Source organism: Lemur catta, chromosome 1 (assembly GCF_020740605.2).
Source record: "Lemur catta isolate mLemCat1 chromosome 1, mLemCat1.pri, whole genome shotgun sequence".
In the NCBI taxonomy this organism is placed as follows: Eukaryota; Metazoa; Chordata; class Mammalia; order Primates; family Lemuridae; genus Lemur; species Lemur catta.
In genome coordinates this window covers 926,628-1,199,668 of record NC_059128.1, presented here as the reverse complement: position 1 = coordinate 1,199,668, position 273,041 = coordinate 926,628, and the positions used below count along the sequence as shown (strand labels likewise).

Sequence of the window (273,041 nt, the reverse complement as noted above, 5' to 3'; positions counted from 1 at the left end):
CCCCAGAACTTGGAGGTATTCGATACCCTTGGAGTCAGCAGGCGCCTCCGTGACTGGAGACCTCCGTATGGGCCCAACCCGGGTGGGACTTGTGTTTACCACAGGCCACGTGCCCAGATGGTGGCAAAGGCTAGGTGCAGAGTGCAGGGCCCTACCAGCGGGCACCGGCCCAGAGGTTGGCTCTGGCTTCCAGTGGGAAGGGCATGCGCTTGCCGTGGCCGCCCTGGAGCCAGAGTCCAGAAGGTGGGGCTGGGGACAGTGGTGGGCTAGGAGACCACGAGGCCACCTCAGGCCAGGGAGTGTCTGGAAGGGCCAAGGGGCAACCACCCCAGAGGCCAAAGGCAAGCCCTGGGCAGGGGAGGCCGCCAACCCCACCTGCGTCCCAGTGCTGTCCTGGGCCGCAGAGCCAACTGCCTGCTGGGAAGGTGAGGGCCACGCAGGGGCTTACTCTGTCGATCTCAAGGTCGTCGATGCCACTGAGGTCCAGTTCACCATCTCCAGAGGTGTCTGCTAGACGGAAGCAGTGTCAGTGTCACTTAGGGACAGTTCTGATTAGAAGGGCACAAACACTATCCGGCTGGCTCACGACCCTGGGGTTTGGGCCAAGGGGCTTCTAGAAGCTCCCGCCTCTGTACCGCAGTCCCCGCACTTGCCCGACATTGCCTTGTGTTTCTCTAAATGCTCACTTCAGGTGCTAAGTGAAGAAAGCAGGACACGAAACTGAAGCTACAAAAAAGCTACCCAACATTGCTAGGCTTTTGCGTAAGAAATGGGCTGTTCTGAGATTGGGAGACACAGCTCTCCGGCCCCGACAGAGGGAAGGGGGCACAGTGGTGAGCGGGGCCCAGGGGATGGATGTCCTGCCGCAGAGGAAGGGCTGGGGATTCCCACTGTGGTGCTCTCAGGCCTGGGGGTGGAAATGACGGTGACTCAGGGAGCCTCCCATCACTGTGCTCAGGGTGTCCCCAAACCTGTGGCTACCACCCTCTTGCCCGGTGTGGTTGAGGGCACGCTCTGCAGAGCCCAGAATCAGGGCAGTCTGTCCTCTCTACAAACCCTCATCGCCCATCGGCTGAGTCCTGTCAAGTCCAGTCACGCAGCCAGGCTGTCTGGGGCTCACTCCTGCCACGCCGCTCCGGGACTGAGGCCCAGATGACTGCTCTCAGTGCTCAGACGTTCCCCTGAGACCCTCCCCAGCCTGCCTCGTTCCCCTTGCTCTCTCAGCTCTGGCCAGAATGGCCCTTTCTGCTCTGAGGTCACTGTATCTTGGCTGCCCCAGGGCCTTTGCACGGGCCCTCTGCCCAGTGCTAACACGGCAACCCCCGCCACAAGGGCAGGTGCGTGACTATCCATCTCCACGCCTGGCCCAGAGGTCACTTGATAAACACCCATCCATGCACTGAGCAGCAACCCTCAAGGAGGCCCTCGTGTACAGAGGCCAAGCCCTGGTGCCTGGTGGAGGCAGGGCCTGGGGGTGAAGTGCCAAGGGAGGGTCCAGGCTCTGTGCTGCCAGGGAGGCTTGTCCTAGCAGGGTCCAGGGATGGGACCATCTGCTTTCTCCTAGAGCTGCCAGCACCTGGGCCCTTCCTGGCCCTGACCTCGCTGATGTTTTGTAGAACGGGAGGGGTGAGGAACAGCAAGCCTGTCTGCCGTGGCCTGGTCTGGCACCGTGCCCTGCTCAGGGCGTCTTGTCACGGCTGTGCCGAGCTCAGCAAGCATCGTTCCTCTGACTGGTGGAGACGCAACCTGTCTGGGCTCCGCCGTGTTACACAAATGGAGGAAGGGCAAGAAAGGCTGGTCCCTGCCTCGTGGGCGCCTGTAGAACTCCTAGCATGACTTCTCAGCGTGATTACAATTTTCACACGGTGCCCATGGGCTCTCAGGGCTTTGGGCCACATGCCAGTAAGGGACTGCTGAGGCAGGAGGGAGCCTGTGGCCAGCAGACGGTCCCAGTGAGGGTGACAAAACCTGATGGGCATTTGGGGTGTTGGCAAACACCCAGCTCTTTGTGTTGGGACCACTGACCCCTCACACAGCCCTGAGCGGGAGGACTGGCAGTGCCCCCACCCAAGCCCACCCTGCTAGAACCTCCCAGACAGACAGTGTCAGCTTCCAGGTCACTCTGTCCCCCAACACCTGTGGTACTCACTGGGGTCCCGGCTCTGGGAGGAAATGCACTCTCGGATGGAGTCAGAGATGCCCAGGCTGGCAGCTGTGGGCAGGGGACCCAGCAGGGACTCCAGGGCTGGGGGCCTGCTGCCCGCCTCAGGGCCTCCTGCGGCTTCTGAGCTGCCTGGGGTGTTGCTGCCGAGGAGCTCCCGGTAGAAGTCCTTGTTCAGGTGGCTGGCAGCAGCCTCCAGCTCCTCGTCCTCTGTGTCCTCCTCTCCAAGCAAGCTGGACGTGGTGTCCTCGACGGAGCCTAGGGACACATGACCCGCACACCAACCGTTAGCCGGGGAGAATGCAAAGCAAGTCTGCTCTTGGACAAGAGACACTTCCGCCCAGCTGCAAAACAACCAGTGGAAAAAAGACGGAACTGTCAGCAAACAGTGCTGGGACGCCCATGTGTACAAGAATGAGCCCGACCCACGCCTCACACTTACACAACAACGAACGCGAATGGCTCACAGGCCTCAGTGAGACAGCCAAAAGTACAAACATTTTAGAAAAAACTAAGAGCACTGCCAGCGGGAATGCAACGGTGTGGGCACCCTGGAAACAGCTGGATGGTTTCCTAAAGACCTAAACACTCACCTTCCACATGAGCCGGCAATTCTGCTCCTTGGCATTTGCCCAAGACAAGAGGAAAAACACGTCCGTGCAAAGACTTGTGTACAGATGTTCAGAGCAGCTTATTTGTAATAGTCCCAAGTGGAAAGAGCCCAGTGCCCTCCAACAGGTTAATGCATAAGCAACTTCAGTGCATCTACGGACCATGACACCACGATAAAACAACCAACTGCCGATGGTGACTCAAAAGCATCACACTGCGTGAAGAGGCCAGAGGAAAGCAGCGTGTGCTAAGTGACCCATTTATATAAAATTCTAGAAAACATGGCTGACTCACAGTGACGGCAGTTCAGTGGCAGCCTGGGGCAGGCAGGCTGGGGTGGGCTATCAGGGGCCCGAGGACACTGTTGGGAGTGACAGATCTGTGGGTCGTCCTGATTATGGTGACGGCTTCACAGGTGTGTGCAGATGTCACAACCCCCAAATCAAAAGGTGCATTTTAAATACGTGCAGACTGCCTCCTAGCCAAGCACACACGGGTGCCCACAAGCATGCCCGTGTCGGTGGACACGGGCCACCGCCACACAGTCGAACCATCGAAGGGGGAGGGGGCCGGCAACACTCCCTGGTCCCAGGCAAGGAGAGCAGAAGTCAGCAAGAAAATCGAAAACCACGCCCCATTCCCCAGAACTTTCAAAACTCCTCGCACAGGGCAGAGAAAAACACAACCTGAGACTGAGAAACTGAAAACATTTCACAGCAGGATCACAGCTGAAACGATGCCCGGAGAAAAGCCCACTGCCCGAACGTGTGTGGGCACCAGCACACCGGGTGAACCGGCCGCACAGGTGACTGGGAGACGGGGTCTGGGAGAAGCTGCCAGAAGCACAGAGATAAAGCGCAGGCTACTGACTCGGCAAACAGGAAGGCAGCAGAGCCAATGAATCAATTCAAAACCTGGATTAATAGGGAAATCAATAACCAGCTGGGAAAAAACCCAGAAAACAAAACTAACAAAAAGAAATGACAAAAAAGAAAATTCAGAGACAAAAATAAATCAAAAGTATCGTAAGACACAACTTCACTCAACCCTGCAAATGGACGGGACAGGTGCTCCAGCGTAAGCGCCAACAGTGTGACCTGGGCCACCGCGGCCTAGCGGTGCCTCGGTGGACCCCAGGCAGGCCCGATGCCGGACGCCACCCCGACGGATCACATGCGTGCATCGGAGAAACGGGCTGCGGTCTCTCTCCTGACCCTGCACACATCTGGGACACGTGCTTGAGACAGGGACACGCATGAAAACACGAGTGGGCATTTCCTCCACGTGACAGATCCTGCCATCCCAGCCCACAGGCTGTGCCCTGTGTCCTGGGGAGGCACAGGAGGCCCTGCCGGAAGCCAGGATGGTGCCCGCGGCCGCCACTGTGATTCCATGAAGGCAACAGACTAGATGTGAGAAAGAAATTCAGGGCATAAAACCTGGTGAGAAACAGTAACAGAATCATTGTTTGCAGATGACAAAATTCATCACTTGCAAAACCCAGTGATAAGTTGGACGCTATTAAAAGGGATGGAAGAGTTCCTCACAACACGACAGCACAAGGTTAGCACGTAGCACTCAGTGTCCTTCCCAGTCGACCAGCAGCTGTAGACACAACAGGACCATTTACGGCAGCAACAGGAGGCGGCAGGGCCTGGATGAGGGACATGGCAGGGCTTTTGCATAGGGAGGAGAAACCCGGGAGGGAAGAGAGGGCTGCTCCCAGGAGGAGGAGACAGAGTAGGGTCAGACTAAGGATGTCGCCCACTTTGTCCAAGCTCCTAGGTGAAGCAGAGAAATGGGCTGGGAGGGGACAGGCAAGAGGATCCTAATGTTTACACGCAAAAATAAACAAGAGTGGCTGCAAAACCCCACAGGGGCATGAGGAGGTGGCCCCTTTCCTTCCCAACGCCAACTATCTCTGATCAGGGGCAGGAAGCATCAGCGAGTGGTGCTGGCTCCAACATGCAGAGAGAGCAATGGGGCTGGGGTGGCGGTGATGCCATGAGCGCAGACAGCACGCACCTCACCCAGTCCCCAGAAAAGACCCCAGAACAGCCCACAGGGACCCTGCGTGCCAGGAAGGCAGCACTCACTCATCAGGGGGAACAAGGTGAGCACAGGGAGACCTGTTTCAGGAAGCTGCAGCTGCCCTGAAAGCCCCAAACTGGAAACTGGATGTGCATGGGCCCCCTTAGCGAGGGAGCGGGGTGCAGGCCAACCTGTACCCACAGCTGGCTTCCCGCAGCCCAGCACACGGCCTGAGCACCAGCAGGGAGGCTGAGGTCTCTCCTGCAGGCAGCAGTGGAGCCAGGTGTGAGAATAATGGCCCGAGGGCACGGGGATGGAGACTGGCCAGGGAGAGGGCTGGAGCTGGGGAGCCGGGGTTGGGGGTGTCCAGGAGCAGTAGGACACTCAGGACAGGGTACTGGGGCCCGAAGGTGGCCCTGTGACGTAGGACCAGACGGCCCAGGAAGGGGGTGGCAGGAGGGGCTTGATTAAAAGGTCAGCGCATGGGGGAGGTGCCGGCAGGACAGCGGGAGCTATCTGGACGGGACCCTGAGCCTGGGCCACGAGGGCAGGGCACGCTCACCATCCTTGGTCAGGCTGGCCAGGGCCCCCTTCGCCTTTGGCCGGCTGTTCTCCAGCTCAATCTCAATGGCGTCTTGGTAAGTGGATATTTCACCTAGAGTAGTGAGTTAAAAGCATAAAGTCAGCACAAATCAATTTTTCTGACCAAACTAAAGTATCTATATGAGAATATTGGTTGGTTACCTTCAACCTCCTCCAGTTTTTTTGACAGGACTTGTTCAAGCTGAAAGTACAGGAGGAGAGCGTTAGTGAGGGGTCCACTGTGCGGGAACTGGAGCCTCCAGGGACGCCCCCAGGGCCTCACCAACCACAGGCTGCCCGACTCGCCCCACTGGGGCTGCCCCAGGAAAAGCGGCAGAGACGGACCCGTGGGCCCCACCTGCGTCTGGCCTGGAGAGACGCCCGCCTCTCAGGGTCCCCGTGCCGGACACAGAGAGAGCAGGGCCCTGGCCGGCTGAAGCAAGGCTCAGGACCACCGTGGCTGCACTGCCCCTGGGCCGGGGGCTCCTCAGCTTCCCTCCCAAGCCAGGCCCAAGCCAGCAGGCAGTGTTGAATGTCTGCCCCCGCGGCCGTGTGCAGGGTTCTTCTCCGTGTCCCCTCCAGGGTTCAGTCCCCACTCTGGCCCTGGCTGTCCATCCCTACAGCCACCCCATCGAGTGTGGCAAGTTTCCTGCCAGGCCCTGACTGTGACAGAGCTACGCCTACAAAACCCCACAACACAATAATGGAAGGAAATATACCTTGAGCAGAGGCTGCCTCCAGGCGGTGAGATGGGGCATTTTGCACTTGATTGGACTTTCAGTATATTCCAAAGTACATATCACTTTGGGAATCTACTTTATATCCTAGTGTTTTGGAACAAAACCAGACACTACGTGCTTCTGTGGGGAGGGGCCCAGTGGGGGCGGGAGGCTGGCAGCAAAGCCAGCAAAGCCAAGGTGGAGATGCTGGGGCTCCTGCTCCACATGTGGTGAGTCAGGGCCCCCTGCTTGAGGCCTCACGAAGCTAAGCCATGCGCCTCCAGCCGGCTACACACGCAGCCTGGGCCTGGCTGCAGACAGTCTAGCTTGTGTAACTGAGCCACGTATTGAGAAATAACAGGTGTGAAGTGTCAGAGCTGCACATCTACGAGAAACATGGCTGCCGAGCAGGTGAGGCACAGCCAGGCCTGAGGCCGGCGCTACCTGCTTCATCCGCAGCTTCCTCTGTCCAGCTGTATACGAGGGGGGGTCACATTCCTCCTCCAAGTCGATCTTCATAAACTCATCGATGGTCAGCTGGCTGGTAGGGGTGTCTTCAAATTCTGTGAGCCTAAAACAGAGATGTGAAGTGGAGTCCAATGCCCTGACAACAGCCACTGAAAACTGAGTGTACCGGACGGTCCCTCCATGGGACCGGGTTCCCCAGCCATGCTCAGCTGCAAGTACAAGCCCAGCTGCTTTCCAACAGCAACCCGGCCCCCCCAATCCTGGCAGCAACTCAGGTCCCTGGAGAAAAGCCCACGGGCACCTTCTTCATTTCCACACATACGCCCAGGGATGCTGTTCGCAAGACACAGAGCAGGAAGGAGGCTGAGCCAGGCCCTGGCAGGCATGGAGCCTGCGCTTCTGTGACTGACTGAGGCTTAACTCTTATCAACTCTTCTACATTTTATGCAATCTTCAAAATGTTTTTTTTTTTTTTTTTTTTTTGAGATAGAGTCTCGCTCTGTTGCCTGGGCTAGAGTGCCGTGGCGTCAGCCTAGCTCACAGCAACCTGGGCTCAAGCAATCCTCCTGCCTCAGCCTCCCGAGTAGCTGGGACTACAGGTATGCACCACCATGCCCAGCTAATTTTTTCTACATATATTTTTACTTGTCCAGATAATTTCTTTCTATTTTTAGAAGAGACGGGGTCTTGCTCTTGCTCAGGCTGGTCTTGAACTCCTGACCTTGAGCGATCCTCCCGCCTCGGCCTCCCAGAGTGCTAGGATTACAGGTGTGAGGCACCGCGCCCGGCCCAAAATGTTTAATGAAATCATTTTTAAAGAGAATCAGAGGTCAAATATATAAAGCAAAATTAACTTTCCACCTGCTTTCGGAAAGCGCCGTAGGATATGATCTCAGTTGAAAACCAGCAATCAGGTGGTTCCGATTTGTGATAAATACAGCAGCAACTACAGGTCTGTAAGAACTCGCTGTCACATTTACCTTGCCAGGTCTATTCAAATGAAGCTGTCCCTTCAGACGAGCTGTGAGTAACTACTGTTAACAACACACACCAAAGCAAAAGTGCGCAGCCCCCTGCCCCGTGTCTGCCAGGCTCACTGCTGTGGCCCTCATGTGACTTCGGTTTCCCGGTGGGAGATGGGTCACTCAGGATCTCAAAGTCCAGGATGGGCCACATCAAATAGGAGACACGTGAGGCCTCTCCCTGATGTTCCACCTGACTTCCTGCCTGCCTCCTGGGTGTGACTGAGGGCAATGTCACAACCCTCCACCTTAACTTAGAAACACTGGGATAGAAAGGAAGGGGATATCGTTCTTGGCCTGGGTTGGGCCCCAGAAGGACTGGAAGAGAACCCTGGGGAGGGAGGTGGGGTGGCCCCCAGCACATCCGAGCCCTTGTGCAATCAGGGCCACGCTGGGTCCTGGCCACCAACACCGCCACACAGCCAGGCCGGAGACAGCAGGACCCTGGGAGGCAGCAGTGGCTCTGGCAAGTGGGCCTCGCTCAGCTGGATGGACGAGACGTTGGCACGGTCCCTGCACCCTGAATGAGAGCTGCCTACCTCTTCCGCAGCGTGGACTCGCACACTTTGACCACGCTGATGACCTCCTTGACGGTTCTCCTGAAATCATGCATTCTGGCTGCCACCAGGAGTGCTAGAAAGGAACAAGGGGGTCCTCGTAAGCCCCAGCCAGGACTGGGAACCAAGAAAGCACATCATCTCTGCTGCAGCTCAGGATGGCTGGGGTCAGCCCTGCGCTTAGGGGGGTGACGGCCTGGGCAGAGCAGCAAGACCCTCGCCTGGTGTGGCCACTCCAGAGGAGCGGCGGCTGACCAGGCAGCAGCCACCCTTTGTGAGCATTCCCGTGCTCTGTGGGGACTTCTGGGACCACCACATTCTCTGCCTCATGGAGGAGGTGCTATACCACACTCCACTTTTAAATACAAGAAGAATGAAAATACAGGGTTTGAGAGCTGCTTTGACGTAACCCCTCAGAGCAATTAGCAAACTTTGAGATGACGTGTGTGAAACGCTGGCTGTGACGGGAGCTGAGGAGTCTGAGGACAGGGCCCAGCCAGCGTGGGAAAGGTGGTATGCCCCAGGTGGGCTGTCGTGGGCCTCAGAGAGGCCTGGACCCTGCAGTGCAAATATGCAAACGTGGAAATCAGGTTTTTAGATGGAAAATGAATGTCCAGTCGCATTAATCCTGTTGTTAGCTGAGTGCAGGGACACTGGCACCTGGCCTTCAGGAAAGGAGTAGAACCTGTGGGCACCAGAAGGGAGTGAGGGCCTTGCCGACCCCGCCTGAGGGGCTCACCCCGGGCAGGGGCTGCACAGTTAGCCAGACCATGTCCACATCTTCCCCACCAACACCTGGAGCTAAGCCAGGGTCTACGTGAGAGCTGTACCCAGAGGGGTCCTCAGAGTGTGACCAGATTACTGTCATGCTGGGGATGGTAGATCAGCCTGAAAGCCCTGGGGCACCCTCTGCAGTACCAACTTGGCATCTCGGTTGAGAGAGGCCACGCCGTTAGCCATGCCAGGAGCCAGGCACTCTGTGCAGCTTCTCCCTAGAAGTGGGCAACGCAGGGTCAGGAGCAGGGAGCCCGGCCAGTCCACTCTGCCTGTGAGGGTCCTGTCCCTTATCCTGGGACCTGCAGAGGCTGACAGGAGAGCCAGGAAAGGCCTCGAGGGCCAAGGACCCTTAAGACAGGTCAGGGCTAGGCACAGGAGGCGGGGAGGTTGCTCGCGGTGCGAGGCCAGCTCTGGGAACACAGGCACGACTCACGGGCTCGGCCTGCTCAAGAGTCAGGACAGAGAACTCGACCGCAGTGGCCAGCGAGTCTGGGCCGCTGTCATTCCAGGACTGAGGGCACCATCCCACAGGAAGGGGCCTGGGACTCCTGCCGTACCTGCTCCGCAGAGGCCCGAGGGGCGCCGGCCGGTGTGCATCCAGTCCCTCTTCATCCTCTGCAGGAGCCTCAGGGCTGTCATGGACACCTCATGGTTCTTCTCCCCGAACTCCAGCAGGTGGGCGAAGCGTGGGATGTACAGGCACGGGTCTGCGGCAGACACAGCCCCTCAGCGCCAGCCTCGCCGATGCCAAGAACACATCTTGCAAGGAGCCTTTAGAGTGTGCGCGCACGGTACACACAACACAGCCCAGAACGACACCCCCAGACTTGGGTCGGCCCTCACCCGTCTTTCCATGCACACAGGAGCCCAGGGGTCCCCCGTCCTGACAGCCTCCTGACCCTCAGCTGCAGTGCCTGCAGACACTGCGCCAAGGAGAGCGACTGCCTTCCCACCACCAGGCTGGCCTGCTGCAGACACGCGGGGGCCTTGGGCAGTGCACCCGAGCGTGGGCTGCCAGGCATGGCCTTGCTGACTCTCACGGCCCCCTGCTCAGGGCGTAGCAGGGGTGCTCACACCCAGCAGCCTTCCCTCCGGACCATATAGACAGGGCCACCCCCAACAACATTCTCTGGGGTTCTTGAGCAGCACAGGCCTGGGCACACAAACCACCCTCTGAACCCACCAGGTGGCCCGTGTCAGCTCACACTCGCGGGCCAGAGGAGGCCCCACTCTCGGCAACTCCACCAGCATCGCACAGTGCCGTGGGGGGACACGAGCACACAGAGGCCTGGTGCTTGCCGGATGTACGCAGACACACGGCCCGCTGGCGGAGTGGGAATAACCGGACAGTTGAAGGAACACGGTTGACTGGTGTGAGGCCAGGAGTGCACTGAGGGAGCTGCACGAGCTCCGTAAGAGCGCGCCTGCGGCCCTGTGCAGAGGAACCTCGCGAGGGAGGGGCCGTTTGGGCTGAGGTCTGACCAGGAGAGGGCCTGGCCCAAGCTGGAAGTAGGCCCTGCGAGCAGAGGACAATGCAGGGGAGAACTGCAGGTCACAGAAAGCCCTGGAGGCACAGGGAGGGGACGGGTAGGCTGTTTCTCTTCCCGCTCCAGCCTGAGCAGTGAGCCACCAACCCTAGCTACTCCCCACTACCCGGGGCCCTCCTTCCTTGGCTCTCCACTGACCCCTTCTACCAGCCTCCTGCATCTACAAGGGCCTATGTGACTGAGCTCTGGCCCCTGGAAGCCCTGTGAGATCCTACAAGTGTTCCCTTGCATTTCCAGCTCACACAAAGCACCCAGGGAATGTTTCGGAGGCTGGAGAAGATGGCTGCAGCTCCGGAAGCAGCCTGGGACCCGAGCGACTGCAGGGACCCTGGCCACACTTCTGCACACCAACCACGTGGGGCTGTGACGTGAGTGAGCAAAGCCCTTGGTGTGTCCCACCACAGGGTCCTGACAGCCATCCAGCCAGCCGCCCAACCTAGGTAGCTTCGACCCCTTGTCCCCCTTTCCGGGTGAGCCATGGCCACGTGGCCCCATGGGCTGGACTCGGGCTTAAGTCTGAGCTGTCTAGATCTACAGCCCAATTCCACCATTTAAAAAACAATTTTGGTGATTTGGTTGCTAAAAAAAGATATTACTGGGAGAAAAATAAGAGGTATTTTAAAAGTAATATAATTGTTAACATTTCTAAAATTTTTCAATAAAACACCAGCACTGGAGCCAGATCTGTAACGGGTGGTAAAAGACATCCCAGCGCGGTGGGACTCCAATACTGATTAATTCTTGAAGCAGAAAACTGAGCTCAGAACACTGGTAAATGTTTCAAAACAGATGTCAGCAGACAGGTGGGGGCAAGTGGGACTGGGCAGCAGTGACGTACGGGCCGGCCAGCGTGCAGTGACAGGCAGGGCAGTGTCGAGGGACAAACACAAACATTATATGATGGAAAGAAAACAACAGTTTTAAAGTCATAAATCCGTAGGCACACAGTAACACAGGAAGAATTAAATGAAGCAAAAAGCACTGGAAACAAATTTCAAAACTACAATAATAGGAGATTTTAACATAGTTTCCTCAAATCTGACAGACTGATTAAGGAAAAAAAGAGGACTAAAGGGTGAATTAGACATATCACCACAGGCTCGATTTAACAAGTATATTTTAAATTCTGTGTCCTGCAGAGGCTGTGGATCAGTTATGGAAACGACCATGTATTTAACAACAAAGAAACCGTCAATCTAGTCTAGATGACAGAAACCTCACAGGACATGCCCCCTGACCACAAATGCAATAAAACTAAAAATTAGCAAAAAAAGAAACACAATTCCCTCACCTCCAAGCACTATTAGGAAACTAAAGAATAATCCTTCAGGTAATTTTACAGACAAATACTTCTTATAATTAAGGAAGAAACAATGAAATAATGAACTAAGTAGAAAATTTTAAATTAACAAAATTAATTAAATTATTTAAAGTAAGCAAAAGGGACTAATAAAGAAAAGCAAGGCCAGGCGTGGTGGCTCACACCTGTAATCCCAGCAGTTTGGGAGGCCGAGGAGGGAGAATTGCTTCAGCCCAGGAGTTTGAGACCAACCTGGGCAATGCAGTGAGACCCCCATCTCCACAAAAAATTTAAAAATTAGCTGGATGTAGTGGTGTGCACCTGTAGTCCTAGCTACTGGTGAGGTTGAGGCAGGAGGATCGTTTGAGCCCAGGAGTTTCAGCCTGGGCAATAGAGTGAGATCCTGTCTCAGAAAGAAAGAAAACGAAAAGAAAAACAAGTAAATAAATAAATCACCACTATCAAGCAAAGAATTTTAAAGACCCCAAAGCCAGTATGGTACTGGCATAAAGACAGACATATAGACAAGTGAACAGAACAGAGCCCAGAAATAAACCCTACAGTGTATAGTCAAACGATCTTCAACTAGGGCACCAAAGACACACAACAAGGAAAGCATAGTTTTTCAACACACAGTGCTGGGAAAACTGGATATCAACATCCAAAGAATGAAGATAGGGCTTTACCTTACATTCCACACAAAAATTAACTTAAAACAGAGTAAAGACCTAAATATAAGACTTGAAACTATAAAACCGCTAGAAGAAAACATTGGGAAAAGCTTTATGACACTGGTCCTGGCAATGATTTCTTGAACATAGCACCAAAAATAAGGGCAACAGAAGTAAAAACAGACATATGAGATGACCTCAAATTAAAAAACTTCTGCACAACCAAGGGATCTATTGACAGACAGAAAAGGCATCCTACAAAATGGGAGAAAATACTTGCAAACCATTTTATCTGGTAAGGGGTTAATATCCACAATATGTAAGAAACTCCTACAACTCAGTAACAAAGAAACCGAAACCTGATTACAAAATGGGCAAAGGGGCCGGGCGCGGTGGCTCACGCCTGTAATCCCAGCACTCTGGGAGGCTGAGGTGGGTGGATAGCTAGAGGTCAGGAGTTCAAGACCAGCCTGAGCAAGAGTGAGACCCCATCTCTACTAAAAATAGAAAGAAATTATCTGGACAACTAAAAATATACAGAAAAAATTAGCTGGGCACCGTGGCGTGTGCCTGTAGTTCCAGCTACTCAGGAGGCTGAGGCAGGAGGATTGCTTGAGCCCAGGAGTTTGAGGCTGCTGTGAGCTAGGCTGACGCCACGGCACTCACTCTAGCCCGGGCAACAGAGCGAGACAGTGTCTCAAAAAAAAAAAAAAAAATGGGCAAAGGACTTGAATAGACATGTCTCCAAAGATGTGCAAATGGCCACAAAATACATGAAAAGATGCTCAACATCACCAATTAACTGGGAAACACAAATCAAGACCACAAGACACCACCTCATATCCATTAGCACGGCCACTATCAAGGAAAGAAAATTATAGCAAGCACTGGCAAGGATGAAGAGAAACCTTTGCACACTGCTGGCAGGAATGCACAATGGTGCTGCCACTATGGAAAACAGTAGGGTGGTTCCTCAAAAAATGAAACACAGAATTACCGTCTGATCCAGCAATCTCACTTCCGAGTATATACCCAAGAGAACTGAAATCAGACGGTGAAGGAACATTTGTACTCCCGCGGTCACAGCAGCATTAATCACAATAGGCAAGAGACGGAAGCAACCCGAATCCATGGATGGACGAGCGAAACGTGGTCTATCTGCACAATGGAATGTTATTTAGCCTTAAAAAGGAAGGAAATTCTGACACATGCTACAACATGGATGAACCCTGATGACATTATGCACTAAAAGGACAAATACTATGTGACCCCACATCCTTGAGGTACCTAGAGTAGTCAAATTCATAGAGACAGGCAGTAGAACGGTGGGTGCCAGGGGCTGGGTTTCAGGGGCAGGGAAGGAAATCGGGAGTATTTGTTAAATGGAAGTAGAGTTTCAGTCATGCAAGATCAGTAAGTTCTAGAGATGTGCATATAGTTAATACTGCATTGCACGTTAAAAAACTGTTGAGGGTAAATTTATGTTATGTGTTCTTTTATCATAATAAAAAATCAAATCTCTACAAAGTCTAATCAAGAGAGAAAGGAGAAAAAACACAGACAGGCATTAGGAACAAAAAAGGGCCATAGGCCGGCCGCGGTGGCTCACGCCTGTAATCCTAGCACTCTGGGGGGCCGAGGAGGGAGGATCCCTCGAGGTCAGGAGTTCGAGACCAGCCTGAGCAAGAGCGAGACCCTGTCTCTACTAAAAATGTAGAAAGAAATTAATTGGACAACTAATAATATATATAGAAAAAATTAGCGGGGCATGGTGGCGCATGCCTGTAGTCCCAGCTACTCGGGAGGCTGAGGCAGGAGGATTGCTTGAGCCCAGGAGTTTGAGGTTGCTGTGAGCTATGATGACATCATGGTACTCTAGCCTGGGCAACAGAGTGAGACTCTGTCTCAAAAAAAAAAAAAAAGGGGGGGGGGCCATAAACAGAGAGGTGGAGATTTTTAAAACTGACTACATATTATTCATAACATTATAATATTATGAAATTTAAAGGGCAAACAATAGATTTTTTTTCTTCTTTTTTACTGAAATATTTTTAGATATCCACACACACCACACCCCCACCCAGATCAAGATGCTGACTACCTCTCACTGCCCAGCAGACCCCTCCTAGCACCCCATTCTGAGATATCGTCCACCCACGTTTTGTGTGTAGTTATAATTCACTGTATGAATTCATGCAATTCATTGCATTCATTGTATGAATCCACCACAATTTGTTGATCTTTTCCATTGCTAATGGACATGTGAACTGTTTCTACTCTGTGGCGATTTGTATTTTGTTCCTGAAAATTGTTTATGCTCTTTACCGTTTTCTATGAAAATAGACACTTGGGACATAAACCATGGCCACAGTGGCCAGCCCATCTTTGCCAGCAGGGTTCCCGCAGTTACGAAAGTGCTGCTGTGGCATCTGTGGCTGTGCCCTTGGTGGGCACACGCACAGTTTCTCCTGGGACTTCCCGGGCTCTAGTGTGTGCACCGCCCCTGCCCAGAGGTTACGCTCCCACCAGCAGTGCGTGAGTTCCAGTTGCTCCACATCTTCACCAACACCTGGTATTATCAGTCTTCTTAAGTTCAGCCACGTTGAGGGGGGAGTTCAGTGGTGCCCCATTCCCCAAATAACTAATGACGTGAGCACTTTTGGCCATTTGGATAGGGTCTGTTCACCTCTTTTGTCCATTTTTTAAAAATTGGGTTATCAGCATTTTTCTTCCTGACTCATAGTTCTTCATCTTCTGGATAGTCTTTTGTGAAAAATACAGCAAATATTTTCTGAAAGGGATGTTTTCCTTGGGGACATTTACTAAAATTGAGTAGGCTGAAAACTTGAATAGACCAATGACAACCATGGAAGAAACAGAGAGCTCCTGTTTGATTTTCAGACCTGGGGTGGGGTGACCAAGGGGGTGCCCACTGACCAGCCACTGAGCTACTCGGCTGTGTCCTGTACATTTCCCCAACATGGAGCATAGGGACACGCAGGAGGTTACAGATGTGACCTTAAGTGAAGAAGCCCCTCCTGAAAGCAAAGACTCTGAGACTGCAAGTCGGAATCCAGGGCTGGCCGCACACCAGCTGCACGGCCTGGGGAGGGGACACGACCTCTGAAGTTGGGTCTCCTCATGTGCAAAGACAAGTGTCCAGCGTCATATGACTCCCAGGACTGGCACAAGGCTGCCAAGTGGCCGTGCATGGAGTACGTGGAGGTCGCTGCCATGCCTGAGCAATGCCAGCTAGAAGGCCACCAAGTGTGACATTCAACATGATGTCCCAACAAGGTAAGTCATGACTAGCTGGGACAGAATAGAAAAGGTCACGTCTGACAGACCAGCAGAGGCAGGTGAGCATCCCCTTGGGAGGCCAGGGTCCAGAGCTGGATGCCTGGGACCAAATTCACCTACAAGCTGTGTGACTTTGAGCACATTACTAGCCTCTCTGTGTCCGCTTCCTCAAGGACAGTGTAGGGGAAATGGCAGCTCCTGCCACCTCAGGACTCAGTATGTAGAGCTCCCAGAGCAGGTTGGCAAGCGCTATCTATGAGTGTTTGCTTCTGATACCTGCAATAATCTAAAGTATGGAGTGATGGAGTATTCAGACAAACTAGAAAAAGACTACCAACAAGCCAATAAAAACGGTAAAGCCCATAAACATAAAATCCAGAAAAATGCAGATGACCAATAAACACAGGAAAACATACTCAACTGCATTCATAATTAAAAATATGCAAACTGAAACAGTGGGACATCATTTTCCACGTACTAAAGTACAAGAGAAGAAATAAAGTGGGCGCTGACAAGGCTATGGGGAATGAGGCCTCTCACACCCCTGAGGGGTGAAAATTGGCAGTGTGCATAGAGCAGCGGCAACCCCTAACCCCTAAAGCCAGAAAATAAAGAAATGATCCTCTGAGCCAGCATTTCACTACTAATGAATTGCTTCACAAAACAAACAAAACAAAACACACCAACCACTAAATCAGATGGGAAGAAAGATGCACAGCCATGGCCCCAGAACGTTCACGTCCCCATCCTGTAAATTACCCGTCACCAAGAGAATGGGACACGGGGGTTCCCACAACAGATGCCACCAAGGTCTTCCAAATAAATAAGGTGGATGCACAGATCCTGACGTGGTGTCAGACCCCAGGTGGGAGACCCCACCGACTGCAACACCAGTGACCCGGGGCCACACGCCATGAGGATATGCAGTTAAGGGTGGGAACAGGCTAAGTCGTCACCAAGCTAAGAGTAATTTCTTCTGAAAAGAAAAGAAATTACCTTTCCACCTCAGGCATTTCTACAAAATTTGAGCTACTGACATTTCATTTTGGGGTGACAAAAAATGAATCAATTAATAAGCGGGAGGGAGGTGTTTGGAGGCGATAGCGGACAGCTGAATGGCCACCCCAGTGCAGGCAGCGTGCGCGCTCCGCGGGCCCGGCCGGGCAAGCGCGCGCCCACCCGCAAGCCAGGTGGAGGCCCTCGCGCCCCGACTCCCCGGCGGCACCATCCCGGTCCTTCCCGCGCCCCGGCGGGGCTTCGGCGTCCACCGGCGGGGCGGGGCCTCGGGCCGGGGGCGGGGCGTCTGCCGGCGGGGCGGGGCGTCGGGCGTCCCGTGACGCACCGAGACGCGCCGGCGCCGCCGCGGGTACGGGCGAGGGCGGGCGGGACGGCGCCCCCTGCGGCCGGGCTCGGGCTCCGGCGGGGGTCGCAGGGCCGGGCGGGGCCGCGGCGCGGGGAGCTGCCCCGCCCGCCGCCCGGCGCGGCCCCATGCTGCTGCCCCTGGCCTGCCTGCACGGCCGCGTCGCCCAGTGCCTCACCGCCCTCCTTGTGCTTGCAGAGCCGCCCCCGAAGCCCCCGCGCGGCGCCAGGGCGCGCGGCGCGGCGCAGACCTGCGCAGAGGCCGCCCCCGCCGCGCTGCCCGCGAAGATGGCCGCGGAGCTCTACCCGCCCGCCAACGCCGCGGCCGCGGCCACGGACATCGCCAACAGCAACGCCGCCGCCGCGGGCAGGAAGGCCGGCCCGCGCAGCCCGCCCAGCGCCCCGGCCCCCGCGCCGCCGCCGCCCGAGCCCACGCCGCCCGCGCCCAGCAACAACAACTTGGAGAGCCCCAACTGGCAGTCCTTCCACCCGACCCTGCGCGAGAGGTGAGCCCGCCCGACACCCCGCCCCGCGCGCCCCCGGGCCGGCGGCCTGCGCCGCGCGGCCTGCGGAGCCAAGCCCGTGTGCCCTGCCCTTTGCAGGAACGCGCTCATGTTCAACAACGAGCTCATGGCTGACGTCCACTTCATCGTGGGGCCCCTGGGGGCGACCAGGAGGGTGCCTGCCCACAAGGTTGGTAGAGGGTCAGCCCTTTGAGCTCCCCAAGGCGACGGGCCACCTCCCAAGAACGGACTGCCGCGACCCGGCGTGGCTGGACAGAGCCTGTCTTCCTTACTGCGCCTGCAGCCAGCTGGGGTGTGGGGGGCGTCTCCGGGCTCACGCAGCTCTCTTTCTCATCCACAGTATGTCTTGGCTGTCGGCAGCTCCGTCTTCTATGCCATGTTTTACGGGGACCTTGCAGAAGTCAAGTCAGAAATCCACATACCGGATGTGGAGCCCGCAGCTTTCCTGATTTTGCTAAAGTAAGTCTGCTCCGAGGGGCTTAGAATGGGGGTTTCTCTTTTCCGCCTGGTCACTACCAGGCAGCATCCCACAGCTTCTGAGGGGACGCACACAGCAGCTGACGGGCACCCCTCCCAGGCCCGCACCGCCTGGGGACCGGTGCTCAGGAGCCAGCCTCCAGCAGCCACTGTGCCTGCCTTGCCTAGGTACATGTACAGTGACGAGATCGATCTCGAAGCCGACACGGTGCTGGCTACTCTGTATGCTGCTAAGAAGTACATTGTCCCCGCACTGGCAAAAGCCTGCGTCAACTTTCTGGAGACAAGTCTGGAAGCCAAAAATGCCTGCGTCCTGCTGTCCCAGAGCCGGCTGTTTGAAGAGCCTGAGCTGACCCAGCGCTGCTGGGAGGTCATCGACGCCCAGGCCGAGATGGCCCTGCGGTCCGAAGGCTTCTGTGAAATCGACCGGCAGACCCTGGAGATCGTCCTGACTCGGGAGGCCCTTAACACCAAGGAGGCGGTGGTGTTCGAGGCTGTGCTACACTGGGCGGAGGCAGAGTGCAAGAGGCAGGGCCTGCCGGTTACCCCACGCAACAAGAGGCACGTTTTGGGGCGAGCCCTCTATCTGGTCCGAATTCCAACCATGACCCTGGAGGAGTTTGCCAATGGCGCTGCCCAGTCGGACATCTTGACGCTGGAGGAGACCCACCACATCTTCCTGTGGTACACGGCTGCCAACAAGCCCCGCCTGGACTTCCCCCTGACCAAGAGGAAGGGCCTCGCCCCGCAGAGGTGCCACCGCTTCCAGTCTTCCGCGTACCGCAGCAACCAGTGGCGGTACCGCGGGCGCTGCGACAGCATCCAGTTTGCCGTGGACAGAAGGGTATTTATTGCAGGGCTGGGCTTGTACGGGTCCAGCTGTGGGAAGGCCGAGTACAGCGTGAAGATTGAACTCAAGCGGCTGGGGGTGGTCCTGGCTCAGAACTTGACCAAGTTTGTGTCGGACGGGTCCAGTAATACCTTCTCAGTCTGGTTTGAACACCCAGTCCAGGTTGAACAAGACACCTTCTACACAGCCAGCGCCGTCCTTGATGGCAGCGAGCTCAGCTACTTTGGGCAGGAGGGGATGACAGAAGTGCAGTGTGGGAAGGTGACCTTCCAGTTCCAGTGCTCCTCGGACAGCACCAATGGGACGGGGGTCCAGGGCGGACAGATCCCTGAGCTTATCTTCTACGCCTGAGACATCACGCAGGGGCGGGGAAGCAGAAGCACCGAGCTCTGCAGCTGCGCTCACTTTGTATCTCTTTGGTATGTAGACAGCTGTAGCCTGATTCTGTGAAATAGAAATCTTTTCTACACAGCCAGAGCCCAGGTGTCTGAATCTCAGGCATCTCCGGACGCTGGGGGTGCAGATCCACGTGGAGGCAGACTTGGGGCACCAGGCAGGTCCCAGACCCCTCTCAGTGGCACCCACGCTGCCTGCTTTGAGGAGTTGGATGTTCCTCCCACCTTCTTGGGTTCTAAGTGGTTCCAAGCTTAACATGAGTCCTTCCCTTCAAATCTAAAATTAGTCACTTAAAATAGTTCATCTATTAAAGTAGATTTTCATAATAAAGGTTGCATAAAACGGTAGCCGCGTGTAGGTAAATGATCGTGGGAGTCACACACTGAGGTGTTCTCTCTTTCGCACAAGAACAGGTCCTCCCCGCCGTCACTAGAGGAAAACCTACGGTTCTGAATAATGCTTACTGGTTAGAAGCCAACTGTGTCCCCAAGATGTCCATGTGTCCCCTGGGCCCCTACCAGTCGGGGCTGGCTTCTCTAGGGCTGTGGCTAGAACACTCCGGGAAATGCCAGGAGTCTGATTGTCTCTGTACTTCCTAAAGCATCACCAGCACCTCAGACGAAGTCCCACTGTGTGGATTTGACTGGTGGGGGCACACCCTGCTGGGCCCGTGGGAACAGACTGCTGGGCTCAGGCTGGCCAGCTGTGTCACCAGCAGTCACGCTGCTGCAGGGACAGCCTGCTGCGGGTGTGCACCGTAGGGTAAAGCAGGCTCTCCCAGCCCCTTGTCCCTGTCCCCCCACACCACACACCCCACAGGCAGCTGCTTCGTTTCTGGAAAACCTCAGCTTGACCTCCAAGGGGGAGGGATGGCCTCCCCTGGCTCAGTGCTGGCGCCTTCTGGGAGAGGGTGTGGGCCAGGCATGGAGCCCCAGCCTGGTCGGACACCCTGACACTGGGAAAACGGGCCCCGCCCTCCCCGGCCCCACATGCCACCCAGCTGAGGAGGCACTTGCAGGTGCTGAGGGGCCAGGTAAGGAGGTGGCCCTCTTAGCTGGCCATGGAAACCAGTCCTCTGGTGAAGCCCAAGTAAAGAAAGGGTAAGTCAAAAAGATCAGGCAGAAAGTGCTGTTCTGATCCCTTCCTTCTAGATTTTTCCATCAGGTCTGATTCTACATGCATGAGCACTGGTGCTGCCCACAGGGGAAACAGGACTTACTCTACCCCTTCCACATGCTGAAAGAGGAAAACAGCTCTATAAGGTTGCCCACACTGGAAGCTCAATGAACACCAAGTGGCAAAAAAACCCAAGAATGGGCTGTGGCCACAAAGCGGAGTCCATAGGAGGCGTCCCCCCCCATTCCTGTCTGGAAATGCCGCCTCAGAGGCACCTGGAGGCCACTATTTCTGAAACCTTGTCCCACACACACAACCTTGTCTGTGACCCTGTCCACACTTGACAGGCACTCACAATGGGCCTGCTGGTCACACTAGAATAAAGCCCCTCTTGCTGAGTCCCCAGCAGTTTTAGGAGACGCTTCTTACCTTGAGAGGTGCTGCACGTTGATAGGATTTCCTGCCCGTTCTTCAAAACACATTTGGCACACTGGTTTCTTTCTTTCTTCCTTTTTTTTTGAGACAGACACTCTGTTGCCCAGGCTAGAGTGCCGTGGCGTCAGCCTAGCTCACAGCAACCTCAAACTCCTGGGCTTAAGCAATCCTCCTGCCTCAGCCTCCCAAGTAGCTGGGACTACAGGCATGCGCCACCATGCCCGGCTAATTTTTTCTATATATTTTTCGTTGCCCAGCTAATTTCTTTCTATTTTTTTAGTAGAGATGGGGTCTCACTCTTGCTCAGGCTGGTCTCGAACTCCCGAGCTCAAACAATCCGCCCGCCTTGGCCTCCCAGACTGCTAGGATTACAGCCGTGTGGCACACTGGTTTCTAAGCAGCCCTTGGACCCCCACCTTAGCCCAGACACGTACCTATGGCTGGTGCGTTGATGCAGAGCTCTCTTGCCAAGAGAAGAAACGTCTTTCCCAGCACATAGACGTTCACCTGGGATGGAGAGAACACAACCAGAAAAGCACTGGTGTTGAGATGTGTGCCTTTTCTTGCTTAAAATGCATATTTCATTGTTCAATCTTTAAAGAATTCAACATCAGGGGCCCCTGCAGCCTGTGGAGCACCCACCCCACTTCCCAGCGAGCCTGGCTGTCCTCTACTTGGCCTCTAGATCCCAGGGCCTGCCCTCTTCCCCCTAGGCCACTGCTTTGGACCTTGCTGCCCAGCCTCACCATTGCATTTGCTTACAAGGAAACCTGCCTGGAGGGTCCTTGTCAGGGCATAACCACACACTGCACGTGTGTTTAATTCAGAATCATACATGCCTGAACACAAAGCCTGTGTACCCACACACATTCCCACTGGTCACACCTCTTCCCCCATGACCGGATGGGCCCTCTTGGTCTCAGCCTCAGCCCCCCTGCTGGGATCCCGATCCAAATCCACGCCCAGCCTGCCGTCCCCTGCCTTTATCACCTGCTATCCTCTCTCTGCCACAGGGCAGTGGGGATGAGGGCCAGACCTGGAAGGGGCTGGCAGGCAGTGGTGGGAGCACCGCGGCTCGTCCTTGAGAAAGCACGGACCCCGGCCTGCACGCAGACACTGCACATGGCCCTGCAATGGGCCAGGCTCCCCTAAGGAGCCCTGGCAGGGGAGGCACAGGCAGGCTGTGGGGAGGGTGCTTCTGAGCAGGGTCTGTGGCCAGTGTGAGAAAGCCCCGCCTGCCCTCTGTCTTCACCCCGGGCTTGCAACCCTGCACCCCTGTGCCCCCCATGTTTGGCCAGTCTGGCCCTCTGCCTCTGGCCTCCCCGAAGAACTCCCTCTCCTGAGCAAGCCCAGCCTGTGGGCCCCTGGACGAGGCCCTAGAGTGCAGGTGGTACTTCAGGCACAAGCTGATTTCAAGGGACCAGGGGGTCTCAGAGATGGTACACAAAGGGGGTCTACATTAGAGGCAGGAGCTGGAGATAGTGTCTGTGGGGCTATGTCAGCTGGGGGACCCTGCCCAGCTGGGAAGGCCGGGGCTGGGCTTGTGTGTCCAGCAGCCGCAGGCAACTGCACTGGTTGCCTTCTGCCCCTGGCTGGGCGCAGTTTCTACCTTCCTCGATATACCTCTGAGGGCTCCATCAAAGGCTGGTGGCTCACAGAGTGTGCCTTCTAAAGGAAGTATGCCTTCTCGAGGAGTTTCCATGGGTCTAGGAGTCCCTGGGTCTGCTCCCCAAACTGTGTGGTGTGTGTGAGCTTGCACACATGGTGTAAGCATGTGTGGTACGTGTGAACATGTGGTGCGTGTCTTAAGTGTGCACACATGTGAGTGTGTGTCTTCCTGGGCCTTGTGCTGTACTCCCACCAGCTCCTGCGTCTTCACCCTCCCGATTCCACGTCTGTTTTGACCACAGCAAAACTATGATCTGCTGCAGGAATGGCCAGGACCCGTTGGAGGGACCTCCCTGACTTCCGCCTGCCCACCTCAAACTCCCCTCCACCCTGACCTGTGACCCAGACAGAGGCTGGATTACAAGACCCGAACACTACAGAAAGGGATTCTCTAAAGGGACTTCAAACGGAAAATCACATTTTAATAAAGCTGTGCATGTAAAAGGCACGCAGTTCTCTCCAGAGACGCTGATGTGTATGAGTACTGTTTATCAGAAGCCGTCCCACTAACAGGCCGATGGTTCCCTCTCCTGGGCATCTGGTTGACGGCTGCTCCCTGAGGGCAGATGGTCAAAGCCGGGCGTGGCCAGCAGCTCTCCTGTTTCTCTCCCAGGACTGCAGGCGGACTGGGCATACAGACGGTCATTGAGTGTGAGCTCAACACTGGGGAGAAGTTTAACCTTTGGCACGTGTATGAACCAACAATAAACGGAGAACCTCAACATGGTGGCCTCTTCCAATTTTAAGTCATTTCCCCAAAGCAGCCGCCCTTGCCTGCGGCGGGCCCCCCGGGAGAGGCCTCACCTGAAGCGGGCATGCTCTGCACCCACAGACAGGTGCACAGCATCTGTGCTGTGAGTGCCAGGCCCATCCTGGGCCCCCGGGGAGATCACAGGCGCAAAGGAACATGCTGTGGACCCCTCCAGGAAGGGGCCAGCCTCATCCAGTCCCCACCTGCCAGGTCACCTCACACCCTCCCAGCATGCAGGCACGGCCCAGCCTCCAGCAGGCACGGTAGTGTTGGCACTTGGCTCTGCCCCTCCTCGGAGCAAACTGTCTCTGTGTGTCCAGCCCTGACTGGGACTCTCCCTGGGTGGCACGGCGACCTTCACCACATGCCTGGGTTCAGCCCTGGGTGAGCAGGAACATCCACTTCCTATAATGGTTATATAGTATAATCCTTCTTCCATTTTGACAACCTGATTGATAGCCCATTTCCAAAGGTTGTGTATAGAGAAACTACTAGAACATCTCCCTATCCCTCCAAGTGGTGCCCAAGCCACTCCGGGAGTGGCTGCCCTGTCCCTAGCCCCCATGCCCATCTTTCCTGGGAAGAGACTGGATTAGAAACAGGGTCACGGGCCTTGCCCTGAACTGAGCACGGAGCATCTGAAATGTGGAGTCACTGGATTATCACAATTCCAGCAGATTATTTTTAGCTTGACCACAAAATATTTCAGCAATAGCTTCTCAGAGATGCCATTTATAAAGACAGCTGAGAAGACAAAGACACAGGCACCATCTGATCCTGGCAGAAATCTAACTGTTGGTCACTGCCCAAGGGCACTGAACCCCCAAGAACCAGAGGTGGTAGCATGGTTATAGGACGCCATGGGGCACCCAGATCTGGATGGAAGATTTCCCTTCTAGGTACGAAATCCATGTCGATTCTGCATGAATCTGCACAATGTAGTCACATTTATTTTCAATGATCGTACTTCTCCTTCTGAGTCCTCAGTAGTGATCACTATGCACCCTGGAGCCCTACTACAACCAGGGCATGGGGCCCCCAGCCAGCCCCCAGCACTGTCAACAAGGACAAAATGTGGAGCCTCAATGTCCCCAACCCTGTTAGTGTCTCATCTGCACAGATGTCTCTAGTGTTGGTCTTTCTACTATGTCCAGTAGTTTGGAAAAGGAGATGCAACAGCAAATGCCTTCTTTGGTACCCAGAAAGCAAGCGTCTCTAAACAGACCATAAATATAAGGTTTTTCTATAATTTCAAATGCATGCATATGAGTCTAATTTTTTCTATATATTTTTTTTAAAGAATTTTCCTTGCTTGGGACAACAGTTCACTTGGAAAGCTGGGCAGAGTGGCATGCACCCACCCTGTCTCTTAAAAATAAAAAAAGTTCACTTGGCTTTCTCAAGTTGTCCCAAGGCTGGGCTGCCCTGTGTGGACAACCCCATGACCCGTGACACCTGCAGAGACATGTGTCTTGGCCTTGTGACTCCCATGTCACGAAGGCCTCTCTGTACTACAGACCAAAGGTTCCCATCAGGGCAGGGAACAGACTGGCCTCCAACGAGTGTGGAGGGTGCAGAGTGTGCCCTAGTCACAACCTCAGGTGGGGACAGAGACTCGGGAAGGTAATCAGTCTACCTGAAGCAGGTCGCTGAGGTCGAGGAGCATGTCTGGAGCAGGAGTCAAGGATCTTCTCGGAGGCTGCAGGCTCAGGTTACACGACAAACTTCAAAGAGTAAAGACCGCACACCCGGGGAATGGAAGATGTGCTTGCCGAGTCTCAGCTCAACACTTGATCGGGAAGGAAAAGGTCCCGAGGGAAAAGGGCCCCGCCCCCTCCCACACACACAACAGGCCCCACCAGAACCTTCTGTCCCCCCAGGCACTGAGGGAAACCTCTGTGAACTTACTACCAGGACAAGGGGCTGCAAGAAGTGGGGAGCCAGGCCAAGGGGCACCAAAATGGGGGTGGGCTTCAATATAATCAAGAGACAACTCCGCCTTCACAGAGCAGCTCCCAGTCAGGGGTCCACTACAGAGGGTCTTTGCCCCGACACAGCAGATACGGACAACAGAACCCGTCCTCTACCCCACGGGCATTTACGGAGCACCCGTTCAGGCCAGGCAGTGTCCTGGGGCGGAGAGCCCGGCACGGTGCTCAGCCCCAGCACGACAGACTCCCGGGGGGCAGACGGGCAGACGCACGGGCACGAGACCGGCCTCTGCTCCTCGGGTGAGCCCCAGCAGGCACAGTGCTTGTGCTGGAGGGGACCTGTTCTTGCTCTCAGCAGACAAATAAATGGTGCCAAGAATACGTCCTAAGTGATTCAAAACTCAGATGGATACACGAACAAAACCATCAAACAGTCATAGGTTAAGGCAACTTAGATGAAGTTAAAATCTACCTCATTCATGGCTCTGCTATAGCTTCGAGAAGCAACTAATAAAGAAATCCTCGTGGTGCTGAACCAGAAATCCTGAGCAGGTATCCAAGGAAAATCCTCGGACCACACATGTCAAGGGGAAACAAAGTCCCATGATGCTATAACCTCACACAGCCACGGACCGCCAAGGCGTGAGCTCTAAGGTACTCGAATGAAAGGCACCCCTGAAGGTGTGTACTTCATGGAGGGTGGCAACAACAAGAAAGAAAATACTGCAGTGGAGACCAGCAAATGAGTGACAAGAACTGTGAGAAAAAGGAAAGAGGAGAGTAAAACCAAAGGAAATGAAAGGAAGGCAACGCTAACCATGTGTCAAAATCAATGTCATCAAAGCTAGACAAACAACAGGAAAAGTTAATGCCAACAGGCTACATCCCGTATGGTTCCAACTCTGTGCGGTTCCGGAAAAGGCAAGACTGTGGAGACAGCAGAAGGATCAGTGGTTGCCACGGCTGGAGCCTGGAGGAGCTTGAGGGCAGTGCAACCCTCTGTACAATACCTTGGGGTGGACACACGTCACCGCATATCTGTCAAAGCCCACAGAATGTACAGCAGCAAGAGTGAACCCTGCTGTAAACTGTGACTTTAGCAATAACGTATGGATGGCTCGTCGGCTGTAACAAAGACGCCACACTCATGCAGATGGAAGTGGGGGAAGCTGCGGTGGAAGAGCACGTGGGAGCCCTCGGGACTGTTTGCACACTTTTTCTGTAAACCTAAAACTGCTCTAAAAAATAAAGTCTATTTAAATAATAACAATGGCCAAAGAATGTGTAAGACTTTTGAACAGAAGCTTAAAAAAGAGAAACAAAGAGCCAAAAAGCACATAAAGAAGAACTCAACAGCATCAGTCATCACAGAAACACAAAGGAAAACAGGACACCACCACACACCTGCAACAGCACCAAATGCTGGCGAGGACGTGGCGCGACGGCGACTCACACCCTGCTGGTGGGGGCGTAAAAGGTGTAAGCTCTTTGGGGAAAGTGCTGGAAGTTTCTTATAAAACTAAACATATACCTACCTTTTGACTTAGCTATTCTACTCCGAGGTATTTACCCAAGAAAAATAAAAGCGTATGTTCACAGAAAGACTTATAAAAGAGCGTTCATAGCAGCTTTATTCGTAGTAGCCCAAAACTGGGAACAGCCCAGGTGTCTATCAAGAGAAGAATAGATATCTAGCTGTCTTGGGTCACACAGTGCTACTGCTCAGCACATCAACAACAGGGGTAAATCTCAAAAGCATGCCAGGTGTAGAAACCTTCCAGAAGGAACACAGGCTGTATGATTTCACCTGGAAGACATTCTAATACAAGCACGACAGGCTGATGGTGGAAGGATATCAGAACAGCGTCTGCCTCCCGACCGGAAGGGCAGAAGCACTGTGCGCTCCCGGTCCTGGCGCTGCTCTGGCCCCGACGGGAGCGGGGCAGAGGCGTACCTTTGTCAGAACACACACAGCAACGGGCCTGGCGTTCCACTTGGGGCCAGCTTTACCTCCAAAGGAAAGAAGGAACCAGCTAATGACCTGCCTGCTGAGGGGCTTTGTGGGGAGTGGGCAGACGTCTGTGTTGTTCTTTCAAATGTGCTAGAAAGTGAGATGGCTCAGGGACACATAGCGGGGGTGCGGTCGTCAGGGGCGGAGCTTAGACCCCATGTGTTAGGGAGCAACTCTACAATTACTTCAACTTTGCAGGTGTTTGAAAATCTTCATCATAAAAACGTGGAAGTAAGCGTGTACATTTTATGAATAAAAGGAGCTTGGAATGACACTTTATGAGTTAAAATGATTACTTCCCTTGAAATGAAAATCGCCTGACACTTGATCCTGGACCACCTGGCTCTGCCAGGAGCACTCCAGGGGATTCCCTGACAGCAGGCTCAGTTGTGTAAGGGACAGCTACATGCGCCCAGGGCCCATCCTGGGCCAGAGCCCATTAATGTCCCTGGGGCCCCGTTCCCAGGTATCCCAACCACTGAACGTCTGGGGATCTATCTGCTGGTGACGTCTAAGCATCTTCTGCCCAGCATGGCCAGCGGGCCTGTCCCCTCCCACCAGGGGCCCCTCCCTTTTGCTAAGCAGCTGCTTCTACCCCTCCCCCCCCCCAGCTAGAATTAATTCCCTTGCTGAGGCCCTGGGAGCATGAGAGCCTCTATGCTGTCCGCTGGGACTTCTTTTTCCCTCCCTCCTGGTCCCTGCCATGTTCTGGTAGGTGGCACTTCTGCTCAATGAGCCTTGAGTGCCGGTCACAGAAGAGATGTATAAACAAGACTGGTGGGTGACAAACACCTTCAAACATTCTGACTTTCCTGAGGGTTAGAACAGACCCAAGTGCATGAGGCTCCCCTGAGACCATCACTGGGTTTAATGACGTGTGTCAAGGGTTCCAGTGCTGTGGTGTGCAGCAGTGCGCCCACTACTGTGCCACCACACCGCCCCAGCACCTGGATGAACCAGGCTTCCCCACCAAGTCATGGGCAACGCAGGGCTGCGAGGATGGCCACTCCACTGTGAAGAGGGCGGGAGACACTGAGGCTGTCCACACCATTTGGCTGGCTGTAGCATGCCTGCAGGGAAGACAACTACAGACACGTTTTCCATAGTAGGAGAGTTTACACAGATTTAAATAAAGCAGAACTAAAACTCAAAAGAACATGAAATTTCTCTGAGCAGCCTCACATATGAATGTTTCTTTTGGGAGCCCAAAGAGAGAAACAAGGAAACCTGCCCCTGTACGTACAGTCTGATAGAAGGGTCTATGCCGCAATAGTTCACAGATGAATGGGGACCGGCGGGGTGGCCCCAGTCTGAGCCAATGCCATTCCCAAGTCTCATGGGACCAGAGATGGGATTGTAGACATGGCATCAGGACCAAGGAGCAAAACCTCCACTTCTCCCAGAAGGACAACCAGTCCAGCCCCCATCCACCGCCACACTCTACTCGTGGGTCCCTCTTACTCTGACTAATCCTCCCCCAGGCAGCCAACACTATTTGGCACAGTTATGCACAGCCCCGCCCACACCTCTGTTAGAGCATGAGCTACTGGCCACGTCTACGAGGACAAAGGCCACCAGGAGTGCTAGGTGCCCCAACCCATGCACAAGCAGTACCTGCCAGCCATGACGAGGAGCACCCCACGGGGACTCTGAATGCCAGCTGCATACACAGCACTGACACCCACTGTCTACACAGCACTAACACCTGCTGCCTGCACCACACTGATACCCGCTGCACACACAGCACTGACATCTACCATCTATACAGCACTATCTACACAACACTGATGCCTGCTCACTGCATACGCAGCACTGACACCCACTGCATACACAGCACTGACACCCACTGTATACACAGCACTGACACCCACTGCATACACAGCACTGATACTTGCTCCTATACCACACTGATGCCCGCTGTATACACAGCACTGACACCCACTGCATACACAGCACTGATACTTGCTCCTATACCACACTGATGCCCGCTGCATACACAGCACTGACACCCACTGCATACACAGCACTGGCGCCCACTGCATACACAGCACTGATACTTGCTCCTATACCACACTGATGCCCGCTGCATACACAGCACTGACACCCACTGCATACACAGCACTGACGCCCACTGCATACACAGCACTGATGCCCACCATCTACATACCACTGACGCCCGCTGCATACACAGCACTGCACTGCACTGCTGCCTCCTGCTTACACAATACTGACATCTGCTGTCTGCACGGTGAGGATGCCTGCTGTGACACAACCCTGACACCTGTTCTCTGGAAAGCATGCCAGGGCAGTGTTGGAGCCACACTTTCCCTGTTTGCTTCGAGGGTAACTGCGACTGAGGCTGTGGCTGAGGCTGCCCACTGAGAGGTGGAGCTGGCACGAAACACAGCCTGGCAATCAGCTGTAATTTCAAAAACGTGAAAGAGAAATAACCTATGGGTTCAGAGCCTTCATTGCAAGCTTCCTAAAGCAGGAACCTGGCGGGCAGAGAGTGCATCTTTAGGCCCCACACCCAGTGCGCCAGGCTCTGATAGGTCTTGGATATCATTAGGAATGGGTCACTCACCCCAGGGCTCAGGTGGCCTCAGCTGCTTAAGAGCATGCCCCATGAGGACCCAGCTCCCACGTCATGAGCAGCCCTGCCCCCACAGGGTACTTCCCAAAGATCACCCTCCTCCTCAGCCTGGCAGAGAGCAGGTGCTCTGGAAAAGTCTGCTGAATGAGTGACGACGAGACCTGCCGACTCCCCTTCCTCCAGCCCAATGTGGATCTCCACGGAAGGACTGGCCCCCATGAAGAGCCAGTGAGTTGTTGCTGGGCCTTGCTCATCCCCCTACAAGGCAAACCAAATCCTAGAGCCAGGCTGGGCTGTAGTATCCTACCATGTGCTCTCCTTTGTGTACAACACACCTCAAATAATCCAGCACACCACCATTATCATTATGTGTGACATTTGTAAAGTTTAAAGGTATCCAAGTGCCATCTCAAAGCCCCCTGCCCTTAGGACTGAGCCTCCCACAAAGCCAGGGGCCCAGCTCCGTCCAAACACAGATGATCCAGCCATCATTCGAGCGGCCACCTCACGCTCGCAGACCCTGCTTTCAAGCACATGTGTGCGGCCAGCATGCTGACAGCCCTGGGAGGAGCCAAGCAGCATGGGGACAGATGCGCTTTCTCGGACTGGGCGTCATTCCAATCCTAACCTATTTTAGTTATCTGCTGCCAGTCTTGCCAGTAGGCTGGGGTCCTGGGCTGGGGTGTTCCAGGGAGGAGAAAAGGCCTAGGAGATGGCATGCCTGGCATGTCCTGGGAGGATCGAGGTGGCCAATGAGGCCAGAAAATAGTGAGGAGGGAGAGTGAGATGGGGGAGGTCAGAGGTCACAGTCTTAGTGGCCACAGGAGAAGGACGTGGATTTTATTCCACATATGGGGGAAGCCATTGGAGAGTTTGGGGCAAGGAATCAGCAAGCCGTGATTTGAGTCCAGAAAGGACTGGCCAAGTGCTCGAGGCAAATGCACGCAGGGCCAGGAGTGTAAGCAGGCGTAGCGACAGCTAGGGAAGAGCAGGGACCACAGACTCGAGTGAGGGTGGGGAGGTGGTGGCAGAGTGACCTCCAGTAGAGAACAACTGCAAAAGTCAGGTGAGCCAGAGGTACCACATGCTCTGGTCTCCCCCTCTGGGCGTCTGCCACTTCCCAGGGCAAAGCACAGAGGCCAATGAAAGTAGGAGCATCAGGCTCACACAGTCTCACTTGGCAGGGGAAGAGAAAATTAGAGTTCCGGGGCTTCCAAGACAGCTAGACTCAGGGGGCCCGAGTACCAAGAGAAGAGGCCAACACTGTGCACACAAGTTCCCGCCAAGGCACTTGCTAACTTCTGAGCCGCACAGGTGCAAAGGCTGGACTCACGGAGCCCAGTGAAGTCAGCGCTGGAAGGCTGCCTCTGAAGAGCTGGGCAGGAGTTCTGCAGCCACAAGGTGCCATGAGGGAAACAACTGGGTCCCGCCACAGTCCTTCAGTCAGGACCCAAGATGGACCAGCCGCAAGTGGATCTGGGCCAGTTGCCCATATGCTGTCTGCTTGCTCAAGGAAAATTAAGTACCCTCTGGGGGGAAAAGTATCCACTGTCTCTATAATTTTTCAAATATAATATCCAGCAATTCAATAAAAAAATTACCAAGCATGACAAAAGAAAGGACCAAATGAACAAAAACAACAAAATAGAAAATTAAGACAACAGAAACAGAACCGCAAGTGATCCAACTACTGGAGTTATCAAAGAATTTCCTATAACTCCAGAAACGAAGAATTTTGCCAAAGAACTGGACTCTGTAAAAGGAACTAACGAAAAACAAATTATTGAAACTAAGAAGTTAATAGAGGGCGTAACACCTGAAGCAAAGAAAGGCTTAACACACTTCTGGTAGCTGGGGTGCCAGAGAAGGAAAAGAGAGAGAATGGGGCAGAAACTATATTTGAAAGGATATAGATTGCTCTAAAAGAGACAAAAGACATCAAGTCTCAAATACTAGAAGCTTTACAAATGATAACTTGGATAAATACAAAGGAAACCACATCTAAATACATCAAACTCCTGAAACTAAAGACAAAGACATTTCTTAAGAGCAGGTAGCGACCACACGTTCTCACTAAGTGGGAGCTAAATGATGGGCACACATGACACAAAGAGACATAAAGGACATTGGAAACCAGGAAGGAGGGAGCGTGGGGGGCTGAGGGATAAAAACCTACCCATTTGGTACAATAAACGCTATTCCCCTGATGGGCACACCAAAAGCCCTGACTTAAGCATTATACAAGGTTATCCATGTAATAAAAACATTTCTATCCTCTCAATATTCTTAAATAAATAAATAAATGGAAAAACATTTTTAAAAGCAGGTAGTAATATGAGACAATTACCTTCAAAAAGTAACAAGATTTATAGCTGACTTCTCAACAGAAACAATGGAAGGCAGAAGAAAATGGAGTGACAGTGACAAAGCATTAAAAGAAAAATGCTGACCCAGAATTCTATACCCAGTGAAAATATTTATTAAAAATGAAGACAAAATATACTTTCACCAAAAAAAAGCTGAGAGAATTTCTTTGCCAGCAGACATACTAAAAGAAATATAAAAGAATATTCTTCAGACAGAAAGAAAATAATCCCAGAAGAAAGCAGAGAAACACAAGAAGGAATGGAGAACAATGGAGAGTCAAAACTGGATAAATCTGAATGAATCCTAACAGGTGAAAGCAGCAGAAATAATAGTACTTTGCAGAGTTTGTATTGCTTGGGAAATATTATATTTTAATTTAAGGAAGATTCTCACAAGTTAAGGATCCAGGATAACATCTCTAGAGTAGCCACTACACCAATAATAAATAAATGCATAATCAACAAGCTACTTAAAAGAAAAATAGAATAAAAATCTGATTACTCTAAGAGGTGGTAAGAGAGGAGAGGGAAGAAAAATGGAGCAAACAGAAAATGTAGAAAGAGATAAAATTAAACTCAGTTACACTAATAATCACATTAAATTTAAATAGATAAAATTCTCCAGTTAAAAAAATAAATATCTCAAGACTTGATTTAAAAACTGGACCAGGCTCACACCTGTAATCCCAACACTTTGGGAGGTTAAGGCAGGAGGATCACTTGAGGCCAGGAGTTCGAGACTAGCCTGGGAAACACAGCAAGACCACATCTCTACAAAACAGAAAAATTACCTAGGCATGGTGGTGTACACCTGTAGTCCCAGCCACTCAGGAGGCTGAGGTGGGAGGACTGCTTGAGCCCAGCAGTTTGAGGTTATAGCGAGCCATGACTGCACCATTGCACTCTAGCCTGGCTGACAGAGCAAGATCCTATCTCTGGAAAAAAATTGCACCAAAACGTACAATTACATGCTGCTTACAAAAAAAAAAAAAACAAAAAACCACATCTTAAATACAGTTGAACCTTGAACAACATGGGGGTTAGGAGCACTGACCCTTTACACAGTTGAAAATCCACATATAACTTTCAACTCCCCAAAATTTAATTAATAATGCCTACTGTTGTCCAGAAGCCTTACTGGTAACACAAACAGTAGATTAACACATATTTTGTCCATTACACATATTATACACTGGATGTTTACAATAAAGTAAGCTAGAGAAAAGAAAATGTTATTCAGAAAATCATAAAGAAGAGAAAATATATTTACTATTCATTAAGTGGAAGTGGATCACCATTAAGGTCTTCATCCTCATCGTCTTCATGTTGAGTAGACCGAGGAAGAGGGGTAGGTCTTGCTGTGTCAGGGTGGCAAAGGCAGAAGAAAGTCCACATATAAGTCGGACCCTCACAGTTCAAACCTGTGTTGTTCAAGGGTCAATTGTATATAAGAAGGACTGAATTTTAAAAGATAGAAAAAGATATACCATGCTAACACTAACCAAAAGAAGGTGGCATGGTTATACTAGTATCAAACAAGGTAGAATTTAAGGGAAACATGTTAGTGTTAAGGAGGGACATTTCATAACATTAAAGAGTCAATTCCATCAGGAAAACACAGTCCTGAATTTGTGCCCTCCTAATAACACAGATTCAAAATATAACGGAAAACTGACAAGATAATAGAAAAGTAGTTAATTCCACAGTTACAGTGGGAAATTTTCACAGTATTCTTTCAGGACAAAAATAGGCAAAAAAAAATCAGTAAGGATGATTTGAACATGACTAACCAATTTGACCTGACTGGCATTTATAGCACACTCCACCCAACAACTGCAGATACACATTCTCTTCAAGTGCACACGGAACAGTTACCAAAATAGTCTGTTGAGCTGTACATCAAATCTCAAAAAATTGGAAAATGCAGAAATCATTCAGTATATGTTCTCTGACCACAATGCAATTATACTAGAAATCAATAATAAAAAGGTGACTAGAAAATTCCTGTTTTCAGAATAAGCAATACACTGCTAAATGACTTATGGATCTCAGAAGAAATAGCAATGAAAATTTAAAAATACTTTGAATAAGATGGTAATAAAAATGTGACACATCAAAACTGTGATGTAACAGAGAAGTTTATAGTCTTAACTGCTTATATTAGAAAAAACTGTAAGATGAAAACCAAGAACCTAAGCATGTCTCAAGATGCTGGAAAAATAGTATACTAAACCCAAGGAAAATAAATAGAAGGAAAGAAATAATAGAAAGAAATCAATGAAATATATTATACACATACAATGCAGATAAACAACAAAGCAAAAGTCTGGTTCTTTAAGGTTGAGGAAAGTGTTGTTGAAGAACCGAGAATGGGCGGTCTTTGGGGAAAGGGGATCTTGGATCCAGGTGGTGCAGCTTTATGGTTTGTCCCTGTGCATGCATTTGTAAAATTATTCTTTAAATAGATAATATAGGCATGTGGCTTAAAAGGAAACCTCAAAAGGTACAAAAAGATTTGTCTAGTTTTTAATTTAAAAGATACTGTATTAGCACTAAATAAAAATTTCACTTAAAAAAAAGTATTATTGAGGATATAGAGATATTGGAACTCTCTTACACAGCTGATGGGAAAGCAAAATGGTACAGCCACTGTGGAAACAGTAAGTTACCAATGACGCTGCGTGATCCCATTTGTATGAAATGTTCGGAACAGGCAAACAGGAAAGGCAAAGCGATCGGTGGTTGCTTGGCCTCCTCCCTCCTGGGCAGCCACTGCCAGCTTCCTGGCTTAGACTCCTGCTAAGGCTCCCCTACCCGTCCTCTCCATACTTAGACATCTTGCTCACATGCAGGCCTGGGGCAGCCAAGCTAAAACTGAAAAAATAGCAAAGACTTAAAAACTGGCCGTGGGCAAAAGCACCACCTTCCACTAATGTGTGTTTCACACATAGTTACAATGACAAATCTGGACACACAACTCAGGAAAAATGTTCCAGCCACAAGTTACCTGCTTGGCCACGAAGGGGTGCTCGTCACAGCCCTAAGGCTTCTGCCCATGATGTCCAGATCCTGCCCGAGAGCAGGTCCAGGCAGAAGGTCCTTCTCAGCCCTGCTGCCCCATGCGGACCCGGCGGAGAACCAGGAGCAGACTCAGGCCCAGGGGACAGCCAGGCCTGACCAGGCCCTGACTCTCCAGACTCGGGTGGACTCGGCTCCTCCTCTGTGAACCAGGGCTGGCAGTGTCCCTCGGCCGGGCTGCAGGGTAAGGAGAAGGGCTGTACGTGCAAGGCACTCCCTGGTGTTGGTGGATGTGTCTCGGGGGCCTGGCAAGAATGAAGGGTGATAGGAGGAGAAAGAATGAGCCTGAATGTCTTTAAACACAGCCCTAGTTCTTTCTGAACAAGGACTTCCTGTGTCCTGGGCCTAGGACATTGCTTCTACTCGTGGCTGGACAAGGTGACGGAAGGATCCTAGGGATGCCTCTCCCAAAGTGGGGGTCCTCACCACACAGGACCCTCCCAAGTCCCACTGACGGCAAGTGGGAGGTGCAGTTGCCTCCCCTGGGGAAAAGGGGCAGTCCTGGGTGATGATCAGGAGTCCCACAGGCAGGGGGTGCTGGGAGGTGGGGCACAGTCACAGCCCCCACAGGCTGCACCCGGCAGCCCCGGGCAAGGAAAAGAGAGCCAGGCCTCACATGTCCTCCCAGAGACAGATCTTCTGTGGAAGGGAAGTGGGCTCCTGAAGGAACGAGGCAGTGCGTGAGCCCGGCCAACCGGCCAGAAGAGGAGGCCAGGATGGCCACAGAGCCAAGCCAGGGTTAGCAGCGAGGGAGAAAGGGCAGGGACTGGAGACAAAGGGGAGGGTGGTGAGAGACAGAGGCACGTCAAGGGTGAGTGGCTGGAAGGTCGAGGGCATGATGCTGCCACCAACCTGAAGAGAGGACAGAGAGGGACCTTTTGCCACTTCCCACTAAAACACTACCAAACCAGGGGAAAGCTGGGAAGTGAGCTATGGGCACCTGGAGATAGAGAAATTGTATGAGGCCAGGTGTGGGGGCACACACCTGTAGTCCCAGCTACTCAGGAGGCTGAGGCAGGAGGATCACCTGAGCCCAGGATTTCAAGGCCACAGTGAGCTGTGATGGAGCCACTGCATTCCAGCCTGGGTGACAGAGCAAGATTCGTCTCAAAACAGAAAGAAACCCCAGACCCTTTAGCAGTCACTCCCTATCTCCCCTCCGCAGCCCCCTGGCGACCACCAGTCCACCTTCTATCCCTGTGGATTCGCCCTTGCTGGACGTTTCGTAATAAAGGAATCACGGACACGCGGCCTGCGATGTCTGGCCCTGTCACTGGGCACAGTGTTTCTGAGGCTCCTCCGCGGCTTCGTTCCCTGTCATGGCTGCATAACCCTCCGTCCAGACACCATGTTCTGCTAGTCCGCCCACGGGCCGGGGGACACCTGGGTTGCTTCCGCCTTTTAGCCACACGGACGATGCCACTGTGAACACTGGTATACAGGTCTCGGTGTGGACACAGGCTTTCAGGTCCCCTGGGTGGACGCCTGGCAGTGGGACTGCTGGCTCACGCGCTCACTCTGTGGCGGACTGTAAGAGACACAGCTTTCCAGGGGCTGTGCCACTCTCCCCTCCTACCAGCAGTGGCAAAGCAGTGGCCAGCCGGCAGGACCTGCCTGTCCTATCTGTCTTCATCACCTCGCTACGAGGTCCCCACGTCCTGGAGCGGCCAAGGGCACTCCCTCCCCTGCAGGAGGGCGCAGTGGGGGTGGACACACAGACACGGTGCAATCTGCTGTCCCACTGCGCTAGCCCAGATTTCTAGTGCCGCCTGCATACCGGGTCCTGCTCCGGAGTAGCCTCCAAGTGGCTCCTACAGACTCTCAGGAGGCAAAGCCAGAGACCCAAAGACTCCGCTCAGTCTCTCTTCCAGGCCTCCATCTGACTGTGGTGCGCTGAGCAAGGTTGGAGCAGCCTCTCAGAGCGACCTCCGGGGAGGAGCTGGGAGGGCACCAGAAAGCAGGCAGGCGGGTGGCGTCCGGCGGGGCGGGGGGCCTGCCGGGGTGTCCCGTGTCATCCCTTAAGGCACGTGTGTGCTTTATACATTTTTATGCTGAAATGGTACATTTCAAAAATTTAAAAGGGCATTTTAATGAAAGATTCTGGAATTAAGGGTTGCCCAGCGGGAAGCACAGTCAGCACGTCACCCAGCACACTGTCCCCAGCACCGTCCCGGCAGGATCGCCCGACACTGAGGACAGCCTCCGAGGGAGACCAGACTGAAAGCAACAGACCCCAAGAGAAAGAGCTCAACCAAGTACCACTATTTGCCACAAGATGCCACAACCGTGAAGAATGGAGTATTATATAAAAAACAAATGTTCAGAAACAAAAGAGCTCTTAGAAATTAAAAACAAGAAAGCAGAAAAGGCACGACTTCGCTGGAAGTTCTCCCAAAGCAAAAAGGTCAGTAGGTGGGAAGGAAGGACGGACAACTGGAGGCCGGCGTGGGGCAGGCCGAGTTCACCAAGAAGACAGAAAGGGAGAGAAATGGAAACAGGGCCTCCAGAGAACTGCAAAACAGGAGACTGCAGGCAGAAAGGGTCTGCGACACTCATATGTTGTGAAATTTCTCAACACTGAAATTAAAGAAAGGGGGCTACAGGCTTTCAGAGAAAAGTATACCAGCCACACCCAAGGATCGGGAACCGGAGTGGCGTGGAACCACCCAACAAGCACGCTGGGGCCGAGGGGCAGCAGGGCCACACCAAGCACAGACTGCTGGAGCATGGTGGGGGCAAGGCCTCTCCCAGGGAGCCTTCGCAGAAGGTGCCCCCGCAGCTGAGGAGGGCGTGAGCCAGGAAGCAGGGTTCCACACGGGAGAGGCAAAGGGAAGCCAGAGAATGGGGAAAGGAAGCTCCACATATGCACGTGTGTGGCAGGACAGCACAGAGTGAAAGAGGACAGAAAGCTCCAGAAAGCTCCACAAAGTCTCCTCGCAAGATGAAACTGACAGTTTCTGATGCACGTGTGTGTCTGCAGAGGGCAGCAGAGAGCACAGGGCTGGACGCACAGCCAGGTGCCGGGAAACCCAGGCACAAGAGACGACCAGACCACTGTCCCCTCCAGACAAGGCAGAGCCGCAGACCACTGAGACTCAGCCGCTCCCTCACCCACCACAGGGCAGGCGCACGGAGCCCAGCCTGGCCACCACCCACCGGGGCCGCAGCGCTTCGCCACCTCAAACCAGAGGCGGGTCTGAACCACAGGAAGGTGCGCACGAGGGTGCCCAGGTCCCAGCTGGTCTGACAGTGGGAAGAAAACTTAGGGAACAGTTTCCAGGGACCAGCAGAATCCTCACTCCATCTTCCCAAGGGCTGTGGGAGGGGAGCAGGTGCCCAGCTTCCCAATTCTTCCACCTGGTAAAAAGCGACCCCAAATTCACTGGGACTGTTAATCCAGGAAGTGGATTCCAATTAAATGCAAACACCACGTTCCTGAACTGCCGAATCACAACAAAGCACCAAGATGGAGGTCCTCTGCAGGCGCCCAACCCAAAGGATACGCGGTGTGCCTTCCGTGCGGCAGACCAGGTAGAGACAGGCGGCAGTCACGTGGGCCATCCTCCGGCCCCGGGTCAGGTGCTTGCTCACCGCCATCTTGAAGAAGTTGAAGGCCGTGTCCAGGCAGTGCTGGTTCAACTGCAGCTGGTTCCCCAGGTGATGGATGTGACGCCTCCCTGGGACACAGCACAAAACAACACGTACATGTTACCAGATTCGTAGCATTCAATTAACTGAGAACTTAAAAAACAACAAGTGTCACATGGCCACCTGAGCAATTTAAGATTAAGAATATGGATTTTCCCTTTTCCTTATAAATTTCTTTTTCTTCATGTCAGGTGGGTAACGTGCCGATGTCGTAACAAGGTTTGAGGCAAGCACACATCACACATCTGCACGAACACTCAATCATCACACTTAGGAACTACAAAAGGATCTCCTTATAAGTTTTTAAATTCACTTTTCGTATGTGTGCTCCAACCAGCTTTTACTCATGGACTCTGAAAGATGAGTTTCCTACGATTTTCACTTGCCCTGAAATCCTCTTCCACATGTTTCACGCTTTAGGCTCTGAGCAGGTGTGTGCAGTGTGGCTGAATGTGCCTCCCCCAGCGCTCCCCTAAGTCTGGGGTGTCTGGAAAGGGCTTGGTTTTGCCTGGTCAGCCTGGTGCTCCCTGCCTGACCACTGTGACCTCCGGTGGAAGCCCCTCCCCCCCACAGCCAGCAGTGCTGGGCACCAACCTCCTTCCCCAGTGGCACCGGGGCGGGGACAGCCCGCCCTGCCCTTCCCAGCAGGCCCTCTCTGCTCAGTCCAGCCCTGACCAGCCCGGCCCTGCCTCCAGCCTCTTCTCCAGGAGCCGGCTGCCTGGCCAGAAAGGACCATAGCAAGGTCCAACCTGACAGCCACCTCCTCCATGCCCACCTACGGGAAAGGGCCACGCCAAGGGCGCGTGCAACACACAACATATTTGAGGGCACTGGGCCCTTCTAGGGACTGCAGGACACCGGATGTGGCCAGGACTGCAGCATCTGAGTCCACATACCTTCCTGGAGCAAGACCTTCCCAAAAGCTATGGGCCAAAAGATGGCATCAAGAAGGAAGCAGAGGTGCTGCCCCCCAGGCAGGAAAAGTAACCACAGGCCACCTGGCAAACATAAATGAAAGTGCAGAACAGACATTCAAAGGCCAGTGTCAGGAGAGCCGTGTGGGGAGAGCAGGGGAGTGGACCGCTGTTTACATCAACACTCTAGGCTGACCTGACACCCCCACTTCCGTCTGCAGTGTGGGCGCCGTGGCAGGCGGCGTGCCACCTCCAGGCAAGAGGCCCACTGGGGTACGCAGAGGAGGCCCAGGGGTGGTCAAGGCTCAGGACACCAGGGAGAACTGCCGTCACAGAGATTTCCAGTTCCCACCAGCGTCCTCTGGCACCCCAATTTTGTATCTACCCAAAGTCCTCCTGCAAAGGCCACCTGAGGTGACCTCCACTTTGCCCACAGAAAAGTTAAATACTGACCTCCCTGAGTTCTTTGATAAGAACATGTGCGCTGGCGAAGGCAAGGGCTGGTGCTCTGCTCATGGCCAAGCTGCACCCAAGGTGACTGTCAGCCAAAGGCAGCACCTGGTGAGCCCGCGCCCCAAGGACGCCAATGCCCAGGGTGTGTGGTCTGGCAGGTTGGGGACGATCCTCACACCGGAGGCACCTGGCAGCCAGCACAGCCACACAGAGCCCCCACCCTGCTGTGGCCCTGCTCCCTCAAGCACCAAGGACAGCCGCTCAGCCGCTCTGAGGCTGAACCACCATGGAGGGTGGGTCATCGTCCCCAGAGCCGACGCCTGGGCAGAAAGACAGCAGCACCGACTGCCTTCCTATCAGCACCGCACGTGCTCAGCACAGCGGACACGCGGGCATAGACCACCCCAAGGCCCAGCAAGGCTCAGCTGTCAACAGAGTAAGCGGGAAGGGGACCCATTGGAGCTAGGGGTTCCTTACCTACTAGCTCTTTAGCATGTGTTTGGAAAATTCCATAATAAAAGGTAAGGGAGAGAGAGGCCCTCTCCAGAGGCCATGTGCTTGAGCTAGGACCCGATCCCATGCCCCAACCTTATAGGGGTGCTTGCCAGCACCAGCCCACATTCACAGCACGCAAGAGGTGGCTTTGAGGTGCTATGGTCTGAATTTCGTGTCTACCCAAAATTCATACATTGAAACCTAACCCCAGGGGGATGGTATTCGGGGCCTTGGCAGGTGATTAGGTCACAAGGCAGAGCCCTCGTGATGAGACTGGTATCCTTAAAAAAGGGAACCCAGAGAGTCAGCTCAGCCCTTCTCTCATGTGGGGACACGGCCGGAAGGCACCATTTCTGCCCTCACCAGAGAGCGGGGGGTACATGGCTGTCCACCCGAGCCTCAGTCTCAGGCCTCCAACCTCCGCACTGCAAAAAATAAATTTGTTTAGGTGTCCCAGTCTGTGTATCTGTTACAGCAGCCTGAAAAGACTAGGATGGGGGCCTTGGGATTACTACAGTAAGTTGTTTTTCAGCATCTTTATTGAATACAATACACGTACTTACCCACCTAAAGTGCGCAAGTCAGTGGCTTTGGCGTGTCACAGAGCTGTGCGCCTGTGGCAGCTCAGCACATTTTCCGTCGCCCCAGAAAGAAACCCCGCAGCCATCAGCACTCACTCCCCACCCACTCCCAAGTAAGTTTTAACTTCATGAGTCCAGCAAGCACCATTAGCAGACAGAACAGATCACACATCTTAGACACGTGTGATGTGTAAATGTACAAAGAGCTTACTAATAAATACAAATTCATGTAAAAACCAATTACAAATTAACTAAACACAGCTCACGCATCTCCTTAGGCTTCCTTCCGATAAATGAATTCTACAAGTAAACTCACCAGCACACGGGTGCCTGCAAAATGTTGACGTTTTGTAAAAATAAGGCCTGCCTTTCCATTTGAGCCAGCAGCTGAACAGCAGCCTCCCACGACCCGCCCCGCGACCACAGGGGAGGGACAGCTGTAGGAAACACAGTGACGTCACAGGCAGGGCAGGGCCCCTGGAGAAGGATACGGGGCCAGACTCAGCACACGCAAGGATACAGGGCCAGACTCAGCACGCGCACGAAGCTACAGACCCCGGGGCCAGAGGAGACCCAAAGCCCTGGGGCTCCCACATTGCTGGCCCCAATGTCAGGCCAGCACAGCCTCCAGGGACGCCAGCTGGCTGTGGGTCGCACCGTTTCCAACTCGACCATGTACCCAGAAGCCAATAGGTGCCCCCGGGGCCTGCAGAAGCAGCAGGAGGGATTTCAGACCCACGTGCACATAAACGTGAACTGAAAACCAAAAGCCGCCGACAGGTGAGGAAAAAGTCAATGCGTGAAGGAGAAACACCGAACTCAACAGGCAGGTGTGCCAACAGATGAAGCTCCCGCAGCCCCACTGCACCCTGGAAACAGGAGAAAGGATACCAGTCTTTGAAAATTTATAAACAGGCTGTAATGAAAAAGACATGGTCCTTGAAAATTTAAAATATGACCATGGAATTTTTTTGAAAACTCAAAAATAATTCAACTGCAGCAGGAGCGCAGATGAAGCTGGAAAAGGAGGAGGAGCTGGGCCCGGGGTTCTCTGAGGGCGGTTCCGGAGGAGCAGCTGCCCGGCTGGGGAGGACCAGGGCGGGGCTCACACCCAGATGGGTGACAGACTCCCGGGCAAGAAAGACGATCAGAAATAACGAGGTTGTGCCACAGCCACGGAGCTCAACAGAAAGGAGTAACGGCCCACAAAGTGCGGACCTAACACGGCTTCAGAAAGCAGACGGCGAGCGCCGATGGCCCTACAGCAGGTGCCTCCCAGGCAGAGGAATTCTGGTTGGTAAATTCCAATCACTGAAGTGTTGACGGAATGAGCAGACAAAAAGTCAGCTATGGAACAGAAGAATAACCACCGCAGCAAGAGCTACGGCCCACGACCCACGTGGGGAATGCTGAGAACAGTGGGCAGAGCCCCAGGGGGAGACGAGTGCTGTGCAGCCTCAGTGTCCCCATCACAATACTTCTAGCAACTGCACTGGCTTGACCTGTGCTCACTTGAACCTCCCTCCCTCCAGGAAGGGAGCTCAATTTGAGTGTGGGTGGACTAAGAGGATGTGGAAATGCAAAATAGCGACTTCACGTGGAGGCACCTGTCAGTGACTTAACGAGGTCATCAAGACAACCTGACACACCCTGATATGGATCTTGCCCAAAATCCACAACCCCATTCTAACCTGGAGAAAGCATGAGACAAACCCAAACGGAAGGATTACAGGGAAACCGTCACAGATTGGAGGAAACTAAGGCATGTAGTCACATGTCAGCTGGTGCAGAGAACACAGAAAGAAACACTCCCCCAACTCATTTATAGCCAGCATAATCCTGATAATTAAAATCTGACATCATGAGAAAAGAAAATAACAGGCCAATATCTTTCATGACCTTAGACTCCAAAGCCTTAATCAAAAGATGTAAACTCTAACTCAGGGATGCATAAAAAAAGAATAATGCATCATGATCCAATGGGGTTTGGATGACAGATGACAAACAAACTTGTAGCAATTAAGAGAGTCTACCTGTGGTGTCACACCAGAGTCTGCAAATACACTCATACATATCTAGTCACCTGATTTATGACAAAGGAGTCAATGCACTGTAGTGGGGAAAAGATGGTGAAATTGGATATCTACATTGAAAAATGTAAACCTCAACCCCTACTTCACACCGTACACAAAAAATTGATTTAAGGCTGGGTGTGGTGGCTCATGCCTGTAATCCTAGCACTTTAGGAGGCTGAGGTGGGAGGATTCCTAGAGATCAGGAGTTCGAGACCAGCCTGAGCAAGAGCGAGACCCCATGTCTACTAAATATAGAAAAAATTAGCTAAGTGTGTTAATGCACTTATAGTCCCAGGTACTCAGGAGGCTGAGGCAGGAGGATCATTCAGCCCAGGAGTTTGAGGCGGCAGTGAGCTATGACAACGCCACTGCACTCCAGCCTAGGCAAAAGATCAAGATTCTATCTCTAAAAAAAAATTCATTTAAGGTATATCATAAACCTAAACGTGGAATATAAAACAATAAGGCTTCCAGATGAAAATACAAAACACAGGAGAGTACCTTCAGACCTTGGGGTAGAAAAGAATTTCTTAAACAAGCCACAAAAAGACCTATCCATAAAAAACTAATATATTAGGACTTTACTAAGATTTTTAAATTTCTGTTCATCAAAAGACAACATTAAGAGGCTGGGTGCCATGGCTCACACTGTAATCCTAGCACTCTAGGAGGCTGAGGCAGGAGGATCACCTGAGCTCAGGAGTTTGAGATCCGTCTGAGCAAGAATGAGACCCCATATCTACTAAATATAGAAAAAATTAGCTGGTCATGGTGGTACGTGCCTGTAGTTCCAACCACTAGGGAGGCTGAGGCAGGAGGACTGCTTGAACCCGGGAGTTTGAGGTTGCTGTGAGCTAGGCTGATGCCACTGCACTCTAGCCCAGGCAACAGAGCAACACTCTGTCTCAAAAAAAAAAAAAAAGCTGGAAAAGAAAAAGAAAAAGACAACATTAAGAGAGCGAAAAGACAAGCTATAGATTTGGGAGAAGGATTCAAAATATGCTTATCTAATAAAGGACTCAAATCCGTAACATATAAAGAACTTCTACAAATCATTAACAAAAAGTAACAATTAAAAAGAAACATGCAAAAGACAACAATAGGCATTTCACATGTATGATGTCCAAATGGACAGAAAGCATAAAGAAAGGTGGTCAACATAATGACTCACCAGGGAAACAAACTAAAATCACGAGTACTCCACATACCCACCAGAAAGACTAAAATTGGAAAACTGATAAATCCCAAAGACATACAAGGCTACAGAAAGACATGTAGGAAACTCTTAAGTGCACATCACTGAGTGAAAGAAGCCAATCCGAAAGGGCTATGTGCCGTGTGACTGCCACCACATGACATTCTGGAAAAGGCAAAACGATGGAGAAGGTGCAAAGATCAGGGAGGAGGAGAAATGAACAGGCAGAGCACTGAGGGGCAGCGGGACGCCCAGGCCACTGGCTACCAGCTGGCGGGGGCCAAGTGAAAGGTCTGCAGAGGGCCTCCCAGGACCACCCGCCCACACAGTACGGCCCCCCCCAGGGATCCCGGCTCCCACCCCTAACACTTCCCCACACAGCACGTGGGAGTAAGGGGCCACCTGCACACCGTCACTGACAGCCACCCCAGGGAGCCTGCAGGTTCTGAGTTCTTCCTCAAGCCAAGGGTATTTCAAAGGCATTTTTCTTTTTAAAGTAAGATGGATTATTTCTCTCTTTTTGTTGTTGATTTCCAATTTTATTGCAATGAACATGTCTGCACTAACAATACTCTTTACAGTTTGGGTCTGAGGTACAACCAACTCTAGTAAACATACCACAGGTTTCTGGGAAAATACAGACAGTATTCTCGACTGGGAACAAAGTCCTTCATAAGGAGAAGATCTTAATTAAGGTCAGCGGAAAAAGAGGAGCCGACCTGGAGCGCTAGAAGCAGTGTGTGAAGCTAGGCAACACCAGGGCCTGAAGTCGGGGTGCTACTTAGCAGTGCAAGGCTGGGCCACCAGCCAGGAAGACTTTTCAGTTTGTGTGTACGAGTAACAGTCTTAGGCAAAGCAAAAAGCCTACAAAGCTGTGGGTGGAACAGACAAACCCATAGTCACCCTCTCAGTGACAGACAGCATGAACAGAACCCAAATCGATGGGGACAAGGAGGAAGTCTGACTACATGATGCGTACAGAACACTGCACCCCACTTACTGCCAGAAGGGCGTTCTTTTCAAGTGCCCACTCTACATGTACTTTTACCAAAACTGACCGTAAACTGGGCCCTGAGGCAAGCCTGGAAGTTCTGCAAAAGACTGAATCACACAGAGAGTGATGTCTGACTACAGAAGAATGAAGCCAGAAACCAGTGAAAGAGCTAACTACACCGATCTACTAATAAATTCACAGGGGTCAAAGAAAAAGAACACAATGGAAATTTAAAGACTTGTTTTGCTGTGAGTTATGATCACAAGCCCAACTCCCCTGTGGCCTGGGCCAGGTTCGGGCCATGTCTGTGCTGGCTGCCACCACCACCTGCAGCAGCAGCCAGGAGAGGCGGGTCCAAGAGAGCTGTGACCTCCCAGAGATAATCAAGGGGAAATGACAGGTGTGACATGCCGTCCAACCAGAGGCATGCTACCTCAGCCAGGCCACCTCCAGCATGCAGGAAAAGACGGCGGGACACAGGGATGCGCCTAATCAGGAGATTCTCTCCTACGGTCGCTAACGTTCCTGAGTGACCAAAGGAAACACCGAGTCTGAGGGGTCCCAGCACAGAGTCTCCCTCCCGGACTGACCCACAGCTAACAGCACGCGTGACAGTGAAGGCCGGATGCTTCCCTAGGGCAGGGACAAGACAAGGATGTCTGTTCTCACCACTGCTATTCAACATGGTACCGGAGGTCTAGCCAGGGCCACCAGAAAAGAAAAAAAATCCCAGCTAGATTGAAAAGAAAAGGAAAGCCGTGCCTATTTACAGATGACAAGATCTTGTATATAGAAAATCCTAAGAAATACACTAAAAAGCTATTAGAACTAAAATATGAATTCAGCAAGGTTGTAGTATACAAGATCAATATACGAATATCAACTGGGAATAAATTTAACAAAAGAAGTGTAAAACTCATATTCTGAAAACTACTAAAATTGTTGAAACAAATTAAAGACCTAAATTAATGGAAAGATATCCCACGTTCAGAGATCAGAAGACTTCGTATTGTTTAGAGGACAATACTCCCCAAAGTGATCTACAGATTAATGCAATTCCCATCAAAATCCCAGCTGACTTCACTGAAGAAACTGACAAGCTGATCCTAAAATTCATATTCATATTCAAGGGACTCAAAATGGTCAACATAACACTCTTAAAAAGAACGAAGTTAGACGACTTACACATCTTGATTTTAAAACTTACTACAAAGCTATAGTAACCACAACAGTATGGTATTAGCACAAGGACAGCCATTTAGACCACTGGGATAGAATTGAGGATCCACAAATAAACCTTAACACTTACGGTCAATTGATTTTCAAGGAGGGTACCAAGAGGGTGCCAACTGGGACAAGGTAGTCTGTTCAAAAAATGGTCCTGGGAAAACTGGGCAACCACGTGCAGAAGAATGAAGTCGGGGCTTACCATGTGTAAAAATTAACTCACTGTGGGTCGAAACCTAACTGTGAGAGGTAAAACAACAAAACTCAAAAAATCATAAGCATAAATTTTCATGATTTGGATTGAGCAAAGTTTCTTAGTTATGATACCAAAAGCACAGTCAACAAAAGGATAAATGAGTAAAATTGAACATCATCAGAATTAAAGACTTTTGTGCTTCAAAGGGCACCATCAAGAAAACGAAAAGACAAAAAAAAGACAAAACATGAAATGGGTGAAAATTTTCTGCAAATCATATATCTGATAAAAGACATATCTAAAATATATAAACAACTCTTCTAACTCAATAACAAAACAAATAACCCAACAGACATTTCTCGAATTTGTTGTGAACTGGTACTTTTAAAAACACGATGAAAATGTCACTGTAGGATCAAACTGCTATAAATTGTGAGTTCATCTCCAGCGAGACCAGTAACCAACAGTCATGGGCCCAGCAGGGTCCACGGACCTGACACTGAGCAGCCCTGGCAAACGGTCTTTGAGGATGCCCAGGAGGACCCTGATGGCGGGAGAGGACTCAAGGCACAGTTCCTCCAGGAACTGCAGCCTGGGCTGGGTGAGAAGGTGACCAGGAAGTAGCAGGCCACGAGGCATGAGGCCGGAGCGGGTGGGCACTGCAGGACCCGCCATGCCGGCATCACCAGCCCCGGCTCCTGTAGCCCACCCCACACTCAGGGCATCTGCAGGGGAAATACCATTCTGCAGGGTCTGTGCTCTTGACTCCTTCCCCAGATTCACATGGAAGCCTCCACCCAGGGTCGGAGTTTTGCCAGCACCTAGAAACACAAAAAAGACTGATTAGCCAAAACTTGACCAAGCAAATCTGCCTTTACAGCCCTTTCAGCATATCCAAATACACAAAGTGAGAGAAAAGCAGGGGTTGGCTCTGCTCATACAGGCCACCGCAGCAGGTCGAACCTCTCTCCCATCATTCACGCTGAGCCCAGGAACCCCTGTGGAGGGAGTGCCTCTCACTCTGCCCAGACAACAGGGTTGCGGCCTCAACCTGGAGCTGGGGATGGTGGACCAAGCACATTTGCATTCTCTTTCTTTTCTGTGGGGGACAGGCTCTCACTATGTTGCCCAGGCTGGTCTCAAACTCCTGGGCTCAAGCCATCCTTCCGCCTCAGCCTCCTGGAGTAGCTGGGATTACAGGAGTGAGCCACCGCACCTGCCTCTGCTCTCCACATTTTCTAACCATGTTCCTAACACACCACAAGTCCAGAGAGGACTGCTATCACACAGCCGCCAGGCCAGGGCACGGTTCCACCTCCCAACTGTGGTGAGACCACCCGCACTGCATGGGCTTGCCTATGTAGCATGGGCTGGGCCCTCGGCTGGGCCCCTGCCAGCCCCCACACAGACGTCGCATCCGTAGGGACTGCGTGTGAATGCGTCCACCTCCTGCTGGTTCCTGGAGGGCAGGGACTATGTTCTGCATGGCCCCAGAGCTGCCACAGCCAGCTGGTCTGCAGAAGGCGCCCACACCTCCACCCAGCTATGCACCACCCACCGCAGAGAGCAGCAGCAAGCGGAGCCCCGTGCAGTGTGGCCACAGCCAGACCTGCCCCTCTGCTGTGGCACTCTGCCAAGTGGGAACAAGCCCAGGATGTCCCACCACACTCTGCCCTGCAGGACTCTGCGGCCAATACCCTTTGAAAACATCAGGTGAACATATAGATTGTGCATCAGATGTGTAAACCTGACCACTGAAGCCTAGTCTTCCAGGCTAGAGTGTAGTGCCATAATCATGGCTCACTGTAGCCTCCAACTCCTGGGCTCCTCAGCCTTGGCTTCCCAAAGTGCTGGGACTACAGGTGTGAACCATCATGCCTGGCCTGAAGCCTGGTCTTCTAATGAGCATGTGCTAAACTGAGGGATCTGGGGCATGAGCAATGTCAGTGGAACTGGAAAGCACCTCCCGTCCCATGGGCACTGGCCCTCAGCAGCCAGCACCAAGGCCAGCACATCTGTGACAAAGTATGGACACAAGGACTAGAGGCTTCTTTAATTAAGGGACACATACACAACCTCAGCCAAGTGCAGGGCCTGTCAGAGGGACACAGGTGAGAATGCAATGCAAACGCAGAAGTGAAGTCTAGGGCTAGACCCTCTGGGGAAAGTATGGGGCTAGCAGGGACCTTGGTGTCACCCAGGGGGTGGCCACCTGGACCGACCGTGTATAGAACAAGCACAGCTTCTAGCTTATCTGTGAATGCAACTGAATCTCAAATACTAACGAGATCCATTAAAGATCTCAATACTACTCTAAAGTTCAGCTGGAAGCAAAAAGGAATTACAGCAGCCAAGAAAACTTTGAAAAGAACAGTGAGTGAGCCTGGCTGGGCGGCTGCTGGGCCTGACCCAGAAGTAAGAACTGAGCAGGGTCAGGCGGCACTCAGCTCTCCCCATCTTAGCAGAAACAAAGCCTCGGGGCCTTCTCGGGGCCGGGGCCCAGAGCTGGCCTCCTGCCGGTTAGTGTGGACACAGGGCCACCCAGCCAGCTGGGGACAGGCACTGACATAGGCCCTCTCCAACAGAGGTGGTGCTGGGGTGGGGGCAAGGCCTGGAGACAGCTTGGGTTGTGGCAACTAGGGGGTGTGTATTAGTTTTCTATGGCTGCCGTAACAAATTCCCAAAAACCTAGTGGCCTTCAAGAAGCTAGAGCAGGTCCCAGCCGTGTGCCCTTATCAGCGCTGGAGAGGACCAGGCAGGGGCACAGCAGGGTGCCTGCTGACACAGAAATCCGGGAGAGAAGCCAGGGACTGATGCAGGGCCCAGGGGAAAGCCATCCAGCTCTGCTCCCTGGTCCACCTCATACAGGAATGAGGGGGCTTCACACACCAACGTATCAACTCCACGTTCTGTAGAATCCAGCACACGTCTCACGGGGCTGAGATCAAGGTGCCTGCACCTTCTACCCTGCTGTCAGAGTTCTTTGTTTTGTGGGTGATAGTTTTTTTAAAGTTTTACGTTTGAAAGCTTTTAGAGAATGGAAACCCACTGAAGACCACAATCATTTGCAGTGGCTTGACCAGGACAGCCACATCTCAGCATGCTTATTTCCAGCACACACTCCCCACCAACTTTCCTGTTTTTGAGACGGGGTCTCGCTACGTTCCCCAGGCTGGTCTGAAACTCCTGGGCTCAAGGGATCCTCCAGCCTCAGCCTCCTGATGGGCTAGGACTAAAGGGAGAGCCAGTGCATCTGGCCTCAACTTTTACTTTAGGAAAAGAAAACAAAGATCACCCTGTGGTCATAATTAAAAAGGATGTATGCTTTTAATAAATAGTTCCAATAGTACTGCATTAGAAAAAGGACAATGGCTGAAGTATAGAGAGCCCCTGGAGCCCCACCCTCCAGGAATAAGGGACGCTGCGTGGGCTCCATTCCAGCCACCTTTCCCTGCTTAGACAGACAGGAAGGCAAGGAGGCATGCTTCTAACAGGACAGGGCCACAGACAGATGCCACATTAAATTCATTAGTGGCAACTTCGCTTTTGGTTGAGTGTGTAATGCAATCTCTTCAATCTTCCACGGCTCCGATCAGCTTCACCCCCAGGGTGCTGCAGAGGCATGCCGGGTCCCAGCACACGCCTCCCACCTCCCCTCCGCCACTCTCCCCTTCACCCTCAGCCCCCCACCATACCGTCACCTTTCCTGGGACCACTCCAGCTGCATCTGTTCTGGGAGCTGTCTCCCTGCTTTTTTGCTGCCCGTCACGCATGCACACGTGCACGCACACACCGTGGAAAGCACACGCGGACAGGTCCTTGCCCCGCCAATGTCGCATGCTCACCCATGGGGTGGGCTCCTCCGAGTGGAGAAGGAAGCCTGTTTCCTCAGACTGGAACTGCCAGCATATGCACTCTTGCCCTTCAGATGCCCTCTTCTTCTAAAAACAGCTGACACTTTCTATAACAAGTTTCTATTAAAAAAAATCCAAGCTGGAACTAACCCACAGAAGGTGCCAGACTTTGTGGGCCTGGCCACGACCGCCCCCATGTGGACAGCAGGGGAGGGGCCTGCCCCTCCGCTGGAGCAGGCAGAGCCCACGGGGAGGCAAAAGGCTCCAGAGCCTGACCCAAGCGGCTGCAGAGGACAGTCCCATGCTGGCTTCTCTGCTGCACGGACAAAGCCGGCAACACCCCACGCCAGCAAGGGAGGCGGCCCAGAGGTGTAGCGCCTTCCTCCCTCTCACGCACGGATTCTGCCAACACAGGGAAGAAACACTGCACAACTGTGTGCTCGTTTGACTTAACTGGGGGTCGCAGTTGCTGCTGTGAAACTCCTTTCCATGGAGACATCTGTGGGAGGCCCAGCCGGGCGGGGCAGGATGGAGAGGAACCCAGCGGGTCCTACAGCTATGCTCGAAAAGGCCGCTGGACATTGGGGTTCAGTTTCCACGGTCAAGACACTCCTGGGGACGCTCCTGCTGCGGGCCTCTGGCCACCCTTATGTCTTAGTTACATATTCCAGAGTAAACCGGTAAGTGTTGAGCTTAGTTCTCAATTAGTAAGCAAGAATGCTCAGGAAAGACAGTGGCTTTGGGACCTAGAAAACAGCAACTGAAAGAGAAAGCTCAGCTTTCAAGGTGAAGCCAGAGCAAGGGTGAGCTAAGCAAGGGGTGGCCAGGGACCTACTCAGGTACCAGGGGAACTGAGGAGGCACCAAGTTTCCAGCCGTGTAATTGCTGCTATGATGAGGAAAGGAAGATGCGGGGTGGAAGCCTGGACAGCCTGCCAGGGGGACTGAGGGGCTGCCTGAAGCAGCTGACACCCCCCTCTCCCCACTCTCTGCCGAGGCCCCACCTGCACCGGTGGTCCCCAGGGGCTAAGAATCCACAGCCCCCACAGCACTTCCTTGGGGCCATGACAGTTAGTTGCTGGGGCTGCCCCTCCCTCCAGAGAGCAAGCCTGGGCTGGAGAGGCATCCTGGTGCCACCTAACAGCATGACATATTTCCCGCCTTGCACCTGCTCCACACCCCCTTCCTTCCATCCCAGGGCACGCTGAGGACAATGCACTGTCACTAGCCATGGGGTACACTTAGCACAGTGTCTTCCCACAGAAAAGCCTAAGTGTCTGCTAGCATGATGATTTGTTTTTTATTACTGTTGTTATTATCATCCCAACAGACATCAAACAAAGTCTTGGCAACGTGTGACAAAACCCAGCAGTCCTAGAAGGCACCCTTGGGAAGTCCCCCACAGAGAACAAAGACCCTAGTCATGCATGAAATAGCCTAGATGATGAGGAGAGAAGAGCAGGGGAGAAAACTCAATGAAACCCAAAGCTGGGTCTCTGAAATTGTAACACCGATAAACTTCTAGCAAGAGAGGCAAAAGGGAGAGAGAAAACACAACACACCAACTTCTAAAAGTAAAAGGGATGTCACTACAGAACCTGCAGACATCAAAAGGATACGGGAATGCTTCAGACAACTCTTTGTGCATAAAATCAACAGCTAGATCAAATGGACCTATTCCAGGCCAGGAGTGGTGGCTCACACCTGTAATTCCAGCACTTGCAGAGGCAAAGAGGGAGGATTGCTCGAGCCCAGGAGTTCAAAACTGCAGTGAGCTATTGAGCTATGATCATACCATCGCACTCCAACATGGGTGACAGAGCGAGACTCTGACTCTAAAAATAAATATACATATATAAAAATATATATATAAATATATATGTACAAAACTGTAATTTCAACTATGAAAGAAACTGAAGGCATAGTTAAGAACTTTCAAAAAAAAAAAACCTCCAGGTGGGGCACGGCGGCTCATGCCCACCTGTAACCCTAGCACTCTGGGGGGTCGAGGCAGGAGGACTGCCTGAGTTTGAGACCAGCCTGAGCAAGAGTGAGACCCCCATCTCTACTAAAAATAGAAAAGCAGCCAGGTATGGCGGTGTGCTCCTGTAGTCCCAGCTATTCAGGAGGCTGAAACAGGAGGATCCCTTGAGCCCAGGAGTTGGAGGTTGTAGTGAGCTGTGATGACGCCACGGCACTGTAGCCAGGGCGACAGAGCAAGACTCTGTCCCAAAAACAAAAAAAGAAAAGAAGAAAAATCACTCCAGGCTCAGGTGGCTGTATATGGCTATACTGGTGAATTCTACCAAACATTTCAAAAAGAAATAACACCAATCCTACACAATTTCTTCCAGAAAATAGATGAGGAAATAGTTCCCAACCCATTCCACCATAAGGCGCATTACCTCGATATCCAAGACAAAGGCATTATAAGAAAACTACAGACCAATATCCCACAGGAATATAAACAAAATCCTCAACAAAATATTAGCAAACGTAATCCAGCAACACATACAAAGAATAATACCCCATGACCAAGTGGGTTTATCCCAGGAATGCAAGGCAGGTTCAACATTCAAAAATCAGCCACTTGTGGTGGCGTGCGCCTATAGTCCCAGCTACTTGGGAGGCTGAGGCAGGAGGATCACTTGAGCCCAGGAGCTGGAGGCCGCTATGAGCTACAGTGACGCCACTGCACTCTAGCCCCAAAGACAGAGTAAGGCCCTGTCTCAGAAAAAAAGCCTCTAAAAAAAAAATGAGCCACAATGACAGACTACAGAAGAAAAACATATGATTTTAGCAGCTGATATAGAAAAAACATCTGACAAAATTCAACATCCACTCATGATAAAAACTCTCAGCAAACTAGGACTAGAAAGGGAGCTTCCTCAACGTTATTTGATAAAGTGCTGGTAACAAAAACCTACTGCTAATATCACATAGAACAGTAAGAGACAGAATGCCTCCCCCTAAGATTAGGAACAAGGCAAAAATGTCTGCTCTAAGGCAAAAAAGGGAAACAAAAGGAAGAAAATAAACAGTCCTTAAAAATACATAACATGAATTATGTATGTAGAAAATCTCGGGGAGTCTACAAAAAACTCCAGGGACTAACAAGTAAATTTGGCAAGGTCATAGAAAACAGGCCAACAGACAGAAATCAACCAAATTTCCAAATATGGGCAATGAACAATTGAAAACTGAATCTAAAAAAAATACCAAATGGGCCAGGTGGAGTGGCTCACACCTGTAATCTCAACACTTTGGGAGGCCAAGGTGGGAGGATCACTTGAGACCAGGAGTTTGAGACCAGCCTGGGCAACATAGTAAGACCTTGTCTCCAAAAAAAAAAAAAAAAAAACCAAAAAATAACTCCAAATAGATCTTAGGAGTATACACCTAAAAAATCTATAAGAGGTATATGCTGAAAACTTCCGAACACTGATGGACTATATCAAAGAAAACCTAAATGAATGCAGAAGCATACTGTGTTTATTAACTGGAAGACTTAATACAGTAAAAATGTCAAATCGCCCTGCATTTATCAAGAGATTTAATGTAATTCCGATCAAAACCCCAGCAAGACTTTTTGTACAGGTTGAACATCCCAAATCCGAAAATCTGAAATCCAAAATGCTCCAAAATCTGAAATTTTTGAGCACCAACGTAACACTAAATGCTCACTGCAACATCTTGGATTTCAGATTTTCTGATAAGGGACGCTCAGACAGGTGTAACACAAATGTTCCAGAATCCAAAGAAATCCGAAATCCTAAACACTTGTGGTACTAAGTATTTCAGAAAAAGGAAACTAAAAACCTGTAGATATACATAGAATTAATCTAAAATTAAAGGGAAAGGAAAAGTGACTACAATAGCTATAATTTTTAAAAGGAAAAACAAAGTTGGAGGACTCACAGTGTCTGATTTCAAGACAATATAAAATGTACAACAAACAAGACAGTGTGATGCTGACAAAGAAAATGGCATCTTCTTCTTGTTTGAGCAGATAATTGAAAAAAGAAAAAGAAAAAAAGAAAATGGTCACAGAACAGAGGGTCCAGACACAGACCCGCACAGATACGGTCCAGTGATCTCCGCCAAAGGAGCAGTGCTGGAGCCACTAGACATTCACATGCAAAAAATGAACCTCAACCTACAGATCACACCTTATGAAAAACTTAACTGAAAACGGATTATAGGTCTAACAGTAAAACAAAAAACTTTTAGAAGGAAAATGTCATGACTTTGGGTTAGGTATAGTTCTTGGGCATGACAGCAAAAGTATGATCTATAAAAGAAAAAAAAATGATAAATTGGACTTCATCAAAATGTAACACTTTTAGTTAAAATTTAAAACTTCTAGGCTGGGCACGGTGGCTCACGACTGTAATCTTAGCACTTTGGGAGGCTGAGGCAGGAGGACAGCTTGAGGCCAGGAGTCTGAGTACAGACTAAGCAACACAGTGAGACCCCATCTCTACAAAAAATAGAGAAAGTAACCAGGTGTGGTGGTGTGCATCTACAGTCCCAGCTACTTCCGCAGGAGGATCGCTTGAGCCCAGGAGTTTGAGGTTGCAGTGACCTATGATGACACCGCTGCACTCCAGCCTAGGTGACAAAGAGAGACCCCCATCCCTTAAAAAAAAACTTTTGCGTTGCAAATCACATATACTACAAAGGACTTGCAACTAGACTACACAAAGAACTCTAAAAACTCAACAGTAAGAAAACAACCCAAAACACGAACAAAAAGACTTGAACAGACACTTCAGCAAACAGGAGTCAGGGACAGCAAACACGCACATTAAAAGACGTTTAACATCACCAGTCATGAGGGAAATGCAAATCAACAGCACGATGAGATACCACGCGGCTATTAAAATGACTACAGCAAACGACACTGACGAACCAAGTGCCGGCGCAGACGTGGAACAACTGGTGAGAATTCAAAGACCGTGCAGCACGTTGAAAGAGTTGGACAACTTCTTACAAAGTTAAACGTACCGCTGACTCCCTAGACGGACGGAAACGCGTTCGCACGGCAAGTCACCCGCGACAGCTTCCAGCAGCGCTGCCCGCACGGACCGGCCACAACCCGGCGTCCTTGCACACCCCGCTCCCGCACCCCGCGACGCCGCCAGCCGCCACCGCAAAACACGAAGGCCCCGCCGCCCGCAGCAACCGGGTCTGGTGCGTGAGGCCGGGCAAGGAGCCAGTCCCAAAGGCCACCAACCGTGCGACCCTCGCGTCAGACACCCCCGAAGGAGGGTGCGGAGAGGGCGGCGGGGAGGGGACGCTCCAGGGACTTTCTGGGCTGACAGAACTTTTCCTCTCGCTCCTGCGGCGGCGGCCGATCTGCGGCTGTCTGGGCTGCACAGCACCGCGCGGGCGGCACCCTCTGGCCGGCGCTCCTTACACAGGACGGCGGGGGTCCCCAGGGCCAGGCCGCGCCGCCGCCCCAAATCCCACCCTAGAATCCCCCAGGGCCCGCACGCCCCTCCCCCGCCGTCCCCCCAGGGTACCCCCCGCCCCGCACGCTGTTCGTCCGTCCCCTCGTTGTCCCCCGGCCGCGCGCGTCCCCGTCGTCCCCTCGGGGCCCCCCGCCCCCCCGCACGCACGCCGCGCCGGACGCACCGTCGAGCGACACGAACTGGCCCACGGCCGCGGAGCCGCCGCCGCTGCTCTCCACGAACTGCACCTCGGACACGATGATGTTGTCCTCGAGCACCGAGCCGCAGCCGGTGCACACCGCGTCGCCGCGCGCCGCGTCCAGCTCGATGTCGGTGCCGCCGCAGCCGCGGCACACGCGGCCCGTCATGGTGCCGGCGGCCGCGCGGGCCGGGCGCCCGCCTTAGGCCCGCGGTGCTGGGTCGCGGTGCCGCCGAGCGTCCGCCAGGCTCCGCCGCGCCCGCCCAGGCCCCGCCGCTCTCGCGATTCGCAGCCGCAGATTCGCAGCCGCAGATTCGCCGCGCGCGCCCGGGCCGCGCCGCCCGCAACGGCCGCGCCCGCGGGACCGAGACGGACACCGGGACCGCGGTGGGGATGCGAGGACTCGAACCGGCGACCTCCGGGCCGGAGCGGCCGCAGGGCCTACACACCGTGAACCAGCGGGCCTCTCCCGCGGCGCGTCCGCGGGGCGGGAGGGGGCGGGGCGGGGCCCGGAACTGTGGGCCCGCCGGGGGCGGGGCCGGCAGCGGAGGGCGGGCCTTGGGTGCTGAGCGCGGCCTGGGACGGCTCGAGCTGGGGGCGGAGCCTGGGGCGGGGCCAGGAGCGGAGGGAGGGGGCCAAGGGTGGAGGGCGGGGCCTGGAGTGGAGGGCGGGGCCGAGTGAGGGGGCGGGGCCGGGAGCGGGGGGCGGGCCTTGGGTGCTGAGCGCGGCCTCGGACGGCTCGAGGTGGGGGCGGAGCCTGGGGCGGGGCCCGGAGCGGAGGGCGGGCCTTGGATGCTGAGCGCGGCCTGGGACGGCTCGAGGTGGGGGCGGGGCCTGGGGCGGGGCCAGGAGCGGAGGGAGGGGGCCAAGGGAGGAGGGCGGGGCCTGGAGCGGAGGGCGGGGCCTTTCGGGAGGGCGGGGCCGGGAGCGGGGGCGGGCCTTGGGTGCTGAGCGCGGCCTGGGACGGCTCGAGCTGGGGGCGGAGCCTGAGGCGGGGCCATGAGAGGAGGGAGGGGCCGGGTGAGGGGGCGGGGCCGGGAGCCGGGGGGCGGGCCTTGGTGCCGGGCGCGGCCTGGGACCGGATTCCGAGCTGGGTGCGCGGCCTGGGAAGCTGCACTCAGAGACCCAACCGCCCGGGTCTGGGAGAGAGACCCCAGCCCCTGGACGCCCCGCCCGCCCACCGCGCGCCGATGGTCCAGAGCCTCCCCTGCCCCCTTGTTTGTTCCTCCAGGACTCCCCACTTTCCGACAGTTACTTGCTGCCACCTGTGGTTGGCAGTGACAGTCAAGTAGCTGTGTGTCCCTGCCCGGAGTGGAACTTGCGTCTCTGCAGATGTCATTCACACTGTGACCTCCCCAGGAATAAGCCTGAAAAGAAATGTGAGCCCAGAGTGGTGGCGCCTGGAGTCCCAGCGACGGGGGAGGCTGAGGCAGGAGGACGCTGGAGCCCGGGAGGTGGAGGCTGCAGTGAGCTGTGATGACGCCACTGCACCCCAGCCTGGGCGACAGAGACCCTGTCTCAAAAAAAAAAAACGACAGAAAGGAAAAGAAACGTGCAAGTCCTTTTTTTTTTTTTTTTTTTTGAGACAGAGTCTCACTCTGTTGCCTGGGCTAGAGTGCCGTGGCGTCAGCCTAGCTCACAGCAACCTCAAACTCCTGGGCTCAAGGGATCCTCCTGCCTCAGCCTCCCGAGTAGCTGGGACTACAGGCATGTACCACCATGCCCAGCTAACTTTTTCTATATATATATGTTTTTAGCTGTCTGTATAATTTCTTTCTATTTTTAGTAGAGACAGGGTCTCGCTCTTGCTCAGGCTGGTCTCGAACTCCTGGGCTCAAACAGTCCGCCCGCCTCGGCCTCCCAGAGTGCTAGGATTACCGGCGTGAGTTACCGCACCCGGCCAAGACCACATTTTTGAAGAACTCTAAACCTTGACTGTGGAACATAACACGAGCTCAAATCAAATCAGCAAAAAGCTCCATTCCCACATGGAAGGAAAGTTGTAAACATGTCAATTCTTCACCAGCTAGTTAGTAAACTGATGTAATCCCAATCAAAATGTCCACAGAATTTTCCAAAGAGTTTGATAAGCTGATCCTAAAGTCATCTGGAAGAGATAATCCACGAGAATGGTAAATATATATATATATATATATATATATATATATATATATATGTATATCTTAGAAAAGAGGCCAGGCGTGGTGGCTGCGCCTGGAATCCCAGCATTCTGAGAGGCCAGGAGTTCGAAGCTGCAGAGAGCTGTGATGACCTCACTGCTCAACTCCAGCCCGGGCAACAGAGGGAGATCCTGTCTCAGAAAAAAAAAAAGAAAGGAAATGCAAAGAAAAGAAAACCGAAGGCAGACACAATTGCCCTTTTGTATATCTAAAAATTACATCAAATTATAGCCATTAATCCAACTGGTATTTGTGCAGGGACAAGCGGAATAAATCCAAGACTCCAGAAATTGTCCCAGTGTACAGGAAATTTAGGAAACTCAAATAAATGAGGAAAAGACAGAGTCTTCAGTAAGTTTAGGATTTCCATGGAGGGGAGGAAAAGGGTAAATTGAATCCTGACGTCATACTGTTGTAAAATTAAATGCCAAGCCATATTAAGAGCTAATGGTAAAAGCAAAGCAATAAGACTATTGGAATCATATACAAGGGAATATTTTAAATCTTCAGTAAATATCTACCATGGGAGGAGCAGCGCTGGCACCTGAGCTCCATCCTTGGTGTGAAGCCTCCGTCCCCCCCTGGCCTGCCAGTGCCAGCCTGTCCCCTGCAGGGCGAGGGCAAGCCCATGAGCCAAGCTCCAAATTGTGCAGATGAGGACACGCAAAACCATGTTGGAGGTGAAAGCCAGGGAATTTCTCCACTGTGGAAGAAAGCAAGCACAGCTGAAATAGAGAGAAAACAGAAAAAGACCAAGGGTCTCGGGCACACCAAGTGTAGCGTTTTCCCACATTTGCTATTTGGTTCAGCTCCTTTAGTTTGTGGTTTTTCAGTTTTGTTTTGTTTTGGGTTTTTTAGGGGGGGTTCTCTAGAGTTGCTGGAACATTCTAGAGCCCCTGAGTCTTTCCAGAATCAATTCCGCTCCCTCCCTGCTCAGAGGTAACCGTTACCCCACCCTGTTTGATCTTCAGTGCCAAACAGGTTTTTATACTTTCCATAAACAATGAATACTATTGTTTTGCATGTTTTAAAATTGTACATAAATGACCTCATACCTAACCTTCTACCAGTTGCTTTTTTTCCTTATCAATGTTTCTGACATTTATTTACACTGAGACATTCCTTTTTGTTAAAAGAACAAAGCGTAATTTATTTATGCATCTCCTGCTAGGGAAACTGAGGTTGCTGCAGTGAACGTTCTTGCCTGTGTGCCCGTGCACATGTGGCATTTCTCTAGGAGGAAGCCCAGGAGTGCCATCACTGAGTGCAAGGCATATACCTTCAATTTTCCTGGTATTGCCAAATTGTTCTCCAAAATTGCCGTATGAAATTACAGTCCCATAGTCCAATAGTGTTCCATATTTTGGCCAAACTCTAGGTATATTAGTTATCTATTGCTGTAAAGCAAATCTCCTCCAAACTTAGCAGCTTAAAACAACAAACATTTACTGTCAGGTCTGGCCTCTTGGACTGTTGTCCTGGTTCTTCGGCTCTTTGCTTGGGAAGTTCACCGGCAGGCTGGTGCGACGGAGTGATGGCAGACAGCAAGCAATCCCACACAAACAGCTTCCATTGCAGAAACAAGGGAGCTATACAAAGCCAGAGTACGTTCCGGAGAGGAAGAGGTCAGTCTCCACGAGGGGAGAAGACGTTCAGGACACCCAGGTGTTCCCTTGTGTTGGCCTGGTCGGGGCAGGCTGCTGCGGGGAGGTGTGGGATGTTACCGGGTGACTGATACACATGATGGTCAGGGGTCCTGCGGTTTCCTGCAGTCCTTCCCCCCCCCACCTTCTCCACCCCTAGGAACCGCCCTCCCTGCCTGTATCTGCCACCTGCAGACTTGGTCCCTCCCTAATATTTATCATCTCACAGGGTGTCTGAGGGTCAGGGGTCTGGAAGAGGCTTAGACGGTGATCCTGGCTTGGTCTCTCAGAAGGCTGCCGTCACCTTAAGACCTGAATGAACTGCATGCAGGCTCCACTTTGAAGCCCACTCATGTGGCAAGTGGTATGACGCTGCATTCCTCCCGGTGTGGGCCTGTCCGTGTGGCTACCTAGTGTCCTGCCGTGGTGGCTGCTCCCCCAAGCAAGGCAGCTGCAACGCTGTGGGTGGGCTACCCTCCCTCTCTCCTGCCACACTCCACGCTTGGGAGGCAAGTCGCTCTCCAGCCATACCCAAGGGGAGCAGGAAGCTGCTTCTCCTGGAGGAAGGAGGGTTTGCAAACACATTTAAAGGCATCCCCAGCCGCACCTTGCCCCACCCAGACGAGCACGCGTGGTGGATGGACTCCCCAGTGATGGCGCTGGGGGCTCTGACAACGGAAGGAAGCTGGGACTTCTGGGAGAGGCGGCCTGCTCCCAGCCAGCGTGACAGGGGACACCTGAGGTACAGGAGGATCCTGAGAACATAGTGCTGCCTGCACCAGTGCAAGAGAATGTTCAAGAAGACTCAAAGCAACAAGTAGAACGAGGACAGAACCCTGAAGGCAGAGCAGCTGGAGAGGCGAAAAGGCAGCAGGGAGCTGGGGACGTTGGTGTTGTCTCACTCTCTCTCTCTCCGTCTCTGTCTCTCCATGTCTCTGTTTCTGTCTCTCTCTCAACACCTGGCATCTCAGCAAGGCAGGGAGAGCAGGCACAGGGTGTGGGTTGGGACTCCCCTCTCCCTGGAGTGCCAGAGCTAAGGACAGCGGCTCTCGGCCTCCCCACGCTGGGGGAGAGCTGCCTGCCCAGCCTGGCCCCGAGCTGGAGGCGCAGTGGCTCGCACCATTGTTCCTGGGAGCAGGGAGGCCTTTGGCGTTTCCCTTCCCCATCCCAGGGGACTGGGCTGGGCGTCTTCCCATCCGGGCCCTGGAAGGGGAGCCCGGGGAGCCACCCTGAAGATGCTTTTACACTTTTGGTTGTCAGCAGCTTCACTGTAGTATTCCTGGGCGTGTTTTCCTTGCATTTATGCTCATCCAAATTCCCAGAGCTTCTTGAATCTATGGCCTCTCGTCTTTTACAGGTTTTTGAATATTCTTGGCCAATATCATGCAAATTTTTTCTAACCACTCAGACTGTGTCTTCTCCCTCTGACTCTCCCAAGGAAGGGAGGGACAGTCAGCCATCAAGGCAATGGCAGCAAAGCCACTTCTCGCTGGGAGAGGATGCTGCACCACCTCCCTCGTGGTTTCTGGGTGCTCTGCGAGGTCCAGAAAGGAGCTACAGAAAGGATCGCTGCACGTTTTGTCCCGTCGTGCAAACAGTCTCTGCACCGCTGTCCCTTCCTTCCTGCGCTTACCCACACCCACGCTGCACCTTCGCGCGGGCTCCACGCGCCTGCACTCGGCTCGTTATGTCTGCTCGCTCTCCCTCCACGCGTCCACCTGGTACTGCTACTTAACCTGGTTTCACTTCACTAATCCTCTCTGCTGGGTATGGACTGCTTTTAGCCCATCCATTCAGTTCTTCATTTCAGTTATTTTATGTGTCCGTTCTGGAATTTCTGTATGATTCTTTTCTACAGGTTCCAATCATCTCATGAAATTCTCCATCTCTTCATTTTTTTCTTGAACGTATTAATCACACTTTAAGGTTTGTTCTAATATTTTCAATATCTGGTAGCTTATAAATTTATGTCTATTAGGCTTATTTTGTTGTTATTGTTGTTGTCTTTTTTTTTCTTCTTGAGACAGAGTCTTGCTCTGTCACCCAGGCTGGAGTGCAGTGGCATCATCACAGCCCGCTGCAGCCTCCAACTCCTGGGCTCACATGATCCTTCTCCTGCCTCAGCCTCCCTAGTAGCTGGGACTACAGGCCGCACCACCACGCCCAGATAATTTATCTTATTTTTAGTAGAGATGGGGTCTTGCTATGTTGCTCGGGCTGGTCTCGAACTCCTAACCTCAAGCGATCCTCCTGCCTTGGCCTCCCAAAGTGCTGGGATTACACGCGTGAGCCATCGTGCTCAGCATTTGTCTGTTGTTTATTCTTGGTTTATGTGATCCTATTTCCTGGCACACGTGATAATTTTGGTAGAAAGGATGATTGTGCTGAAAAGCTATAGAAGTGCTGGGGGGTGTTTCTGTTACTAAGGGAGAATGTATTTTTCTTCCTCAATCCCATAGGGTGTCGGCAGATCCCCTGATGTCATCAGGTGTTGATAGGACTCCAAGCTTTATTTTAGCCTTTGGGAAAGGTGGTCTGTTTCTCACTCCCAAGGTGTAACCCTTCAGGGATCAAACTGGAAATCTGACCTGTTTACCAGGGACCCTTCCGGCAAGTCTTGAACTCTTAACTTTTGTGAGATTTCCAAAATCTCTTCTTGGCTTTTTTCTCTCCCTTTATTTAGATCGTTTTAAATTTGCTGGGCACAGTAGTTGCGCCTGGAGTCCCAGCTACATAGGAGGATGGGGCTGAGGCTGGAGGATCACTGGAGGCTACGAGTTGGAGGCTGCCGTGAGCCGTGATCACACCACTGCACTCCAGCCAGGGCAACAGAGCAAGACCCTGTCTCTTAAAAATAAATAAATAAAACAAAATTTCTCCCGATACTGCTTCTGTGGTTTCATTTTGTTTTAACAGCTTCTTTTAGGTATAATTGACAAGAATTGCTGCACATATTCAAAACATAATTTGATATATTTCCCTTTTGATTTCTTCTTTGATCCAAGGGTTATTAGAAAAGTGGACACACTCATGCAGCCGTCACAGTTAAGACAATGAACAGATCCATCCTCCCAGAAAGAGTTCTCCTATTCCTTTCCCACCCATGTCCCTGATTTTGGTCTTTTTTTTTTTTTTTTGTGATAGAGCCTCACTCTGTCACCCAGGCTGGAGTGCCATGGTTCCATCTCAGCTCACTGCAACCTCAAACTCCCGGGCTCAAGTGATCCTCCTGCCTCAGCCTTCCACGAGTAGCTGAGACTACAGGTGTGCACCACCACACCTGGCTAATTTTTAGAAAATTTTTTTGTAGAGATGGGGTCTCTCGATGTTGCCCAGGCTGGTCTCCAACTCCTAGCCTCAAGCAATCCTCCTGCCTCAGCCTCCCAGAGCGCTAGGATTACAGGTGTGAGCCACTGTGCCTGGCCCATAGGCATTCTATTGCTATATATTTCCCTATAATTACTATTTTACCTGAATCCCACACATTTGGATATGTTGTATTTTCATTTTTTTAAAGCTGCCATAAATGAGTTGAGCATGTGTTTTTATTTTTATTCAACTCAAAATTCCATTTTGAGGCCGGGTGCGGTGGCTCACGCCTGTAATCCTAGCACTCTGGGAGGCCGAGGCGAGTGGATCGCTCGAGGTCAGGAGTTCGAGACAAGCCTGAGCAAGAGCAAGACCCCGTCTCTACTAAAAATAGAAAGAAATTATCTGGCCAACTAAAAATATATATAGGAAAAAATTAGCCGGGCATGGTGGCGCATGCCTGTAGTCCCAGCTACTCGGGAGGCTGAGGCAGGAGGATCGCTTAAGCCCAGGAGTTTGAGGTTGCTGTGAGCTAGGCTGACGCCACGGCACTCACTCTAGCCCGGGCAACAGAGCAAGACTCTGTCTCAAAAAAAAAATAAATAAATAAATTCCATTTTGATTTCTTCTTGGACCAAGAGTTATTTGGAAATGTGTTGTTTCATTTCCAAAGAGCTGGGGGTTCTCGAGTATCTTTCTGTGACTGATTTCTACACAAGATGTTCTCTGTGTACACGATGACATTTAATCCTCATGACAACACTAGGTCACAGCCACTGTTGTCCCCATTTTATAGAGGAACCTCCTGAGAGTTTGAGGGGTGATAGCCCCAAATCACACAGCCAGTAGGTGACAAAGTCTGCGTTTGTGTGGACGTTGAATCCCTGCTCTCCCTGACACGCTGGAGGGGCTCCCTGATGAGGGAGGCCCCTGGGCTGCCCTGGGGGTGCCGGGCAGTGGGGCACCTCCCAGGCCGCAGCCCTGAGGCCCTGCCTGATGGCACTGCACTGTTGCCAGCCTAAGGAGCCGGGTGGGAGGACAGCATCTACGAGGGGCAGAGGTTCCGAGTGCGGATCCACCAGGCTGGAAGGTGGGGTCTGCTGGAACTTAGAAGCCTGTGCTCAGAGTGGACCACAGGGCAGGGTGCTACGGTCTGAATTTGTGTGTCCCCTCCAAATTCATATGTTGAAGTCCTCACCCCCAAGGTGATGGTGTCATGTCAGGATGGAGCCTTTGGGAGGTGACAAGGCCTTGAGGGCTGATCGCTCCTGACTGGGACGAGTGGCCCCTCCCCCCGTGGGAGGACTAGAAGGTGCCATCCAGGAACCAGGGAGCGGCCCTCACCAGACGCCGTGTGTGCCAGACCTTGATCCTGGACTTCCAGCCTCCAGACGGGAGGAACAAATTCTGGTGTTCTTAAGCCACTCGGTCTGCGGCAGTGCGTTACTGCAGTGCGGACAGACAGATGGGCGCGAGGCCCCGCGGGGCTGCGAGGTACAAAGAATGGCACCAGCTTACAGTGAGAAGTAGGGAAGCTGCCCCGGGGGACGCCCGGCAGCCAGCACACAGGAGCAGCTCAGGGAACACTTGGGACCGACAAGCCCAGAGGGTCAGGCGGGGCTGGCACCGGCTGCCCCTGCGCACCCTCAGTGGGCCCAGCACGAGAGGGTCTCCGGGTAGGTGACCCTCCCTCCGTCCCAGCCAGCCCTGCGAGGCAGGACACCCACCTGCGCCTTACAGAAGAGGGGACCAGGGAGGTCAAACCGTGGACAGGGAGGGGCCTGCCATTTTCTCCAGACCAGACCCCGACAATCACAACAGCAGGTGGGGCCCAGGCTGAGGGTTGGGCACAAATGGTCCTTCCTTCCCAGGGGCCCGGAGAGCTGCAAAGCACCGTGGGTGTCACTTTGAAACGAGACAACAGCTTTAATCTGAGCGGACTGTGCTCCTGAAACTCGAACCAGGAAGGATTTTCTTTTCTCAGGGCCAGAGAAAGACGACCTGACCGGCAGGGCTGCAGTTTGGTGGAAGCGCCCAGGCACCTGCCTACTGCCCACTCCCGGGGGCTTGCACACTGGTCATGGTTGTTACTTTCTGTGTTGTACGGTGCTTTGACATCTCCAGGTCCTGTGGGCCCGGAAGGGACTGCGCCTCCCAGGGTTAGCCAGTTCCTGGAGAGCACAGGCCGTGTGCACAGCCACCTGGGTCCACACCTCCGAGCCTCCCTCGGCAGGCTCCTGCCTCTGCCCCAAACCACACCAGGGCAGGTGCCAGACAGCTAGATACCACCCCTGAAGCCCAGAACCCACTGGGATGACCCAGTCCTGAGCCCGCTGGGCTTGCCCGCCCTGCTGCGCCTGGACAACTGCCATGAGGGGCCTCGCCTGCCCTGCCCCTCACTCTGTCTGTCCCCATGGCCCTGGGGCTGCCCCGTGTGACCCTGGAGGGCACGGCCTGCCCTCCTGCTGGAACTGTGAGTAATGAACTCTTCTGTCAACGGCAGCTGTCTCTGCGCCTGTCATGCCACCACACCTGGTTAAAGCCAACCCCAGTGCACTGTGAAGTGCTGCCCCCACCCCCCCGCCCCCCTGCACCAGCCGCCCTCACCTTCCCACCTGCTGCATGGCCTTGGGCGAAATCCTCAGTTTCTCCAAGTTTCTATTTCTTTGTCTGCGTAACAAGGACAAAGGCACCTCCACCCTAGCGCGGGGAACACTTGAGGAAGTGTCTGAGGGACAGGCTGCTCAGAATGCGAGTCCCTGGTCCTGTCTGGCCCCGATGGGGTGAGGCTTGGTGAGTTCGAGTCTACCTTCCACCACTGCAGCCAGGGGCGGGAGTCTCCACATCCCACCTCCTGGGTGGGCACCACCATGTGACCTCAGTCAGTCACAGGTCCCCTCCCAGACAAGATGGGGATTCCTCTAGGCAGTAGGTCGGCTGGTCCTACGTCACCTGCCTTGACAACATCTCCCAGGTCCTGCTGCTGTCACCTGCCCTGCCCTGAACAGGGAAGAGGAGGCTTGAATGCTTTCCCAGCCCCGTGTGGGCCTGCACGCCACAGTCTGCTGTGAAGTCCCTGAACTCAGGGCATCTGGAATGTCCTGAGACACAGGGGCACCACATCTGGGGTGCAGCTGTGTGGTCACGGCTGCTGCCTTTTGGGGAAGGAGCCTTCCTCTAGCTCCATCTGCTCAGCGTTGCTCACCGGGCTCAGGAGTGCAGCTGGGGACGCAGCCGGGCGGTAAGGGAACAGCAGCCTTGGCAGTTTGCACTGCAGCAGGCCGGGGGACACCATCCTCTGCGGATACAAAAAAAAGGGATAAAAGTAGAAGAAGAAAGAGAAAAAAAGCAGACCCATTTGATACATATCTGATTCTTCTACAACCCTTTAATGACGTGGCTTGGCAAATGGAGGAAGGGCCCTAGTAGCCCTGGGGCTGCACCGAGGAACCGCCCCCCCCAATCAGCTTGTCACGCACAGGGGCCAGGACACTCAGGTGAGGCACTTGTTCCTCTGCGATGGTGTCCTGGGGAGCAGACCCTGAGGTTAAGGACCCAGGGCTTCCGGACATCCTTACGGAACACACAGCAACAGGTGTCTCCAAGCCTCGGCTGACCCCGCGACCCCAGTACACACCCATACAGGGAGGGAGGAGCCTGGTCTGCAAGGGCCTGGGGAGGGCACCTCAGGGTACCCGGCTGACCCCGGCTCTGCTTGCTTTGGAGGGAGGAGAGGTTCCTTCCTGTGTCGAGGCTCTGGGGTTCCTTCCAGGCCCCCCCTCCTACTTGTCTTCTATCCTGCAGTCTACCAGGCCCACCCTCGCCCCCTCGGGCTTGGGAGCAGGGAGGGTCTTGCCACACCTGGAATAGACAGAGGTGGGCAGACGGCCGGTTCCCACCTTGGGCTTTTGCATCCGTTGTCCCCTCTGCCAGGTGCAGTCTTTCCCTGGGAATTCACTTCAGAAGAGGAAAGCACAGCCAGGAACTGCGGGTCACTGCACTTCAGCAAGAAGACCCCAACCCCCGTGCTTTATTACAGAAAATTTTCAAACACACAATAAACCTGAAAGACTCTGACTGAGAAGCCCTTCTGCCCCAGAGGTTCTACGATGACACCTCACTCCTTTTCTTTTTCCTTTTTTTTTGTTTTTCTTAAACAAAGCCTGGCTCCATTGTCTGGGCTGGAGTGCAGTGGTGTCATCACAGCTCACTGCAGCCCCAAACGCCTGGGCTCCAGCATCCTCCTGCCCCGGCCTCTGCAGTAGCTGGGACTATAGATGTGCACCACCACGCCCAGCTAATTTTTAAAAAATTTTTGTAGAGACGGGATTTCACTCTGTTGCCCAGGCCGGTCTCCTGACCTCAAGTGATCCTCCTGCCTTGGCCTCCCAAAGTGCTGGGAATTTCTATTATTTTTAAATTACCCAGTCTCAGGTATTTTTTTTTTTTTTTGGAGACAGAGTCTCACTCTGTTGCCCAGGCTAGAGTGCCGTGGCATTAGCCTAGCTCACAGCAACCTCAAACTCCTGGGCTCAAGCGATCCTCCTGCCTCAGCCTCCCGAGTAGCTGGGACTACAGGCATGTGCCACCATGCCCGGCTAATTATTTCTATATATTTTTAGTTGTCCAGCTAATTTCTTTCTATTTTTTTAGAAACGGGGTCTTGCTCTTGCTCAGGCTGGTCTTGAACTCCTGACCTCAAGCGATCCTCCTGCCTTGGCCTCCCAGAGTGCCAGGATTACAGGTGTGAGCCCAGGTATTTTGTTATAGCAGCCTGACTGAACTAAGACATGGCTTGACTTTATTTCTTTGATTTAAGAAATAATGCTGCTTTCAGATGACCAAAACCATTTTGGTTATTGTGTAACATTAGAAAAATAAAGAAAAACCTAAGGAAAACCAGAAGACATTCCCGCACGAATAGCAGTGGGGTTAGAGGCCGGCTCACACGCACTGCAGGGACTGGCGCTCTGCCTTTCGGGAGCCATCGTGAGTGTCCGTGCCCGATGTCTGTTTTAGGGCCTTGGCATTTTCCTTTCTTTTCTGATATTTAAGTTATGTCCTGGCCTACTGTGACAATATTTCCATTGTGGGAAACACAGAGAAGAATTAAAATGTAAACACAAAGGGCGGCCTTGTTCCCCGCCCAGGACACCCACGGTCGGGGTGCTGCCTGCCGGGCCTTCTGTGCATTATTCCTGAGTCCCGGCCGTGCTGCGAGTTCAGCTCCACATCCTGGTCTTCCTCGCGGTGACACACCCTGAGCATGCTCCCACGTCGTCACAGCTGCATGAGCATCACTTTGGATGAGCCACGGCTGACGACGTTTTTTCTCCGAGCTTTGCTGTTTGAAATATCACACACACCTGCACCCTGTGTCCCTGCTGACATTTCTCGTCTCACCTGCAGGATGTCGCAGGACATGCATGAGCCCAGGGAAATCTCCCCAGACTGCTGCCAGGCCACTCCCGAGGCTGCCCCAGGTCCCATCCCCCAGGAGCCAGGCGAAGGAGCCTCACCCGCACCGAGAGTGACCGGGAGGGGCCAGCAGTGGGGAAGACACAGATCCAAGGCTGTTGCCATGACCTTGGGTCCATATTAGGTCTGCATTAGTTGGTATTAGGGAAACTGGTGGAACGTTCATCTTGTTGTAACTTAGATTCCCCATCTCCGTGGCAATGAACAAACGGTTCCACTCTGTGCTAATCTCCTGTGGCTACTCTAACCATTTCCACTGGGATTCATTAACGGTCTTACAGATTTCTGTAATTTCCTTTGATATTGAGGATGTTACGCTAGTGGAATGGTATTCTTACCAAGATCGACCCCAGTTTGTTGCAGGGGTGGGGGTTCTCTTTGGCCATTTGGCTTTTTCAGGACTGGCTGAAGTCCCCGTCAGCAGCCCGCTCATCCCGACGGGGTTGGATGGCGGAACCGTGTATTATTTTCCCTACATGATTAACATGTGTCCATTATGGAGAAATACGAAATAAAGATAAGCAAAAAGGAAGAGCTAAATCAACTGAATTCCCACCACATGGAGACAATTTCTGAACACACTGGATTAATTCCTATCCTGTCAGTATTTTCGCTGTACTTGAAAATAGGTATTTTACATGTGTAATCACTTACATGTAAATATGTATTTTACATGTACATGCATTTACACATATGTTTTGTTTAACCAAATGGGATATCATCCATTCTACTTTTAGCTATTTTTAACCTACTATTCCTGACAGCTGTGGAAGGTTCTGCCAGGTTCTATCCCAGCTGCCCTAACCCTGTCCCGCTCTAGCAACTTGGAGTTGACTCCAGACCTCACTCTAAGCAGGTGAGCTGGTGAGTGTGACCCCAGGGCCGCCCACGGGTGTTGCTGCAGGGCACAGGGATCCCGGTGGTCTCAGAGCCCCTGGTGTGTCCTCCCACTGGCTTCCCCAAAGTGTGTCCAGGAGGAAGGACCTGGTGAACCCTTTTTGGGAAAAGTTTTCACCTCTGCCTCCGTGACGGCGGCTCGGTGCCATGGGTCGTGTCCCTCATGGGAGTGGATGTGAGAGAGGCTACATCCCAGGTTTCTGCTGTTTCGTGCCACTCGGGGTGAAGGAGCGGCAGGGCTGCGGGCTGGAGCTGCCACATGGAGCCGGTCTGACTGGGCTGACCCCTGCCCGGCCTCGCAGGAGCCCTGGCCACTCTCCTGACAGGCCGCAGCTGCCCCCAACGGAGCACAGGGGACCCCAAAGCAGTACACAGGGGCACACACAGCCCTCGCCCATGAGGGTGCTGGAAAGCCCGGCACCAGCAAGCCCTCTCCCTCTTCCTACATGCCAGGGGCCTGCTGTGCTCCTGTGCTGAGGGGCACACAGTGGTCCCCAGCCCGGGAGACCCCCGCCCTGGCACACAGAGGGGGCTTCTTTTGGGCGGGGCCACACCCTCATTCAGCATCACTTCCCACTCCTGGAATGTATCAGCACCATGTTAACGTAGGCTGGATGGATGAATGAGCTTCCAAGGAGGCCACAGTCCAGAGTCCCCAACTAGAAATGTCCAAGCCCTAACCTGCAGGAGGAGGGAACCCCAGTGACACCCACCAGTGGGACCACGGGGAGGCGCTTGCAAGCCTGGACCTTGTCCCATCGCTGGGGCTTTCGTCTCTTTAGCAATGCAGAAGTCCCATCTGCCCATCTGGAACCATGAGCCTTTAATTCATTTAAAAAAAGAAAAAACCAAACCGGCCTGTGCATGCAGTGGCTCATGCCAGCAATCCTAGCACTTTGGGAGGCCGAGGCAGGAGAATCACTTGAGCTCAGGAGTTTGAGACCAGCCTGAGCAAGAGAGAAATACCAGAGAAATTAGCTGAGTGTCGTGGTGCATACCTGTCGTTCCAGCTACTTGGAGGCTGAGCCAGGAGGATCACTTGAACCCAGGAGTTTGAGGTTGCTGTGAGCTCTGATCACTCCACTGCACTTTAGCCTGAGCAACAGAGTAAGACTGTCTCAAAAAAAAAAAGAAAGAAAGAAAGGAAAAGCTCACCAGCTTTGTGGGCAGGCAGCGCATTGTATGTCTTCATCAGTGGGTTTCAGGGTGTCCTCCTGGGACCCCAGGGCTCTGAAGGACCCTGTCCTCGGGCCTCCTCCCCAGCCACCCCAGCTGTCTAGAGAGCTTTGTCTTCAACTAAGCTCCTGCTTTAAAGAAAAAATCATCATAAAGAGCAAATGTGCTCCAAACATTAGGGTTTGGGGGGGGTCACACCATACCAGGCTCATGGGGAGGGGTGTCTCCCAGGCTCCGGGGGCTCATCCTGGGACCCACTGCCCACAAGAAGATGAAGACAGCATCATTTTCAAACAAGGGTGACAGTGCAAGCAACAGGTTCTGGCTGAAAATATAACTCTGATCACCAAAGCCACATCTATCCACTTGGAAAATACACAAGACCGCGATCCCGTCACCACTAACACTGTGGTGCCCACATGAGCCCACCTTTAAGAACAAAGACGAAGTCAGGCACGGTGCACACCGTGGTTTTGAGTCCATGCCTCTCTGCCTACAAGTATTTAGGTCCATGTACCACGGTGGCTACTTGGGGCGACCCCAGGCCAGACTGTGTGGGGCCATTCCCTGACTCCTCACCTCGGTAGCTGCACGACCTCACGTGCCTCAGTTTCTTCCTCTGTAAACTGGGATGGAAAAGAGCCATCCTATGCACTAATGGCTCCCAACAATGCCTGGCACAGCTCAACGGTGGCGGCTGGTGTCAAGCCCCAGTGTGCACGGCTTAGTCACCCTGCATCTCCTCACTCCACCCTCAGCCGCACTCCCTGCCCGGGTGGATGCTGGCACACACAGACACAATGTGTCAGGCGGCCCATTCATCTGATGCCACCGCACCCTCTGTCCTGTCCCGCGCACCGCAGGCCAAACGCTGGGGAGAATGGATCCCTGTCTTCCGCCCTCCCATCAAAGGCGGCCTGTGCTCAGAGCCCACTGTCACCCCCTCTCTGGGCACAGTCACCCCTCCCCCATCTCATAGGTAGGCGACCCGCAAGCTCTGCCACCAGAACAGCAGTGAAAGACAATCCCCGTCAGCTGGCGGGGACGGAGAGACCACCCCAAAGGAGCCGGCAACATGTGGGAAACACAGATTCCCTTGTTCTCGCCAAAGGGGGACCCTGGCTTTAAGCAGCCGCAGCTGTTTGCAGCTCCCCGCTCGGCAGTTGCGGCTGAGGCCGGTCCTGGCCGGGGAGGGAGCGGCCTGGGGCCTCCCCAGCGACAGGGCGGCCGGGCCGGGCGGGAGGGTCGGCTCCAGGTCCGCTCGCTCGGGCTGGGCTCGCTTCAGTGACACACGCGTGGACACGGCGGGGGCGGCGGGGAAAGGCTCCGGCAGCGCCGTGCGTGCGCGGACGCGGAGCAGGGGTCGGAAAGGCTTCCCCGAGTGTCGGCACCGGGACCGCGCAGAGGCGGGAGGGCCCGGCCCGCGGCCGCTCTCCGTCGCCCCGAAGAGTGGCCACCAGCGCTCGGGACCCGGGCGAGACCAGGCCCCACGGGGCTCGCGCGGGGGACCCCGGGCTGCTCGGCGCCCCCAGGCCCGCGACCTCCGTGGGCCGCGCGGCCACGAGGCGGGGCCGGGGTCAGGACGGCGCGCGGGGGCGGGTCCCGGGGGCCTCGGCAGCTCCCGGGGGGCGGGGCGGGGCGCGCCGGGCGGGGCCTGTGCGCAGGCGCGGGTGCGCGCTCCCGGGCGGCAGGCGGGGGCGCCCCGGGGCGCGGGGACCTCACTTCCGGCGCGCGCCCCGCCCCGCAGGCGGCGATTGGCCTGGGCCGGCGAGCGCGCTCCCTGGCGGCCAATCGGTGGCCCCGGCGCGGGCGGGGGGCGGGCGCGCGGCGCGGGCGGGCGGGGCGGCCGGCGGGGCGGGGCGGAGCGGCCGCAGCTCGTCGCCGCCCGCGGGCCTGTCCGACGCGCGGCCCGGCCCGTCCGGCAGCTGCCCGGCAGCCATGTGACCGCGCCGCCGCCCTCCGCCCGGCCCGCCCCGCGCGTCCGCGGCCCGCCGCAGCCCCAGGCCCCGAGGGAGCGGCGGGGCCGGCGCCATGGCCGAGCGGGGCCGCCTCGGCCTCCCCGGCGCGCCCGGCGCGCTCAACACGCCGGTGCCCATGAACCTGTTCGCCACCTGGGAGGTGGACGGCTCCAGCCCCAGCTGCGTGCCCAGGTACGGCCGCGCCCGCCGCGCTTTGTCCGCCGCACCTGCCGGGCCTCCGCGGGCCTGCGGCCGCCGTCTAGCCGACCCCGCCGCCCGCGCCCCGCCGCTGCCCGCGAGCGTGGCCTGCGGCCCCGGGCCCCGCCGGGAGGGCTGCGCGGGGTTCGGGGACGCGGTGCGGCTCAGGCCGGGCCGTGCCCCAGAGCGCTCCCGTGCGCGCTCGCCTGTGCACCTGTGCACCTGCCTCCCGCCGCAGCGCCGGCTGAGCGCACCCGGGCTGTTTCCTCTGCTCCGGGTACCACAGGTTTCCCGTCGCGTCTAGCAGCGCTGTCAAACCCGCGGCCCGGGAATGGCCCTCGGGCGCACAGTGGCCGGGGACAGGCAAACTTAGGCCGCGACTGCAGAGTGTGTTCGTCCCGTCTGAAGGGGCCGGAGCTGCCCTGGTCACCTGGAGACGTCTCCTAAGTCAGCTCTGCTCTTTGGGACCTGCTGTTAGCTTTGCCGTTGCAAGGGCTCGCCGCTCTCCGTTTGTCGGGGAGCACCCGTCACCTGTGGCAAGGTTTACGCGCTGGTGGGAGCTGTGGGCATCCGACTCTCCTTGGACTTGCACCTTCCCCGTTTATCCCGCGCAGCTGGGAACTTTCGAGATTTCTCCTCGACTTGATTGATTCCTGCTCAGGGAGCTCCCAGGCTAAGGAGGAAGAGGCAGTCTCTCCCAAGGTTCTGGCCCTGGAATAGACGCCAGGCCGAGGGGTGGCTGCAGGTGAGGGTGAGAGCTCTCCTTGGGGAGATGTGAGGGCAGGTAGCCCTCGCGACAGGGACCTGGGCAGTGCCGTCCAGGCGCAGGAAGTGGGGTGCTAGGCCGCTGAGGGGACCCCAGAGGGGGCAGAGGGCTCGCTGCTGTTGAGCTGTTTCCCTGCAAGTTCGCTTTAGGTGGGCCCTCACACTGTGCTGAGGCTCCTTCAACAGGTATTTCTGAGTGAGGTGTTGGGGGTGCAGAGGGCGCTGGGCAGCAGGCCTCGCCCTCTGGAGCACAGCACTGTGCACCGTGGAAAGGAAGGACGGGCAGCAGAGTGAATCCCACACCTGGTGGGGCCTTCCGGAGGACTCAGTGTCCACGTGAAACTCGAGGATCAGGATTAGCCCAAGGTCTGGGGCCAGGGACTCCCGACTCGCCTATTTGCATCTCTTCTGGGAAGTCTCTGGGGCCCAACTTCGGAGTGTCTCCCCAGGCCCGGCCCCCTTTCCTTTCCTGGTCTTGGTGCTTGCCCCTGTACCAGGCCTCACACCCAGGGGTCGTGCTGGACCCCCAGCCCCTCCTGACTGCGCTCCTGGCTCCTCACTGCCATCACCCCCAGCCCAGACCCTGTGCTGGCTGTCGGCTGTCTCCCAGCCCATGCTTGCCCCCAGCGCCGCACAGTCAGCATAGAGCGTAGCCTGCCCTTGCTGCAGCTCCTCAGAAGCCTCCCGGGGCCTCCCGGTGCTCCCCAAATGAGCACAGAAGTCTTTGACCTGAGGGAGGTGGGGAAGTGTGACAGGAGGAGCTAGGAGCCTTCTCAGCCCTGCTGTGGAGCTGGGCTCTGTTCTAGAAGGGTCTGGAAAGCCCACTCCTGTGTCTGTGTGGAGACAGCTTGAGGGGGAGAGTGTGGGGGCAGGGCAGCACTACGTGCTGAGGGTTCTGGGGCTCTGGCCTGGAAGGGGGGTGGGAGCAAGGGTGAGGCAGGAGGACAGCAGGTGTGGAGCTGACGGCCGAGGGGCCGGGGAGCAGCTGTCAGAGTGGGCAGGTGCAGAGTCTGTTGTGGACTCCTGCCCCGTACCTGTCCTCTCCCACCCTGCTTTATGCCTGTGCCACCCGTGCATGCACCCTGTGACTTAGGTTTGCTCATTTGGGGACTTTAACTGAAAGGTTCCATTCCCCCTGTGACCTTTCCTACTTCTTGCTTTTGCTCAGTCTTGAAGTTTCTGAGCCGCATCTGTGCTGATGGCTGTGGACGTGTTTGCTGCTACGCGGTGTCCCTGGTGCATCCCTGCTTCTGTCAAGAGGCCTTGGCTTGTTTCCAGTTTCTGGCTGGTTACGAACGTGCTGCTGTAGACGTTCTGTACCTGTCCTCCCGCGTGCCTCTCCCTGCGGACGGGCAGGGCGTGTCCTAAGCACGTGCCCCCCGGGAGCAGGATTGAGAGGTGCGGGGTGTGCGCACAGCGTACTACTGGGCAGCTTCCCAGAGTGGTTGTGCCAACTCCAGCCCCCACTGGTGGGGATGTTAGTCCCCATTACTGCACGTTTTTGCCAACACTTGTCTGACTTTTAGTTTTTGCCAATGCAGTGGGTGTGAAATGGTATTATGGTTTTAATTTGAATTTCTCTGATTACTAATTTAGGCCATTTGTACTTCCTCATCAGTGAAATTCCTGTTCGTTTCTTTTGCCAACTTTCCCTTCTTTTTTTCTGCTTGAGTCTCAGCAGTTTCTTTAGGGCTAGGGATCCTCTTTTGGCTAAATGTGTTGCGAATGCCCTCTTGCAGTGACGAGCATCCTGCGCTCTCTGCGCAGTCTTCTGATGCATTCACAGTGTCAGCCTGGTGCGCTCTCTCCATCGATCTGTGCTTTGGCATTGCTCTTGTTTCGGTTCTGCTTCCTTCCTGGGAGGTGCTGAGAGAGGTCTCTGTCCCCGGGCAGCTTCGCGGCACACTGGGCTATGAGGTGAGGGAGGCCTAGTGTCCTGGTTTTCCTTGCCCCCACAGTCCCCAGTGGCGCTTCTCGGTGGGCTGCTGCGGGGGGTCCTCGGGCAGTGTCCACATGGCAGGGGGTCCGCACCTGTCCTCCGTCTGGTCTGTCTGTGCCTCGCTGCTGGGATTCCCAGAGCTTCCTCCTGGGTGCCCCGCCGTGGAGCAGGCCCCTGACACTCTTCAGCAGGGACTTGGCCCTTTGGGGCCTTTGTACCTCCCACTTGATTTATTTTTCCTGTTGAGGGTTATTAATTCATTTTTACATTCTGCGAGGCCTTTTCACGTGCGTATCGCTCATTTGCATATTCACTTCCACAAACCCTGGTCCTTGGCTCACCTGAGGTCCCCGGGTACCTCCCTGGTCAGACCCGTGGTTGCCCCCTCCCCAGCACGGTCCGAGTCGTCTGTTCTGGAACGTGAAGCCGAGTGCGTGTGCGACCGTCTGTGCGTGGCATTGTCGATAGTTCTTTCCTTGACTGCTGCATGATATTCCCGTATGAGAACAGACCGCACCTTGTTCAACCTCCTCCTGCTGACAGACGTCTGGGTTCTTCCCAGTTTGGGGTTAGTGTGTTTGCAGCTGCTTTGACCTTTCCTGTACAGGGCTTTCATGGACACGAGTTTTCACTGCTTTTTGGTAAGAACCGGCCGCAGGGGAGGTGTGTGTTTGTTCACCTGTGTAAGAAACTGCCGAGTTCCGCAGCAGTGGCACCCTCCTCCTCTCCCACCAGCTGTTGTGGGCGGCGTTCTTGTATTATCTGGGCTTTTTGTTCCGTTTTTTTCCATTTTAGCCTTGCTAACGGTTGTGTGAAGGTTTTTCCTTAGAGTTTTAATCTGTGTTTACCTGGGATGTTGAGCACTTTCTCATGCGCTTATTGGCTATTCCTTTATTTTCATGAAGCATTGGTCAAGTCTAGTTTTTTAATGGGTACTTTTTCTTGTGGAGTTGTGGGAGTTTTATTTATTTATTTATTTATTTTTATTTTTGAGGCAAAGTCTCACTCTGTTGCCCTGGGCTACAGTGCAGCAGCGTCATCACACAGCTCACTGCAGCCTCCAACTCCTGGGCTCAAGTGATCCTCCTGCCTCAGCCTCCTGAGTAGCTGGGACTACAGGCGCATGCCACCATACCTGGCCAATATTTAAAAATTTTTGGTAGAGGTGAGATCTTGCTGTGTTACTCAGGCTGGTGTCCAACTCCTGGCCCCAGGGGATCCTTCCGCCTTGGCCCCACAATGTGCTGAGACTACAGACGTGAGCCGCAGCACCCTGCCAAGTTGTGGGAGTTTTTTATGCAGTTTAGGTGGATGTCTTTTGTCAGATACATGGATTATGAACATTTCCTCCCAGTCTGTGGTTTGCCTTTTCATTTCCCGATGGTGTTTTTTGATGAGAAATTTTTAATTTTGATGAAATCCACTTTATTTACTTTTTGGTTAGTTGTTTTGGTATCCCGTCTAAGAAATCACAAGCTCATGAAGGTATTTTTCTGCTTTTTTCTAGAAACTTTGTGGTCTTAACTTTTATATTTAGGTCTGTTATTCATCTTGAATTAACTTGAATATGGTGTGAGATGGGGTTGAAATGCCTTTACAACTTCTAGAATTATCTTTTTAAGTTCCACGGAAACCATGTTTGGTTTATAATTGGAAGGTCTTTCACTCTGCGGAGCAGGTCGGGGAGAATTGACATTTTGTGTGATACTGAGTCTTCTGTTTGTTGAACGGTGCTCTGTCTCTATTTGCTTAGGTCTTTAGCATATCTTGAGAGTTGTGTAGATTCTGCATACATATTTTTTGTTAGATTTATTCCTAGATGTTTGTATTTTAGATGTCATAGTAAAAGTCATCTTTTCATTATTTTAGTTGCCACGGTATAGAAATTCAGTTGATTTTTGAAGCCAGTAATTTTACTATTTTTTAACCTAACAGCTTATCTATAGATTTTTTTTTGCGTTTTCTAAGTGTATATTTTTGTGTTTCACAAATGACAAATTTGTCTCTTTCTAACCTTCATGCCTTTTTTTCTTGCCTTTGCCGACCGTCCCACTGCAAAGTTGACTAGAAGTAGTTGTGTGGATACTCTTGTTTTGTTCTGACCTTAAGGAAAATTTTCAGTGTTTCACTACCACGATGTGTGCAGCAACTTTTTGTAGATACACTTTATGAAGGCAAAAAATCCCATCCTATTCATGGCTTGCTAAGACTTCTTTAAAAAGTTGTTATTAGTGGATGTTGAACATAACGGGAAGCTTTTATTAAGAGTATTATGTGATTCTCCTTCCATCGCTAGTGTGGTAATTTACATAAATTCATTTGCAAACATTAACCGTCTATTCTTGGAAAAATACCAGCTTGGTCCTCTTGTATGGCCATTTCTGTACGTTGGTGGGTTTGGGTTATCAGTACATTGTTTAGGACTTTCACGTCTGTGTCTTGGGCCCGTGATCTTCCTCCCTTCCATGCCCCAGTCGGACTGCGGTGCCAGGATGCCCCGATCGGGTGCGTCAGGCGCGGTTCCTCCTTTGCTGTTTCGTGGTGTGGCGTAGCTCGTGTGAAATGGAAATTGTTTGTTCCTCAGATGTTTGGGAGAATTCACCTGTAAAATAACGTGACCTCGGAATTTCTTTGTGGAAAGTTCAATTTTTTTAATGGTTGAAGGACACTCCTCCTCCTTTCAGTTAGTTTTGGAAAGTAATATTTTTCTTAAAATTTGTCCATTTCATCCAGATTTTCAAGTTTATTGGCATAAAGTTTTTTATAATAGTCTTTCATTTTAAAAAAATCTGAGATCTGTAGTGCTAGCTCCTTTTGATTCCTCATATTGACCATTTGTGTGTGTAGACAGGCGCTGTCGCCATCTGCCTCCCCCAAGCAGTCATCGGTTTTTAAAAATTGATATCTAATATTTTACATATCTTTGGGGTACATGTGATGTAAAATATTACATATCAATTTTTTAAAATGTTGGACGTATAGAATGTGTAAACAAGTCGGTATTGGGGCATCCTTCACCTCCAGTACTTACCATTTTCATGTGTTGGTAACATTTCAACTTCTCTCTTCCAGCTACTGAGAAATATAGGACACACTGTTGCTAACTATAGTCGCCCTACTCGCTATCAAACATGAGAACTACACCTTCTACCTTCCTGTACGTTTGTACCCTGACCTACCTCTCCTCAAGCCCCACCTGCCCACCCTCCTGGGCTCAGGTGTCTGTCATTATGCTTTCTCCCTCCAAAGGTTCTGCAGTTTTTAAAAACGAATATTCGTTCTTTATTTTCTTCCATTTGCACTCCTTGGGTTTATTTTGCTGTTCTTTTTCTAATTTCTTAAGATAAATACATAGCTCCTTATTTTTCCTTTCTTTCCTTTCGTGCAAGCATTAATAGCTACAGATTTTCTTCTGAGTAGTGCTTTACCCGCATTTCACAGGCTTTTATATGTAGTATCATTCAGTTATAATATTTTTAAATTTTTCATTGTTGCTTCTTTAAACTTATACAATATTTTGAGTTTCTTAATATATAAATATTTTTTCTAGTTATTTCTCTCACTGTCAATTATTTTCTTGTGTTTTTTCCCATTATTGATTTTTAATTTTATTATGTTGTCAGAGAAGACGGCCAGTGTGACACCAAGTCTTTAACATTTTTTGCACCTTGTTTCATGGCACTTTATGAGGTTAGCTTTCATAAATGTTCTGTTTGTACTTAAAAGGAATATGTGTTTGGCAGTTGATGGTGTTCCATATTTGTCCCTTAGCTCAAGGCTATTTATTGTGGTCTTCAAATCCTTTTTCTTTTTTGTCTACTTGAGAAGTATGTTAAAATCTTCTAACCTGGGGGTAGATTTGTCTGTGTCTCTTGTGGTTTTGTCAATTTCTGCTTTATACATTTTGGGGCTATGTTATTAGGTACCTACATGTTTAGAATTGTAACAACTTGTAGGTGTTTTGAACTTATTGTGTGGCTACTTTTCCACGCAGTAGTGCTTTTTGTCTTAGCATTGACTTTGATGACAGCATAGCTATGTGAGTGTTCTTCTGGATAGTATTTGCCTGTTACATATTTTTCTACCTTTTTTCCTTTAAACGTTTGTATATCCTTACGTATTAGATGTGTCTGGTTTTTTGGCACGTATCTCGATTTTGTTTTCATTCCATCTGACAGTCTTTGTTTTTTAAGTGGAATATCCATTCCATTTATAGTTGTCTTTGTCTAAATTGCTGATGTTTGGATTTATGCATGCTATTTTTGTGCTTTTTATTGTCGTATATTTCTTCCTTTTTTTTTGTTGTTTTTTTGCAGGCAAGGTCTTTCTCTGTCTCCCAGGCTGGAGTGCAGTGGCATCATCACAGCTCACTGCAGCCTCCAACTCCAGGGCTCAGGCATCCTCCTGCCTCAGCCTCCCCAATAGCTGGGACTACAGGCTCGTGTCACCCATGCCTGGCTAATTTTTTCCTTATTTCGTTTTTCCCCTTGAAATTTATCACTACTTTTATTTCTTCAGTGGTCACCCTGTACATTTTAACGTGCACACTCGCTATCATGTTTTAGAGTTAATTGTGTTTTAGTCTCCTCCTGAGCCACGGGGGCCTTTAAAAGCCTTTTATTCTACTCCAGTCCTTTCATATTCATGTGTTTTGTTATTGTATATTTTGATCATTATCTTTTTAAGCCTACAAGATATTATTGTTATTACTCCGTACTCTTACCATTTGATTAGCTTTAAAACTCACCACTTTTTTTGTTCTTCTGGCATCTCAGAACTAGAATCCTTTTCCTCCTCCTGTGGGAAGAACATCCTCAGGGTTCCCTGCAGTGAGGATCCCTGCTCGCCGGCGGAGGCTGTCTGTTTCAGAGTGGTTCATTTGCGCTTGTTCTTGGAAGGTGTTTGCGGGTCGTGGCCCCGTGGTGGCATGTTCCTCGCTCTGCATGTCGAAGGCATAACTCAGCTGACTTTGGCTTCCAGTCTTGCTATTGAGAAGTCAGCAGCCAGCGGCCGTGGCACGTTTGAAGGGGGTCTGGGTGGCCTTGTGGTCAACTGTTTGTGTGCTGGCGTGTCTGGGTGCAGGTTCCGTTTGTGATTGGCCGAGTTGGGGGTTCATGGACTCTGACTTTGGGGTGGATGATTTTCCTTAGTGCTGGAACGTTCTCAGCTGCTCTCTCTGCAGGTGTTGCCTCTGCCCCATTCTCTCCTCCCACCTCTGGGGCCCTGGTGGGACGTGCTGCCCTTCCCCAGGACGCGCTCGTCTGCAGACGTGCAGGGTGGTGTCAGCAGAGAGCAGTGGCTGGGCAGGCCTCGCACAGCCCCGGAGCAGCAGCCTGTGCTCAGCCCTCCCTTCGCTTCTGTCCACGGCCAGCTGCCTCCCCCTGGCCTGTGGCGTTGCCGCAGCTGGCTGTGGTTCCAGCGGTGGGGACCGTGTCCTGCCTGGTGCGGTTCCCAGAGCCTGCATGAGTAGCTACTTGGCGGACGTTCCTGTAATTGAACCGAGATGCCATGCTCAGGAATGTGGGTTTCGTTTTGAGTTATGGGGAAGTCACTGGACTGTTCTGAGGGGGTGTGTTTGGGAGAGCGGTGCGGGTGGGTGGCAGGCTGCACTGGTGAGAGTTCGGCTGGAGGAAGAGATTGGGCTGGGGGAGTGTGGGTGGGGGTGGACTCTCGGGTGGTTTGCTGTGGTCTGGGGGTGGACGGCTGCACCGAGGAGCTGACTTGGGCAGCCCGTGGCCTAGGGCAGGGCTGAGGGGCAGGGTCGTGGTGCCCACAGGGCTGGGTGGGGTTTGCAGGAGGGCCTGGTCTACCACTGTAGCCACCACAGCTCACGTCCCCTCTGCCCCTGTCTGCTCGCAGGACCAGGCTGAGACGCTGCTCGTGGCTCACTCTGTCTTGCCCGTGGTCGCTGCTGGCACTCTCTGTAACCTCATACCTTGTGGTTCTCAGTGCTGTGACCCCCTTTATTTTCCTGGGTTGGGTTTTGTGCAGAGGACTGTGCAGGGCTATGGTGCCCCTGGGCACGGGGAGGCCCTGGTGTCAGCCCGACGTCCATTCTCGCTTCCCGGGCGTCAGAGCCTGTTCCCTCCTTCCCTCTGGGGGGGTGAGCCTTGTGCCCCAGGAGGGTCTGACAGAGCAGGGTGTCCGTGGGTGCAGCTGGCAGGAGTCGAGACTGTTCCAGAGAGTGGGTCTGCAGTCCATCTTGACGACCGGGGTCTCGGACCCTGGGGTGGGTGTGTGGAGGCTGCAGGGCGGTGTCAGCTCAGGGGAGTCTTGGGCCCTTTGGGAGCCTGAGTGTCATGTTGTGTGGCCAGAGTCTCCCTCGCAGAGGTGGGGGTGCTTGGGTGCACATGGGACGGTGGTGGCAGGTGGGGGTCTGTGCCCCTGCACTGTGGTTCCACCCAGGCCCTGACATCTGGGCGCGATGCCTCCCAGGCCAGGGCGTTGGGTCCGGCTTGCTGGTCAGGCATTCCCGACGCTGCCCCCCTGCTGCTCTGTCTCTTGGGAACCAGCTCACTCTGTTGCCGTCCTGCTGGCACTCAGGAGAGACGGGGCCGTGTGGCCTTTCCACGGTGAGTGTGTGTGAGCTCCTGGTCGGCTTCGGTGGATCACTTGACAGTGGCACTGGGAGAGGGCCCTAAAAATAGTGTGTGAACAAATTTAGAAGCTGAGCTCCCGTCTGCGCTGGAGGTGGGTTGGAGCTGATGCTGACCAGAGGCGGACTTTGCAAAGGGCTGTAAGAACGGGGAGGGTGTCCCTGCCTTGAGAAGCTGCATTTCTGGCAACAGTGCTCGAGCTCGTTGCTGTCACCCCAGGACTCCAGCTGCAGAGGAAGGCAGCGCCCTGTGTCTGCCCTGCAGACGCTCCGGGAACCCCGGGCAGCAGGGCTCCTGTGCCCGGCTGCTGCTGTCGTGCCCAGGGGTCTCCTGCGTGGTTGGGGCCAGGATGGATCCCCTGGGGTGGAGGTGTCCCTAAACAGAGGGGTCTGGGACCACGAGGAGCAGAAACAGGTTGTGGGGGTCGCTTGAGGAGGGTGGGTCTACCCTTCCCGCTGCAGCTGCTCACAGGCCCGGGGCCAGCGGCCACTTCTCCCGTCCCCACGGCTCCAGCCTGCCTTTGCTCAGCACCCCTTGGCCACAGACGGCACCTGGCTGCTGCCGAGACCCCGCAGCCTAGCTCTGAGGGCCCGTCGTCAGGGTGGCAGGGGTCAGGGTGGGGTGGTGGGGGCCAGGACAGGCAGCTTGTGGGAGGGGTTGGGGTGGCCTGCAGTGGTTCTGCCCCCCGGTGGCAGGCTCTCTCCTGGCGTGCACGGCCATCGTGGAGGCAGATGGGTTATGACGAGCCCCCGGTCAGCAGGGGGGACAGGGTGGGCTGGGCTGGGAGCACTTTCTGGGGTTGGGGGCTTTAGCCCCGTGCAGCCCTCCTCCCACAACCTCCCTGACTTCCATCCTTGGGCAAGCTCGGCAGGATGGACGAGGACTTGTGCTCAGACGGCCTCACGGGGTCAGGGTTCAGGCCGGGTCCGGCTCCGCCTCTCCAGTCTCCGCGTCTCGATTCCGCCCACCCCGCGGCAGCTGTCACGGGGCAGCTGAGCATGTGCCTGAGTCGGCAGCCCCAGGAGCTGCGTCTGCCACGAGGTGGCCACGCGGTGGGTCCACCCTTCACCGGACGTCCTTCATCGTGCATGGGCACTGCCTGGTCTGTGTGGGGTCACTCCGTGCTGTCCCCCACCCCAGCCGGGTGTGGCCTGCGGCGGGTCAGCCTCAGGTGCTCATTCCCTCGCAGACCTGCTTCTCACGTGAGCCCGAGAAAGGGACCTGCAGGGCCCTCGGTGTCCCCCCAGCTGCCTTACTGCCCACCCTTTGCAGGGCCCACGTCTGCATCAGGACAGTGGTGACCAGGGACCCGCTGACGGCTGGGGGCACCACCGGCATCTCTTATTTAATCTGAGCCTCGTAACTGCAGCTGACCCCGCAGGAGGCATCGACGCTATTCTGCTCTTACTGCATCACACCCAGTCAGGACTTCCCCGTTTTTAGATGCAAAAGGATTGGATGACGTTTCGCATCACCTTTGCGTTCCTGGGCTCAGGAGCACAGGTGGCCTACGCTGGGCCTCGTGACAGCGCCTGTGAGTTCTGGACACGGACAGGGGCGGGGGCTTCCCCGCCCACCGGTGCTGTCATGGCTCTGCCTGGGCAGGGGCACAGCATGGCTCCCAAATCACCCCTGAGCATGCCGTGGGAAGCCGCCTCGCTGCAGGCCGACGCCCGGCTGCCAGGCCAGCCCCTCGTGGCCCTGTGCTGCCTTGGTGGGTGTCGGATCCGTTTCTGTTTCTTCATTTGACCCTGAGGGGTCGGCTGGGCACAGGCCCTGCTGGTGCCTCCTGGAGATGCTCCCAGCGGGACAGTGGGGTGGGCGGCCCTGTGGCGTGCGATGAGTCCCCTCTGCACGGCTGGCGCCTCCCTGTCCCCACCCGCCTCGGGCCTGGGGTGCACCCTGGCAGAGGGGGCCGGGAGTCCTGGCCGTGGAGACCGCCCCTGGTCCGGGTGCGTGACCTAAGTGTCCGGGTCGACTGTGCACTCCGGCCCACGCCTGCCGTCAGTTTCCAGCCTGGGCTTCGGACCTCCTGTTGTAATGGCTGAGCTGCTCTGGGTTGCAGCGTAACTTAAAGGTTGTCACTCTTTGGGAAGTTCAGTAGAGGGTGACGCAGACGGCATCACACCCGCGTCAGCGCCTCCTCTCCTCCGCCCGCAGCCCTGGCAGGAAGTGGAGCTGAGCATGGTGTGTGTTGCCAGGCAGGAGGTGAACTCCGTGGGAGGACGAGCAGCAGTGGAGGGGGAGCCGCAGGGCCGGCCTGGGGGCCAGCGGGCCAGAGCTGCGTCTCCCAGGGCAGAGCTGGCGGCTGGGCGTGGGGACACACTCCGGATGCCTGGTGCTGCCCAGCACAGAGCCAGCCCTGGGACGCAAGGAGGACGGAGGGCAGGCTTCGCAGAGGGGGGCCGGGTGGGCCCAGAGGCTGGCAGTGGTGACAGCCTAAGGTGGCAGGAGAGGGGTGTGCCCGGCCGAGCCAGCGCCAGCTACAGACTGCCCCCTCGGGGCCTGGCGGGTGGCTGGGAGGCTGTGCTCACGGCCCAGGGCCCTGGGAGTTGCAGGGGTGGGCCGGGAGCTGGGGTGGGGTCATTGCTCCTCCACCAGCCGCTTGCTTCCCACGCCCTCGGCGAGTAGTGACCGGAGGATGGAGGCTCAGGTTTGCTCTCGCTGCTGCTGTCCAGGTTAACCGTGCTGGTGGCAGGGGTCTGGCTGAGAGCACGTCGGGGTCTGTGCGGGGGCGGGGTGGGCGCCCGTCATGCCTCAGCCCTGCCTCCCTGCACATCACCAGGGGTGGGGGCAGGGGGCTGGTCGGGCTCTCAGACGTGCCCTGCGGATTTCAGAGCGCCGCGTGGCCCTGGCAGATCGTGGAAGGTTTCCACGTTTCTTTAACTGGTAACGTGACAGCCAGAGGTTGCGACCTCCAGCTCTGGCGGCTCCCAGCCAGGGGGTGGGACCCTCGACAGCCCAGCCCCCTGCGGTTTGGCTGGGGTCACCCACGGTCTTGGTCGTATCAGCAGAAAAGCCCCTCGACCTTCAGGTGGCCCAGGCGCTGAGAGTGAGCCCGAGGGTGGCTCTCTGGGAGAGCTCCCCGCGCTGACAAGGGGTGGCTGTTGGTCCAGGCGAGGGGGTGTGTCCCTGCGGGGGGGTGTGAGGAAGGGAGAGCGACCAGGGGCTGCCTCGCGTGCGTCCAGCGGGGCGGCTGGCGTTCCCAGGCGCTGGCTGTCCTTTGACTGAGGGGGAGGAGGCCTGCAGAGACGCTGTCCTCGCCCATGGTCACTCTTCCGTGTTTTGCCTCCTGGGGAGCAGGTCCCCTCAGCAACGACCTGGTGGGAAACACCCACCACCCACCTGCCTTCCCAGGCTCAGGGCGGCCCTCAGGAGAGGACAGCCGCGTGGCCAGTCGGACGCGATGACGTTCCCGCCACTGGGGAGCTGTGTGACTGCTGCCACCGCACAGAGGCCTGAGGTGGGGCACTTGGCACGTGACCGCAGGGACAGCTGGCACCACCAGCCAGAGAACGTGGGGCACAGAGGCTGCTTTCTGGACACTGGTAGCAGTTCTGCTCTAGGGTCAGTGTCACCTGAAAGCTGGAATGTTCTGCAAGTGTGCTGTGCCTATAATGGGAGCCCTGAGCTGCTGTCACCAGGGTAGCAGGCCTGGCGGCTCCCTGTGTAGGGGGTGGTCTTCCCTCTGCTTCCGCGTCCTGAGGAGCGCTAGCAGTGTGACAGCACCTTCCTGTTGAAATGAACACTCAGGGCCCAGTGGCAGCAGTGTGACCGGAACCTCCAGCCAAGCCACGTGTGTTGCGAAGAAAAAGAAATACCTGCTTGATTAGACGCATTTAAAAAGTTCTAGTGAATTTCCTCGCTAATGTCTTTCCAGTTACCGTTAAGTCCAGTTGCCGTTAAGAGTAAGGAGTAAAGATGAGTCTTTTTTTCAGTGAGAGACACATCCCAGCAGCCCTGTTTTGCGTGTCATTGGCCTGGAAAGAGGGCCGTCGGGAGGGCCCTCAGAATCCAGAGTCCGCGGTTGGGGGCGTAGCAGCAGGGAATGCAAACGTTCCCGGGCGTGAGCTGAGCTTCTCTGTCTTGCTATGGAGCTGACATAAGTCGGGCAGCGCTGGGGACTGTGCTGAGATGGATTCCGGGACAGACCCTACTGGAGGCCGGCCCGGTGCCCTCTACCCCGCGAGCTTCTGGGACTGTCACGAGCCCCTGGGCTTGGCTGGGTCAGCCCCTGGCGCTGTGTCTGCAGAGGTGGTGGCTAAGGAGCAAGAGATGTGTGCGTGTGCAGGAGCAACCATGCCAACGTTTGTTGTTTTGGGACTGTTTGATATAAGCCATTCTCACTGGAGATAAGTGATACCTCATTGTGGTTTTGATTTGCATTTCCCTGATGATTAGAGATGTTGAGCATTTTTTCGTGTTTCTTGCCCATTAGTATCTTCTTTTGAAAAGTTTCTATTCGTGTCGTTTGCCTACTTTTTAATGGGGTTGTTTAATTTTTTCTTACTGATTTTTCCAGAGTTCTATATAGATTCTAATTATCAGCCTTGATCGGATGTGTAGCATGGAGGTATTTCCTCACATTCTGTACATTGTCTATTCGGTGTAGTGGTGGTTTCCTTGGCTGTGCAGAAGCGTTTAATTAGATCAGGTCCCATTTATTTATTTTTGTTGTTGCTGTGATTGCTTTTGGAGTCTTACTCGTAAATTCTTTGTCTCGGCTGATGCCTATAAGAGTTTTTGCAACATTTTCTTCTAGAATTCTTATGGTTTCATGCCTTAGGTTTAAGTCTGTTATCCACCATGAATTAATTTTTTTGAGAGGTGCAGATCCTGTTCCAGTCTTCTACATGTGGCTATTCAGTTTTCCCAGAACCATTTACTGAATATTGATTCTTTTCCCCAGTGTATGTTCTTGTCTGCTTTGTCAAAAATCAGATGGCTATATGTGGGTGGTTTTATATCTGGGTTCTCAGTCCTGTTCCATTAATCTATGTCTGTGTTCTTGTGCCAATACTGTGCCGTTTTAGTTACTATAGCCTTGTAGTATAGCTTGAAGTCTGGTAAATCGATACATCCCAATTTGTTCTTTTTGCTTAAGATTGCTTTGGCTATACGGGGTCTCCCCTGGTTCCATACAAAATGTAGAATTGTTTTTCTAGATTTATGAAAAGTGATGGTATTTTAATAGGGATTGCATTGAATCTGTAGGTCACTTTGGGTGGTAAAAATCAATGTTGATTCTGCCGATCCATGAGCATGTTATGGTTTTCCATCTGTTTATGTCCTCTGCTATTTCCTTCCTTAGTATTTCTCAGTTCTCCCTGTAGAGGTCTTTAACCTCCTTAGATAAATGTATTCCTAGGTATTTTACTTTGTTTGTTGCTATTGTGAAAGGTATTACGTCTTTGATTTGGTTCTCAGTTTGACTGTTATTGGTGTAAATGAATGCTACTGATTTGTGTACAGTAATTTTGTAACCTGAGACTCTGCTGAACTTGTTTATCAATTCCAAGTCTTGTTTATCTGCAAGTCTCTTGAGAATCTTTGGGGTTTTCTAGATATAAATTATATTGTCAGCGAAGAGTGATAGTTTGATCTCTTCAGCCCACATTTGGATGCCCTTAATTTCCTTCTCTTGTCTGATTGCTCTGGCTAGGACTTCCAGCACTGTGTTGAATAGAAGAGGTGATAGAGGGCAACCTTGTCCGGTTCCAGTTCTAAGGGGAAATGCTTTTAATTTGTACCCATTCAGTATGATGTTGGCTGTGGGCTTGCCATATATGGGTTTTATCGTTTTAAGGTAAGTCTCATATATGCCTATTTTGTTAATTGTTCTTATCAAAAAAGGGTGCTGAATTTTGTCAAATACTTTTTTTGCATCTACGAGAGGATCATGTGGTCTTTGTTTTTATTTTTATCTATGTGGTGAATTACGTTTATAGATTTACATATGTTGAACCATTCCTGCATGTCTGCAGGGATGAAGCCCACTTGGTTTTGCTGGATTATTTGTTACAATGAGTAGCTGAATTTAATTTGCTAGGAATTTATTTTACTTGAAAGTTTGCTGGTTCTTTGCTCCCCTGTTGTCTCTTGCCTCCCAGTTCTCCCTCCTGAGGGTAGTTTTCTTTTTCCTGGAGCATATCCTTCAGTAGCTCTTTCAGTCAAGGTTGTGAGTGGAAACTTTGTCTTTGAATAGAGATTGAAGAGTTCTAAGTTGACGATTTGTTTCCCTCAGTATTTTGATGATTCTGTTTTATTGTGTTCTGGCCTTTGTTGTGATTTTCAGAAGTTTGTAGTAAGTCTGCTCCTTGTTCCTTTGTGGGTAACGTGTGTTCTGTATAGCTGCCTTTTTTTTTTTCTTTTTGAGACCTAGTCTCACTCTGTTGCCAAGGCTGGAGTGCAGTGGCATGATCACAACTCACTGCAGCCCCCGACTCCTGGGTTCAAGCAGTCCTCCTGCCTCAGCCTCCCAAAGTGCTGGTATTATAGGTATGAGCACTGTGTCCAACTGAGTTTTTCTTTTAATTTGGAGTGTATGGGTGTGAATTCATTGTCAGTGTTATTATTTTTTATTTTTCTTCGGACTCTGCTTGATAAGAGCATTTCCATCTTTCCTCATAATGGAAGAATTCTCAGCCAGCATCTGGTCAGACGTTGCATTTTCCTTTACTGGGTAGAAACTGCCCAGGCACCCCCTTGTGTTTCCGGGCCGCTTCTGAGGAGCCCTGCGCCCTGCAGCGAGCTCAGTGCAGGGTGTCTCGCTGTGAAGCTGTGTGCGCCTTCCTGCTCTCGCTTCTGAACCCACGAGGAACCTGCCCTTTGAGCTCCCATTTTGAGCTATTTACGTGCAGTGGTCCTCCCCCTTGTGAGCTGTTACCCCCACAAAGGGTAGCAGTGTTACTGATCGGTCGCCAGACCCTCAGCATGGTGCATGGGTGGGTTTCCCAGCTGTCCTTGTCTTCGAGGCCCTCTGGGCTCCGTGGATTCAAGTGAGGAGCAGGAGGACCGGGCGGGGCAGACTTGCCCAGTGCGCTCGGCCGCCATGCTCAGGGCGTGTGCCCTGGCCCCTCCTGAGCTGAGGCCACACAGGAGGCAGCTGGGGTTGTGGAAGCCCCCTGAGTAGAAGCGTGGGGATTCTCTGGCTGAGGACCCTGCCTGTGCTGATCCTGTTCGAGGCCTGTGGCCTCTAGGGCACAGGGAGTGAGGTTGGGGACGGGCCTGGGGTGAGCCGCAGTTCCGCTTCTTCCCGAGTGTGAGCTCCGTTCTCAGGCGAGTGGGCTGCTTCTTGCCACTTGGCACAAACGTGGGTTGCGGTGCTGGTAGGACTCAAGGTCCAAAGCCCAGACTCCGGCTTTGGGCCTCTGCCCTCCTCCTCTCCTGGGTGGTCCTCAGTCCTGGGGCCCAGGAGGGGGGTTCTGAGCTCTGAGTCCCCTGCTGGACAGTGATTGCATCCCCCTGTCCCTCCTGTTGTAAACGCCCTCCTGTGACCCCCCGCAGGTGAGTGGTCTGAATTCTAAAGTAAGTTTTGTGGGGATACCTGGAGCGGTCTGTCCTCTTCTGTCATCCTCCGTCCCCTGCCTGGGCTCCGCTCCTGTGGGCAGCATTGCGGTGTCTCCCCTCTGTGGACCACGTGCCCCGGCGTGGCCTGTGCAGACCAGCTGGCGCAGGAAGGCACAGATGACACACGTGTGGCCTGGCCTGCTCCTCGCCAGCTCCCACGGCAGGTGCCTCCATGTTCTCTGTCATCACCCGGCAGCCAGGAGTCACCCCAGCGTCCTCACGGCCATGCCCCACGCTGGGCAGGAGGTGGTCCTGTCCCTCCCCTGGACCTGCCCTGAGTGGGGACACAAGGAGGCTACCCTGTCACAAGCATCCCACGCGGCACTGGGCATTAGCGCCAGGCAGCGTGGGCACTGCGCAGTGGGCCGTGGGGCTGGGCATTAACACCAGGCAGCGTGGGCACTGCGCATTCGGCTATGGCACTGGGCATTAGCGCCAGGCAGCGTGGGCACTGCGCAGTTGGCCGTGATGCTGGGCATTAGCGCCAGGCAGCGTGGGCACTGCGCAGTCGGCTATGGCACTGGGCATTAGCACCAGGCAGCGTGGGCACTGCGCAGTCGGCCGTGGCGCTGGGCATTAGCGCCAGGCAGCGTAGGCACCACGCGGTCGGCCGTGGGGCTGGGCATTAGCGCCAGGCAGCGTGGGTACCGCGCAGTCGGCCGTGGCACTGGGCATTAGCACCAGGCAGCGTGGGCACTGTGCAGTGGGCCGTGGGGCTGGGCATTAACACCAGGCAGCGTGGGCACTGCGCAGTCGGCTATGGCACTGGGCATTAGCGCCAGGCAGCGTGGGCACTGCGCAGTTGGCCGTGGCGCTGGGCATTAGCGCCGCGCAGCATGGGCACCGCGTGGTCAGCCGTGGGGCTGGGCATTAGCGCCAGGCAGCGTGGGCACTGCGCAGTGGGCCGTGGTGCTGGTCAGGCCCTCGTGGAAGCCGGCCCTGTGGACAGCCTGGGCTGAGAGAAGGTTCTGGTTACTCCCTGGCGCCCCTGGCTCGTGCAGCCCAGCCTTGGGGGCGCAGTGACATGCAGTCTGGGGACGGGCTTGGGACAGGCCAGGCTCACAGTGACCACTTAGGAGGGCTGAGTGTTGAAGGTGCCAAAAATCAGGGCCCCTCCTTCCAGGCCCACCCCTCGCCCTCTGCCCCGGACCATCGGGGAGGGCAGAAGACAGGAGGTTTTGGCAAAGAAGCCCAAAGGCCCAGGCAGACCCCAGGGCTGCTGGTTGCCTGGCCCCTGCCTTCCCTGCTGTGAGTTGCAGTGAGCGTCGGCAGCAGGGCCACCCCGGACGCTAGCCCAGTCCCTGCGGCCTGCCGTGCTAGGCCTGGCCCACACCTTCCAGGAGGGGCTCTCAGGGCCTCCCCAGCTCCTGCAGGTGCCTGCCTGTGCTGACCCTGACCCCGAGCGCCCCTGCTGCGGAGAGGAGCGCTGCTGGCACGAAACCAGGCGCTGGGCAGGACCCTTCCTGCCTGGGGCAATGCGGAGGGTCCAGCCTGTGGGGGCGGCCACAGGAAGGCCGGGGGTCTGGGCCTGCCTCAGAGATCCTTCTGCATCATCCCGAGCCTCGCCTGACCTCTCCTTGGGGCGGCTGCCCTGGCGGTGGCCCCCGGCCCAGCTGACGTGGCTCCTCCACAGCGTCCAGCTGCTCAGCGCTGGCTCCTCCTCCGCTGGGCTTCTGTTCACCTTCCCCCGCAGCACCTCCCTCTCAGTCCCGGGCAGAGGAGCGGAGCCCCGGCTGCAGGGTGCCAGTCCGGCTGCAGGGTGCCAGTCTGGCTGCAGGCCGAGGCTCCCAGCTTCCCGGGGCGCTGCAGCCCCACACCGGCCCAAGGGCGGCCTGTCAGGAAGGCCTGGAAGGGAGAGGCCGGGGCAGGCCAGAGGGGCTCCGTGCTGAGCAGTGGGAAGGTGTGCAGGGCCTGCCCTCTTCCCTCCTTCTGCACAGAGCCTCGGGCGGGCCGTTGCAGTCTGTGCCCTGCCGTCTGAGTGAGGCTCCAGCTTGCTGTTGCGCTCCCAGACACACATGGCCACGCCAGTCACTGGGGCAGACCCAGCTGTGTCCGGCTGGGGACCGAGGGCTGAGTCCACGGGAGGAGTGGTGGGACCCCTTCCGCAGTCCCTCTGGCCTGGCAGCCGCGCACATGTGTGCTTGCGGTGGGAGGTGGGGGCAGAGCAGGGTTCCCCCCAGCTGGTGCTGAGGTACACCTGCACACCTGGGGCTGCTGGGCTGGAAATGGAGGAACGGAAGATGACCCCTGTGGCCTGTGGGTCACTGGGGCAGAGGGGGCAGCCAGCAGGTCCGAGGACAGGGCCTCGTGGTGGCTGGACCCAGAGCAGGTGACGGCTGACGGCTCCCGGGGTTAATGGCCTTGCTGCTGCCGGTTGGGGCCATGGCCCCATGCCCGGGGCTGTGTGTATGCCAGTGTGGTCCTCGCAGCCCCCCAGAGGCTTCCCCGCCACCCGTGCGCGGGCGCTGTCCAGGGGACGTGTGCTCCTACCAGGCGCCCCGGGCTCCGCTGGGACCCTGCGTGTCAGCTGCACCGCGTGGCCGTGGTGTGCTCTGACCGCGCATGGCCTGGCTCCTTCCCCAGGGCTGGGGCGGGCTGGGCGCTGCGTCCTCACCCCTCCTGTCACCCTGCGGGCAGGCTGGCCTCGGCTGGGGTGGGAGGTGGGTGCTCAGTGACCAGGGTGGGCGTGGGGACAATATCCGTGAAGCGCCTGGCGGACCTGTGCCTTCTACCGCGGTCCCCCTGCCCCTGAGCGCTGGCTGGCAGGGACGCTGAGACGGCACTTCTGGCCTCTCCTCGGCAGGGGGAGCAGTGTGTCGATGAGGCTGGGGCGCTGGAGGAAGCTGGGCGCGGCTCGTGGTAGCTGGCGGCCACCCAGGCGCGGGTGCTGGCAATGCAGGTGGCCCTGCAGGGCTCCCTTGTGAGAGCTGCCCGTGCCCGGGTGGCCTCTGCAGCCTCGCCCCGCAACGGTGCCCCGGCCCAGCTGCGAGGACGGCTGCAGGGGCTCCCAGAGCTGGGCAGGTGTGGCATGTGGCGTTCCTCTGCCCACGGGGCAGCGGGGCGTGGGGGACACATGTGGCCAGCTGCCACCGCAGGCCCAGCGCCCATGCGGGCAGACTCACGACCGTGTACAAGGGCAGCTCCAGGAAACAAAGGCTCCTCAGTTTTCCCTCCAAGCAAGACAGTCAGCAGGGTTGGGACCCGGTGGCCGGGGCCCCTGCCATCTGTGCTCCCCATGTGCCTGGAGGGAAGTGGGGAGGCCACGTTCCCCACCGAGGGCCTGCCAGGCTGCTGCTGTGTCCTTCAGAAACGCACAGAATGCTCTTCTTGTCCTCCTCGGGCTCTGCCCTCATGGGGGACGGCAGGGCCCAGGGCCAGGGGGGCAGAGTTGGCCCCACAGCCTGCTCGGTGGCCTGGGGCCCAGTGTGCACGCGCTCTGCGGTGGCGAGGCGGCGGGGGTGCTGGTCCACGCCCCGCCTGGAGAGCCAGCGGGGTCCCCAGGTGACTGGCGTCCACGGTGGGCTGACGAGCGGCTGTGGGAGGCTCCAAGTCGGGCGTCACCAGGCCGTGCACTGGGACCTGCTCAGGAAAGGCTGACGGTTCGTGTGCCCCTCAGGCAGCCCCACGTGTGCATCCCTGAGCCGATGCTCAGGGTTCTCCTGGGAGCTGCCGCGTGGTCTCGGTAGCAGGTCTGGAGCCCAGTGGGCAGCAGCAGTGTCCACACCGTCGCCCCGCAGGGCTGGCAGCCGTGCAGTGACAGCCCCAGCCCCTTCCCCTTCATCCCGAAGGTAGATTTTCTCTTTTCTGGCACGTGGGCCATTTGCGCATCTAGAGGTGGGAGCGCGAGCCTTTCCGGTGTCCCCAGGGGCCCCCAACACGGAGGGGACAGAGGGGACAAGCACCGCTGCCCAGGGAGGAACCGGGGCCTGAGCACCGGGGCGGGGGCAGGTGCAGAGCCTGGCATCCTGCAGGAAGAGGCACCTGCGTGTGGGGCTGGGTGGGAGCGGGTACACCAGGGCCTGTGCTCCGCTGCTGGCAACCAGGGTGACTCCTCGTCCGTGAAGCAGGTACCACGTGACCCGGCAAATCCCTGCTCAAAAGAGTTGAAACAGGTGCCCCGAAGCTTGGGCACACACGTGTCTGTGGAGTGCTGTTCACAGGAGCTGGAGGCAGAAGCTGCCCGAGTGTCCGTGGTCAGATGATGGGAGAAACGCAACGCGGCCCGTCCGTGGGGAGCCGTACCGCTCAGCCACGCGGCGGAGGCTCTGGCGCGGCCGCACACGCACGGGATGGAGGGCGTCACGCCAAGGGAGAGAGCCGGACGCAAAGAGAAAGGCTGTGTGATTCTGTGGCGTGACGCGTCCGGGACAGGCAAACCCACGGGGACAGGGACACAGGCACCAGGCTGGGGTGGGAGCGGGCACTCGCGGAGTCAGGGAGCTCTTTGGGGTGATGGAGAGATTCTAGCGCCGGGTTGTGGTGAGGGTTGCACAACCTCGTGAATACCCTAAATGCCGCTGAATCGTACACTTTAAATTTTTTCATGTATTTTATGACTTTAAAAAAAGTTTTTTTTTTTTTTTTTTTTTGAGACAGAGTCTCACTCTGTTGCCCGGGCTAGAGTGAGTGCTGTGGCGTCAGCCTAGCTCACAGCAACCTCAAACTCCTGGGCTTAAGCGATCCTCCTGCCTCAGCCTCCCGAGTAGCTGGGACTACAGGCATGCGCCACCATGCCCGGCTAATTTTTTCTATATATATTTTTAGTTGGCCAGATAATTTCTTTCTGTTTTTAGTAGAGACAGGGTCTCGCTCTGGCTGGTCTCGAACTCCTGACCTCGAGCGATCCACCCGCCTTGACCTCCCAGAGTGCTAGGATTACAGGCGTGAGCCACCGCGCCTGGCCTGTTTTGTTTTTTTTTTTTAAAGGCAGGGATGGCTCTAGATTTGAGGCATGACAGGTAGGTGGCAGGTGTGCAGGTGCCTGCTGGGGTGGTGGGCCGGGGTGGGGGAGGCACACGGGCTGCGGGATTGTGGTGGGGCTGCAGGTGCTCGCCCGGCGCCGTGGCCTGTCCGTACCGGGAAGGTGTGAGTGTGGGGCAGGACACGGCCACACAGCAGCGTGGCGTGAACCAGCCTGGCACGAGGGTCCTGGAGCTGCCCCCTGCCGCGGCCACCGGCTTCCCACGCCCGGGGGTGTCAGTGTGCCTGCAGGCCCGGAGCCATGCGGGGCTTGTCCGCCTTCTCCTCCCCTGTCCCCTCCTGCCGCGTCTTTCTCCCCGCGAGCACGCCCTTCCCCGGGACCTGGGCTGTGCCACGCCTATTCCAGCCCCAGACGCTCTGGTCCTGCTGTCACGGAAGGGACTCTCTGCCTAGCGAGATGGGGGGACCGGGACCCACAGGGTCAGGTCCCTGCAGTAAGTGCCGGCAGGGTGGGCGGCGGGCAGGGCGTGGGGCAGAGGCCGACCTGGGCAGCCCGCACTGGCTGGACTGTGTGGCCAGGCGTGGCTTGGGGCCAGGCTGTCCATCCTGTTTTGGGGTGCAGGGGGGTCACTGGTAGGGCTGGACAGAGGCTGTCTTTGGGGTCTGCTAGCAAGACATCTGCCACCCATTGGCGCCCTGCGGACGGCAGGAGGTCACTCTGCACGGGCAGCTGGGGTGCGACTGGGGAGGGTGACGCAGAGCCGAGGGCCTGGGGTCGGCCTGGGGGTCAGGAGGGTGCTGGCCGGACGTTGGATGGGGACCACAGGCCGGGTCGAGCGAGCTGGGAGCTGCATGACTGTGGGAAGCTGGGCTGGCTCTGCAGGCCCCAGACGACCCCACGCCGCGCTCCTTGCCCTCCACGCCGGCCGCTGTGCGCACGTCCAGCGGGAGGGATGGGAAGAGAAGGGGTCGGCCCGGAGACTTGTGCACGGGACAGGAGGCTCTGGGAGAGGAATGTTCCGGTGCAGACGAGAGTCAGCGAGAACCAAAAGCTGGCGGTAGACGTGGAGAGCCCAGTCCAGGGACAGCAGGGTGAAATCAAAAAGCTCTCCCAGAAAGTGGAACAGGGACAGGGACAGAAACCAGGGAGAAAGGGGCCTTTGCTGGGGGCCTGGTGTCTCAATAGCAAATGCTGCCGGTGTAGAAAGGGGGGGTCGTGGCTCTACTTCAGGGGTAAGTGCAGCCTGGGCCCTCAGCCTGCCCCCCTGCCTCCTGCCTGGGCCCTCAGCCTGCCCCCTTACCCGCCTGCCTCCTGCCTGGGCCCTCAACCTGCCCCCCTACCCGCCTGCCTCCTGCCTGGGCCCTCAGCCTGCCCCCCTACCCCTTTGCCTCCTCCCTGGGCCCTCAGCCTGCCCCCCTGCCCCCCTGCCCCCCTGCCTCCTGCCTGGGCCCTCAGCCTGCCCCCCTACCCCTCTGCCTCCTGCCTGGGCCCTCAGCCTGCCCCCCTACCCCTTTGCCTCCTCCCTGGGCCCTCAGCCTGCCCCCCTGCCCCCCTGCCCCCCTGCCTCCTGCCTGGGCCCTCAGCCTGCCCCCCTGCCCCCCTGCCTCCTGCCTGGGCCCTCAGCCTGCCCCCCTACCCCTCTGCCTCCTGCCTGGGCCCTCAGCCTGCCCCCCTACCCCTTTGCCTCCTCCCTGGGCCCTCAGCCTGCCCCCCTGCCCCCCTGCCCCCCTGCCTCCTGCCTGGGCCCTCAGCCTGCCCCCCTGCCCCCCTGCCTCCTGCCTGGGCCCTCAGCCTGCCCCCTGCCCGCCTGCCTCCTGCCTGGGCCCTGGCCCTCTGCCGAGTCCGCAGGGCTGCAAGAGGTCCCGTCCCTGGCCCACAAGAGACTGTCGGGGTTGCCCAGCCTCCTCGGGCCTGGCTCCCTCCACCCCTGCCCTGCACCTCAGGCTGGGTCCCCTCGCCACGCCCAGCTGGGCTCTTGGAGATGGATCTTCTGCTGACTCTGTCGGGGCTCGTCCCCTGCCCCATAGGTCCTCCAAGACACGTCTCTGTGTCCCCAGCTGGCCTGTCGGCCCTGAGGGAGGGTGTATTCTCTGTTCCCTGTCTGCCCAGATGCTCGGTGAATGAATGAATGAATGAACGAACGAGGGCGTGCCCACCCCACGCTCTGGGAGGGCCGAGGGTGCTGCGGGGTGAGGGTCTTGCTTCCCCGCGGGGGTTGTGGGGCCCTGTGTGTCGGGGGCGACTGTAGGAGAACTGCTCTCCACAGAAGCTTTTGCTCAAAGCTAAGCCACCCCTTGGGCGCTGCTGGTGGGAGCGTGGAGTGGCGCAGCCGCCGTGGAAGACGGCGTGGAGGTGCCTCGGAAAACTAAGCAGAGTGACCACGGCACCCACGCACCGCTCTGGGTGTAGACGGCACAGGGCTGGAAGCAGGTCGCGAGGGTGACCGCGCTCCCAGGTCCACAGCTGTTCCCGGTCCCCAGGCCACGGGGCAGCCGCCGACAGGCAAGGCGTGGGCTGTGCGCGCCCGAGTGTCCTCACCCTTGAAAGGAAGGAGAGTCTGGCAGGAGCTGCAGCACGGCGGGCCCTGAGGACATCGTGCCGAGTGACACACACTGGCAGCAGAGGGACGAGGGCCGTGTGACTGCGCTCGTAGGCGGTCCTGGAACCTCAACACTGGAGAGACGGAAAGTGGGCGGGGGGGGGGCGCTGTCTACCGGGGACAGTTTCAGACGTGCCGCGTGAGAAGGTTGTGCAGATGGATGGTGGTGATGGTCGCACGGCACAGGGAACGTATTAAGGCCACTGACCCGTACACTTAAAAATGGTTAAATGGTGCCTTTTATGTTACATGTATTTACCGCAATAAAAAAAGAGAAAGAAATTAACGTTGCCAAACTGTTCCCCCAAATTACACTCCTACCGGGGAAAAAAAATTAAGTGCCAAAGCCACGGTGCTGACAGTGTTGGGCACCTGTCTGGGGTTGGCTGTGCCCCTTGCTGTGCCTGGCTGGCCTCAGGTGACCCCCAGCTTCCTGATCAGAGTGGACATGGTCCCCAACCCCAAGACCAGTGCCCAGGGGTGGGACCTGCCCAGGCCCCCTCTGAGACCCCGTCCCTGACCCCTGGGAGCTCTGGCTCGGCCTCGCAGAATGGGGTGGTTTAAAGGGGTGTCCAGCCCCGCTCCCCTGGGGTGCATGGATGGCAGCCACCCCCTAAGCCACCGCCTGTGTGTGCCCCTCAGCGGCAGCAGGGCCCCGGCCTCCGGTCTCCGGCTCACATCCCACTCGGTGGGCAGGTGGCTGAGGGGTCTGTCCTGGGGCTGGTGCTGGCCTGGCCTTCCTAGGGGACGAGTGGCCGCTGCTGTGGGCTGTGACTGGGGAGGGGTGGGCGGAGTTGGGCCTGGAAAGTGTTGAAATAGAAGTGCCTCGTCGGCCTTGTGTGTAGGGACATTTCTGAGTCAGGTTTCTGTGGTCCTTCCGAAATGTCACTTGTTTTGCAACTCACAAAAACCAGGGGTGAGGGCGTATGGTGCTTCCCTCCTCCCTGGCGCCACCGCGGGGCATACAGGGGGTGCAGAGCGCCCCCCTCCCATCTCCCCTGACCTGCAGGGCCCGCCATGGCCTGGCCCCACAGCCCGGCCTCCCTGCGCCCGGCTCATCCCGGCTCCCTGGGCCTGCTCAGGGTTCTGGGTCCTCCGGGTCCGTGTGGCCCTTGGCGAGTTCTCAGAGTGACCCTGGAGGGGAGGTGCCCGCCCTCCGTGCTGCCCCCCAGCTCTCCCAGGTCCCAGGGCTTGGTGTCCACCCAGCCCTGACCATGCCTGTGACCCTGTGCTCAGTGGTGCCCCCTGCTGTGGGGTGCCCCTGGGCGTCCTCAATACAGCTCAGTGCCGGAGCCACCGGGCCAGCTGAGGCCTGGCGTTTGTCAAAGACCCTCAGGGTTCCCCTCCCTCATGCCATCTCCACCCGCTGTCCCTCTGAGCCCGGCTCTCACAGCCGGATGGTCACTCCTGCTTCGGCCGATGACAGCCCAGCCCGCAGGTGTCCAGGTGTCTGGGCACCTCTGAGGCTCTGCTGGCCATGGCAGGCTGGCTCCACAAGCTCCTGGGGACGTGTGGCTGTCACCTGTGCCCCTTGGTGTTTACCGTGGTTCCTGTATCTGGTTTAATGCTGCTGGAGACAGGAGCGGAGGTGCCCTGTCCTGTTGCCGCTCACACAGAGCAAGACCGGCTGCTTGGACAGGACCGCCAGGGCCACTGCAGCGCCGGAAGGTCAGGGAGAAACAGCTCCTAGACGTGTGCCGCGGCGCGAGCGGAGGAGGGGAAATCCCCAGGTGCAGAGTCACGGGAGGAGGAGGGACCCAGGGCCAGGCTGGAGCTGGGAAGGGCGGCTGGTGGGCGGCAGACCACGTCTGTCATGTGGGCAGGAGGCTTCAGGGTCACAGGAAACCTGAAACACTGAGCTGGGGGGAGCCACCCTGTCCCCCAAGGGGGTTAGAGAACCCCAGGGGATGGCCAGCAAGTCGCCACCACCTGGCAGTGAGCTGGATACTAAACAACCGTGTGTCGCGCCTGGTGGAAAACAGGCAACCGCATGCAAGGTGGACGGAGGTGCAACAAAAGATCCCAGCTAGTGCCGTGTGCGATGAGATTCTGAATGCTGAAACCTCACGTTTTAAATGCAGAATTATTCAGTCTCGGGAGCACCCAACTCAAGTTACATGAAGAGCAGAGTGAGTCTTAAACAAAAAGTAAAGAACAAATCTTAATGAAATAGAAAGCAATAATGAATGTTAGCCAAAGCCAAAAGTCAGCTGTTTGCGGCAGCCGGATAAAGCCGCGAGCGTTTGGCAGGAGTGGCCGAGAGCCGCAGAGAGCGCTCGGGGGGCGGAGCCGTGCAGGTGACGCTGACGTCTGAAACCACAGAAGAGCCCTGTGCACACGGCATCGTCAGCGAGCATGAGAATTTTGGTAGAGTAATTTTTTAGGAAAGATACGAATTGGTAACAGCCTAGGAAAACAGGGGACCGGAGGAGACGGTTACATCAAATGAGTGGGTGTGGCGTCAGAGCACTTCTCTCCCCCAGACAGCAGGTGGTTTTACTGTTGAATTTTACCGGATCTTCAAGAAATAACCTGTATCTCGTATGATGTGCCCCAGAGATTGAAAAGAGGCTAATCTGTCCATTGAAGAGGGCGGCACGGAAAGAGGAGTGTGGCAGGGCCGAGGGCGCAGGACTGTGACGTGGTGGACCCGTGAGGTGGGGCTGCCGTAGGACACGCGGGCGGCTCACCTGACACGAGAGCAGTTAACTCCTCAGACTGAAGGAAAATCACACGATAGATGAAGAAAAAGCATTTGGTAAAATTTGACGTATTCTTAGGAATATAGACATACATAGGAACTTCTTTAACTTGTTACGGGACGTCCGCTGAAAGTCTGTAGATCTGCACTGTCCAACGCGGGAGCCTGCCTTTGGCCGTAGTTAAAATCTGTCATTACCTCGTGCGTTGCACGAGCAGCGTTTCCGGTGCTGGCCGTCGTGTCACGGCGTCTCCATCCGCAGACAGTGCCGCAGGGCAGCGTTGCCGTAGCCACGTCCTTCTCCACAGTGCGACGTCAGAGGTGCTGCCTTGGACGTCAGAGCAGAGGCCGGGCGTGGGGGCGCACACCTGTGGTCCCCGCTGCTTGGGGGGCTGTGGCGGGAGGATCGCTCGTGCCCAGGAGTTGGAACTGTGGTGACCTGTGATTGGGCCGCTGCCCGAGATGATGCCAAACGCCATACTGAAGTGAGATGAAACTGAGATTTCAAATCGAAATGAAAAATGTTTATAATAGCAAAACTACCTTGAAAAAGATGAGCAACATTGGAAACCTCACCTTAAAGATTTTAAAACTTACTGCAAAGCTGCAGTAATCAGGACAGTGTGGTGCTCACGTAAGGATAGACACATCAGTCAGTGGAACAGAACTGAGATTCCAGAGATAAATCTTTACATGTGTGGTCTATTTATTTATTTATTTACTTTCAGACGGAGTCTCACTCTCTTTCCCGGGCTAGAGTGAGTGTTGTGGCGTCAGCCTAGCTCACAACAACCTCAGACTCCTGGGCTCAAGCAATCCTCCTGCATCAGCCTCCTGAGTAGCTGGGACTACAGGCATGCGCCACCATGCCCGGCTAATTTTTTTTTTTTTTTCTGTATACTTTTAGCTGTCCAGATAATTTCTTTCTATTTTTAGTAGAGACAGGGTCTCGCTCTTGCCCAGCCTGGTCCTAAACTCCTGACCTTGAGCGATCTACCCGCTTCGGCCTCCCAGAGTGCTAGGATTACAGGCGTGAGCCACCACGCCCGGCCTCAATTTATTTCTGCCAAGGTTGTCAAAATGGTTTAATGAGATTAAGTATAGTCTTTTTAACAAATGTTGCTGAGATACCCGGATATCCAGACACAAAAGAATGAAGATAGACCCCTTACCTCACACCATAATTAACTCAAAATGAATATAGACATACATAAATGTGAGCTAAAACTGTAAAAATCTTAGGAGAAAACTGAAGCACCTTTTAGGACCTTGGGTTAGGCAGTGGTTTCTTAGGTATGACACCATGTCTTGGAGATACCTATATCTATATGTATATGTAGATATCTCAGCAAAGCGTGAGAACCTGTCTTTTTAAAATAGGGGGAAAAAAGGATACAAGTTACGAGAACCAACAAGGGTCTTAGAAGGCTGATTGATACGAAATCAACACGGAGAGTCAATAGTGTTGGAAAACCTGCGGAAATCAATTTGAATAAAACGCTAGGCATAGAAGCTACTAGTAGCTGTCTGGAAATAAACTGAGCAAAGGTCTCTCCTTTCACAAGAGAAACATCTGATAACTTTTTCAAGAATGTTAAACTCTTCCGTAAAGAAGTGCAAAGACTCAACGTCACAAAGATGTCAGCTCTCCCTAAATGCAGTTCAGTTTCACGAAATTCTGTACAGGAATTTTTCGTTAAACTTGGCAAGACAATTCTAAAATTCATACGCAATAGATAAGCAACATAAAAGAGAAATGGGGGCGTTTGGGTTGAGGGAATTTTCATCCGTCTAGGCTGCTGGGACAGAATTCCACGGACACCAGTTTCTCACGGTTACGGCGGCTGGAAGTCTGAGGTCCCAGTGCGGACTTGGTGTCTGGGCAGGGCCACCCCTGGGTGGGGGACAGCCCTGTCCTCGCCATGTCCTCACGTGGCGGAAGGAGCAGGAGAGCTCGCTGGGGAATCGTTTATAAGAGCACTAGTCCCGTTCGTGACAGCTCTGACCTCGTGGCCTCGTTGCCTCCAAAAGGCCCCACCCCCTGGGACCGTCACTTGCGGGTTAGAGTTTCAACATGAACTTTGGGGGGGACACGAGCAGGGAAGTCCTTAGCAGGGAATGTTTTCCTTAGCAGATATACATGTGTTTAAATTAGCTGTACTAGGTGAAATGACGTGGGCTTGGCAGGCGCACAGACAAACGTACAGGGAACAGAGAGGCTCAGACGCATGGCCCTGGTGTGCTTCAGGGAGATGCCACTCATCAGTGGGGACGTGGAGCAGACGGTTGGGGACAGCTGGACGTTCATAGAGGAAATAAAAAGTCAGGTCACTGCCTCACACACACCCCAAACAGCTCCACGTGGGGAGTGACCGCACTGAGGTGGGAGGGGGACACAAGTCACAGAGCTGTGTTTGGTCAGATAAACAGGTTTTAAGGCCTTATTCTTTCCACATCCTCCAGCTGGGAGATGCCTGCCGTGTGCGCAGCCCCACAACTAACACCCAGGATGAAGGTTCTTAGACGTCGGTAGGAAAGAGTCAGCCCAGCAGCAAAGCAGGCAGCGGCCGTACAGACCGGCGGCTCATGGAGCACCACGGCTGGCACATACCTGGGCCGCACGGCCTCCTGGTGCTGGAATTTCCTCCTCGGAGAAGCACGTCGGTCACCTGGATGAGGGCCCACCCTAATGAGCCACAGCTATGCCACTCACATGTGCTTGTAGGAAGCGTGTGCTGTGCCTTGTAGCCTGGGGCACGGCCGCCGCGTCTGTCACGGAGCTGGAACGGGAGCTGACGAGCTGGTGCTGTCTGCTGCCTGCTGTGACGGGGCAGGGACGGCTCCAGGGCTGGCCGGGTGGCTCTGCTGGGCTGGGCTCCCACCTCTGGGTCCTGCCGCTGAAGCAGGGAGACGGGAGTGGCAGGGGCTGCTGCCCGGGAAGTGGGGCGCACACTGCCAGGGCCACCTGTGCAGCCGCCCCCGTGACAGGGCTGTGGTCGGGGAGGAGCCGTCGTCACGCAGCAAGCGTGAGGGAGGTCCCTGCCAAGGGAGGGTGAAGAGGACAGAGTCTGGGGACAGCCCGTCCTCTGGATGGTGGTTCCTCCAGGGGCGAGAAGGGAGGGTGATGGGGAGAGGACACGGCGGGTTTCTGTGGTCTGGCCCTTTGTTTCCTTGAAAAAACCTGAAGTCCGTACAGAGAATGTCTGTCAACTCTTGCTGGTGGCACGTGTCTTCTGTGGCTACTCTGTGGCGTCTCTGCGTCTCTGTGTGCCTCGTTTCGGAGAGCGGAGCGTCACTGCTTAGGACTGGGGTTAACGCCTGTTCTGAGCAGATGCAGCGGCGGAGCAGGGAGCGCCGGGCGGTCAGCAGGTTGTCTTTGTTGTGAGTGTGGAGGTTTTGCCCGGCAGTGGGGTTTCGGGCGGTCCCCGGGGTAAGGGTGACCGGCTTACGCGGTTCTGTGATGACGCACGGGCTCCCGAGGCTCCCTGTGGGGATAATGCACAGTTACATTAACAACTCGGGAACCGGCTTCTGCCCACGTGGCAACCAGCCCACGTGGCATCCACGCCTTGACTCCGCTACACGGTCACGCACGCACAGCGCCCCTTGCACCTCAACTTTTACCTTCGATTTTGCGAGTCCGTGTTTGCCCTGACGACCACGCCCCGAGGCGAGAGTCCACGGCAGGCTCAGGTGAGCCTGGGCGCAGAGAAAGGGGACAACGGTGGAAACGGAGGTGGACATAATTCAGGGCTCGGAGAAAGGCCAGACGCCACTGTTCGTCGGGAAGACGTCAGGCTTCCCTCTCGCTGTGCAAACGTCACGAAGGGGGAGGTGGCATGGGGAGCCCCGTGCACGGCAGGCCCCGGTGGGAGCGTCAGTGACTGTGCATCCGTGTGCTGCGTGGACAACTGAACCGGAAAGGTGGTTACTGATTCGGTTAGGAGAGCAAAGTAAGCAAAACATGCCTGTTAACCTAGCATCGACGCAACGTTAGGGCAGCGTTAACCTTCACTAGTCTTTTTTTAAATGTCTCCCATCTCCTGTCTAAACGTTTTATGTGAGTTTGTTTTTATATTGTTTGTTTGAATTAAAAGAAAGAGCACAGTGGTTCCCGGAACTTCTTCCCACAGCACGGGGGTGTTATTTTTATGATACTGTTACACGCGAGTCATCGCGGCGTTGTCACTGCTCCGTGCACTGCTCCTCGGGGTCCTGTCACATGCGGACCCCATCTAAAGCGTTCTCAGGAATGCGGCTTGTCCACAGCCCGGGGGCCGCCTGTGTGTTTCACATCGATGCCTTTAAAATGTGCTTTGTTTTATTTTTGTTACTATTGAATCTGTGACATTGGAAGGTGTTTGACTGAATAAGTTGCAGGTTCGTGATTCACCTTCTTTTGTAGGTTTTTTTGGTGTGTTTGTCCATGATTTCCTTGAGGGCCAAGTATAATGTGACAAGTCTTGCCTGGCTGTGTAATCGACCAGCCTCGGATAATAAACCAATGACGTTTGTTCTGTTTATCTGCTCGGTTTCTGTGTGCTGATGATTCTTTTAATATTATTTGCACAAATAGCATCGGCTTGGACGTACCTTAGAATACTGGGGAAAAATCCAAATGGCCGTAGGTGTGCGTGGTGATAGCAGAGCTGTGCCTCGGGAACCGGTGCGTGTCCTCCCGGTGCTCGCTAGCCGGCCCTGGCTCTTCCCGCGCGCATCTGCCGGAGGAGCCCCTCCCTCGGCACTGAGAGCCCCCACCTAGCTCTGGCCTCCTGCTGGGTTCTGGGACAGGAACGTGCAGGGCCGGCCGGGCTGTGCCACACGGACAGTAAACGCTAGGCTCCCCCCAGCCCCAGGTCAAGACGAATGGCGGGGAATGTGGACTTGCAGAAACGAGGGCTGCGGCAGCATCGAGGAGTAGGGAGCAGAGTAGGGAATCTGGACAGGCCTCAAAACCTGCCCCAAAATAAGTGTCGTCTGTGGTTGGTTTGTTTACAGTTAGTTCATCCAAAGCAGGATCCAGGCAGAGCTGCTTGTTTGCAATTGGTTGATAGTCTCTTAGGTCTGCCCTTTATTTTTTATTTTTATTTTTTGGAGACAGAGTCTCGCTCTGTTGCCAGGGCTAGAGTGCAGTGGCGACAGCCTAGTTCACAGCAACCTCAAACTCCTGGGCTCAAGCGATCCTTCTGCCTCAGCCTCCTGAGTAGCTGGGACTACAGGCATGCGCCACCATGCCCAGCTAATTTTTTCTATATATTTTTAGTTGTCCGGTTAATTTCTTTCTATTTTTAGTAGAGATGGGGTCTCGCTCTTGCTCAGGCTGGTCTCGAACTCCTGAGCTCAAACGATCTGCCCACCTCGGCCTCCCAGAGTGCTAGGATTATAGGCATGAGCCACCACGCCCTGCCTTTTTGAAATCTTTAAAAATGATCACACAGGGCCAGGCGCAGTGGTCTGTGCCTGTAGTCTCAGGTACTCGGGAGGCTGAGGCAGGAGGATCACTTAAGCTCCGGAGTTGGAGGTTGCAATGAGCTATGATGATGCCACTGCACTCTAAGCCGAGGCAACAGAGTAAGACTCTGTCTCCAAAAAAAAAGTAAACAAAATTTAAAAAATAAAAATGATCATATAGTAGAGTTTTATCCCCTACTCCCACCTCACCCCTTTTTTTATATGCAACTCTGAGTTTTGCTTTCTGGTGGTGGTTTTTGTTTTTGTTTTTTTTTTTTGAAATGTCTGTTTTTTTCATTTGAAATGTCTGTTCAAATATTTTGCTCACTTTTTATGAGGTTGTTTGTTTTCCTACTGTTCTGAGTGTTCATTTCTTTATCCTTTTTTGAGACAGCTCAGTTGCCCAAGCTAGAGTTCGGTGGCCCCATCATAGTTCACTGCAGCCTCAAACTCCTGACCTCAAACTACCTTTTCATCTTAGCCTCCCAAGTATCTGGAACTACGGGCATGCGCCACTATGCCTGGCTAATTTTTTATTTTTTGTAGAGACTGAGTCTCACTCTGTTGCCCAGGCTGGTCTGAAACTCCAGGCCTCAAGGGATCCCCTTGCTCGGCCTCCAAAGGGCTGGGACTACAGGTGTGTGCCACTGCCTGTGGCCTATAGATGCTTTTTATTGGGTTGAGGAAGTTCCATTCTCTTTCTAGTTTGCTGAGAGTTTTTATTACAAGTGGACATTGAATTTTTTCAAAAGCTTTTCTGAGTTGCTTGAGGTGATTATGTATTTTTTCTTACTTAGCTTGTTGGTATGGCGAATCACAATTTTCAGGTGTTGAGCCAGCCTTGCATTCCTGGAGCAACCCCAGTTAGTTGTGGTATAGTAATTACTATTTTTCTATATTGGCAGATTCAGTTTCCTAATATTTTGTTGACAATTTTTACATCCATGTCCATGAGGGGATATTGGTATTTAGTTTTCTTTTTTGTACTGGTTTTGTCTGGTGTTGGTTTTAGGGTGATACAGAACTCATAAAGTGACTTGGGAAGTGTTCCTTCCTCTTCCGTTTTGTGCAAGATGTTATGTAGAATTGGTGTTATCTCTTCCTTTAATATCTGGTTGAATTTGCCTGCTCAGCTCCCAGACACTGTCAGAGCACCGGCTGCCAAGTCCCAGGAGACTCTGACTTGATTCCTGGCATTCTCCTGTTGTCACAGATGGGCATGAGGGTGGCCGTAAGCTTGCGGGTGGCTCAGTGTGCCTGGTGTGCACACAGAGACTGAGGGGCAGTGGGGGCTGGCCCGACGCCGGCACAGGACAGTGACTTCCGGGACTCCGACAGGTTTCTGTGTTAGGTTTTCATTCTGGTTGTTTAAGCTCCGTGCCAGCTTATCTTAAAGACTGAACTTACAGACATCTCACGTGGAACAATTAAAAAACTTGAGACATGTTCTGAGCTGGGCAGGTCTACTTTACAGACCCCTGCCGGGTTGATCTGTGCTTCCATGGTCTTGTTTGGAACACGGTGCTCGTCCCTGAGTCAGGTCCCCTGCAGGCGTCACGCAGCCCAACCTGTCCGGGGCCCCTGGAGTCTGCAGCCCTGTCTTGCCTTGTGGGAGCCGCGTACTGACAAGGCCCCCGCTGGGCTCAGCCTCAGTCCTCTGGTGTGCCAGGCGCTGTCGGGCAGTTTCCCTGGCCCCCAGCCTGCCACGCCCACTGTGGGTCAGGCACGTCCTGCCTGGGAGCCCCTGTGTCAGACCTTTGACCTTCTGGGCTTGGCGGAGTGCAGTGTCACCATCATCACCTGAGGGGCCAGGATAGGAATGGGGTCTCCGTCTTCAGCCCACACCAGGCGGGGCCTCGTTTAGCCCAGGACGGGGCGCTGGACTCCGTCTTAAACCAGCGCAGGGGCAGGGCCTCCATCTCTCAGGTCGGTTGACGGGTGCACAGGGAGCCCGGGTGACATCCTGGGGCCACCAGATCCTGTATCTGCTGCCTGGGTGCTTCCAGTAGAGAGCGCTAGAGGGGCCGAGGCCTGCCTTCCTGCCACCGTGTCCCACGTGCAGTTCCTGGACACCTGGTGGCATTGTCCGAGGCTGGCCGTGTGACAGCTCAGGAGGTGGGCACCAAGAGTCCAGCTCTCCCACGTGGGACCTCACTCCCAGGGACACTCGGGAGCGCGTCTGTCTTGGGCCGTGAAGCCGTGCTGTCCAGTCGGCATGGACAGTTGCGCCTTCTCCCTTACTCTGTCCCTGCGGGAGCAGAGAATGAGCTGGATTTGAAAGAGCTGCGGAGGAGTTTCTGGAAAGTGTGCCGACTCCATTGCACGTCCACACTCTCCAGGAGGGGCGGCTGCCTGGGGCGTCTTCGCTGGGGTGGTCCAGGGACCGGGCGTGTGTGGCAGGTGCTGCAGAAGACGTGCGTCGGCACAGGGCAGCAGTCACGCACGCCGGGCTCTGCCTGGGCAGCCGGGACTGCGCCGTCTTTGTTCCCCAGGGGCGGAGCCACCGGTCGCTGGGCAGGTCCCCCAGACTGTCCCAGGTGGGGCAGCAGGCACCTCCATGACACCTGGCCTCAGCACAGCATGGTGGCGGGTAAATGAGTGGGAGGAGGGTGAGAGGAACGCTCTGACCGGCCCAGGGTGGCTGGCAGGGGTGGGCAGGCTCCTTGTTCTGTGATCTTGAACTCGCGGCTCTCAGATTGTCTGTCTGTCCACAGACCACACTGAGCCACCTCCACTGGAGGGGACACTCACCCTCAGGGGACCTCAGGACAGGGGACCCCAGGCCCAACAGCCGAGGGGTGCTGAGGAGGTGCCTGCCACGTGCAGGGACGCGGAGGGTGGCTGCAGCCTGGCCAGGCCCAGGGAAGGGCTCCTGGGGGTGAGACCTCTGGTCTGCAGGGGTGACCAGCCGCGGCGCTGGGAAGACGCAGGACAGGGCGGGCCGGGTGGAGGGCGCGTACCCCAGGGGCCTCCTGAGGCCTGAGCCCCGCCCCGCCCTTGCAGGTTGTGCAGCCTGACCCTGAAGAAGCTGGTGGTCTTCAAGGAGCTGGAGAAGGAGCTCATTTCCGTGGTGATCGCTGTCAAGATGCAGGTGAGGCTCTCCCGCCCCCTGCGGCTGCTGCAGGGCTCCGGGCAGCCCGTCCCACGCACAGGGGGTGCGTCGGCCCGGTGCGCAAACGTGAGCCCCACATGCAACGGTGGGCGGCCGGCGCCATCTCGGGGAACCGGGGATCTGGGACCACCGGGCTGGAAACTCCCAGGCACAGTCCTGTCCCCCACGAGAGAGGTGGGCCCAGCCTTTGGGACTTGGAGGTCACTTGCAGGGCAGGCCGGAGGGTGCCTGGAGGTGGGCTGCACCCAGCGCCCGCGCCCTCCCGCCCACCTTCCGTGGGTAAGAGGCCTGGCCGGAGAGAGAAGCAGGAAGCTCCGGGGGTGGGGGGGCAAGCGCTGGACCAGGACTCCCGGCCCCCGGTCCCTGGGCCTCTCCGCTGACCCCAGCCGGCCCTCCGACCTCTCACAGCTTCCTTAGTCAAACCTGTCACAGGCTTCGGTTTGGTTTTGTTCGAGGCTTTGAACAAGTCACTGTTTCAGAAGGGGTCATGCTGGACTCCTGCCCGAGCCTGGCCCCGGCACTGCCCGCTTCTCTGGGTAGAGCAGCCCTGACCCTCGTGGCATGGTCTTTGCCCAGTGGCCCAGCCAGGGGTGTCCCCCCGCCGCGTGGGCTGCCACTGGGCTCCAGGCCCACCCTAGGGAATGGGAGGCGCTGCCACCCTCGCTGCCCAGCAGCCCCGGTGTGGCGTGTGCAGGGCTGGCCTCTGGCAGCCCCTCCCCGGCCGGCACCCGGCTCGCAGGCGGCCTGTGCGCCCCACTGCGCCCGTCTGCCCTGCGTCCTCGCAGCGGGGGATCATCCTTCTGTGTGGCCATCGAAGTGTAACAAGAGCAGGTCTTGAGCCCAGCCTGTCAGCCCCATGGGGACAGTGTCCTGCTGATGGAGCTCATGGCCGGTCCCCGCTCCGCAGCGCGACACTTGCGGTTGCTCTGACGCGGGGTCTTGAGGACCCGCTGGGCCCAGGGGAGCAGCGCCCGGAGCCTCGGGCCAGCGTGACGCCGGCCGCTGCCGGGCTGTTCTCTGCGCTGAGGCTGGGGTCCGGCGTGTGGAGGCCCCGCGGCTCCTCCCCAGGCAGCTTCCCCCTCCCAGAAAATAACATTTTTAGATGAAGATCTGGAGAAAATGCTCCACCCGGGCCAGGCGAGTGCTGCGTGTGTGGCACTTGCTGGGGCCATGGAGCCTGGACACCCGGGGGCTGGCGGGCAGGCAGAGGGGACGGTCTCCAGCCCTGCCCAGCCCTCCCCAGGCGCAGGTGCTGCAGGCACGGGCCATCCCGGGCCCGTGGGAGCCTCCTCAGGCGTGGCCACCAGGCCACAGGGCCATGTCTGGGCCTCTTGGCTGGGGACGGGTCAGGTCTCAGCAGGTCTTCAGAGCCCTGCGGAAAGTCTAGAAGGTGGCCGTGGCCTGTCACTGGCTGCTGGACCTGGTGCTGTCACCCTGACACTGCTGACCCACCCACGCTGCCCCTGTTCCTGGGCCCCTTCCCCGGCCACCGTCTGTCCCTGTGGTGCTGCCCCAGGCCCTGTCCTGACTGAGCACTCAGCCCTCCGGGGTGTCCTCCGTCCTCGGTGCTCCGTGTGGCTGGGTCCGTTTGTGTCCCCCGAGCAGCAGGTGCTGAGGTGGCCTCGGCACAGGCCTTTGGGGGACACATCTGTGAAGCCCTGGGGAGGGGCAGGGAGAGCCCAGACCACAGCGGGCCCTGGGGAAGGAGGGGCTGAGGACTGGCGGGGGCTGCACCCCCGCAGCGCGTGAGCTGTGGGCCCAGAGCTGGGCAGCGGGACGGCTAAGCTGAGCCTCCACGTGGCCCCCCGGCTGTCCCTGCCACCTCGCTGCTCCCACCCGAACATGGGCCTCTGCCTGGGTTCTGTCCGTCCTGGACCCCCCCACACCTGATTCTCTGCAGCCCTCTTCGCCCCCCACCTTCCAGCCCCCACTCTTCACTCCCCGTAACCTCTGACCCACTCCTGGAACCTGGCCTCCCGGGTGCAACACATCTGACCGGGTCACTTGGCGCGAAGTCCCCAGGGCTCGTCCCTGCCGGGCCAGGTGCTTTTCAGCAGTTCTGTGAGGAGCCTGTGACCCGTTGGAGCGTGTTCTGGTGTGCAGTCTGGGGTTGGGATCCGTTATCCGCTCACCACGGCCACCGCTGGCTAATGTTCCTACTGTCCCCAAGCCTCACTCACTGTGCACCGAGTGTGTGTGTGTCTGGCTGTGCACTTTCTGGGTCTATTTCTAGGCTTCCCAGCTCCCTGTCCTGTGACAGCATCTCCGTATTTTACGTGTCATTTTCTGTGAGGACCAGTCAGTCCTGGTCATTCTACTTTTCACACGACTGCTCGGTGTGCCGAGCAGCTGCTCGTGCAGACAGACTTGGGCGTCGGGTTGTCCAGGGACCTCTGTCCCCTTCACTGCGTCTCTGGGGTCATCGTGCTGTCGGTGGCAGGAACCATCCTGATCTCTCTCGGGTCCCAGGGCAACTCCAAGAGGTGCTGCTGCGGCTGCAGGATTCGGACACTCCGGAGGCCCCTGCTGAGCACCCAGGGCGCCTCCGCGACTTCCACTGCCCGACAGCGGAAGTGACCGGGCCTCTTTGGCTGCTCTGCTTGTCCCCTCACAGGGCTCCAAGCGGATCCTGCGGTCCCACGAGATTGTGCTGCCCCCCAGCGGGCAGGTGGAGACAGACCTGGCTCTGACCTTCTCGCTGCAGGTGGGTCCCCGCACCTGGGCGGCAGGACGGTCCTCGTGGGTGTCCCCGGTGGCGGGACCCTCCTCGGCCGTCTCTCTCCATCCTCCCTTGCGGGTTACACGGGGGCCTGCGTGCGGGAGCCGACACCCAGCAAAGCAGCGTCTGGGTTCTCTGATTCTTTCCTTTGGGGCATCAGGTTTATGGAAGTGTAATTTACAAAACGTAGTTTACCCTGTTTCAGTACAGGGGTCCGTGGGCTTTGAAAACTGTCCACTGGCTTGTGACCACCGCAGTCGGGCAGAGAACAGTCCCATTTTCCCAGTTTTTTAAATCGGTTTTTGTGAGCTCTCAAGAACAAGCTTGTGAACGTGAGCTCCGTGCACGTGGGCTCTGCTGCGCTGCAGAAGCCGCTGTCCTAAGACGCGTGGGCCTCGAGGGTGAGTGCCGCTGGCGTAGCCCCTGCCACACACGGCGCGGGCCGAACCGCGTGCTCGGCATCCCGGCCAGGGCAGCTGCGGGTCTGTCTGGGCGTCCACAGCTGTTCCCAGCCGTCTGGACGATAGTTCCCTGCGCCGCTGTGGCTGTCAACGCAGAGACCAGGCCGTGCGGCCGCCTGGCGCAGTGAGCGTGGCCGCCCGTGCGTTCTTGCTGCAGTCGCTGCAGGAAGCGTCCCGGTGACCCTGCCCTTGGGGCCGTGTTGGCACCTGGTCTCCACACGGCTCGCGGGTGGGTTGACCCTACCACGTGCTGCAGGGACGCTGGGCCGCCAGAGGCCGAGGGGGCTGCCTGGGGCCACGGGAAACCCACGCTCACGCCCCCCCCCCCGCTCGCTCCCCAGTACCCGCACTTCCTCAAGCGAGAAGGCAACAAACTTCAGATCATGCTGCAGCGCAGAAAGCGGTACAAGAACCGGACCATCCTGGGCTACAAGACACTGGCCGCAGGCTCCGTCAGCATGGCCGAGGTGAGTGTTGTGCCGGGCAGCCGCCGCCGCGGCCGGGCCTCACGGGCGCCAGGGCGAGTGTTCTCACGGGTCCAAACGTCCACTTCTCTCCCGATGCCCAGAGGCACCTCGAGGCTGGTGCTGCCGTGAGGGCAGAGTGTGGGCCCCGGCGGGGCTTCCTGCCACCCACCCGCCACTCGGGGCGTGGCTCCCTCGTGCCTGCGTGTCCCTGGGCCCTGCTAGTGGCCTGTCTTGCCCTCAGGAGGGCAGATTCTGGCCGGGTGGGGCTGTTCTGGAGCCCATGCCAGGAGGTGTCGCTAGAAGCGTCCCCCCAGCCGGTTCCCTGGTTCCCGTGTCCGTGTGTCTCGTCCCATGCCTGTGTCCCACGCACTGTGGCCCAGGTCGGAGGAGCAGGACAGGCTGCCGCCGATCTGGGTTGGGGAGGGGCTCGAGGGTGCAGAAGTCCCTGGTGGGGAACCGAAGCGAAGCCCCTCGAGAAGAAAGCAAACGGTCAGGCCAGCCTGTCCCGAGGGGCCTGGCGGTCTGCGGGGCCTGGCGCACGTTGCGTTCAAGCCTCGGGGGCTGCGGGGCCTCGGCAGTGCCCGGGCCACGGGGAGCTCTGCTGCCGCCCGCCTGGAGCAGAGGGAGGTCTGCCAGGGTAGCCCCTCGTGGGGAGACACAGCTGCCGGCTCCCCCCGCCCTCCTCACCCTGCCAGGACCCTGCTCCCGGGCCTCCCCAGTGCAGGGCTTGAACAGTGGGGGTGTCCGCAGCGCACCCCCACACGCTGCTCGAGTCTGAGGCCTCCTGTCTGCCCGAGAGGGGCAGGTCGGTGCTGGCGCCCCATCCCCTGCGCCCCCACCCCTGTGTCCGGCACAAGCACTGGCACAGCCCTGGGCGCAGCCCCTCCCGCTGCCCGGGAGGCCGTGAAGGGTGTGGAGAGCGTGAGCCGCTGCCCGAGGCTTCTGTCCTTGTGGGAACCGCGGCCAGCCTCGGTGGGGGGGGGGTCCCTGCAGCAGGGCACAGGGCGGAGCAGGCCCCTGCCCCCGCACAGGCCTGAGGCCGCAGTCACGCAGCCCCCAGGCTGGATCGGGTGAGCAAGAGGCCAGAGGGGCTCTCGGGGCCACGGGGCCCGCCCTGGAGCACAGAAGTCCTGCGGCGCTTGGCATCTCCTGGTGCCTCGGCCTGTGCCCGCCCTGCACCTGGCCTCCGTGCAGGGGCTCCTGTCTCGTCAGCCCCGTCTTAGCCGCCTGGCGCGGTGCCCGCGCTCTGAACGCCGTCTGCACAGGCCCGGCCCCGTCCCGTCCCTGCTGGCACGTCCCCCGCCTGCCCCACCTTCTGCTCTCTCTGCCGACCCCTGGGCGATGCCAGAGTGACCTTCCCAAAGGGCACACCTGGCACATCACCTGCTGCCTTAAAGCCCCTCACCTTCCCTCTGCCCTTGGAGAAAGGCCTGGTCCCTGGGCGCAACCCTGACACCCTGCCCCACTCCCTCCCCGTCACCCCCAAAGCTGTGGTCACATGACCGCCCCTCGAGTGCTCCCCTCCTCCAGCCTCTTCAGGCATCTCCTCCTAACGGCAGCCTCTGACCCGGGACCCAGTGGGGCCCTGTGTGTCCCCGAGCACTGGGGCAGTTCTGGTCCTGTGTCCTGCGTATTGCAGCGGCTGTTTCCCACCCGTGAGCCGCTGTGGGCTTGTCATTCCGCAAGGTCTGGGGCAGCCCCAGGCCCGTGTCAGGCCCGGCAGGCAAAGGTGGACACGGGTGTGAGGGCTGCTCCCCCAGGTGGGCCCCAGGCCTGGCTGTGGGGCCTCAGGGCAGGGTTGGTGCACGGGGTGCTCAGCGGGAGGGAAGGGTCCCGAGGGCGCAGCGTGGGGCCAGTGGACGTGGCCGGGCGGCCAAGCAGGGCCGGGGGCCTGGAGCAGTAGCGCCCTCCCCCGCCGGCCCTCCAGACACAGGCAGGGCTGCCGACAGGCCCTGAGCGGGACCTCGGGTGTGTGGGGAGAAGAGTCGTGCAGGCCTCACGAGGACACTCGGGTGTCACCTCCTCTCGAGCAGCCTGGGCCCCACCACCCCAGCACTGCCCCGCAGGGCTCACCGCCCGGCCCTGCGCCCTCACTTGAGGCGCCAAGTGGAGCGGAGGGCCTGGGCCCAAGTGGGTGCCCAGTGGGTGTTGGTGTGGGGTGGCTCCGCTCTGGGGGTGACCCAGCTGTTCTCTGGTGCGGACCCCAGCTGAGCCGTCAGGGAGGGACCAGCACCCGCCACCCTCTGCCACCTGCTGCCCCTTTCTCACACCTCCCGGGATGACCGAGCTGACCGGCAGGAGACCGAGGGCTCTGGTCTCAGCGACGGGACCCCCCTGCACCTGGGGAGGGGAGCGTGTGGTGGGCGTGTGGGTCTGCGGGCCTGGCCTGGGGGATGCAGGAGCCCCGGCCAGTCGGGCTCCTCAGTGACACCCAGGAGGTCGGCTGGCCTGAGACCAGGCTGCAGGGGCGCAGTGGGCGCCTCTGGGTGACCTGGAAGCGTGGTGGCGGCCGGGGAAGCTGTCCTCGTGACGCCACCCTGCCCCCTGGGTCCTCCCCCCGCGCCGCACCCAGCACTCGGGCCAGGTCCAGCCCGGGAGACCTGGAGGCCCAGGTGTCTAGGGATGGGCGGCTCTCGGTGGGGCACTGGCAAGATGGCAGGGTGGGGACAGCACGGGAGCCGTCGCCCGGCTGACCCCATCTGCGTGCAGCCGCTTCCCCGTGGTCTGTCCCTTGGGTGCCTGTACGGCCACGCGCCACTCGAGAATGATTTCAGTGGACGACAGACGGTATCCGACTGAAGCCCCCTGAGATTACAACCGAGTAAGGGGGAGTCCTGTCATGAGTGACGTCATAGCCGTCCCGACCTCGTAGCACGACTGCTTTGTTCCCTGTCAAGTCAGTGTCGTCTGAGTGTGCCACGCTGGCTCGTGACGTCTGCAGCGGACGCAGGGATGTCCTCGGCCGTCACGTTCACGCACCACTCGCCCCCTCACTCGCCCAGGGCAGCGTCCGGTCCTGCAGGCTCCGTCCGTGCCAGGTGCCCTGCACAGGGGTGCCATTTTTATCTTTTACGCCGTATTTTTACCGCACCTTTTCTATGTTTAGAAATGTTTGGCTGCACAAGCACCTGCCGTAGTGTCAGAGCTGCCTCCACCGTTCAGCACGGGACGTGCTGTGCCTGCGGCCGAGAGCCGTGGGCCGCGGGCACGGGCAGCCCCGGCAGGCACTGCGGCCCAGCGGGCGCCACACCAGCCCGGCAGAGCGAGTGTTGCAATAAAGTGGGTCACACAAATGTTTTTGTTTCCAGCGCTGATAACATTATGTTTACGCTATACTGTTGTCTGTTAGGCATGTGACGGCATTATGCCTTAGTTAAACAATACTTTACTGCTAAAAATGCTAAAATCTCCTGAGCCGTCCCCAGCTGTGATCTCGTTGCTGGCGGAAGGTCTTGTCTCAGGGTTGGTGCTGCCGACCGCTCAGGGTGGCCGAGGGCTGGTGGCCGTGGCAGTTTCTTAAATGAGACAGCAAGGAAGTTTGCATCGACTGACTCTCCCTTTCACGGAGGATTTCTCTGTAGCCGGCGATGCCGTTTGGCAGCATTTCACTCACAGTAGAACTTCTTTCAAATAGGATTCAGTCCTCTCAATCCCTGCTGCTGCTTTACCTATTGCGTTTGTGGAATATTCTAAATCCTCTGTTGTCATTTCAACAGTGTTCACAGCGTCCTCACCAGGAGTCGATTCCATCTCAAGAAACCACTTTCTCTGCTCATCCATAAGAAGCAACTCCTCATGCGTTGCAGTTTTATCGTGAGATTGCAGCACTTCAGTCCCATCCTCAGGCTCCACTTCTGATTCTAGTTCTCTTGCTATTAGGGTGCATTGTCAATGAGCAGTCATAGTTTGAAAGGAATCTTTTTCTGAGCAGTAGGTCTCAGCAGTGGGTTTAAAATATTCAGTAAACCATGCTGTAAACAGATGTGCTGTCTGTCATCCAGGCTCTGTTGTTCCATTTCTAGAGCACAGGCAGAGTAGATTTAGCCTAACTCTTGAGGGCCCTGGGATTTTCAGAATGGTAAATGAGCAGTGGCTTCAACTTAAAGTGACCAGCTGCGTTAGTCTGTATCAGAAGAGTCAGCTTGTCCTTTGAAGCTTTGGAGCCAGGCCTTGACTTCTCCTCTCTAGCTATGAAAGTCCTAGATGGCATCTTCTTCCAGTGTAAAGCTGTTTCATCTACATTGAAAATCTGTTGCTTAGTGTAGCCACCTTCGTCAGTGATCGTAGCCGCAGCTTCTCCATCAGCCCTTGCTGCTTCGCTGTGCACGTTCATGTGATGGAGACGGCTTCTTTTCTCAAACCTCATGAACCAACCCCTGCCGGCTTCCAGCTTCTCTCTGCAGCCTCCTCACCTCTCTCAGCTTTCATAGAATTGAAGAGAGTGAGGGCCTTGCTCTGGCTGAGGCTTCGGCTTAAGGGAATGTCGTGACTGGTTGGATCTTCTCTCCAGACCACTCAAACTCTCTCCATATCAGCAATAAGGCTGTTTCACTTTCTTATCATTTCTGTGTTCACTAGAGTATCATTTTTAATTTTTTTCAGGAGCTTTTCCTTTGCGTCCACAACGACAGGAGGCTCTAGCCTTCAGTTTGTCATGGCTTTGGCATGCCTTCCCCACTAAGCTTAATCATCTATAGCTTTAGATTTAGTGAGAGACACATGACTCTTCCTTTCGCTTGAACACTTAGAAGCCATTATAAGGTTATTAATTGGCCTAATTTCAATCTTGTTGTGTCTCAGGGAAGAGGAAGGCTTGAGGAGAGGGAGATGGGGGACCGAGGTTTGCCGTCTTCCATAGGCACGGTTTGTGGTGCCCCAAAACAATGACAGTAGTGACATCACAGGTCACTGATCACAGGTCACCGCAGCAGATACAATCATAATGGAAAAGGCTGAAATACTGTGGGAACTACCAGAGTGTGACATAGACACGCACAGCAGGTGCTATCGGGGAAGACGGCGCCGACACTAGAAGCTGGGGCTGCGGCGTGGCCACGCCCAGCTGCTTGTTAAGATGTTTCCATAGAGACGGTGTCTGGCTGTGCTGCCCTGACTGGTCTTTAACTCGTGGCCTCAAGTGATCCTCCTGTCTTGGCCTCCCCAAGTGCTGGGGTTATGGCGTGTGCCCCTGTGCCCGGCCTGTGTTTGCAAAATTTTGATTATTCTATTTATTTGATTATTCTATTTTGATTATTCTATTTAAGTTATTCTATTTCTTGATTGATTATTCTATTTATTCCCATTAAGCATGTCATTCTGTCATTAAAATTCATTTGAAAGTGAAAGGAGGAGGCCGTCAGGAGTCAGGGCCGCTGGGAGCTGGGGCCCTCGAGGTTGGTCAAGTCCAGCCCTTTGCCGTGGGTCCCTCAGCGTCCAGAGAGCATGTGGCAGGCCAGCCTGGGAGGGGGTCGCGGGGTCCACCGGGCAGGAGTGGGACTGGCTGCCATCCAGGACAGGTGCCAGCTGGCCAGCGTCACCCAGGAAAATTCCCAGTCTCAGTGGTAGCCAGACCCCTCGCTGGGAAGCCGGCCAACCTTGTGCAGCGTGGGGCGGGGAGGGAGGGGACTCGTGGCCCCTGCATGGGAGAGCCTCCCGGGGCCGGGCGGAGTCGCAGATAAGGGGCAGATAAGGGTTGGACGAGAGGCTGTATGGTGGCCGTAGGGAGCTGAGGCCGCGTCAGAGCCCAGCACGGCCCACAGCCCCCACCCGAGGCTGGGCCTGTGCCATCCAGGCTTCCTCCGAGCCCCGCCTGGGCCGCAGGGGGCTCCACCTCAGCCGAGGCCCCTGTCCCGAGCGAGCTCCTGGTCGCCACCTGCCTCGTGACCCCAGGCCCGCCGGGGTGCCCAGCAGAACACTGGCACTCCTGCCGCCGCAGCGGTCAGAGCAGAATCACCTTTGATAAGAGGCCAGTTTCTCTCCCGCGCTCCCCCCTGAAGGAAGGAAAGGGCAGGGTTTTCTTTGGGGGGGGCAGCCCCAGCCCCACGTGGGTCCCCTGGCGCTGGGCACGAGCTCCTGCCCGGGCTGTCAGAGCGTGAGCTGCCGACCCCCATGTGCCCTGCCCGGGCCCTCGCCTGCTCCTCCCAGAACCGCGCCCGGCGGCCCACACGGTGGAGCTGCAGCCACGGGGGTGCAGGTGTGGCCCCCGCATGCATACGCAGGTGTCGGAAGGGTGTGCGTGCTGGCGTGAAGTTGCCGCTGCCCTTCCTCATTTGGTTTGTGAAGTGCAGGTGGAAGCAGATGTACGCTTGCTTAAACACTTTATTTTCTTATTTGACTGATGGATTAGAACATTGGCACCCAGAATCAGGCCCCCAAATGTTTAAAAAAATCTGGTCTATAGAATCCTGGTACCTGGGTCTGAGCACACAACCCCCCGGGGGCAGCGGCTGGAGCGCAGCAAGCGCGTCTGGGTGATGTCGTGCGCGTCTGCGGGGCTGGGGGGGGCTGGGGGGGTGCAGGCAAGCGGTGCCAGGGGAGCCTCTCACAAGAGAGGCTGGACCTGCCAGGTGTCTCTGCTGTGGGACTCCCCCCACAGGTCCCTGGGCACTGGACCCTGCGGGTCGGGGGCCGGCATTACACGTCACTTTGCTGCTGCGGGCGAAGGCAGAGTCTGAGTAGGACCCGGGACCCGCCTGCGTGGCTCTGCAGGGGCAGCAGGAGTGCCCGAGACCCAGAGCAGCCTCCCCGTCCACCACAGTCTGTCGTGGCCCTGCCTGGCCCTGACTTGCCCCGCACAGCCCTGCCCTCTTCTCCTGGTGCCCCTGGGAGGTGCACGGCCTCTTATCCATCCCCCGGAAGCCCGGGCCTCAGCCAGGGGCTGGGCTGCGGTGGCGGCGCCGTCCTGTGGCCCCGCTGGACCCGTGCCCTGCCTGCAGGTGATGCAGCACCCCGCGGAGGGCGGCCAGGTGCTCAGCCTCTGCAGCAGCATCAAAGAGGCCCCCGTCAAGGTGGCCGAGATCTGGATCGTGTCCCTGTCCAGCCAGCCCATCGACCACGAGGACAGCGCCATGCAGGCCGGCCCCAAGGCCAAGTCTGCGGGTGAGTGTGCCTGTGTCTGGCCGCCGGCTGCTGCCAGCATCACAATTGGGGTCCATGTCCCCGCCCCCACCCCAGGGTGGGCAGGGGCCCAGCCAGCGCAAGGCTAGGCTGAAACACGGCAGGAGGGGCTGTGGGGGTCCTAGGCGGCCAGTGTGGAGCCGCCGTCCTCACAGCCCTCCCCCACTCCCACGAGCCCTACGCCTCGCGGCTGCCGCCATCGGGCTCCTGGGCCTCGGGGCCACTGCACCTGCACCCGGGGCGCTGGGCTCTGTAGGGGCCGCGTCCCCGCCGTCCCTCGGCATCAGGGGTCTGCGGTTCGGTGGCTGCTCGTTCCAGTGGGTGGAACCCGAGGTGCCTCTGTCCGCCCCTTCCACAGACAACTATTCCGAGGAGGAGTACGAGAGCTTTTCCTCCGAGCAGGAGGCCAGCGACGACGCCGTGCAGGGGCAGGTGACCTCGTGGGGCTGCGCGGGGCGCCGGCCTCGCTGGGGGGTGGGGGGAGCCCCGCCAGTCCTGGGCCCTGGTGGTGGACTGTGCTCACTGGGTGGGGGGGAACCAAGTGCCCCACCCCGGCCCACGTGCGCTGCTGGGAGTCCCGCCTCGCAGCCCAGGCACCGTGCTTGTCCCCGCAGGACCTGGACGAGGACGACTTCGACGTGGGGAAGCCGAAGAAGCAGCGGCGACCGATAGTGAGAACAACGTCCATGACCAGGGTCAGTGGAGACTGGTTTTACCAACACCGGGGAAGGGGCGGGGGGCAGGGCGGCCGGGGACGCGGTGGCGGAGTCCTGGGGAGGGCGTGGGACTGGAGAAGACACAGCGCACGCAGCCCCACAGCCTGCTGACAGCGTCTCCCGGGGCTGGCTGGGGACCCTCTGCCCCAGATGCGGTGGTGGAGGCATGAAGACCCCACGCTGCCGCCTCAGCCTCCGCGGCCGGGTGCGGGGCACTTGGTTCTTGTTAGTTCAGGCGGGCGCGAGCCAGGCGGGGGCATCCCGGGCCAAGCCCTGCTGCTGGCCCCTGCTAGGTGCCGCTGTCTCCAAGGCTCAGGGTGTGACCCAGCCTGGGGGAGGCTGCTCTCTCCTTGGTCCAGCACCAGACGCACCTGGGTGCGGCCAGTTCTCCTGGTTTTGTTCAGCATCTGGCCTGCCTGGCGCTGTGGCCCCAGGAGCTTGGGGCAGAGCTGCCAGGCTTTTCCTCCTGGAGGACAGCTTGGGGTACGGCCCTGCCCAGGACCGGCACGCAGAGCCCTGTAGAGAACTGGCAGCACCGGCCACGCCTCCGCAGGCCGGGCCAGCATGGTGGCCAGGGAAGCCCTTGCCCAGAGCCGAGGGGCACAGGCACAGTCTGGCCCCAGACACCGCTGCTGCCTTGGCAGGGAGATGGGCGGGCGGCTCCCGACAGGGGCGAAGCCGTGTCTCTGGACCGCAGCGCAGCACCCCGCGCCACCCAGAGACCAGTCTGGGCCTCGGTCCCAGGGCCCACGAGCCCCCGCCATGGAGGGAGCAGCGTGCGCGGCCTTCGCAGGGCTGCACCGGGAGGGTGGCCGGAGCCCAGGCTCCGCAGCCCAGGGTGGCGCGAGGGCAGAGGGGGCCGGGAATGCCCGCCGAGCACACCCACCCGAGCGCCTGCCGGGAGCCAGCCCAAGTGTCCACCCCACGTGGGGCGCACAGCACCCTCCTCCTCCTGGAGTCCCGGGAAGGGCTGTGGAGTGTTCTGGAAGAATGGTAGTGTTGGCACAGGCCCTCCCTAGGTTCCCCTTCACCGGGCCTGGGACCGCTGGACCTTGGCTTGTGGTTCTAGATGCCCATGAACTTGCTGGAGGCTGAGGTGCTGGGAGCGCTCTTGGGTTCGTCACGCCGCCCTGTGCTGCCCGGCTGTCGCCTCTGGAGGCAGCGGCTCCCACGCAGCTCCTGACTCTGCCCTTGTCTTGCAGCAGCAGAACTTCAAGCAGAAGGTCGTGGCGCTGCTGCGGAGGTTCAAGGTGTCGGATGAGGTGAGTGAGCTGCGCCCGGCCGGGGTCCTGCCCCTGCCGCCTGTTCCCGCGCAGCCCTGCCGGGCGGCTCAGTGACCATGTCACCATCCAGGGCCACCTGGAGGACCCGGCAGAGGCCCTGGGATCACCCGCTGGGTCTCTGCTGAGCTCCGAGTCGCCGGCACACAGGGGAAGACAGGACGTCGTCTTGGGGCGTGGCCACGGGATCGCGTGCGCGTGTGCGTGTTTCTATGAATAGACTTGATGCTTTAGAGCAGAGCTGAGCAGGTGGTGCAGAGACCCCACGCACCCCGGCCCACACAGGCCCCGCCGCCGGCGTTCCTGGGGTTTTAAAATTTTCTTCTTTTAGCTTTTCTGTACTTACCAAATTTTCTACAATGAGCTTGCATAGCTTTCATCATGAGAAGAAAAATGTCTTGGTTTTCTGGGGTTATTTTTGACATGGTCAGAAGAAAATTAGTGCTGACGCCCTGGACACACAGTGGAGAGGCAGTGTGTGTGTGGCCAGGCCTCGGAGCAGCGTGGTCAGGGCAGCGTGCCACCCACACACGGCGGTCACGTGCCGTGCACACGAGGGCTGTGCCCCTGAAGCAGCAGGGTCTGAGGCCAGCCTCTCGTGCCCGCGCCCAGCAACACACTTCTCAGTGCAAGTTCCCAAAACAGGCGCTTCTCAGCCGTTGGGAGTGGCGGGTCACTCGCCGGCTCTGGAGGAAGGACAGCCCAGGGCCGCAGGTGGTCCAGCTGGGCCCTGTGTCCTTGTGTCCTGGAGTGGAACATTCCCAGGTGCCCCTGAAGGTGGACACTTGGCCCAGGTTGCTCCCCCCGCCCCGGGCGGGGGCCTCGCCAACCCCTCTGAGTGCCTGTGGGTCAGGGTGGGTGCTCGTGGTGGCATCGTGACCGTGGGGACCCATGCCTGTCCATGCAGTCGGGCTGAGTCCAGATGTGGCCTTGCCTGCCCAGATGTGGTTCTGGGGCCCAGAGCCCAAACTGGGGGGAGCTCGGCCAACATCCCGGACGCTGTTCAGGGAAAGGCCTTTGCCGCTTTCAAAGGACGGCTCTCCCAGCTTTGAGTAAAATTCACACAGGTTAAGGCAGCTGCAGCCGAGTGACATGATCTCTTTCCCGATCTGCACACGTCACTCAGGCCCTTTGCCACGAGCGCAGTGCCGTCTCTGCGCAGCCTGCAGCTGTGCCTGGCACGGGGCGGCAGAGTGGTCTCCCTGGAGGTCGGCACCAGGCACGGTCGGCGCTGGGGACCCTCGCTGCAACCTTCGGGTGGGCGGGAGAGGCCCAGTGAAGTACGGTTACCTGCCTGGGTCCAGCCTGTCTTAGACCATTAGCTGCTGTGACAAAATACCTTAGACGGGGAAATTTATAAACAACCAAAATTTATGGCTCACAGTTCTGGAGGCCGGGAGTGTACGGTCAAGGTGCCGACAGAGTCGGTGTCAGGTGAGGGCCCGCTCCTCGGAGATGGCGCCTCAGGTGTCTTCACGTGGGGGAAGGTGCCAACAAGGTCCCTGAAGCCCCTTTTCCAAGGGCGCTAATCCCTTTCCCAGGGCAGAGCCCTCAGGACCGTCACCTCCTCACGCCAGCACCTTGGCACTTAGGTTCCCACATAGGGGTTTTGGAGGGGGCAGATCCTCTAACCTCGGGGAGCTCCGGGCTGACTGCAGAGCAGGCCTGGCTGCCTCCCGCCTGGCCGGGGCCCGAGCGGAGGTCTGTCCCGTGAGGACTGAGCAGAGCCTCTGGTCAGGGCTCCCTGCTACAGGAGTGAATTTAGGGTAAAGTGTGTTTCTTGGAACCCTCAGCTTCAGTTTAGTGTCTTATACTTTCCATTTTATGAGCATAGGTATTGCACCTGTACAGTGAGTTGATTTTCAGCAAAGTTGCCTTGACACATAGCGCACACCATATGCAAAAATGAACTTAAGTGGATCATATTTCTGAATTTAAAACCTAAAACTTCTAAAAAATTACTTTAAAAAAATTTTTTTTAATGAGTACTGGCACACCAGGAAAAACAGTTGCCATTCTGTTATTTTTTTTTTTTTTTTTGAGACAGGGTTTCACTCTGTCACCCAGGCTAGAGTGCCGTGGCGTCAGCCTAGCTCACAGCAGCCTCCAACTCCTGGGCTCAAGCAATCCTCCTGTCTCAGCCTCCCGAGTAGCTGGGACTACAGGCATGCGCCACCATGCCTGGCTAATTTTTATATATATATATTTTTTTATTTTTTATTTTTTATTTTTTTTAGTTGTCCAGCTGATTTCTTTCTATTTTTAGTAGAAACGGGGTCTGGCTCTTGCTCAGGCTGGTCTCAAACTCCTGAGCTCAAACGATCCTCCCGCCTTGGCCTTCCAGAGTGCTGGGATTACAGGTGTGAGCCACCACACCCAGCCAAAAACCCATAAATTTAAAGCTTATAAAAATTCTAGAACAGATAGGAAAAATGTTTGTGAACTTAGGTTAGGGAAAGATTTATTAGGACCCAAAAAGCATGATTATAACAGAAGAAATTCATATACTGGACGTCATGAAAAATAAGAACTGTGAAATAAGCCAGACAAAATAATAAAGACTGTGTGATCCCACTCAAGGGAGGTCCCTAGAGTCGTCGGGTTCACAGAGACAGAAAGCAGGACGGGGTGCCGGGCGGGGTGGGCGTGTCCGAGGGGGCAGAGCTGCCTTTGGGGCCAGGAGAGTCCACAGAGGGGCCCACTGTGTGAGTGCACCTGACACTGCTGCACTGTGCATTTAAGGGGGTTAAAATGGTAAATGTTACATTTTACATATGTATCACCACAATAAAAAACTAGAAATTTGCTTTCTGAAAGACACTGTTGAAAGAATGAAAGACAAGCCACGCGCTGACATAAAGTCACGTATCTGGTGAAGATTTGTATCCAGCATATGAAGAAAGAACTCTTGAAACCCAGTAAGAAAGAGAACCCGACTCTAAAAATGGGCAAGACTCATACACTGAAACTACAAGACATTTTTAAAAGACATTAAAGAGTCTACAAATAAGTAGAAAGGTACCCGGCATCCCTGGATTGGGAGACTTAATCCTGTCATGGTGGTGGCACCTCCCAAATTGATCCACGGATTCAACATGATGCCTGTTACATTCCAAGCTGCCTTTTTGCAGAAACTGACAAGCTAAAATGTGTGTGGATAGCCCAGCAGTCTAGAAAAAGAACAGAGTTGGAGGACTAGACACTTCCCAAGGTCAGACCTTACCAGGCAGCTGCAGTTTCCCCAGGCCTGCACGGCACCGGCACGAGGACAGACTCACCGACCAGCGGGGAGAGTTGAAGGGCCAGAAATCAGCCCTTCTGTTCAGGGTCGTTTGATTTTGGACAAGGACGTCAAGGCCATTCTGTGGGGAGAGAATAGTCTCTTCAACAAATGGTGCTTGGACCGCTGGACATACACACGCCGGAGAAGGACGCTGGGCCCTTTGCTCACACCAGGCTCAAAGTTATCTCAGAATGAGCCCAGGCAGGAGTGAGACCCCATCTCTGTAAGAAAGAGGAACATTAGCTGGGCGTGGTGGGGCCTGCAGTCCCAGTGATGTGGGACGCTGAGGCACAAGGTCGCTTGAGCCCAGGAGTTCAGGAGTTCGAGGCTGCAGCTGTGATTGTGCCACTGCACCCCAGCCTGGGCGACAGAGCAAGACTCTGTCTATTTAAAAAAATTAAAAATATAGGCCGGGCAGCGGTGGCTCACACCTGTAATCCTAGCCCTCTGGGAGGCCGAGGCGGGTGGATCGCTCGAGGTCAGGAGTTCGAGACCAGCCTGAGCGAGACCCCGTCTCTACTAAAAATAGAAATAAGTTATCTGGACAACTAAAAATATATATAGAAAAAGTTAGCTGGGCATGGTGGCGCATGCCTGTAGTCCCAGCTACTCGGGAGGCTGAGGCAGTAGGATTGCTTAAGCCCAGGAGTTGGAGGTTGGTGTGAGCTAGGCTGACGCCACGGCACTCACTCTAGCCCGGGCAAAAAAGTGAGACTCTGTCTCAAAAAAAAAAAAAAAAAAAAAAAAAAATATATATATATATATATATATATATTAAAACGGACAAAGGATGTATCTGGATAGAAGCTTCTCCAAAGACCGTGTACAGGTGGCTGGTGAGCACGTGATTGTTATCACTGGTCATTAGGGAAATTTAAACCCAATCTGCAGTGAGCGACTACACGCCCCCAGGGTGGCTGGAATAAACAGGAAACGATGCACCTTGGAGGGTAACAGCTGCCTGTGGGAAGGTAACATGACGCAGCCGCTGTGCGGACAGTCGCCAAACCCCGGCAGCTCCATTCTTGCATGGTGACCTGGGGAGGGGAAACATCTGTGCACACAGAGACCAACGTGCAGATAGATGTTCACGGCGGCTTCCTTGTGCTACCCGACACCGGGAACGTCCCCGATCTCACCTGCTGGTGGCTTGCTGGACAGACCGGCCTGTCAGTGCAGCGGGATGCCACCAGGCAGGGAGAAGGGGTTAGGTGTCAACACGCACAGCCGCGTGAGTGAGGCTGCACACTGTGCCACTCCTTTCACGTGACGTTCTGGCAGGGGCAACACTTAAGGCACAATCAGGTCGGGAGTGCCTGGGCATGAGGGGAAGGGATTGACTACGAGAGGGCCAGGGGAGTCTCTGTAGGTGTGGGAAACACTTTGTGCCTTGACTGGTGGCTGCACACCTGTGCGCCTGCCGAGCGCACCACCTGCTCACCGAGTTCCCACCACACTCCAGGCACCTGAGCCACGAGAGCAGGTGGCGCGCTGGACCAGCACGTGGAGGCTCCAAAACAGACTAACTGGACTCAGAACGTGCTGGCAGCAAAGGGTTTGGTGGCTTGGGTGCCCTCCTCATCTTGTCCCTACCGACACCTCTGTGTGGGCCTCGGGCGGCTCGCCCAGGTGACGCGGCGTCTGCGAGGACCGCCCTGGCCCGGCCCTCACGCAGTCTGGCATCCCTGCAGGTCCTGGACTCGGAGCAGGACCCTGCGGAGCACGTCCCCGAGGCAGAGGAGGACCTGGACCTTCTGTACGACACGCTGGACATGGAGAACCCCAGCGACAGCGGCCCCGACATGGAGGACGATGACAGTGTCCTCAGCACCCCCAAGCCCAAGCTCAGGTGAGGCTCGGCCAGGGCTGCGCGTGCTGGTGGGTGCGTCTCGCCCCAGGACGGCGAGCAGCGCGGGGCCCCCTGCAAGGTCCCTGTGGGGTCCGCCTCCAGGGTGGCCGGGGCCGGCGCCCTGTGCCGCAGTCCCGCGGGGCGGGCGGGGCCGGGCAGCTTTCCGGTCACGGCGAGCGCGGTGCGTTTGTGGAGAAGCCGGTGCTGGGGGCGCGAGCTCCGGGCCAGGGAGGGCAGAGGGAGCCCCTGCGTGCTGCTGGGCAGGGCAGGGCATGGCCCCCGTCGAGGGTGGGGGAGGCCGGGGTGGGTCAGTGGGGAGGGACCGCGTGGGAGCTGCAGAGGCTGCCCCTGGGGCAGACGGGCGGGGCGGGGCGGGGGCGGGGCCAGAGTGCGGAGGGCGGGGCCGGGTCGGGCAGGGCGGGGCCGGAGAGCGGGGGGTGGGGCGGGGCTGGGCTGGGGTGGGGGCGGGGCCAGAGTGTGGAGGGCGGGGCCGGGTGGGGCAGGGCGGGGCTGGAGAGCGGGGGCGGGGCTGGGGTGGGGTGGGGCAGGGGCGGGGCCAGAGGGCGGAGGGTGGAGCAGGGCGGGGCTGGAGAGCGGGGCGGGGCCGGGGGCGGAGCTGGAGAGCGGGGCGGGGCTGGAGAGCGGGGCGGGGCCGGGGGCGGAGCTGGAGAGCGGGGCGGGCGCAGGGGGGCCGGCGCAGAGGCAGGTGCACCCCTGGGTTTGGCTGTGGCCCCTTGGGAGGCCCCGGCCTGCTGGGAGGGACGCGGCCCACAGGACAGAGGTGCTGGGAGACCCAGATTGCAGTGGGGAAGATTTGTCGTGTTTTTATGCTTTTCGACCTAAACAACGGAGGGGAGTGTACACGAGCAGGTGGGCTCCCTGTGTTGTCTTTCACGGCCGTGTGGTTGCACTGGACGTGCTGTGTAATCCAGATGCCCCCCCCCTCCCTGAGCTCCATGATGTCGGCCACGTCCCAGAGCCCCTGGCCGGCCAGCGTGCCCACCATGGTTCGAGGCGTGGGCTCTCGGGGGCCGTGATGCTGAGTGGTCACACTCAGTGGCAACGTGTTTCACATGCTTCATCGCCCGGGTGGGAGCGTTGAACGCTGGGCGCGAGACCTGCCCGGGTGTCTGGCCTGACAGGCCCCCCTCCCCCCACTGCATCTGCGAGGGGCTCTGGGAGGCTCCACCTGGACCTGGCGGTGCTGCCGCCTTGTGCTGCTCGTGCCCCTCTGCCCTGCTCGTGGCTGCAGCCCACGGCTCCCGATGGGGCCTGGCCCTGGCACGACGGCAGGCGTTGCTAGCAGCCCTGCCCCGAGTCAACACTGGGAGTGGAAAGGGTTTCAGGGACGTGGGTTTTCCGTGAGTGACCTCAGAGCAAGGGGAGGAGCTGAGAGGCGGCCACCAGGTGGCCTGGCGAGAAAGCCCCGCATCCCCTGCCCTCTCCACGTCCCCTCTCCTCCCACGCTGTGGACGGCATGAGGGATGTGCCCACACAGGCTCGTAAGGGCCGATTTTCTCTGGAGCCAGCTCTGCTCCGCCGCTGGGCCCCCCAGGCTGGCCCCCCAGGTGTGGGGTTGTGGGGGTGGGGAGTCCTGGGAGGTAACCTGCCTTTCCCCGGCCAGGCCGTACTTCGAAGGCCTGTCGCACTCCAGCTCGCAGACGGAGATAGGGAGCGTTCACAGCGCCCGGAGCCACAGGGAGCCCCCCAGCCCGGTGAGTCCCGGCCCGACCTGTCCTCAGGAAGCGCAGTGGGTGTGCGGCACCAGCGGAGTGGGCGGTCCTGGCTTGGTTGTGGTGTGGCCACATCTCCCGGCACCTGCTGTCCTGAAGCCCCCGTGCCCCGCCCCGCCTGTCTGGCCGCCTCGGGGCCTGTCACCCCTGCCGGGAGTGAGGTGGCCTCGGCACCAGCCACCGAGCCCGTCTCGTCCCCCAGGCTGACGTGCCCGAGAAGACGCGGTCCCTGGGAGGCAAGCGGCCAAGTGACAGCATCTCCGACACGGTGGCCCTTGTAAGCAGCTCACAGGTCCCCGAGAGGCCAAAGCCCTCAGCCTAACCAGGGCCCGCACGGGGTGGAGAAGCCCTGTCGTGGGCGTGCGTTTCCGCGGCGGGAGGTGCACAGGTCTGTCTCTGCCGCCAGGGCGCGCTAGCCCCGCGGGAGCCGGCAGGGCAGCCGGAGGACAGCCCCGAGGCTGAGCCCTCCACCCTGGATGTGTTCACCGAGAAGCTGCCGCCCAGCGGGAGGATCACCAAGACAGAGTCCCTGGTCATCCCCTCCACCAGGTGACGGGGGCGCTGCGCCAGGCGGGCAGGCCAGGGTGGTACAGCCCCGAGCCGGAGGGAGTGGCGGTCCAGGGGCATCAGTTGGGGGCGGGACGAGTCACTGAGTGGGGGCGGGGGGCAGATTCAAGGTCTCCAGGAGCTCCGGATGGGACCATGCGTGTCTGATCCGCTACCGGCAGCTCTGGCCGTTGGGCAGTGGTCCTCGTGGGGAGCTGGGGTTGGGGAGGCAGCTGCGGGGGCTGAGCCCAGGAGGGCAGGGGCAGCACAAGGTCCCAGGGCCGGGTATGGGGGCCGAGACACGCAGTGGGGTGGCTGAGGTGAGGGGCCCGCGGGTGGTTCCTGGTGGGGGCACCCCCAGAGTCTCGCGTGGGCCCGCCCCTCCCCCCGCTCACTGCAGAGACGGGAAACCTGCAGCCCCAGGTCCCGGGTCTCCCATCGGGGCCATGGGCAGCCAGACCTGCGTCCTCCCCACGGGTCCCGCCCCTGCCCCTGCCCCTGCCCCCACCAGCACCCCTGCCCGGCCAAAGAGGCCTGTCAGCCAGTTGTTCCTGCAGGGTCTCCATTTCACGTTTTCGTGGTGTTTGAGCCTGGCAGTTACCCAGGGGCTCGTCAGGGTCACCCTGACAGCCTGGTGCCCAGTCCAGGCTACACCCAGTTCCGCCCAGCTGCTGACCCAGAGGGCAGGGCCAGCTCGGCTCAGGGGCCCCTGGGGCCTCTCCGGGCAGCGGTGGCCTCTCCAGGAGGCCCATGGACCCACTGCCAGGCAGGGGACTCTGTGGTGTCCTTCCTTCCCCCACCGCTGAGCGGCTCTGCCCCCATGGCTGCCGCGATGTGTAGCCACAGCGAGCCCTGGGCCCGGCCCTGCCACCACAGCCTGTCTTGGTCTCCGATAGGTCCGAGGGGAAGCAGGCCGGCCGCCGGGGCCGGAGCACGTCCCTGAAGGAGCGGCAGCCGGCACGGCCCCAGAGTGAGCGGGCCAACAGCCTGGACAACGAGCGCTGCCCGGACTCGCGGAGCCAGTTGCAGGTGCGGGGCTGGCGGGGGTCGCGGCTGGCGGGGTCACGGGAAGTGGGGGCAGCAACGGAGCCGCTTCTCCTGCCCGAGTGTGGACGGCCGCGTGTCCGCAGATCCCCAGGAAGACCGTGTACGACCAGCTGAACCACATCCTGGTCTCTGACGACCAGCTTCCCGAGAACATCATCCTGGTCAACACGGCCGACTGGCAGGGGCAGGTAGGCGGCAGCCTGTGGCGGCGGGTCGGGCTCTGCCCGCAGGGCGGGAGGCCCCTGTGCGCCTGCCCGGCCCTGAGCAGGAGCGGCCGGCGTAGTTTCCCTCCGGAGTCCCTGGGAGCGAGGCGTGGGGGGTGGCCCTGGCGGTCGTGCCGAGGTCAGCGCCGGCCCGTCCCCCGCGCAGTTCCTCTCGGACGTGCTGCAGAGGCACACGCTGCCCGTGGTGTGCACCTGCTCCGCCGCCGACGTGCAGGCCGCCTTCAGCACCATCGTCTCCCGGATACAGCGATAGTGAGTCCGGGCCGCGCTGCCCCGCCCTGCTGCCGCGTGGGACGGGGCACCCTGCGCCCCAGGGCTGCGGGAGGGGTGCACACTCGCAGCTCCGCCAGTCTGCTCTGGGCCCCCGGCGGCTGCCCCTGGGCTGGGACAGCTCCCCTGAGGCGCTGTCCCTCTCTGTGCCGCCCGCCGGGGACGCAGCTGCAACTGCAACTCCCAGCCCCCGACGCCCGTGAAGATTGCCGTGGCGGGGGCGCAGCACTACCTCAGCGCCGTCCTGCGGCTCTTCGTGGAGCAGCTGTCGCACAAGACCCCCGACTGGCTCGGCTACATGCGCTTCCTCGTCATCCCGCTGGGTGAGGCCACAGGGGCGGCCGCGGGCAGTCGGGCTCACGCTCCGCGCCACCTCGCGTGATATGGCTGCCGGCTCGTCAGCCTGAACCACGTGGAAAGCGGCGGCACGACGTCCTGACACCATCCTGGGGCCGAGAGCAGGCCTCGCCCTCCGCGGTGGCCCCAGCTGGTGCCTGTCCCTCCCCGGGACGACTGGGTCAGGGCCCGTTTGGGTTTCCAGCGTCAGAAACGCAGGGCAGGGGTCAGTGATCAACCTTCCAATTGCCAAGGTCTCGTGTCGTGGAACCCTGTTAATTCTTTTGGTTCATACAATTCATTTTATTACGAAACAAACCTATCCAGCCTTCACCTGTTGACAAGTAGCGAGGACCAGAGGTGACACCTCACCCGCGTGTGCCCATGAGATGCCGACGTCAAAGGCCCCACGCGGCTGGGGCGCCTCGCGGCCCCGTGTGGCCCTCGGTGCTGGGTGGGCCTCCCGCAGGGAGCGCGGCGGGTGGGCCTCAGCGGCGGCTCCCTCAGCAGGGCGGGCTCAGCCTCCCAGGAGGGCAGAGGCGCAAGAGCAGGGGGTGGGCTGGTCTGGGAGGCGAGGGGCCAGGTGGGGGCAGTGGCGCAGCGCCACGGCTGTGTCGTGGGGACGGGCCGCTCGGCCCTGGGTCCCCCGCGTGGTGACGGTGCTCCCTGGGCACGCAGGCTCCCACCCCGTGGCGAGGTACCTGGGCTCCGTGGACTACCGCTACAACAACTTCTTCCAGGACCTGGCCTGGAGAGACCTGTTCAGCAAGCTGGAGGCCCAGAGTGCCGGTGAGGCCGGGAGCTGGCCAGGGCGGGCCCGACCCTCCGTTCACCCTCCGCACCTCCACTGCGGGGGCCCCTCGTCCCCCGGACTCTCTCCTGCCTCAGGGAAGCCGGGCAGATGGGCCGGGGGGTGCCCAGCCGGGATGCCCCCTCTCCCCTGTCGGAGCCTCAGAGCTCGTTGCAGAAAGCGGGGCCTGTTTGGGGAAGGGGGGGGCCCTGCCGCCCTGGCCTTGGGACCACCTCGAGGGTGGAGGGCGGAGGGTCCCTGAGCTGGCCACTGGGAGGCAGAGGTGCTCGTGGTGTCCCGGACCCTCCCAGACCCCCGGCTGGCGCCGTGCCGGCGGCTGCAGCCCAACCCCCCGCCACCCCTCCCCCTGCAGCGCAGGACACGCCGGACATCGTGTCGCGCATCACGCAGTACATCGCAGGGGCCAACTGCGCGCACCAGCTCCCCATCGCAGAGGCCATGCTGACCTACAAGCAGAAGAGGTAACGCCGTGGGCCCGGGCTGGGCACAGGGCAGGCGCCAGCCCCCCACCCTCTGTGGCCTCCCCCACGGCTGGTCTTGGCCCAGGAGGGCTGGGGACAGAAGCCCGTGCCGGGCTCGGGGAAGCCCTGAGCAAGCCGCGTGCTCGCTCACCCCGCATCGGAGTTAAAACACGCAGGGTGTGCGCAGGGCTCTCCCTGTTTCTGTGCACGTCGAGGTCTCTGGTGATGAAAGATCAGCAGCTGTCGGGGCCCCCAGGCAGCAGTGGCCCCCCCAGCCTGAGCACGTTCCTCCCACTGCCCGGGCTTCCTGGGCTGGGTCGCCGGGGGGTCCCATGGCCGTGGGCCTGTTGGTGAGTGATGAGCTCACGTTCCCGCCAGCACGGTGCCCCAGAGCCGGAAGCCTGGGCTGGGGGCGCTGCCGTCCCGCCCTGGTGCCCCGCCCAGCAGCCGGGTGTCCACACTCCACGTCGGCCCTGGACCGAGACACAGAACTAAGCCCCTGTCGGCAGGGACGGCCGTCTGGCTCCCTGGTGGGCCTGGCTCTCCGGGGTGCTCCCTGGCAGAGGGGGCTGTGCCAGCCCCACACGGGGACCTCGGGGGGCTCGCAGCTGCTGCCCCAGAACAGGCGGGTGGAGAGTCGCCGAGGCCGGGAGGCCGGGAGCCGTTGTGCTCCCACGCTGATGCCTGGGGCCCTCGCTGCTCCCAAGAGCGCTCGTAACGTGTCTGTGTTTTCTCTTTTGGTGGCTTTCTGAAAAGGAAAAAGCATTTTCATTTTGACTTTGCCCTAAGGTACGGCTCTGGTCTGCGTCCCGCCCTGTCTGTCCCAGGCTGGTCTTTGGGGCTTGTTTAGCAGTCACACCCGCCATCCCTCTCCCGACACCTTTCTCCGAGCTGGGACTCAGGCCTGGGGAGCCCACGAGGGCAGCAGGAGAGGTGGCCCCGTCAGGCGAGGGTCCCTGTGCGCTGAAGAGTAGACCCAGACCCTTCTCCTGGGGTCCCGCCCCTCGTGCTGAGTCAGAGCTGCGGGTGGGCCCTCTGTCCCCATGCCAGGCCGTGTGCTGGCTGGGCCCTGCAGCCCGGGGTGGCCATGCGGGCCTCCCGTCTCCACCCAGGGCTTCCGTCCGAGCCGTGGCCAGCGCCAGCCCTCAGTGAGTCCCTGTGTCTGTGAGGCCAGGCGGTGCTGCCTCCTCTCACAGGAAGCTGCTAACCACCCGCTGTGCTCCCAGCGCCCTGGGAGGGGACACACGGGGACGTCGAGGCGAGGGGCTGAGGCCCCAGCCCAGGGAGAGCCATCGGTCGGTGACTGTCCCTCAAGCCACCTGCCGCCACACAGAGGGGCCTCCCCTGGGTGCGTGGGGCCAGCGCGCCCTCTCCAGCGTCCCTGGCGGTTCCCCGGGGGGTGGGCAGAGCCCCGAGACTCCCGGACGGGTGGTGTGCTCTCACCCTGACACGGCTCTGCCCTCTGAAACCCGTGTGTTTCAAGCCGAGTCCAGACGCCCCAAGCTGTCAGCTGTCCATTCACACAGGAGCCCCTGTTCCTTGGCCAGGTGTGTCCTGCCACAGGTGCAGCCCCTACCTGGGGCTCGTTCTCTGCCCTGTGTGCTCTGTTCCGGGTCCTAAGTCACTCGCTGTCCTGGGAAGAGCTGCCCCCACCCCCCAGCACAGGGTAGTTGGGTCTGGGGGCTCCTTGCTGGAAGTGCTGCCGGCCGGGCTGTCAGCTGCGGAGCTGCCTGGGCCCCGTCAGTCCTGCTAAACAAGCCTCGGCAGGTGGGAGAAAGACCAGCCCGGGGGCTCCGCGCCTCCGCCCGTCAGCCTGCAGCATGCCTGGGTGCCCAGGCCGCCACTTCTCACCCTCCGAGTGGCAAGCCAGGGCTGCAGGAGACCCTGGCATCTGCTTCCCCCGTGTCCCCACCCCTGCCTCCGCGTGACAGTGGTGACACCAGCGTCCCGGGTGGTGGTGGGCGGGAGCACCGGACAGAGCCTGGTGAAGGCTCAGCGTGCCGGAGGGGCAGTGGCAGCCATTGCCGGGTTTAGGAAACACTTCCGTCCACCCAGAGTGCTCAGTCGGGCACTGGGAGAGGGTGGGCAGAGGGCGCAGCCCTCATGGCAGGGCACCTGTGCAGGGTCCCACCTGGCACCCGCCGGCCCCTCTCTGGCCTGGGCTCAGCCCTGGGAGTATCTGCAGGGCGTCCCCACCCGCCCCGCCCCCAGCACAGACTGCCCGGGACCGAGGTCAGGGCCGGTTCGAGGAGGCAGAAGGGCCTCTCGGGTGTCCGGGTCGTGCCCCTGGGCCACGCAGAGCAGCCCTGGTGTCTGTGCCCTCCTTGCCCGGGGTTCCCTCGAGCCGGACTTCCGACTGCCCTGCCGTGGCAGCCCCTCCGCGCCCAAGTTCCGGGTGGGGGTCTCAAAGCCAGCGGTGTCACCCCTGTCACGCTGTCCCGTGTCCAGTGCTGGGTGCTGTCTGCATGGCCCAAGGCACAGCTTGGCTTTGGAGTCCCAGCAGCGTCCTGTGTCGTGCGGCTCCCGCGTTGGCCCAGAGCAGAGCATGGACGGGGGGCCGTGCTGCTGTGTGTTGGGGGGTCTGGCTCGGCAGAGGGTGGTGGCCCTGGGGATCGGGGCTGCCCATCCACTGGGGACCGGCAGCTGCCTACCTGCCCTCCATGACCTCTTGTGCCTGGAGGGGCTCGGGCCAGGCCTGCCTGAGGAGGACAGTGGGACCCCACGTCGATTGCCTCGCCGGAGCACTCCTGCCAGCAGCCCCGGGCACGGCCAGAGTGGGCGTGGCCTGGGGGTTCAAAGCATGTCGCGTCATTTGAGATGAAGGAGGACAACGGCTTTCAACTCTGTCCCCCCAGCAGCTAGGGAAGGCTGGGTCTGGGCCTCTGCGGCCCCACGGACAGGATCTACACGTCCTTCCCCCAAGGGCACTGGATTCCGGACGGGGGGCGGGAGGTGCCGGGGCTCCGCTACGGGTCTGGAGTCCGGGGCGCCAGAGGAGGGCAGGCCCTGCTGGCTGCCGCAGGACGGGAACACCGGCTAGCACCAGGCTTGGAGGGCTGCACACCGGGCGTGTGTTCTGGGCCGGTCCTGGGGTGAAGGCCACTTGTTCAGCTTGTGGGCACAGCCTCTGCCCCACGGGGCTGCTGGTCCTGGGAGCTGGTGCCCAGGCAGGCGGCCATGGTCGGCCCACCGTGCCCTCCTCAGGCTGGTTTCCTGCAGGGGACACCCTGACCACACTCCGCGCCTGGCGCAGGACTTCCAGAGCAGGACTGTCCCAGAGCGGCGCCTGTGGCCTCGATCCGGAGAAGCCCTGTCCCTTGGCCCTCTGTCAGCTCTGGTGGCACCGTGTGCACGTGCCAGAGTCCCCGTCTGCAGGAGTGCCACTCGCTGCCACCAGACCCCACAGCTTGGGGAAATGAGACGGAAGAAATGGACCTGGCGGAACTGACCCTGGAGACATTGCCAGCTGTCAGCACCGTCTGTCCAAGGACATGGGGCGGAAAGCACCTCTGTCCCCAAGTGCAGGCCACGGGGGGCCTCCGAGGCCAAAGAGGGGAAGAAGGTGGAGGAGGCCGTCCAGCCACTGCCCAGGCCCGGCCTTGCCCTGTGGACCTTCCCGGGGGCCTGGAGGGAGATGCTCTTGAGCCGCGGACAGAGCCTTCTGCTTGGAGCAGGGCCCTTGTCCCGTGGGAGAGCTGCCCAGGCGCACTGAGGACTGGTCAGTGGGGGCCTGCCGTGCACGTGGACCGCGGGCTAGCCCTGCTTGGGCCGTGTGCACCAGAGGAGGAAGACAGACCTGTCCTCTCTGAAGTTCTTGTCTCCTGCCCTTGGGCCCTGGGCGGCCTCCCGGTGGACAGCTGTGACGGCACTCCCAGGACAGGCTGCCAAGTCCAGACGGAGCCTCCACCGGTCCTGAGTATGGTGGCTCATTCAGGCAGGGGCTGCCCGCAGGCTGCACTCGGGTGTCGCTCCGTTAGAACGTAGCAGCCACCCTGTCACCACGGCCAAAGGCCTGACCTCTCACACTGGCACTGACATCACCCAGACTGTCTGGGAGAAAACCTCCACTCCCCGGCTTTGGGGCAGCCACCCTCAGGCACTGCAGAAGGCCCAGACTGTTCCAGGAGTCCGAGGGGCGCAGGCACCGGGCCCTTCTCCCTGCTGTGCAGGGAGTGATGGGCTTGGTGGGGCCCAAGCAGTGGCCCTGAGCGTCAGGGAGCGTGGAGATGCAGCTGCCTTCCCCCCACCCCCCGCCCCCAGCCGAGCTGCCGGCCTCCGTGTGTCCCATGTCCCGCACGGCAGCATGTTGGGAGGATCCAGGTGTCGGTCGGGAGGCCCGGCCAGGCCAGGCAGTGGGTGGGGAGGGTTGTGAGCCCTCCGGCCGGGAGAGCGCTGCGCCCCAGGGCACCGAGAGCTCACGGTGTGCGGTGCACGTGGAGAGTGTAACCTCTGTTTCTTTCTCGCAGCCCTGACGAAGAATCCTCGCAGAAGTTCATTCCCTTCGTCGGGGTGAGTACTGCAGCTCTCCCTGCTCGGAAACCACTAACCTGCCAGACGTCTTTTGTAGGATTCCAGGAGCTTCCTCACGGATCTGAGCTGGGGACTTGGCCTTACAGCTTCCGTCTTCAAGTTGCCTTCCTTCCCCTGCATGGGGCACGGGCCCAGGGGTCGTTGCAGCCCCCAGCTCTGCCCGGCGGCCGACACGTGGGAGCAGGGTTGGGGGCGAGGGTCCGGGTCTCAGCACAGCCCTGGGCGTGGGGCCCCTGGCCCAGCCCCTCAGGAGAGGAGACCTCCCTCCGCTGCCTCGTGCCGGGGTGTCCTGCAGGGGCTGCAGGGCTGGGCGTGGCTGCCCTGGCCCGTTGCCCCGTCTGGGGTCGTGGCCTTAAATCTGGAGGCTTCAGCCCTGCGGGGGACTCAGGGCTCCTTTCCTGCCGGCTGAGTGTCCGCAGCCCGTCTCCTGCCCGTCTCTTTGTCCTGTTGTGTGTCCTCTGTCCAGCTAAGGTGGGGGCCGTGGAGCCCGTAGGCAGCCTGGCCGATGGGCCACCAGGTGGGGGCAGGGCCTCAGGGCCTCAGTGTCCCCATCAGTGGACAGGGGTCTTCTGTGCACCGTGCCATGGTCGAGTCCCTGGTGCAGGGTCTGCTGGCCTCTGGGAGGGGTGAGCTCACCAAGAGCAGCCTGGCCCCGGGAGCTTGTGCGGTGACAGTGCCTGTGCTCTGGGCACTCAAGACATCACCATGTGGCAAGGTCCCGCCTGTCTTTGTAGCTCACCTAAAATTTGCACAGCCACCTGTGGCTAGTGGCTCCCATGCTGCACCTGGCAGGTCTGGGGCCCTGTCCCTACTGGCCCACAGCTTTTGGAGTGGCACCTGCCTCTGAGCCGGGCCTTGGCTGGGCCTGTCCCTCCTGCCAGTGCCCTGGTCTTGCTGGACAGCTGGGCCTGCCCAGTCACAGGGGCACATGGTTTGCCACTGGGTGAGGACAATCCCTCCTGCTGAGACCGAGCATCCTGAGCCTGGTCTGGCCGTCATGCTGCCCTGAGCTAGACGGACGGGGTGGGACCGGCTCCACGCCGGCAGCACCTGTGTCGTGGGCACGGTGGCCGGGTAGCTGTGGGGAGGCAGGAGCCTGCCTGCGTCTGAGCCCCGAAAGCTGGAGCCCAGCCAGGCAGGGCGTGGGGGCTGCCTGACACCCCCACGGCTGCCGCCAGCCAGCGCCTGTTGCTTTCTAGGTTGTGAAGGTTGGAATTGTGGAGCCATCCTCAGCCACGTCAGGTAACCCCGTCCCACCCTGAGGCCCTCGGGTCAGGCGGTCCCAGTGCCCTAGTGGGTGCCCTGAGCCCTGGGAGCACCGTCCTCTTGTCCTGAGGACTAGCCTGGCCCTGTGGCCCGACAGCAGCCCTGTCTTTGGCCTCACTGTGGTGCTTTTGCTCAGCCCCTGGCGACAGCGGCCCCTGTTGGGGGGGGCCTGCTCAGGGGGGAGCGGCTCCCGTGGGGAGGGGGGTGGCCCTTGGGGAGCAGCCGCTGTCCTCATGAGGCCCTGGCGCCAAGGCAGGCTGGGCAGCTTTCCCAGGCCGAGGAGGAGAATGTGAGACTCGTGCCTCCATACGGGCTACCTGGGGACCTGCCCTGCTAGCCTGAGGGGCTGCCTGGCCTCCCTGTCCCCTCCTGGTCCCGAGGGCCTGGGGCTGCCTGGGCAGAGCAGTAGGTGGCTCACCCCTCCCCTGTGACTCCTCCCAAAGGAGACTCGGATGACGCAGCCCCCTCGGGCCCTGGCGTGCTGTCCTCCACCCCACCATCCACCTCTCCCGCGGCCAAGGAGGCCTCGCCCACCCCGCCTTCCTCCCCGTCGGTGAGCGGGGGCCTGACCTCCCCCAGGTAAAGGACGCGGAGGGGGCTCAGTTCTCGTTTATTCTCCTGCCTGTCATCCACTCCCCAAGTCACGGCCCCCCTCCCACCCCGAGGCACCTGGCTGTCGGCCCCGGGGCAGGGGCAGGCGGAGGTCCTGCCTGGGCTTTGCAGGACGGCCGGCCCAGCGCGCTGTCTCCTGCCACACAGCCAGGTGGGCTCAGGTGCCTCCCACCGAGCAGTGCTGGGCACAGAAACCACCAGTCGGGGCTTTTAAAGAAGCAGCCGAGGGCAAGAGGTACAGGAGATGGGGTCCCCAGTCCTCAGCCGTGCTGAGGCCCCCCCAGGCCCCAGGCCTCTGCAGCGGAACTGACCCAAACTAAGCCAAGCTGCACGTGTCCAGGGCTCGCACCAGGCTGTGCCTCTCAAGGGGCCGGCTCACCTGGGCCCCCCAGACTCCCAGGGGCAGCTTGGGAGTTTGTGGGTGGCCCCTAAGCTGCAGCTCTGCCTCCAGGCACCCTGCAATTTGTGTGGGACACTCCTGGGTGAGCCAGACATGCGGGTGGCTCCACAGAGCCTGCTCCAAGCACCTGACTCCCCTCGGCTGACTGGGAAGTTGGGCTGGATGCTGGCTGTCACTTGTGGCCTGTGACAGGGACAGTGACGCTGCATCCTCAGGACCAATGACTGGGGAGCATCTGTGAGCACCTCCCTCTGCCTTCCCAGCCAGGGTGTCGGTGCCGAGCTGATGGGGCTGCAGGTGGACTACTGGACGGCCGCGCAGCCCGCAGACAGGAAGAGAGATGCCGAGAAGAAGGACCTGCCCGCTGCCAAAAGCACACTCAAGTGCACCTTCCGGTCCCTCCAGGTCAGCCGGCTGCCCAGCAGTGGCGAGGCCATGGCCACGCCCACCATGTCCATGACCGTGGTCACCAAGGAGAAGAACAAGAAGGGTGAGGCAGGCTGGCGGAGTGGCGGGTGGGGGCGGATGGGCAGGGCCAGTGCAGGCAGCAGCAGGAAGTACGAGCCCCCAGGGCGCTGAGGGTCTGGGGCCACTTCCAGCCAGGGCCCCGGCAGGAGGGCAGCTGCCCCCCCCGTGAGCGTTGGAGGCTGTGGCTGGCAGAGCCCCTGCAGCTCGCCCTCCCCCTTGGGCCGCTGCGCTCCCCCTGTGCTGCACAGGGGCTCTGGCCAGCCTGGCCCCGCAGGAGCAACAAGACGACGGCCAGGCCTTTTCCTCCTAGTGATGTTTCTGCCCAAGAAGACAAAGGACAAGGACGTGGAGTCCAAAAGCCAGTGCATCGAGGGCATCAGCCGCCTGATATGCACGGCCAAGCACCAGCAGAACATGCTGCGGGGTGAGCACAGGGCCCACGCGAGCATGGGCCCTCCACCCGGGGCCCCCGCGTTCTGTCTGTAAGATACAAAAGGAGACCAGAGCAGACTTGAGGTGCTTTTAAAACTTTCCCACACAGCCAGGCACAGGGGCTCATGCTTGTAATCCCAGCGCTTTGGGAGGCCAAGGCAGGAGGACCACTGAGACCAGGAGTTTGAGACCCGCCTGGGCAACATTAGCGAGAGCTCATCTCTACAAAACTTAAAAAATTAGCCGGGTGCACTGACAGCACTTGTAGTCCCAGCGGACTAGGAGGCCCAGGCAGGAGGATCAGTTGAGCTCAGGAGTTCGAGGCTGCAGTGAGCTACGATCACACCACTGCACTCCAGCCTGGGGGACGACAGAGACCTTTTCTCAAAAAAACAAAAAAACACAAAACCACCACAGGAGCTGCTGCTGTGTGTGGTGCTGACGGCCTCAGCACACCCTGCTACGGCCCTGGTTGTGCAGCCAGCAGCTTTTCAAATTCTGAGAAAGAATTTCTCAATCCTTTCTGCTTTTCTAAAAGATTGATTTGTGTGTTTCAAAGTGTTTGTAGGGAAGCTGTTCTGCAGGCAATTGATTCAGAAATGGAGCTCTCGGAGGTTTTCCTATTTTTATGAGCTCGAGTCCGATGCCCTCAAGGTGGAGGCTGCCTGGTCTCCCCAGGTGGACTCTGTTTTAAGTGGAGAGTGTTTGGGTGCATGGTGCCTCATCCCGGCACCTGCTGAGCGCGGGGGGTGGATGTGGACAAGCAGCCCTGGGACCCAGGCCCACCGTGGCTGAGAAGTGGGGGGGCCAGGGCACCCCCGAGGGTGTTGGTGCCTCTGGCAGCGGGCTCCTCCTCACCCTGCGCCCCAGCTGGCACCCCCACCCATCCAGGGGCTACCCTGCCAGGTGGCCGGGCAGGTCTGGCGGGCGGGCGGTCAGGCAGCCCTCTCCCGCAGTCCTCATCGACGGTGTGGAGTGCAGCGACGTCAAGTTCTTCCAGCTGGCCGCCCAGTGGTCCTCCCACGTGAAGCACTTCCCCATCTGCATCTTCGGACACTCCAAGGCCACTGTCTAGCTCCGCCCACCGAGGGGCCAGCGCAAGATGGCCCAGGGGCCTGCGTTCAGCCCCAAGGCGGCCACTGCACCAGGAGGGCCCAGCTGTGTTTCTGCTAACATTTCAGTTTACAACAGAGACAAACACTTAAAAACACAAAGACAAACAGTCTTAAGTGAATGTGCTCACAACCTGGAAACTAACGGGGAGCTCCCTGCTGGGAGCCGAGTGACCACTCTGCTTGTTAACCAGAAAGCTCCAGCGGGGGCCACGAGGCCAGACTGACAGTGCCGAGCTTGAGAGTCGTGGCAGGTGTTCTGGCCTCGGGAGCCACCAGAGCCCCACCAGCCTGGGGGTCTTGCCTGCGTGTCCTGCCCTTCCTGGAAGCCAAGACGCTACTTCCTCAGGGGGCCTGGCTCAGGCACCGGCCCTGGAGCTCGGTGGCCAGATGCCGAGGAGCCCCGGGCCCACTCAGTGCCCCGATGGGGGACGTCCTGAGTAAGCCTCGGAGGCCAATCAGCCTGGCCTCGGGCCCCGGTCCCCTGCCCGCCTGAGAGATGCCCCCAGCACCGCCCACTCGTGGTTCCCAATAAACTCCAGCCTCGTGGCGGAGGTTTTATAGTAGCAGATATTTTTAATGCTTTTAAATACATGTTATAATGTAGCTGCCAAACATGTTGCTCTTCTGAAGTCCGCTTGGGGCTGGGCAGAGCCAGCAGACGCCTGCCTACCAGCCTCACACCTTACGGCACCTTCTGGCTGTACTTAATGCTTCCACGCTGCCCAGTTTAACAAGCATGGGGCCTCCAAGGCCCAAGGTGGCCCCAACAAGTGTCCCAGAGTCCAGCCCAGGACACAGGCAGCTGGCACAGGTCTGAGGTGGAGGCCCTGCACCCCGGCCTGAGTCCTCCGGCAGCTTACCCTCAGCCCCACTGCCCTCTGGGAACGTCCAGGGCTGGCCGTGTGGGTTCAGGTTTGGGGTTGTGGTGTATGTGTGTGTACCAGGTGTGCGTGTGTCATCTGCGGGAATGATGTGGCCAGTGACAGCTTGAGCAGGGTGGCCTGAGCAGAGAGGCTGGCACTTTAGAGCCCAGTGTGCAGCCACGTACCTCCTGCAGGGCCTGGGAGCCTTGCCAGGTCTCACTCCTTAGAGCATTGTTTTGCGTTGGGTCACATCCTGGGTGGCATCTGCCTTCGGACACGGTAGGGGAGGGGTATCCTGTCCGTCCCCTGATGTGCTGCCCCCACCAACCCGCGGGGGAGGGGCGCTTCCTCAGTCCTGCCTCCCTGGCAAGCCTGCCCCACTCTTACCCCTTGAAAGCTGTGGCCGTCATGGACGCTGGTGGCCCACCTGGGGGGTTCTGGGCGGCCTAGTTTCCCAGGATGGAGAGCTGCACAAGGCTGCGCTCAGAAAACAGTGCCAAATGCAGGGCAGGCTGAGAACAACAGGCGGCCACCAATGAGTGCCCACCCTCTGGGGTGAGAGATGGCCCACTGTTCTCACCTGCGACCTACCTGCTCTTCCTCCCCCCCCACCCCCCACCCTGTGGCTGGACAGAGTCGTTTTGTCCACAGTGAGGCCTCCTAGGGCAAGAGCAGGGGTGCAGTGCTGTGAGCAGGACCCCAGCAAAGGGCCCCCCCTGTCACACTCCGCTCCACCTGGGACTGGGGGCCTGAGGCCCCACCTGGAGGGAAGGCCCCTCTGAATCCTGGCTCCAGGCCCTGCCCCTGGAGAAGGGTCTGGGTAGGCGTCCAGGCCGGGTTTATGGCCACCACCTGCCGCTGTGCTCAGAAACAAGCGCCCTGTGCTCTTGTCCCTGCAGGTCCTCCCACTGGGCAGCAGGGCCTGTTTCTCTGCTCATCTGGTTTCTTTCCCAAAGGTTGCACTCGGTAGAAAAGAGCCGGTGAAAACTCCCTTGACTTGGCTTTAGCCTTGGAGCAGCTTTTAGAGGAAGGGGCCCCAGTGGGGCTGTGGGAAGCCCCTTTTCTGGAGCCCTGGCCCACACGTGGCCCATTGGGTTCCATGGCTCCATCCGTGCTCAGGTGAGGGGAGAGCATGGGCAGAGCCTCCATGCAGCAGCTGGGGGTCCCTGTGCACCCCCAGCCTGCAGAGCCCAGCTGTCCGTCTGTCCTGCAGCTGCGAACCACATGGCCCACCCACCACACCATACCTTGCCCCAGGGCAGTCAGGCATAGATCTGGGCTGTGCTCACCCCCTGTGCCTCAGTTTCCCCACTGGTTAAACAGGGCGGTGGCATTTCTGCTACCTACCTCCCGGAGCTGTTCTAAGGGTACGTGGAAGAGCACTTTGTCCCCTTAGAGGATAACTAGAAGCCAAAGCCATGTGACAGCCGGTGTGGCCATGAGGCGGCGAGTGGTGCACGTGTGTGAGGTGTGTGCATCCCCCCGACCTCGGTCCTGGAGCAGCCAGCCCCACGGACAGGAGGCAGCCCCCTTGGGGCAGGGGCTCTCTGTCCCCAGTCACGGCCTGGCGGCCACTGTCCACCACAACGCGGGCCACCCCGCCCTGCAGCCCGGCCCACTGCCGCCCTCCCCTCCGCTGGCCCCCGGGCCGCATCCGGGCACGCGGCTCGCTGCGCACGCTCCGCTTCTAGAGCACGCGCTGCTCGTTTTCGTTTCGGCCGGAAAACAAGATGGACGTGAGCAGCCGTTCGGGGAGCAGACTCTCGTCTGCCACGCTCGTGAGCGCGGGGCCACCTTAGGTGCTGATGCCACACGACAAACCCGAGGGCCCTCCCCGGGCCGCGCCCCTGCCAGGCGCCTCCTCCCGCCCGGCCCGCAGGCGGCCGGGAGCCCCGTGGGGACGCGCCCCGGGCCCGCAGGGTCGCCGGGAGGACCCAGCGCGGCGCCCGCCCGCCAGGCAGAGCGCAGGGCACAGCCGCCGCAGCCGGAAGCGGAACCCGCGGGCGGGCCCTGCCTGAGCGGAAGTCCCGGCGCGAGGCTCCGCCCCCTGCCTGCACGGAGCACCGCGGCCCCCGCCGACCCCCGCCCGGCCCCGCGCCCACGGCGGACCCCGTCCCGCCCCGGACCCCGTGGGCCCCGCTTCCCGCCTCCCCGCTCAGACCCCGCAGAGGGCGGGCCCCAGGGGTTCGCCCCGGGGCCGTGGGGCGTGGTCCGGCCGCGTCGGGGTGAGGTCACAGGGGTCGGGAACGCCGAGGCGGGCAGAGCTCCGGCCTCTCGCTCGGCCGCGCGCCCTTGCGCCGAGCCCCGCAGGGTCCCGAGCCGTAGCCGCGGTGCGGGCCGAGGGGCCGGCGGGCGGGGAGCCGGGGAGCCCTGGGAGAGGCTGAGCGGGCCGCCTGGCGGGGAGGGCAGGGGCAGAGAGCGGCCCCCCTGGAGAAGAGCGGCGCTGGGAGCTGGGGTGACCACGCCGCCCACGGGGCCGGCCAGTCACTGCCCGTGTACCCCGCTTCCGCCCTCTGCCCAGGTCGCCCGCCCGACCCTGCTCCCTCCCCCAGCGTCCCGGAGGTGCGGACGAGCTGCCTGCTAGGGGTAGCGATGGATGGCCAGAAGCTGCCTTCCCAGAGAAGGACACCGGGGTCGCAGCCGTCCCAAGAGCACAGGCAGCCCTTTCCCCCACTGGGCCCGACAGCCGCTCGGGGCCAGCCCAGTGCCCAGAGCAGCACTCAGCAGGGACTGCAGACCCAGGACTGGGTAAGCAGAAGGAAGCCCCAGCCCAGGCCACCCTCCCTTCTACACCCCACCTGAGGCTCCTGTCTGGAAACCCCAGGGGCTGGCGTTGGGGTGGGCTGGTTGTGGTGGGTGTGGAGAAGGGGCCTCTTGGGCCTCAGAAAGGCTGAATCGGGACTAATGAGAAGCAGACACTGCACCTGGGAGGGGCTCTCTGCCCCCGGCCCTGGATGAGCACCGGGGTGGACCTGCATCTCTCTGGCCTCTCGGGCCTGTGGGTCACCTGTCTCTGCTGGGCATGCACAGGGGCCACCTGAGGCCAGGAAGAGGGTGCAGGGCTCAGCCCTCCCCTGGGCCCCGTCAGAGTGCTCACCGCCCTCACCATAGGGGGTGGCACAAGGAGGGACAGAGAACAAAACCCTCAGTGCAGGGACAGTGCCCTCCCAGCCAGGTAGGTCAGCTGTCAGGAGGAGGATTTGTCAGTGACAGTCACGACCAAAGTCCTCATAGGAGCTCTGCTTATGACGGCCCCAAACTGGAAGCAACTTTCCTGTCCCCCTGTCACTGGACGGTGAGCAGTAAGCTTGCTCCACGGCAGCGATGAGTGGAGACAGACACAGCTGCCACAGCCCTAGGGGACACTCCATGAGCAAAGGAAGCGCGACTCCCACCCGTGTGGTTCCACTTTGGGGAGGTTCAAAGGTGGGTTTGGCTGTGATGAGTTGAACCCGGGGGCTTCTGGGCACTGGTGGGCCTTCTGGGTCTGGTGCTGGTCCTGCAGTCAGGTCAGCGTGGGGAGGTGTCGGGCCGCACACTCAGGTGCGTGTCTATCTGCATGTGTGTTTGCTGAGGTCACAGATTTACGTAAAAATGCAGTGGGAAAAGAAAGCGGGCTCCCAGAGCTGCCTGCCACGGCCACCTTGTGCCTTCCCAGGCACGTCCTTCAGGCCCACATGCCTTTAAGCCCCTACGAGAGTGCTGAGTGCTGGGGACACCAGTGGAGACCAAATCAGCAGACCCCACAGCTTTTGTGAGGCCTACATCTCATGACAGGCAATCCAGACTGTGCACACACGTGGCACATGTCAGGGGCGGGGGCTGCTCAGGAGGAGGGACGGGGACGGGGCTTCCATTCTGGACAGGGGTGGGGAAGACCTGCAGCGCCCTGTGTCCGAGGGACAGGGATGTAGGGATGCATTGGACCCACACTCTGCAGGTACGCAGCGACCCCGTGGCTCTTAGGCAGGGGCAGCTGGGCCACATTTGCAGCCCTAAGAGATGGACGGGGGACTATGGGTAATAGGGGAGTGGAGGACAAGCTGGGAGGCAGGACAGCGGGGGTGAAGGACCCAGTGGGGTGGTGGGCAGTAGAGGGGAGAGGTTGGTGGCTGAGGGTGGGAAGGGGGCATTGATGTGTGTTTGCTGATGTGCAGATTTCTGGTTTGAGGACAGGGAATTGGCACATGTGGGCATTGGTCCCCTGTGTGAAGCTCCTCTGCCTCCTCCCTCTCTGCTCTCCAGCCCATGGGGGACATGTCAGCTGCTGGCTGTGGTCCTAAGGGATGCACTGGGTCACCCTCTCTCTGACCTTATCCTGCATGGTGTTTTTCCTCTTTGTCCACCTTGTCACCCCATTGGCATGGAATGCTCTTCTCCAGATCTTCCCACAGCCCCTTCTCACGTGTCACCTCCCAGGGAGACCTTGACCTGGCTAACATAAGTCCTTTGTCCCTCCCCCTTCCCAGCCTTAGCCCAGGAGAGATGAGCTTGTCTGTGCCACGTGGCGGCAGACACATGCTTCCAGAGCTCGATGGCCTGGGCTGAGGCCAAGGAGGAGACTGCCCCCAATGTCCAGCCTGGAACAGGGAGGTGAGCTCCAGCCATGAACACTGACAGTCCTGCCAAGGTGACCACAGGCTCCTAAGATGGCAGGAACCACAGGACGGAGAACTGGTGAATAGTTCAGCCAACAGGAGGTGGCGACCACAGGGGACGGAACGGAGGCGGCCAGCTCTGAGCCGCAGCGGGAGCCCCAGTGGGAGCGGCAGGAGCAGCCATCAAGCACCCGCCGGCCCACGTGCCAACCCCCTTTAAATATGAGAGAGCAGCCCAGGGGCGCCAGACAGAAGCCAGCACCACCTGGAGACGATGCAGCTGTCTGCCTCCGTCCCTCCAGGATGATCGCCTGGGATCCATCCACAGAGGGGTCGGGAAGAGGGCACCGGTGACCACACAGGAATCAGTAGATCATGTGATATAAATGACAGGCTACAAGATAAACAAATGGAAAAGGTCAGTCTGCACTTGACAACAGGACTAAACTTAATACACAAAACCTGTTTGAGGGAAACATTAAAACACCCTCAAATGGCCGGGCGCGGTGGCTCACGCCTGTAATCCTAGCACTCTGGGAGACCGAGGCGGGTGGATTGCTTGGGCTCAGGAGTTCGAGACTAGCCTGAGCAAGAGCGAGACCCCGTCTCTACTAAAAATAGAAAAAAATGACGGACAGCTAAAAATTATAGAAAAAATTAGCCGGGCATGGTGGCGCATGCCTGTAGTCCCAGCTACTTGGGAGGCTGAGGCAGGAGGATCGTTTAAGCCCAGGAGTTTGAGGTTGCTGTGAGCTAGGCTGACGCCACGGCACTCACTCTAGCCCAGGCAACAAAGCGAGACTCTCAAAAAAAACACCCTCAAAGAATTACAGAAAGACTCGAACAGTGTGTAGGGACTCTGTGTTACTGGAGAGGAGTACTCACCAGCATGGCCAAGTTCTCCCAAAGGCATCTGCAGTTTAGTATAATCGTAATGAAAGCTCGTCTTCTCTTTCCATCCAGCACACTGGTCAAAGATCAAGGAAAAACAAGCAAGGCCTGTGTGGTGGCTCACGCCTGTAATCCCAGCACTGTGGGAGGCCGAGCCGGGAGGATCGTTTGAGCTCAGGAGTTTGAGACCAGCCTGAGCAAGAGTGAAACCCCCCATCTCCACTAAAAATAGAAAGAAATTAGCCTGACAACTAAAAATACATAGAGAAAAATTAGCTGGAAATGGTGGTGCATGCCTGTAGTCCCAGCTACTCGGGAGGCTGAGGCAGGAGGATCGCTTCAGCCCAGGAGTTTGAGGTTGCTGTGAGCTAGGCTGACACCATGGCACTGTAGCCCAGGCAACAAAGCGAGACTCTTGTCTAAAAAAAAAAGAAGAAGAAAAAAGAAAAAGAAAGACATTCCATGCATAAAGCAAGGGAAGGATTCTGTGTAAAAAGGAACATCTGGAAAAATTTTAAAAGAGCTCTTAAAAAATAAACATAGCAGCATTGGAATGTTCAGTAAAGGGTTGGAGCATAAAGTTAAGGAAATCACCTGGAAAATGGAAAGTAGGAGAGAAAATGATAAGCTTAGAAGAAACATCGCCAGTGGAGAGAGGGGAACAAAACGGCAGGAGAAACCAGGGATGACCCGGGTTCTGCGGGGAGAACGCTGCAGGGTCCCTAGCGTGAGGACAGAACGGGCCTTTCACTGTGAAATGCCACAATGTTGGGGATAAAGTAAAGACCCTGAAAAGTGAATGTCTGCATTCGTATTACCAAGTTTGATTTAAAAAACCCAAAAAGCCTCCAGCAACCAATAACAACAAAAGAAACTCCAAAGTGGTCCTAGATCTCCCCTAAAAAGTGTGGGTGCCCAGATGAAAGCGCAGGTGGGCACTCCCAAACAAGGAGGAAATGAGCACCCCACTGACGAGGCTTGAGCTGCCCTGAGCCACTTCCTGTGTGGCACTGGCTTCACCCTAACACCAGTGCTGAGGGAGGGGAGGGCAGGAGAAAAGGGGAAAAGAAAACAACGTGCCTAGGTTGAAAATCGTGAATAAACAGTAAAGCGCGTCTAGCGGCATCTGAAGGGCTGATCTCCCAACCGGGTGGTGGGCTCACGGGCACGCACGCGCCTGCCAGGAGCAGGAGCGTGTCTCCGTCACTCACAGCTCCATCCCCAGTGCGTAGGACACTGCCTGGCACCTACTAAGTGCTCCAAGACTACACATTGAATAAATGAAGTTGTATATAAATAAAAGAAAATTGTAACCAAAGATGAAGGAATTTGGAAATCTGTAAACAAAGTTCATTAACAAAAGGTGGAAAACCATGTGATTATCTCAATAGATGTTGAAAAATATTGTTAATAAATTTCAGCGTCTCGGCCGGGCACTGTGGCTCATGCCTGTAATCCTAGCCCTCTGGGAGGGCGAGGCGGGTGGATCGCTTGAGGTCAGGAGTTCGAGACCAGCCTGAGTGAGCCCCTGTCTCTACTAAAAAAAATAGAAATAAAAATTATCTGGACAACTAAAAATATATATAGAAAAAATTAGCCGGGCATGGTGGCGCATGCCTGTAGTCCCAGCTACTCGGGAGGCTGAGGCAGGAGGATTGCTTAAGCCCAGGAGTTTGAGGTTGCTGTGAGCTAGGCTGACGCCACGGCACTCACTCTAGCCGGGCAACAAAGTGACACTCTGTCTTAAAAATAAATAAATAAATAAATAAATTTCAGCGTCTCTCCTTAAAAACAAAAGAAATGTGAAAGTCTAGGTTCTGGATAAGGCAGTGAGAGATGGACATCTCGGGAACCTGAGGGAGAGGAGGTCTCGAGCACACTGCACTTCGCCGGGCATGTTTTCGTCAGGTGCAGGAAGCAGACAGGTGTGCGTAGCATCGCCGTGACGATTAAACACTATGCTGGAAACTAGAGCCTTGCAGGAAGCCGAGAAAATGAAATGTGGCATAAATGTCTCAAAAGTTAAAGTGATTGCTACCTGCAGCTAATGTCTACCTAGAAAATCTACTTAAGCCAATTAAAAAAATAGGAACCTGACTAAAAGTGGGAGTTTGGATGTAGTTACCATTAAAAACAATAGTTTTTTGATACACTAAACATAACCAACCAGAGAATGGAATGGAAAAATGATCCTATTAACTTTAGGCACAGAAATTATGATGTCCTTAGAAATGAGTCTGTTCTTGTTAATACCTATATGAAGGACACTATAAAAATGTTACTGAATAACATATATAACATCTCTTGGGAACGTGTACCATATTATTGTTTGGGCAGATGTAATATTTTAAACCTGCCAGGTTTCCCACATATAATTCAGTGCAGTCTCTATTTTTTTAAAAAATAAACTTTTCATGAATCTTGAAAATTTTATTCTAAATGTAGTGTTCTGGAAATGTATTAGTTATCCATTGCTGCATAACAAATTTCCCCAAAGCTTAGCAGCTTAAAAGAATAATAAGGATTTTTATCTCAATTTTCATAGGTCAGGAATTCAGTAGCTGCTTAGCTGGGTGGCTTTGGCTTGGGGAGTCTCAGGAGGTTATAATCACGATGTCCGAGTGACAGTCATCTGAAAGCTCAAGTAAGGCTGGAGACTGCTTCCACGGTGGCTCACTCGTACGGCCGGCAAGTCAGTGCTGGGTGCTGGCGGGAAGTCCCAGCTCCTCGCCAGGGGAAGCCTGAGTGTCCTCAACACGGGGCTGGCATCCTCCCGGGTGAGCGAGTGAGAGAGTGAGGTGGAAGCTGCAGTGGCTCCCGTGACTTAGCCGTGGAAGCCACACTCCATCATTTCTGCAGTGTTCTTCTGGCTACACTGGTCATCCCTATCTAATGTGGGAGGGGCAACACAAGGCCAGGACCAGCAGGAGGTAGGAGTCACTGGGTGCCATCTTGGAGGCTGGCCACCATAGGCAGGGATTTAGACTGTAGTCTTGAGGGCCCAGCAGATCCTAAGCAGGACAGGTAAGAGGATTATCCACCTAGACCCGCATAGTGAAATTGCAGAATGCCAGGGACAGAGGTCTCAGAAGCAGTGAGAGAGGAAGGACAGAACCGTCCAAGGAACAGGAGTGAGACTGGCAGGTGCCTTCTCATGAACGGCCGTGGAAGCTGTTAGAGGAAAATGATGCACACGTGAGTGCTGGGAGAATAACGGTCAACCCTGAATGTTACACCCAGCAAAAACATCTTTTACAAAGAGGGCTAAATAAATACATTTAAAAAATGATAACTAACAGAGAATTCCCCCTCCACCCCGACTCACCTCAATTTTGAAGAATAGACCTCAAACAACACAAAAGTGATCTCAGGAGGTCTGAAATGGATACACAATGAAAGGTGCGAAGGGAGGAAGTGCGTGGGTGAACTGGGACTGACATGGACAGGTACAAGCAGTCACTGGGCGCCTCTCGCCCGCAGAGAAGCGGGGGTGGAGTCAGCGGACCCTTGCAGGGGCATGATGGCAGAACGGTGCCTGCGAGTGAGCTAAAGGGGTCTAACTCCTTCGTGTTCTTTGAGAAGAGGATGGCGATGTTTGTCAACTTGAGGTTTTGGTGGGTTTGCACGCACGTTGTGATTACACCGAACGAACAGCAAGAGAACCACACTTGAACAGTGGTGGGGAGAGCGGGATAGAAACACCACACGATCGGTCCAGAAGAAAGTGGGAGAGGACAGAGAAGGACACGTACGGCAGGCAAGACAAACAGCGCAGGGCAAGGCGGCGGGTAGAATTACCAGCATGTCATTTAATTCAACCAATGGAAATGGACCGAGTGTGCTTGTTAAAAGACATCCACGACCTAGGACAAGTAGTCCAGAAATCGCCCCTTGCACAAATCTTGGGATTTAGTTTATGTTGAGCATGGTTTCAAAGCAGCGGGAGACCGGACCTCTCAATGATGGTGTTGGGTAATGGCTGTCCACGCACAAGGCGGTAGAGTGCAGCCCCACCTCTCACAAAGTGCACGAGCTCACACACACTAAATTTTAAACCCGAACCCCGGAAGCACTGGGAGAATGTACAAGAGCAACATTTAGCATCCGGGAGTGAGAAATGCCTTTCTTATGCCAAACACAAAATCCTTGAAGGAAAAGCCTGACAAATCTGACTGCAGAATTTTTATAAGTTTGGTGCAACGACACAAAAATGTTAAACAACAGTCTAGAAGAAAACACTTGTAATATTTATAACATTCAAATATTTACTGGCCAGAATCTAGGAGGAGATGCTTGAAAGCAAAGACAAAACTATTTTGGAAACTGAATAGAAAAGGGATAAAGTCTATGGACTTGCAGGTCCAAAAAGAAAGACAGTAAATGGATGCTAAACATGAAAAAGTTGGCAAAAACATGGATGGGCCAGGCATGGTGGCTCACGCCTATAATCCTAGCACTCTGGGAGGCCGAGGCGGGTGGACTGTTTGAGCTCAGGAGTTCGAGACCAGCCTGAGCAAGAGCAAGACTCTGTCTCTACTAAAAAAATAGAAAGAAATTAGCTGGACAACTAAAAATATAGAAAAAATTAGCCGGGCATGGTGGCGCATGCCTGTAGTCCCAGCTACTCGGGAGGCTGAGGCAGGAGGATTGCTTGAGCCCAGGAGTTTGAGGTTACTGTGAGCTAGGCTGATGCCACGGCACTCTGGCCCAGCCAACAGAGTGAGACTCTGTCTCAAAAACAAAGACAAAAAAAAAAACAAAACTGACATGGATGGATCTACTTGGAGTTGGGAAGAATGGAAGGAAAGGATCAAGTCTGTTTTATCGGTTTTTCAGAGAACTCATTTGTGATCATTATTCACTTTTTTTTCATTTTAATTTATTCATTAATCTTTTCTAATTCTATCTTTAAGCTTTCAGTGAATTTCTTTTCTTCTTTTTCTGGCTTCTCCAGTGATTTGCTTGGTCATTGTTTTGGGCTTTGCTCTAATGATGTGCTTGAAGCTGTAGATCGACTTCAGCTGGGGTTCGGGACCCCATTGTTGCCCGTTTCTAAATAAATTGGCATCTCAGTCTTGATTTTCTTTTTCACCCAGGAGTTAATTAGAAGGGTGTTGTGGAATGTCATGTCAGTAGGCGTGTTTGTTGTCCATTTGTTAGTAATTTTTAATTGTATCGCTTCACAGTTGCAGAACCAGGTGTTTGGGCACCTGCCGTGTGTCGGGATCTGTTTTGAGTGTGGCCTGATGCGTGGCCAGTTTGTGTGTGTGGTCCATCGTTTGGTGAGAACACGGACTCTCAGTGGGCTAGGGTTCTGTGCATGATCTCCCGTGTCTGTTAGGTCACTCATTAATCACTCAAATCTCGATTTCTGAAGTTCTGTGTCACTCTTACTAAACATGTGTGTACATAACTGAGACCGGCGTCCCTGGAACCCACCATGCCCAGCTCCCGCAGGTGTTCCCACGGCACATTTAGTTAAAAGAAGCTGTTGTGCTCATGCTGTTACTTCTCGATTGCATCCCGCGTCCCACGCAAGACACTGCGGCCGAGCACCCTCACCTCCCGCCACACTTCCCTTTCCTGTGCTCCCGCAGAGCTCTGCCGTATTTTCATCAAATCTGCTCCCGGCACTGGCTTTGTAGTGACTGTGTGGCACTGTCCACAGCCGAGACATGGACCATGTTGTCACCATGTGTCCTTTCATACGTGGCTTTTTGTTTTTCGTGGAGGTCATCATTGTCTCCCTTCCCCGCCTCATTTTCTCTCTTCTCTTTTCTTTTTGAGAAGGTCTTGCTGTGTTGCCCAGGCTGGAGGGCAGTGGTGTGATCACAGCTCACCGCAGCCTCCAGCTCTGGGCTCAGGCGATCCTCTTGCCTCAGCCTCCTGAGTGGCTGGGACTATGGGCACGGGCCACAACACCTGGCTGATTTTTGTGTTTTCTGTGGAGACGGGGGTCTTGCTATGTTGCTCACGCTGGTCTTGAACTCCTGACCTCAAGTGGTCATCTGCCTCGGCCTCCCAAAGTGCTTGGATTACAGGCGTGAGCCACTGCGCCCGGCCCTCTTTTCTGTTTTCTGTGATTATTAGTTCTTTCCCAAACTTTCCAACAAATCTGTGACACTCCTCTCACAGGCCTAAGCGTGTCGGGTCACCTGGGAGCTCTGCTTTTCCCTGGGTAGGGCCCCCCTGGAGCCCCGAGCCTCCTGCTACCCTCTGCATGCAGGATCCCCGTTTCCGGAGCCCTGGTTCTTTCTCGGTTTACTGCCTTGCTTTGTCATCTAGCAGCTTCCTCTGAAAGGGTTCAGAAGGTGTTAAAATTTTCGAGATTTTAAAGACTCTGGAGACGTGACAGTGTCTTTATTCTGCCCCTACACTTGAGTGACACTTTGGTTAGGTGCCTTCAGTTCTCTAGCGTCTATACCCAGAAGTGGGATTGGGGGATTGCATGATAATTCTATTTGTAATTGTTTTGGGAATGGGACTAAACTTTGAGTTTGTATGAATCCCCTGCTGTTAGCATTACAGCCCCCTGCAGCTGGGGTGGGAGGTGGCAGTACTGGGGGATTCTGGCCCGGCAAGAGTCTGGAGGGACATTCACAGACAGCCCGCCTGAGAAGTCCACCTGGGGGAGGAGGTCATCCTGGCCCCACCTGGTTCTGCCGTTCCTGGGACCCCCACCTCCCATTCCCCTGTACCCTGCTGGTGGCCCTCCTGCCCTGGAGCCTGGTCTTTTATCCTAATGGATTAATGAGCATTAGTTTTCGCTAAATCTATTTGTGATCACTTCAGAGGGGGCTTGGGGAGGAGGGAAGCGCGGATTTGACCCCTGAGTCCTGCCTTTCAGCCTCCCGCCGCCCCCCAGCCCCTCCCTCGTGTGCCCACCCCTGGGCCCCCGCACGGCCTCGCAGCGGGGCGGGCGCGTCCGGGCGCAGAGCCACCGCGCAAAGCCACAGAGGCCACGCGGCCGGCGGCCCCGCTGGGAGCCTGCGGCGGCGCAGGGGCGCGGGCCCGGTGGCCGCGCGCGACCCGTTGCCCTGTCCCCGCAGGTGTGCGAGCCGCCGGAGCGCGGGCGCCCGGGCCGCCGCTGGAGCGTCAGCATCGACGAGCGCCGGCGCCTGGCCGTGCCGGGCGGCCCGGGGAGGCCGGGCGCCGGGTCCCCCTCCCGCGGCGGGGTGAGCGGGCGCGGCCTCCTCCGCCCCATCTGGGACCGCCCCTCCCTGCGCCCGCGGCTCCCTGACCCTGCGGTCGCCCGCAGGACATCATGCAGACCGTGGCCCAGCTGGTGTCTGAGGACGTGGACAGGGACGTGCTCTTCTCCCACCCACCCGACTCCGCCGAGTCCAGCGCCTACCGCGCCTTCCTGTCCCGCAGCGCCACTTTCTGGCGCAAGGCGACTTTGAGGTCGCCTCCCTCTTAAGAACCGACTCGACCCAGTGTCTGTCCTCCAGCGCCTTTCCTTGGGGGTCCACCGGCAGGATGGGGGTGAGGGGCCTCTGCGTGCCCTGCCAGGGGGTCACGGCCCACCTGCCACTGAGGAAGCAGGCCCGGGACCCTCTCAGGCCAGCTGCCCCCTCCCGGGCCTTGGAGGCCTGAGCAGGGGGCCTGGGGGGCTGCCCTGCCCCAGGCTGGCCCGAGGAGGCCGCTGGAGGGGCCTGGGGGGCCTGCCCTCCGGGTTGCAGCCCCCTGGGCCTGACTGGGGCGCGCTGGAGTGCAAACAGTGCTGGCTCAGGACCTGGCTCCTTGGGCGGCTGTGGCAAGGGCTCCCCCGGGACGCTGGGCACCGGCCTGCTTGAGGCCAAGCTATGGGCTGAGGCCAGAGGTCCCAGGGGGGCAGGTGTTTCCATGTCATGGGCACTGAGGGGTCCCACTGGGTCCTGCCTCTGAAGGCCCAGATGGGCATGCGTGAGCCAGTGGGGTGCAGCGGTGGGAGTGGCAGGAGTGAGGGGTCCAGAGAGGTGCCAGACAGAGGGAGGTGCCGTGGAGACTTGGTGGTGACGAAGGCCAAGAAGGCCGTGGGCAGAGGGCCTGGGGCGGCTGTGGGGAGCCGGCTGGGGAAGTGGCCCCCAGGCCCCGGGCCTGCGGTGGTGACTGCCCTTTTCTCAAGCCGGCAGGAGGGCTCCGAGCTGGGGGTGACCTTCTGCCACGTAACCGAGCTCGTCCACAGGTTTTGGGGATTAAGATGAGGACATCCTTGGGGAGGAGCATCCTGCCTCCCCCCAGGCGCTGCTGTCGTCCAGTGGGGAGAGGCTGGGGTGCTGCTCGAGACCCACATGCGCAGGGCAGCACCCCTGTCCCACGATGACCTGGCCCGGATGTCAATGGTGCCCCAGCCGCAGACCCCCTGGGGGGGGATCTGCACAGCAGACACGGTGGGCTTGTCCCGGGGGTCGCTGAGGCACGTGAAATCAAGGAGAGGCCGGGGAAGCAGGCTTGGGAGTGGGAACGGCCCTGGGAGCAGCCGTGGGGACCCTTCCAGAGTGCCACAGCCCCAACGTGGCAGGACTCAACTCAGCCTCCACTGCCAGCGGACACTGCAGTGTGGCCACCCATATTGGAACCACGCACACCTTCACTCTGTCTCCCGGACAGGTGAGTCCCTCCCCACTCTCTGCAGCACAGGTGGCCTCCCAGGACTCGGGGTGCCCTGCAAAGGGGAGGGGCTCAAGTGCTCCCGTGGGGCAGGGGCAGTGGGGTGTAGGGGGCAGCCTCCCGCTCACAGGCTCCCCCAGGATGGCAGTGTGTCTTCCCAGGCCCCGGCACCCTTTCCAGCGGGTGACGCCGGCCAGCAGGAAGGGGCCAGCAGCTCAGAGACCTCGGCGGGGGCAGCTTGGCCACCGAGGACTGGCCGGCGCCTGGGAGACGTACTTCGTGGCCTTCCTGAGTGCCACCCGACGGTGCCCAGCATGGCCCTCATTTAAAAAAGTGACTTCATTGGCTTTGCAAAAATACTTGCAGTACAACAAAGAATGCAGTTTTTAAAAACTCGCCCACAATCTGATCACTGAACTAACAGCTGTTAACATTTGGTGTAAGTCATTCCAGCTATTTCTAAACGGATATGCAGGGATGAAAGGACACATGGAAACATAGAAATAAGTGTAGAGCTACTCCTTATAAATTTTAAAATATTTGAGAGAAAAAAATATCGCTGAAATCAGATGAATAATTCTTCACCCCAAATTTAAGATCGTCCTACGACTGATTTTAGAAATCACAAAGACGTTGAGGCGTCAGTTGTTTTCAGCAGGCTGCTTCGACACAGACAGCGGTGCCCGACGCTGGCTCTGCACGGGGGGCACCTGCATGGACGCCGCCCGCACACGCGTCCTTCTCCTCGGGAAGGCTGACGGGGACCGCCCTGCCACCTGCGCACTCCCCTTCGGACCGGGCCGTGCGGTGCGCCCACTGCCAGTACTTAGACCAGAGTCTTCGTTTTGATTTACGTCTTTGTCGGCTAGACTTAAGGTCAGTTTTAAAATTTTTAGAGAAGTTTACTTCTTGGGTTCTTGTATGTTTAAAAATGTTTCCCTGAGGCTGCTGGACTTGCGTGAGAACCTGCTGGGGAAAGGACTCTCACGGCCGCGCTTTCTCTCCCTAAGGACTCTGTCTTCAAGCCCGGAATGGTGCTGGAGAAACCAGAGGTCGGTGGATCTTCTCGTCCTTGTATGCGGTACGCTCTTTCTGAGAGACGGCTACATCAGTCCCTGAAGTTTAGTCACAGGCAAGGTGGGCTTCTCGGGGACGGGTGTGGCCCTGGAATACGCAGGCCCTGCTGTTCTTCCAGGGACACTTCCTTGCAGCAGATCTTTGAATACTTTCCTGACCCTCCGCTCCTGGCACCCTGTGCCTGAGGCCGGGTTTCTGGCTGTCCACCACTGCCGGCTGTCACCCTCACTGCAGCCTCCGGGGTCCTTCTGACAAAGGTCAGCTCAGGCCACTCAGAGCCCTCCAGCGGCAAAGCCAAAGTCCCCACAGGCCCCTCACTGGCCTACGTGGCTCCTGGCCTCTTACCCCGCCTCCTGCAACCCTCCTCTGACTTCCCAAATGGTGCCCTCACTGTTACCACCCTGTCTCCTTATGCTCGTCATTTTGTCCACAAAGCACTTTTATTTTGAGACGGAGTGTCACCCTGTTGCCCGGGCAAGAATGCAGTGGCATCATCACAGTTCACAGCAACCTCAAACTCCTGGGCTCAAGTGATCCTCCTGCCTCAGCCTCCCGAGAAGCTGGAACTGCAGGTGCCACCACCACGCCTGGCCAATTTTGTCTGCAAAGCACTTAACAACTCATGACTTTATGTATCATTCATTATTCTCTCTCCCTTCCCTGCTAGATTGTGAACTATCTGAGGGCAGACTTTGTCTCCTTACTAAAATGGTGTGTGGCTTGAAGTGGGTGTTTAGCAAATAATGGTTGAATGAATAAATTATTGCTTTAATCCCTTTGTCTTGCCCTGAAATTATCTCAAGCCTTTCCTCTGTTAGTAATTTGATATTCTGCCCCTTGCTGTTGCTGACGTATTCCGGGGAAGGTGTGATTTTGATCCTTAGTGTGTTTCCTCGGCTCTGGAATCTTCCCCTCATTCTGCGATTTTATCATCGAGCACGTTCCTCTTAAGACCCTAGAACGTACCGCACTCCTGTGGAGTTGTCTTCTGTTTCTTCAGTTGTGTTTTCTTCTACTCTTGGTTTTTCATTGGCCCACACGCCCTCCCCGATCCCAGTTTTCTGTTGTCAGGTGTGGTCAGCATGCGACTTCTCTGCAAGTCACTCCTCTTCTGACATAAGCCGCTCTGTTCACTCTGCTACTACATGGATGAAATCTTCTCAATTCTTTTTTGTGACTTGCATCACTCTGCATTGTGAGGGCCATGTCCTCACTCTCATGGGGAGCAGCCAGGTGTTGGGATTACCTCCCTGGGAGGCTGGACCCCACACCTGTTTCCCTCAGGCCAGCCTTGCCCGTCCTCACCCCAGCGGCTGGCGCTCCTCTTCCACCCCCACGGATGTGTCCTTCTGTGGGCTTCTGTCCATGCTGGGGGCAGGGGAGAGTCCTCATGTTGCCATGATGTCTCGCGATGTGGCCGGGTGCTCGGGTTGAGGCCTGTCCCGTTTCAAGGATGGAGGCAGCAGCAGACACTACAGGCATGAAGTTTCTGTGTTCTCTCCATACCTAACAGCTGCCTGGGCATCTTTCGGCATTTCTGATAACTGTTTGGTGCGTTTGCTAGGTGTTGGTGGGAGATCTCACACTATAGCTTCATCCCGGAAGCGGAGGCAGATGCAGGGCGCAGGGTAAGGGCGGGGCTGGCGGGAGGGAGGGAGGCTCTTCTTGGGGAAACTCTGCCTGCACATCATCCCCCTCTCCTGGACGTGAGCTGCTCTCTCTCCTCTTCCCCTGCCGTCTCGAGCAAACGTGACCTGTTCTGTGCACCCTTTGCCCCCAGCCCCCTGCTCACCAGGAGGGACTCCCTTTTTGGTGTGGTCTGCAACACGAGGCTGTGGCCACAGCCCTCCTGGGTCCCCACCGAGCTTCCATCCGGCACTCGCTGGTCTCCTGCCCACCTCGCCAGGGTCTGGTGTGGAGCAGGACAGGGCGGTTCCTCAGTGCTCCGCCGCACCTGCCCACAGCCTGCACTGCAGCCCCAGGGCTCTCTCCTGCGCTCCAGCTGCCCTGCCTGCCCACCCCCGTCCCACAGGGACCTCCCTCTAACTGGACAGCAGCATCCTCAGCCACAGACCTTCATGTGGCCACACCAGGCAGTCACCCAGGTGCTGCACAGACCAGCAACCTGGAGCCCCCCAGGACACCTCCCGGACACTGATAGCAAACCTGCCTCCAAACTCCGGCTGGGACCATCCGTTTCTCTCCATCCGGGACGCCGCGTCCTCTTCCTGACAGGCATCTGGGCTGCTGGACTCTCCACTCTCCTTAGACCTTGATCAGCACAAAAGCAAACACAGACTCACACATGGCAGGTGCCTCCCAGCGCCCCACCGGGTGGGTCTGGGCTGGGGCCAGCAGGCCTGCTGCACTCCAGCCTCAGGGGCACCTCGGAGGGTGGCCCTCTCACCAGGTCACAGTTCTGGGAGGCCACAACAGCCAGGGATGATGCTGGGGGGGGGGGGGGCAGGGACACCGACCACCTTGTGCTGGGCCGCAAAGGTTAGGCCTGGAAGGGAGGTGTGGGGTGGGCCTCTAGGCCAGGGCCGCTGACAGGCTGGGCACCCAGGGGGCCCCTTGGCCAGCGAGGGGAGGGTCCTCTGAGGGGCGCAGAGGCCCTGGTGGAGGTGCTCCCACCCCGGGGTGCTTGGGAGGGTTACGGGGGCTCCGGGAGTGCCCGCCAGGGCAGGAGCGCAGGGGTGCGTGGTGTTGAGAGGCCTGCCCCCCACCCCGGGGTGCTGGCAGGGCCAGCCAGGAAAGGGGTGCGGGGAGGCCCCGCGGAGGTGACGGGGGGGGGGGGGGGGGGGCCGGGGCACTGGGAGGCCCCGCGGAGGTGACGGGGGTCCGGGGCGCAGGGAGGCCCCGCGGAGGTGACGGGAGCCCCGGAGCGCGGGGAGGCCCCGCGGAGGTGACAGGAGGCCCGGGGCGCGGGGAGGCCCCGCGGAGGTGATGGGAGGGGGGACCCGCGGAGGTGACGGGGGGCCCGGGGCACGGGGGACCCGCGGAGGTGACGGGGGGGGGCCCGGGGCACGGGGAGGCCCCGCGGAGGTGACGGGGGACCCGCGGAGGTGACGGGAGACCCCGGGGCGCGGGGCGGCCCCACGGAGGTGACGGGAGACCCCGGGGCGCCGGGAGGCCCCGCGGAGGTGACGGGAGACCCCGGGCGCGGGGGCCCCGCGGAGGTGATGGGGGGCCCCGCGGAGGTGACGGGAGGCCCGGGGCGCGGGGGCCCCGCGGAGGTGACGGGAGGCCCGGGGCGCGGGGGACCCGCGGAGGTGACGGGGGGCCCGGGGCGCGGGGGCCCCGCGGAGGTGACGGGAGGGAGGCCCCGCGGAGGTGATGGGAGGGAGGCGCCGCGGAGGTGATGGGAGGCCCGGGGCGCGGGGGCCCGCGGAGGTGACGGGAGGGAGGCCCCGCGGAGGTGACGGGGGCCCCGCGGAGGTGACGGGAGGGGGGCCCCGCGGAGGTGACGGGGGGCCCGGGGCGCGGGGGGCCCGCCGGGCAGGGGCGCGCGGGCGGCGGCGCGGGGTCGGGTAACGGCCCGCGCGGTGGGCGGCGGCGCCCGAGGCCCCTCCCCGCCCGCGGCCGCTCCTCCTCTTCCTCTCCCGCCCGCGCCGCGGCCCTCCCGTCCCTGCGCGGCCTCGGCGGCCTCGGCGGCGGCGGCGGCGGCGGCAGCAGCGGCCCCTTTAAGCCCCGCGCCCGCCCCCGCCATCGCGCCTCCATTTTCCCGGCCGCCCGCGCCCGGCGCCGCCGCCCCGCGGCCCTCCGCCGCCCCGGCCCGGACATGGCCGCCAACATGTACAGGGTCGGAGGTAAGGCCGCGTCCGCCTTTATGCGCCGCGGGCCGCCGCCGGCCCGGCCCGGCCCGGCCCCGGCCCCGGCCCCGCCGAGCGCCCCTGCCCAAAATGGCCCCTCGGGCGGCCCGGCGGGCGCGGGGCGGGGGCTCTGCCCACCTGTTGGGGCGGGGGCGGCCCGCCGGGCCGGGCCGGGGGCTGGGGGCGCGGAGCATCCCGGGGGCCGGGCCGGGGGCGCTGGGCCCGACTGGCCCGGGGCGGGGAGCCTGAGGAGCACGTGGTCTTGGGGGGCGCAAGGGAGCCGGAGTTCGGGGGCTGTGGAGGGTGTGGGGTCCCCGCCGGGGCCGGCGCCCATGTCGCGGGCCGGGGGTGCGTCTCCTCCGGGGGTGGGGAGCCCGATGCCAGGGGGCCCCGTTCCTTCCAGCCCCTCCTGCAGCCTGGGCCCAGGGGCTTCCCGGCAGGGTTCCCTTGCGGGGGTCTTCAGCGGCAGCCATCATCCCGAGCATGCCTCTAAGTCACCCCAAACTTTTCCCTGCCTCCCCCTCACCCCAGCCCCCCCGGGAGCTGCTTTGCAAGGGTAGGGGAGAGACAGGAGGGCCCCCCTGGGCTGGGGCTTGGGGGCTTCTCCCCTTTCTCCTGCTGCTTAGGCCCCAGGGAGCCAGTGGCTTGGCCTTGCCCTAGTTTGTTGGGGGCGGGGAGGTTCCTGGGGGCTGGCTGGTCCTCAGTTGAGGGTTTCTCAGGGTGGTGCGGTGGCCTTGTGTGTGCCTCCATCTCATTCCACCGGAGCCTGGCCCTCTCTGGGACTCGGAGACACCTCCCTCGGGTCACAGGGCCTCTGGTCCCTCTGTGTGTGTGAACTCCAGGCCCAGCCCCTCCCTGCCCCACCTGCATGGTGGGCTCCGCTGCACCCTTGGCCCAGAAGTCACCTCTGTCCTCACTGCCCCCACTGGCCTGCCCCCCGACCCTGAGTCCCCAGGACCCTCCGTCTACACTGAGCATGGCCTCTGGTGCCTTTGACGCCTGCATGGTGTGGTCAGGCCTGCCCTGTGACCTTGGCACAGAGCCATACCCGTCTGTGAAATGGGTCGTCGGCCTGAGCAGAGGCTCCGGGCCTCTCCTGCTGCCTCACCACGGTCACACCTTTGCTCCTTGCCACGTCCGTGTGGACACAGGTGGGCTGCTTCCACACGCAGGGAGCAGCCTGGGCCGCAGGGGCTCTGGGAGGTGGGGTCTGCTCTTTCTGGTTCTGCCTCCCAACCCCGGGGACCCTGGTTTCTCACCAGGCCCTGCCTCCAGCCCCACCCTGGCACGGAGGGCGCCCAGCCCCTGGGGGCTCCAGCAGGGCCCCTCTGCACGTGGATGTTTGGATTCGTCCCAGTCTGGAGCGGGGGAGGGAGGCCTGGACCCCAACTCACATTCTCCATGGCAAGTGGGCTCCGTTGCTTGGCCTTCAGGCCTGCCTGCTGTGGACTTTGGTGGCCCTGGCTACCCCCAGACTGCCCCGTGCCTCAGTTTCCCTGTGGTGTGGAGAGGATCTCTGTCCGTCTGCCCTCCTGTGTCCTGTGGCGGCTCCCCCAGGGTATGCCTCGTGCCCACCTGGATGTGCTGTCGGAGACTGAGGCCGCTCCCTGCCCCACCTCTGGAGGTGAAGCTTCTCTGGCCCCGCACAGATTTGGGAGGAGTCCCGCCTGGCGCTGCGCGGCCCTCCCCAAACCTCTCGGTGCTCCCCTTCTCGGGGCCTCGCTGGCCCAGGCACTGGGGTGCTGTGAGGGTGCAGTGGCTTGGACCCCGCAGCCGCTTGGTTGAGCCGGCAGTAGCAGGCAGAGGTGGTCCTTTTTTCTTTTTCTGTGATGGAGGAACAACAGAAAGGTTAGGACGCCTGTCCCTCGGCCCTGGCACCGGCAGGGTTGTGCGTGTTGTCTTGGGCTGCCTTGGTCCGTGGCCCTGGCTCCACTGCCAGATGAGCTGTGGCGGGGGCACTTGTGGGGCTGCCAGGCGCCCGCCCTGCGGGTATGACAGCAGGCCTCCTCCTCTCAACTCTGTCTCTCCCCCCAGAAGAAACTGCGAGGTTGTCTCTGGTTTCTGGGTGGGACCCCACGTGCATCCCGTGGGGCCTGCGGAGCCGCACGGTCCCGTGGGCCGGGTGGACCGCTGGCCTGGGGAGGGGACATCGGCACTCGTCTGGAGGGCGAGCTGGTCTCGCAGGGACCTTCGTGTAGAGGCACAGATCTAGCAAGGAAAAGTACTGGACGCCCAGTCAGATTTGAATTTCAGATAAACGGTAATTTCTTGGTGTATGTCCCCGATACCGCGAGGGACAACACTAGAAAGTCTTCATGTGGTGTTCAGTTATCCAGGCGCCCTTTATTTTACTCTCGGGCTGTCCTGAGGCCCTGCCAGGAGGGGCTGGGCGGGGAGAAGGTGTGGCCCGGCGGTGGTTTGTGCCAGCCGCCCGGCTGGGTGAGGTGGTCAGCCCGGGAGGCAACAGGGCCCGTTTCTTCCCTGGGAGGTGACCTGGCCACGCACAGAGGCCGTCTGTCTGTGCCTGCGAGTGTGGCGGGCGGGCCAGGCCAGGTGGCAGGGTCAGGGTTCTTCCACGATCTCTGCTCCTCTGGGCTCTGCCGTCCCGAGGGGCCGGGGGCTTCCAGAACCATCGTGGGCTGAGGCCGCCCAGGGCGATGGCAGTGTGTCTTCTCTGTGTACCCTTAGTGCGAAGAAGACGTTAGGTGGCATTCAACACAGAGCAGGAAACCCAGCACCCCTGGCCTCGTGTGTGGGGTTTTACAGATGGAGGGACTGTTGCCATTTCCCCCGGGTTTTTTCCTTTCATTGCAAGAAGTTAACACCCATTCTTTTGGATGGCTTTTTGTTTTTATTTTAACATACAAAGATGACAGAAATCCCTGGGCCCCGCAGGGCTGCTTGGCGACGGCGGCTGCGCTTTTTGGTGCAGCGTTTTACGTACCTGAGATCGTACTCTACAGAATCTGCGCTCTGCTTTTTTTGTTTATATCATCATAAGTGTCCTATCGTGTTGTTAGAAATGCTTATTTGATTTTTCTGTTTTAGCGGTTTTTTTAAATTTAAACTTTTTGGCTAAGACGTTTCCATGGACAGACATTCGGACGTGAAGGGTGACAGAAAAGCTGCCGGGACGGTGCCCACACCGAGCCCCCTCGGGGCGAGCGCGTGGTCTCCCCAGGCACACGCTGCTCGGGAGCTGCGGGCCCAACCGCCCACCACCCCCGTCGACAGGCACTCGGGTCCTGCCCATTTTCCTACTTTACACCCCACGCCACGGGGCCAGCCTGGGCAACACGGCGAGACTGCTGTGTAAACAAAAAAATTTTTACAAACTTAGCTGGGCGTGGTGGCGCATGCCTGAAGTCCCAGCTACTCAGGAGGCTGAGGCAGGAGGATGCCTGAGCCCAGGAGGTGGAGGCTGCAGTGAGCTGGGATTGCACCACTGCCCTCCAGCCTGGGTGACAGAGGGAGACCCCGTCTCCTAAACAAACAGGACGCAGCAGCGGTGGGGAGAGCAGGTTGCTTGTCCATGGGGCCGGGGGGCAGGCCTGCAGCAGGAATTCTGGGAGCGGATCGTGGGGCCCAGGGGTGCAAGGCTGTCATTGGTGGGGGTGACGTCCTGGGGTTGTCCCGCACGGCCTCTGAGAGGGCTGCTTGAGCACCACCCGTACTGGCACTGGGGTTCCTGCTCCGCCAGGCTGGGCAGGGAGGCCCAGGCCTGCGCCAGGGTGGGGGCGGGTTCGGTGCCTGCCTTTGGCCTTCCATATTGTTTTGAGAGAAAATCTGGCCACTGAATTCTCAGATTAATAAAAAAGCAGCTTTCGATATGGGCTGTTGGAGAGAATGGTCCAAAGGAGCGAATCTCCCAGGGCTGGCCCTCCACCTGCCTCCACCGCCCCCGGCCTCCGTTCTCCTTCTTCCTTAGGCTGCCTCCAGCTGACCAGGGGGTGCCCCCACTCCCCGGGGAGCCCACCCTGAGGCCCTGTGCTGGGGTACGGCACAGGCGAGCCTTCTCCCGGGAATTTAATAGTCTAATAAGTGTCGCTCCGTGTCTCCCTGCCCAGGGCTCGCTGTCTCCTGGGCTGCTGTGGCTCTCTGTGGCGTCCCCAAGCCTGAGCCCTCCAGACAGGGGTCCCTTAACGTCAGCGGGGCAAGGCCTTGGGCCCCCGGTGCTGGGGCTGTGGGCACAGCTGCAGGGGCCTGGGCTGGGTGCGGCGCCCACCTGTGAGCCACGTCAGGTGCAGCCCCTGCGCCTTGGCTGTGTCTGCGGCGGCCAGGCTGCTGTGCGCTGTGCTCCAGCGTCCACAGGATGCCCTCCGCGCCCCGCACGGCCCTGGGTCCCACCCCAGCCCAGCCCGGCTTTGCCAGGGCAGCGCCTTCTCCAGGGGCGCCCGACTCTCCCGCAGCATCCTGCCTCCCTGGGCCTCGCAGCCGCCCGAGGCTGCCTCTGCCCCTGCCTGGCTGAGCCGTCACCGTCGGGTGACCTGTCTCAGGAGATGATCCTTCTGAGACAAGAATCTGCTCAGTCTCCTGCTTAAAACCGCTTAGCAGCCTCCCCGGTGTCAGGGGTCACCTGTAATCCGCCTGGTGCTTTTGGGCTTTGCTGTTCTCCCGGCCTGGGCAGCCCTGGAGGCCTGGGGAGCTTGGGGTGTGCCTCAGGGCCCCCCAAGCCCTTGCAAGGAGGTCCAGGCCCGCTGCTTTAGCTCCACAGGGGGAGCCGGGTCAGGCTCAGGACCCCCCCAGATAAGGCCTGAGTCCTCCGTGGACATAGGTGTGGGGTGGGGGGTGCCGTGCTGGCCGCCCCGTGTGAGCCACACCCACCCTGTGTGAGCCACGCCCACTTGAAAAGGAGCCTGCAGGCCTGTCCCAGTCCGTCAGCCAGAGCCAGGTGTACCCTGGGTCTGCCCGGCTCGTCCCCACCTTCAGAGGAGAATGAGGGGACCGTGGCACATGTCCCTTCCTGTAGCAGATGCCGTGTCACCTGTGTACATGAGCTTGTAGCCTTCAGGGGCTGCCTTCTCCCAGCCTGGGGGGGTCTGGTCTGTCCCTTCCTGGACTTCTGTGGGGACAGTGAGGTGGGCCTTGGTGCTGGCTGTCCTCCCAGGCTGTCACCACGTTCCTGGGGGGCCTCTGGGGTCCCCTGGTCAGTGGGGTGTGTGGGTGGGAGGCCTGGCGGGGGGGTTGGAGCCACGGAGGAGGCGGAGGCCCCACGAGGACAGGCCAGGCTCGCGGCCTGCAGGACTGCCCAGGTGTGGCAGTGGAGGGGACAGGGCGCCGAGGCTCTCCCGCAGACTGCTTCTGTTGCTCTTGACTCCGTCCATCCCCAAGTGGGAGGAAGAGGAAAGCCCTGTTTGCGCTTCCTGTGCCTGTCTCTCTGACCACGGAGCCCTGGCCGTGGCGGGCAGTGTTAGAGACGGCGTCTTTACGCAGAAACACAAAAGCAAGGTCGTCGCGCGTTGATTGGCTGACAGAGACGTGGGCCAGGGGCTCACAGGAGCCTACTACAGGGGTGTGTCCCCTCGGAGCAATTGGGTAATTCAGCACTGGTGGCGACTTTGTAGAGCAGTTACCGCGACAGGGAGCGTGGCCTGTGTGTTTGACTTGCAGTCAGGTTTATGGGGTGTGCTCCACAGACGGCACACCCGCCTGCATGTGAAGTTCCGTGATTCTGGACAAACGTGCGCCGCTGCGTGACCAGTGCAGCCCCGCAGCCCCGCCGACGGCTGTCAGTCCCGGCTCCCGGCACCCTCGCCGTTCCTGTCCCGTGGCTGCCTGCTGCCCAGGAGGTCTTGTAAATGGAGCTGCCCAGCGTGGAGCCGTCTGGCTTCGTTCACGGAGTGTAATGCATTTGAGAATTACTCAAGTGTCAGGACTTCATTTTCTATTCTTGCCGAATACTGTTTCATTGTATGGGTGTACCACAGTTTATCCCCCGGTTGACAGACGGTTCTGGTTATTCCCAGTTTGGGGGGATTATGAGGAAAGTCACTATAAACATCTGTGCTCAGAATTTTTTTTAAGAGTCTAGGATCTCACTTTGTTGCCTAGGCTGACCTTGAACTCCTGGGCTCCAATGATCTTCCTACCTCAGTCCCCCAAGTAGCTGGGACTACAGGTGTGTACCACCACCCCTGGCTTGTGCTCAGATTTGTATACGGACATATGTTCTTATTTCTCTTGGATAAAAATGCCCAACCTAGCCAAGGTAGGTTGAATGGTAAGCCTACATTTAACAGTGTAAGAAGTGGACAAATCGTTTTCCAAAGTGGCTGTGCCATTTTGCATTCCTGCCTTCAGGAATGAGTGAGAGCTCCAGTTGCTCCGTCTCCTCCTCACACTTGATCTTGTCGGTTTTTATTTTCGTGCCATGGTCTAATAGGCGTGCTGGGCGTCTCACTGGATTTTAATTTGCATTTTCCTAATGACAGATGAGGTTGAGCATCTTTTCACGTGTTTGCCATTCATATGTCCTTAGGGGAGTGTCTACACAGCCCTTTTGCCCATTTATTTAAATTTCATTATGGTTTTGTTATTGTTGGATTGTGAGCGTTTTATATTCTAGATTTCAGTCTTTTATCAGATAAGCATTTTGCAAATTTTTCTTTTATAATTTGCGAATTTTGTGTATCTAAGAAATCTGCTTTATTCAAGATCACAAAGACTTTATCCTGTTTTGCGGGATTTTTATGGTGTTGGGTTTTAAGTTTATGATGCATTTTAAGTTTCTGCATGAGAGTAAAGATTAAGACGTTTTGTTTCTGTGCACAAGCGTCCGGTTGTTCCCTTGCCGTTTGTTACAGAGACTGTCGTTCCCGTGCCGGGCCCGGCGTGTGCGCCTGCGATCCCGGCTATTGGGGGGCTGAGGCCGGAGGATTACAGGAGCCCAGGAGCGTGAGTCCTGCCTGGGCAACGTAGTGAGACCCAGTCTCTAAAAAAAATAAAATAAGAAGACTTTCATTTCTCCATTGAATTATCTTGGCGCCGTTGTCAAAAATCAGTTCGCGATGTATTCGTGGCTCTGTACTTCTCCATCGATCTGCACGTCTGCTTTTGCCGGTTCATGTTGTCTTGGTTACGGTGGCTTTACAGTAATTCCTGGAATCAGGTAGTGTGAATCCTCCAACTTTGTTCTTTTTCCAAATCGTTTATTTAACCTGTTTTAGTTACTTGGTTTTTACTTTATAGAGTTTAGAATTGGCTTGTTGATTTCTATAAAAACAAACACAAACAAAAAAACAAATAGTGCCATTTTGACTGGCTGGGATTGTGCTGAAAATACAGCGTGGGCGTGCCTCGGAGATACTGTGGGATCCGGACCACCGGAATAAGGCAAATGCTGCCGTAAAGCAAGTCGTGAATTTTTTGTTTCCCAGGGCGTGTACCGGTTATGTGCACACCGTACTGCTGTCCATTAAGTGTGCAGTAGCGTGTGTCTAAAACAGTGCACATGCTTTAAACATGCTTTCTTGCTGCCATCGCATAGCGGATAAGGGTGGAAAAAGTACTTTATTGCCCCAAAACGCTAACGATCATCTGAGCACTCAGCAAGTTGTAATCTTCTTGCTGGTGGAAGGTCTTGTTGCCATGTCGATGTCTGTTGACCGATCAGTTGGTGGCCGAGGGCTGGGGTGGCCGTGGCAGTTTCTTACAGTGAGACAGCAAGGAAGTCTGCCTCATCGACTGACTCTCCCTTTCACCTAAGATTTCTCTGTAGCAGGCGATGCTGTTTGGCAGCATTTTACTCACAGTAGAACTTCTTTCACAGTTGGAGTCAGTCCTCTCAACCCCTGCTGCTGCTTTATCAGCTGAGTTTGTGGAATATTCTAAATCCTCTGTTGTCATTTCAACAGTGTTCACAGCGTCCTCACCAGGAGTCGATTCCATCTCAGGAAACCACTTTCTTTGCTCATCCATAAGAAGCAGCTCCTGATTTGTTCCAGTTTTATCGTGAGATTGCAGCACTTCAGTCCCATCCTCAGGCTCCACCTCTGATTCTAGTTGTCTTGCTGTTTCCGCCACCTCTGCAGTGACTTCCTCCACCGACGGCCTGAACCCCTCAAAGCCATCCATGAGGGTTGGAATCCACTTCTTCCAAACCCCTGTTAATGTTGATGTTGTTACCTCCTCCCATGAATCACAGACGTTCTTAATGGCATCCAGAATGGTGAATCCTTTCCGGAACGTTTTCAAAGTGCTTTGCCCAGATCCATTAGAGGAGTCACTGTCTATGGCAGCTGTGGCCTTATGAAACATATTACGTAAATAATAACACCTGAAAGTTAGAAGTGCTCCTTTACCCATGTGCTGCAGAGTGGACGTCGTGTTAGAGGCATGAAAACAACAGTCATCTCCTTGCACGTCTCCTGCAGAGCTCTTGGGTGACCAGGTGCCTTGTCAATGAGCAGTCATATTTTGAAGGGAAATCTTTTTTTTCTGAGCAGTAGGTCTCAACAGTAAGTCTTAAAATATTCAGTAAACGATGCTGTAAACAGATGTGCTGTCAGCCAGGCTCTGATGTTCCATTTCTAGAGCACAGGCAGAGTAGATTTAGCCTAATTCTTGAGGGCTCCAGGATTTTCGGAAGGGTAAATGAGCAGTGGCTTCAACATAAAGTCACCGGCTGCATTATCCCCTAATAATAGAGTGAGCCTGTCCTTTGAAGCTATGGCAGTCGTAGATGGCGTCGTCCTTCAGCAGAAGGCTGTTTGGTCTGGGTTGAAAACCTGTGGTTATTGCAGCCACCTCCATCAGTGCCTTTAGCTGATCTTCTGGGTGACTCGCTGCAGCTGCCACGTCAGCACTTGCTGTTGCACGTTCATGTGACAGAGACGGCTTCTTTCCCTAAACCTCGTGAGCCAACCCCTGCCGGCTTCCAGCTTTTCTCTGCAGCCTCCTCACCTCTCTCGGCCTTCACAGAATTGAAGAGAGTCAGGCCCTTGCTCTGGCTGAGGCTTTGGCTTAATGGGAAGTTACAGCTGGTTTGATCTTCTATCCAGATCACTCAAACTCTCTCCATATCAGCAATAAAGAAGGTTTTGCTTTCTTATAATTTGTGTATTCACTGGAGTAGCACTTTTTTTTTTTAAGAGGCAGAGTCTCACTCTGTTGCCTAGGCTGGAGTGCAGTGGCGTCATCATAGCTCACTGTAGCCTCCAACTCCTGGGCTCAAGTGATCCTCCTGCTTCAGCCTCCTGAGTAGCTGGGACTACAGGCGTGTACCACCACGCCTCGTTAATTTTTTTGATTTTTTTTTTGTAGAGACAGGGTCTCGCTGTGTTGCACAGGCTGGTCTGGAACTCCTGGCCTCCAGCGATCCTCCTGCCTCAGCCTCTCAAAGTGCTGGGATTATAGGCATGAGCCACCGCACTTGGCCTGGAGTAGCACTTTTAATTTCTTCAGGAGTTTTTCTTTTGCATCCACAACTTGACTAACTGGTGCAGGAGGCCTAGCTTCTGTGGACACGGTGTGTGGTGCCCTGACACAATTATAACAGGAACATCAAAGTTCACTGGCCACAGATCACCATAGCAAACAGGTACAATAGTAACCGGCTGTGAAACGTTTCGAGGGTTACCACGTGTGACACGAAACTCGAAGCGAGCACAGCTGCTGGGTGCGGGGCCCCCGCCGGCCCTCTGTGTGTGTGTGGGGCGCAGCGTCTGCCGTGTGCGGCTGAGCAGAGCTTTGCTGTGTCCGCCCGTCCAGGCACGAGCTCAGCGTCTCACCCCGCGCTGAGTCTTCACGCAGGGACCAGCACATGGGCCTGAGTTTTGTATGACTCGCGAGGGAAGAATGGGCATTACATTTTTTAATCATTGAGAAAAAAAATCAAAAGAATCCTTCATAGTACATGAAAATCATATGAAATTCACATTTCAGTGCCCATAGACAAAGTTTTGTCGGGACACAGCCAGGCTGATGCGGTTCCATCTATTCTTCAGCTGCTTTGGAGCTGCGGCTGTGGGGGTGAGCGTTTGTGACGGAGATCGTCCGCGGTGCGTCTGGAAAAACAGGAAAAGCCAAAGTGTTTCTCTACTCTCACGCTCAGCACGGGATACTCCACCTGTGGCCCTCAAAATGCGGGGCGTTTCTCCTCTCCAGTGGCCAGGCAGGCCTCCAGGGGACGCCAAGTGGGCGTCCTGTAATCTCTCCCAGTTCTGACACTCCGTGGACAGCACTGTCCCATGAGACACCCCCACTCCTGTGCTGACCCCGAGCCCCGGTTGTGGCCTGTGCCGCTGACCGACACGCTATGAACTGCAGTTCCCCCGACCCCTGTGTGGGTGGGATCAATGTGGTGAAGCAGCTCTCAGGACCCAGGGGGGCACTTCACTTACGCTGACGGGTTTATTGTAAAGGATATTCCGAAGAATGCGGGTGAGCAGCCAGGTGGAAGAGATGCACAGGGCCAGCCACGTGGCACGGGGCGCGGCGCGTCCATGCCCATCCAAGTACGCCACCCTGCATCTATCCAGAAGCCTTCTGGATCTTTCTGGAGGCTTTACTGCATAGGTACAGTTGATTACATTCTTGGACGCTGGTGATAACCTTCAGCCCTCTCTCCTCTCGGAAGCTTCGGAGTGAGGCAGAACATCCCAGCTCCCGATCGTGCCTTGGTCTCTCTGGTGACCAGCCCCTGACCTGAAGGTGTCCCGGAGCCCCTGCCCGCTGTCCATCTCATTAGCATAACAGAAGGCCCCATTTCTGCGGAGATTTGGGGGTTTAGGAGCTTTGCCGGGAGGCAGAGGCCACATGTGCATTTCTCATTGTGTCGTGGGGTCTTGTGGCCGCCGCCGCTGGGCACTGCTGCTCTGTGCCCTGCAAACCGCTGACGCAGTCATGACTCACCCGTGTTTTGAGTGCCACCTGTGTCACCATGCCTCAACATACCCCTCCTGTGGAAATGAGAAGAGTGAACTTTGAAAAAAAAGAAATTTAGGTCAGGTGCGGTGGCTCATGCCTGTCATCCTAGCACTCTGGGACGCCGAGGCAGGAGGATTGCTCAAGGTCAGGAGTTCGAGACCAGCCTGAGCAAGAGCGAGACCCCATCTCTACTAAAAATAGAAAGAAATTAGCTGGACAACTAAAAATATACAGAAAAAATTAGCCCGGCGTGGTGCCGCATGCCTGTAGTCCCAGCTACTCAGGAGGCTGAGGCAGGAGAATCACTTGAGCTCAGGAGTTTGAGGTTGCTGTGAGCTAGGCTGACGCCACGGCACTCTAGCCCAGGCAACAGAGCGAGACTCTGTCTTAAAAAAATAAGAAAGAAACTTATTTCTCAATGGGAGATCCAAGAAAGGAATAATAATAATAAAAAAAAATGAACGGACTTTGTGAATATTGCAGTTTAAGGCACAGTGGCATGTGCATCATTTGTCATTGCCTAAGATGGCAGAGCATTGCTTATTATCCAGTGATATCATAGCCGTGGGAAGGGAACATGTGCAGTCCACGTTGGCGTGACCACGGTATTCCAGAGTCGTGGAAAGATAATGATCAGAAAAGTTAGAAAATTTAAAAGGGAGAATATCAATACAGCAGAACTTCTTCACAAACATAAAAGATGAAAATGGGGACACAATCGAAGTAAGTTTCTGAGTAACTCATTCATTAGCTAAGCAAGGAAAGCACTTACCCATGGTGAGGTAATGAAATTGTGTTTGAGTTCAGCAGCCAAAGAAGTGTGGCCGGAAGAAATAACCCCGTTTAAGATACTAGCCTTACGAAGGAAGAGGACATCAGCAGTCGGAAGGCAGCGGACCAGATAATTTCAGTTACTTTTCCCCGGTTGTCCGCGAGTGGACGTGTTTCTGCTCTGTTGCTGATTTTTGGCATCACAGTGAGTTTGAAGCTACTGAAGAACGAACGTCTGTGAACAGTGTGCGTGGACCAAGTACTGCCAAGGATATCTTCAGAGACGTTGGGAAGATGCTAGTTTAGTGCATCCTGAAGTGGAATCTGCTAAGATGTGTTACAAATGGTGGTGAAAAATATATGGCCCAGAAAAGCGCCTGGCTGGGCAGATTTATAAAGCTGGTTAAAGATGTAAGGTGCTTAAGGCCTATAGTTATTCATTCCGTTACTTGCTGGCCAGTACTTTGTGGTAAATGTTTTAAGTCTGTCTTGCCTTCCTGAACCAGTATTGTCGGCAGTGAACTTCATTTGATCTCACGGACTTAATTATCATTGATCGTATGAGTTTTTTTCAGAAATAGACGCTAAATATATTGAGTTGCCCTGCTACACAAGCAGCTTGATAGCTTGGCAGTGGTTAAAGTTTTATAGCTTTTTAAAAAATTCAACACTGAAATTGAAAATTTTTAGAATGAGAAAAACCACTTTTAACCAGCATTATTAAAACACTGAGTGACTTTGGAAATTAGCTTTTGCTGAATACCCGATAATGTTCTTTATGAATTCATCTTAAAATTACAAAGCAAAACAGTGATTTGCCAAACTTACACTTTGGAAAAGTCATCTTGGCAACAGATACACGTTCGAGTCACACTCGGCTCCGTACAGGCTCCTTGTCATCCAGAGGTCATGGGGGAGGCTGGGTCCCCACGGGCACGCGGTGTGCAGCGGCTCGTTCCCTGGGCTGACACTAGCCCAGCACTGCGCTTTGCTCTTGGACGCAGGCACACGTGAGTGTGTTGAGGGGTGAAGGTGATTGGTCTGATCATCACACGCTGTAGTTTGGGGTCCCCAAGACCACCCTGAGCTTCCGTAATTTACTGGAGGGACTGGCGGAACTCAGCGAAGCGGTCGCACTCAGGGTTACAGTTCATTGTGACGACAGGATCCCGACTGCAGTCGGCAAAGGTGTCCCGTCCCCGTGGAGTCACGGACGGTGCTCCGTCCTCGCGGCAGTGTGTGATGGCAGGTGTGAAGTGCGGCTAACCAGGGCAGCCCGTCTGAGCCCTGGTGTGCAGGTTCTGTCGGAGGCCGGTGGTGCCGCCGTGGCCAACCCCCGTGTGGCTGCCCGTCCTCACTCAGCCTCTGGCCCCTGCAGAGGTCAGGTGGACTCCACATGGCCCAAGGCCCCTGCTGTAAATCGCGTCGTTAGCAGAGCCGGTCTGCCACGGCCTAAGGCCTCAGCCAGCCTCGCAGGAGCAGGCTGAGGGACCTTTGGAAGGGGCAGCGTGTGGGCAGCCCAGGCAGACGTGCTGACGGAGAGGCGTCCCGGGGAGAATCTCGCGCAGCGCTGGGACTGCCCGTGTGGCGCTGGGACCGCCCTCTAAGCAGTGAATACACCTGGTTACCCACTCGTCGATCCAGGCCAGCAGCTGGCAGTACCTGTGTGTGCGGAAAGATGTTTAAAGATAAAACACACAAACTCTCGCCACAAGTCAGCATTAAGAGGTGAACATTTGCAGCTGATTTTGATTATAGGTAACGCTAACTTTGAACCCCAGTTAGGCAAAACGTCACCTCCCACGACAGAGTTCAGGTCTTCTCGTTAGTACATCTGTATTATGGAAAATTGTACTCCATTATTTTTAATTTTATTGGTGAGAACTCTGTGGAACCGTGTTACGCTAGTTACGGCGGTACCTGCATAACGTCCTTGGTTTGGCCTCCCGGCCGCACAGCCCGGGTCGGTTCCTCTCCGGGCCTTTACGGGAAGTTTGTTGACGTGTGTTTGATCATGACACCTTCTGTGTTGCCACTTACTTAGATCTTCGTTGATCTTTCTCACCAGTGTCTTACGTTAGTAGTTTCCAGCGTGTAAGTCTTCACACAGATCATTTAATCTTTGAAGATCTACAGATCTTTTGCAAAATTTATACTTAAATATTTAATTTCTCTTGGTGCTATCATAAATGGTACTTTTGAAGTTTCAATTTCCAAGTGTTTGATAGTGGAACGTAGAAATAGCACTGATTTTTATCTGTTGATCTCTGTATCCTATGAGCTTGCTAAACTCTTTTAACATTAATCTTAATAGTTTTTTTGGTGGATTCTCTGGGAATTTCTATATGGATAACGATGTCCTCTGCATAGTGGAAGTTTGGCTTCTTCCCTTCCAGTCTGTGCGCCTTTCATTTATTAATAATTTTTTCTCCTCACTTGCCTGCCCGGGCCGTCCGCTGTGGTCAGTGGTAGCGGAGAGGGCACGGCCGTGGCTCGCTCCGGCCGCGAGGAAGGCACGTGCCCTGCGCTGTGCGGGGCGACGTCTGCAGCGGGTCTCCACAGACGTCTTGTCAGGCCGGGGAGTGTCCCTTACCCCCTGGCTCGCTTAGAGGTGCCAGCCACAGGATGTGTTGGATTTCGTCTGTTCAGATGGTCGTGGTTTTTCCTCGTTCTGTCAGTTTGATGAGTTAGGTTGAGTTTTTTTTTTTTTTTTTTTGAGACAGAGTCTCACTCTGTTGCCCGGGCTAGAGTGAGTGCCGTGGCGTCAGCCTAGCTCACAGCAACCTCAGACTCCTGGGCTCAAGCAATCGTCCTGCTTCAGCCTCCCAGAGTGCTAGGATTACAGGCGTGAGCCACCGCGCCCGGCCTTAGGTTGGGTTTTGAATGTGGAGCCGACTTTGTACCCCCGGGTGCATCACGGAGGCTGAGCACGCTGCCCTCTTCCCAGGGTGCTGGGTTCGGGGTGCTGATGCCCCATGGGACGTTCGCCTCTGCATTCGTGCGGGTATCTCGTGCTGTCTACCTGGTTGTGATGTCAGCACGTTCCCTAGGCCGCCGCACGGCTGCTCCTGTTTCGCACGTCGGCTTTCCCTGTGAGCGGTTTGCGCGTGGCCCGGCCGCCTTCCCCGGGAGGCACCTTCGAGTGCTGCCATGTCCTGTGGTTCCCAGGACTTCATTCCTGGTCGCTGTCGAGGACTCTCCCATGGAATGGACGGACCCCCCAGATTGAGTGGGGGCTTGTCTGTTCCCTGATACAGGGACGTTTGGTTTTTGCCCAGTTTTTGGCAAGTTCAGATAATTGTTTTGGGTTTAATTTGCTTTTTATCTACTTCCTTAGAGTAATAGCTTAGATTATTGATTTGAGACCTTTTGTTTTAAAAATAGCTTCATTGAGATATCTACGTGTGGACGAATTCACCTGTTTTGTGTGTGAAATTCAGTGGGTTTTAGTATTTTCACAGAGTTGGACAAGCTTGGCCACAATCTTAAGTTCAGATTGTTTCAATCACCCTGGAAAGAAACCTCATGCCGGGGCCACTTCTGGCAGCCCTCCCTCCCCGTCAGCTGTGCTGTGCTGCCCCTGTCCCCCTGAGAGCTGTGGCTGTGTCCCTGTGGGTTTTTAATGGTATTGTGGCACCGTGTGGCGGCACAGCCCTGTCTGCTCTAGCTGTGTTGCTGGGGCAGCCCAGGCGAGCTGAGGGAGCAGTGTGCATAGGTGTGATTGCACATGTGTGCTCACCCTGGTCCGTGCGTGCAGGTGTGTGCTCATGGGGTGTGTCTGCAGGTGCGTCCTCACAGGTGCGTCCTCATGGGGGTGTGTCTGCAGGTGCGTCCTCACAGGTGCGTGCTCATGGGGGTGTGTCTGCAGGTGCGTCCTCACAGGTGTGTGCTCATGGGGGTGTGTCTGCAGGTGCGTCCTCACAGGTGTGTGCTCATGGGGGTGTGTCTGCAGGTGCGTCCTCACAGGTGTGTGCTCATGGGGGTGTGTCTGCAGGTGCGTCCTCACAGGTGCGTGCTCATGGGGGTGTGTCTGCAGGTGCGTCCTCACAGGTGCGTGCTCATGGGGGTGTGTCTGCAGGTGCGTCCTCACAGGTGCGTGCTCATGGGGTGTGTCTGCAGGTGTGTCCTCACAGGTGTGTGCTCATGGGGGTATGTCTGCAGGTGCGTCCTCACAGGTGCATCCTCATGGGGGTGTGTCTACAAGTGCGTCCTCACAGGTGCGTCCTCATGGGGTGTGTCTGCAGGTGCATCCTCACAGGTGCGTCCTCATGGGGTGTGTCTGCAGGTGTGTCCTCACAGGTGCGTCCTCATAGGGTGTGTCTGCAGGTGCATCCTCACAGGTGCATCCTCATGGGGTGTGTCTGCGGGTGCGTCTTCGCGGGGTGTGTCTGCGGGTGCATCTTTGCGGGGTGTGTCTGCAGGTGCGTCTGTGCGGGTGTGTCTGCAGGTGCGTCTGTGCGGGGTGTGTGTGCAGGTGCATCTGCGCGGGTGTGTCTGCAGGTATGTGCCGACAGGAGGGGGACACTCTTAGTGCTCGTCCACAAGGCCCCACCAGTGCAGACTTGACCCCTGTCTGGACAGAGATGGGCCGGGCCCTTTGGCACCGTGCGGGCTGCAGTTTGCCAGGTCTGCGCCCATTGCGGGCATTCGGGCTGATTCCTGCCAGTGAACCTCTTGGTCAGCCCTTGTCCGCAGAGCGGGTACAGGTGGGGGTGGTGAGGGCGTCGGCCCCGGTCTGGACTTCCCCGGGCCCTCGGGGTGACCTTCTGGCCTCTGGAAAATTCGGTAGCTCTGTCTGGCGAGGAGGCTGGAGCTGTACGGTTTTGTCACTGAGGGCTGAGTTGTATTCACCTGACGGCCAGTCTCAGGGGACCCTGCAGGGTCGCCATGGTTCCCTCGGGCTCCTGGTGTCCCCGAGCTCTGATGACGGTGGCCCTGTGATTGCTAGAGTGACACTGGCCCGTTTCTGCCCCGGCTGCTTTCTGGCAATTGCTGTTCTTGTTGCTGGAGGGGAGGGGGGGGTCGGTGGCTCTGGGGACGCAGTGCCTGCGCCGGCAGCAGCCTGCAGGGAGGTGTCCCCAGGGTCCAGCAGCCGCTGCCACTGGTGGGTTCTGGTCTCATCCCCTCGGTGTGGGGGCTTCGCCTTCCCCACGCCCTGTGCCCCCTCCCCCGAGGGTGCGGCCAAGGCCTGGCCTGGCGGTGGGAGTGGGCTGTGGGAGGGGCTTGGGGGGCTCGGCGGGGCCCGGGGCCACAGGCTGACGCTGTCTCTGTTTGCAGACTACGTCTACTTCGAGAACTCCTCCAGCAACCCGTACCTGATCCGCAGGATCGAGGAGCTCAACAAGGTAGCGTGCGCCCCGCGGCCTGCCTGTCGCTGCAGGGGGTGGGCTGTGTGGTGTCGTCACCGAGGGGGGAGTGTATTCACCTGACACCCGTTCCCAGGGGACTCCCAGGGGTCACCGTGGCACCCTCTGGGCTCCTGGTGTTGTCTCTGTCCCCAAGCTCTGACGGGGCTGCCCTGTGGGACAAGACCGCGGCCCTGCGCCCCAGAGTGTGTGGCCTTGGGCAGCCGCCGCCTGCTCAGGCCTCAGTGGCTCGGCTGTTGTGTCGCTGCCTGGGCCCGGGCCTCCCCCTGGGGAGACCGAGCAAGGGTCCCGGTGGCCGCGGGTGGGGCCCTCCCGAGGCTTCCCTGGGGGTGCTCAGTGCAGCGCTTGGCCTAGGGGGTCCCCAGAGGCGCAGGCATCCCCTGGGGGCCCGAGCAGATGGGACGATTCTGGAGACCACACAGAGACCGAGGCAGCAGCGCGCAGGGGGGCCAGCGGGGTGGGCCTGGTGTGGGGGCCACCCCCCCGCCTGCACCTGTCGCAGCCTCCCCACCTACCTCCCGTCGGCTTCCCTGCGGCAGCCGCAGGGCTGTCTGCGCGGTGCCTGTGAGGCCGGGGGCGAATGCAGCCTGTCCCCCGCGGCCCTGGGCAGCCCCTCCACCGCGAGCCACAGCTGCCGCGGGTCCCTGGCGGGGCTTCCGGTCGTGCCTGTGAGCTGAGGCTGGAGCGCAGCACAGCGTGGACGCGTGTTCCAGGCCTGGCCCCTCCGATCTCTGCCCTGCGCCTGGGGTGGCCCCTGCCTCTCCTGGGGGCTGGGAAGTGGGGGGCAGAGGCGGGCCCGAAACGCAGGATGAGAGGAAGGAGCTGGAGAGCGGAGCGAGAGGACCAGGTGGTGAAGGCGAAGGTGCTCTGGGACAGTAGACGGAAAATGCAGCGTCCCAGAACTGAGAAAGGTGGCTCCTCGAGGCATGTTTTACAGTTTAGAACGTGGGTGGTGAAATGTTCTCGAGAAAAAGCGGGTCGCGAGCTGAGGCCTGGGGCTCCCGCCGGACATGCCTTCTCAGCGGCCTGTCGCAGGCTGGAAGGCCGGGCGCGGCCAGCGCGGTGTGCCTGCGGCCCCCAGAAGGTGGACGGCGAGGTTTCGGCGCCTTTCCAGGAAGGTCGTGGCGGCCGTCCTGGGAGGGAGGGCCAGGGCCCCGGGACGCCCTGGAGGGCCGTGGCCCAGTGCCGTCTGCCGCTCTTCAGGAGCTCTGCTGCTAAGCGTCGTGGGAGAATCGGCGATGGTGGTTGTTGACCTCAGGCCACAGCCACACAGGGCAGCAGAGCAAGGACGTGGCAGCGTCAGCCCTGTCACCTCTGCCTTGTCCACGGTTGTGACACAAGCACTGAAGTGACTCGATCGCAGTTGCGGTGTGGCGAGGGTGGGGTGGCGTGGGTCTGGCGAGTGTGGGCGGAGAGGCCCCGTCTGCAGCGACGGGCTGGAAGCAGTCGGGCCAGCGCCTGCGGTCGGCCTGCTGCACAGAAATACCGGAAATCCGGGAACAGCCAGGTGGCTTCCCCAGGCAGGCAGCTGTCGCCGTGTGCCCTTGCGTTTCCTGGCTTGCCTGGATGCTCCAAACTCCACCGGGATCACCGTGACATCATCTGCATTTAAGAATTAATGCTGGCCGGGCGCGGTGGCTCACGCCTGTAATCCTAGCACTCTGGGAGGCCGAGGCGGGTGGATCATTTGAGCTCAGGAGTTCAAGACCAGCCTGAGCAAGAGCGAGACCCCGTCTCTACCAAAAAAATAGAAAGAAATTATCTGGACAACTAAAAATATATAGAAAAAAATTAGCTGGGCATGGTGGCGCATGCCTGTAATCCCAGCTACTTGGGACGCTGAGGCAGGAGGATCGCTTGAGCCCAGGAGTTTGAGGTTGAGGTTGCTGTGAGTGAGGCTGACGCCACGGCACTCACTCTAGCCCGGGCAACAGAATGGGACTCTGTCTTAACAAAAAAAAAAAAAAAAAGAATTAATGCTTTTTAATCTCGTGATGAGCGGCATGTTGGGGGGCCCAGGAGCACCCTGGCCAGCGGGATAAAGAAAGTGGCCTAGGGCCATGGCTCAGAGCGTAGCGTCCACGCGGCTGTGCATGGAGAGGGACGTGGGCTGCGCCGGGACCAGGCCCTCTGCTTGCTGGGACAGATGGCAGCGCACCGAGCAGTTCCGTGACGACTGGCCGGCGGTGTGCACGGTCCTCGCCCCGCTGAGGATTGTGTGTGAACTCCAGCGAGTTCCGAGCAGCCTCTCACTCCAGTCCCGCCGCGCGGGCGTTTGCAGCTCAGCCGACTCGCAGGGTCCACAGAGTTGAAGTTCAAGCACGTGGGGTTTGGGCTCCGAGTCCCACCTGGGCTCTTCTCTGTTTCTGATGCGGATGCAACTTGAGGCTGCACCTGTGCCTGCCCTCCACGGCTCACTGCCGGGTGCAGAGGGGCAGGGGCAGCTCTGCCACCTGGGCCCAGGGCAGAGCGGGGCCTGGCTGAGCTCCACGGCCAGAGAGCCGTCCCGAGGACAGGTGCCGAGCAGGCAGGGCCTGGGCAGGAGGAGACCCTGCAGGCCCCGGCTGTGGCCCCCGGCCAGGGTGGCGCCTGCCCTGCCTGGAGGAGCTGACCAGGGCCTTGCCAGCTTGGTGGGGCCTTTTCTTGGTGGGGACACATTCTCTAGGGTTCTCAGGTGGTGCCCACAGGGACCAGGGGTTGAGAGGAGAGGGAGGGTCGAGGTGTGGGTTGAGGTCCCTCCCGTGTATGTCCCCTCCCTGGGGCCCTCCCAGCCCACTCCCCGGGGGCCTTGCCGTGCTCTGGGTTTCGCTCCCTTCGTGACGTGCTGTTGCTGGAGTCCCGACAGGGAGATGTGGCTGCTCCCGAGGTCCTCAGATGGGGCCAGGCTGGGGCCGCCCGCGTCCAGTCTGGAGCCCCCCGGGAGCTGTGCTGCGCTGCGATTCTCAGGGGCCTGTGCCTTGCGTTGCAGACGGCCAACGGGAACGTGGAGGCCAAGGTGGTGTGCTTCTACCGGCGGCGGGACATCTCCAGCACCCTCATCGCCCTGGCCGACAAGCACGCAAGTGAGTCTTGGCCGGGCCCAGTGGCCTCCTGGCAGGGAGGATGGGGGTGCGGGGCTGGCGGGTCCTGCCATCCCCCGGGCTCGCTCTCAGGGTCCCGGCCTCGCTGGGCCACTTTCCGCCTGCCTTCTCCGTCCTCTCCTCTCCCCCACAGCCGCCGCGGGTCTGTGCACCTGCGGAATCGCGTGTGGGGCCCGTGCAGGGGCTCTGGCCTCCGTTCCCCACGGCCCGGGGTTGATGAAATCTGCCTGCCGCGTCCCTTGGGGTCTCAATGGCCCCTCCGGAAGAAAGAAGTGGGTCTTCCTCTCTCCGACATCCTGCGTGTGCTTGTCGTGGGGCTGGCTGGGTGTACTTTGTTGGTGGAAGGTTCCTGTGTTTCTTTTATGATCACTTGGAGGCTTCTCAGATCTGGCTGGACCGTCCCTGAGACGTGTCGGGTGTGGGGCGGTGCTGGCCCAGGCCAGGAGCTGCAGCTGCTGTGCTGGTTTTGATGTCACCGAGAAGTTTCCGCTGGCTTCCGTAGCGTTTCAGAAAGCCCAGTCCCTGTCCGCCTCCTCTGTAGAATTCAGACCTGAGCCTGCCCTGGGGGGCTCGCAGGGGGGTGGGGCTCCCGGACTCGAGGAATCGCGCCCTCACGGTCGTGGCTGGGCCAGGCTTACTCTGGAGCAGGTGCCCACGCACTGGGGAGCCCCCACGTGGCGGATGAGCAGTGGAGCCAGGGCTGACCGGCCCCAGGGTGGCTGCAGGTTTGGGAGCTGCACAGGCAGAGGTGCTGGGGAGGCCCTGACTCACCAGGGCTGCCGGGCACGCCGGTGCCATGACGCAGCCACACTGGGTCCCTCCCGCCAAGGGCTCCTGGGGTGCGGGGGGCGGCAGGCGTGCGGCAAGTTCCTCGCTGCCATTTGTACCCCGTCGCCCATGTGAGACCCCCCCTCCAGCCAGTGAGGCCTCCTGGGCCTGACTGGGAACGTCACTTTTCATGAGTTTATTAGGAGCCATCCCCGGTGTCTCCTTGTCACCGGGTGGGCTACAGCCCCAGCTGCTAGTGGGCGGAGGCCCAGGCCCCGCGTGGTGGTGCTGGAAGGCCCCTGGCACTACTCGCTGCCCCAGGTGCTGTGGGTGAGGACAGGACGGCAGCCAGGCCCCTCCCTGCCGCTGGGGCGTTAGGGACTGGCTGTGGTGTTCCCCGCCCCCCCGTCTGGGTGGGGCTCCCTGCTGGACCCCCACGCCCTGCTGTTCCTATGGCCCAGGGAAGCGGGTGTCACCATGGAGCCGGGCGTGTCCATGAGCAGCGCAGAGTGACTGTGGTCCCGTCCCTGGGTACCTGGGGGCACACTGTGTCCCTCACTGCAGAGCGCCCGGTCAGGGGTTTGAGTTGCGCAGGCTCTGCCGTCGGGCGCTGGAGCGTGGCCGCCACCAAGATGGCTCCAGGAGGGACTCCAGCCCGACGCGACTGCGGGTGCCAGAGGCGTGGGTTTCCCAGAGGGGCCTCCTTGGAACTGGCGGGACAGGCAGAGGGTGGCATCCCAGCCCACGTGCGGCCCCCGAGGTGCCTGGCAGAGCCACCTTGGGCCTCACTGCCTGGATAGCTGTCCGGGCAGCCCCTCTGCGCGGCTGCTGTGAGCTGAGGCCAGCTGCAGGGAGCAGACGTCGTGGGTGACGTCGTGGGTGACGGGGTCTGCCGGCCCTGGAGAGGCTCAGACCCTGGCCCGGCCCAGCTGCTCCATCTTGGAGGGATCCCTGCAGGGTCCGCGCCCGTCCTGCGGGCTGTCTGTCCCCGTGTGTCCCCTGTTCATCTGGGAGCTCACCGAGCCAGGGGAGGGCCTGGCTGCCCCCCGAGCCCCACACTGGGGGGAGGTGCAAGGACACCCAGGACGCCCCCCAGGCCGCACGGCAGCCCCTGCGGTGGCTCTTCCCTGGGTGCCGTCTGGGGTGGGGCTGTGGCCTGGCCCCGCAGGGCCGTCCTCCTGAGGGTTGGAGTGACAGGCAGAGGTGACCGCCCCCTGGCACCCTCAGGGCTCAGCATGGGGGTTCGGGAGCTTGCAGTGGGTGGGTGGGCACAGCCTGCCCTGGCCCGGAGCCGTTCCTGGGGGGCCCATTGGGGGGCTTTGGAGCGTGAGGGGTGAGGGACGCCCCATTGTCCCTGCCCATTTTTTTTCTTTTTTTCTTTTCTTTTTTTTTTTTTTTTGAGACAGGGTCTCGCTCTGTTGCCCGGGCTAGAGTGAGTGCCGTGGCGTCCGCCTAGCTCACAGCAACCTCAAACTCCTGGGTTCAAGCGATCCTCCTGCCTCAGCCTCCCGAGTAGCTGGGACTACAGGCATGCGCCACCATGCCCGGCTAATTTTTTTTATATATATATGTATTTTTTTCTTTAGTTGTCCAGCTAATTTCTTTTTATTTTTAGTAGAGACGGGGTCTCGCTCTTGGTCAGGCTGGTCTTGAACTCCTGACCTCGAGCGATCCACCCGCCTCGGCCTCCCAGAGTGCTGGGATTACAGGCGTGAGCCACCGCGCCCGGCTGTGTCCCTGTTGAGGGGTGTCCTGGGGGCCCTGGGGCTGGGATAGGCCACACCCCGGAGCCCCATTCTTGGGCCCCTCCTCACCGCTATTGATCAGGGTGCTGGCAAGGTGGGGGGCCTCAGAGCCACCGTGGGCCTCTGTCCAGGCTGGGGGGAACGTCACCTGGGACCCGAGGCCCTGGATGGCCCCGCCTTGCTCCGTGGGCAGGGGGCTCACAGGGCGGGTGTGCAGGCTCCTGGGCCCACTGGGCGCCGCGGCTCCCTGGCCTCGGTCTCAGCTGTGGGTGTCTGGGGGACCCGGCCCAGAGGTGCCAGCACTTCCCGCAGCCACCACAGGGGGGCAGAAGAGAGCGGCAGATAGTGGGCGGGGCGGGGGCTGGGGGTGTCCCACGGGCGGCCGGCGCTGGGCATCATGGGGACGGTGGGGACCCCACTCCACACCCCCACTTCTGGGGCCTGGGATAGGCCGGGGGGCATTTGGTTCTTTAGCACAGGCGGGGGCAGCTGAGGAGGGTCTGGCTCCTGACCCTTGCAGAGGGGCGGGCGGTGGTCTGCTGGGGCGGGCAGGCCCATGGGGGCCAGGCCCTCAGGCTCTGCCCTCGGAGGTGTGGGCACCAGGTGGGTGGCGGGAGGCCTGTGGCCCCCACGTCTGCCGGGCCCCTGGCCACGCCGCCCTCGGCCCGGGCCCTGGGCAGGAGCAAGCCGCCCGCGCGGGCGCTAACCCTGCCGTGGGCTCTGTCTGTTATATAGCCCTGTCAGTCTGCTATAAAGCCGGACCGGGGGCCGACAACGGCGAGGAAGGTAAGGCGCCCTCCTGTCTGTCCCTGGGCCGGGCGGGCCGCCTGCATGCCCGCTCCCTGCGTCCCTGCGTCCCAGCCTTGGCTGCGGCCTGGCCCCCAGGGGCGTCCTGCCGGTGCAGGGAGGTCTGCGGTGGGCTGTGTGGGCATCCGGCCATGGGGCCCGGGGGACGGGGCACGTGCACAGAGGGCGTCTGCTCCTCGCCCTCCGGTCCTGGGCATATGGTAGCTGCTGCCTCAGTTTCCCTTCTTGCTCTCTTGCCTGCTGCTTCCAAGGCCAGTCCTGGACCCTGTCCTCCCTTCTCTTCCTGCCCTGATGCCTCATGGGGGTCCCGGCCTTCAGGGTGCCTGGGCGTGAATGCACGTTGGTGCCGGAGCATCTGCAGGGCCCGGCCAGGGACGTGCTCGGCTGCCCGGGGGCGGGGCAGCGGCAGGAGCCAGGTGGTGGGGAGTGGGCGGCCTGGGCCCGGCCGCACTCAGGCCCGGGGCCTCGGGCCTGGGCCCTGCACGGGGTGGGTGCCGGTGGGCAGGGGCAGGGCCGGCATGGGGGCCTCCGTCCGGGGGCTGTGCATCCGCAGGGCCCTGCTGACCTGGGGCCTCCTTGTCCTTCAGGGGAAATCGAAGAGGAAATGGAGAACCCGGAAATGGTGGACCTGCCTGAGAAGCTCAAGCACCAGCTGCGGCACCGGGAGCTGTTCCTGTCCCGGCAGCTGGAGTCCCTGCCCGCCACCCACATCAGGTAGCCGCTGCTCCCCGCCCAGGGCCCCGCCGGGCTGCCCTCTCCCCTCCAGCCTGCTGGTCCTTCTCTTCCAGGGGCAAGTGCAGCGTCACCCTGCTCAACGAGACCGAGTCACTCAAGTCCTACCTGGAGCGGGAGGTGAGGCCCGGCTCGGCCTGGGCTCTGCAGCCAGGCCCTGGGGCCCCGTCCCTGGCCAGTCTGAGGGAAGTGGGGTTGGTGTCCTGACCGTCACGGCCAAGTGTCCTCATGTGTACCCCCACCCGAGTCCCGATTCTGCGGAGCGTGGGCTCCCTCGAGTGCCCACCGCCTGCCCTGGGGCCACTTGCTCCTGGACGACCGACGGGGGAGGACAGGGCGGGGGAGGGGCGGGGGGCCACCAGGGTCCCGCAGGAGGCTCGGGGGCCTCCCCTGAGCCGTGGATGGAGTCCCAGGTGGCCACTTCTGTCCGTGGCCCAAGGGGGCCCCCAGGGCTGCCCTGTACACGGTGGGGTACCACCCGCCAGATCCGCTTCCCGGGTCGTGGCAGCCAAAACCATCTCCAGACGCTGCCACATGCCCCCGGGGAGCAGGGCGGCCCCGGCAAGGGCGAGGTGCTGAGTGTCCTGGAGAAGCGGCGGGAGGGAAGGTGGGGTTTGGGGCCAGGCAGGTCGGAAGCGTCTGGAGCAGTCAGTTACGTCCTGGTTTACGGGCAGACCTGCGGCCCGAGTGCCCACTCCCACCGTGTCCAGAGCCCTCTGTGCACGTCCAGGGAGCCGGCGCTCCTCTCTCTGCCGTGGTCGGGCCACAGGTGTCCCCAGCTCAGCCCCACAGCCCTGAGGGGATGAGGAGCTCGCTGCTGCCTCATGGCCTGAAGCAGGCGGCAGGCGTGGGAATTGGGGTCCAGCAGGGGGCAGGCTCTGGTCGGGGCCCAGGCGGCCTGGGGAGACGGCTGTTCCGGGGAGCAGGCAGGGTGCAGGGAGGTTATGGTGCCTGCCCGGCACAGCGCGGCAGGGCCCAGGCGGGACCAGTTCCCAGGAGGCCGGGCAGGTCCCACGGGGCGTGAGGGCTGCCGTCTGCAGCTCAGGCAGAGCCACGGGGAAGGCCGTGCTGCCTGTGGCTCAGAGGCCGGTGTGAGCAGAAAGGCCATCGGTGCTGTGCGTTCCCAGCCCGAGTCAGCCGGGCGGACACTTGCTCAGGGACAGTGCTTGTCTGCAGGTGGCCCGAGCAGTCTTCGATGCTCACGGAACACTTAGTGGCTCTAGGTGATGCGGGGGTGCGGGTGACGTGACGCCCTCCTAGCACTCGCGGCCTTTCCCGCACTCACCCCCTCGCGGACAGCGCCCGGTGGGGACGGCACTCAGTGGGAGGGGCGAGTGCACGAAAGGGCCTGGCCAGGGCCCTGCGCCTGTTCCCGCCTCACATGGTCCTCGCTGATAAGGTCCTGCCAGGCAGACTCTGGGGACGGGTAAACCGAGTCAGCAGCAGCAGCACGCGGTAGAAGCAGACCTGCCCGGGCCATGGCCCGCGCACCAGATGAAACACAGAGCGAGTGGTTTTCACTAATTTAAAGAAACGGTGGCGGATTCTGAACGTGACGAGGGAACCTGGGGGAGAGCCAGGTCCTGTGGGTGCCCAGGCCAGGGCTCGCCCTGGACGGCCCGTCCTTCCCGGGGGAGGGCGAGGCATCCGCCGTGCGGGCTGCGGCGTGATGTGCGGCGTTGCGGGGGCGGCTGTGAACGGCAAAGGCAGCAGGTGGTTGTCAGAGCAGGGCAGGAACGTGGGACGAGGGCTGGGAAAACCGAATTGAGTCAAGGAAGATGAAGTGGGAGCAGGGGGTGAGCCCGCCACGCCTGTCGCCGGAGTGCTCACGGCGAGGGCTGCAGGACGGTCACAGGTCACGAACACCAGCTCCGCGGCTGCCCAGGACCTGGGTGGGGAAGGCTGGGAGGTCCCGGTCACACGAGTTCCACGGGAGGCCCGGTGGCCGTGAGAGACAGTCGTGGTCAGGAGGCCATGCCCACTGCCCCCGTCAGCTGCTCTGTGGCGTTGCGTCCAGAACATTCTGTAACTCTCCATGCGTTGACGTGTCCGTGACGTGTCCACGTGCCCAGGGCTGTGGCCAGAGCATGGCAGATTTGTGCCGTAGTGCCTCTCAGTCTTCGTTGCTCGTAAACGCTGTTTTATAAAGCAAATGTCCAGTTGTTGTACTGATAGGAACGCCGGGTTTGTGTGTGTGGGAACTGCCAACTCTGACGGGGTCTCACTGGGTCTGACCGTCCGTCAGCCCCTTGCGGTTTCCGGGGGTCCTTTCCAGTAACACGGGGGTCTTTTCTCGCTCTCGGCCTTTGTACCTCCTTCTCCTGTGGCCACAGGCTCCGCTGCAGAGTCGTGGGCAGGGGCCCCGAGACCCCTGCTGTGGGCGTCTGTTTTTTTTTCCCCAGGCCCCTCCCTCCTGCCCCCAGGGCTCAGGGCTCCCCGTGGTCCCCGAGGGCGCGTGCTGACGCCTCTGTCTCCTGTGGTGTTTTCCAGGATTTCTTCTTCTACTCTCTAGTCTACGACCCGCAGCAGAAAACCCTCCTGGCGGATAAAGGAGAGATCCGCGTAGGAAACCGGTACCAAGCGGATATCACCGACCTGCTGAAAGAAGGTAAGGGGGCGGGGGACCCCGAGGCAGCCGGGGGCGCCGTCCTGGCTCCGGCCAGCTGGGGCCGCGTGGCCTCGGGGGTGGCGGGGGTGCTGTGCCTGTGCCTCTGTGAGCGGGTGGCAGCCGTGCCCTGGCGCCTCCACCTGCCCCTCGCAGGGCCTCCCTCTCGGCAGCCGTGGCCGAGGCTTTGGAAGTTGGGGTCCCGAGGATGCCCCAGAACCGTGGAGCAGAAGGTGCCGATTGGCTGTCCCTGGCGTGCTGAGACTGTTTCCTTTGATACGTTTTAATGATCTTTTGTCCCCAAAAGTTTTCTTTGGAGAGGATCCTCTGGTGTTTTGTGGGTTTTGCCTGTGGGTGTCCGGCCCTCGAGACCAGCGTGGGGTGAGGGGCAGTGGGCGTGGCCACGGGGCTCGGGGGGACCCCCCCCCCCAGCCCTCAGCAGCCTGGTGCGCCAGCCCGGCTCACTGCGCCACCCTTTCTTCTCGGCCCGAAACCCAGCCCTCCTGACGCGCGGGTAGGCAGGGCCTGCAGCCCTGCTGGGCAGTGCCAGGAGGGGGGCTGTCGGCTGCTGGCTCTGCCCGCGAGGGTCCGGCAGGGCCTCGGCGTCTCGGCCTCGGTGCCGGCTACGTGGCTGAGCGGGACTCCAGGTTCTGAGAGATGGAAACGATGCCTCGTCACTCTGAGAGTCCCTTCTCCGTGGGTGCCACCCGCGAGTCAGGGCGGTGTTGGGACTGTGTCCATGGCGTCTTTTTAGTCACACGAGAGGGTGTGCCGCCGAGGCTTGCTAAAGGGCAGAGCCTTCCTCCGGCACCTGGGGGTTCCAGGGGGCCTGGGCCCGCCTCTCTCTGGGCAGGCGTCCTGCCGGGGCCAGTGTCCTGGTCTGGTATTGGACCCTCTCGCCAAAACTGGGGTCAGCTGTGAAGGGAGGGGCCGATGCGGTTGCCCGCTGCCCCCGCCGAGAATGAACAGCTGCCCGCGGGCGAGCTCTGGGCCCAGGTCCTCACCGACAGCTGCTCCCGGCTCTGCAGCTGGCCCCGTGGACTCCGGTTCTGGAGACCGTGTCCCCTCCTCCCTTGCCAGCAGATGCCACCTGCTGAGCTCATGGCCCGTCTCTGTCTCCTTCCTTCCCGTTGTCCCACATGGCTGTGTTGCCGCGCGGTGTTAACATGACACTGAGCTTTTAACTGGGGGTCCCGGGGGGCTCAGCCGCACAGCGGGTGCACTGAGGTCCCTGTGTCCCTCTGGGGCGTCGTCCTGGCCTCGCGCTGCGTCCCTTTGGGTTGGCTGTGCTGCTCTCCGCAGACGACCAGTCCGGCCGTGGCGCATGGAACCTCCTGGGCTCCGTCCAGACGTGCAGCTGGGTTTGGCTTCTCCCCTCTGTCTCCCTGGGACGTCCTCGGGGTGAGCTCGGGGCTCTGCAGCTGGGCCCCTCTGCCGGCTGCCGGACCGTGGGGCCTCCGTCTCCCGCGTGGACAGCCGTGCAGACACCAGCTCTGTTAGCAGGGGGCCGGCTCTGCAGGGCGTGCGCTGGGCCTCCGGGGGTCCCCCTCCCTGGTTCGCTCCTCGGGGGTCAGTGCGTCCCGATGGGCTCCTGGCAGGTGGCCACGCTGTGTCCCCTCAGTCCCGTCAGGGCTTGGCGCCTGCACGCACAGGAACCTCAGGCCCGGCCTTCCCTCTGCTCCTCCCTCCTGGACTCGGCTGGGCAGACGTGGGCCAGAAGTGCCGCCCTCGGGTGCCCCTGCCTGCCCCTGCCTCGAGTTCTTCACGTCACACCCAGTTCCCCGTCTGGCGTCACTGCCGGGCGTCTCGCGCCCTGTGTTTTCCTCTGAGTCCTCGCTACGAGGGTCCAACCTGCCTGTCCGTAGCTGCTGCTCTCTGTGTCCTCGCTCTGAAGGCGGGCTCTGGCTTGCATGTGGCCTTTGTCCCCTGCAGCCCCACCTGCTTGTCCTGCGTGTCCTGTTGCTCGGGCTGCCGCCCGGGTTTGGTTTGGTGGGGCCGGACTTACTGAGTGATGGGCTGGCCCCCGCCCCACGTGCAGAGACCCCCCTCCCTGACCGTCCGTCACTCCTGGGGTGTCCTGGACACGCGCACTCCCTCACACCGGAGCCAGCGGCCCATGCCCGCCAGCGCAGCGCCTGCCCTGCTCGGCACCCTGGGGACCAGCGGCAGCGTCCTTGCGAGGCTGGGAACACCTGCTCCGAGGCTCCAGTGACCAGGGTGGTGGCCTTGAAGATGCTATGCAGTGGGGACGCCCGAGTCCCCGGCCTGGAGGGCGTGTGCCTTCCCAGCCCAGCCGAGGGGGAAGGGCCTGGTGGCTGCGACGTCCAGTCGTTAGAAGCACAGCCACGGCCAGGAAACCCACGGGGACTTGGATCACACTGGGGACCAAGGAAACGGTGGCCTGGAAGGTGAAGGGACGTCACCTGGAGCTCTGCAGGCTGAAATCCGCACGGGCAGAATGAGCCTGACGTCGGGCAAAGCCCCGGGTCTGACTTGGAGAGTGGGGTTCGTGCAGGAGCAGCCCCGCCCCTCCCCGCGGCTGCCGCCTCCTGGCGCCTGGTCACCCCGTGACCTCACCATCTGGTGGGAGGCAGAGAGTCATGTGGCTTCCAGAGCCTTCCCCACCTCCTGTAACACGTGTCCCTTTTTAGTGACACAAAACAGCACGCCTGCCTTTAGTGCATGTGGCATTCCAGAGGGAACACGACTGTCCCAACCAGTGGTGAGGGACAGGCTGGGGCACCGAGGGCTGGCTCGGCTCCTGTCTCTGGGGATGTCTTCTGGGGATGTCGGCCCCACCCGGCCCCAGGAGCTCGCCGTGTACGCGTGGAGGGGGTCCCTGGTCGGGAGACCTGTCCCTGCCCAGGGCCTGAGGGGAGCTGATGGCGTCTTGCGGAGATGTGACGCTTGATCCCGGCGCGAATTACGGACGTGGCCTCAGCCGGAGCGACCACGGGGTCCTCCTCCGCGGTATCCCGGGTCGGGCCTGGCCACGCTGAGGGCTCCTCCTGGCACCACTGTTTGTTCTCTGTGAGCAGAGGCTGCCCCATCAGGAGCCCTGGCGGCCCCTGCCCATGGCAGGCTGTGGCCACGTTCTCACCACGTTCTGTGGGGCTGTCCCGGCACCCCCAGCTCCCCACAGATCGGGGACGGCTGTGCCCGGGGCCTCGCCTGGGGGGGCTGGTGGGCCAGCGTGGGGCCTTGGTGCCAGAGGGTCCCTGCGAGCGGGTATGCGCTCTGTGATGGGGGTCTTTTTTTTTTTTGGAGACAGAGTCTCACTCTGTTGCCCAGGCTAGAGTGAGTGCCGTGGCGTCAGCCTAGCTCACAGCAACCTCAAACTGCTGGGCTCAAGCGATCCTCCTGCCTCAGCCTCCCGAGTAGCTGGGACTACAGGCATGCGCCACCATGCCCGGCTAATTTTTTGTGTATATATATATGTTTTTAGCTGTCCCTATAATTTCTTTTCTATTTTTAGTAGAGATGGGGTCTCGCTCTTGCTCAGGCTGGTCTCGAACTCCTGAGCTCAAACAATCCTCCCGCCTCAGCCTCCCAGAGTGCTAGGATTACAGGCGTGAGCCACCGCGCCCGGCCTGTGATGGGGGTCTTGACGTGGGACGTGGCACAGGACCTTTCCCTGGGGGCGGGAAGGGCGGGGCCCGTGGGCCTCTGTGACTTCTTACAGTGGTTCATCACTCTTCAGTGTCTCAAAATAAAAAGCTCGATTAAAACTTACAGATGCACTTTCCTTGCCCCTGTGGTCCCAGCTGACTGCAGAGCACACGTGGGCAGTGGGGCAGGGCCTGACCTGCCATCTCCACGGTGCCCCTCCCCACGCCACGGCCCCCCAGCCCTGGAGGGGGGTGACGTGTTTCCCCCTTGGGTGCCCAGCATGCCCTGGGGCTCCGTGTGAGCACGTGTGTGCGTGTGCATGAGCGTGTGTTGGGGCCGCCCCCGGGCCTTGCCTCCGTGGCTCTCGCAGCCCGCCCCTCCCTCCGTCCCAGCAGCCCCCAGCACCCGGGTAGGAGAGGGCTGCGGCCCTCGCCCTGGGGCACCCACTCCGAAGGGACTTGCGGGAAGCCACGGTGGCTCTCAGCAGCCCACACTCCTGCCTGCAGGCGAGGAGGACGGCCGGGACCAGGCCAAGCTGGAGACCAAGGTGTGGGAGGCACACAACCCGCTCATCGACAAGCAAATCGACCAGTTCCTGGTGGTGGCCCGGTGAGTGCCCGGGCCAGGGATGGCCGCGGCGCTGCCTGCCTGCCAGGGCAGGACCCCACCTGGGGCCCCGTCCCTGCTGTCCTCACCCTGCAGTGGGCGTTGGGGATGTGGAGCCCACTGGCCGACCCCGGGACCCCGAGTTCCCAGAGTCTCAGGAGGGTCTGGCCCAGGTGCTTCCGCCTCCCTGAGGGTAGAGATGGCCCGCTGGGGCTGCTGCCTGTGGGTTGGGGCTGGCAAGGCCAGGCTGGGACTGGACAGCGTGTTTTCTCGAGCCCTGGCCTGCCCAGGCTGGCTGGAGACGGGGTGGGGGCTGCAGGGGAGGAAGGAGGCGGCCAGGGCCCAGGGCAGCCGTTGGCGAGGGCCTGTCTGCGTTTCCTGTGAGCAGCTCAGGGGCAGAAAGAAGCCTGGGGGAGCAGGGGGAGCTCAGGGTTCCTGACCCCGTAATGGCCGCTGCACGCTCAGACGCACGAGCTTCAGAGCATTCTTAAAGTCACGCTGGGCCACACTCTGCATGTTCTGTGCCCCGGGACCAGAGAGCACACGGAGTTCAGGCCTGCGAGGCTTTTCTCCGGTGCCCGTGGCCTCTCTGCTCCTCCCGAGCCCCCCGTGGTCCCGAGCCCTGCCCGCGTCCTGGCCGGCTCCAGCCGTCAGCGCGTCTCCTTGTCCCCAGCTCTGTGGGCACCTTTGCACGGGCCCTGGACTGCAGCAGCTCCGTCCGCCAGCCCAGTCTGCACATGAGCGCTGCCGCCGCCTCCCGGGACATCACCCTGGTGAGTGGCTGCCGGGGGCGGGACGGCTGGGGCCTGGGGGCAGCTGTGCCCGCCCTGCCCTCCGCCTGGGCCCACACCCGCCCCCCGCATGCGGGACCCTGGGGAGGTGGCCGTCCTGCCTGGACCCTGAGACTCAGCCACGGGTCCCTAGGGTGTGGGGAGCAGGGTGCTGCCGGGGACCTGGGCGGCCCGGGGTGTCACCTGAGAGACTGGGGGCCTCGACCGGCTGCAGGAAGAGCCTCCTCGGGGCCTGGGTGGCAGTAACCACGGGCACCTCTGCCGCCCCGCTGCAGTTCCACGCCATGGACACGCTGCACAGGAACATCTATGACATCTCCAAGGCCATCTCGGCCCTGGTGCCGCAGGGCGGGCCGGTGCTGTGCCGGGACGAGATGGAGGAGTGGTCTGCGTCGGAGGCCAACCTCTTCGAGGAAGCCCTGGAAAAATACGGGAAGGATTTCACAGACATTCAGCAAGACTTTGTGAGTAGCGTGGTAGGGGCACGGAGTGGCTGGCTGTGCCCCATCTGCAGCAGGTCTGGGCCCCACTCTCTTCTTGGGGGGCCTGCCCTGCAGCCCCAGGCCCCCACGTGGAGCTGCGTGTGCCCCGCAGCCCGCCCTGGCCCCCCGCCACCCCTCCTGTCCTGCGGCTCAGCCACAGAGGCCACGGCGTTTCCTGCCAGCGTTGTTGCTAATGGCCACCGTGTGCTGAGCAGACAGGCGAGGGGACACCAGGGCCTGGGCGAGGGGGCTGTCTGCGCTGTCGCCGTGGCGAGGACGAGGGTGGGGGGTCTCACACACGCCTGGCAGCCTCCTGTTGCCACGGTGGCCCCTGTGCTCGTCTTTGTTTTTTCAACTAAGCTGAGTTTATGCGTCCCCGGGTTGTGTCGCTGGGCAGTTCTGGCCTAGAGAACCTGCAGGGCCTTCCCTGCCCCCCGCCCGCCCCCACGCAGATCCTCCCGAAATGCTTTGCACTTGCTTGGGGGAAGAATATCCTGACCAGCACGGCAGAGCCCGTCGGGCCAACGCCAGAGGAGCGTGGCCGTGCGCGGGGAGAGGGGCGGCCTGACCCTGGTCCTCGGAGGGGCCGGGACAGAGCAGCGTTGCCATCACGTGACCAGGGCGTCATCAAAACGGTAACAGCCCGGGTCAGTGCAGCGGAGCCTGGAGAAGTGGCCAGAGGGCCGGAGAAGGGAGCGAGGACCAGCCTGGAGGGAGGACAGCGGATGGAAGTGGCCCAGGCCGGCAGATGGGCAGCCGGGGACCCGCTGAGGCGCTAAGTCCAGGGGAAGCGTCTGCTGGGGGAGACGGCTTTCGGTGGGGTGTGCTGAGCGAGGGGACAGGGTGCCGGGCAGGGCCGATGGCCGAGCTCCTGACCAGCTGCAGACCAGCGGCCTCTGCGAGGCAGATGCGTCTCTGACTTGGCTAAGAAGCTAAACAGCAGGAGAAAAACCCCTCAGACAAGAAACAAACAGAGCCAGAGGACACGGGCTGGAAACAGCGCCTCAGACTCCAGAACCGAGAAGGGGGCAGGGCGCGGCACGGCCGTGGTGGAGGGGACGCACCCGTGCTGAGCATGCACTGCCACCTCCCACGCGTGGCAGAGATGGCAGCCCCGGGCAGCCCTGGGCTCGGCTGCTCCCTTCCGGCTGCCCAAGTGCACCAAGCACAGGAACCATCCAGATTCCTCGCTTGGTGAGAGGTCTCTTAGGTGGTCCGTGCCACGGAATCCACGTTGCCGCACGTGTCTGCAGAAGATTGGTTACGTAAAGTCAGTAAATGCCAGAGGAGCAGAAACTTTACAGGTGGGATTCTCTAACCATGGCGGAGGCTTGAAAAACTCAAGACCTTAGAAATTAGATGACATTCTGATAGTTTGAGGTGGAACACGGGGACATGGCAGCAGACCATGGACGAGTAATCTCCGTGAAAGCGCTGCAAACTTGGAACACTGGGGCTGCATCAGCGGGCGCTCAGGGCCTTGTGCGCAGGGAGAAGAGCAGGGGACTAAGTATCACAGGAACGACGGAGAATGTGAGAAAGGCAGCCGTGAAGTTAAGTGATTTCACCCAGAGAAGGGCTCTGAGAAGCCTGGAGTGAAGACCAAGATCAAGTGCAGCTCGACACAGAGGCCGGTGTGTGGCCAGGCACTCGGGAGGCTGGGGCAGGAGGACGCTGGAGCCCCGGAGGTGGAGGCTGCAGTGAGCTGTGATGACGCCGCTGCACCCCAGCCTGGGCCACACAGCAAGACCCTGTGGGTCTCTCAAAAAAAGAACTTTTTAAATTAAAAACATAAAAAGAAGTGACCGCTAGAGTGCCAGGTGGGCAGTGCCACCTGCAGCAGGACCCCTGGCCCAGCCCTGACCTGTGGCAGCTCCTCTCCCTGCATCTCTCTCGGCTGCCTCCACCCCTGCCGACGGGGCCCTGCTGTGACTCCCCCGTACCGCCTCGGCCCTCCCACTGCCCCCCTCCACCCCCCACCCCTGTCACCCATGTGGGCCGCAGCCGCGTCCCTGCCCCAAGTGACACGTTTCTCTCTCCCAGCTCCCGTGGAAGTCGCTCACCAGCATCATCGAGTACTACTACATGTGGAAGACCACCGACAGATACGTGCAGCAGGTGGGCACGGCTCCATGCTGGGGGCGCCCTCCGGGGTCGGGCCCCTGCGACAGATGGGTGCAGGCTGTGGTACTGGGGGGTTCTTGAGCCCCCGTGGGCCCCACCTGCTGACCTCTCTGACCCTCCGTTCTGTCTAAAGAAACGCTTGAAGGCAGCTGAAGCTGAGAGCAAGTTGAAGCAAGTCTATATTCCCAACTAGTAAGTGTGCCCCCGGCAGCTGTCCTCGTGGTCCCTGGGGCCGGCGGGGGTGGGGCGGGGCTGGCTGCGAGGCTGGGGCGTTGGACACCCTTTGGGGGGGCTGTCTTGGTGCGTCCCAGGCCCCTGGCTGGTGGGGCCATCGGCACCTAGACTAGTGATCCCCGCAGAGCTGGGCTCTGGGCTGGGCTGGGGGCCTGGACGCCCCTGAGCCTCGGTGGGACCCACCTCCAGGAACCTAGGGGGAAAGGCCAGGCCCCTAGTGGGGCCGAGGGCTGCAGGGACGTCATCTGGACGAGGGGCCGCCCAGCAGAGCTGTGTGCTGTGCAGATGGGCTTAGAGGTTTCGTGCCCTGTGACTTCCTCCTTCCCTCCTTTCGCACTTTCAGTAATAAGCCAAATCCAAACCAGATCAGCGTCAACAACGTCAAGGCCGGCGTGGTGAACGGCACGGGGGCACCAGGCCAGAGCCCCGGGGCCGGCCGGGCCTGCGAGAGCTGTTACAGTAAGTGCCCTGGGTGGGCAGGGCGCTGGGACACCCGGCTGCGTGCCGCGGTGCTCTGCGTTGTCCCCAAGGGTCCCGTCGGGCCCAGGCTGGGAGGGGCCTGCCGATGACGGGGGCTGTGCCGGCAGTGGGGCGTGGGTGGGGAGCCTCTTGGGGTGTGCGGGTGCCCCTGGGCAGGGGACCAGGGCCCCCCTCCTGCCCCGGGCCCGGCTGGGGGGCAGGGACGCTGTGGAATACTCTGACGTCGCTGGTTCTGCTTAAGAATCCGTCTATTTCCAACTTTGTTGTCCGTAGCCACACAGTCTTACCAGTGGTATTCTTGGGGTCCCCCTAACATGCAGTGTCGTCTCTGCGCATCTTGTTGGACATATTGGAAGAAATATGGTGGCTTGAAAATGCCAACCCGGTTAGATGGAGAGAGGCCAGGACCAAACCGCAATAACATGGTAAGTGGGTGGCGCCTGCCCCGCCGGCCGCGTGGGGCCGCCCGGTCCCCGGCCCCCGGTCATGGCGCTGTGTCGGGGCGGTGCGCCCCCTTTTGCAGAGTCCCCACGGCATCCCAGCCCGGAGCAGCGGGAGCCCCAAGTTCGCCATGAAGACGAGGCAGGCCTTCTACCTGCACACCACCAAGCTGACCAGGATCGCCCGGCGCCTGTGCCGCGAGATCCTGCGCCCGTGGCACGCCGCCCGGCACCCCTACATGCCCATCAACAGCGCAGCCATCAAGGCCGAGTGTGAGTGTCCTGCGGGCAGTGGGGGGACCCCCGGGGACCCAGCCAGCGCTCCCTGCCCCCCCCCCGGGGGTGAGAGCGCCAGTCGGGAGCGGGCGGCGCCCTCACACCACGTGGCGTCTCGCAGGCACAGCCCGGCTGCCCGGAGCTTCCCAGAGCCCGCTGGTGCCGAGGCAGGCGGTGCGCAAGCCACTGGACGCCGTGCTGCGGTACCTCGGTAAGCGGCCGGGCGGCTGCATGCTGGCGGTCACGCCTCCTCCAGCCGGGAGCCCCTGACCTGTCACCGGGGCCCTAGAGCTGCCCACTGGGACACCTCACGCCACGCCAGGCTCCGGCCGACCACGAGCCAGGCTGCGTCCCTGTCCCCTGCAGGGTCTGGCCTCCCCAAGGCATGCCCAGCGGCTCCCCTGCCGGCCTCTCTGTGGCCACAGGTTTGGGCTGGGTGTGCCCTGGCCTGCAAGGCCACCAGGCAGGGTGGTCACCTGCTGCCCGCAGAGAGGCCTCCCCTGAGCTGAGCCCCCACACGAAGGCAGCACCAGGCCTTTGCAGGCCCCGGCTGGGTGGGGTGCACACCGGGCCGGCAGCCTCAGCGGCAGGGTCCTCTTTCCTTCCAAGGTCTGGGGACACCTGAGAACCCCAGCTGGCACCCCTGGCCCAGCCAGAAGCAGTTTGTTGCAGAGGCTGGGCCAGACATTTGGGGTGGGGAGCCTCACCCTGTGCTGGGCTCGGATGGGCTCGTGACATGGGGGTGACTTTTCTTCTGGGAAGAACATTCCAGAGCCATGAGCTAAGTGTGTGCTGCGCAGACACAAGTGGCTGTGGCACTGCTCCCTGTTTAGGGTCTTGGGCCCCGCGCTGGCCTCACACGCGTCCTGGGGGTGGAGGTGGCGGGTGCCAGGGCTTGCCCTCGGCCCCAGTGGCCTGGACTGGGAGGCTGAGCTGGGTCTGTGGGGCCTGGGGCCTGCGTCCGGATCCCGCAGGCTGCTGGCCTGGCTGGAGGGGCCGCACTCTGCCAGGCCACCCCCGCGCTGGGGAAGCCCTAGGTGCAGGGCCGGCCTGGGCACACCTCCTGTGGTGGCCCGCGGCCGAGGGCTCACCCAGCCCCTTCCAGCCCCGTCAGGGTGGGGCTGCCGTCGCCGGGGGTGTCCTGGAACCGGTGTGTGCACCCCACCCTCCCTCCTGCCGCCCTGCTGGGCGGAGCTGACCCGGACCCCCTGTGCTGCTCCCTCAGAGACCCACCCCCGCCCCCCGAAGCCCGACCCTGTGAAGAGCGTGTCCAGCGTGCTCAGCGGCTTGACCCCCGCCAAGGCAGCCCCTGTCATCAACAACGGCTCCCCCACCATCCTGGGCAAGCGGAGCTACGAGCAGCACAACGGGGTGGACGGTGAGTCCGGGCCTGCGGTGCCCGCCCTGGTGGGGAGGCCGAGCGGGGTCTCCGCCGGTCCTGGGGCCCGCGAGGCCCCAGCGCAGCGCGGCTGCGCCTGTTGATGCTGTTTTCTCTCCTCTCTCTCCTGTCCCGTGGGCGCTGCCAGGCAACATGAAGAAGCGCCTCTTGATGCCCAGTAGGGGTAAGGCCTGGGGCAGCCGCTGGCCTGGGCGCTGCGGCCGACCCCCGTCGGGTGCCTGTGTGTGCTGTGCTGCTGAGTGTGTCGGCCTTGCGGCGGCGGCGCAGGGCATGTCCCTGGGCAGTCCACCTGGGCCCGGGCCACGGCCCAGTCCCCCACGCTCCTCCCGACTTCACTTGGCGCTTGGCGAGGGACCCACAAGCCCGGGGAACCTGGCCCGCGGCCCCTCCCGGCCTGGCGCCCGGTCAGTGGACTGTCCTTGCACGTCTGGCCCTGGTGCCACCCGCCCGCGCTACGCCACTGCGCTGTGACTGCCCGCATGCCGTCTGCCCCGGCTCTCGGGGCCGCCCGCGCTGTGCCTGCCATCCTCCCGTGCGCCCTGCTGGGTGGGGACGCGGGGGACGGGTCGAGGGTGTCTGCAGAGGCCGCGGGGACTGAGCTTGCGCAAAGGCTTGGTGCCTTCTGTCCGAGGACGGGCTCAGGTGCCCGGCAGTGGTTGGAGTAGGGGCTGCAGGACCCTGGCCCCTGGGGCATGAGCAGATAAGACTGGGGAGGGCAGGTGTGCAGGCCCAGGTGAATGCGCGGGCCTGGGCCTCGGGCACGTGGGGTGCCGGCCTGCCGGGGGAACGTGCTCAGACCCCTCCGCAGGCTGTCAGGACTGGCTCTCAGGGTGCCGGCCGAGGTGGTGGGCCAGGCAGGGGACCCAGGGGGTGGCAGCAGGCAGCGGCCATCCAGCCCAGCCTCGGCCCCTCGGGACAGTCCCTGTCACGGCTGCCTGGGGAAGCCTTGCAGGCCGCGGGGCACCGCGGGGCCCACAGCAGTCTGAGCCACTCAGGAGCGCAGAGGCCTGGCAGCAGCGCCCCCACCTGTCCAGATGCCAGCCCCTCAGTGGGGCTCCGTCTCGCCAGGCCCCCATCCTTGTGTTGGGCACCCGCTGTGGCCGCCTGGTCTGGGCAGTGTGGCCGGGGCCGGCCCCTCCTGGGCTGGCCTGACGCTCTGCACCCCTGGGGCAGGGCACCTGGGGGTGGTCCCGTCAGATCCTACAGGAATAGTGGGGAGTCCTCGTCAGCAGACAGCTTTGAGCTTTTGGTTTTATTTTGTAAAAAGCTGTCAAGCGAGTTAGATAAAAGTCCACCTATTTCCCGCGAATTTCCAAAAGTCACATACTTAAGTGCCCAAGTGCAGTCCCCAACGGGGGGGGTCCTGCTGCAGGCCCCTCCCTTGGGGGAACACTGCAGCGCCCCGGCTGTGAGGGGCCGGCTGGATGGAGGGGCCCGGGCCACGGCGCGGAGGGCGGGAGTATGCCCGGGCCGGGCGGGCACAGCCCCCAGCACTCCCTCGCCCTGCTGCCCACCTTGAGGCTGCTGCTCCGTCCCGCGACCTCTGGGCCGCTGGCGGGTGCCCGCCACTCGCTCTAACTCTAAAGTGTGTGTTTTCTTCCCTCCGCCAACCTGTCGCTTTGGTAGGCACTTACTTGGGTAAGTAGCCCTCGTGCCAGCGGCCATCCCTAGGCCTGGGGTCCCAGAGGGTGCCCGGAGGCTGGCTGTCCCTGCTTGGGGGCACTGCAGACTGGGCAGCTGGGCACTGTTCTCCGTCCTGCCTGGCAGGGCTGAGCAGGCTGGGGGAAGTCAGCCACCCTGGCGTGTCCTGGGGGCGGGGGGCTGGACAGGCTCCCAACGCTCCTTAGGACACAGGCTGTGGCTCTGTGGCTGAGCAGTACTGTGGGGACGGGCAGGGTGCTGTGGTGCCAGCAGGCTGGGCACCCAGCTGAGCTGAGGTGCGGTGTCCTGTCCTCTCCGGGGGCCGGGCCGGGCCTTCCCGAGACCACCTGCCACTCGCCCACACTCACATCATGGGCAGGCACGGGAGGCCGGGGCAGCCCGGGGCGGGCCCGGGTGGGGTGACCAGGAGTCTGGCCCTGCCCCAGCGATGCCGGCAGAGGTCAGAGGCCTTGGGGGGTTCCCCCAAGCACACGGCAGGGCACTGGGGCTGGTGCTGTGGGCTGTGACTTGAGGCACCGGCAGGGGACTGTGACCCCAGACCCCTGGCCTGGGTCAGTGAGGGCAGCTCGGAGCCCTTGGAAAGACTCCTTGGCCCCGGGCTCCAGCCGTGCCCGTCAGCGGGGCTGTGCCCTGCAGAGGGCCTGGCCAGTGCCGCACCAGCTGTCGCCCGGTTCCTGTGCAAACCAGGCTTCCTGTGTCCGCAGTCGGGGGAGCGAGGGCAGCCTGCGTGCGGGGAGCGGATGGCAGAGCTGAGACCCCCAGGCCGTCTGCCTGCAGCCCCCGCTGACGCGCCTTCTGTTGGCCGGAGCTGTGGGCCTGGGCTGGGACCAAGAGGAGCTGAGGCCCATGTCCCCAGACCCCTCGGGGTGGCCAGGAGGTCCCTGCCTCTTGGCTCCGCCCGTCTGTGGGCGATGTGGGTGCAGGACGGCCCCTCCCAGGCTCATCTTCCCTCCTCTCTCCGCAGGTCTGGCAAACCACGGACAGACCAGGCACATGGTAAGGGGCGGCCAGCTACAGGACACGGGTTCACTGCGCCAAGCGGCTTTCAGGCCCCGGGAAGCCCGCAGAGGCTGTCCCTGGCCAGGGCGGGGACTCCGTGTGGTGCACTGGGTGGCAGCCAGGGTCAGCCAGGCCCCGCCCAGGTGGGGTGCGGGTCATGGGGGGTGGCCCCGGCCGGCTGCCCAGGAGGCACACCTGCTCCCCACCACAGGGACCAAGCCGCAACCTGCTGCTCAACGGGAAGTCCTACCCCACCAAAGTGCGCCTGATCCGGGGGGGCTCCCTGCCCCCCGTCAAGCGGCGGCGGATGAACTGGATCGACGCCCCGGATGACGTGTTCTACATGGCCACCGAGGAGACCAGGTGGGGGCCCGCGGGGTGGGCGACAGGCCCTGCGGCGTCCTGGCCTTGCCCGGCCTCACCGCCTGCTCTTCCGCTCACAGGAAGATCCGCAAGTTGCTCTCATCCTCGGAAACCAAGCGCGCTGCCCGCCGGCCCTACAAGCCCATCGCCCTGCGCCAGAGCCAGGCCCTGCCACTGCGGCCGCCCCCGCCGGCGCCCGTCAACGACGAGCCCATCGTCATTGAGGACTAGGGGCTGCTGCCCTCCGCGGGCCGCCCGCCCTCCGCCAGCCCAGGGCGGCCCCTCCCCACCTGACCGCTGCCCGCCCTCCTCAGTTTGGTAGAGCCCCGCCGCCCGCCCTCACTCACAGAGAAACTGCTCCCTCGGTGGACACGTGGACACGTCAGGAGAGGAAGAAGAAGTGCGGTCTAACTTATTCCGAGAATGCCGAGGAGTTGTTTTTAGCTTTGTGTTTACTTTTTGGCTGGAGCGGAGAAGAGGGGCCGTCTCGTGCCCCTGAGCTGCAGGGCCTCTGGCCCGGAGGCCGGGCCCTAAGGTTTTGTTGTGTTCTGTTGAAGGTGCCATTTTAAATTTTATTTTTATTACTTTTTTTGTAGATGAACTTGAGCTCTGTAACTTACACCTGGAATGTTAGGATCGAGCTGCCCGGCGGGGTCGGCCCTTTGTCTTTTCAAGTAATTTTCATATTAAACAAAAACAAAGAAAAAAATCTCATAAAAAGAAAAAAAGCCAACTGGCCCTTTCCCTGTGTCTTTTGTCACCAGCAGCTCTCCCCGTCTTAGGCCCTCGGGCAGCCCGGGACCGGGAGCCAGGCCTGGAGGGGCTGGGCAGCCGCCCCGTGGCCCAGAGATGCTCCCTCTGCCCTCGGGCAGTGTGGTGAGCGCAGCGCGACCCCACGGCCTCCGCGAGCCCTGGCCTCTGTCCCACAGACCTGCCCCACGGGGCCTGGCCCGCTGCCCTTCCACGGGGAGCGGCAGGGGGTGGGCAGGGCTGAGGGCCGCCCCTCACACAGCAGGGGCTGGCCCTGCCCTGGGCACCCACAGCCACGACTCTGCCCTCCCGCCAGGTGGTCGGTCCAGGCCCCCTCCTGGCCCTGGCAGAGCCCTCCCCAGCTGTCTGGACAGCTCTGCCAGAGTCTCGGGCAGCCCAGCAGGTGTGCGGTTTCCACAGTGAGAATTTGCTCAGATTTCAGCAAGTCCCTTCTCAGAAATCCTACCTCGGCCTGGGCCCCAAACCCGCCCTTGCAGGCCTAGGGACAAGTGTTGGCCTGGCGGGCCACCAGAGGGGAGGGGTCCTGGGGACGGCCTGGCTTCAGGGACCACCCTCAGCTGCCATCAGCTGGCCAGGAGTGGGGTCAGCCCAGGCTGCCCAGAGGGGTGTGTTCACCGCCCCTCCTCCCTGACTCTGCCTTCTGCTCCCCCGGCCCCTGGCAGGCACCCTGAAACGTGGAAATCTCAGGCAGGGAATTAAAATAGAAACCACTTCTGCTCCCTCCCAGGAGACAGAGATAAAGGGGCGTCCTGGCCTCCCCTGCATGCTTGCTGTGGGGCCCAGCAGGGTGACGAGCCAGGACTGTAGGCTCCATCTGCCTTCTCCCAGCCAGCTGTGGTCTACAATCTGTCCCCCACCCAAGTGTCCCCACTGCCCGAGGACTTATCTGTAGTGTCTCAGCCGGGGGCTGGGAGACCAGGTCCCTGACAAAGACTGGAACCTCAACTTGGGCCTTTTCCAACCCCGGGGGGGCTGGGTCAGCACGGGCAGCTTGGTGAAGACCCCAGCACCCGCACCTGCCTGACTGCCCGTCCCCTCCCCAGGCACAGGGTCCTGCTCCCAGCACTGGCCGTGGGCACCCTCCCACCTCTCCCAAGTCCCTTCTTTTGTGGAAAAGACGTGGGCTGTGAGGTGTCCCCAGGTCCTGGCCAGGAGCTCTGTCCCAAGGGCAGGCAGGCCCTGGGGACACAGGACCCCTTCCCTCGCTCCAGCTCTGGCTGCCTGGGCCACCTGTCCACCTGCAGGCTGCCGGGGGGGTCTGAGCCAGGCTTAGAAATGAGCAGTGGGCACAGCAGGAGGGAGCAAGTCTCACAGCTCGGCTGGCAAACGGCCTACCTACGGTACCAGTGACCCCACAGGGGGCTGCAGCTGCCCCAGGCCAGGGGCATCTCAGGCTGGCAGGGCAGTGGTGCCCTGCCGGGGCTGCCTGCACACCTGACCTGAGCCCACCCTGCCCAAGGCCTCGAGTCCCCCTCAGCAGAGCTGAGCGTCAGGGGAGCGGGGCGGGGAGTCCTGCCTGCGATTTGCCAACCTCAGGGATGACACCATGCCCCTGCGGCCCCAGGGGAGGGAATCAGCCCCTTGCCTGGCCATCTGACCCCTTCCTGCTTCCCCACACCTGCCACCCCCCAGCCACGTGTCCTGTGCCGCCCTCTCCACACCAGGGCCCATCCTGCCCTGGCATTGCCCCAGCCTGTGGCCCTCCGTGGTCGCAGAGGTGGAAGCCAAGGCCACTGCTTTGTATCCATTGATCCGAGGCCCTTCCTGCCAGGCCCAGAATAGCCCCGTGGCGTCAGGGAGCCTCTGGCCGCAGCCCAGGGACTGCAGCTGGGGTGGGTGGGCAGTGCAGCCGCCGGACTCCTGCCCCCACCCTGCCGTCCCATCTCCGGGGCACCTCGCCAGCGCCAAATGCCATTCCTTTGCTGCCAGCCTGTGAGGGGCCTTCAGGCAGGGCTGGGGACCCTCAGGGCCCCCCAGCAGGTAGTCTCTCTCCAGAAGAAACCTGCGCCCAGCCAGCCGTCTCCAGAGCAGGATCAGAAGTGTCCGTCGGCCCTGCAAGTGTCAGAGGGGGCTGGAATCAGGGAGGGTGACACCCTAGCCCTGGGAGGCTCCCAAGTGGGGCAGAACAGTGGGGAGCTGGAGGGGGCTTGGTAGTGCACTGAGTGGGGGCAAGGGGCCCATGAATCCAGCCTACAGGGAGCCCCCAGGGCCGGCCACCCTGCCCAGGAAGGGGACTGACGCCAACTTGGCTGGCACGGGCCCAGAGGTGGAGAGGGCAGCCGGTCGGGCTGGTCAGTCGGGCTTGGAGGGGCACATGTGTCTGGGCTGTTGTCTCCATGGCAATGGCAGTGGCTGCAGGGTGTGTCTGCAAGGAAGAGGAAGGGGGCCACCCTGGGGAGCCAGACCAGGGCAGGGCCACCACGAGCACCCGGTTCCCAAGGGCGGGGGGACACTGGCCCACTGGCAAACACACCTGGTATACCAGGCAGAGGGAACCAGGCAGGCCTCAGTGTCTGGCTCGAGCCCCCAAGACACTGAGGCCCAGAGAAGGGCCCAGGGAGGAAGCCGGTCCAGGCCCCCTTCCCAGTGCCCAGGGCCGGGTTCTGCTGCTCGGAGCGGAGGCGGGAGGTCAGGCAGCCCCCTGGGGACGGGCCCAGGGAGAGTGCGCGCGGGGCGCGGCGGGCCAGGTCGTCTGGTGGGCAAGAGCGCGCTGGGAGGCAGGGCGCGCGGGCTGGCTCGTCGTGCCCGCTCTTCCCCTTCGCCGTCCGCAGCCGCCCCTGGGCGGGGTCCGCGGGGGACGCCCTGAGCGCGGACCCTCCGTGCGGCGCTGGCCGCGCTCCCCCGCAGCGCGTCGCGCTTTCCCGGAGCGGCGGGCGCGTCCCTCTCGCGCTGCGCCTTCCGCACCACAGACGGTGTTGGCGGGGGCGCGGGGCGGAGCGGGGCCGGGACCCGGACCGGGCCGGCGGCCTCCGGCGCCCGGAATCCGACTCCGCTCCAGCCGCGCGGCCGTTGCCATGGAAACCGAGCAACAAAGGGAAGCCCGGCGCGCCCCGCGCGCGGCGGGGTGGGGGTGGGGTCCTCCCGAGCCCGCGCCCCTCCCGCAGCGGAACGCAGCCTGGGCGCCGAGGGCCGGGCGTGGTGGCCCCAGGACCCGCTTTCCAGGGCTCCCGCGAACCGCGGGGCGCGGACTCCCGGCCCCGCACCCCGACGTTGCCATGGAGACAGCCTGGGCGCGGGCGGCGCCGCCGACGCCGGGGCGGGCCCCTGTAGACGCCACCTCGGGCGCGGGGCCCGGGCGGTGGGGGACGCCAGGCCGGGTCCCGCCGCCCCTCAGGCCCCGCCCGGGGCAGGTGCGCCCCCGCCCCCACGGCGCCCCCAGTCCGCCGGCCGCCCGGGGGGCGGGACCCCGAGGCTCCGCCCCGGCCTCGCAGCCAATGGGCGCGCGAGCAGCCGGGCGGGCGGGTCCCCGCGCGGGCGGTGGCTGCGGGAAGAAGAGCGCGGACGGAGGGCGCGGGCCGAGCGGGCGCGCTGACCATGGCCTCCAAGTGTCCCAAGTGCGACAAGACCGTGTACTTTGGTGAGTGCCGGGCTGGGCCCGCGCTAGGCCCGGAGCGCCCGCCGCCCCGCGTGGCCAGCCCCCTGCCGCCGAGCCGCGCCCGGTGGCAACTCGGGCGAGCCGGCCCCGCCCGGCCGCCCCAGCGCCGGCCCCGGGATGCGCGGCCGGGAGCCAGGCTCGCCGAGCGGCCCGCGCGGTGCAGCCGGAGCGTGGGGCTGCGACGGGGCTGGGGCCACCACGCCCGAACCCCCCGGGCGGCCGGTGGGGGCGGGGCGGGGACCCAGGCCGGCGGGGCGCGGTGCGTGGCCCTCCGGGATGGGGCTGAGGTTTGCGGGCGCCCTGCGGGCTCCGGGAACTCATCGCGGTCCTCCAGACAGCGCCGCGCGGGGTGGAGTCGGGCGGGGCCGCACGCCCGGGACGTCTGCCGCGCGCTTCGGTCGGCGTCGGCCCTGGCGTCTGGACCCCACGCCCGCAGCCCCACGAGCACGTGGCCGTCCGCGAGCAGTGGCCCCCGGCACCCCCTCTGCCAAGCCGGGCCGGCCCGGGACCGGGCTCTGTCGGGATTCAGTCCAAGCGGGGGCGACCTTGGCCTCCATCTCCTGCGTGTCCCAACGTGCTCCCTTCTTTGGCAAGAGTTCCCCCAGGAGTTTCACACGGGTGTGGGGTGGGGCTGACACGCGCGTCCCCACGAGCTTGAGAAGGCATTAGCGCCCAAGCAGCCCAGGTGGCCGGGACCCTGCCTCCTCAAGGTCAGAGGAGCCCTGACAGGAGGCAGGGGGAGGGCGGTCCCTGGCAGGGCTCCCGTCGTCTGTAGCCCCGCCGCTTTCCCCTGGTTGTCGGCTGGCTGGCTCACTCACTGTCCCTGTCCCTGGGTCGCTCCCTTCCTACCCCGCCCCTCCTGGCTGATCCTCTGCCCAACTCTGCCAGGGCAGAGTCCCTGCCCACCTAGCCACCAGCTCCTGCACAGGGGGCTGACTTAGAGCCAAGGAGGAGGGTGGCTAGAGAGCTGGGACGGACGGGGCCCCTCCCTGGTCATCCCAGCAGCAGTGGTCAGGATCTGGGATGTGGCGGTGCTGTGGAGAAGGCCGCTAGGTCTCCCCAGCTCAGGCCCAAGGCAGGGTGGAGGAGAAGGAAGAGGCCGACGGTTGTTTGCTGTTCCCAGAGGGGAGGAACCGGATTTGGCCTGGAGTGCTTCTGGTGTGGCCCGGAGCCGAGGGGCTTCCGGCTGCCTTCCCGGGAACCCGCCCACCCTCAGTCCCTGTTCCAGAGAGGGCTCCTCTCTGCAAGGCTCAGGGTGGGGGACAGTCCCCAGGGCCCTCCTGCAGTCCAGCTGCCCATGACTTGGCCCAGACCCGGCTGGGCCAGCTCAGGGCTCTCTGGGGTCGTGGCCAGCAGTCCTGTGGACAACCCGGAAAGGCCTCTGCCTGCTGGACGGCCGCTGGCTCTCAGCAGAAAACAAAGACGCCTCAGACCCAGCTGGCTTCCGTCCTGCCGGGAAGGCACTGGTGGGGCCAGGGTCCGGAATCCTGCCCGTCCCCACGCCAGGCTGCACCCCAGCTGCCCCGGCAGCCCACAGCTGAATAGAGTCAGGGCTGGGACATCCCAGAGTGATCTCAGGATGCTGTGCCTCTGTGTTCCCGAAACACATGCAGTCTGGGTGGGGATTGGGGACTCTTCCAAGCCATTAGACCCAATTGATTCTGTGTTCTCAGCTGGAGCCTGTAAGGTGTGGCCATCGGCCCACTCAGTGGGTCTGAGGGTCAGTTCCCTGCCCCACATGGCCCACGTCCCAGGGCTGGCCGGAGCGGCGTGGTTCTGGCAGCCCTGTGCAGCAGCTGCCTGGCGGCCGATAGCCATCAGGACCTCCCTACCTTGGTGCCGGGAGAGGCTGCCAGAGCGCTGGGGAAGCCCGCCCCCGGCTCAGCCAGCCCTGGCGGGCCTGTGTCCCAGCACCCCTCAGCGGAGCAGTTCTAGCCAGAGGGCTCTGAGCTGGTGTGGCCTTGTGGGGGGTGGAGGGCAGTGGTGCCAGCAGCTTCTGCCCGGGCCATGAAGGGCCAGCACTCAGGGCCCTGCACCTGGGCCACCAGGGATCCCAGGTCCACTGCCTGGAACAGCACCATGGGCCTCGGGGCAGGCTTTGCCCTGGCCAGGACCCCGATCCCCGGCATTTGCCAGACAGGGGATGCCTGGGTGACTCTCTAAGAAGGGAGCCAGGAGAGCCGCTGGTCCTGGGCCTCCAAGGGGCTTGGCCAGATGTTGCCCGTCAGCGTGTCTGAGCCCAGCCTGCAAGACCCCTTCCCACCGCCCGCAGCCCGGCCCCTCCCCTTCGGGCCCTGCTCGGGCTTTTCTTCCTGCCCTCTTCTCCTCCACCCTTTTCCTGCCTTGCTCCTGGGGAGGCCCGGCTTCCGTCCGCTGGGAGGTGGCCCAGCAGCCCCAGCACTGGGGCTGGGGGGCAGGAGGGCACCTGACCCTGAGCAGCTGATCTCAGACCTTTGGCCCCAAAGTGGTAGCCAGAGGCAGTAGGGCTTAGGGCTTAGGATGAGGAGTCAGATAGGACAGATGCGGGTCCTGCTGGGAGGGCTCCTGGGGCACAGGCCCACCCTCGGTGCGGGGCTAGGGCTGCGCCCTCCACAGCAGGGCTCTGCCAGCTCCATTAGCGACCCCGTGTGAGGGAGGGAGGTGGGGGAGGCAGGGGCAGGTGTGTGGGGGAGCAGGTGTGTGTGGGAGGCAGGTGTGTGGGAGGCAGGTGTAGGGGAGGCAGGTGTGAGTGGGAGGCAGGTGTGAGTGGGAGGGAGGTGTGTGTGGGAGGTAGGTGTGAGTGCGAGGGAGGTGTGAGTGGGAGGCAGGTGTGAGTGGGAGGCAGGTGTGAGTGGGAGGCAGGTGTGTAGGGGAGGCAGGTGTGAGTGGGAGGCAGGTGTGTGTGGGAGGCAGGTGTGAGTGGGAGGCAGGTGTGTGGGAGGCAGGTGTGAGTGGGAGGGAGGTGTGAGTGGGAGGCAGGTGTGAGTGGGAGGGAGGTGTGTGTGGGAGGCAGGTGTGAGTGGGAGGGAGGTGTGTGTGGGAGGCTGGTGTGTGTGGGAGGCAGGTGTGAGTGGGAGGCAGGTGTGAGTGGGAGGGAGGTGTGTGTGGGAGGGAGGTGTGTGTGGGAGGCAGGTGTGAGTGGGAGGCAGGTGTGTAGGGGAGGCAGGTGTGAGTGGGAGGCAGGTGTGAGTGGGAGGGAGGTGTGTGTGGGAGGCAGGTGTGTGTGGGAGGCAGGTGTGTGTGGGAGGCAGGTGTAGGGGAGGCAGGTGTAGGGGAGGGCAGGTGTAAACAAGCACCCTCCCAGCAGGAGTCTCGGGGTTTAGCAGGTGCTTGCTGGGGACCCTGGTGGATGGGGGCTCTAGCATGTGGTTCCAGGGCTGTGGGGTGACAGACCAGAGCGAGAGCAGCAGCTGGAGGCTGGGCCCACAGAAGGCCTTTGGCTGGAGACTAATAGCATCTTGCTAAGAAGTGGGGGGCTGGAAGGTGGAAGGACAGTAGGGGCTTGGAGCATGTGGGGGCTGTGGCTGCCAGGCGGGGTGGAGGGGCAGGTGGCCTGGGGTGCATGGGGGATCCACCCTCACTCCCCTCCTGCTGCAGCCGAGAAGGTGAGCTCCCTGGGCAAGGACTGGCACAAGTTCTGCCTCAAGTGTGAGCGCTGCAACAAGACGCTGACCCCTGGGGGCCACGCAGAGGTGAGCCCCCTCTTCCTGGGCGTGGGCGGGTGGGCTGGTAGCTCCCAGCCACCCTCGGGGAGGGCCTCACCCGTGCCCCTCTGCCTAGCATGACGGGAAGCCATTCTGCCACAAGCCCTGCTACGCCACGCTGTTCGGACCTAAAGGTGAGCAGGGCCCTCCCTGCGCTGACCTGCCCTGGCCCGAGGGGGCGGCCAGCCTGGCTCCTGGGCTGCACTGGGCTGCGCCCCAGGATCCCAGGGGGCGTGGAGCCCCTTTCTCCCTGAGCGCACGCTGGCCCCGCCCAGCAGCCCCGCGCCCCTGCGCTTCCCCAGGACTGGCCCCTGGGATGGGGCTGTTTGCTGAGAGGTCGGGTGTGAGGGCTGGGAGTGGGTGAGGCCACAGCTACCCAGAGACGTGCCCGCCACCCCCAGGCGTGAATATCGGGGGCGCTGGCTCCTACATCTATGAGAAGCCCCTGTCCGAGGGACCGCAGGTCACCGGCCCCATCGAGGTCCCCGTGGCCCGAGCAGAGGAGCGTAAGGCGAGTGGCCCCCCCAAGGGGCCCAGCAAAGGTGAGCGGGTCTGGGTCTGGGGGGCCGGTGGGCAGGGGAGCGGGGAGTGGGCGGCCTCTGGCGGCCCTAACCCATCCCCCTCCCAGCCTCCAGCGTGACCACATTCACCGGGGAGCCCAATATGTGTCCTCGCTGCAACAAGAGAGTCTACTTTGGTGAGTGACTGTCCAGCCCCGACCCCTGGGAGCCTCCCCCAGGGACCTGGCGTCACCATTCTCCCTGTTTCCAGCGGAGAAGGTGACGTCCCTGGGCAAGGACTGGCACCGGCCCTGCCTTCGCTGCGAGCGCTGCGGGAAGACGCTGACCCCTGGTGGGCACGCGGAGGTGAGGGGCTGAGTAGGGGTGGGGGCTGGGCAGGCCCGAGGGGGCGACTGCAGGGGGGCGGGACAGGGCGCCCAGGGAGGGGCGGCCTGGCGGGCAGGGCGGGTACTGCCCGGGCGGCCCTGGGGAGGCGGAGAGTCCGCGGCCCCTCCCTCAGCCCCCGTCTGCCCCCAGCACGACGGCCAGCCGTACTGCCACAAGCCCTGCTACGGCATACTCTTCGGACCCAAGGGTGAGTGGCGGGTCGGTCGGGGTGCCCCTCCCTTGCCTGGCCCGCGGTTCCCTGGCACCAGCCGCCTCTCTCGGCAGGAGTGAACACGGGCGCGGTGGGCAGCTACATCTACGACAGGGATCCCGAGGGCAAGGTCCAGCCCTAGGCTGTGGTCCCTCTGCCCCGCCAGATCCTGTCCCTCCGGGCTGCTGGGCTCCCACAAGTTGAGTGACCAGCTGCCAGCCCTGCCCAGCTCCTGCTTGCAACCTGGCTGAGCTGGAGGAGGGGCGGGCGAGGGCATGAGGCCCCTCCCACCCCCCATGTGTGGGTGTGTCTGTCCCGTCTGGCCGTCTCTGCAGGTCCCTGTCACCCCTTTTTGTGTCTGTGTCCGTGGGTGCCTCCCTGGCCCCGCCTCACTCCATGTGTCTCCCAGCATTTCTGCGTGTCCCTGCCCCCGTCCCCTGTCCCCTGTGGGTCTCCGAGGCGGCTGTCCCCCTCTCCCTCTCCTGCTGCCCCAGGCCAGCCCTGCCAGTGTTATTTATGCCCCTCTTGCCGGTGACGGCCACGCCCCTCACGTTGTCCCCCAGGTGGAAGGTGTCCCTGCCCGGGGCTCTCTGCCTGGCTCCCACGCTGCCTTGCAAGCTGCCAGCTCCGCCCTCACGTGGTTCACTCCCCTGCTGAGACTTTGCTGTCAATAAAAGGTTTGAGGATTGCAGGACCAGCACCCTGTCTCTGATGGGCGCCACTCCAGGACAACGTCCCTGCGTCCAGTCCACAAACACGCCCGTCTCACGCCCCGGCCTGGCTTCTGGCGGGCGGGGTCCTGCTCCCAGGGGTGATGGTGGGCACTGGGGTCTCGGCATGGTGCTACTGAGGAGGGGAAGGACCAGAGGGGAGGAGCTTGGTCCCTGGAGTGGGCAGTGGTGCCCACACCTAGTTGGGGTCTGGACTGGGTGGAGGTGGGGACAGGGACATCTGGGGCTGGGGTCCTGGTCAGGGGCAGGTGAGGGTAGTGTCCTTTGAGGACAGGAGCCCTGAGATATGCCAGGGTCGCCCTGGGAGAGGGCGGTGCCTGTGGGGCTGAACCCGGGCCCCTGGAAATGCGAGCAGCTGGCGTGGAGCCCAGAGCTGCCCGGGTCCCTGCAGGACCGAGGACAGTGGGAGGGGTCAGCCTTGAGAGCAAGCAGAGGGGGACCCTGTGGAGGGCCTGGGGACAGGGGACCAGAGGAGGGTCCTGTGCAGAAGACAGGGAGCTGCCTGCGGGTGGGGCTGAGGAGGGTGGGTGGCCGTGGCCTGGGCTGGGAAGTGGGGGAGGGGCCTGGCCGGGCTCCCGCACGCTCAGCGTGGCTGTTCCCAGCTTCTGTCCACAGGGTGAGGGACAGGCCTCAGCACGGGTGGGGCCAGGCTGGGATAAAACGAGCATGAGGGCCTGGGGGCTCCGGTCCCTTCCTGCCCAGGGGCACTGGTGACTGGGTTTGCAGCGAGGACACAGTCTCCCGGGCCGCCTCCAGTGGTGCAGGCTTGGCCCTTTGAACCAGACCCCCTGGCAGCTCCGGGAGCCCCTCCCGCCGCCCCTCCCCACCTGGCTCTCCGGGGGTGCCCACTAGAGGGCGCGCCCGCTCCTCCACTCTGGCGCACGGGGGCGGAAACGCCGCCTTCCCCTCTGCCTGGGCCCTGCCCGCACCCCCAGCCTTGGGCTCATGCCTGACCCCGTCCCCAGCACCACACCGAGGGGTGGTGGAAGCTCAGGCCTGTTCCCAGTTCCCAGCCCGTGGCACAAGCCCCTCCCAGCCCGCCCTCCCGTCCAGGGGCTCGGACACTGTCCTGTGAGCAGCCATCCGTGTCCCCGTGGGCTGGGCTGGCTCCGGTGTCCCGCAATGCCACAGCCGCCTTCTGCCTGGCCAGCCGAGCCGGGCACCCAGTGTGGGTGGCAGCGTCTCCTGTCACCGGGCCTGCGGCCAGAATGTGCAGGGCCTGAGGTGGGGGCAGCGGTCCCGGGCAGGTGGGGGTGTCCACTGCCCCCCAGGCAGAGGGAGGTCCAGGCAGGTGGGTGACTCCTGCTCAGAGGAGGGGCTGGGACGGTCCCTTCTCACCCCCTCTCCTGCCAACGCTTCCTGGTGGGGGGTCGTTTGGTGAGAACTCAGACCTCTCCACCCCCCCTGCATCCCGCCCTCGCCGCGGCTCCCAGGGTCGCATGGGAAATTCCTGCTCCCTGCCGTGGGGGCTGTGAGGGCACAGCTGGGCCCCTCCCTCGGGAGCCTCCAGTGGAAACTATGTCTCGAGGAGACATGGTGGGCGGTGTGCCCTTCCCCAAAACCTAGGCCAGGGTGGGCTGCGGTGGGGAGGCCTTTTTGTGCATGAGGAGGCCCCACCTGGGCGGGCTGGGGGACGAGGCGGGCAGGGGTCTCCGAGGGGGAGATCAGGCACTGGCAGGGGCCCCACCCCAGGTCTGGCAGGGTAGGACCCGCCCATCTCCCGCAGGCGTTGGAGGATGAGGCGCTGCCTGCCTGTTTGTTTCCAAGGCGTTGTCATGGAAGCCGGGCGGTTGCCACTACTGTTTGTGTCAGCGTTGCCGCTGGGCAGCGCCAGTGGGGGTGGCCGGGTGCCATGGCACTGCCAGCACACCCTCGGTGGCACCAGCTGCAGGAAGCTACCCCTCTGCCTCCAGCCACGTGCTTCCTCGGGTGCCCACAGGACTGATGCCCCTCAAGATGGAGTGAAGCAGGAATGGCACCTTTGTCCCCGGCCCTGGGCCTTCCCCATCCCTCCCTGGGAGGCTGCTCTGGCCTCAGCCTCCACCCTCCTGCCCTCTGAGCCACGCCCAGCCCTGCGGTGGCCCTGAAATGCCACCTCACCCCCTCACTCCCCCTTCAGATCCGCTGGGCACCCAGTCCAGGGACCCACAGGCCGCTGAGACCCAGCGCCAGCTCCATGCTTGCACCCTGAGCCACTCTGCAGGCCGAGCTCTGCACTGGGGGCCCCTTCTGCATCCTGCTCCCTGCCCCCACCCTGTTGGCCAGTCTCCCTGCACCTCCTGGCCAGGTCCCCCCTCGGCCACCCCCCACCTCTGACCGGGGCTGGGGGGGACTTGCTGTGTCCCTGGCCAGGCGTCTCTGTGGGGCCGGCTCGGCCTGCGGCTCCCTGTGTCCCCACCTCTCCGAGTCCGAGACCCTCTGACCCATGTCCCAGACCCCCAGGACCCCAGCACCCTCCCTCTGAGCCCTGCCCAGCGTCCCCTGGGCCAGTGACCTCCAGCATCGGCCCTGGGTGCCCCCTTTCGGAGCCCACCCCGTTCTGGCTAGATTCCCTGCGCCTCTACAGGACTGGGGGCATGACTCCCTCCTGCTCCTGGGTCCAGCTCACTTCACTGGCCAGTGTCCCCCCGCTCTGGGCTGTTGAGGGCTGGGCACAGGCCAGGACTAGCCCAGAACGGCAGGGGTGGGCGGCACTTTTTCCCAGGGCCTGGATGGTGGGGGTTCAGGGTCCAGCCTCAAGGGAGGGGAGGGAGGGCAGGGGCACCCTATCCGGCCAGACCAGGGACCCCAGGCAGGGGTGCACCCGTGTTGGGGGCAGGGTTGGCTGAAGGAGCCCCGCCCTCCACACTCCCTTCTCTCCTTGGCCAGGCTACTTCCGGGAGCGTGTGATCCGCCAGCAGCCCTCCCACCTGGGCAGGGGCGAGGCCGGGGGATGGGAGAAGGCGGTCTGGGGGGCTGAATGCCTCAGGGCTGCCCTGGGGCCAGACCTCAGGCCAGACAGGGGGTCCCAGGAGGCCAGCTGCTGAAAATAGACCCTGGGAACTCAGATGTGAGTGTCGTGACTCAGCCAGGCAGAGGGGAGGGCCCGGGAGGAGTGGACGCTGGGGACGCCTGAGCTGGGCGTGGCCGGGGCCCAGCGGGTTTTTCTTGGAGAGTGTGTTGGCAGCGCAGGGCACCTGGGTGCAGGGAGCACGGGACAGGCCCAGCTGGCCTGCGCCATCCTCACACCTGTCTGCACCCTCAGCCTGTGCACGCTGAGGAAGGCCCAGAGGGCTCCAAGGATGAGGTGCCCAGACGCCCCCAGGAGGAGCAGAACTTTCCTGGTGAGGGCGGGTGGCGGGATTCCTCGGCGGTCAGCAAGGCCCATCCTGCCTCTCGAGTTAGTCAGGCTCCTGGGGTCCGCGCTTGGCCGCAGGGGGCGCATCGGCATCTCCAGGCCTCCCCTGGGCAAAGCAGGGCAGGCTGAGGGCACAGGGGTGGCGGGCGCCTAGGGTGCCCTCACGCTGTCTGGGACAGGGCGGAACGTTCTGGGCACAGAGGCCGCCTGGGGCAGCAGCTGGGGAGCTCAGTGTCCTGTCCTGACCCGCACTCTGTCCTCTGTCTGTTCACACTACAAAGGCCACCAGCACCCCCGCAGAGGGGGGAGGGGTGGAGGGGCCAGGGGAGCTGATGGAAGCAAGAGCCCTTGCACCTGGTGGCACGGGGTCTGCCCTACCTGGCCCCCAGCCCAGCCTCGGACGGGGCGGGCGTCGCTGGGTGGGGCAGCCTGGACTGAGTCTGGGTGGAGGAGGAGCTGATGAGGGGTCCCTGCCCCCACAGGCAGGATGGGTGGGGAGCGCAGGAGACAGCCAGCTTGAGGGGCACGTCAGTCTGAGGCTGGAATTTTGGGAGGGTTCCAGGGATTCTGTGTGTGTGTGTGTGTCTTGCACATGTGTCCGTATGTCTGTGTGCCCTGAGTGTGTGCATCTGAGTTGAGTTTCTGGAAAAGTTGTGTGTACCAACACAGAGGGCCCAGCCCCGCGTCCAAGGCATCCTCCCGCTCCCTCCCCGTGACCATGGCAACAGGAAATAACAGCAGGCAAGGCCAGGAAGGGACTCACCACTCTGGTTTTCAAGGGGGGGCTCCCTGCTGGGCAGGGTAGGTTGGAGTCCAGTGTGTGGGGGCAGGGGCCACCCCTGGGGTGGCGGATGGAGGGGAGGGCTGGCACTGGGTCATTGCCCGGATGGACACACACACACAGGTATGCCTGTGGGCACACCCCTTGCACCCTGGGGCACCACCTGCTGTGCAGGGTGCCGCACAGCCTCTGCACGGTACACACCCCAGGCGGCGGCTGTCCCATCCTCAGCGAACAGCACGGTGGCATGTGCTGTGTGTGTGGCCTGGCCGCAGAACCTGCAGCAACAGAGACCCCCCACCTCCCTGAGACTGTCCCCCGCCCCCAGCTCTCCACATCAACAGCATCTTTGCTGGGCCACTTCTCCCTCCCACTTCCGGGCCTGCTGCCTGGCACCTCGTCCCCCGTTCTGCTCATGTCTGCCCTGTGGGCTGGAGAGCCGCAGGATGAGAGAGAAGAGCCAGAGGGGGAGACAGGATGTGCCCTCCCCACCCGGAGACACAGACTCTGCCAGGGGCAGAAGTGCAAGCAGCTGGGCAGAGGGAGAGGCAGGTCCCCAGGGCCAGGGATGAGGGAAGTCAGGCCCCGCCTTCCTGTTCCCCGCCAGTCTGGCCCAGACCAAGGAGTGGAGACTCCTAGAATTTAATTTATGGAGAGGGGTGGCCTGGTGGCCCCAATTCCAGAAACCACACCGCGGAGCCCCTGTGCTGGGCAGGGAGGGCAGGCGGGCCCAGACCTGAGAATGGGCTTTAAGGCCTACCAGGCTGGAAACTGGGGGTGCGAGGTTGCAGGGCTGGAGTGCACCCCTTTTGTGGAAGCCCCACCGCTCAACGGTTTCAGAACTGGGGGGAAAGGTTCCAGGGGGACCCTGCAGAATGTCATCACAGACCCAGGACTTGCAGAGCCCCAGTGGGTAGAACCGTGGCCTCAAGGAGGGAGTTCTGGGGAGGAAGGCGGTGCCTGGAGAGAGGTGGGGGTGCAGGGTGTGTGTGGCCTTGGGCTGGACGTGTGGCCTCTGTGCCAAACACAAGAGCCTCAGTCACCCTCCACACCTGGAGCTCCTGCCTTCACCCCCAGCTGGGACCTAGTCCGGACAGTAGTTTGGGGCAGGGGTCTTGAGCTGGAGGACCCCATGGCTTCCCTTCCTCGTCTCTGTGGCAGGCCTCTTCAGGGAAGGTGAGGTTGGGGTCACAGGTGCAGTCGGGGCTGCATGCCCGCTGGGGATGGGGGTTGGGGGCTCCTGGGGACACCCCCCCAAGGAGGGTGTCCAGCACCCGCCACGGGGATGATAACTGGGCAGGCCCAGAGATGACGTTTTGTTTTTTTAGATGGGTGTGTACAGGGGAGATGAGGACGCTGGTTACAGGGTAGCTGGAGGGAGGGTGGACAGGGAGGCCATGAGCTGGGAGCAGGGGCTGGGGCAGAGACAGGGAGCGAGAGCTGTCCGGGCTGACAGGACCAGGGGCACAGGAGGGTGGGCAGGGCCTGGCTAAGGGAGAGGGGTGGCCTGGTGGCCCCGACTCCAGGAATCACACCGCGGAGCCCCTGTGCCGGGCAGGGAGGGCAGGCGGGCCCAGACCTGAGAGTGGGCTTCAAGGCTTACCAGGCTGGAAGCTGGGGGTGCGAGGTTGCAGGGCTGGAGTGCACCCCTGCTGCGGAAGCCCCACCGCTGAGGGGTTTCGGAACTGGGGGGAAAGGCTCCAGGGGGACCCTGCAGAATGTCATCACAGACCCAGGACTTGCAGAGCCCCAGTGGGCAGAACCGTGGTCTCAAGGAGGGAGTCGGGGAGGAAGGCGGTGAGGAACTCCAGGCTGCCGCGCGTGAAGGGGCGACCCCGCAGCCCTCCCGAATCTCCTGGCGGAGCGGGGTCGGACCGTCCCCGCCTGGCACCAGGGAGGCCCGGGGCCAGCCTCCACCTCACCTGGGCGGCGGCGGACTCGGACGGCTCCAGAGACGCCCCCCCCGAGATAAGGACCCCTCCCCGGGCCGGGCCAAGGCAGGTCGGAGATGGCCTGGGCGTGGCCGCACCGCGCCCTCGCCCTCGCCCCGCCCGATCTGTCCCCAAGTTTAGGTCCCCTGGCTTGGAGGCTGCTCTTCCGAATTCCCCGGGGACGTTCCCGCTGCGGTCCGATGGACTTTCCAGGGAGCGGAGGGGGTGGGGGGACGTCCCACGGGAGTGAGAGGGCTGGGGAGGGCGGGCCTCCTGGCCGCGCGCGGGCTGGAAGTCCGCAGTGGGGTTCCTCGGGAGGGGGTCTACCAGACGAGTGTCCCCAACCCTCTATCTTGGGGAGGGGAGGGTCAAAGTGTGTGCGCATGCTAATTTGCATCTATTTGCATTTTAGAGGCGTCCCGGCCTGTCCCCGGTTTCAGCAGATCTAGGGGCTCAGGCAGGTGCCCACGGGATGGGGCTGGGGAGGCAGTGCCCCTTCCTGCTCCCGGGGAGCCCCTCGGCCCGGCCGGACCCCGCAGGCTTCAGAGCCCTGGGAGACGGGCGGGGCTTGAACTCGCCGCCGGAGCACGGCCCCCTTAGACAGTCCCGCGAATATCCTGCGCCCCCGTGGCCTCCCTGTCTTCAGCCAGGCCTGGGCCCCGGGCCCCGCCTGAAGGCAGAGGTGGAGCAGATGACCTTTCTCGGCGGGATGGCCCGATCTGATGTCCCCAGGGTCCAAGTCCCGGATTCCGGGGCGGGGCGTGGGGGCGGGGTCCCAAAGGGGCGGGGTCCCGGGGCCCCTGAAAGACTCCGACCCGGCGCGACCCACCCAGTCTCGCGCCAACAACCTCTTCCGCCCAGACGCAGCCGCAGCCGCAGCCCCGGACCCGGCGCCGCCATGCCCAAGTGCCCCAAGTGCGACAAGGAGGTGTACTTCGGTGAGCGCGCCCACCTCCGGCCCACGCCCTGCCCGACGCCCCCACGCGGGCCCTCGCGGAAGCACGGCGAGGGGCGACGGGGCTGGGGCCGCTCAGGTGGACCCAGGGCGCTGGGGGACCCCTGGGCGCCGCGTGGAACAGAACTTCAGTCTTGCTCGCGGGTGCCGGGGTGTGAGGGGAGACCCCCTGCGTGGGGGCGTCCCGCTATCCTGCCAATTCTCCGTGGTCCGCTGTCTCTGTCTCTGAGTCTCCCCGTCTCTCCGTGTCCAGTCCAGGACTCCCCGTTTCTGGGTCCCGCCGTCTCTCGTGCCTCCCCTCGGGCGCGCCCTGGGCGGGGACCCCGCGGGGTGGGAAGGAACTCGGAGCTGGGGCCGCCCCTCCCAACGCTAAGTGGAAACAGACGCGGAAACCGACGCCCGCGGCACGATTCGGGGCGCCCGCCTCCCGGCCCGCGCGCGCCCGGGGTTCCACCCCTGGGAGGGAGGGGAAGCACCCTTCCGCCCCGGGCGCCCGTAGGCTCCACCCCAGGCACCCGGGCAGAGGCCAGAAGGCTTAGCCCGGGCGGCCTGGCCCCGCTGACCCGCTCCCCCGACCTCTGGCCCCGGACGCCCCACCCAGCCCTCAGGGCCAAGGCCCAGCGACCTCTGTCGTTTATTCGGCTGGGTTGACCTGAGGGGCCTGGAGGTGCCCCCTCACCCCATGGAGCACAGGGGCAGGCTGAGAGCTTAGGGTGTATGCCAGCGGTGAGCGTACCCTGTGTCCCCAGAGCAGTGTCTCATGGGGAGCCTGTCTGTACCTCTGCAGCTGAGCGGGTGACCTCTCTGGGCAAGGACTGGCATCGGCCCTGCCTGAAGTGTGAGAAATGTGGGAAGACGCTCACCTCCGGGGGTCACGCTGAGGTGAGTGGGGGCCCGGGGAGTGTGGCGGGGGAGTGTGGCGGGGCACGGTGGTGGCCACACCCCTCACGCCTTTTCTCTCTGCAGCATGAAGGCAAGCCCTACTGCAACCACCCTTGCTACTCTGCCATGTTCGGACCCAAAGGTATGCTCCCCGTCCCCCCCCCTACAGGCACATCCCCCCCCACCTGTTGACTGTTTTCTCTCTTTCTCTGCAGGCTTTGGGCGGGGTGGAGCTGAGAGTCACACTTTCAAGTAAACCCAGGTATAACCCCCCAGTCCTGCCCAGCCCATCTGCCCTCCGGGTGGGGACAGAGGGACGGCCCCACCCACAGAGAGGTCCGACTGCTCCTTGGGCAGGAGGGAGCAGGTGGATGGTGCCCTCACCTCTGTCTCTCCCTGCACAGGCTGTGGAGACCTCGTCCCCACCTGCTGGGCCACTCTTCAGGCAGATGCCAGGCCTCAGCCCAGACGCCCAGGGCCCCCTTGTACCCACGGTACCTTCAATAAACCTACACTTGGAAGAGCCCTGTGTGTGTGTGTCTTTGTGTGTGTGTGTGGTGTGCACACGTGCGTGCATGCGTGCCAAGAAGTACCTGAGGGGGCTGCAGTTCAGGGGTGGGGGTTGGATCTGGCCCAGGCCCTGCCCAGGCGCCTGCTCTTCCTGCTTTGGCAGGCGCTGCTGCCCACTGCCCTCCTGGAGGGCCTTTCTGGGTACCTCACAGGCCAGAGTCCCAACCGCAGGGCGAGAGCCCAGGCCACCCTGGACATCTGGTGCCATCCCTAGAGCTCGGAGCCCACCTCTGCACCTCCCAGGCCCACAGAGATGCCCCTGAGCCCTCCTGGTGGTTCTGGGATGGTATGAGGGGAGGTTCTGCAGGCCGGGCCACAGGGTCAGCGGGACCTTCGGGCCTGGAGTGGGTGGGGCTGGGGGGGAGGGTGAATCAGCTGCAGCTCCTGCCGGTTCCCTTTCTGAGCAGAGCAGCTTTCGGGGGTTGTGGTGGGGAGTCCCTGCCTTCTCCCTTCCCACTTCCTGCCGCACCACCCGAGGCGGTTCTGGTTTCTGCAGGCCTTGGTGGCCGCTCAGATTCTGACCCAGAAGCCACCACCCCATGTCCTTGTTTGCCCCTCACCCTAGGCCTTCCTCCCCGACACTGGCCACCTCACAGGTGAAGGCCACCCCTCCCAGGACCCTACTGACCTCAAGAGCCCAGAGGGGCCCTCTCTGCCCTGCCTTAGGGCTTTGGTGGGGTGGTGCAGGCATGAGCTGGGCAGACTGTCAAGGGCGGCCTGTAGGGTGGGGTGTGTGTGTGATTGGGTGATTCCTGGAATTCCAAGAGGTGGGAGACAGGGATTTTCCTGATGGATGGGATGGGGTGGGGGAGGACAGAGCAGAGGATTCTGCAGTGAGGCCTCAGTGGCCTGTGGGGCTGGGAGGACTGAGGGCTTTGAGACTCCGGTCCACCTTGAGCCCCGGGAGGGGCAGCGCTGAGCTAAGCAGCAGAGGTGCCCCCAGCCTTGTCCTCGTGGCCCGGGCCCCGGAGTAGCTCACAGTCCAGGCTGGGCGCAGACCGGAGCAGAGGCCTGCAGGAAGAGTGGAGGGCAGCTGGGCCTGGGAGGGGGGGGCGCCACAGGCCGAAGGTCCAGCAGCTGCGAAGGCCCTCAGAGGGGAAGGGCTCCCTGGGTTCAAGGAACCCCAGGGATTGGGAACCAGCGTGGGCAGGGCGAGGAATGTGGTCTTTATCCTGAGGGCTGCAGGGCCTAGGAAGGGTGTCCTGGCAGGGTGGCCAGAGAGGCCGCTGGGCTGCTTTGTGGAGAGGGGAAGCCGGTGGGGGTCCCCGCCCGCGCTGGTGGGGGCCAGGAGTGCGCCAAGGAGGTGAGTGGGCCTGGGCGGTGCCCCGAGACGGGCGGCCAGGGGAGGCCGGTGGGCGGGCGAGGTGGGGACTGCGCGGGGCGGGAACACGTCCCTCGCGGGACGAGTCCTCGCCGTCCCATCGCGGTGTCTCTCCCTCCTCCGCGTCCCCGCCCGCTCGACCCTCCGTGACGTCCGCAGCGCGTGGGCTGGAACTGGCCGCGGCGAAGTCCGCTGCGGCTGCCCCGGTGGCGTCTAAGATCCCGGGCGGGCGCCGGCGCGGGCGCGGCGCCGCGTGGCTCCAGAGCCTCCCGCCCGCACTGAGTGCCTCGTGCCCGCCTGTCGCCTGCCGTGTCTGCGCTCCCTGGAAGTGCGGCCGCGGGGGCTCTTCAGCGCCGGCCCTCAGGGACCCGGACGGGGCCTGGGGCGGGGCCAGCCCACCGCAGGCGCTCGGAGGCCGCAGACGCGCGTACATGGCGGGAGCCGTCGGGGTGCGGCGGGGTCCGGGCGCCCCCTGGCGGCTCTTCGGGGAGGCCACGCGGAGGGGCCAAGGTCGCCCGCTCGGCTGGGTGGGGCCCGGCGACACCGCCCTCCGCGGCCAGGGAGCGCCCCCAGGCGCATGCGCCTCTGCAGTGCCCGCCCGACGGTTGCTAGGTTGCCAGTGGCGTGAGGCGCTGATTGGTGGGGTTTGGGCGAGGTGGGGTGTCAGGTGTTGCGCGGACTGCGGGGAGCTGTCAACACCGATGGCCCCGCCTGGCGCCCGGAAGTGCCTCTGTACAGGACAGAGCAAACTGTACTCAAGCTCCAGGGGCATCACTCATTGGGCCAGGGCCATGCGGCGCCATGATTGGTCGCTGGGCTCTGCCGGCGCGGTGATTGGTCGCTGGGCTCTGCCGGCGCGGTGATTGGTCGCTGGGCCGGGCTGGCGCCGTGATTGGTTGCTGGGCCCGGCCGGCGGCAGCGCGCGGTCCGAGGGAAGCTGGTGCCGGCTGGATGGGGAGGCGGCGGCGGCTGCTGGTGGACGCGGCGGCCGAGGCCGGGGCTGGGGCCCTACCCAAGGTCATCGCCGCACTGAGTCGGTCTCTGCCCGCCGGGCCGAGCCCCGAGATCTTCCGCCGCGCCAAGTTCGATCGTCCAGAGGCGGTGAGGCTCGCGCGGCGGGCGGCCGGCAGGGTGGGGCCCAGGGCGGACGCAGGGAGGCGGGCTGGCGCGGCTGACCGCCTGTTTTTAATTTTCCGCAGGCCCCTGCGCTCTGGCAGCTCCTTTTCCGCTTGCTCTCACCGCGGTCCGTAGGCGGAGCTTCGGCCCCGCTCGGCCTGGGTAAGCCCCGCCCCTCGGGTCACTGGCGCCGCCCACTTATGTAAAGTCCCGCCCCTGTAATTCCCGCTCTCCCTGGCAAGCCCTGCCCCTGGTGGGCTCTGGCCCGCCCATGCCTGCAATGCCCTGCTCGGGCAAGCCCCGCCCACAAGGCTCTGCCCCCGCCACCCAGGCATCAGTGGCTCCGCCTGCCCTCCCCGGCAAGCCCCGCCCACCCAGGCAGCGCTGGCTCCGCCCCTCCTGTAAAAGCTCTGCTACTGGTTAGGCCCTGGCCCCGCCCAGCCACATAAGCCCCACCTCCAGGCTGGCCCTTGGTCTCTGCCTGTTTGGTCTGAGACTCAGACCTCCCCCCTCATTGTCCCCTCTGAGCCAGGCCTCTGCCTGGGGGTCCTGGGAGGTCTCTGAAGGAGTCCAGGTGGTATCACCTCCAGGTGGGTGGCCCCCCTGACTGGTGGTCTTCTACCCCAGAAGCCCAGGCCTGCTTGGTGAAGTCCGCGCTGCGCTCCCAGGGCTATCCGAGGCAGGTGCTGGCACAACTCCCCGAGGACGGCTCCTGGGGCAGCCGGGAGCTGCTGCTGGCCCTGTCCTGGCTCCTGGCCCGAGGACCTGTGCTCGAGCGGCTGCTGGCCCAGGCCCACGTGCAGCTGGGTGACGAGATGCCTGTGTGTGAGGTGGGTGCGGGTGGGGGGCGGTGCCCAGTCCTGGCTGGACGCCAGGGTGCCCCCATGGTCTTCAGTCCTGGGGCCAGAGCGAGGGCAGGCCTGGGCCAGCCCCCTCCGTGTCTCCTGCTCTGACCCTCAGGACAGTCCTGTGAGGGGGATGCCCGCTGCCCGGCTGAGGACATGGAGGGTGCCTCCACTGCCCTCTGCCCCAGCCCCTCCAGGGCATGGTGGGGTGTGGGAGCAGGGCCTGACCCTCAGCCCCTCTCCAGTGTGAGGCCGTGGCCAGCACTGGTCCCCTGGCACCCCACATGGACGCAGAGGGCCCTGTGGACATCCGCTGTGTGCAGTGGCTGATGGGAAGGCTGTGGTTCCGGTGGCGATGCCTGACCGCCAGTCAGCAGGAGCAGTGCGCCCTCCTGAGCAAGGTGGGTCCAGCACGTGGCTTTCCACCCAGGGCCCGTAACCCCGAGCCACAGGCTGCCAGCTGCCCTTCCCTGCAGCCTGTCTGCTGGGTCTGGCACGGCTGGGTCCCAGGCTGTTGGCTGGATGTGAGCCTTCCCAGGCCTGGCTGGGGCTGGTGGGGCCTAGGTGCTGCCCTGGGTGGCCTGGAGCCCCTGCCGCGGCTCCTGGTGGTCCAGGTGGGGCCCAGGGCAGGATGGAGTTGAACAGTGCTGGGGCAGGGAGCCAGTGGGCGGCAGCATCGTGGCCCCACTGGCAGGGCAGAAGCTGGGTGTCAGAGAGCTCACAGGTTGGCCTCATTCCCTGAAGTAATGGGCGGCCTCGAGACCGTGTCACCAAGCAATGGGATGGCTCTGTGGCATGGCGGAGCTGCTACCTTCTGGGCACCCCCTCCTCCCACCACATTCTGGGTGTGGGTGGAGTTGGGTGGTGGCAGCTCCTACAGGGGCCTCGGAGAGCCAGGGTCTCCAGGGTCAGCTGCAGGGTCACAGGTGCCCGGTGGTGTGCTCAGTGTGAGGTCAGGGCTGCCAAGTGCTGGGTGGTGGCAGCAGCAGTGCAGGGCTCCTTGGTGCTGAGCCTCCCAGCCCCCTGGCCCTCTTGCAGAAGGTCTGTCACTCAGCCAGTCTTTCCTGGGGCCACTCACGCCATCTTGCCCAGCCTTGGCTCCAGCCACTCCCCTGTGCGGGCATGCCCACCTGTGAACCTGTGTGTCGCCTTCCAGCCTCACCTCTCTGTGGGGCCCTCCCTCTCCCCCTTGACTGAGAAAGTCACTGCGTCCCCACCGTTGGCCTTGCTGGGCCACTGTGCCTGTCCAGAGGCTGTTCCTCCTGCCACCTGGGCCGCTGAGGGCAGGACTGCACTTGGGGAGCTTGGCACTGGGCAGGCAGGGGGGTGGGCAGGGGTGCCCGCTCCAGTCCTCTTGCTACCTGGGGAGTTGGGTGAAGTGGGGAGGCCGTGGTGAGGTGGCCTGGGGCCCTTCCGTCTGCAGGGAGCCCCCAGCCTCGCTGACAGCCTCCTGAGCCCCACCCTGCCCCGCCGCGGCCTCTCCGAGCCCTGTTTCCTTGTCTGTAAGGCGGGCAAAGGCCGACCTCACCGGGCTGGGGGAGGTGCCTGTCCCCCCTCAGCCTGGGGTCTGCACTGCCTGCTTCAGATCCACTTGTATACGCGTGGCTGCCATAGTGACCAGCGTCTGGGCCACCTGTCTGTTGCTGAAACGGAGATGCTCAGGGACCCAGAGGGCGGCCGGCAGGTGAGGGCCACGCCTGGTGGGGAGGGGCCTGCGGGGAGGACGGGGCAGTTGACTGGCTTTGAGCTGTGGGTGTCTCTGGGTGTCTGCCAAGCTCAGCGTCATTGCTGGGGGTTGGGGGTGTGACAGGTGTGTCCTCTGGGCCTCTCCTGGCCCCATGGACAGTCCACCCCTCCAGGATTCCAGACTGGCTGTTGTGTGTGCATGTCCTCTGTGGCTAGGCACGGACAGGGTCCCAGGGACACAGGTCTTGGGGCCAGGCTGGCAGCTGGCTGAGGCGGGAACCGCTGGAATTAAGGAACACCGATCTAGGTCTGAGCTGACGGTGTTGGTGCCTCGAGCCCATGCAGGTGTCACCCAGTGTGGTGGGGGTCCCTGGGGTGGGAGGGGCTGGCCCAGCACACAGCTCATGCTGGGCACAGGGCTGGCTGTCACGTGCAGGCGGGGCTCTGGACCGTTTGAGTAGTAGCTGGCACTGCCCAGGCCTAGACATGTCTGGCGGGGTGGGAGGCCTGGGGCCCAGGGCTGGTGGGACCCCTCCTCCCAGGCCCAGCCCCACTCTCTGCCTCTTCTGTCCCTGGCCCCAGAGACTTGGCTCCTCCACCTTGTCCCAGGGCAGGTGGGACCAGGGGACCCAGGGGTCAGAGGCAGATGGCCTGGCTCCCGGTCCCCACTGTCTCTGTCATCGCCGGGGCTTCCTGCCACGGCCAGTCTGGCAGCAGACTGCAGCTCTGGAGCCTCGTGCCCCTGGGGGTTTGCGTGCCTGTTGTGGGCTCCTGGTGCCCACTGTGGCCTGCCTGGCCCTGGTGCCAGCTGGGCCTGCATCCCCGGCTTCCGCCTGCCTGGCCCCCGCCCAGCAGGGCCTGCGCTTGGCCTTGGAGGTGCTGAGGCAGCATTTGTGTGTCCCCAGCTGCCCTTGTCCCTGTTTTAGAGGTGACTCAGCGAGGCCCAGGCTCCTAGCCCCTGGGTTGGACAGAGCAGAGGCTGCCCTGGCTCCAGCCTGCTCCTGCCTGGGACCCTCTGTGGGACCACCCTCTGGTGTGGTGGGGCCTGGGGTGGCGAGGCTCGTATCCCTTGGGGGCCGGCATGTGTTGGTGCTGCAGGACTACGGACGGTGGTGGCCTGCGGCCATGGGTCGGCTTCCTTCCAGGGTGGTGGAGGGGGAGTTGGCCAAGGCCTGGATCTGGCCTACCCAAGGGGCCTGCACTCCTGGGCCAGGTCCCAGAAGCTTCCGGAATGATGTGTGGCTGGTGTGTGAGCAGCCAGGTGTGCAGCCGGGTGCCTGCGCAGCCTCCCGGGTTACTGCTGCAGCTGCAGCCTTCTGTCTGCATCCCCCTGTGCCCCCGGGCGCTTTGCCTTGCAGCTGCTGCGGAGGCTGGAGCGCGAGAACGCGGGCCTGGAGGCCGCTCTGCAGTGGCGGCGGGGTGAGCTGGTCTTCTGGCGGTGGATGGTAAGGAAGCCGTTGCCCGCCCCCCTGCTCCCCTTCTCGCAGACCACAGCAGCCCCGCGGTGCGCCACGGCCTTTCCATTCCCCAGACTGGGAGGGGACGCCACCCCCCCAGGCCCCCGCAGCGAAGCCAACTTTGTGCCCAGGCCTGGCAGCTCCGAGTCTGGGGCTTCTTCTAGGACGTCCTGCTGTGTTCTGGGGCGGCCCACCGTTGCTGGCCCTGCTCTGGCCTAGACTTGCCGGGGGTCTGCAGGCTTTCAGAGTGGGGTCTTTGTGTCTCCCCGGGTGCTGCTCCTGCTGGGGAAATGGGAGCTGTCCGGCCCCCGTGGGGCTCAGGAGGCCACCCCTGCCCCGGGCCTCTGCGCTCTGCCCTGCGCTGGATGTGCACCCTCTCACTTCGGTCTCTCTCTGCAGGACACGGTCCTGGGAGCCTGCCCCCCAGAGGCCCCAGCTGCGGCCGCACAGCCCGCCTTTCTGCCCAGGATCCCTGAGCGTGGGCCTGGCCAGGGGGAGCTGGTGGCACGGGAGCTGCGGGCGCTGCAGGAGGAGCTGTGCGAGGCCACGGAGCGCAGGCGGGCGGCCTGGGAGGCCCGGGTGAGCCGCTCAGAGCACCAAACACGGCCCCTGGGGGGGGGTGCTGAACGCCAGGAACAGCCAGCAACATAGTGAGGGGAGGTGCATGGCACAGGGTCCCTGCTGCCCCTGTAGCGGCTACTCGATGTCCCCAGACCACCTGGTGAAAGTCTGTTGGTCTCCCAAGGCTCCTTTGACGACCAGGGAGGCAGCCAGCGCCCGCACGTCGGCTGCACGTCACCTAGGCGCTGGCAGCCACCCTCCACGCCATGCCTGGGGACTGCGAGTGGGCATGTGGGTCCCCAGCCCCAAACACTGTGCCGTCTCTGGCCTGAGCGGGGCCCTGGCTGTGAACACGGGGCCGCACTTGCTGCATCTGTTTTCTTTTTGTGCCGCATTTTAACGTACATTGCAGAAATGGTCTCCGCTCTCCAAGGAGCAAGGGTGTTTCCCACCTGCCTGTAGCACGTCACCCTGATTGTGGAGATAACTGCCCCCCCATCCCCAGTGGATGTCCCCTGTGTCCCCACTGTCTGCAGCCGAGCTGGGGCGCCCCGCCCTCCCCAGCAGGAGGGGACGCTGTGCCATGTGCGGAGCCTCCTTGCACCTGTCTGGCTCAGGGCCCTGAGGGCAGAGCCGGTTCGGCAGGACGCCAGGGGCTCTGGGTGCTTCCCCAGGGACAGCCGGGGCGCAGCCGCTTTGTACTCCGGTGGTGTGGGCTGGGCCCTGAAGACCCTGTGGTGTTGCCCCCACCCCAGCAGGCCAGCTGCCCACAGGGTCTCTGGGACAGGGACTGCCCTCAGGGCCAGAGGCAGCAGTGGCAGGCGGCTCCCTTGGCCGCACCAGCGTCCCCTTGGTCAGCCCCCACCCGTGGTCGCTGCTCCTGGCGGGCAGTGGGAAGGGGGAAGCTGGTTCAGCAGAGTGGTGGGTGGTGGGGAATGGGCCGAGCCCCGGAGGGGTGGCTGGGGTTGGAGCGGGTGTCCTGAGGGGTGGAGGCTGGGGACCTGCCCCTGTAGGGCTTCAGGGAGGCAGGCTGCCCAGCTGCCCCTGGCTTAGGAGTCAGGTGCTCAGCCGGGCTGATGCAGAGCCCAGGATGGGGGTCCTTTGGGGCTGGCTCTGAGGCTGGCCCACTCTTTCTGGGGGTCGGTCTCCAGGGGCCTGTCTCTGGGCCCAGGGAGTGCTCAGGGGGCTGAGGCAGCATCCTGGGGCATGCAACTGCCTTTGGTTTACGAGCTGTCAGGTTTTCTGTTGTCTCTGTGCAGGTGGGAGGCCAGGGCCGGGGGCCACAGTGGAGCTCTGCTCGGCAGGCCTTGCAGAAGGCTGTGGACCAGGAGCTGGCAGCCCTGCAGTGGGCCTGGGAGCAAGACAGGGGCCCAGCCCGGCCCCATGGGCCCCACCGGCTGGTGAGACGTGAGGATGAGGCACCCGGGGGCCAGGACCTGCGGGCAGCCGAGGTGATCCGGGTGCTGAGGAGTCAGGAGGCCCGCCTGGAGGCGGCGCTACGTCAACTGCAGGGACAATGTCGGCAGGAGCTGGCCAGGCTGGCAGGAGCCCTGCCTGGCCTCATCTGGATCCTGCCGCCCGGACGCTGAGCACTGGCAGGCACACCCTCCCTGTGGGGACCTGCCTTGGCCTGGCTGGTCCTGGAGGAATAGATTCTAGGGCCTAGAGACAGCGCCGACTCGAAGCCCCAGGCCACGTGCTTGCCCCAGGGCTAGGGCTGTTCGACTGTGGCTGGAGCCCAGGCTCTGGGACAGCAGTACTGGGCGGGCGGGGCTGGTCCCCCAGGAGGTCATCACGGGTCTGATGGCCGTGCCCACTCAGTCTGGGGGGCCCTCAGGTGAATTGCAGAGCCTCCTGTGGGGGCAGATGTGCCTTCCCTGTGCCACCCTGTCCAGTTCTGCCGAGCTGGGAGGAGACCCTGGGGTGGGGGGGGCAGGCAAGGTGAGTGTGAGAGGACCCTGGGGGGCCGCAGGCCCTGGACGGTCCCCTGTGCCCCTCCTGCCCCGGGCTGTGGATGTGCCTGGTGTGTGTGCGTGGAAGGCTGCCGACCAGAGCCCTGGGAGCGCTGCTCCTCCTGGGGCCCCATGAGTGAGCGGAGGCCACAGCCTGGACAGAGGGGCTTTGTTCCAGCGGCTGCTCAGCGGGCCCAGCTCGGCCCTGACAAAGAGACATCTGTGTGCATGGCGGAAGGAGGCTTGGCCTCACTGTGCCACCCGCCCCCACCGGTGGGCACAGGCTGCCCCTCGGTCCAGCCCTGCCCCCTCACCACGGCTGTCAGACCCCGACCCGACGCTGGGTGGGTGATGGGGCCTGCTGGGCCCCTCCAGCCTCCTGCCAGCTCAGGACTGAGGCCATGTCCGGCCCCTGGGCACTCTGGGCCCCTCTGCCGGAACATTCTCTTGGGGGCTTGTCCTGCCTCCCTGGGGTGTGTGGTGGAGCAACAGCTCACACCTGGGGCAGCAGCTCCGGTGTCTGCCAGTCCAGGCCCCGGTCCCTGGGGGTGGGACCATCCCAGCCGCAGGGCCTCGGGAGCCCCAGCTGGACCAGACAGTGACTCGCAAGTCCTCCCTGGCGGGGCGCATCCCGGGCCCTCTCATGGGGCTGGACCCCCAAGTCACTGGGGCCTCCTGGTGCCACCGCACTGTAGCTCCTCCTCTCCAGGCCTCAAGGCTCCTGCTGGCTCCAGCTCTGGCCTGGGCACGTGGGCCTGTGGCCTCTGAAGGTCCCTCCCTGCTGTGCCCTCAGCCGTCCTTTCTTCTTTCTTTCTTTTTTTTTTTTTTTTGGGACAGAGTCTCCTGTTACTCTGTCACCCAGGCTGGGCTCGAGCTCCTGGGCTCAAGCGATCCTCTGTCCGTGGCCTTCCGAAGTGCCTGAGCTGCAGGTGCACGCCATGGCGCCCAGAGTCAGCGTCCTCTTGACCGCCAGACAGGACTCTCCTTGTGCTGCAGACAAGTCCGTGTAATGCTCGCTGCTTTCCGCAAACCGCAGCCGGCCCGCCTCTGCCTGGCCCTTGGGAACTTCGTGTTTAGAAACTCCAAGGCAGACTCAGTGTTCCGGAGCCGGCACGTCTCAGACTGATCTGTGCAGTCAGTGCAGCCCTAATCCAGACCGCAAGCGTGTGCCTGTGTGTACGAGCGCGCCCTGCTTCTGTGCAGGCATGGAGGGTCGGGCAGGCTGGGCCTTCTGCACGCTCGGCCCTGGACGGGCCCCCGTTCCTGACCTTGCCTCCTGCAGGTCGAGGGCCCGGCCCACCGGGTCAGGAGCAGGGTGGGCAGCAGGCCGAGCCTCCGCAGGCCCGGGGGGAGGCCACTCCAGGCCCGCCCAGCCTGGTGGCAGGGGCGCCCCAGCCTCCATCTTGGAGTGGGCATGGCAGCCGAGTCTTCGCGGCTGCCCTGTGACACTCGCCTCTCTCCCTCCTCCCGCTTTAGCAGCCCGTGGGATCCCACTGTCCCCCGAACCCGCCCTGTAACCTTCCTATCTTAAGGTCAGCAGCAGCCTTAGTCCCTTCTGCCACATGACGTGACACCAGGGCGAGACCCTGCCCACCACTCAAGACGCACAGGGCAGCCTGAGGCTCTGTGCACACGGGCTGGCCGCCGGCGGCTGCGGTGGTGCTGTGCCCTGGGCACGTAGAGTCAGTTCCCTGAGAAGGCACAAGCCCAAACCCACCCTTCCAGGAAACAGCAGAGGACACCAGGCTCAGTTAGGGGCGGCTTCCTGCGACCAAAGTGCGCTCCCTCTTAAGGAAAGTTTGATAAATGTGACTCCATCAAAACTAGAAACTTCTGTTGATTAAAAGGTGCCTTTAGGAAAAAATCTGGGCATGGTGGCACACACCTGTGGTCCCAGCACTTTGGGAGGCCAAGGCGGGAGGATTGCCTGAGGCCAGGAGTTGGAGACCAGCCTGAGCAACATAGCAACACCCCTTCTCTACAAAACATAAAAATAAAGAAATAGCCAGGTGTGGTGGGCACCTGTAGTCCTCTCTACTCGGGAGGCTGAGGCAGGAGGATCCCACGAGCCCAGAAGTTCGGAGCTGCAGCCAGCCACGATGACGCCACTGCACTCCAGCCAGGGCAACAGAGCAAGACCCTGTCTTAAAAAATAAATTAATTAATTAAATTTGAAAAGTGAAAAACAAGCCAGAGTGGGAGAATGTATTTGCAACATCTGTAACCGATAGTCGTCCTGAGGAAAGACGGGGACCTATCGTTTCATCGTCGTTATGAAAAAGACAGGCAGGCAGAGCAGGCGGGCAGGGTCAAAACGGCCACCTTCAGGTCACCAGGGAAACGTGGCCACGAGCAGGAGGCCCCATGGCACACTGGGTTGGGGAGGGCCCCGCTCTGCAGCGGCGGGTGGGTTTAAGCCCCACGCTGGAAGGCGCCCGGGCAGACGGGAGCGCTCCTGGCCCGCCCGGACTCGCGTGGGCCGGGGTGGGAAGCAGCGTGTCCGTGCGGCGGGGACTGGAAACCAGTGTCCCAGGGAGGGGTTAGGGTGGGGAAGGATTCTCAACACAAAGATTAGAATAGTTCTAAAGAAAGAAAGTTTATTTTACTTCTCAAAGGGTGAGAAGGGCAGGGCATGCAGAGAGAGGTGTCGGGTGGGGATAAAGGGTTTGGGGTTTTGTTGGGAGCAAAGAGAAAGAAAGAAGTGATGGCTGCCAGCGCAGAGGCTGTGCAGCTGCTGTGTCTGCTTTTTGTTGTTTCTTCCCTGTGAGGCCGAGGCCGGCTCGTCAGGGCCCCTGAACCGTGGTCTGGTGAGAGCGGGGCTGGGGCTCGCACCTGCCGCCCGCTCGGGGCCCTTTAAGGGTTTGCAAAGGACGCTTGGAGATCCGCAGCTGATCATCGTAAAGACAACGAGCTTCATTCACCGAACAAAGCAAAGGGCGGCTGTGCTGTGAGTTTATTCCTCTTACTTTCTGTTAGCTAGTTTATTAGTAAGGCCGTCCTTTCAGGGGGTCCCCGCAGAGGGCTCGGGGTTCTTCCTGGGGGCAGTGAGGTGTGTGGGGAGTGGGCTGAGAGCGGGCAGGGCCCAGCCTGGTCTTTTCTGCCCTCCTGAACGGGGCAGGCGTGCCGGCCGGCCGGCTGGGCGGCTCTCTTGGCCGTGGGCTGCTCTGAGACAGAGCTGGGCCTGCGGGCGGCGGCTGTGTGAACCCGGGACCTGAGGCTGGAGAAGGGCGCTGAGTACCACGGGCAGGGGGCAGTGGGTGGGGGCAGGCCCAGGGCCCCGCACAGTGCTAGGACGACGCAGGTCAGGATGGGGTCTGCAGGGGTCTTGGCCAAGCAAAGACAGTGCTTCAAGAGGAAGGACCCCACAGGTGTGCGGCTGCACAGGGCGAGGGCTGGGGGCGCTGAGCCGGCCTGGAGGAGGTGGGGCTGTGGCCTGGCGAGGGTCCCGCAGGGAGAGGGAGGAGAAGACCAGGCGCCGGGGCTCCGCCAGTTCTCTGGAAGTCTTGCCTGAACAGCAGCAAAGATTGGGGTGCCGGCTGGACGGGGTTTGGGGTGCAGCGTCCTCCACTTTGGGTCTGAGTGTTTGTTGTAGTAGGGACGGCCGGTCAGGCAGACTCAGGAATGGCTGCCGGGAAGGGACAAGCTCGCTCTATTCACAGATCCTGCACCTTCTCAGCGGCTCAGCAGCTTTTTCACGGCACCCCTGGTCAAAAGAAATACATGAGAGTTCTGTTCATTAGGCCCAAATGTCCAAAGTGTTTATGTCCTAACAACTTAGTAGCAGTTTGGAAAAAAAAAAACTGCACATAAATAGAAAAAGAAAATCCCCTTAATTTAGTTATTGAGTAACTATAGTTATTTACTAGTGGGATGTCTGGGTCTGTAGTCCCCGCACAGCTCCGCAGACCTCAGGCAGGCTGGACGCCGCCGCCCGCGAGTCCCGACCGCACCGATTCCCGCCGGGCGCCGGCTGTCAGTCAGCTGCCCAGACAGCTCCCTCCGACAGGAGCGGGCAGCCCAGCGTTGATGCTCTGAGCGCCCTTGCATTGTTCATGAGACACCTGACATGTCGGTATCCCCAGGTTTCTCTCAAAACTTTAAAATACCTTGCAGCACCCCTGAAGATTTGCTGGGCACCCTGGGGTGCCTCAGCACACAGTTTGGCCACTGCAGCCCCAACTCGTGTGGCCTTTGTGTCTGTCCGTTCTGTTTGTTTCCACTTAGTGTCGTGTTTTAAAGCCCCACCCTCTGAGCTCCGCGTGCAGCTATTCCCTGCTGCTAATCAGCGCGTAAGTCCCACGTGTCCGGTGCGGTCCACTTACCGTCTGCCTACCCATCGCCACGGGGGTGCACGGCCCCTCGGTTCTCTGCTGCCACAAGGGACCTGGCTCTCAGGAGGAGCTGAGGGGGCAGAGCCTGGAACGCACCCGCTCCCCGCGGGCCCTCGCTTGGCACTCTCCTGCTGCCACAGGTCTGCCAGCTGCACAGCTGGCGAGTGGTCTCTCCACGTAGTTTGTATTTCCCCGATTATTGAATCCGAGCATCTTTTCATGTGCTTGCTTAGTTTTTTGGATTTCCTCTTCTGTAAACTGCCGGGTCATACCCTTGATCCTTTTTCTTTCGGGATTGCCGTCTTTTTAAAATTGACTTGCAGGAACTCCTTGAAAATCCGAGATATGAAACCCTCGATGTTTTTACACATCATAAATATCTTCTCCCATTTTGTTACCTGGTTAAAATTTTGCCTGTGGTTTCTCAGAAATTTTTAATTTTGTTACAATCAAATTTTTGGCCTCTTGGTTTTCACTTTTGACGTTTTGTTGGAGACACGCGTCCCTCTCCCAGGTCACGTTCTCCCACGTTCCCTCCTGTCGCGTGTGCCTTTAGCATCTGGGTGGCCAATCCATCCGCCTCACCGCTGCAGGTGGTGGTGCACACGGGTCCCCGCGCCGTGGTCGGTCACCGGCACCACCTGCCCTTCCTCACGGGCCGTGCCGTCACTTTGTCCACACTTGGCTCCTGTCCCTGCTGGGGTGGGTGTCTTGCACTGACCCCCTTCTGGCCCAGTGGCCTGTCCCTGCGCCAGTGCCACACTGCTTTTGTCACCGTGTGTACGCCCAGGGTTCAGCCAGAGGAGCAGAACCGCAGGGGTCACGTACTGCAGGGCTGTTGCCGCCGCTGGTGTAGGAGACGCTGTGATCCCTGCGGGTTCCTTCCGCCACCGTGCTCGTGCTCACTGACCCGCGTGGGCACCGCGGGCACCTTGCTCTCAATCCCACAGGGCCCGGGTCTAGTTGTCCGTGAAGTGCACTGAGAGCTGGATGCTTTTGCTGTGTAACTTCTTACCGAGTTACAAACTTTCTCCGTTCTCACTTTCCTAAAGGTTTTTTTTTAGAATTCTAAATATCAAATGCTTTGTCTTCATTAATTAAGACAGCCATATGATTTCTCCCTTATTGTAATGAGTTACATTAATTACAGTGATACATTTTCCCATGTTGAACTGTCCTTGCATTACCGGGATAAACTCTGTGTGATCGTGATGCTTTAGCTTTTTCATATCCAGTTGATGTCAGTTAGCCAAAATGTTATTTAGGATGGCCGTATCGGTGTTCAAAGTGAAATAGGTCTATCATTTTCTCTCCTTGTCCTATGCTTTTTTCTTTGTATTTCCCTTATTAGGGTTTGCAATGCAGATTACACCGGCCTCACTGCAGCCTTTGCAATCAATTTTCTGGAATAACTTGTTAAGACAGGAATTAACTGTTCCTGAAGAATTCATTAGAACCATCTAGACCTTGGAGTTGTTAGAAGAGGAGATTTTTGGTTATTATTTCTAATTCTTAAGAACTTACATGCTCAAGAACAAAATTCTCCATTTTAAATGCAGTTGTGGTATTTTATAGGAAAAATCTAAATAATGGCTCACTTCCCGGTCCCTTCGTGAATGCCCATGTGACAACTCCTCCCGCCTGTGTGGAGCCTTCCTGCCTGGTGGGCACGTCCCCCCCAGCCTGACCCTCTGCGTTTCCACGTACGGTTTACGGTCAGTTTGTCAAATATCAGGAGAACACTGTGGGATTGTATTTGGGATTATGTGGAATCTATAGATTAGGAAAAATTTATATCTTTATAATATTGATTTTTTTCTGACTTACAAACACATGTCTCCATTTATTTAGGTGTTTGGTAATGTTTTATAGTTTCTTGGAAGTAACATACTTCTTTTGTTAGATTTGTTTCTTGGTATTTGATCTTTTTGAAGTATTGTGAATAGTGTCTATATTTTTGCATTTAATTTTCTAACTCTGTTGAAAATTGTAGAAACACTATTGATTTCTACACATTGACCTGTATAAAAAATCTTGCTAAACTCACTTATTAATTCCAAATATTCATTTCTATATAAATATATTTTTTCAGACAGGGTCTCACTCTGTCACCTGGGCCAGAGTGTAGTGACATCATCACAGCTCACTGCAACCTCCAACTTTGGGGCTCAAACGATCCCCCTGCCTCAGCCTCTCGAGTAGCTGAGACTACAAAGATGAGCCACCACGCTCAGCTAATTTTTTCTATTTGTAGTAGAGATGGGGTCTCGCTCTTGCTCAGGCTGGTCTCACACCCCTGGCCTCAAGTGATCCTCCCGCCTCGGCCTCCCAGAGTGCTGGGACCACAGGCGTGCGCCACGCTGCCCAGCCTGTCTCATCCTTCTAGTGCACTGTTGGGTTCGAGTTGTTATTTCTGTCTAGGGTTTTGCCTCTCTGTTCTTGAAAGACGCTGGCCTGTCATTTCCATTTCTTGTTAAGTTGGCTTCAAAAAATGAGCTGGGGATGGATTACTCCTTATTTTTCTAATCTCTAAAATAATTTTTTTGGGGTAAAATTTGATGGTTTCTTCCTTAAATGTTTGGAACGACGCCGAAGATTTCTGGCTTGAAATTTTCTTTGTGGGGAGGCTTTTGTTAGTGGATTCAGCTTCTTTGATTTTTCCAGGACTATTCCAAATTCCCACCTCTTTTTGATAAGTTGTATTTTTAAAGAAATTAGTCATCAGCAATTTCAAATGATTATACAGTTGTTCTAAATATCCTCCTATTATTTTTTAACATCTGCTACATCCTGTTTGTCGTGGCTCGTGTTGGTTATTTGTGTCTTTTCTTATCTGGGCCAGTTCTCCCCCTGGTTATCGCCTCTGTCACAAAACCACCTGTTGGTTTTGTGGATCCTATCTGTTGTATTTTTTTTTTTAAAAATTCATTAATTTTTGCCCTTTGTTATTTCCTTTCTTCCACATTCCTTGGCTTTAATTTGCCTTTCTTTTTCTAATTTGTTGAGTTGGACGCTCAGTTCATTGATGTTTGTAATTTCTTCTTTCAAAATATATGCATTCAAACCTATATGTTTTCTCCTAAGCGCTGGTTTAGCTGAATACCACAGGTTTTGGTATACAGTATTTCATTATAATTCAGCTCAAAATGTTTTCTACCCATGGGATTTCTTCTGTAACCCATGGGTTTATTGAGAAGTGCATTTTGTTTTTTTTTGTTTTTTTTTTTGAGACAGAGTCTCACTTTGTTGCCCTGGCTAGAGTGAGTGCCATGGTGTCAGCCTAGCTCACAGCAACCTCAGACTCCTGGGCTTAAGCAATCCTCCTGCCTCAGCCTCCCGAGTAGCTGGGACTACAGGCATGCACCACCATGCCCGGCTAATTTTTTCTGTATATATATTTTAGTTGGCCAGAAAATTTCAATTTCTTTCTATTTTTAGTAGAGACGGGGTCTTGCTCTTGCTCAGGCTGGTCTCGAACTCCTGAGCTCAAGCAATCCACCCGCCTCGGCCTCCCAGAATGCTGGGATTACAGGAGTGAGCCACCGCGCCCGGCCCGAGAAGTGCATTTTGTAACTTGCAAATGTACTGTCTCTGTATTTTTTTTTTTTTTTTTTTTTTTTTTTTTGAGACAGAGTCTCGCTTTGTTGCCCGGGCTAGAGTGAGTGCCGTGGCGTCAGCCTAGCTCACAGCAACCTCAAACTCCTGGGTTTAAACAATCCTACTGCCTCAGCCTCCGAGTAGCTGGGACTACAGGCATGAGCCACCATGCCCGGCTAATTTTTTCTATATATATTTTAGTTGGCCAGATTATTTCTTTCTATTTTTAGTAGAGACGGGGTCTCGCTCTTGGTCAGGCTGGTCTCGAACTCCTGACGTTGAGCAATCCACCCGCCTCGGCCTCCCAGAGTGCTAGGATTACAGGCGTGAGCCACCGCGCCCGGCCTTCTGTATTTTTTTAAACTGGCTGAACTGTATCCCCATCAAAGAACATCATCTTTATGGTTTTATTCACTCGAAATTTCTGAGACTTGCCTTCCGGCCCGGTTTACGGTAAGTTCCCCTGCGGCCGTCTGGCGCGGTGTTCCGTGTGTGCCAGCTGGGCCAGGTTTGCTCTGCTGGGCACAGACGGCTGCAACACCTTCTCCTGCGGCTGCGGACATGGCTGCTCCACCCTTCAGTTGTTGGCTTGTGCTTTGTGTGTCTTGCCCTCAGCATTTTGTATCTGCATCTGTGTCTGCCCTGTTTTGTGTGTCTGTGGTACTGGGCGCCCCGGAATGCAAGATTTCGTATGTTCCCGGCGAACTGAAACCCCGTCATTACGACTGATCTCCTTTCTGCACCGATCCTTTTGCTGGAAGTCTGGTGCTACAGGCGCACAAGCTTCCTGTTAGCTCGTGCTTGCATGATACCTTTTTCAATTTCTTATTTTCAACATGTCTGTATCTTCATTTTAAAGGTGAATTGTAGAAACGGAATGTCTTATGGTTGACCATATGTCTTATGGTTGACTCTTCTAATCCATTTGTAACCACTCATACGTTCAGGTTTAAATCTACCGCCTTACTACGAACGCGCACGTACCCGAGCCTCCAGCAGCTGTCCACCCAGAGCCATTGCAGAGCTGCAGGGAGGTCCCGCACCCTCACTGGTGACACTGCGCTTTCCCGACGATGCTTGTCTCCTCCAGTGCTGGCTGGACAGCCGTCGATCCTCTGGTGAAATGTCTGTTCAAGTCTTCCGCCCTCATTTATTTATGTATTTCACAAATTGTGTCCCTCCCTGGACGGCAGCAGGCCGGTAAGAAGGACGCAAGGTGAGATTTGATACTGCGGTTGCCCATTTTAAAATTGGGTTGTTTTTTTCCTACTGATTTTTAAGGTATTTTTGTTTTTCGTTTTTTTTTTTTTTTTTTTTTGAGACAGGGTCTCGCTCTGTCACCCCGGATAGAGTGGCATCATCACAGCTCACTGCAACCTCCAACTCCTGGGCTCAAGCATCCTCCGGAGTAGCTGGGACTACAGGTGCGCCCCACGACATCCACCAGAGTTTTTCTGTTCTTTGTAGAGATGGGGCTCGCTCTTGCTCAGGCTGGTCTTGAACTCCAACCTCAAGCGATCCTCTCGCCTCAGCCTCCCAGAGTGCTGGGATTACAGGTGTGAGCTGCCGAACCTGGCCATGATTTTTAAGAATTTAAAAAATATATATTTTGCATACAAGTCTTCTGTGTGATGTGTGCTTTACAAATACTTTCTCCCAGAGTATAACTTGTTTTTTCATTCTCTTAACAGTGACTTTCACACAGCAAAAAGTTTGTAATTTTGATGAAGCCTAATTTGTTAATTTCTCTTTTATGGATTGTGTTTTTGGTGTCATGTCTAAGAAATTTTTTGGCCTAATCCTGGATTGTGAAGATTTTCTTTGATTTTTTTTTCCTTCTAAAAGTTTTATAGCATTACACGTTACCTTTAGGTCTGTGATCCATTTTGAGTTATTGTTGTGTAAGAGATGAGGTTTAGGATGAAGGTCCTTTTTTGGTTGTTTTCACACACGGATGTCCAATTTGGTGAAAAGACAAACTTTCCTGTGTTGAATAACTTTCACGCCTTAGTTAAAAATTAATTACCACATTCTAAAAACTGGGAATAAAAGAGAACTTTCTCAGCTTGACAAAAGTGATGTAGCAAAGCCTCACGGCGCTTAATGGTGAAAGGCCAGACACTTCCCAAAGGTCAGGAGCAAGACGAGGATGTCACTGTTGCCACCTTCACTGGACGTTGCACTGCAGGTTCCAGCCAAGGCTGTTAGTCAAGATAAAGAAATCAAAGACATCCAGACAGGAAAGGCAGAAGTAACACTACCTGTTTGCAGATCACATGATCGTGTATCTAGAAAATCCTGAGAAATGCACTAAAAAATATTAGCAACAGCAAAGAAGTTGAGCATACTTGCAAAATACAAGATCAGTATGCAGAAACGCAGCGTGTTTCTACGCACTAGCAGTGAGCAATGAAACGAAGTTAAGAAAACAGTCCCAGGCCGGCGTGCGGTGGCTCACGCCTGTAATCCTAGCACTCTGGGAGGCTGAGGCGGGTGGATCGATCAAGGTCAGGAGTTCGAGATCAGCCTGAGCAAGAGCGAGACCCCGTCTCTACTAAAAATAGAAAGAAATGACCTGAACAGCTAAAAATATATATAGAAAAAATTAGCCGGGCATGGTGGCGCATGCCTGTAGTCCCAGCTACTCGGGAGGCTGAGGCAGGAGGATCGCTTGAGCCCAGGAGTTTGAGGTTGCTGTGAGCTAGGCTGACGCCATGGCACTCACTCTAGCCTGGGCAACAGAGCGAGACTCTGTCTCACAAAAAAAAAAAAAAAAAGAAAAAAGAAAACAGTCCCAGTCACAACAGCATCACAAGGAATAAAATACTCAGGATCGTGTGCTCTGAAAACCACAAAAGAACTAAATAAAATGGAAAGATGTCCTATGTTCCTCACCAAATCGAGCTACAGATTCCATGCAGTCCCCATCAAAATCACATATGGGTGTTTGGGTTGTTGTTGCAGAACTTAACAAGTGGATTCTAAGTAAAATGTGTACAGAAACACAAGAGTTCCGGAATAGCCAAAACAGTCTTGAAGGTAACAGAGTTGGAGGATTCACACTTCCCAATTTCAAGGACGGTGAGGGAGGGGCTCGCTCAGCGCAGACACGGAGACCAGTGGGACGGGGTGGCGGGTGCAGGGCTGAGCCCTCGCCTCTGTGCTCAGTTGATTCTGACGAGGACGTCAAGACCATGCAATGGGGGAAAGACCACTGGGTGTGCAAAAGCACGAAGGTGGACCCTCCTTCATCGTCTAGGGCTGCTGTAACAAATCGTCACAAACGAGACGGCTCATGACAACAGAAATGTGTTTTCTCAGAGTTCGGAAGGTAGAAATCTGAGACCGAGGTGTTGGCAGGGTTGGTTCCTTCTGGGCTCTGAGGGAGACTCTGCTCCAGGACTGCTCCGGGCTGCTGGTGGCACCTGGCCTGCAGCCGCATCAGTCTCATCTCTGCCTGTCTGTGTCTTTGAATCTCTTCCTCCTCGTAGGGCACCAGTCACCGGATTTGGGACCTGCCCGAATGCAACGTGTCCTCGACTTAAGCAGATCACACCTGCAAAGACCCGACAGGCCACATTCTCAAGGACCACTCGGGCCATGGTCTATGCACAGCAGGTCCCTTCCTTGCCACATACGCAGAATTTAACTCAAAGTGGATCCTAGACCTAACTGTAAAACCCCAAACCATAAAACTTTCAGAGGGAAGGAGAGGGGAAAATCTTTGTGACCTTCCTAGATGTGACACAAAAAGCATAGGAAACAAAAGATAAAGTGAACTTAAGTAAAATTAGAAGTTTTTGTGCTTCAAAGGACACCATCAAAAACACTGAAAAGACAACAGGAGAAAATATTTGCAAGTTACATATCTGATAAGATCCTTATAGCCAGATATACAAAGAACTTTTACAGCTCAACAACAAAAGGGCAAATAACCCAACGGGAAAACGTGCCAAGGGTTTGAACAGGCATTTCTCCAAAGAAGATACACGGATGGCCCATAAACGCGTGAAAACGAGCCTAATATCATCAGCCATCAAGGAAATACAAATCACAGCCACAGTGGGACTCCACCTCACACCCACTGGGACGGCTGTCACCAAAAACACTGACAACAGCAAGTGTCGTTGTGAAGACCCGGGCCCTCACACGTTGCTGGCGGGGAGGTGAAGTGGTCTGAAAACGGTCAAGCCTGGAGCCACCACACGTCCCCCCACCACCCTCCTGGGTATCTGCCTAAGAGAAATGAGCACACAGCCACACACAGTTCTGCACACGAGTGCGCACGGCAGCGTCGATCGTAACAGCCAAAGGTGGGAACGACCCAGATGTCCACAAGCTGACAGACGGGCAACAAAATAATGGAAGATCATTTGGCAATAAAAAGTAATGGCACACACGGAAACATTCTGCTTAGCAAAAGAAGCCAGTCACAAGGACCCCATACTGCACGATTCCTTTTGCATGAACTGTCCAGAACAGGCAACTCTGTAGAGACAGAAAGTGGATTAGTGACCTGTGTGCTGACCCTTCGCCAACGTACCGGCTCGGCTGCTTTAGCTTCACAGCGAGTCTTCCCTGTAAGAATCCTCCAATTTTCTTCTTCTTCAGAATGATTTGACTACTCTAATCCACATACATTTTGGAATAAGCTTGTCTATATCTACAAGATTTCCCATGGGGATTTTTTTTTTTTGAGACAGAGTCTCACTCTGTTGCCCGGGCTAGAGTGAGTGCCGTGGCGTCAGCCTAGCTCACAGCAACCTCAAACTCCTGGGCTTAAGTGATCCTCCTGCCTCAGCCTCCCGGGTAGCTGGGACTACAGGCATGCGCCACCATGCCCGGCTGATTTTTTCTATATATATTTTTAGCTGTCCATATAATTTCTTTCTATTTTTAGTAGAGACGGGGTCTTGCTCTTGCTCAGGCTGGTCTTGAACTCCTGAGCTCCAACGATCCACCCACCTCGGCCTCCCAGAGTGCTAGGATTACAGGCGTGAGCCACCGCGCCCAGCCTCCCATGGGGATTTTGATTGAAATTTTTACATCATCTTGGAGAGAACTGGCATATCGACTATATCAAGTCCTCTAATTCATGAACACAGTATGTCTCTCCATTTATTCAGGCCTTCTTTGATTTCTTTAGTCAGTATTTGGTAGTTTTCAGCACAGAAATCCTGTACATGCCTTGTTAGAGTAATATTAAAGTATCGAATGTTTGATGTATCGGGAGCTATTGTAAATGATACTGCTTTTAAATTTTCAGTTTCCAATTGTTCATTGCTAGTATATAGAAACAGGACTGAATTTTGTGTTTTGATCCTGCAACCTTGCTGTGTTGACTTATTAGTGTTCCGACTCTTTTTTGGTAGAATTCTTGGGATTTTTTTATATAGACTTTCATATCTATGAATAGGGACATTTTCAGTTCTTCCTTTCTAATCTCTATGTCTTTTATTTGTTTTTCTTACTTTATTGCTTTGGCTAGGACTGCCAACACGATGTTGAACAGGAGTGAACACATTGGACATCTTTGCCTTGTTCCTGATCTCAGGGCAAGCATTCAGTCCTTCATTATTAAGTATCAAGTTGAATGCAGGGTTTTTGTTTGTAGGAAACCAGCCTGTTGCGTGGCAAGAGTGATGCCATCTTGAAGCCGAACCGGTCGTGGTCACTGATGTTTGACTCCTGCGTAACAAGGTGTTCCCGTACCATAGAGAACCCCTCCCAAAGAAACAATTCCCGTAGCATAGAGAACCCCTCCTAAAGGTGTTTATCTAATCTTGAGACATGACCAGTGGCACGTATTTTACCAAGAAAAGCTTACTGTATAAACAGTGCTTTCCAGAGGGGTCCACTGTCTTGTGGCCACCAGAGACATGGCTTGTTTGTAAATTCCTATTAAATGTTTCTTTCTGAGAAACGGGATTCCTCAGCCTCTTTCTTTTGCCTCCCAGCTCCTTTGGCCGTTGGGGCCGGTCTGCACAGATCCACTCGCTGTGGAACGTTGTTGTTGCTTTTCGTAGATTCCCTTTATTAGATAAGTTCCCTTCAATTTCTGCTTTGCTGAAAGTGGTTGCCATGGATGAATATTGAATTCTGTCAAATGCTGTCTCTGCATCAGTGGAGATGATCACAGGGTTTTCTTCTTCAGACTGTTAAGTGGGGGATCGCACCGATTATTTTCACACACCGAACCCGACTTGCGTTCCTGGAACACCCTCCACTTGGGTGTGGTGCTTGTGTGTCTGTTTAATGTGGCTCTGCTCTATTTGCTAATATGTAGCTGGGTGGTTTTGTGGCATCTCAGCACTGGCGGCTATTGACCTTTTTTCCTCTCGCAGGTTGGATTTCCTGGCTCTTCGGAGCAGAGTAATTGTGGGTTGTCCCCTGCACATTCAGACGTCACGCTATGAGGCTCTGCCTTGTTTAAATCCCCTTGTGAGTGTCGATATTCTGTTCCGTCATGTAGTCAACCCACTTGGGTTCAGGCCACATGTTCCCAACAGCCTTCCGTGGGTCGTGGCTGCATGTCAGTTTTGTTTCCAAAACCTCTGCAGGTCCCTGAGCTGTCCTTTGTGTGCCCTGGCTGGGGGCCAGCGTGGCACTGGGCAGTGGCCTGCCCTTTGGTCAGTTCCCGGCCTCAGCAGAACCAGACCTGTGGGTGCGCGGCTTGTGCTGGGCCACAGCCCTGCCCAACCCCACGGGGTGGCCTCTGAAGCTCCTCCCTCCTCCCATCTCTCTGGTACTTTCTGGCTCCCTGGGGACCACGTCTCTGGGGACTGGAGAGGAAGGTTCCTCTCTCAGCATTTCAGGTGCGTGTGAATGCCCGTGGCCTTGGCCATGGCCTTGATGTCCTAGGGGCTGGGGCGTGAGAGAGCAGAGAAAAGTAAAGCATCCACTGCCACCAAAAACCCAACAAACAAAACCACCCCACCCCCTAACCTCCCCTCGGGGCTTCTCCTACTCTCTGGGGGCCCTAGGAGACCCCTTTCTTTCCCCTTCCCCCAGCCAGAACTAGACGGCTTCTCCTGAACTCTCTGTCCGTGCTGGTCCCAGTTCTGGCTTCAGGCTGCGCTGAGTCCAGACGGGGCGCGGGCGGAGAGTGTGCAAACTCGGTTTGGTGGCGTCTAACGTCCTGGCCCTCCCACCCATCTGCCTGCTACCTTTGCTCCTCAGAGCCCTGGGAGGCTTCCCGCGCTCTGCCTGCCTTTTTTTTTTTTTTGAGACAGAGTCCCACTCTGTTGCCTGGGCTAGAGTGAGTGCCGTGGCGTCAGCCTAGCTCACAGCAACCTCCAACTCCACAGACGCGTTCAGCGGGACAGACAGGGCCGGCTGTGTTCACTCCATGTCACCCAGAACAGGAACCCAGGACATGTAAAAGAACAATATAAAAAACAAACATAAGTGCTGCGTCTTGAGTCAGCAACTCTTACCATCTTGCCATTTGATTTATCCTTATTGATGTGTCTGTGCAAATATACATTTTGTTCTGGACCGTTCAAGAGTAACCTACAGGCACCTTGACAATTCACCCTGAATCCTGAACACGTCACACGTCTCTTAAGAGCAGGAACAGCCCCCTGTATGGGCAGCACCCACCCTGGCACCAGCGACAGCTCAGCAATGCCACGACCCCCTGTTTCGGACACTCACTCCTCCGACGTGTCTTTTCCTGCCCTCACCGTCCACAGTCCCACGATTCAGACGGGGCCCTGGACACAGTATCTATTTTGGTGTGTATTTTTGAATCGGACTGATCATCTTGGTGTTTCAATGGGAACATTTAGTTCATTTACACTTAATATAATTATGGGTCTACTAGTGTTTAAATCTAATATAATTATGGGTCTACTAGTGTTTGAATCTGCCATCCTGTCAAAGTTTTCTAATTTTTCCAGCTGCTTTACTTTTCCTGTCTTGTCTTCTTTTGGGTCGACCAGTATTATTTTCATCCGTTTGTTTCCTTCTGCGCGCGTGGGAGTTACTCATCCCATCCCTATTCCCGCAGGGCTCCCTAACCCATCAGAGCCAACTGCTGCCCTCGGTCTCCCTCTTGCTTTATATGCTTTTGTTGGCTTGTATTTTAATTTCGTGTTTTCTAAAACCCTTTACTTCTAACTATTGACATTATTAGTACACACAGTCACACTCATTTAGACTTCCCCACATATTTACCACTTTCTTCTCCTGCCTGCTTGCCCTCCTCCCCAGAGCAGCTCTCATATCTCTCTGACAGAGGAGGAGACTGAGGGTCAGAGAGGTGACACTCAGGATCCCACTCCAGCGAAGGGTCTGCTTACACTGAGGACCTGCATGGGCGACAGGTCGGTGCTGGTGGCCAGGGCTGTGCAGGTGACCCCATCTGGGGCCCTCCCTTGGCCGCCGGCCTCATATCTGGGATGATCATCTTTGAAGAACATCTTTTAGGCTATGTTTCACGGCAAGTCTGCTTCGGAAAACGCTCTCGGTTTTCGTCTGTGTGAAGAATTACTTTAGGTCAGCAACTGTGTTAGTGTCTTCTTGCTGTTGTGACAAACTGACACAAATGTCGCCGCTAAAGCAATGCCAGCTTACTACCCGACGGCTCTGCAGGCCAGAGGCCTCGGGGCCGAGCAGGCCGGTCCTTCCAGAGGCTGCAGAGGGGAGTCTGCTTCCCTTTTCCATCCACGGCCTCCTGCATCCCCTGGTCCACAGCCCTGACCTCCATCGTCAGAGGCAGGCGAGGCCTCTGCAAACCCCTCCTGGACTCTGGCCCTCCCGCATCCTCTCCTAAAGACCCCTGGGGTTACAGTGGGCACCAGACCACCCAGGACAGTGTTCCTACCTCAAGAACCTCAACTTAACTGTGGCTGTGGGGAGCCCCTCTGCCCACGAAGGATCACCTGTTCCAGGCTGTGAGGATGCCGTGCGGTGGCCTGAAGCAGCTCTGCGGGACCCCTGGGTGAGCTGGGGGAGGGCAGGGAGGCCTGGGGCAGCCCCTCCCTGAGACACACCTAGCCCCTCCTCCAGCCCAGCCTCCTGCCTCTCTGACAGGCAGGTCGCCTGTGTTGCTTACTGCCCAGGATCCGAGGCCCCAGGCTGGGCTCACCGCCTCCTCTCCTCCCACGCTGCTACTGCAGTGGCCTCTCTCCCCAGCCCCCTTGTCCCCTGAGGTGAGGGGCCTCTGGAGGCCTCCCTGGGGGAGATGGACATTCCGCTGTTGGATGTGGGGCCCCTCCTGGGCGTGGAGGCAGCTTCCGGGTCTTGACAGCCCTTCCTGGAATGAAAGCAAGCGAGTGAGTGGCTGTGGGCAGTGTCCCCCAGACAGCTGTCCTGCAGGCTCACCCACGCGCATCTCCCGGCCCTCATCCATGCCTCTCACGGACGACCCACAGCCCTGCTGTCCTTGGTTGCCTCCTGCCCTATGCACACCTGGCCCTGAGGGCCGAGGGAGGACCACAGATGCGGTCACCTGCACAGCCCTGGCGGCCAGCACCGGCCTGTCGCCTGTGCAGGGCCTCAGTGTAAGGAGACCCTTCACACCAGTGGGATCCTGAGTGTCCCTTCACCTCTCTGACCCTCAGTCTCCTCATCTGTCAGAGGGATGTGAGAGCTGCTCTGGGGAGGAGGGCAGGCAGTAGGTGACCTCCGGGTCTCCTCTGGCTCTTGCAGGGCAGCCTCCGCCCTAAGGATGGACAGGCCAGGAGGTGGGTGTCAACTCAGTGACAAGGTGAAGTCTAAGTCCCCAAACCCTGGCTTGTCCCCGTGAGGGGCTGGAGAAGAGGACCCGGGCTACTCACCGTCTTTTTCTTCCACTCTCAGACGAAACCTGGGAAGGAGGGATTTCTCCCCATGGGGACAGAGGACCAGGGTCCTCTCTCAGACGCAGCGCCCAGGCCCCCACCGAATCCCGCGGGGCCGGCTGCAGCGAGCCAGGCGGTCAGCTCACCCCCTACGTCCCGGCTGGCTGTGCGGGGACCGGGTCTGGCGCACGGCCTGTCGCGGGTGAGCGCGGCTACTCCACGGGGCGGCCGCGGTGGAATTTCAGGGCGCGAGGGGGGCTGAGGGCACCCGGCGTGATGCTCCGGCGTGGGGGGCGGTGGGGAGGGTTGGCCAGGCGACCTCCGGGGCCTGGGGGCGGGACTGGGGGCGGCCCGCTCCAGTGCCACCTGTCCAGCGCGCCGCCGCCGCTGCGCAGAGCTGTCGCCGTGGCAACTGGCGCTGCGCAGGGGGCGGGGGCGCCGGGATCCCCCGCCCTGCCCGGTACCGAGGTCCGGCGGGGGCGCGCGGTCGAGGGGCGCGGGGCGGGGCCACCGGGCCGGGGGCGGGGCCGCGCGGGCGGGCGGGGCCGGAGCGGAGCAAGCGGAGCCGGAGGCCTCGGCTGGGCCGGCCCGGGCGCGGCGCACCAGCTGCCCGGCGGCGGGGTAGGCGGGGGCCCGGCGCGCGGCTGCGTCCGCGGAGCGGGGCGGGGGCCCGGGCGCCGCTGCCGGCTGGGCCCGTGCGACCCCCACCCCGGGCCGAGGGGCTGTGGGATGGCGTGGGGGGCGCTGCGGGGGCGAGGTCTGCGGCGGCGGCGGGGTGACGGAGCACAGGCCCTGGTCGGGGAGACAGGCGGAGACGCAGCGCGCTGGGAGCGGCTCAGCCCCTGCTCGGCTCGGCAGGCGGGGTCCTCGCCCTGCGCCTCCTCTCCTGGGCACTGAGGGGCATTCTGGGCTGGGGGCCCCGCAAGGCGCGGGGGAGGGGCGGGCAGCGAGGGGCCTGGAAGCCCGAGCCTGTGTGTGAAGTCCGGGCACACGGGCCTGGGGCCAAGTCCCCAGGGAGCCAGGCCTGGGCAGGGTGTGGGGGAGGGGTGGCCAGGCGGGTTCTGGCTTCTGGGGCAGGGGCTTCCCTGGGATGGGGTCTATCCCACCACTAACGCAGAGCCCTCGGCCCTCAGCCCGCATAGACAAGTGCCTGAGCCACTGAGGGGCCGAAAGGAGCGGGAGGAACGCGTCAGCGGTGCAGCGGCTCTCGGGCCGTGGGCCTGGCCGGGCGCCGAGGAAGGAAATGTCCAGGCTGCGGCTGCAGCGGGAGGAGGCCCCGGTGGGCCCAAAATGGGCTTCCTGGGTCAGGCGTGTCTATCCAGTGGGCGTGAAAACGGGGTGATGTGCCCATCAGGAGATGGAGGTCCTGGAGCCTCGGCATGGCTGAGGACCCCCAGGCATATTCTGCTGGAGGTGTCAGGGCTCCCAGGGGCTTGGGGGTCCCGTGTGTGGCTGTGGGCACTCCTGGCTGCCCGTCGTGCAGAGTTCGAGGCCTCCCGAATTGGCGGGGGCTGCAGTGCCACCAGGGGCAGGCAGTGCACTCTACTGTCATAGGGACATTAAATTTTATGCCTTTGTCTAGACAGGGCAGTAAACCGAGCCCCAGGCCTGGGGTGCTGCGGAGGGGTGGGAGGGATTTGGCTGGGAGTGAGCCTGTGAGTGACTTTGGGGTGGGCGAGGGTGTCTGGGCCGCTGTCCTCACCCAGGTGTGAGCGGACCCAGGTGTGGGGACCCACAGGGAGCTGTGGGGCTCTGACCAGCATGGCCAGGGTGTGCGGGAGGTGCAGGGCTGTGGAAGCCCCGGGCTTCCTGAGATCGGCTGGGAAGGTGGAGGGAGCCCGCGGCCGGGCCCACCAGCGCCAAGCGGCAGTGCGTGTGCTCTGGTGCAGGGGATGAGGGAGTATATAGGAGGTGCAGCCAGGACAAGAGACCAGCTGCCCAGGGCAGTGGGGAGCCGTGGTGGGAGCAGGGCAGAGGGAGGTCTGCACGGCCCAGGAGGGGAGCAGATGGTGGGGGCTGCAAGGCAGGGGTAGGGAGGCAAGCAGAGGCTTGTACGGCAGAGTTATCAGGACGTGGATGACTGTCAGTCCTGGCTCCCGGGGTGGGCGCCTGGGCCTGAGCGATGGCGGGGAAGGGGCAGGCCCGCCCCCTGCCCAGTGCGGTGCCAGCGGGAGACTGGCTGCCTGGCTCTCCGCGGAAACGGCAGCCTGGCGTGGGGTCCAGGCTGTCAGAGCCGGAGGACGGTGGCGCCAGCTCAACGGTGACAACCCACCCAACTCCGGGAACGCGCGCGGCGGGGAGTAAACACTTCCGTCGCCTTTCCTCCCTGGCGGCGGTGGGACGAGGTCTCCGGCCCGCAGGCGGGGCTGCTGCGCCCCTGGAGGCCCCGCCCCGGCCCCGGGCTCGGGTCCGCGCGTCGGCGCGTGCGTGCGACGGAGGCCGCGGGCGCCCGGCGCGGGGACAGCGCCCCGCGCAAACACTCTGCGGGGGTTGGGGGGGGGCCGCCCGGGCCCGCGCGCTGACCCTCTCCTCTGTCGTCCCCAGGTTCCGAGCTCGCAGCAGGGAGCCGCGGCGCGGGACCGCCCCGCGCCCCGCCCGCCGCGCCATGCCCGCGGGCTGAGCGCCGCCGCAGGGCCTCGTCCCTCCTGGCGTGGGCCGCGCGGGCGACCATGGTGCTGCCGCCGCCCGACCGGCGCCACGTGTGCCTGACCACGCTGGTGATCGTGGGCAGCATGGCCGTCATGGACGCGTACCTGGTGGAGCAGAACCAGGGCCCGCGCAAGATCGGCGTGTGCATCATCGTGCTGGTGGGCGACGTGTGCTTCCTGCTGGTGCTGCGCTACGTGGCCGTGTGGGTGGGCGCCGAGGTGCGCACGGCCAAGCGCGGCTACGCCATGATCCTCTGGTTCCTCTACATCTTCGTGCTGGAGATCAAGCTCTACTTTATCTTCCAGAACTACAAGGCGGCGCGGCGCGGCGCGGCGGACCCGGTGGCGCGCAAGGCGCTGACGCTGCTGCTGTCGGTGTGCGTGCCCGGCCTCTTCCTCCTGCTCGTGGCGCTCGACCGCATGGAGTACGTGCGCACCTTCCGCAAGCGCGAGGATCTGCGCGGCCGCCTCCTCTGGGTGGCTCTGGACCTGCTGGACCTGCTGGACATGCAGGCCAACCTGTGGGAGCCGCCGCGCACCGGGCTGCCGCTGTGGGCCGAGGGCCTCACTTTCTTCTACTGCTACATGCTGCTGCTGGTGCTGCCGTGCGTGGCGCTCAGCGAGGTCAGCATGCAGGGCGAGCACATCGCGCCGCAGAAGATGATGCTCTACCCGGTGCTCAGCCTCGCCACGGTCAACGTGGTGGCGGTGCTGGCGCGCGCCGCCAACATGGCGCTGTTCCGCGACAGCCGCGTCTCGGCCATCTTCGTGGGCAAGAATGTGGTGGCGCTCGCCACCAAGGCCTGCACCTTCCTCGAGTACCGCCGCCAGGTGCGCGACTTCCCGCCGCCCGCGCTCGCGCTGGAGCTGCAGCCGCCACCCTCGCAGCGCAACTCGGTGCCGCAGCCCCCGCCGCTGCACGGCCCGCCCGGGCACCCCCACGGCCCCTCGCCCACTCGTGATGCCCTGGACACGTGACAGGGCCCGCGCGGTCCCCGGGACGGCCCCGGGGCTCAGAGACGCGGGTCTGGCCCGGGGCGTGCGGTTTGCATGGGATGGGGTGGGGCGGGCTCCCCTCGGGGAAGGTACGGAGAGTGCAGTGCGGTGCCTGGGGGCGCGGCCGCTTCTTCATCTCAGGAATCCCTCGGATCGGACCGCGGACCCTCAGCCCCCGCTCCGCCAGCCGCCCCAGCGCGCTGGGCGGTTGGTGAGGCCTGGGCCGGTCCCTGCCTGTTGGGCCCCCGGGTTGGAAGGGAGGGCAGTGTGGGCGTGGCCTCGGTGGGGGCCTCTGGCTCAGAGTCTGGGGCCAAGGAGCCCCTGTCATTTTAAAGACTCGTGTTTACAGTTTTGTATCCAAGGCTGCACTGCTTTGCCTGTTTCTCGGGTCCCCTGTCTTTAAAGGCGGCTGGGGGGGGGCGTGGCGGCAAGGAGGGGTGTGGCAGGGGAGCGGAGAGGGTGGTGCGGCTGCTGCCCGCGGTGGTGGTGGGGCTGGGACCCTTGCGCCATCCCGGAGACTGCTCTCCCCAGGCTCAGTGTCCCCACCTCCAGAGGGACCATGGCCCCTGCTTTCCTCCTCCTGGGGCACCTTGAGCCCATCTTTCACCCCCATGGGGGTCCTGGTCCCATGTCTCTGCTGTCCCAACCCCAGGCCTAGAAGTGCCCCCACATCCCTGTTTCCCCCCACACCCTGCCAGGGGGCTCCTCCAGCCCAGGACCGCCAAAGCCAGTTGGGATCAGGTGCCGGCTTTGCTCCCACGTGGATGCTGCAGCCCCAGGCCTGGTCATGGAGCCTGGACCCCACCGCAGCCCGGCCTGGCCTCGCTCCAGACACCTGTGGGGCTGGCAGTGTCCCGGCCCAGGCAGCACACGCACGGCAGCACCTCTGCAGGGCCCCTGCGCCTGTCATGTGCCCTGTGGATCTGCCGTGCCCAGGAGGGTCTGTAGCGTCTGGGGAGGAGCCCTATGAGGCTGTTGAGATGAGGAGCTTTCACCTAAGATGGGGTGACAGTTGCATACATCTTGCAGGACGCATAGCGCTGTGGAGCCCCCGCGGTGTGCCAGGCGGGATTCCCTGCGCCGGTCTCCACTTCCCGCATCCCTACCGCGCACGGTGGCAGGGCTTTGCTGTCCTGTCTATACCCACCGAAGGAGGGTGTGGAGCTGGCTGTGCCTGGGGGTCCTCCCTGAGCGCCCCTCTCCACAACTGCAGTGGTCAAGGGCATGGCTGGTGCATGGTGGCAGATGACAGGGCCTGGGAACAGATGGTGGCCCCACCCCCAGCCACAGGGCGCACTGAGGCCACCTGCCAGCTCGCTGCCACCAGGGGTCTGGCCTTTGGGAGTCACCTTCATTCCTGGCAGTTGGCCTCAGGTGCACAGGGTTACCTCTGTGGCTGTCACCCTGCCCTGGTCAGGTGTGGCCAGCACCGCCTGCCCTCCAAGCCGGTGCCTGGGAACATGCCCTCAGCAGCCCCTGTGGGAGCCCACGTGGGGGGCGCGAGTGAGCCACGGGGAAGCCACGGGGCTGGGATAGCCCTGGAAAGGCCACGGGCCAGGGTGGGGAGGGGCTGCAGGAGTCCCGGTGGGGGGTGGGGCAGGGTCTGGCGCATTCTTGGGAGGGTGTGGTGTGGTCTGGGGGCAGTGGGTGAGGCCTGAGGGGCAGCAGTGATTCTGTGAGTCGGGGGCTTCAGCCAACAGGCCCCCCCAGCGTGTCCTGAGGTCTCCCAGTGAAGACAAGTCCACAGCGCCCGGCTCTGGGCATCGCGCTCCGGGAGTCCTGTGGGAACAGTCGGGGCTGCAGGAAGGACTGGCAGGAGAGGTCGGCAGGGTCTAGGCTGCTGCCCCTGCCCACCCTTCCTGGAGGAACCCTCGCTGGCCCAGGGGGCCGGGGAGACTGTGGGGACAGCTTTGCCACGAGAACCCTGTCCCTGTGTCAGAGGTGGGGCTGGCACGCCTGGCTTGGCTGTCTCGGTGCAGAGAAGAGTTCCCCGCCCTGGGCTCACAGACCCCCAGGCACCCTTGCCCTGCGTGCACCCAGCTGCTCCTGGCCTGTTCCAGAGTGTGCCCGGGTTCCCCACGCTCCTCAGCGCTGCTCAGCACCCCCCACCTCAGCCTCCCCAGCAACTCATGTGGGGGGGACCATGTCCCGCTGTCCCTCCCTCCCAAGGGGCCAGGGACCCTGGCTCCACCAGCTGACTGGGTTTAGTGGCCCCCTGCCCTGTGACTGTGTCTCTGAGGGCACCAGACAGACCTCGCGGCTGCCCCTGCCTCCCCCGGGCCCATTCCTGGCACCCACCGTTCCATGATGTGGACCACGGCTTCAGCCACGGGGCGGCTGGGAACCAAGGGCCTTCGTCAGGCTTGTGGCCTGGGGCTTCCATCCTCTGGGATCCCCTGGGCTGTATTCCAGCCTGCCCTTCTCTGGCATCCTGAGGTGGCCTGTGGCGGCCAGGTGCAACAGAGCAGCCAGCCAGCGGGTCCCCTTGTCCTCTCGCTAAGTCACCTGTCAGCTCACAAATCCCAGTGAGTGTCCGCTGGTGCCGCCTGCACTGGGACTGTCCCTGTGTGTGTGGGAGGCTGATGCCTGGGCACGGCCACACTGCGAGGAGGCCAGATGGGTGGCCAGGTGGACTCTGGGGGCTGCCCTGGCGCAGCTGAGTCACCCCAAGGGGCACAGCACGGGTGCACAGGGACCCACGGGGGCAGCAGCCTGGAGGCAGGAGAGCTGTGTGCGCAGCACCTGGGGTGGGCGGTCCCCCGGCAGAGGGCCCGGGGGCAGAGGGGGGGTGGGTTGCTGAGCAGGGCGTGGCCAGAACGGCAGGCAGGTCCAGAACTGTGGGCCGGAGGCTCCCCTGCGTGTGTGGAGGCAGGGAGGGGAAGCAGAGGCCAGCTCCCCGGAAGCTGTTGGCTGGGAAGGGAGAGGTGGGTGCCGGGGAGGAGAGAACCTGGGCGGCACAGACCACATCCTGAGCAGGGGGCTGTCCCCAGGCCCTGTGCCCCTCGCAGTCTGGCCCATCTCCCCGCAAGGCCAGACGCCGCCTCCTGCCTCATCCTCCCCGATCTCTGAGGACGCGAGGGTCCATCAGGGTCCGAGAGGAAACCTGTCTCTGCACACGTGGCGGTCTGCACTGGCCCCCAGGGGTGGGGTCTGCGATTCTCCCAGCTTGAGCTGTCCTGGGGGAGGAGACACCCGCGCTTCGGGTGTGCAGGAGCTTTGGCCACGGTCTGAGGCCTGACCAAGGCCCCTGTGTCTCCTGCCCAGACACTCCTGAGGCCCTGGGCCGCCCTGCGGCAGCTCCAGCAGCCCCCGCAACCCGGGAGCTGCCCGTCCTGTTCCAGGAAAGCCCCAGCCCGGTAACCCCTCGGGACCCAGCTGGCTCCTGAATGGGAAGAACAGATCGTAGCCACGGTGACGTCTGGCATCTCGCTCCGAGGAAGTTGAGGCAAGCCTCTCCGGGGTCACCTGGGCAGCCTGGCAGGTGCCATCCATCCTCCACCGCTACCTTCGAGGGTCGGCATTGCCACCTGAGTCACCCTAAGGGGCCATGGCAGCGCCCGGCATCCCATCATCTCACGAACAGCACCCAGATGCAGGGAGAGGGGCAGGGCTGCTGCTGTGATGCCCCCTCTTGGTGGGAAAATCCTTCTCAGGAGTCCCCAGCACGTGTCCCCTCAGGTCCCGTGGCCCAGAACTTGTTCTGGGACAATCCCGGTACCTTTTGCCGGCAGTGGGGAAGGGGGTCGCCATGACTGCTCACAGGCCATCGGGCGTGCCTGCCCCAGCGCCAGGGGCTTGGGCAGAAGGCACAGACTCCTGGGTCGGAGACAAAGGGCTCCGTTGCTCTCAGCACAGCCGGCAGCAGGAGCAGTAGCGAGCTTGTGGGGGAGGGGAGGGCCTGGTGGGTGCCGACGCTTGGGGGAAGGGAGTCCACCCTCCCTCCGACGGTACCCAGGCGTTTCCGACGTGGCGTCAGAAACGCTCTGCAGCTTGGCCTAGGTGACCTGCAAGGCTGTGAGCCTCTGATCAGCCTGCTGATGGCCTCCGAATGTCACCACGAGCATCGCTGACATCTCTGATGACGCCAGCACAGTGCCCAGACCGAACCTCGTCCGACTCAGCCCGCACAGGGCACCGGGACGCCAGTGCTGCGTGAATACGCTCTGTTCCCAGGCCGTCCCAGCGGCGAGGCCCTGGGGAAGTCGGTGGCACCGCTCCAGCCCAGCCTCCCGCTTCACTGAGCAGGGGGACCCGCGTGTCCCCACCTCCCCTGGCTGTGGGGAAGACAGGTCAGAGTCCAGCCACACCGCAGACACAAGGCCGGTCACCCAGAGATTAGAAAGCATCCGAACTTCTGACCCTCCATCTCCCACTCCACAGCGTGCTCACATTTGCTGTGGGAAAATAGCCTTAGGATAATAAAATCTCAACTTGGTGAAATTGCACCCCCTCGTCTTCAGTCACACATGAAGCTCCAGGTCACCAGTCCACTTTGTGCGGTGAAATAACGGAGACCCCAGGAACCAAAGCCACCCTGGTCGTCGCCAGGCTTGGAACTGCCAGCGTTTCCTGTGCCTTCTCGGGGGCCCTCTCTGCCAACGGCCCGGCGGAGGAGGGACGCAGGCCACAAAGCAGTGGCAGCTAAGTTCCAGCGCCCGTTTTGGAGGGGACATTCTGACCATAGCAGGGACATAGCAGGTGGTGCTTAGACAGCGTGGTGTTCAGGCCCCGTCCCGGGCTGTCAGGGACACAGGTCCTTCCTGCTCGTTGCCCCGGGTGCGAGTCTTGCTCTCCTGGGCCGCCGTGTCCAGGTCTCAGCTGCAGCACAGACCGTGGGCTGAGGAGGTTGAAAGAGGACACTTTCAGTGTCTCCGTGGGATGGTTCTCAGACGCTGGCACGAGGCACGTGCTCACACCCGCTGTCCAGGGCTCAGACGCCCGGGGCCGCCGGGGCACCAGGGAAAAGGGGTCTGTGCTCTGGGTGCCCGTGTGCCTGGGCGAAACTCTTCCTCTAGGACGAAGGGGGGCCACCCTGCTGTGCTGCCGCCGTGACGTCACTAGAGCTTCAAGGCTGTCTGCAAAGCATTTGCCTGGTTTTCGTCCCACCGGCTGCGCAGGGTCCCGTTGCCGCAGCTCCTCGCATGCACTCGGCACTGCCGGCTGGTAGGTTGTCTCCTGCCAGGGCTGAAACAGCCGCTTGTTCCAATCGCCATTTCCTGGACTATTCGCGGGGCTATGGGACATTCCTGGCACCTCTTCTGGGACTTGCCTGTTCACGTTCCACTTGGCTGCGAGGTCGTCTCTTTCTTGCTGGTGTGGGGCAGCCCCGGCCACGTAATGCCCGCCGTTCTGCTGCCCACGGGTGGATCTCAGGTGTGAAGAACGGAGGGTCGTCACTCCTGGGACAAAGCTGGGCGCACTTTTTAAACATATTTCGTTCCATGATTTGTTGTTTTTCATGTGCAGTAGGCACTTGCAAAGGCAGCGCCCAGAACAAGAGCCGGGATCGTGAAAGTACCCTGCAGCGACCAGGGACCCCCGACCCTCTCTCATCGAGACCCCCGTCGCCCCAGACCCCGAGTGCCACTCCTTAGCTCTCCTGTTTGTACAGTGTTGTCACATCAGCATGTATTCCCGAAACGTCTAGTTTTGGTTTCAGTTGTTCTGACTTTATGAGAGGGTGTCATGCTGGGTACAGCCTCTGTGACATCTTTGCCCTCCACATTCAGGTTCGTTCATACGGTCGTGTATTTTGGTTTGCTGGTTGAGTGCCGATGAAAACCCCGTGTGGACGTGCCACACTCCTCAATCCTGCCACCGCCGGCGGATATGGGACAGTTTCCAGGTTTGCCAGTGTGAACAGTGCTGCTGTCGATATTCCTGTACTTCCAGGGCTTAGAAAACCCGAACGCCCACCGCGCTGGCATCAGGCGTGGGGCTGTTGGGAGGCGACTGGGTTTAGAGGAATCGCCAGCGTGGGGCCCCGAGCTGTGAGCCCCGTCCTCACAGGAAGGGAGAGGCCAGAGCTTGCTCTCCGCCCTGTGATGACAGGACGCCTGGAGAATGGCCCTCACCCAGGACCCGGCCACACTGGCCCCGTGACATTGCAGGTCCAGCCCCTGCAGCCGTGACAAGCGTGTCTGCTGTTTATCCACCAAGCCTGTGGCATTTTGCCGCAGGAGCCTGAGCGGACTCACACTCTCTGGGCGGTCTGGCTGCAGGTGTGGACGCTGCCATTCAAACTCCACGTGGAAGCCGCTGTGTGACAAGGCAAGCTGGGTCCATATTCGCTCGCTGTGAGTTCAGATATATTCAGACCTATTTCTGCCGCCTTAGTTTGTGTATTTTGTTGTCATCCCTTTTCTTTATCCCGAGCCCTGCCCTGTCCTGTGGTCCCCTGGATTGGCAACGTTTCCCAACGCACTTTACATCCTCCCTTGGTTTGGAAAGTTGGTTTCCTTTGTTTGTGTTTTGAAAAAATTCTTTTGCGAATCCCCACTGAATTTTTTTGACGATGGCAAATTTTGTTCACTGTTTTTTTTTTTTATTGTGGTTAGATATAGGTAACACAAAGTTTACCATTTTACCCATTTTTAGGTGAACGGCTCAGTGGATGAGGCACATCCGCACTGCTGTGCAGCCATCACCACCTCCATCTCCAGAACGTTCCGTCTTCCCAAACGGACTCTGCGCCCAGCAGGCGCTCGCTCCCCCCCCTCCCCAGCCCCCGCGACCTCCATTCCACCTTCTGTCGGTGTGAACTTGGCGACTCTGGGGGCCGCCTGTGAGTGGGATCACACAGGGTGTGTCCCTTGGTGACGGGCTTACTTCACTGAGCACGATGTCCCCAAGTCCGTCCATGTTGCGGCAGGTGCCAGCATTTCCTTCCTTTCTAAGGCTGGGTGACACTCCTTTGTACGCACGGACCGCGCCTCTGAATTTTTGCTTATACGCTTAACCACGGGTGTTGTCACCGGGTGCAGGGACTCAGGACTCCGGCCCTCCTCCCTGGGCTTTAGCCACAACCGTCTGCTGGGCCCCTCCCCCACAGCTTGCTCCCTACACGTAAAACTCAGCGCATTTCACGGCCCGTGGGCTCATCGGCTCTGTCACCGCGTGTCGTCCACTTGCTCAGTGCCCTCCCTGGGTCCACAGGGAGCATTAACCGCCTGCTGCTGCTCACAGAGCCAGGGCTGTCCTTCCTGACGGGGAGCCGGCCGGCTGTGGGGGTCAGCTGCGGGATGCAGACCCCGCCTCAGGCTCCCCGACTGCTGCTGCCCATGCTCGCGGCGCCCCGAGGGTGGAGGGACCCCAGCAGGCTGCGCCTCTCCTTGGGGGAGGCCTGGGCTCTGTCCCTTGTCAGCGGAGGCTACGCACTGAACTTGTGTTCCTTTCCGTCACACGTAACAGAATGTTTTCCTAACGGCTACAGAAGGGTTCGTGGGGGGAGGTCCCGTCATCTCCCTTCCTCGGCACAGGTCTGGTCGGCCCTGGCCCAAGAGCCACCTCAGGGCGGTGACTGCAGACCACCGTCCCCTCTCCCTGGCCTTCCTGCACGAGCGTGGCCCGGGTCCTCGAGAGGCTCTGTCTGGCAACGGCACGTGCTCTGGCCAAAGGCCCGGAGAAGGACGTCACCGGGGCGAGGCCTCCTCCCAAGGGCACAAGCATCCCTGGGCCAACACGGCAGTGTCCTGCACAGCTGGCCCCGCACTGCCATAGGCCTGTGGCCCTCGGCCGGCCCTGCCCTCAGCCCGGATGCCTCGCTGTGGCCCTGCCAGCTGCTGTGGTGTCAGTGGGGCTCCCTCTGCTGACTTAGATTCTAGCTCATCCCCACGTCCCCACACGGATGCGTCTCCTTGTCCCGCCCGCCGGCCCTGGTCAGTCTGTGAGTCAGCTGCCGGCACTCAGCCCTGGCTCGGACCTTGGCTCTGGCACTACCTGCCACGCGGCTGAAGCTCTGTGCCTCAGTTTCCTCATCTGTATGCTGGGGGACTAGCACCCCGCCACTGGGTTGCTGTGAGGATTAAATGAGGCGCCCTGTGCCAAGCTCCGAGCACAGGCCTGCTGCTGGGGAGGCCCAGGCGAGCCAGCGCCGTGGGTACCCCTGTTCTCAGGGCTCTCCCGTGAGCGTGGGCAAACCGGCAGTCTTGTCTCAAATTGAAAAGGAATGTTTCGGGCGACAACAAATACGTTTACACCCGTTACCGAAAGCTCCGCACTTGTCCTTGAGGCCGCGTCAGAGACCACATCAGAAGAACGAGAACAAGCTTTTTGAGAAGAAGGAAAGAGAAGTTTATTACTTTGCCAGCAGAGGGGGAGGCTGGAGACTCCTGTCTGAAATGCCATCGTCCTAATAAGCAGGAATGCAGAGCTTTTAAAGGGAGGGTTCTCGGCTTCAGGCGATTGCTGTTCAACTGCAGTTGATGGTTCGAATCATCCCATCTCCCTGAGGACAGTCCTGTGACCTCCACCCAGGACCCTCCACCAGGCCTGCCAGGTCTGGGCTGAGCCATCTCCTGCAGCACAGAGGACAGGGGACTCACCCTGCCCCTCCCAGCCGCTGCCCGGAGGAGGAGGCAGGGATGCAGGTTGTAGTTCTCACAAAGGAGTAGAGGAGGTTTGAGAGAGACAGAAAACATTTTTGCCATGTTTTCCAGGGCATTCCCTCTGTTACATATTCCCCGTTGTCAGTATTTCCCTTCCATGTCTACGGGTGGAGGGCAACTACTCTGTTACACAACCGACACAGCCAGAGACTGCGCATGGGAACACTTGTGTTGGCCAGGGACACGGAATCCTCCGGACAAAATTCAGTGCTGCAGAATTCCACTAAGGAGACTCGCACGTGACAGTCACAACACTGAGGAAGAAGCTCATGGTGGCAGAAGCCATCTGCTGGGAAATTGGGGGGGCCGAGCGCCAGCCAGGCATCAGCTCTTCGCTGTGAAACTCACATGGGGCAGAAAGTTTATTTGTCGTTTGTGAAGCGGGGCTGAGTAGGGAGGTCACCGGAAGGGGTTAGCCGCAGCGCTAAGTTGAGGAACGCCTTTCCCTGACCCGGCGAGTACTCGCCCCAGGGAATGCCTCCTGCATGAGAGTCCATCCGTGCTGGGGCCCAGCACGGGAACACGCAGGACGCCGCACGGAAGCTGCCGGTGCCTCACCCCAGGGGACCTCGGGGTGGCCGAGGCTCTGCAGGGTCCTGTCCACCACACGGGAGAGGGCTCCGAGCCAGCACAGAGCACGTGGGGTTCATGTTTGGAAACTGTGTGGGAAGTGCCTCAGGCCTGTCTAGGACTCACCTGAGCCCACTCTCCGCTTCCCAGGAGTTGTCAATGGGAAAGAACCCCAACTCTGTAACATAATTTAAAGAGGTTTATTCTGAGCCAAGTGTGAGGACCATGGCCCGGAGCCACCCCCAGGGCCTTGAGCAAGTGGACTCGCTGTGGCTGGGTCACCGTTTGGTTTCATACATTTCCGGGAGGCAGGAATTACACATAAAGTCATAAATCAATACATGGAAGGGGTACATTGGTTTGGCCCCAAAAGGTGGAACACCTCAAAGCAGGTGCTTGGAGGTTATAGGTGGGTTTAAAGACCCTTTGGCTTGTAATCGGTTAAAGACATGAAGCTTTGTCTAAAGGCCTGGGATGTTTTTAGTTAAGATAAGGACGTCTGCTAATCACAGACAAGCCTCAGGACGTAAAGCCAAGCTCCAGTGACCTGTTAAGTCAGCTGGGGACCTGCAGGTGGTTCAGGCTCTGTCTGTCTTGCATGGCTTAGGCCTGTCCCTGGGTCGCAGAGGACATCTGCAAGAGGGGAGGGGGCAGGACAGGCCCGTCTGACCTCCCTTCTCATGGCCGGCAGCTCAGCTTTAGGGTATTTTGGGGGCTCCTTGGCCAAGAAAGGGTCCATTCAGGCAGGTGGGGGCTCAAGATTGTATTTTAGCTCACAGAGGAGAGGCTCCCACCTGCAGGGAGACAGGTGTCAGGCAGGCGCCAGGGGGCCTTGGGTCAGGGGAGGCCTCTCCAGCACGTGACCTTACTCTGGGACTTGACCATGAGCAAGGACGGCTGGGAGGGGAGCAAGGGACACGTATTCCTGGCGGGTGGGGTCCGCAAAGCTCACCTGCCCGGGACCCCCGCCCCTGGGGCAGGATGGAGCCGCCAGGACCGGGCCGGGGAGCGTGCAGTGGCGCAGGACGGCCACCAGGGGGCGGCCGAGCCCAGCTCCTCGTCCCTGTGGGGACGCGCAGGGGACCTGCCGGGACTGCGACCCTGGGAGCCCGGCCAGCCCCGCGCAGGGCCGACGCTCCCGACCGGCCCGGCCCTGACTCTGCCCCGCAAAACCGGCAGTTCCTGCGCCCGTCTGTGTCTGCAGCCAGGTCCGGCCAGCGGGCTGTCCCCTGCTGTGATGTCCCCGAGGCTGCAAGTCCCGGGGCAGGCAGCGGAGGTGGGGGTCCTCGTCCTGGCGCTGAGTGCCCGCCGGGCCACCGGGGTTGGGGCTGCTTGCTTCTGCGCACAGCCTTGCTCCAGACCAGAGCAGCTCAGCCCGCACCGGCCTGGGGCTGCGCACGGACCGCGGCTCGCCCCGACTGATGCCCGACGGCCTGGCCGCGACACAGGTGGCGTCGGGGTCTGCCGGGCAGCGTCCGCCCGAAGCTCGGCTGGGCTGTCTCACTCACACTCTCTGTCCAGAGCGGCTTGGGGACATCCCGGCGGGACTCTGTCCAGCTGTGCGTCCAGGAACGCGGGAAGCCTTGGTCACCGTGCGTTAGAAAGATGTCAGAGAACTTAAACTCATTCTTCCAGCGCAAAGTAGTTCTTCACAGGCACACTTTAAACCTCACGTTCTTTGCTATCCCCGAATCAGACTGCCTAGGTTTGGGGCGTGTGATAAACGGCTTACTGAATCCAGTTTTTGAAAAATAAATCCGAATTCTGGCTTTAGAACTGGCCAGATTGTCCCAGTTTCCACTTAAGGGAAAGCGTCCTTCTTGTTGGACAGCTCTTAGGTGATTTAATAATACTCCTTTCCGCTGAAAGTTTACGGTGCACAGTATAAGCAGAATCTCTGTGAAATGGGGCGCACCGTTTGGGCTTGACGGTGACATGCCCGCGCGTACACGCAGCCCAGCTCAGAGACAGAACGTCAGGGGCTTCCAGTCCCACCAGGAGCAAAAGAAGTTGATTAAAACGACTGACTCTGGAGCAGCTGAGTCCGTGGGAAGGGAGGAGACTCCAGGCGCGGGCAGGCTGGGCGCTGGCCGGCTGGGTGGGGGCTGCGGAGAGCGGAGCAAGCTCCCCCCGGCCTTCGTGTCTCCCTCTCGCCCCTTCCCCGGCGGAGCTGGGTGGGCTGCAGCGCAGGGCTCTGCCACCCGCATCCTTCGGGTGCCTGCTGGGTGCGGAGTTGAGGAAGCAGTGCGGGCGGCTCAGACCTGTCCAGGGTTTGCAGGGCACCTCGTTCGGTCTCACCTGCCCCCTGCCGCCTGGACTGCCTTAGGTAACCGGCTCCTGGGCTCCTGGCTGCCGGCTGCGCCCATGGGGACGTCTGTCAGGAACACAGTGAGTGGGAAGAGAGGGTGGCCAGGGCGTCGCTGCCAGTTTTGTTTTAAACATAAGTTAAAAACACCCCATTTTGATTCTGACGACTTTCACGGGACCACTGCTCCTCCAGAAGTGGTTGGATCCACACGCCTCCCTCGGTCGCCCAAACGGACACCCACACCCTGCGGGGTCTGGGGTGGTGAAGCACCGATGCCAGCGGCCCTGGGCTCCTGCACCAGCCCCCGCGGCTCCCACGCCCTAAGCCTGCCTCCCGGTCCCTCTGGACGTGCAGCCTTCTCTGAAAATTCCAATGTGAGTGCAATGCCCACTCCTGTTCCCTTGCCTGCTGCTCCCACCACACCGGCAGGGGTGGGCTACAGCCCTGCAGACCACCCGCCCCTGGGCTGTGCTGCCTTCCTAGACTGCAGTCCCAGAGGCCTCCCAAAGTGCTGGGATGACAGGCACAAGCCCCCCCCCCCCCCCCCCCCCCCCCCCCCCCGTTTGGTTATTCACCCAATCATTTGTTTATGTTCCTGCAGACCCCGGGACACTTGTTTTACCCTTGGGGTTGTAATTTAACACCGCTTTGTTTCTTCCTGGCTCGGGCCATTCCAGCACTTTCAGCTGTTCCTGGGTCACTTGTGAATGTTTGCATCAAAACCTGAAGCATCTTTCCCTGCCGTGGGCCCGTCCAGAAGTGAGTCTCCCAGAGTGTCACCAACGGTCGCCCTGTCACAGCGCTCAGCTCAGCGCTGGCCTGATCTCCCCCCTCCCGGCACCGCAGGCCTTTCTGGGGACTGGCTGTCCCTGTTTGCAAACACACCCTCGCTGTGGGGCGTGGGCGGCGCTCAGCTGTCCTTCCCTCGCCTGAAAATGTCACAGCGCGTCCCGCCCGAGCAGGGGCCTTTCCTGGACGCCCGGGCTGCGGGGCCCCCGCCAGGCTCAGAACAACCCAACGCCCCACAGAAGGTTCTGGAGGCCCGGGTGCGGCTGCTGCGGCAACTCAGCCGTGGACGCGAATGCGTAGAGCCTGGGGTCCCCGCACGGGGACATGGGCCTTGGGGGTGACCTCCCGCAGTTGCTAGCACGAATACCGCACCCCACTCCCCACAACCTGACCAGGGCGCCCGGAGCACCCGACACCCCGCCAGGGACCCTGACCGGCAGGGGCACCAGCGCCCACCTGCGGGAGGACAGGGGCACCAGCGCCCACCTGCGGGAGGACAGGGACACCAGCATCCACCTGCGGGAGGACAGGGACACCCAGCGCCCACCTGCGGGAGGACAGGGACACCAGCGCCCACCTGCGGGAGGGCAGGGACACCCAGCGCCCACCTGCGGGAAGACAGGGACACCCAGCGCCCACCTGCGGGAGGACAGGGACACCAGCGCCCACCTGCGGGAGGACAGGGACACCAGCGCCCACCTGCGGGAGGACAGGGACACCCAGCGCCCACCTGCGGGAGGGCAGGGGCACCCCCAGGCTGACCAGTGCGCTGGGGCCAGGCAGAGGCTGCCGGGGCGGCGAGGTGCGATGCCACCTGAGGCCGCACGGGGGCAGCAGAGACCCGTCAGGGCCTTTGCCGTCGGGCGGAGGCGGCGGTGCCTGTGGCCACGTCCCCACGAGGGCCGCATTTGGAACCTCTGGGTGCGCCGGGGCCGGACACTGAGGCAGGGGCGCTGAGGACGCAGGGCCAGGGGACCCTGAGATCACCTTTCCTGGCATGGATGGGGTGATGGGGACACTGGCCTAGGGTCTCCCTCCTTTCCCAGGTCACCTTTCCTGGCCTGGATGGGGGGCTGGGGACACAGGTCTAACAGCCCCTTAAAATAACCTTTCCTGGCCTGTATGGGCCGAGGACCCCCCCTTCCCCTTAGGTCACCTTTCCTGGCCTGGGCTCCTCTGGGATGGGAGATGTGGGCTGGAGCCCGAGGGAGAAACCGTCTCTGTCCCTGCCGGGGGTGGCGGAAGCCTGGGGCTGTGGGGGCCACAGGGTGTCCAGGTGGAGGGTCTGGGGGGCCAGGAGGGGCAGCTCTTCTGTGACAGGTGAAGCCCTGCGGGGGTGCAGGGCCCGAGGAAGCCCTGGAGCCCCCTCAGGCCTTCCCGCCTGCAGGCGCCTGCCGGATTGGGTGCCCAGGAGGCCATCAATTTGAGGTAAGAATTTTGCCATGGGTTTTAGAACAACAATAATAAATAACAGCTTTTATTTGTTCATCTGTTTATTTTTTGAGACAGAATCTCCCTCTGTCATGCCGGCTACAGTGCAGTGGCTTCATCATAGCTCACTGTAACCTCCAACTCCTGGGCTCAAGCATCCTCCTGCCTCAGCCTCCCGAGTAGGTGGGACTACAGGCATGCGCCACCCCACCCAGCTGATTTTTCTACTCTTTGTAGAGATGGGGTCTGGCTGTTGCTCAGACTTGTCTCCAAAACTCCTGGCCCCAAGCGATTCTCCCGCCTCGGCCTCCCAGAGTGCTGGGATTACAGGTGTGAGCCACCGAGCCCGGCCAATCATATGCTTTACAAGTGGTATCACTGCTGACGGTGAGTTTCACAGGTTCATGTCGAGGAAAAGCAGGGCCCTCCCATCCCCCATGGAGACCCCACTGAGGCTGGCGACACAGGCCTGTTCTCAGGGGCTGCGTGACAAACAGCCCTCACCAGTGGCTGTGGTGATGGCCCTTTGTCATGTCTCAGGCAGGGCTGAGCTGGGGATTCCTGGGCTCCTGTGGCATTGTCTGGGCCATCGAAACGTGTCTATTGGTGGCTGGGCCACTGTGCTTCTCCTGGATGGCTCCCCTCCCAGCCCCAGGGTGGGCTCAGGTGGGCTCCCTCCTCCTGGTCTCTCCGGCCAGGAGTTGCACATGGCTGCAGGAGCTCAGGCCCGGGCACCACATCCCACAGCTGTCCTCGGGTGGGGAGAGCTGTCACAGGCCAGCCCTGGTCCGGGGGGAAGGAAAGTCACCACCTTTTGCTGGGCCGTCTGTGACCCCATGCCAGTGGGCTCCTTGTTGTCGTCCTGATGCCAGTCAATTCGAGAATCCCAGCTCCCAAGGAGGGGCTATGAGGAATGACAGCCCATGTGTGTCCATTCTGAGACCACTGCAAATTCATAGTGGTGATGAAAGAGTTCTTCGGTGACACGTGTCAGAGCACAGTGAGGCCGACTGTGTTCAGGACCACCCCGGCGGGCACAGAGAGTGGGCGATGGGCTTTGCAGTGGGCGGAGACCGGGCTGGGCTGTGAGCACGGCGGGGGGCACGTGGGGTTTGCAAGGCGCCGCGGGGGCAGGGGCTGGAGAGCCAGTTGCGAAGAGGGAGCTCGGGGTCGGGGGCTCCGCTGAAGGCAGCCCGGGGGGTCGGACCCCTGGGGGTGAGGATGAGGAGCCCGGTCAGACATCGACGCTGATCAGCTGCTCAGGGTGGGGGTTCTTGCTAAAACTGATTTCACAGGGACGTGCACAGACGGGCCTCGGACAAAGTTCAGGAGTCTGGCTCCCGTCAAGCAAAGACTCTTCAGCAGTGAGGTGGTGAGAACCTTCCCCAAACTCCTAACCTCCTCACCTTGTTTGCACGAGTGTGAGCATTTGTGTCTATTCGCCCCGCCGCCCCGCCATATAGATGTATGCGCGGTTGCCCCTCGGGGCCCTCAGAGGGCGGAGGTAGAAACCGTACGTGGGCAGAGTCGCACATACCTGTACCTGTGCCTCCTGACTCTACCTGAGACCCCCACCTGGCGGGACTGGGGCTGCGCAGCGTGCAGTGGCGCGGGGAGGCCGCCAGGGGGCGACCGAGGCCGGCGCTGTGGTCCGGCGGGGCGGAGGGGCCGGGCGGCCCAGGTGCACCTGCCCGCGGGCTGCAGCCCCACGCAGCCCGGGCAGCCCCGACGGCTGCGCTGGCCCCGTCCCATCAGTGGCCCGGCCCGGTAGGAGGGAGGCCGCGCCAGGCTCAGGGAACCGGCGCCCACCTGCGGGAGGGCAGGGAAACCCAGCACCCACCTGCGGGAGGACAGGGACACCAGCGCCCACCTGCGGGACGGCAGGGACACCGAGCGCCCACCTGCGGGAGGACAGGGGCACCAGCGCCCACCTGCGGGAGGACAGGGGCACCCAGCGCCCACCTGCGGGAGGACAGGGGCACCCAGCGCCCACCTGCGGGAGGACAGGGACACCCAGCGCCCACCTGCGGGAGGACAGGGGCACCCAGCGCCCACCTGCGGGAGGACAGGGGCACTCAGCGCCCACCTGCGGGAGGACAGGGACACCCAGCGCCCACCTGCGGGAGGACAGGGGCACCAGCGCCCACCTGCGGGAGGACAGGGACACCCAGCGCCCACCTGCGGGAGGACAGGGACACCCAGCGCCCACCTGCGGGAGGACAGGGGCACCAGCGCCCACCTGCGGGAGGACAGGGGCACCCAGCGCCCACCTGCGGGAGGAGAGGGACACCCCCAGGCTGACCAGGGCGCCGGGGCCAGGCAGAGGCTGCCGGCGCGGCGAGGTGCGATGCCGCCTGCGGCCGCACGGGGGCAGCAGAGCACAGCGGGGGCGGCGGTGCCCGTGGCCACGTCCCCAAGAGGGCCGCGTTGGGAACCTCTGGGTGCGCCGGGGCCGGACACCGAGACGGGGCGCTGGGGACGCAGGCCAGGGGACCCCGAGATCACGTTTCCTGGCCTGGATGGGGCGCATGGGACACAGGGCCAGAGGACCCCGAGATCACGTTTCCTGGGCTGGATGGGGCGCTGGGGACACGGACCTGGTCCTTCCCTCCCTCCCTACCCACATCGCACGCCCCCACCCCCGCAGGTCCCCTTTCCTGGCCTGGGCTCCCCTGGGGTTGTGGTGCAGGTAGGAGCCTGGGGTGGGGATGGGAGGCTGAGAAGCTGCCCCCGTCCCTGTCTGGGGGTGGCGGAAGCCCTGGGCTGTGGGGGCCGCGGGGCGTCCAGGTGGAGGGTCTGGTGGGCCGGGAGGGGCAGCTCTTCTGTGACAGGTGCTCCCCTGTGAGCGTCCCGGGACACGGGAGCCCTGGAGCCCCCTCAGGCCTTCCTGCCTGCAGACGCCTGCGGGGCCGTGTCTGCTCGTGTCTCTGGCTGGGGGCACACGGTCACCCTGTGAGACCCCCTGCCTCTGTTCCAGCAGCCCCATGCACACTCGACCCCCTGCGACGGCAAGATGGCCTGGGCCCCTCCGTGTTCCCTGTCGGGGTGTCCCTGTGTGTGCAGAGTCCCCACCTCGCGGGCAGCCTGCGTGTCCTTCCTGGGCTCTCCCTGCTCACCCCTGGCCTGGCCACCCCCTTGCGGGAAGGGGTCACACGCAACCGCGATGAAGGAAACCGCAGAGGCGATAGCAGAGGTGGGATCGTGTTTCCACCTGCAGGCAGGACCGGTGCCCCGACCACCCTCTTGGTAACAACCACTAAAAATACTGATTTAAAGAAAACTGCTGAAGCTCCCCTTCTCTAAGGGCAAGCTGTGTGGCCAAACCCCCTGCCAGGGTCCCCCCAGGCTGGTGGGCAGCACCCCGTCCCCAGAGGCTGCGTTTAGCTCCTGGCCACTGCGGGTTGGGAAGGGCCCGTCCCGGGTGGGGGACCGGGAGGCGCCCCCTCGGCCACAGGCTCCTCTGCGGGGTCAGGCGGCAGCGCTGGAGGAGCAGCCCCCCGCCCTGCTGGGGACCCCCGACCTCCACAGCCCAGGGCCCCACCCAGGGGGCCCTTAGTCTGAGGTGGTCCCGGGTTGTGGGAGTCCCTGTGCTTGTGTCGCATCTGCACATGTGTCTGGGGACACTTGCAGGCCTGGGGACGAGAGTCACCATCAAACCCGGAAGCAGAAAACCAGGTGGGGCCAGCCCTTGGCTACTGGGCTTTCTCTCAGAATTGGAGCAGAGCAGCAGGTGTCCTGGGGGCCTGACCTCTGACCTCGGGGAGGAGGCCACTGGGCAGGCAGAGGCTCAGGGTGGGGGCGCCCCTGTGTACCCCCGCCTCCCCCTTGCTTCCCTTCCCCCCTCCCACACCCCACACCCTCCACAGCCTCTGTGTGGCCCCAGGAGGCTTGTCCTGTTTCACCATGACTAACCCTAACCCTAAGCCAACGTCCTCCCCAGCCTGTGCTCACGACACACATTCTCTCGTCGACCTTGAGTGACAGCGGTGGTGGAATTCCGTTCAGTTGGCTATTCAGACACCACTGAGAGCCTCTGTGTGTCCCTTCCTGTTTCCGGTGCTCAGGGTACACTGGGGACGCAGAGCCATGAAGACGTTGCGTCTGAGGGGTTGGGGGCGGCGGGAGCGCAGCCCGTGTGCGCCCAAGGCAGCGCGGTGCGGGTGACGGTGTTGCACGTGCGAGTCATTGCTGTAGAAAACCGCACAGGCTGCATCGTCCGGAGTTTATAGGAGACAGCCAGGGTTTTCAAAGACGGGTAAATAAAGGCAAAATTTAAAAAGTGCTATTAGAAGCGAATGTTTCCAACACAGAAAAATCCCGCAAACAATATGATTGTCCTGAGTGATGTTGGGGTGCACCCAGCTGGGGAGCCTAACGAGGAAGGTCCCGCCCCTCTGGCTGGCTGGGGTGGCTGGGCCTCCTCCGGCCCCGGCTCTCCGGGGGCAGCATCGGCCAGCACCCAGGCAGCCCCCTCCCTGCCAGGGGTACGGGACCGTGGCAGCCAGCCCGAGGGGGCCCTAACGGCCTCGGGGCCTGGGCCTGTGGTCTCTGGTGGTCTCCATCCAGCTGGCGGGGGGTCCCTCTGGCCCCTGCCCCCTTCCTGTTCTGTGGACCCAAGCTCGTTGAAGGGGTGTCCACACTGGTGGTCTCCCGCTCCACCCGTACACGGCACCACCCTGCCCTCACCCAGAAATGGGCCTTCCCCTTTCTTGTTAGAGCAGAAAGCCCTCTTTCAGTGTGAAATGTCACACACTCACAGGAAGTGCCCCAGACCAAGATGCACAGCCTGAAGGGCCATCGTGGGCACCGTGCCCACCCCGGCCGAACACCAGCGGCCCCTCCCAGCCCACCGTGGCTGCGTCCTCCCAAGGGCAGCTTGAGCCCCTGGTGCTTTCCCTGTGGGCTGTGCCATCCCGTGGCCGCCGGCAGGGCCCGTGTCTGAGCTGCCGCCCTGGGCAGGGGCCTCGCAGCACCGCGTGGGCGCCCGCTTGGCAGACCCCTGCGGGCTGCTGAGGGAGCCTGGGGAGCCCGGGGTGGCCGATGGGGGCATTGGTGGAGGTGGCCACGGATGGGAGGGCCTGGCTGGGCCTTCCCCACGAGACCACGGGAGTGTGTGGCCCGGTGTGGGCTCCAGAATGACCCCAGGGAGCAGACGGGTGGGAAGGGGCTGGGGCTGGGGGCCTGCAGGGAGAGGCCAGGGGGGTCCTGCAGATGCAGCCCCCGGCAGTGGGCAGTGCAGGGCCTCCCTCACACTCCCAGGCACAAGCTCAGGGACCAGGGCCCAAGAAGGGACAGGCCCAGGCGGCCCGACCCTGGGTCCTTAGTGTCCAGCCACACAGGGAGGTGGGACCGCCTGGGGACAGCCAGCCAGGTGTCAAAGTTGTGCGAGAGTGTGTGAAGCTGTGAAGCTGAGAGTGTATGGGTGTGAGTGTGTGAGTGTGTGTAAGAGAGTGTGTGTGTTAGTGTACATGAGTTGTGTGAGTGTCTGTGAGAGTGAGGGTGTGTGAGTGTGTGTGAGTGTACACGAGTTGTGTGAGTGTGTGAGTGAGGGTTGTGCAAGTGTGAGTGTCAGTGTGTGAGTGAGTGTGTGTGTGAGTGTGTGTGTGAGTGTGTGTGAGTGTACCTGAGTTGTGTGAGTGAGTGTGAGGGTGTGTGTGCACTGGCCAAGTCACCTGCCGCCTTCCTGGCCCAGGACTACGCGTGTGCCCGTCCCTGCCTCTCCCGTGTGCTTGGCCACACTGGGCTGGGTGTGGGCCTTGTGCCTGGCGTGGCCCTGGGGCGCAGCTGTGCCCTTTCTGCACATGTGTCTCTGTGTGTCTCTGTGTCTGTCTGTATGTGTCTGTCTCTGTCTCTGTATGTTTCTCTGTGAGTCTGTCTCTGTGTGTCTGTCTCTGTCTCTGCGTGTGTCTGTGTGTGTCTCTGTGCATGTCTCTGTGAGTCTGCCTCTGTGTGTGTCTGTCTGTCTCTGTGTGTCTCTGTGTCTCTGTGTGTGTCTGTCTCTGTCTCTGTGTGTCTCTGTGTCTCTGTGTGTGTCTGTCTCTGTCTCTGTGTGCATCTGTGTGTTTCTGTGTGTGTCTCTGTGTGTGTCTCTGTGCATGTCTCTGTGAGACTGTCTCTGTGTGTCTATCTCTGCCCCCATGTGTGTCTGTCTCTGTCTCTGTGTGTCTCTGTGTGTGTCTCTGTGTGTCTCTGTGCATGTCTCTGTGAGTCTGTCTCTGTGTGTCTGTCTCTGTGTGTCTCCGTGAGTCTGCTTCTGTGTGTGTCTGTCTTTGTGTGTGTCTGTGTGTCTTTGTGTGTGTCTGTGTGTCTCTGTGCTTGTGTGTCTCTGCAAGTTGTGTGGCCGTGTGTGTCCCTGTGGGATCTGCATGACCATGTCTGTGGGAGGCTGTATGTGCAAGGAGGGGCCCCGACCCCTGTCACCCAGGCCACAGGCCGGGGGTCCTCTGTGGACCTCCCTCAAGGGTCACCCCTGGGGGGCTTGGGCTCAGCTGGGGGGGTGGGGGCAGGCACAGACCCCTCCTCTCAGGGGGCTGGGGTGGGGACCGGCCTGTCTGGCCAGGACACCAACCAGGGTGTGTCCGCGGACCCAGACCCCACAGTCAGTGTGCCCTGTGCCGGCACAGGGGACATTGTCCTCCCGGGTCTCAGCTGGGCCATGGGCTGGAGGCAGCCCCTGTGTGGGGGGCGGGGTGTCATGGGGTCTCTGGGCCCACTGAGGACTCCGGGCTGGGGTTGGGCAGGTCTGCACCAGGGGGGCCTCACGGGGCAGGCCCAGGGGGTCCCGAGGCCAGGGGTGTGGGTGACCTGCCGAGGGGCTGCTCGCCGGAGATGCCGGGCTTGGCCGGGTCTGGGCGCAGCAGGGACCGAGCTCTGGTGCCAGGATGGGCTGCACAGGCGGGAGCCATGGGCCTGGGGCTGCGTCCTGGTGACCCGCAAAGCCCACTTCCCGGGGTGCTGGGCCCAGCTCCTGGGCCCCGTGCCTGGGACTCCAGAGCCTCCTCCCTAGCTCTGCAGTCTCCTCCGGGCGAGGCCCAACTTGAGGCCTCCTCCACCAGGCAGTCCTCTGGGAAGCACCCTTGGGGCCCTCGGGGCCTGGTCACTCTGGGGCTGGGCACCTGGGGGTGGCCGGGGGGTGAATGGTCAGGTCTCCCCCAGACAGCGCAGGGCCAGGCTCCCCTCCCCGACACGAATCGCCGCCCGGGGTGAGTGGGGGTTTCCAGCTGCTCCCCACCTGCTCTGCGGTTCTCGTTCTCAGCATTTTTAGAAACATTTGCAAGGCTGTGTTTGTGCCTGTGCGGTGGGGTGGGGTGGGAGGGCGCTGCGCCCTGGCGCCCACGGGCTCTTGTTTTCCAGGCAGGGCTGTGGCGGGGGAGGGGAGCCAGGGCCCCTCCACCAGACGCCCGTCCAGCCCCCGGGTGGGGTGGCGGGGGTCCTGCCTGGGCCCCTGGGAGTGTGCGGGGCTGAGGCCGGGGTGCTGTCCTCGGTGGGGAGGCCCCAGCTGGCCCAGGGCCCTGCCGGCCTCTCGGCAGCACCAAGCCCAGGCTGGTCAGTTGCCCCACGGAGCCTTCCGGAACACGGTCTTCCAGAGCTGAGAGAGGACGGGGAGAGCTGAGGGGCCAGGCCTCCCGCTGCAGTGGCTGGGCAGAGCCCAGTGCCCCCAGCCCCCACATGCATGCCACACGCATGAACACACGTGTGCATGCACATGCTCGCTGGCTGGCCGGGGTGGCCTCGTGATGCAGCCCCCCAATGGCGCTGGCCCGAGCTGAGGCTCCGCATGAGCTGTGCTCCGCGTGCCGTCCCCAGGCCCTGCAGCCGCACACGTGGCAGCGTCGTGGGCCGCGCCGACCTCAGCCTCACAGGCCCACGTGGCAAAGCTCGGCTGGGCAGCACCGCGGGCTTGCATGTGCATGTGGGCTTGCGAGCATGTGGGCCCATGCACACGTGTGGGCAAGTGCCTGCCTGCACACATGTGTGAGCACGTGAGTGTGAGATGAGTGGAGCTCGTGTGCACGTGTGCAGTTGTATGTAGCGTGTGCCGTGCATTGTGCGCAGTGGGCCTGGTCCTCTACCCCCAGGACAAGGCCTGCGTCCGTCCTCCCAACCCCCACGCGCCGCACGACCCGGCGTAGACAGGGCTGCACTGTGGTTGTGGCTGTGTGGGGCCCGCGGACCCCGCGAGCAACGCAGAGGCAGGTCGGGGCGGGGGGCGGCGGCCGGGGGGCATTTCTGGTGGAGGCAGGGTGCGTGTGTGCGTGTCTGTGCGTGTCCCTGTGGGTCTCCGTGTCTGCGATTGTGTGTCTCTGTTTGTGTCTATATGTGTGTACATCTCTGTGTCTGTGATTGTGTGTGTGTGTCACATGTGTCTGTCTCTGAGTGTGTCTGTGTGTCTGTACGTGTATGTTCCTCTTTGTGTGTCTCTGTGTGTCTGTGTGTCACATGTGTCTGTCTGTCTGTGAGTGTGTCTGTGTGTCTGTGTGCTTCTGTGTGAATCTGTGTATTTGTGTGAGTCTGAGTGTGTCTATGTGTGTGCGTCTGTGTGTTCGTGTCTATGTGCCTCAATGTGTGTCTGGGTGCGTCTGTTGTGTCTGTGCATCTCTGTTGCGTGTGCCCTGTGTCTGTGTTGCGTGTGTCTGTGTGTCTGTGTGTGTCTGTTGTGTGTCTGTTGTGTGTGCCCTGTGTCTGTGTTGCGTGTGTGTGTCTGTGTGTGTCTGTGTGTGTCTGTTGCGTGTGCCCTGTGTCTGTGTTGCGTGTGTGTGTGTCTGTGTGTGTGTGTCTGTGCGTGTCTGTTGTGTGTGCCCTGTGTCTGTGTTGCGTGTGTGTGTGTCTGTGTGTGTGTGTCTGTGTGTGTCTGTGTGTGTCTGTTGCGTGTGCCCTGTGTCTGTGTTGCGTGTGTGTGTGTCTGTGTGTCTGTGTGTGTCTGTTGTGTGTGCCCTGTGTCTGTGTTGCGTGTGTGTGTGTCTGTGTGTGTGTGTCTGTGCGTGTCTGTTGTGTGTGCCCGTGTGTCTGTGTTGCGTGTGTGTGCACACACGCCAGGGCTCCTCGTGCGGGGGACGTGCCCAGCACCTCCAGATGGGCAGGGCCCCGACTCCCAGCCCCGCAGGGCCCGCTGGGAAGGGGCAAGCTGGCAGGTGGGGTCAGCCTGGGCCCGGGTCCCTGAGGAGCGCACAGGGAAGTGCTGGGGCGGTGGCCCCAGTGACAGCCTCGGGGGGAGCTGGGCCAGGGGAGGCAGCCCCAGACTCGCACAGACACCGGGGCCCAGAGCGAGATGGGGCGCAGAGACCTGGGGTGACAGGGACACCAAGGGGGAGAGGAGGCAGAGGGAGGCACGGAGAGTCGCAGAGACCCACGGGGACCACGGCCAGACGTGGCCTCAGCCCCACACGGAGACGGACACAGCACAGCGCACACTCACACTAATTCACTCTCACACTCACACTTCACACACTGT

The 273,041-nt window shown here is 59.4% G+C and overlaps 9 protein-coding genes, 3 long non-coding RNA genes, 1 other non-coding gene and 1 pseudogene across 26 annotated transcripts in view; 9 read left to right on the top strand and 5 right to left on the bottom strand.

The window, feature by feature from the left end:
* The window catches only part of BRF1 (BRF1 RNA polymerase III transcription initiation factor subunit), a 65,995-nt gene extending 8,970 nt beyond the window's left edge, over positions 1-57,025 (bottom strand). The window contains exons 1-13 of one of the 5 annotated variants that reach the window (XM_045559238.1): positions 56,571-57,025; positions 47,821-47,901; positions 38,806-38,979; positions 24,960-24,991; positions 21,339-21,411; positions 20,899-20,978; positions 9,487-9,636; positions 8,135-8,228; positions 6,550-6,676; positions 5,549-5,588; positions 5,367-5,459; positions 2,150-2,419; positions 449-510 (exon numbers count right to left, since the gene is read on the bottom strand). In XM_045559238.1, the coding sequence (XP_045415194.1) occupies positions 449-510; positions 2,150-2,419; positions 5,367-5,459; positions 5,549-5,588; positions 6,550-6,676; positions 8,135-8,228; positions 9,487-9,568 (768 nt within the window). In that variant the 5' untranslated portion in view covers positions 9,569-9,636; positions 20,899-20,978; positions 21,339-21,411; ... (2 more) ...; positions 47,821-47,901; positions 56,571-57,025. Of the gene's footprint in view, positions 1-448; positions 511-2,149; positions 2,420-5,366; positions 5,460-5,548; positions 5,589-6,549; positions 6,677-8,134; positions 8,229-9,486; positions 9,637-20,898; positions 20,979-21,338; positions 21,412-24,959; positions 25,048-33,494; positions 33,691-38,805; positions 38,980-47,761; positions 47,902-56,570 lie in introns of those variants that run through there. The other 4 variants (XM_045559222.1, XM_045559259.1, XM_045559229.1 and 1 more) reach the window with 4 other exon arrangements.
* BTBD6 (BTB domain containing 6) lies at positions 17,202-19,700 on the top strand. Its single transcript, XM_045559267.1, has 4 exons — positions 17,202-17,612; positions 17,709-17,799; positions 17,971-18,089; positions 18,276-19,700. Exons 1-4 carry the CDS (start codon positions 17,236-17,238, stop codon positions 19,306-19,308), a joined length of 1,620 nt encoding a protein of 539 aa, XP_045415223.1. The 5' UTR covers positions 17,202-17,235; the 3' UTR covers positions 19,309-19,700.
* LOC123643645 lies at positions 34,532-36,329 on the bottom strand. Its single transcript, XR_006736862.1, has 3 exons — positions 36,288-36,329; positions 35,232-35,547; positions 34,532-35,098 (listed from the first exon to the last, which is right to left on the bottom strand). It is a non-coding gene; the product is annotated as an uncharacterized LOC123643645 (long non-coding RNA).
* On the bottom strand, positions 36,355-38,786 carry LOC123643653. The gene is made up of 3 exons (XR_006736865.1): positions 37,080-38,786; positions 36,491-36,830; positions 36,355-36,385 (listed from the first exon to the last, which is right to left on the bottom strand). It is a non-coding gene; the product is annotated as an uncharacterized LOC123643653 (long non-coding RNA).
* On the bottom strand, positions 39,136-39,239 carry LOC123630931. Its single transcript, XR_006732861.1, has one exon. It is a non-coding gene; the product is annotated as a small nucleolar RNA U13 (small nucleolar RNA).
* Positions 57,026-57,673: 648 nt separating the features above from the next.
* LOC123643611 lies at positions 57,674-60,946 on the top strand. The gene is made up of 3 exons (XR_006736852.1): positions 57,674-57,964; positions 60,221-60,390; positions 60,638-60,946. It is a non-coding gene; the product is annotated as an uncharacterized LOC123643611 (long non-coding RNA).
* Positions 60,947-61,807: 861 nt separating this feature from the next.
* On the bottom strand, positions 61,808-61,993 carry LOC123631025 (annotated as a pseudogene).
* A 10,893-nt stretch (positions 61,994-72,886) lies between these two features.
* On the top strand, positions 72,887-141,822 carry PACS2 (phosphofurin acidic cluster sorting protein 2). Of its 2 annotated transcripts, XM_045559197.1 has the most exons (24): positions 72,887-73,418; positions 108,969-109,056; positions 111,692-111,781; positions 112,599-112,724; positions 119,660-119,822; positions 120,199-120,272; positions 120,455-120,535; positions 121,759-121,818; positions 126,811-126,968; positions 128,593-128,683; positions 128,904-128,978; positions 129,108-129,250; positions 130,144-130,276; positions 130,378-130,482; positions 130,664-130,770; positions 130,957-131,111; positions 131,803-131,913; positions 132,288-132,396; positions 136,863-136,905; positions 138,126-138,168; positions 138,636-138,771; positions 139,468-139,694; positions 139,983-140,096; positions 141,061-141,822. In XM_045559197.1, exons 1-24 carry the CDS (start codon positions 73,300-73,302, stop codon positions 141,177-141,179), a joined length of 2,670 nt encoding a protein of 889 aa, XP_045415153.1. In that variant the 5' UTR covers positions 72,887-73,299; the 3' UTR covers positions 141,180-141,822. The 2 variants fall into 2 exon arrangements, with proteins under 2 accessions (XP_045415153.1, XP_045415160.1); XM_045559204.1 differs by lacking the exons at positions 139,983-140,096; positions 141,061-141,822 and having other exon boundaries at positions 73,281-73,418; positions 139,472-139,580.
* Positions 141,823-143,520: 1,698 nt separating this feature from the next.
* Positions 143,521-158,012, top strand: TEX22 (testis expressed 22). The gene is made up of 6 exons (XM_045559066.1): positions 143,521-144,307; positions 144,604-144,830; positions 154,621-154,746; positions 154,830-156,163; positions 156,819-157,039; positions 157,174-158,012. Exons 1-4 carry the CDS (start codon positions 143,521-143,523, stop codon positions 154,989-154,991), a joined length of 1,302 nt encoding a protein of 433 aa, XP_045415022.1. The 3' UTR covers positions 154,992-156,163; positions 156,819-157,039; positions 157,174-158,012.
* Positions 158,013-160,831: 2,819 nt separating this feature from the next.
* Positions 160,832-201,990, top strand: MTA1 (metastasis associated 1). 7 transcript variants are annotated; one of them, XM_045559124.1, is made up of 22 exons: positions 160,921-161,049; positions 177,967-178,034; positions 181,024-181,117; positions 184,384-184,434; positions 185,043-185,169; positions 185,244-185,307; positions 187,678-187,795; positions 191,908-192,010; positions 192,681-192,780; positions 193,074-193,262; positions 195,324-195,398; positions 195,538-195,596; positions 195,982-196,097; positions 196,392-196,543; positions 196,642-196,831; positions 196,956-197,045; positions 198,060-198,212; positions 198,361-198,396; positions 199,860-199,871; positions 200,860-200,891; positions 201,106-201,257; positions 201,338-201,990. In XM_045559124.1, the coding sequence occupies exons 1-22, from the start codon at positions 161,022-161,024 to the stop codon at positions 201,486-201,488; spliced, it is 2,160 nt and encodes a 719-aa protein (XP_045415080.1). In that variant the 5' UTR covers positions 160,921-161,021; the 3' UTR covers positions 201,489-201,990. The 7 variants fall into 7 exon arrangements, with proteins under 7 accessions (XP_045415086.1, XP_045415080.1, XP_045415098.1 ...); XM_045559130.1 differs by lacking the exon at positions 199,860-199,871 and having other exon boundaries at positions 160,832-161,049; XM_045559142.1 differs by lacking the exon at positions 184,384-184,434 and having other exon boundaries at positions 160,974-161,049.
* Positions 201,991-205,480: 3,490 nt separating this feature from the next.
* CRIP2 (cysteine rich protein 2) lies at positions 205,481-211,095 on the top strand. The gene is made up of 8 exons (XM_045559187.1): positions 205,481-205,605; positions 209,200-209,294; positions 209,383-209,440; positions 209,708-209,848; positions 209,935-210,003; positions 210,078-210,172; positions 210,344-210,401; positions 210,479-211,095. Exons 1-8 carry the CDS (start codon positions 205,563-205,565, stop codon positions 210,544-210,546), a joined length of 627 nt encoding a protein of 208 aa, XP_045415143.1. The 5' UTR covers positions 205,481-205,562; the 3' UTR covers positions 210,547-211,095.
* Positions 211,096-218,013: 6,918 nt separating this feature from the next.
* CRIP1 (cysteine rich protein 1) lies at positions 218,014-219,544 on the top strand. Its single transcript, XM_045559176.1, has 5 exons — positions 218,014-218,122; positions 218,927-219,021; positions 219,106-219,163; positions 219,237-219,283; positions 219,426-219,544. Exons 1-4 carry the CDS (start codon positions 218,083-218,085, stop codon positions 219,275-219,277), a joined length of 234 nt encoding a protein of 77 aa, XP_045415132.1. The 5' UTR covers positions 218,014-218,082; the 3' UTR covers positions 219,278-219,283; positions 219,426-219,544.
* A 2,243-nt stretch (positions 219,545-221,787) lies between these two features.
* On the top strand, positions 221,788-230,468 carry TEDC1 (tubulin epsilon and delta complex 1). Its single transcript, XM_045559109.1, has 8 exons — positions 221,788-222,013; positions 222,112-222,190; positions 222,656-222,858; positions 223,119-223,274; positions 224,459-224,557; positions 225,918-226,004; positions 226,416-226,595; positions 227,837-230,468. The coding sequence occupies exons 1-8, from the start codon at positions 221,864-221,866 to the stop codon at positions 228,164-228,166; spliced, it is 1,284 nt and encodes a 427-aa protein (XP_045415065.1). The 5' UTR covers positions 221,788-221,863; the 3' UTR covers positions 228,167-230,468.
* An 18,364-nt stretch (positions 230,469-248,832) lies between these two features.
* On the top strand, positions 248,833-250,242 carry TMEM121 (transmembrane protein 121). 3 transcript variants are annotated; one of them, XM_045554394.1, is made up of 2 exons: positions 248,865-249,049; positions 249,197-250,242. In XM_045554394.1, the coding sequence occupies exons 1-2, from the start codon at positions 248,912-248,914 to the stop codon at positions 249,866-249,868; spliced, it is 810 nt and encodes a 269-aa protein (XP_045410350.1). In that variant the 5' UTR covers positions 248,865-248,911; the 3' UTR covers positions 249,869-250,242. The 3 variants fall into 3 exon arrangements, with proteins under 3 accessions (XP_045410342.1, XP_045410350.1, XP_045410346.1); XM_045554390.1 differs by having other exon boundaries at positions 248,865-249,109; XM_045554386.1 differs by having other exon boundaries at positions 248,833-250,242.
* The last annotated feature ends 22,799 nt before the right edge of the window (positions 250,243-273,041 follow it).

Bases quoted from the DNA above. Each gene is read 5' to 3' on its own strand.
- PACS2 (XM_045559197.1), top strand. From the start codon at position 73,300: ATGGCCGAGCGGGGCCGCCTCGGCCTCCCCGGCGCGCCCGGCGCGCTC. The intron at 121,819-126,810 runs GTGAGTGAGCTG...GCATCCCTGCAG, and splicing joins GGTTCAAGGTGTCGGATGAG to GTCCTGGACTCGGAGCAGGA. The intron at 126,969-128,592 runs GTGAGGCTCGGC...TTCCCCGGCCAG, and splicing joins ACCCCCAAGCCCAAGCTCAG to GCCGTACTTCGAAGGCCTGT.
- MTA1 (XM_045559124.1), top strand. From the start codon at position 161,022: ATGGCCGCCAACATGTACAGGGTCGGAG. The intron at 195,399-195,537 runs GTGGGCACGGCT...TTCTGTCTAAAG, and splicing joins CCGACAGATACGTGCAGCAG to AAACGCTTGAAGGCAGCTGA. The intron at 196,098-196,391 runs GTAAGTGCCCTG...TGTTGTCCGTAG, and splicing joins GGCCTGCGAGAGCTGTTACA to CCACACAGTCTTACCAGTGG.
- TEX22 (XM_045559066.1), top strand. From the start codon at position 143,521: ATGAGGCGGCGAGTGGTGCACGTGTGTGAGGTGTGTGCATCCCCCCGA. The intron at 144,308-144,603 runs GTGAGGTCACAG...CCCTCTGCCCAG, and splicing joins CGTGGTCCGGCCGCGTCGGG to GTCGCCCGCCCGACCCTGCT. The intron at 154,747-154,829 runs GTGAGCGGGCGC...GGTCGCCCGCAG, and splicing joins GGTCCCCCTCCCGCGGCGGG to GACATCATGCAGACCGTGGC.
- BTBD6 (XM_045559267.1), top strand. From the start codon at position 17,236: ATGCTGCTGCCCCTGGCCTGCCTGCACGGCCGCGTCGCCCAGTGCCTC. The intron at 17,800-17,970 runs GTTGGTAGAGGG...TCTCATCCACAG, and splicing joins GGAGGGTGCCTGCCCACAAG to TATGTCTTGGCTGTCGGCAG. The intron at 18,090-18,275 runs GTAAGTCTGCTC...TGCCTTGCCTAG, and splicing joins GCTTTCCTGATTTTGCTAAA to GTACATGTACAGTGACGAGA.
- TMEM121 (XM_045554386.1), top strand. From the start codon at position 248,912: ATGGTGCTGCCGCCGCCCGACCGGCGCCACGTGTGCCTGACCACGCTG.
- CRIP2 (XM_045559187.1), top strand. From the start codon at position 205,563: ATGGCCTCCAAGTGTCCCAAGTGCGACAAGACCGTGTACTTTG. The intron at 209,441-209,707 runs GTGAGCAGGGCC...CGCCACCCCCAG, and splicing joins CACGCTGTTCGGACCTAAAG to GCGTGAATATCGGGGGCGCT. The intron at 210,173-210,343 runs GTGAGGGGCTGA...GTCTGCCCCCAG, and splicing joins CCCCTGGTGGGCACGCGGAG to CACGACGGCCAGCCGTACTG.
- CRIP1 (XM_045559176.1), top strand. From the start codon at position 218,083: ATGCCCAAGTGCCCCAAGTGCGACAAGGAGGTGTACTTCG. The intron at 219,022-219,105 runs GTGAGTGGGGGC...TTCTCTCTGCAG, and splicing joins CCTCCGGGGGTCACGCTGAG to CATGAAGGCAAGCCCTACTG. The intron at 219,164-219,236 runs GTATGCTCCCCG...CTTTCTCTGCAG, and splicing joins TGCCATGTTCGGACCCAAAG to GCTTTGGGCGGGGTGGAGCT.
- TEDC1 (XM_045559109.1), top strand. From the start codon at position 221,864: ATGGGGAGGCGGCGGCGGCTGCTGGTGGACGCGGCGGCCGAGGCCGGG. The intron at 222,191-222,655 runs GTAAGCCCCGCC...CTTCTACCCCAG, and splicing joins TTCGGCCCCGCTCGGCCTGG to AAGCCCAGGCCTGCTTGGTG. The intron at 222,859-223,118 runs GTGGGTGCGGGT...GCCCCTCTCCAG, and splicing joins ACGAGATGCCTGTGTGTGAG to TGTGAGGCCGTGGCCAGCAC.